Source organism: Sturnira hondurensis, unplaced genomic scaffold (assembly GCF_014824575.4).
Source record: "Sturnira hondurensis isolate 20B ecotype Veracruz unplaced genomic scaffold, ASM1482457v3 Scaffold0010428, whole genome shotgun sequence".
Taxonomy (NCBI): Eukaryota; Metazoa; Chordata; class Mammalia; order Chiroptera; family Phyllostomidae; genus Sturnira; species Sturnira hondurensis.
Window position 1 is genome coordinate 6,011,160 of NW_028083059.1, and position 252,646 is coordinate 6,263,805.

General features: G+C 39.4%; 1 protein-coding gene across 3 annotated transcripts; it reads left to right on the forward strand.

Moving 5' to 3' along the window:
• The first annotated feature begins 85,606 nt into the window (after positions 1-85,606).
• On the forward strand, positions 85,607-243,323 carry COL8A1 (collagen type VIII alpha 1 chain). 3 transcript variants are annotated; one of them, XM_037058924.1, is made up of 5 exons: positions 85,607-85,820; positions 105,688-105,690; positions 185,778-185,895; positions 235,883-236,210; positions 238,785-243,323. In XM_037058924.1, the coding sequence occupies exons 4-5, from the start codon at positions 235,886-235,888 to the stop codon at positions 240,692-240,694; spliced, it is 2,235 nt and encodes a 744-aa protein (XP_036914819.1). In that variant the 5' UTR covers positions 85,607-85,820; positions 105,688-105,690; positions 185,778-185,895; positions 235,883-235,885; the 3' UTR covers positions 240,695-243,323. The 3 variants fall into 3 exon arrangements, with proteins under 3 accessions (XP_036914819.1, XP_036914817.1, XP_036914820.1); XM_037058922.1 differs by lacking the exon at positions 105,688-105,690; XM_037058925.1 differs by lacking the exon at positions 105,688-105,690 and having other exon boundaries at positions 85,608-85,820; positions 238,788-243,323.
• The last annotated feature ends 9,323 nt before the right edge of the window (positions 243,324-252,646 follow it).

A 252,646-nucleotide genomic window follows, 5' to 3' on the forward strand; every position in this document is an offset into this window, starting at 1 on the left:
AACTTGAAAGAGAATATCAAGATGGGATAGTTCCATATTGCTCTTCTCTGAAATGCAAATGTTAAAAAATAATAAATTATTTTTCTGAATTCAAGAGAAACACACTTGTCACCTAAAAGCATTAGTTCTTTCATTTTATTAATTCATAAAAAAATAATACAGAGTCATACTTTGAACTGGCAACCATGGATATATACTATGACATTTAATTGCAGAGTAATACATCCTGTTCAGGACAGACCATCAATAACTTGTTAAGTTGAAGCAATTCCACTTGTGCATTGAAATTACATATAACAACAATAATAGTAACAATGACAGAATTATATGTTCTTTCAGAGTGCTCAAGAGTGTAGGAAAACCCAGAAAGACTTACTCATTACTTCTGAATAGTTCTTTTATTCCCTATGAGGGTTTTTATTTTTAGCTGCCTACTTCTTTTTTATGGAAGGTTTTAATTAATTACTTTTACTGTTTTGTAAATCTCTCTCTTAAGTACAGTTTTAGATAACACTGCAATTCAAATCTTTGAGTAGCTTGAAGGTTTCCTTTCTCTTCAACACTTTTAAACTACAGAAGTTCTAATGTCAGAGAGCCAAAAAAAGCAATTTTGGACTTTCTTTGGGTTAAAAGGAACCACAACATTGTTATTTTCAAACTGGCTTCTCACATCACTTTCTGAGGGAGGAGATTAAAAAGAAACCACACACACACACACACCGTCTTAGTCCACTGGGGCTCCTATAACAAAAAGACCATAAACTGGGTGGCTTAAACAACAAATATTTACTTCTCACAGTTCTGGAGGCAGGAAAGTCTCAGGTCAGAGTGCCAGCGTGGTCAGTTTCTGGAGCAGACTGCTGACTTCTTGCTGGGTCCTTATATCGTGGAAGAGATGAGGGAGCTCTGGTGGTCTCTTTCACTTTTTTCTTTGTTTCTCTTTATGCTGCTGTGTCATTTATTTATTTTTATTGAGGTTATTGGGGCAATATTGATTGATAAAATTATATAGGTTTCAAGTGTACAATTTAGACAACCATCAAATCCTAACAAGATCAAATAGCTAACTCTTGTATCATTTACTCAACTGGAACCTCTTGTGGTCTCTTTTATAAGGGCACTAATCCCAATCATGAGGGTGTTTACCTCATTACCTAATCACTAATTCTAATTACTTCCAAAAGGCTTCACCACCTAATATCACATTAGGGGGCAGGGTATTAGAGTGTATCAATTTGGGGATACACAAACACTCAGTCCATAACATGTACACATCTTGCAGTTTATTTTCAAACTCAAATAGATTTAGGGCAAGCCTTTAACTATACTTTAGATTTCGCTGCAAAGAAGTATTCTCATAATTATTTTTATTCTGAATTAAGAATGAGCTTTCAATTTTAAACATCTTGCATTGTGATAACTCAGGTATTAGTATGTTTGCAAAGTGGCTCAATGTATTCTACTAAGTTAAAGCTTTTTTTTTGGACTTTTGAAAGAAAATGTCTCTATTTTCACTGTTAAATCTCCTTTACCTGTTTTGCTGATCCACATTCTGTTGGGAAGCACTCTGTCTGGTTTCAGGAGTTGTAACTACCCTCTATGGATAAGGCTGAGTGAGCGACCTCCGAACTGTGAGCCACTAAGGAGACAAAGCTTGTCTCTGGCAGCAGCGCTGCTTCTGCTTCATCCCCTGCCCCCAACACTTGGTCGGTTAGTCAGTGATGGGTAAGACCCCTCAGAGGAAAGACAACCTAAGCCAGACACCCTCATCTGGGAGGCCCTCAAGGAAGGACTCAGGAGGCTGCAGCAAAGAGGGGGTAATGGACCCTCGCCCCCCAGCTATTCTTACATAGCCCAAGTCCCCATTTCCATCTGGGAGAAGTGCTTTCTGGCTCTAATCCACTTAAGCCTGAAAAACCTATGAAGGGGAAGGCAGTGCAGCTCTCTGCCGGCTAGAGTGGGTTCTGGGGTGATGGGGCATAAGAAAGAGTTCCTAAAGTCCTGTGAAACCTGCTTTGCCAAGAGTGCTTTCATTCACATGATAAGCATCCAAGCAGAAAATGAGTATGTCTCCCAAAGTTTTTGCAACCCCCTTACCTGACAGATGCTGACTCAGACTAAGCCTTCAGATTTCTTTGAAATGTTATCTACAGTTTGATCCTTGCCACCTGACATTGATTGATGAGCTTTACCTGTATTCCTGTGTGTTACAACCCAGTAAAAGCTGTTGAGGAAGGGGCTCTTGGTCCTTCTCCTCTGAGAGATTGACCACCTCTCCTCCCCAAGCAGATCATGTCTTGGTAGTTTCACTTTCATTCGTGGTGGATGGAAAGTTGCCCCCACAACATTCACATTGCATTTCTGGAGGAACATCACTACACACATGCAAGATGGCACCTTCATGGCCATTTGCATTTCTTTGGATGAAGGAGAAGCTCTCTTGTCCCACACAATCAAGGCCACAGCTAGGTAATTATTTTTTTGAATGTGCCAAATTCAACAGGAAGGGCAGAGAAAAGGATTACTGTTCTACTGTGTTCACTCCTGCTCTGATAAATGCTGTCTATCTATATGGCTATAACCAAGTAAATTGCACAATGTGGGAGCTGACCAGGAATCTGAGACGACCAGGACTAGAAGGGATAAGTACTTGGGTATCCAACTGAGTTGCAGAAACAAGCCTGAACTGGGACAATTATTCAATCCCAGGTTATATAATATAATGTCAAAAGCTCAGTCTTTGGAATCAGACCTATGTTCAAGTCTTAGCTACACAATTTAATGGCTATTTAATTCTTAAAATGTTATTGAATTCCTGTGACCTTAACTATAAATATGGGAATAATAAGAACCCTATCTCAAAGAGTTGTGAGGATCCCCCCCAAAAAGATGACACGTGTAAGGCAATTAGCATATGAGGCCCAATTTGTACAGGAGAGAATGGATCGCAGTTAATACTCCAAACAGTCCTATAGGGTAGATGCTGTTATTACCATCTATGTGTTGTAGACAAATAAATGGAAGCACAGACAGTCTGAGTAGTTTGTTAAAGAACACACAGCTCATCAGAGGCAAAGACAAAAATCTAAACCTAGTCCTCCTAACCACTACACACCGCTGTTTCTTATAGTTCTTTGTTCTGAAAGGTCTTTTGAAATGGGAGTTAAAGCTGTGATTAGAATCAGTCAGTGTGTAGAAAAGAGGAGGATGTAGCAACAATGATGCCAGGACCCAAAAGGGCAGTACTTGCTGTTATGGGTGATGTATTCATACAAAGATGGACATCAGACAGAGGGCAAGACCCAAGAAAGACTTGAAGAATCCTTAGGGGCATCAGTGTCAGTGATCATAGATTGAAGCTTAAAAGCAGGGTATAGACATACATGTAATGCTTCAACTACAGAATATGAAAGAAAAGATCTCCCCTTTACTGCCCCAAATCCTAAGTCTGATTGGTGAGGAAAATAACTTGGTGCACATAAGACATCTACAGGCCTTGAAGAAAGAGAAATCATCCCAGGACTGGCCCCATCACTTCCAGGGCAACATCTATAGGATGGAAAAATTTACTGAGACTTCCCCGTCTTCAGCAGGATATTTTATACTTTCTTTCCAATGATTAACACTTGATGATGGTTACAGAAGTAAGATATTAGTCTGAATATGCTTGGCTGAATCTGCTTAATAAAACATGACTCCTGGCTTCAGATGAGATGCAAAAATCATGCTGGCTTGGAGCTTCTTTTTTCTAACCCCATGATTGCCTTCACCCTTTTTCACAGCCTCCACCACCAACACAAACACCTTCTTAAATACGACAGTAGCTTGAGACTATGGAGTTGACTAAACTTGCTCATACCATGATTCTGACCTTTCAAAAAGTTATAACTAAACTTCCTTTTACCATGGTTCCTTCAGGAGGCTATTGTGTATATGGCAAAACAATACACATTGGATTCACTAAGACCAACACCTACTACCACACACTTCGTCCTGTTTCTTCTAGGGCAAACAAGCTTTGGGCAGTCAGCACCAAAACTAGGGACAGCTCCTCCCCAGTTCCCTGTTGCGGTTTTACTGTGGGGCTGTAATTGGTAGCTAGGAGGTTCTCAGATACCCCACCCTCACTGTGGCTTTCAATATCAGAGTCTGGCTGAATGGTTAAGTTTTTCTGCCATAATATTTTCAGAGCTCTCAACGTCTTGTGGTAGATAAATGGAGTCAGTAGAGACTCACAGGAAACGTATTTGATCCGGGCTTAAGTCAGAATTCACCAATAAGACTTTTCATTGGCATTTGTTAATCTTAGATGGATGCTTGGGCACACTTGGGATCATGGAAAGGGTGGGATAAGAACAACAGCTTCTGTATCAGTATTTCAGAATCCATTCTGGTCTGAGTTGAACTTGCTAGGCTGAACCCCTTAGAATACCTCACTGCCTCTAGGCCTCAACAAGTTCTGCTGGTGCTTCTGTAATCTTTTAGGAGGATGTCCAAAATATTCTGGCACTGTTTGGACAGACCTTAGAAGCTTGAGCTGGCAATCTCAAAGTTACTTGAGCATGTATCAGGCTATAACCCATGTTCTCTGGAATACTTTAGATAGTGTCCGGGTTTCTCATCTCAGGCTCCCCTGTGGGCCAACCAATCTCCATAGGGATGGAGTTGGTATCAGTGTGCCCTGGAGAAGCTTAGAGAACCAGTTAAGACTCTTCAGGCACTAAAAAGCACTTCAAAAAGTACTCTGGATTGGGAACCCTGGTTTCTCTCATTGTACTGGAGATTATTGAGTTGTTGCACTAGATTTTGCTACCTACTACCTGTCCTAACTCACAGAGAAATTTTTGATCTATCCTAATGAAATACCAAGCATGAATTTTACCTTTGTTATCTGTATAATAAACACTTGAAGATTTTTTCAAATTATCATGAAATGTTCCACAAGTATTTGAGAGATACCATTGTGACTCCAATACATATCCAGTCCCACCACTAAACTCTCCCAACTCCATTTGACAGGAGAGCAGAGGTGAAATACATTCTAGAAAATGCCAGGATCAGCCTTTCAGCTATGAAGATTCCAGTAAATAAAGAAAACCTTCCTTTCAGGCACTTTCACTAAAGTGAAATATCTGTGGCTGAACAAGAAATGGCACCTTCAAATGTGAGTTCCTTTTGTGAGAAGTTGTAAACTTATTACAAGACAGTAACTGTATAGCAGAGTGATTGTTGTCCTAGATTTTTATCAAGAAACTCCTTCCAGAAAGAATACCTACGGAAAGAAGTTTCTTTTGCATAAATTGTATCAATCATTTTACGACTTTCCATATATGCAATGACAACTCCTATATATGTCAAAACTACTTCAGGTAATGGTGTCTTTGTGTGCTTTTATAATGAAGTTGGCACGCACATGAATTCTCCTGCAACATCTGGCATGTGGAGCGAGGAAAAGAACTAATGGAGGCATGATCCATGTAAACTGACTTACTACAGACAACGTATTAGCCAGAGCAGCTCTGATCAAAATACATGAACATATGTATTTTGGAGTTGTAAGTGTGTAGATGTCAGATGATACTCTGCCACACTCACCTCTATTTGAAGTTACCGTTAGCCCCACAAAGAGTAGATACATGAAGCTAGAGCCCAGGAAGAAAGTCAGGACTCCAGTGTAATTCCTTATTTCATCCACAAGCCAACAATAAGCTCCCCAAATCTGACAGGGCCAAGAAATTTCCTGAAAATCACAAGTGGATTTAGAGAGTCTGTCAGTCAACTGTTATTTCAACAATGTTACATAACAAACATCCACATATAAGTGGCATAAAATACTAAGCACTATTTAGCTCATGCAATGGAGGTTAGCTAATCTGATCTGTAGTTGGCTGGATGGTTCGGTTCCACATATCTCTCAACCTTCTCTGAAGACCAGCAGTAGTCTGGGAATGTTCTTCTCATGAATACAGCAGAAGCACAGGAAAGCAAGTGGATACACACAGTTTCTTAAGGCCTAAGCTTGAAACTGGCATACAGACTTGATGCTATTGGCCAAAACAAGTCTCATGACCAATTTCAAGGTCCATAGGTGGGGAGATCAACTGCAGGTCTTTAGTGGGAGAAAGTGAACAGGAAACAGCAAGGAAGAGGAGTGATCTTATGTAACGATCATATGTAATGTGATCTGCCACAAAGGTGATCAACAAGCATTCCAAATGACCAGCAGACCGTCATGGGATTTGTGCACAGATGTGAAGATGGCTAGCAGTCAGGGCTTCTTCTGCAAAATGCAGTCCCTTCATGTGATAACTGGCCTTGTTACTGTTGACTCCAGGGTAAGAAGAATGAGTGTTGAATCAAATCTCCTCCGGTCAATGCGTACCCCCTGAAATAGCTTAAAGAGTGAAACTGATGTGCATCCTTCCCTATAAACACTATTCTTTAAATTCACTTAACATATCATTAATATACATGAATGAATAAAAACATTCCAAATACCTTAAAAATTCTCTATTATCTGGACACAGAGTGGAACTCACTAGTTATTGTATAATAATTACATGGCAAAGGAATAAACAACGTCTCTGTCTTTGCTGATCTGACCATCAGGGTGTGGATAGCATGAACTTCAAAATGTTTCTTCAGAGACTTCCAAATGCATTAAAATTCTCAGAAGGCTTGGCAGTAATTGTAGAAATAATTGTGTTATGACAACCAAGTGACAAAGCTAGGTCTATCGGTTGGCTACTTATGAATTATTACAAACTTGAAAGCAATAGGGTCTTGGAAGCTTAATCATACCCTTGAATTTTGAGCACTGTATGAATCCATTCAAATTGTTTTTCTCTTGTATGGTTTTGTAAAATCAGAGAGGAATTAAGACAGCACTTGCCACTTCTATGACTTTTGGATCATACCTTAAAGATTGTTCTATGTATTCACAAGCTTTCCTGTTTTTCACTTTTATGTGTCTTGCCAGAGTATTTTATCTCAGAATATTTAACCAACTCAGCAGCTGTTCCCAGTTAATATCTTCAGGTTAAATCAGTACACACATTGCAAACTGAAATCTGTTTGTTTTAGAAGTCAGCAAGTATATGCACATCTTTGAGACTTGTATCTTGCCCCCAGCATTCTCCAAATTTGTATGTTCTAAAGAGTTCAAAGAGGTCTTTGCACTTGGAAGAGTAGGTATATATTTCAGATATGTCATCAAGGAAAAACACAATTCATATTATTTGGTTATCTGGATTATCAATTGTTCTTAGAAAAATGGACCTGCATGTGTAACAGTCACACAGAGATATGTAAGTAACTACATTTAAACATCATTAAATAATTTTTTCACTGGATAATCGCCTTTATTTTTCTAAATAAGTCATGCTATCTAAATTCCAAGGAAATAGTATTTCAAAATACTCTTTCTCTAATGCTGTGGCTAACAAATGTACACTTGACCCTGACCCTGTACAGGTAAATCATATGCGGGCTTTTCAGACATTTTAATACTTGATAAAGTAAGGAGTTAGGCCACCAGAAATTTCCACAATAGGGCATTTGTGACTATGCCACCAGAAGTCACAGTTATTACGTGAACTTATCACTCCATGTGCCCACTGTTTAAACCAGGGCCTTCAAACTTTATTGACCACAACACACAGGAAAACGCACATTTAACATCACAACTCAACACACACATGCATCCTCAAACACACATAACTGAAATGATACTTTCACGAAATGGTACTTATCTTTAATATATTATGCACTATGATAATTTGCTTCTTTTGTGTTTCATTATGTTCCTCAATGCTGATAGCAATGTACTGAAAGTGATTTCACAGCCCATTAATAGCTTGTGAGACCTGTTTGAACTTTGGAGAAGTTGAACCTTCATGGATGTTAAAGTCCAGGTTCCCTGGAGATCAGACTGCAAGACAAAGCTTTAGTGCTTTTGGAACTTTTATCTCAGGAAGGCAAGAGTGAGAGGAAAAGGAAGTGAGTCAGGGAAAAAGGAAGAACGCATATGAAATTGTGCATTACTGAGCTGGCCACAACTTCACAGAAAAACACAGCTGGTTGCTCATTCACAAAGGAGGGATATCTCTACAGTTCTGCATGGAATCGTTACCTTTGAGTAGAGCCCATCATGGAAGGAGAGAAAAGCAAGCTATTGCCTGCTAACTCCTTCCCGTGTGTCATTTCTCACTGGTCAAAATTCACCCCATTTCAACTCCCTACACATTTCTAGATTATATCACCCAATTCTCTGGGCAGAATCTCTTCCAGAGATTGGCATGAAAAAGATGCCAACACCCAGATCTCATCCTGAAGGGAGCCTGAGACAACCTGAGGTGAAGAGATGGTCAAAGCAGACAGTATATGAGGGGACTAAATGGCAATGGAAAAATTACAATAAAGATTAAACAATTTTAAAAGGGCTTTGGAGATGACACAAGATGATGCAAGTTGTCGCTCATTTCTAGCTAGAAGTGGGGCAAGTAGCCAAAACCCAGGAGCCACACAAAGCGGAGAATATCTGGGAAGTCCCCAAAATCAAGGACACTGTAGTGGGGGAAACACAGATCTTGGAGTTGGACAGACCTTGGTTATTGTCCTTCCATCTCCACTTCCTATAAATGTGTTATCTGTATAAGTTACTTTACCTCTTTGATAGACAACATTAATTCTCTTGCAGAGTGGGTATAAAAACTAAAGAAAATTATGATTTTCTCTAAAAAGACCTTTTACATCTTTTATTAGATTTATTCCTAAATAGTTATATTTTGATGCTATTATAAATTACACCTTTGTATTTTTTCCTTTTTGCTAATTAATGCCATTAAAATTATATACAGTACACTTGCAAAACTAATTAATTCCAATATTTTATATACAGTTTTTATTCTTCGTGCAAAGAATGACATTACCTTCTAATTATATTTTTCCTTATAATAAAACTAATGAGTGAAATAGAACCAGAGGCATAAAATTGTGGAGCAGACTGACAGCTGTAAGAAGGGAGGGGAAGGTGGGGACTAAGTTAAAGAAGGTGAAGGGATTAGTCACAGAGCATACATGAAGGACCCATGGACATGGACAACTGTGTGGGGATTGTCGATGGGAGTGGGAGGCGGGCTGGGTGGAGGGCAGCAAAGGGGGAAAAATTGGGCCAACTGTAATAGTGTAAACAATAAAATAATTTTTTTAAAGGAAGATCTCAAATAAACAACTAACTTTGTNTTTTGATGCTATTATAAATTACACCTTTGTATTTTTTCCTTTTTGCTAATTAATGCCATTAAAATTATATACAGTACACTTGCAAAACTAATTAATTCCAATATTTTATATACAGTTTTTATTCTTCGTGCAAAGAATGACATTACCTTCTAATTATATTTTTCCTTATAATAAAACTAATGAGTGAAATAGAACCAGAGGCATAAAATTGTGGAGCAGACTGACAGCTGTAAGAAGGGAGGGGAAGGTGGGGACTAAGTTAAAGAAGGTGAAGGGATTAGTCACAGAGCATACATGAAGGACCCATGGACATGGACAACTGTGTGGGGATTGTCGATGGGAGTGGGGGGCGGGCTGGGTGGAGGGCAGCAAAGGGGGAAAAATTGGGCCAACTGTAATAGTGTAAACAATAAAATAATTTTTTTAAAGGAAGAGCTCAAATAAACAACTAACTTTGTGTCTCAAAGTACTAGAAAAACAACAAACTAAGCCCAAAATTAGCAGAAAGAAAAAAAAATATCAACTATCAGAGCAGAAAGGCAATAGAAATTACTAAGAGCCAGTTTTTTTGAAAGATTAAGAAAACTGAAAAACCTTTACTAGACTCAAAAAAAGAGATAAGTTTCAAATAAATAAAATCTGAGTGAAAGAGGAGACATTACTACTGATACCACAGGAATACAAAGGATCGTAACAGACTGCTATGAACAACCATACACCAGCAAATTGGTGAACACATAAGAAATAAATTTCTAGACACCTACGACCTAGTAAGACTGGTTATAAAGAAATAGAAGAGTAAGGAGACTAAATCAATCATTTATTTTAAGTGTATTTATTGATAATACTATTATAGTTGTCCCATATTTTTATCTCCCCTTTATCGCCCTCTGCCCTGCACCCGCTCCCTGTAGCATTCCCCGCTCTTAGTTCAAGTCCATCTTGTACATATGAGTTCTTTGGCTTCTACATTTCCTGTACTATTCTTAACCTCCTTCCCACCCATCTATTTTGTACCTACCAATTATGCTACTTATTCCCTGTACCTCTTCCCCTTCCTCTACCCACTGATAACCCTCCACGTGATCTCCATTTCTGTGATTCTGCTCCTGTCCTAGTTGTTTGCTTTGTTTGCTTTTGTTTTTGTTTTAGGTTCAGTTGTTGATAGTTGTGAGTTTGTTGTCATGTTACTGTTCATAGTTTTTGATCTTCTTCTATTTCTTACACAAGTCCCTTTAACATTTTCTATAATACAGTCTTGGTGATGATGAACTCCTATAACTTCACCTTATGTGGGAAGCATTTTATCTGCCCTTCCATTTGAAATGATGGCTTTGCTGTATAAAGTAATCTTGGATGTGGGTCCTTGCCTTTCATGACTTCAAATATCTCTTTCCAGCCCCTTCTTGCTTACAAGGTTTCTTTTGAGAAATCAGCTGATAGTATTATGAGCACTCTTTAAAGGTAACTGTCTCCTTTCTCTTGCTGCTTTTAAGATTCTCTCTTTATCTTTAATCTTGGGTAATGTAATTTTGATGTGCCTCAATGTATTCCTCCTTAGATCCAATTCCTTTGGAACTCTCTGGGCTTCCTGGACTTCCTGGATGTCTATTTCCTTTGCCAGATTGGGGAAGTTTTCCTTCATTATTTGTTCAGATAACTTTTCAATTTTTTGCTCTTCCTCTTCTCCTTCTGGCACCCCTGTGATTCAGATGTTGGGATGCTTAAATTTGTCCCACAGATTCCTAAGCCTTTCCTCATTTTTTGGAATTCTTTTTTCTTCCTTCAATTCCAGTTGGATGTTCATTTCTTCCTTTTCCTCCAAATCATTGATTTGAGTCCCAGTTTTCTTCCCTTCACTGTTTCTTCCCTGTATATTTTGCTTTATTTCACTTTGGGTAGTCATCATTTCTTCCTTCATTTTGCAACCAAGCTCAGTCCTTTCTGTGAGCATCCTGATTGCCAGCGTTTTGAACTCTGCACCTGATAGGTTGTCTATCTCCTCATCACTTAATTCTTTTTCTGGAGTTTTGATCTGTTTTTTTCATTTGGGCTATATTTCTTTGTCCCAGTGCACCTGTTATGTTGTAGGTTTTCACCAGGGCAGGACAACTCAGAAGACTGCGTTGTAGTACTGTATGTTTGGGAGGGGTCAGAGAGGAAACATGACTATTCTAGGACCACTTTCTAACAAACGTTCCTGTGAGACTGGGAGTTTCTCCCTCTGTCACAACCCCTGCAGTATTTTACAACTAGTTTTGAGTCTTTGGTTTCCTGTTCAGCCAGCCCCTGCCTTGCCTGCAAGGTCCGCCACCTTGCTTTGCATCCTCTCTGCTTGGCTGCCCATCTCCCATCTCCACCCCTCCTATTAGTCTGGGTGAATATTTCTTTAACTCCTTGGTTGTTGGAGTTCCATGCAGTTTGATTTTCTGGCACTCCTGGCTGTTTATTATTTTAAAATTGGTCGTTAGCCTTCTTTTGGCTGTGCGAGAAAGCAACGTGTTTCTACCTCCACCTCTATTTTGGTGCAACTCCTATTTACTTAATTTCCCTCTCTGTTATTTCATTATTATAAATAAGAATGCAACTGATTTCTAGACATTAATTTTGCATCCTGCTACTTCACTGAATTTGATAAATGAATTCAGCAAAGTAGCAGGCAAGGCTACTCCCAGGCAAGGCAGGGGCTGGCTGAACAGGAAACTAGAGACTCAAACTAGTTGTAAAATACTGCAGGGATTGTGACAGCAGGAGAAACTTGCAGTCTTATAGGAGAGTTTGTTGGAAAATGGGGCTAGAATGGTCATTGTTCTCTCTCTGACCCCTCCCAGACATACAGAGCTACAATGCAGCTTTGTGAGTTGCCCCAGCCTTGTGAAAACCTACATTCCACCCCCTAACAACATAACAGGTGCACTTCTAATAGTTTCCATGTGGAATCTTTGAGGTTCTCTACATACAGTATCATGTCATCTGCAATAAAGACAGTTTTATTTCTTCCCTTCCATTTTGATGCCTTTTATTTCTTCTTCTTGTCTGATTGCTATGGCTAGAACTTCCAGTACTATGTTAAATAGGAGAGGTGAAAGCAGACATCCCTGTCTCATTCTCAATCTTTTGCCCACTGAGTAAGATGCTGGCAGTGGGTTTGTCATACATAACTTTTATTATGTTTGGGTGTGTTCTCTTTCCCACTTTGCTGAGAGTTTTTATCATAAATGGGTGCTGGGTTTATCAAATGCTTTTTCTGCATCTATTAATATGCTCATGTAGTTTTTATTTTTCATTTTGTTTATGTGGTTAATCACATTTATTAATTTGCAAACATTGTATCAACCTTGCATTCCCCGAATGAATCCCACTTGATCACAGTATAATATCATTTTGTTTGTTTGTTTCCCAAGACATTTTTATTATTTTTCGGTTACAGTTGTCTCCATTTTTCTCCATTACTCTCCCACACCCTACTCACCCTCACCTCACACATTTAATCCTCCCCTCCACTGTCTTTGTCCATGGGTCCTTTAGACATGTTCCTTGATGACCTTTCCCCTTCTTTCTCATTATCCCCATTCCGCCCCCGGTTATTGTCAGTTTGTTCTTTGTTGGCGTATAATCATTTTGATGCTCTATTCAGTTTGCTGATATTTTGTTGACAATTTTAGCATCTATGTTCACAAGGGATATTGGCCTATACTTTTCTTTTGTAGTGTCCTTATGGTTTGTAGTGTCCAAAACCTCATTGGTTTTGGAATTAGGATAATGCTGGCTTCATAAAATAAGCTTGGGAGTCTTCCCTCCACTTGAACTTTATGAAAAAGTTTGAGGAGGAGAGGTATTAATTCTCAGAATGTTTGGTAAAATTTACCTGTGAAGCCATCTGGCCCAGGGCTTTTGTTTGTTGGGAGTTTTTTTGATTACTGCTTCAATTTCACTAGGTGTAACCTGTCTATTCGGATGTTCTGATTCTTTGGGATTTATTTTTGGAAGTTTGTATGTTTCTAGAAATTTATCCCTTCCATCCAGGTTTTCCAGTTTGTTGGCATACAGTTGTTCATAATATTTTCTTACAATCCTTTGTATTTCCTTGATGTAAGTTTTAATGACATATAATTTCTGCACAATGAACTGCATTCAATTAAATTGTACAATTTGATGAATTGTGATGAAACCACTACTACAATAGAGTTACAAGATTCTGGTTCCTGTGCTTCTTTGAAATTCATCCCTCCCAGCCCCAGCTGACCATGGTCTGCTTCTGTTAGAAAAGAATATTTTAAATTTCCTTAAAATTTATATACCATTCAGTATGCATTCTTTTGTGCTTCAGTGTGTGCTCTGTTCCAACTGCTTTCAATCTGCGTAATGATTTTTGAGAATATAGTATCTGTATTTATCTTGTATACATTATTTTGAGCCTTTTCCTTGTTTATTTTCAAATCATTTTAAATGCCATTATTAAAATAAGCTATTTTTAAAGATATCACATAGGATTTTAATTTTTTAAGTAACATATAATATTGTTACTTTTTCTGTTAATATTACTAAATCCTAATGATATGTCATAATAATAGAATTTAGAAAACTTTTATAAAATTATCTAGCATATTTATGCTTAGATAATTCAATATTTTAAAGTAAGTAAATATTTACTCATTTCCTGTCTACATTAAGTACAAAAGTGAAGTAGGATGCTTCATGCACACTGTAGTTTTGTTGTTATTTTGCAAGAAGTATACTATCACTGCAAATGTGATAGAAAGGAACTAAATCAGTTTTCTAATCCTTGTATTTGTTTTTACCATACAACACTGCAGCATTTCATTTACTTCTTATTTTTTAACATTTGGGTTTACAATACCCAATAATTGAAAGAGAAAAAGGAGGTATATATTTACCTGAGGTAAATGCTCAGATGGAAGCCAAACAAATTTTATCAGTTTAATAATTAAACAAAATTATCAAATGACAGTTGAAGTAATTTTTCAGCATCTCTTGACACAATATTTTTCCTTTGGTCTATTAATGTAGATCAAAGGAGGTAATAGCATTGATTTTTTAGTGGTTTTTTAAGCCTTGAATTTGTAGGGAAGACAGACTTAAATATATTGTATTATTTTATAGACTTGCTGGATTGGTTTTGCTAATATATTTTTCTTTTCCTATAATGCAGTGTAGTTTATATCATTCTTTACAAGTAAAAATAAACCACTAATAACAAACTATTCAAACAACATATAACAGGGCAGCCAGGAGCTGGGATTCAGTCTGTTTCTTTTAAGCTTTCATATACTGAACAACTACTACATGCCAGGTATCAAAGCCAGTGTTTCTGAACATTTTGTTTCACTGGAACCTCACCAGATTCTCTCTTTTTTTTCCAGTTGCAGTTGACATTCAATATTATATTAGTTTCAGGTGTACAGCATAGTCGTTAAATATTTATATAACTTATAAAGTGACTCCCCTCCCTGACACACCTGGTACCATATGTAGTTATTACAATATTATGATTAACTTCATTCCCTGTGCTGTATTCTACATCCCCATGATTATTCTGCCAGTTTATACTTCTTAATCCCTTCACCTTTTTCACCCAGTCCCCCAACCCTCTGCCCATCTGGCAGCCATCAGCTGCTTCACTAATAATTTAAGACTGTTGTATCTATGCTCCTGAATGAGATTCACTTGCAATTTTCCTTTCTTGTATTGTTCACATCAGGTTTTTGGTGTCAAGGTTACACTAGCTCCATAAAATTTATTGGGAAATATTTCCTTTTTTACTCTACTTTGGAATGGGTTTCTGTAAAATTGAAAGTATCTGTTGCTGTAATGCCTGGTTGGACTCCATGGTAAAACCATCTTAGGGTCTAGGGTTTTCTCTGTGAGAAGATCTTTAACTATCTGTCAATTTTACTAATAGTTAGATAATTTATGTGTTCTGTTTCTTCTGGAATCAGTTTTGGGAAGTTTCATTTTTCTAGGAATTTGTCCATTTCATATACATTTTCAAATTAACTGGTATGAAGTTGTTCATACTATCCTTTTACTATCTTCTTAACACAGACAGTTATATCCTCTTTTTCATTGTTCATATTGTTTGGTTGGAACAGCTTTTTTTTTAAGTAAATCTTGCCAAATATTTGTCAATTTCATTAGTCTGTCCAAACAACCAAATTTTATTTTTGTTCATCCTTTTTATTCAATACTTATTTTCTATTATACTAATTTCAGCCCAGGTCTCCATTGTTTCCTTTCTTCCAAAGAGAGAAAGAGAGAGAGATGTTTTTAAATTAGTAAGGAATCAATTCTTCATTGGTTTTTCTATTAATGAAATGCCAAGGTTAAATTCTGAATTCTAATAATTTGAACCAGAAAAGTAAAAAGCCATGGTCATCCATGTGTTCCAAGGCTCTCTAATATTAAGACAGGAAAAGAGAACCAGCTCCCTTTATTTCAGGTTTGAAAACAATACCCTTCATCACGCAAAACGCAGTGTAGAGTTGAAAAAAACAAAACAAAAAACAAAAGAAAGATCAAATTATGCAGCAAAGTCTGCCAAAAAAAGAAAATAAGAGGCCTATTTTTCCACATAAGTCATAAATATCAATTGGTTAATATAAAATAAAATGTTTTTCATGGCTGCGTGGCTACATCTGACTGAGACTCTGGTGTTTGGTGAGTGTCGCTGCCTCTGTGTGCGAGAATGGGGAGGTTTGACACTCTAATTTCAGAACATCTAAACCAGACAAGGTCATTGTGAGGATACATGAAAGTTGTCATAATCCTAAATCACAAAAATAAATATGAACATGTCTAAATGCCAATATCTCCTCACTATTATCTCTTGCCAAGTTTGTACTGACAGAATGAGTAAAAGGGAAAGTGACATTTTTCTACATTTGTCTCATTGGTAAAATAGCAACCACTTGACTAGCTTTTGAACTGTCAAGATAATGGCAACATTTAACACTTCTCAAGGGAAGATGTCAAAGGAGACCCAAGCTGTTACTTAATACTGTTACCCCTTTTCAGATGTGAAGCTATGATTCCCAGGATAGCAGTATTTCAAGAATAGCACATCTGTCAAAACAAAATTGATCATAGTAGAATAGTTCTTTTATTTGTTTGTTTGTTTGTTTGTTTCCAGATATGTTATATAGATCAAAGTTACTCTCACAGTTCTGAAATGCAAAATAGTCATTAGCCATCCTATGGGAGGATATAAAATTTTAAGAGTACTTAGATATTTCTTCACAAGCCCAAAAATCATAAGGAAAGTGGAATTTGGGGTCATCTAAGGTATAGCTTCTTTCCCAACTGAGAGACAGGCAAGAAAAGCGGGGAAGTGAGCCAGTCAGGAGACAGTTTGGAGATAGTGCAAAGTATGTAGGACCAGTTGTTTGCAAGTCTCCAGAAGCAGTCCTGGGAGAGGAATTGGTAACCAGGACTCAAAGGAGTAAGGAAGCATCTTTTGGACGCCTGCCTGGCATACAGGGAAACTTTACCCTAGAGTATCAAAATGCCAAGGCAGGACCAGGACATTCTGCAAAATCTGAAACAGTGACAGAGGACAAACAAATATCAGCAACTAGATTGGATGCTAATATGAGTCACCAAGGCAAATGCAAAGTTAAATATGAGTGTGTTAAATTTTTGAGAAATAGGCACAAGATAATTACTGAGTTTATTGATTTCTGAATCTGCTCCCAGCCTTAGTCTTGGAGCATATGCTGATGATTGTGTCATTTGAATCCTGAGCCATAAACTGTCTTTGTTCCAGAACCAAAATAAGAATTTTGTGGATACTGAGCAGTTCTATATTTTAAAGGGGGGAAATATCTTAAGCATTTAAAGGATTTGTTTCATCTTCACCTACAATATAAATTGAAGGCCAACTGAAGAACCAGAAAGTATTCCCTCAAGTGTAATTTCCAACCCACCTGAAAGTCCTTAGTTTTTTACTCCCTAGCACTATGCACTATTGAGCCAATTGTATAGTGAGGCTATTCAGTTTAGTAGGAAAAATAGGAGTTCTACCTATTATGTGCCAGAAACTTTTCATGAGACATATATAAATAAGACATGGTCCTTACCAAGTAGCAAACTTTCTTTTTTTTAATAAAGAGGTCATAAAGCCTACCAGGGGAGCCTTGTATAATCACTTACTTTTAGTATATATGTAGGATTTGTGTCCATATGGCTCTAGCCATAGCAAGATGCTCCATAAATGTTGAATGAAAAAGTATTTACTTCATGTATGAGTTTTCTATTGCTGTCATAACAAATAACCACAAATGCCATGGCTTAAAACAATGCCCACTTACTATCTCACAGTTCTGTGGGTCAGAAGTTCAGGTACAACTTATCTTAAGATATCTCTAATCAGGGATCATAAGGCAGAAACCACGGTGTTAGCCAGGCTGGGATCTTATCTGAAAGCTCTGGGGAAGATGCCACTTTGGGGCAGAAATCAGTTCCCACTGTTGTAGGACCGAGAGCCCCATCTTCTTGAAACATGGCTGCTTCATCTTCAAACCAGCAACAGGACCTCAAATCTTTGACTTCCTCTTCTTTCTTTATTTTTTTAATTTTTTAATTTATTTATCTTTAGAGGGGAAGGGAAGGAGAGAGGGAGAGAAACACCAATGTGTGGTTGCTTCTCATGTGTCCCCTGCTGGGAACTGGCCTGCAACCCAGGCATGTGCCCTGACTGGGAATCGAACTGTGATCGTGTGGTTCACAGGCCCGTGCTCAATCCACTGAGCTACACCAGCCAGGGCTCCTCTTCTTTTTTTTAAATATTTTATTTATTTATATTTTGAGAGCGGGGAAGGGAGGGAGAAAGAGAGGGAGAGGAACATAAGGACTCCCAGGCAAGATGGAGGCATAGGTAGATACACTTTGCCTCCTTGTACAATCAAAAGAAGGACAACAACAACTTTAAAAACAAAAAATAACCAGAACTACCAGAACCGTATGGAAGTCTGACAACCAAGGAGTTAAAGAAGAAACATTCATTCAGATGGGTAGCCAAGGAGGAGCGGATGCGCAGCAGCAGCAGCTGGAGGACTGAGAGAGTCCCACATTTGCATGTGAGACAGACTACACAACCCAGAGTTCCAGCATGGGGAAATAAAGCCTCAAAACCACTGGTTGTAAAAACCTGTGGGGGTTGCAGCAGCAGGAGAAACTCCCAGCCTCACAGGAGAGTTCATAGGAGAGACCCACGGGGTCCTAAAAAGCACACAAACCCACACACTGGGGAATCAGCACCAGAAGGACCTAATTTGCTTATGGGTAGCAGGAGAAGTGGCTGAAAGCCTGTGAGAGCTGAGCAAGCAGCATTGTTCCCTTTCTGACCCCTCTCCCACAGACAGGGCCACAATGCAGAGAAGTGGGTTGCCCCACCCTGGTGAATACCTCAGGCTCCTCCCCTTACAACAAAACAGGCATGCTGAGACAAAAATAATACGGCCCAAATGAAAGAACTGATCAAAGCTTCAAAAAAAGAACTAAACGATGAAGGGATGGCCAACCTATGAGATGCAGAGTTCAAAATACTGGTAATCAGATTGCTTCCAGCACTTGGCTATTGTAAATTGTGCTGCTATAAACATTGGGGTGGGAGGGAGTTGTGAGGGAAAATGAAGACAACTGCACTTGAACAACAATAAAAATGTGAAAAAAATAAATGGTTTTACACAAACATTAAAAAAACTGGTAATCAGATGGTTCACAGACATGGTTGTGTATGGTTACAAAATAGAGGAAGAAGTGAAGGCTATGCAAAGTGAAATAAAGAAAAATGTACCCAGGGAACCAACAGTGATGGGAAGGAAACCAGGACTCAAATCAATGATTTGGAACAGAAGGAAGAAATAAACATTCAACCAAACCAGAATGAAGAAATAAGAATTCCAAAAAATGGGGAGAAACTTAGGAACCTCCAGGACAACTTTAAACTTTACAACATCTGAATTGTAGGGGTGCCAGAAGGTGAAGAGGAAGAGCAAGAAATTGAAAACTCTTTGAACACATAATGAAGAAAAACCTTCCCCAATCTAGTAAAGGAAATAGACTTCCAGGAAGTCTAGGAAGCTCAGAGAGTCCCAAAGAAGTTGGACCCAAAGAGGAACACACCAAGGCACATCATAATTACATTACCCAAGATTAAAGAGAAAGGGAGAACCTTAAAAGCAACAAGAGAAGAGGAGACAGTTATGCACAAAGGAGTTCCCATAAAACTATCAGCTAATTTTTCAAAAGAAGCCTTGCAGGCAAGAAGGGGCTGAAAAAAGGTATTCAAAGTCATGAAAGTCAAGGACCTACATCCAAGATGACTCTATCCAGCAAAGCTATCATTTAGAATGGAAGGGCAGATAAAGTGCTTCCCAGGTAAGGTCAACTTAAAGGAATTCGTCACCAAGCCCTTATTATACAAAATGTTAAAGAGACTTACCTAAAGAAAAAAAGATAATAAAAATATGAACAGTAAAATCTCAAAAAACTCACAACTATCAACAACTGAATCTAAAACAAAACACAAACAAACTAAGCAAATAACTAGAATAGGAACAGAACCAGAGAAATGGAGATCACATGGAGGGTTATCAGCAGGGAGGGGGAAGGGGGAAGATTGGCGGGGGAAAGTACAGGGAATAAGAAGCATAATTTGTTGGTACATAATAGACAGGGGGATATTAAGAAAGTATAGGAAATGAAGGAGCAAAAGAACTTATATGTACAACCCATGGACATGAACTAAGGGGGGTGGGTTGCTGGAAAGAACTGCAATCCACCAGGCATAGTACCAGGCATAGGGGGGCCAAGGGTCAAAAATGAAACAACTGTAAAAGCATAATCAATAAGTTATGCTTAATAAAAAAGGAAATTTAAAAAAAACTACTAACGTGTGGTTGCCTTTCACCCACCTGGGAACCTGGCCTGCAGCTCAGGCACGTGCCCTGACTGGGAATGGAATCAGTGATCCTTTGATTTGCAGGCTGGCACTCAACCACTGAGCCATACCAGCCAGAGCAGAATGATGCTCCTTTTATCATGGATGGAGTCAGACCTAAAGATATCAGATCTTAGACTCCATCTCTCCGCTCTGTCCCCTTCTGGGCATGGGCTCATTATTTCCTACTTCAGACTTACTTCCTTCGATCTAATTTTGTGTATTCACAAATGAGTGACCTACAGAAAAAAGGAACCTTTCTATTTAAAAAGCTAATCAGAGTCCCTCTTTCTGGACTTAGAATTTAAGCCAAGTGTTCCATTAATAAGAAAATTGTCTGATGCTCATTCATTCTAATGCCATAATAATTCATTCTTGATATTGAGATACACTCTTTCCTCCAGAGCACTCTGGGTCTTGACCTTTTCTGAGTCTTACCTTCTTATCTTCCTATCTATGTCCTCATTACTAGCCAGTGTCTGCATTACCCAGTGCTGTGTGAACTGTATCTAAGAACTTTTTCCAGAGCATCGCCCTTGGCTCACTGAGACACATCACTCAGAGATGCCTGGGAGGTTTTGGTATCTCCCATCCCAAGGCAGTCAATGAGTGACTGATACGAAGGTATGAAAATCCATCCTCCTTGCCTTAAGATACACACTTCCAAACTAACAGTAGACTTTACCTAAGACCCCATCCTTGCTTAGCTCCTCACCCTTGCTGATACTACTACAAATTTTCCTGGAAAGCAAATCAAAACCTCAATAACCATGGGCACCTCAATCCTTGTCTCGGGCTCTGCTTTTAGGGAACCTACCTAAGATATTTCCTTTTAACTCTGCTATTACCTAATGTCCCATCTGAAGTCCCATTTTTGCTTAACTCAGTCAGAGTTCATTTCTGTTGTTTAAAATAGAAGAACTCAAACTACACTCTGAGAACAGAGAAAAGGTAGAAAGAGGAGAGTACTCCATGACCACAATTCCACCAGGGCCACATGGAGTGGAAAAACAAACTGTGGTGGGGAAGGCAGTTATTTTTGAGTGTCTTAAACCCCTGACTAGTTTTTAGTGCCAGAGGGAGAATCATGTGCTAGTTGCTGTCCTGTCCTGTCCTCCACACCATGTAGCTCAAGGCCTTGCACAAAGCAGATGCTTAATAGATGTGAATGGATGGATTTCACAGAGGTAAATTCCCGAAAGTGATTACAATCTATCAAAAAGAAACAAACTGACAATGAAAGTATTTTTCTTACTTATTTAATTTCTTGCATGGTAAATTAGAGTTTATGAAGTACGTCTACCTACATCATTTCTTTTACTCATTACAGCGATTGCACAACGTTGAGTATTAACAAGAGCCCCGTTTTGCAGGGAAGCCTTACACCACTAGACATTTGCCCAAAACGCATAGCTAGTAAGCACTGACCATGAACATTCAATCCAAATTCTACATTTCTTCTTCTAAACACAACCTGGCAAAGGGGGGGGTCAGTCCCCTCCCACTTGGTCTTGTGTTAGGTTTTCTTGGCACCTGAGATTAAGGAGAGTGACTGCTCTGTGATGGTGAAAAATGTGTTGTGTTTTACATGCTCTCATTTCTTTCAAATTAGAGAGTAACTGCAGCATAAAGGAAAGCCACAGAGAGTTTTAAAACGATGTGTGAAAGGTGGTGGGGGGCGAAGCATGTTGGGGGCTCACAGAGGTAGGTTTTGTTGGTTCTCTTCTTTAATTCCTGGCATCTATTGTTTCAGCTGCAGAGGGCTTTGAGTTTCTTCCCCAAGAAAAAAGCAGAGCCAATCCAATTTCTTTTCGATTATCTAGTTTCACTCACATCCTTTAAAATATAATTAATTAGTGTGGTGTGTGGCCACTTCCAAACAAGGAGCCAAAACTTTTACTTTACCCATTAGGAAAATACCTTCCACTCAAGGAGAGAGCTTTACCTTGCTTGTTCTCAAAGCCAAAAAGCAAAGTGTGAACAGGTCAGCCATCTCAAATATATAGGTATCCTATGGGCCCCATGTCTGGTCTTTGAGGTCCAAAAAACCACAGAATCTCATCTGAATAGCTCTTAAAAAATCCTCCACAAATCTGTTTGAAATTGTCTGCTGGCTGCAATTTTCCCATTCACACTGATGGTGTCTGATTTTCCATTCCTTTCTTTAATAACATTTTTATACCTGGGGCCATTGATTTCGAGCTATTTTATTCTAGGGCTGTTAGGCTTCATACCAGCTGGAAAAACAGAAAAACCTTTCCTGGGCTCCAGGGTTCTGCCCTCCCAACACCCCCTAAGGGCTCAACAGGAGTCATTCTGATCTTGTCTGGCAATGTTCTAACATCAGCCAGAAAATTTTCCAGGTGGGATCCAAGCACACACTAAAGACAAAATCATCTGACCTGGTACCCTTGTCCTTTGCCTAAAAACTTTAAAGCATGTTTTCAAGAACCAGAAAATGAAATCTCCCTCCACAGACAGTATTTTGTTGGCCTGCATCATTACAGCCAAAATGGTTCCAGTCACATATCTGTCTGCACTCTGATTTAAGGGTCAGAGAGCTTAAGGGACACACGCTTAGTTACCCAGGGGTTTGGCAGCCAAGGGTGAAGGTTCCTTTCGATGCTTCTCTCCCTGGGTCTCAGCATGGCTGCTCACAAATACCATGTCCTTTGAAAGAACCTTTAAGTTTTTCTGAAATCAAACTAATTACTTTGGTTCCATATTCCAAATATGGGACGACTTCACCACCTCTTTTGTCTTTCGTCTTCCCTATTTAAATGACCATTATTTAGTTTTAATTGAAATAATATCTGATGTTCACATATTTCTTGCAGAGAGGTCATGAGGTTGAGGAAAGGGGGATTATAATCCATTGGTGGTCCCAACAGGAAAGATAATTCAAAGGGAGGGTGTATTTCAGGGGCATGATTCACAGAGGTGTGGCTGTGGGGGAGTGCAATAACCTGGAGACAGTGACCACTGAGGTCTTGCCACCCGTGGCCTTAGAGAGAAAGGGGAAGAAGCAGTTATGAGAATCCAGAAGGAGAAAAAGTTGGATGGAGTCTGCTATCTTTTTACTGACTTTTGGTAGAAAGACACAGCCAGGTTTCACAGAAAGGGGGCCTGGGCTCGCTGTTGTCCCCCTCCCACAGCTTCCCGCAAGCCTTCCCTTTGGCCAAACCCCAAAGAAAGCCTGAGGGCCCAGGAGCCCCAGTCATACAGCCCACAGAGTGAGTCTGTCAGGACCAATCATTTTGCCGGGTCTTTGTTACCCTTAGAAATAATAACCAGAACCACATATGGTATCACTGGTAGGTACCAGGCACCAGGACTTTATTTCTCCTAATCCCTTTACCACCCTCTATTGTTGGTATTTTATCTCTGTCTCAGAAATGTGGAAATTGAGGCTCAGAAACTTTCAATAATGTGCCCAGTGTGGTCACCCAGCTCATAAGTGCCTCATCCTGGATTTGAACTCCATTCTGTCTACCACCAAAGTTCTTTTTTAAAAATTTAAATTAATTTTTTTAAATTTAATTCTTGTTCAAGTACAGTTTTCTGTNCTGTCTTATACTTCCATCCCAGCCCACACACCCAGTGCTCCCCACCTCCCTCCCATTTCCACTCCCCACCTTAGTTATTGTCCATGTGTCCTTTATACTTGTTCATTTGAGTCCTTCCCCTTTTCCCCTGTGATTCTCTCCCCTCTCCCCTCTGGACCCTGTCAGCACGTTCTGCATTTCAGTGTCTTTTTTGCTTGCTTGTTTGTTTTGTTGTTTAGATTCCTGTTAATGGTGATATCATATGGTTTTTTTTTACCACCAAAGTTCTTGCTAGTATGTCCACTGCATAAAAAGTATCCATCATTGTGTTTAGTACTCACTGAGGTTCAGTAAAAGGTAGCTTGACAGGTAATACCATTAATGATGACAAGAAAAGAGATGACTCTTATTCTGCAATCACTGTGTGCTATTTGCTGTGTCCTTTATATACGTTATCTCAGTTAATCTCCACAGCCACCTATAGATCTCATCCAGGAAGATCCATTGTCACTGGAGAGGTGAACACATTTTGAGCAAGGGAAGGACTATGTGGTAGCCAGGAGATCATGCCTCCTGGATCTCCCTCTGCAGGGAGTCTTAATTGACGAAGAGCCGCTGCAGCTGTGCTCGGAAATCTCATCACTGCCTTTGCTCCAAAGTCACACTTTCCACCAGCTACTCCCAATAAATGACTGAGTGCAACAGAATCACACTACAGCAGGCCCTTTCCTAAGGGATGTGGGGTTTCTTTGATAAGCAACTTTGGCTTCAGCACTCCTTAGTGTCCTCACCAAACTTTTCTCAGAACTGAACTTCGGTGTTAACACGTTTGTTTCCAGGCAACCACGCTCCTCCCTCCCTTTCTTCCTTTCTCCCTCCCTCCCTTCCTTTCTTCCCTTCCTCCTTCATTTGGGGTCAGATCTGCATTATAGTCTGAGGTCTCTCCCAGTCTTTTCAAGCTTCCTCCCTATTTTTGCTAAGAGGCATTTCCCCTACATTTTTCTTGGAAGTGTAATTCTGTCTTAGTGTCTACTTTTTGGCAGATCTGCTTTCTAGCAGATCTCAGCACAGACTTAACAGTCTACTGAAACTGTAGTTTTAAATATAGCATAATTGAGTATGTGTTGAGTGTTATTTACAGAGCTGTATAAAAGATAAAAAGAGAAATAAAGCAAGCACCTATCCACAAGTAGTTTACAATCTAGCAACATAGTTGGTATGTACAAAGGATATACATGCTTAGCTGGTTACCTGATATGCCAGAAGGCAAGACCGTAGTGGGCGGTCAGATTCCATCCTCTGTGCCTTATGTTAGTATCAGTGGGAATTCCATGCATGTTCCCTGGCAATGCGTTTCTTTGAAAATTTGGTTCTAAATCCAATATCAAACTGTGGTTTTTTGAATCATAAGTGGAAATGGCTTGGCAGGAAGAAAAAAAATGAACCAGCCATCTTTATCCAACTGTATAAAATATGTGTTTTCCAAGTATCCCATTCTTTCCACTGCTTTTTTTTAACAAAGACCCCAGAAAATACGCTTGCACTCAGGAAGTCCTCCCCTCCTCTAGGGCAAATGAACATAGCAACAAAGTAATTTGTATAAAGTGTTCATTTTACTTATATAACAGACTAATATGTTTATCCCATTCCCCCACCCCACACAAAAAAAGAAAATTTTGCTGAAATTTTTTACACAGATATTTTCCTTCCTTATAATAAATTTTGGGGGTATATGTGACATACTGAAGAGACAGAGAGAGACACACACAGAGAGAAAGATAATACTACTTGCCTTTTTTGTTGGCTCTGAAGCACTTCTTTTACAAGCCAAAGAATTATGGGCCAAAAGATAATTTTAATTTTCTATCATTTTCCTGCTTGAAGGAAGAAAGTCATAGGCTTTTTGTTTTTAAAAAAAACCTACTGAAACTAATACAAAATAATATTGAGTGTAAACTAATTTTAAAACAAAATTTTAGAAAGTAAAAGAAATAAAAACAAAAACCTAAAAAAAACCACCTACAGCCCTCAAAAATAGCAGCCATCATTTTAACATGAATGGAGTCTATCACAACTAATTAATCACTCTAGAGGCAGAACACAGTGTCCAGATATAGATAATTTATGTAACTTTCAGGTGTAGTGTTAGTTTATTTAATGATTTCTCTCCTTTGATATGTTACTGAAAAAAAAAACAAACAAAAATTTAGTCAGGCTATTGTCTAAGGGAACAGGGAGTGTCCAAAGCTTAATGATTGCTTCTCAACTGCCAGGATGCCCTCATCCTATGTACCAAAAACATCCTATGAAATGTAAGCAGGCAGATACAGGAGAAAGAGCTTTTCTAGCGGTGTCTAAATTGGGTGACCAGATGTCTTCAGTCATATTTGTGGCATCCAGCTGATTCTGAGAAGCCCAGCACAGGTTCTAACTAGAACTCAATGAAACGTGGGTGCCAAGCTGTCGTCTCCTCAGCAGGGACAGCAGGTGAGATCTCATGCAGCTGCACCTATCAGAGGCCTCAGGAGGCTGCCTGGCACTCGGTGCACCTATCCAGCTGCAGCGGCCGCATCTTCTTTTCCTTACAGTGCAGACACCCCCAAACAAGAACTCTTATTTGAAAATAATCTTGGCAGAAGAATAATAAGCAAGTGTCCAAAACTGAATGAAATGAGTAAAATCTCTGGTCACTTTCATCAAGTTTATTTAGGTTCAAGAAAAGCCTTTGTATAGAACCTTGAAAGGGGTTGTTGTTCTGTGAAACCTTCTCACTGAGAGGAGGCTCCCTTCTCTGTGGTCTGAACATTCCGGTCTTATATAATTTAGTCACTATCTGTTTTAAACATGCTATGCTTACCTTCCTTCAATGTAGATTCTTTAGGGTAAGAATCAGTGGGTACTCTTCTTCCCCCAAACTACCCAGCACAGCAAAGTATACAATGGTTTGCACTTAGTAGACCAAGAAATAGGAAAGAAAATCGGATGCCCTGTAAAAAAAAAAATCAACGACTTTTACCTTCACATATATTTTAACTTTCTGGACTACTGATGAATGACCAAATTATTAAAGAGAAGAATTTCAAATACTCATAAAGATATTTTCTGTAAAAAATTATATACACAGACAATTATAAAATTAACAATATCTGTCTTTGAATTTCTGTGACCAAAACTGCTTATGTGACCATGGAATTGATAACTGGTTACTTTTGCCATTTAAAATCATTTTTCATTTCTTTCTCTTTTTGGACTCACTTTCTTCCATTAAGTTTTCCTGGGAAATTTCCTTTACAAATTGGGTCAAAAGACTATAGATTTCCTCCTTTCTGTGCGGCAGCCCATTTGGAGGAAAACACTAAGTGACTAGTAGGGACAGAGCTAAAACTCCTCTGAGAAATAGGTGAGCTTCAACAGCTATTCTCCTAAGCTATATGGACTGGCATTTTGAATCATGAGCAATGTAAGGAATTAGGATTATAGCAGGAAGGTTAAAATATTCAAAAGATGAGGCAGCACTGATCGGAAGATTCTGGGACGCAATTTTGACTCCACAAGTAGCATTTGTGGAGTCTACCCATTTGGTGTCTACCCATTTGGTTTCATCCCCAGGACTTCTGGAGCGGTGTTGATAAGAGGAGAAGCAGAGCAGGAAGAGGGAAAGTGCTTAAAGAAAGCTTCCCAGGCCAAAGACTTTTCTCTTCCTCATAAGTTCCCTTAACTAAGCAACAAACCATAATCTTCATTAAAGACAAATGCAGCAAGGCCAGTTTCATCTGAGAAAAAACTGCACTCTATAACTGAAAACGGCCATATGCTTTTCCTGGTACATCTTGTGTCACTAATGGACTGGATTATCAAATACCTTTTTCCACCCCTCAGACAAAAGCAAAAGTAGCCATATCACTGGTTAGCAGTAAAGAGAATTTTGAGCATCTGGATATTTCAGTAATTAAGATGTCCCAGAGCACTTCAGTCTCTTATTAAACAGACCAAAAAGAAGTGGTTTCTACCATTCCCAGATATATCCTCTGCCTTACCTTGCTTGTATCTTTTGGAAGCTGAGCACTGAACTTAAGAGTCCCCAAAACTGTAATTGAGCCCCAGTACTATTTACTACCCTGTAACTTTGGGCAAGTTATTTGGTCTCTCTGAGCAAAAATTATTCTACCTATAAAATTGGAATGTTTGTATTTGCCTTACTTAAACAAAAGAAGCTTGTTTTTTAAAAGATTTTATTTACTTACCTTTAGAGGGGAAGGGAAGGAGAGAGGGAGAGAAACATCGATGTATGTTGCCTCTCATGTGTCCCCTGCTGGGAGTTGGCCTGCAACCCAGGCATGTGCCCTGACTGGGAATCGAACCACGGTTGTTTGGTTCACATGCCTGCACTCAATCCACTAAGCTACACCAGCCAGAGCAACAAGAGAGGTTTTTTAAGGCTCAAAAGGAGACATGCATGTGAAATCATTTTATCAATTATAAATCATTGTGCAACAGATTGTGTTAAATGGATTAACTCTTGGTGGGGGGTCCTTTGATGATCTGTGTTTGGGTTCCCCTACGACCAACATGTGGGTGGTCCTACGCTGACCATCCTCCCGCCCCAGCAGTCCTTCTTCCATCGCCTGAGTCCAGTGCTGGGTGGAGTGTGAATGAACTGAACCCAAGTCAAATCTATGTTCTCCCTGTTCCTGACAGATATCCTGGTAATTAGCATTCCAGAGTTGTTTTCAAAGATAATAACTGGAAAAGAAACTGCAACTGCATTGGTTTAGGTCCTTAAAAACTATAGGCAATTTTCTGTTTTGTGTATTCTATTAAATTATTTTTAGAGAGCCCAAATTAAATGATATACATTTTTATATTCCATAGCATGTATATAAATCCAGGGTGGGGAAAAAGTTTACAACTGTTCATATGGAAAATAACATAATAATTAATAAATAATACTATAAGGAAGAAGGAACTACTACCCTTTGCAACATCATGGATGGAACTGGAAAGCATTATGCTGAGTGAAATAAGCCATGCGGTGAAAGACAAATATCATATGATCTCACCGTTAACAGGATTCTAAACAAACCAAACAAGCAAGCAAAATACGACCAATGACACTCAAATATGGAACAGGCTGACAGGGTCCAGAGGGGAGAGGGGAGAGAATCATAGGGGAAAAGGGAATGGACTCACATGAACAAGTATAAAGGACACATGAACAATAATTAAGGTGGGGGGTGGAAAGGGGAGGGAGGCGGGGAGCATGGGGCGGGGGGCGGGCAGGGTTGGGAATATAAGACAGAAACCTGTACTTGAACAAGAATTAAATAAAAATTATATTTAAAAAAGAATAAACTCTGTTTTACATACTCACAACCGTAAACCTAATTTTGACCCACCCTGTATTCATTTTTTTGGTTCAAGTTCCAGAAAACTGTTATGGAAAGTGTCCCTCTGTCCCTTGGATTTCAGTAAAGATGTTTTATTCTTCCTACTAAGTTTTTTCAAAGTATGGTTCGTGCCAGCGGTGTACATTACACATCCTGCCAGTCAGTAACTAGGCTGCCGTGGCATTCACCCAGATTCTCGTTTTTTACATACATGGTTTTAAAACACACTCTGTATTACATTCTAATCTCATGCTGCCCAGCAAAATATGCATGATCTAGTATAATGCAAATAATATTATGATGCGGAAAAGTTATCAAGGAGTCAGGATGGTGTTTAGAGACTTACTATAAACTCCATATGCTCACTCTGAGACTGTTCCAAATAAGCACTAGAAACTGACAGTTTAACGTGGTACTGAGAAGGTCAGATCAAGAAGGAGGGAGGTTCACGAAACAGAAACACATGCAAAAGATACAGCCAAAAGAGTACTGAGACTCCTGTAGAGAGTTCAGTAGAACATGAGGCCCAAACTTCTAGCCCCAAGCTTAATATACTTCTGTTCACAGAATAGATGAAATATCCTTTTTAGAAGCATTGGAAAAGAAAAGCAATTTAGGTGTTGTGTGTTTGTGCTAGTCCAAATCAATGGAAAATCTAGCCACGAGATCCCTTCCTTAGAATTAATAAATATGAATGCCTAGATTTTCAATCTCCCCATATATGAAGATTTTATATCTCCACCTGCCATTTAATTCAGTTGTCTAATGAGAATTCTCCATGTGCATTGTATTTGATGTTTTCTAACAGTTTGCTGCCAGCTATTTTCAAATAATATTTCAGACATGAATATTAGTTTATATACTCCCATGATACTTTGTCAGGGTAAATGTAAATAATTTTTGTTTACTTAAGTGTAGCTTAAAAGATGCGTCTTTTTAAAGGGAACTTGAAAGGTTTGCTAAGGCCTTATGTTAAATGTAGGGTCTACTGCCCTGGCCAGTTGGCTCAGTGCATTGGAGTGTTGTTTTATACAACAAAAGGCTGTGGGTTCAAGCCCTAGTCAGTGCACATACCTACACTAGGGTTGAACCTAGGTTGCTGGTTCAGCCCCCAGTCGGGTTGCATATAGAAGGCAACCAATCAATGTTTGTCTCTCACATCCTCTCTCATATCAATGTTTCCCTCCCTCTCTTCTTATCTCTCTCTCAAATCAATAAACATCTCCTTGAGTGAGAATTAAAAATAATAAATAAATGTTTTAAATGTATGGCCTATTATAATACCATCTCTATAGTTCACCATATTCTTGTATTCCAGGCAGAGAAATTGAGGCAGAAAGCGGAGACTTTAATTCAGATCACTCAGTGATAGAGTCCACTGAAAGAATTCATGTTTCCAAATTCCTCTTATTATAAGTTTTCTTGAGCTGCCATAGAAGACCTTCCTCCAGCCACGTTCAGAACTCTGACAAACGACTAACTGCCTTTAAAAACAAGCAATTGACTTCTGTAATTCATCTAATTGACACGAGTGAAATCAAAAGCTAATAGGACCAAATAACCTTGTCCCAGGTTGCATGACAATTCTGTCAGTAAACTTCCAAAGTGCACAGGCACCCATTCATCAGAAAATAATAAAAAGCCTCAACAGGTCCCTCAATCCAACGTAAACCAAAACAAACAATTCGTCTCATAGCAGGTGCTTCCAAACTGACCTGGATAAAGCAAATCACCAAGCCGAGGTATAAAATAATTGAGGAGAAGCCCTCTTCCTGGAACCGAGCCATGACCCCCAGGGTGACATGTGTCACCCTCTGTCGGTTTCCCCACCAGCGCAGGAGCCACCTGACTCAGTCTGAACAGGGCCTCTGCCTGCGCACCCAGTCCCACAGGAACTTGCAGCCAAACCCCAATTTTCACTAAATGAGACTAAGAGCCAACAAAGTATTTAATCAGATATTTTCTCTAATAAGGAAAATCACAAGCAAAACAAGAAAAGAACATAGAACTCATAGGCAGAAGGCCACCCCAGGATTCCCTTACCCTAGAATGAGAAGTCTGAACAATGACAAGAAAAAATTAAATTCTGAGGATTTTTTAGTGTGTCACTGTTGCTCAGCACCCCTATATTTTGACTCAAAATTATTCATTCTTACAGCAATATTGGCAGCAACGTGCACTCAGGAATGGGCCTTCTAGTTCCGGAACTGAGAGATTATTTCTGCCTCAAGAAGTAGCCTGTGAAGTGAGAATTAGAGAAAAACAGAAATAACATTGCCCCAGCAATCACTTGTAAGTCAGCAAAAATAAGAGCAACAGAAATAAAACCTTAACTTGCTGGCTCAGAGGCACTACTGCCTTTCAAAGCTGCTTGTTACAGGTGTAGCTTCACGTTTACCCAGCAATGTATTTCACGACAAGTTCTTCCTCAGCTGAGGAGTCATTTTCAAAATGTTTTCGACAGCAAAGTGTGTTGGAATCATTCAAGAGTACACAGCAAGTTAAGTTATGCTAAAACAAGTTTTATGTATCTCCTAGACCTATTTCTAAATTGAGAGTCATTCAAAGAAATTGTCTGTTCACACTTTGAGAGGGACCCCAAGACACCCTGGGGTGTCATGTATTATTCATACGTGTATTTATTCATACGTGTTTAAACTTCATGTATTTATTCATACGTGTTTAAACTTCACTCACCTTCCAACACTCTCCATGTGATGCAGTACACCTGTTGAGACGTTTTTTCCACTGCTCGAAACAGTTTTTGTAATCATCAATTTTGATGCCTTTGAGTGCCTCTGCTGTCTTTCCTTTCACCTCTTCCATGTCTGCAAATCATTTCCCTCTAAGGACCTTTTTCATCGGGGAAACAACAATAAAAATGTTGCTCAGGTAGAGATCAGGTAAGTAGGGAGAGTGGGGCACGGGGGTCATGCTGTTTTTGGTCAAAAACTGCTGAACATGCAGCGTGGTGGGGGCAGGTGTGCTCGCCAATCACCCATCATAAAATGGGCAAGTGTGTTAAAAGAATTTTCAGAAAAAATCATTGAAGCTGAACACACTCTCTCACAACAATGCCAGCTGGTACACTGATACAGATAGATTCCTGGAACACTCACCTAGTGGGGGAAGCCTGTACTACAAGGGGCCTACCCTCCAGAAGATAATTCCTTTTTGGGGGGTCCCCGCTCACATATAAGTATTCCATCTGTTACAAATTCATGACTTTTTCAAAAGAAACTGTCCATAGCCATCATGAACCTGATAAGCTAAAGGGATTTGGAAACTACCTTCCTATTAGAATCCCCTCAACAGAAAATGAGACTGGGTTAATCATCCTATTCCTAATCTTCAACAAGAGAGTTTGAAATAAAAAATAAATCTATTACTAAGCTGTTCATTTATTAAAGGCTTATTTCAGTCCTTTCTCACTAACTCCAAAAGAGAAAAAAAGTCAAACAAAATCTTGTAACTTGCTTCCTAAATATAAAATGCTATGAAAAGATGCTCAGTGTCACTAATCATCAGAGAAATTCAAATTAAAACCACAATGAGATATCACCTCATACTGTCAGAATGGCTATTATCAATAAATCAACAAACAAGTGCTGGTGAGGATGTGGAGAAAGAGGAACCCTAGTGCACTGTTGGTGGGAATGCAGACTGGTGCAGCCACTGTGAAAAACAGTATGAGGTTTCCTCAAAAAATTAAAAATAGAACTATCTTATGACTCAGTGATTCCACTTCTAGGAATACATCCGAAGAAACCCAAAACACTGATAAAAGAATATATGCACTCCTATGTTCATCGCAACATTATTTAAAATAGCCAAGATTTGGAAGCATCCCAAATGCCCATCAATACATGAATGGATGAAAATGTTGTGGTACATTTACACAATGGAATACTATTCAGCCATTAAAAAGAAGGAAATCTTACCTTTAGTGACAACATTGATGGACCTGGGAGATATTAGGCTAAGTGAAACAAGTCAGCTAGAGAAAGACAAACACCACATGACTTTACTTATATGTGAAATCTAATGAACAAAATAAACAAACAAAATAGAAGCAGGCTCATAGATGTAGAGAACAGACTGAGAGCTGTCAGATGGGAGCAGGGCTGGGGAGCAGGGTGAAACAGGTGAAGGGATTAAACATTAAAAAAAATTCATAGATGCAGACAACAGCATGGTGATTTCCAGAGGGAAAGGTATGTGCAGGCAGGTAGAAGGTAAATGGGATCAATGGTGATGGGAGAAGACCAGACTTTGGATGGTGAACACACAATACAATGCACAGATGACATATTATAGAATGGTACACCTGAAAGCTATATAAATGTATTAACCACTGTAACCCCAAATATTCAATAAAAAAGAAGTTATGTGCATACACAGCAAGGGCCTTCTGATTCTGATTTTCCTACATTTTATTCCTATTTTTTTATTCCTTAAGACAGGTGATTTTCAACCAATGCAACCCAAGAATTTTTAAAACATGCAAAACCTGACTATTTAGTCATGAACGCTGATCTTTTCCCCTTAGATTGTCAAATTTAAACAAAAATGATGATAGCCAACACAAAAATATTCTTCTAGTGTGAATGAATCAAAATTATACCTATTTTTGTCATATCAGCAAAAAATTACATATACTTTTGGCGTGCCTTGGAATTTTAGTGCTTGATGTGTGGTATGAGATGAAAAGTTTGAGAATCTCTGCCTGAAGACAATATATTTTTCAAAGTAGTGTGTGGGAAATGTGTGTGTGCATATATGCACATGTGTTTTTAAGAAACATGATCATAGAGGAAACCTGAGCATATACATGTCTCTGAGGCCATTGGAAGAAAGCAAGAATTAGCATTTGTGGCTGCCTATAATGAATTTTCACTGTTGATATCATGGGGACAGTCTAAAAACTTCTGAATAGTTACCGTGACTATCTCATAAGTTACACCTATTCATTGCACTTTCTTCCTGCAGAGAACGTACTGATTTTGTGTGTGTGACCAACAGAATGTGCCAGCGCATGACTGCCTTTCATCTAAAGAAGAGGCTGTATTCAATATCTATTCTTTAATGCCCGATAAATCCAGATTCCAAAAGCCTGTATTTCAGTAGAGTTGAAGGGCAGAAATGAAGCAGCATGATTCCTGCAGGTCCTTGGAAACAAAATTGAAGCTTATCTGTCAAGGAACTGCAGAACCCTAAAACTGAGAGCATCATATTTAACATCCTCATTTCTAAGATGAGAAACCTCAAGCCTAGAAAGATGAAGTGCTTTCCCCAGTGTCACGGACATAGTTAATGACTAGAACCATCCACTGGAGTTCTCCAGTAGTTCCTCTGAGTGACACATTCAAAGGGAGAACATAAGTAAGATGACTAATTGTGGTTCTCCCTGAAATCAGATTACAACCTTCATGTTCACTCACATTTTCTCCTCTGTGTTATTTGATTGGTACTCAACTATCATGCTGGTTTGATACACACACGTTTATAAGATAAACTTAACTCCAACTCCTCTAGACTGTTACTATTTAAAATATACATTGTGTTCCCTCAAACCCTGCTCTTAAAACCTTGGCATTAAAGGCCCGTCTATACGTTAAAAAATAGCTTACGTCCATTTCCTTCATGTTGATTTCCTGCAGACTTCAGCTGGAAAAGGAACCTTCTAAGCCCTAGGACATCTCATTTATGCCTCTTATTTAGAATCTGTTGCAAACTTTTTTGTATTGATATTCTTCATGTGTACATTTTATCTGCCTCACTGTATCTAAAACACTTAGAGTTTAAGTGGGTACAGTGCCTCTTTCTCAGTTATGTTCCTAAAGTGCCACCTTTTATTTTCAGGGCAGCCCATCAGTCCTAGAGAATCAGTCAAATTGGTATTACAGTAGATTATGTATGACCCTGGATCCTGCAACAAATTAGGAAGGCCTGACTTGTCTAGGATTATGTTTGTCTGTTAGTTTTTTAAATCTCCCATTGCATTTATTTATTTTCATATCCTCCACTTAGGAAAATTAAACACTGAAATAATATCATGTCTGGTGCATAGCCAGTGCTCAAAAAGTACGGCTACACAATACCATAGAAACCTCTCTAAGGTGCCATTGTAAAGCTCACTTATGTTTTTAAAAGGCTTTGCAATACTCCATTGCATGAATAAATCACTTTGTTCAATCACATCCCTATTAAGGACATTTAATTTGCTTCCACTTTTTTTGGCCACACAAATAAAGCTGCAATAAACAGTTTTCTACACTAAATTCTGCTGTAGCTTGATAGAAATACCTTAAAATCCCCCGGATTTGCAGAATTGTGCAATAAAAACTACAGGGCTTCTGGAAAGTAGCATGTGCTAAATTAGGGGCACAATGTACAAAAACCTCCAAAAGAGGCAACTTGTTGAGATATACATGGGAACCTAAAAATAATGCTAGTGCAATACTACGGATGATAAATGGTTAAGAAATACATAACTCCTATAATAAACATGGCACTTGACCTTGAAAAAGACCTGCAATTTGCCTGAGGAAGTGGGTATCAGAAAGGTGGTTTTGAGTCATTGTGAAGTGGGGAAAGGAGGGCTATGTGAAATCAGATGGGAAGTTATATAACACCAGATGTGGATGGGTGTGGTTCCTAACACACACAGTGGACTGAGGTAGCTGGAGATGTATGAGGTGTCTGTGTTTCGTGTTTTCCCAGGCAGCTTGGTTCAGCTGGGTGCAGTTTCCTGCCATCCCTTAGTATTTCTCGCAAAGGAAATTGTGCATAAGCCAAAGTGAAACTCAGGTTATGTTCAAAGTGTTCCCTAACATGTCAATTGCATTGGAACAAATTCACATTTTCAAAGTAAAGCATTATAGCACTGCAGATGTATCTTTAGATGCCAGGGCTTTCATTCCTACAGGTTAGGTTTGCAGGATAGTGACGGATGGGTTAAAGAATTTGTGTTTTTTTAAATTTGTTTTGAGGGTGTGTGTGTGTGTGTGTGTGTGTGTGCATGCATGTCTGTTTAAATATCACCAGATTTCATCCCAACCAGTTCTGACAATTGTAAGATGTTTTTTATTGTCACATCCACAGAGAAAACAATTCAGTCCCACACCCTGCACCGCATTCTTTTCTCCCAGTTTGAGGTAACAATCATGACACTGGGTGAGGTTTCCAAGAAGGCACCCTGGACCCTGCTCAGTAGAGCCAAAGCAGCCAAATGGTTCACTTAAAGGCCCAGGCGCCTCCTGAGACCCAGGGAGGAAATCTGCTCCTGCATATCTATCTGTCACCTCAGTCTGGGCAGCTCAGGACCAGCAATAGACAATCCTTCAGTTCCGGGGTACTTTTTAAAATAAAATGATGTATATTACCAAAAAAATCTGTTTTGACCAGGGCAGAAAAGTTTTTTAAAAAGAAAGTTATTTACATATGGCTCCACCAGGTGGAAATGACCATTTTAACACACTGGTGAAGTCTGTGTCATGTGTACTGACAGTGTATGATGCTGAGTTTTATCCGGACTATTTTCATGTCATAACTATTACTAAGGCACCTCATATTAACACTGTGGACTTGCACAGTATCCCCTTCTGCAACATATTATAATTTACCTAGACTTTTTATTATTAAAAATGTGATTGTTTTCAAGTGTATTACACTATAAATATCTCTTCCATTGGAATTTCTGTGCATATATAAATATGTGTACATATCACATACACATTACCTATAGAATTACTTCTTTAGAATCCAAGAAGAATTTCTGGATTGACATAAGAATATGTTTAAGGCTACTTATGTCTTTTGTAAAATTCCTTTTCAGAAGAGTTACACCAATTTACAGCTTCACAAATCCAGCCTGAACCAGATTTTAATATTACCTTTTATAAACCTATCCTAATTTGATGTTTGAAATACATTTCATTTTAATTTGTATTTCTATTACGTATAAGAAAAAAAATTTTATTATCTTTCACAGTCAATGTCTTTCCTCTACTGGAAATTTTCAGGTTCTATCTCATTTCTCTTAATTTATTATAACATACTCAGTTTTTAACATGTTAATTGTATTACTTCTTTATTGTATGTACTGCAAATATTTTAACCGTTTATTGTTAAACAATAAATTATTTTTTATCTTTGTGAGGCTTTTGTATATTACAGAAGTTTTCCTAATGTTTAATGGTTAGACTTAAAGTTTAAGTCTTTAAATTTTGGTCATTTCAACTTGTTCGCAATTAGGGCATTTCTCTTTAATTTTTTAATTTATTTACAATAAAGTCAAAACAGGCATGCTGAGACAAAAATAATAAGGCCCAAATGAAAGAACTGATTAAAGTTCTTTGTAAGTCACCAAAGTCACTCTTGGTGACTTACAGTTCTGTGGGTACTGAAAAAATAAATGGAGTCCTACATATAATGCCACCACAATTGTGAGAGAGATGAATTCCATCACAGCAAAAAATTCCCTTAGGCTCCCTCCTTGTAAGTCAACCACTTATCCCTGAGCCCTGATTCCTGGCAACTACTAACCTGCGTTTTTATCCATATAGTAATGCCTTTCCCAAACACATGATGGAGTCATGAAACATGTGAGCTTTGTGGTCTGTCTGCTTTCACTTAGCAAATTAGAGTCATTCTTGTCGTGTGAGTTCATTCTTTTCACAGCTTAAGTGGATCACAATTTGTTTATCCATTAACTAGATAAAGGATATCTCAGTTGTTTCCAATTCAGGCAACTATGAATGAAGCTACTGTGAGCATTTCCATATAGATTTGTCTGTGAACAGAAGTTTCATTTCTCTTGGATAAACACTTAGAAGGATTTCTGGATCATACAGTAAGTTTACATTGAACTTTGTAAGAGACTGCTTCTTTTGTAGTGACCATAGATTTTTGCATATCTACCAACAGTGCCCCAAGGAAGCTACAATTGCTCCAATCTGGTCAGCATCTAGTATTGGCAGTTACTATTGTTAGCCACTTCAATAGATATGAAATAATATCTCATTTTGGTTTTAATTGACATCTCCTTGATGGCTAATGAAGTTGTGCATCTTTTCATGTTTGTTTACTATCCGTGTAAATTCTTTTGGAGAAGGGTGTATTCAGTGGTTTGTTGTTGCTTTGGTTACCCTCAGTGCACCTCAGGCTTCAAATACTGTTGCAATACCTTGCGTTTAGGGTGTGGACAGGTTGCCTAGAGGAGTTTTCTCAAAATGTAATCTTCCCTGAGCCTTGGATCTTCCCTTTGCATTAACCTCGGAGAAAGTATGGCTCCAGACCCTTGCTACTCTCCCAAGAGTTTTCCACTGGCATTTGTTACTTTATACCTGATGGCATAGTGCAGGCGGTGGGTAACCCTGGTGGTGGTGGTTGGAGAGGAGGGTGGTAGTGAAAGCCTCCATTTTAATTAACACTCAGTGTTAGACATACACTATGTCCCAAAGTTTGGAGGGTGCGTCACTCTAAGTGATCCTGCCCCTCCTCCAGCTATAGTTCTAGACTCAGCACAAATGTATACCTGCCCCTCTATCCAGGGATAGAGGTTTTCTCTACTCACTTCCCCAGGTGCAAAAGCTTTTTACCATGGCCTTATGGACAATGACATCTGTTGCTCTCCACAAACACATAGATTAAGGCTTTTGTTTCATGGACAATGTCGGGAAGAAGTATCCTGGTCGGGTTTTGGATATTCAGCAGCAATAGTAACCCACTTTCGGAGTGGGAACCCATGCTGTTGAGCTCTTGCGTAACCTCCATCCCTGCCACTTGCAGCTCACTGTGTCAGCACTGGAGGGAGCAACGGCTACCATTGGCTGACGGCAACTGGCCAAGGCACTGTATCTACTGGTGTGTTGTACTTATTTGAGGGTTGATACTTTGGTAAGATTTAACATCTGATAAAAAGACTCACACTATTTTCTCCATTACATAGATGTATCCATGTGCCTCTTCCCCAAACCTCCTTCTCCCCAGGATTTCAATGGTCCTCTTTTCACCACCCTGGTCCCCACCCCAGCCCTGGTCCAACCACCAATCTGTTAGCTACAACTTAAGAGTCCACGTGTATTCTTACCTCAGGCTGCTTCTCTTCCCACACATAGTGAATGGCCAAAGTTCCACTCACTGGGAGAATTCCCCCTCACTACTGTGTTTTAGGTTTAGTCCACGTGGGGATGCAAGGAAGGGTAATCCTTTCATAGCTGTCCCCTATATATCAAACCTGTACATATGTGATATATGCTTTGCTTTTTTTCTTCTCCCTCATTGGCTTATTTCAAGGAACCCCATAATCATAAACTGAAAGAGAGGCTGTTGTGTAAAAGGCTTAGCTGGCATGTGAGTACAGGCCACCTGCTCATGCCTGACCCTAGATTGGACATGATAGTGGAGTACCATTTGCTTTCCCCCCAGTACCCTGTTTGTGATGAGCAGCTCTAGCTGCAAGATCACCCTGTGTCTCAAGGTAAGATATTCTACTTCCACTCTTCCCTGGTAGCAAACCAAAAGCTATTTTCCAACAGGTTTATGCTGCAGATGCATTACATAATATCTGCTGCATTACAATAATTGCAGGTGGCATGGTCCTGTTTCAAAGCCACAGGGGTCTACAATGTGATTCCCCAACTGGAGCTTTTCATAATCTCCGCCTGGCCATCTTTTCCCACCACAGATGCAACCAAGTAGCAGGCCCACTTGGTAAGGCTCATACTGTAGCCTCAGCTGTCACAGAGGCCTTTCCAGCCCTGGGTCTCACTCAAAGCAGTCTTCTGTGTCAGCTAGGAAGCAGGTCAGAGCAGTACCCAAGTATGGAATATGCTGCCTATGGAACCAAAGAGGCCACCCACACCCTGCACTTCAATCTTAATGGTAGGAGTTTCCTTCCCATTGGAGGGATGTCCTGCTCACCTCATTAACATGCTAGGTCACTGAATCTTCAGAGTTTATTTCTTGTCATGTATCTTGCCAAAGTCTCCAACATACTTCTTTGTCTGGTCCAATTAACATAGTATTATCCATAGATCAATGTGATGTTTTATGGAACACCAGGTGATCCAGGTGCTGTTGGACCATATTATGACAGAAGGTGGGAGTTATTTGTGGCCCTGGGGTAAGCCCAAAAATGTATATATTTTTTATCACATGTAAATAAGACAAGCTTCTTGATTCTCATTCTTAATGGGTGTGAAAAATAATGTATTTTTTGAAATCAGTGGTTGCATGCTTTGTACCTGAGGTTCTTTTATTAATCCATTCTAGTAAAGGTGCAGAAGCTATCATTGGAAGTACCCCTTGGTTGAATTTGCTATCATTCCCTAGGATCCAGTCAGGTTTTTGAAATGAAGATGTGGTAAGAAACTTCTCCTCTGCATCATTTTTAATAGTTTATTTTTATTGTATTTTTGGTTATGATTTATCCCCCTTATACCCTCCTCCAGTGAAATCCACCCCCTCCCCCCAGCACCACCACACTTTTGTCCATGTCCATGAATCCTTTTACCTTTTCTGCTGGATCCTTCCCCCATCCCCACCCCCAGAGTTGTTATCCTGCTCTCCATCTATGAGTCTGTCTCTATTTAACTTGTTAGCTCAGTCTGTTCATTAGATTCCACATATGAGTGAAATCACATGATATTTGTCTTTCTCTGATGGGCTTATTTCATTTAGCATAATGTTCTCCAGGTCCATCCATACTGTCACAGATCTACATTCTTTAAATCTCCAAAGGTGGCATTAATATATATCCCCACCCATCTGCCTGAGATGTATATTAACTTTGGTTCACTATTTATACAGTGTAGTAAAGGCCAGTTTCAGAGATGCCCACTAATTCTCTCCTAGTAGAAATTACAATAGCAATTACTTCACAGGCTCAGAACCCAATTAGTCTATTCTGCCAGGTACCAAGTATACATCTATCCAGTTATGTATGCAGGAACTGGGGAAATAATGGGGTGAGTCTCTACTTCTAGTGAATGCATGTTACTAGTCTTGGGCCACAATGCCATCCCCTACCTGGCTTCATATAACCTCACTTCAACAAGGGTACCATGATGATGCTTCAGGTCTCTAGGTGCCAATGTTGACTTAGACCCTTCATTCACTAGCCCTCAAAATGTCTGCATATTCCTCTTTTCCCAATAACAGTTATCTGAGTAAGTGTTCTAAGTCCCTTGGGGAAGGACTGAGGGAATTATTTCTGTATACACTTGCCATGCTGGTGCAGGGTCCTTCCTCATGGGGACAAGGCTTCTCCCTATGTCAGTGGATCCAGGAAACACAACTTCTTTTTTTAAAATTTATTTAATTATTTTTCAAGTACAGTTTTCTGCCTATTACTCCCATCCCAACCCACCCCTCTGTGCTCCCCCCTCCCTCCCATTTCTACCCTTTTTAGTTGTTGTCCATATATCCTTTGTATTTGTTCCTCTAAATCCCTCCCCCATTTCCCCTGAAATTCCCTCCCCTCTCCCCTCTGGTCACTGTCAGCCTGTTCTCTATTTCAGTGTCTTTGGTTATATTTTGCTTGCTTGTTTGTTTTGTTGTTTAGCTTCCCGTTAAAGGTGAGATCATATGGTATTTGTCCTTCAACACCTGGCTTATTTCACTCAGCATAATGCTCTCCAGTTCCATCCATGCTGTTGCAAAAGGTAGGAGCTACTTCTTTCTTTCTGCTGCAAAGAATTCCATTGTGTATATGTACCATACTTTTTTGATCCATTCGTTTACTGACGGGCACCTTGGTTGCTTCCAACTCTTGGCTATTGTAAATTGTGCTGCTATGAACATTGGGTGCATAGGTTCTTTGGGATTGGTGTTTTAGGGTTCTTAGGATACAATCCTAGCAGTGGAATTGCTGGGTCAAAAGGCAGGTCCCATTTTAGTTTTCTGAGAAAATTCCATACTGTTTTTCATAATGGTTATACCAGCCTGTAATCCCACCAACAGTGGACTAGAGTCCCCTTTTCCCCACAACCTCTCCAACATTTGTTGTTTATTGCTTTGTTTATGGTAGCCATTCTCACTGGTGTAAAGTGGTATCTCATTGTGGTTTTAATTTGCATCTCTCTGATAGCTAGTGATATTGAGCATCTTTTCGTGTGTCTCTGGATCCTTTGTATATCCTCCATGGAGAAGTGTCTGTTCAAGTCCTTTGCCCATTTTTTAATTGGGTTGCTTGTCTTCTTAGAGTGGAGTCAAGTGAGTTCTTTCTATATTTTGGAGATTAAACCTTTGTCTGAGGTATCATAGGCAAATATGTTTTCCCAAACAGTTGGTTCGCTTTTTAATTTAATATTGTTTTCTTTAGCTGTGCAGAAGCTTTTTATTTTGATGAGATCCCATTTGTTTATTCTTTCCTTTATATTCCTTGCTCTAGGGGACCTATTGGTAAAAATGTTACTGCATGAAATATCTGAGATTTTCTTGCCAATGTTCTCCTCTAGGACTTTAATGGCTTCATAGCTTATATTTAAGTCTTTTATCCACCTTGAATTTATTTTGGCGTATGGTGTAAGTCAGTGCTCAAGTTTCATTTTTTTGCACGTAGCTGTCCAGTTCTCCCAACACCATTTGTTGAAGAGGCTGTCTTTACTCCATTTTATGTTACTGCCCTCTTTGTCAAATATTAATTGACTGTAGAGAGTTGGGTTTATTTCTGGGCTCTCTATTCTGTTCCATTGGTCTGTGTTCCTGTTTTTATGCCAGTACCTGGCTGTTTTGATTACAGTGGCCTTGTAATACAGTTTGATATCAGGTATTGTGATCCCTCCTACTTTGTTCTTCTTTCTCAACATTGCAGCTGCTATTCAGGGTCTTTTATGGTTCCATATAAATTTTTGAAGTGTTTGTTCTATGTCTGTGAAATATGCCATTGGTACTTTAATAGGTATTGCATTAAATCTGTAAATTGCTTTGGGTAGTATGGACATTTTGATAATGTTAATTCTTCCAATCCATGAACATGGTATATGTTTCCATTTGTTTGTGTCTTTCTTGATTTCTTTTTTCAATGTTGTGTAGTTGTCTGCATACAGGTCTTTTACCTCCTTGGTTAGATTTATTCCCAGATATTTTATTTTTGTTTTTGCTCTATCAAATGGGATTTTTTTCTTGATTTCTGCTTCTGCTGATTCATTGTTAGTATACAAAAATGCCTTTCATTTCTGGGTACTGACTTTGTAACCTGCTGTTTTGCCAAACTCATTGATTAGTTTGAGCAGTTTTTTGGTAGAGGCTATAGGATTTTCCACGTACACTATCATGTCATCTGCAAACAATGACACTTTTGTTTCCTCCTTTCTGACTTGAATGCCTTTTATTTCCCTTTCTTGCCTGATCACTGAGGCTAAAACTTCCAATACTATATTAAATAGAAGTGGTGAAAGTGGACAACCTTGTCTTGTTCCTGATCTTAGTGGAAAAGATTTTAGTTTTTTCCCAATTGAGTATGATGCTGGCTGTAGGTCTGTCATATATAGCGTTTATTATATTGAGGAGTGCTACCTCTATTCCCACGTTGCTAAGTGCCTTTATCATAAATGGGTGTTGTACCTTATCAAAAGCTTCTTCCACATCTATTGTTATGATCATGTGGTTTTTGTCTTTGCTTTTGTTTATTTGGTGTATTACATTTATTGATTTGCGTATATTGAACCATCCTTGCATCCCTGGGATGAATCCCACTTGGTCGTGGTGTATGATCTTTTTGATGTATTGTTGGGTGGGATTTGCCAATATTTTGTTGAGGATTTTAGCATCTATGTTCATCAGTGATATTGGCCTGAAGTTTTCTTTCTTTGTTGTGTCTCTATCTGATTATGGAATTAGGATGATGCTGACTTCATACAAAGAGTTTGGGAGTTCAGGAAACACAACTTCTACTTGACTGTCTGCTTTGGCATCTTGGCCATCTGTTCTTGATTTTTTGTGTGTGTGTAAATTAAGTAATATGCTTATTGGCTATCCATCTATCCTCACCCTGAGAACACTCAGCATTTTCAATCATCTCAAAGCCCTCTGCAGATAAGATCCTTGGCTGCCATGCTGATCATGTTTTTCATTATGATGACCGCACCCACCTTGATTATCATGGTTAGGTGCTACCACCTAGAGTATTTGCCAGTCCAACTGAAAGATGGCAGCTCTCATGTAGCTCCTCAGCCATGCAGGTGCACCTCTCACAAGCAAATCCCCCACCATGTTGGTAAATAACATGTCCTCCAGACCCTCCTGTGGAACATAGTTGGTGAGTATTCCAGCTTTACTTTGATATCTACTCGAGGAAGCTCTGTTCTCTCAGCTTTTTGATTCCTACCTCCACTGCCGTGGGACTCATGACATTTCCACTTCACTTAATGTGGTCCATTGTTTCTCCCAAGCTCCCAATCTTAGCAGCATATTAGCTCCATCTCCTGGGTTCTTGATAGGGTGTTAAATCCTACAACCTGGGACAGTGCTCTCATGTACATGAAGTCTCTATTTTCCAACTTGATATTCTATCTCCACCTTGATCCACACTCTCAATATACACCCACGCACAACACATAAATGTCTTCCTGTCCCCTGCCAATACAAATTAGCCTGGCCCACTATTTCCTTGGACATAGAGCCTCTTTGCTGCCTTTGGCCTAGCACGCCTTGGCTGGGTTATGTTGTGCATAAACCTATTTCTTGGTTTGGTGTCCAGGAGTGAAGATGGAGATAGTTCCTGAAGAGAGTGTGTGTTATCTCTCAAAATCTGGGTGTCATCTTCAAGCAATGGGGGAGGGGTGGCTAACGTTATATAGAGTGAAGTAGATACTTCTGTGTGCCCAGAGTATAAGGAAATAGAAAGACTCAAGGTTTTTGAGGACATAAATATAGATGTCCCCATTCCAGGACTCAAGGTCCTACTTCTTTCCAACTAGGGCCCTAATCTTGGTATGGGAAACTTGCTGAGGTTAAACATTCAACGACCTCTGAAGGTTCACTACCCTCACAATTAAGCCCTGGGATTGATCCTCATTTTGTTCTTTTTCTAGTTTTAGGAAATAAAATTTTCTTTGTAAATCGCCAAGAATGTCCTCTGGCTTGCAAACTTCACCTTAAGCCAATGATTAACCACTCTTGACCTTTAATTGTCTTTCTCCAAAGCATTGCTTGCACATAGCCAAAGTCATCTAATTCTTTTGGCCTGATAATTGTACTTTACTAGAACCTCTCAAATGCCTGAGGTATTGCCCCTTGTGTGGGCACACATGTTCACGCTACCCTATCCCGCCCAGTTCACCACTTGTGAGAGTAAACAGTTGCACGGCTACAGCATGCCATGGCCTGTCAGTGTCCGCCCACCACCAGGGATGGGGTTCTCATTGCCCTCCAGAACCAGCAAGTGATCCACCGCCAAAACTCCATTGCGGAGCCTGGGTCTTCAGGCAACTCCAGCTACCAACCAGTACTTAACTTGGGTTCCCAAGGAAACACTCAACCATAAAGGAGAACACCCATAAAGGAGAAAAGAATGAGGATTTGGTGGAGGAAGAAGCTGAGCAGCAGTGCAGTCATGCCAGAGCCCTCAGCAAATCCTTCAAAAAGCCCTGAAGGTAGGATAGCTCTTCAGAGATTTTAGAGTTGAAGCAAGGAGACTGGGTCTTTGTACACCTACAAAAATCAATTATTTAATGTAGCTGTCTCCAGGGAGAGGGTATAACCTTGAGCAAGGCTGCACCATTTATTCTAAGGCAATTTCCAGAGAGAGACTCAGCTGCCAGTACTCCCCTCAGATGCATGAATAGGTGCCATACACTTGCAGGGGATTCTTGATGACATGACACAGGATCCACCACACACTTCCACAGTAATAACAAAACAGTATTCGGAAAAAATGTTCATGAATATCAGCATGACAGGTAGAAGAAAAACTGACTTTATAAATGAGGAAGGCAATATGCTCAGGCAAAATTGAAGTTTGCATATTAAAATTAGCATATAAGAAGTTCATAAAAGTCTGCACAATGAACAGATAAAAGAATAAGTTGTACTATTTTTGTTTTAAATTGTTTTATTGTTTATGCTATTACAGTTTTCCCAATTTCCCCCCCTTTCCCTCCCTCTACCCAGCCCTCCTCACTCCCTCAGGCAATCCCCACACTGTTGTCCCTGTCCATGGGACAACATACATTCTTTGGCTACAATATTCCCTATGCTGTCCTTTACATCCCCAGAACTATTCTGTAACAACCAGTTAGTAACAATCCCTTCACCTTTTTCACCCATCTGTTCTGTACCCCTCCCATCTGGCAATTATTAAAATGTTCTCTGTTTCTATGATTCTGTTTATGTTCTGCCTCTTCATTTATTTTGATTTTTAGATTTAATTATTAAAATATATGTATTTATTGCCATTTTATTGTTCATATTTTTATCTTCTATTTCTTTTTAAAGATGACCCTTTAACATTACATACAATACTGGTTTGGTGGTGATGAACTCCTTTAGTTTTTCTTGTCTGAAAAGCTCTTTATCTATCCTTCAGTTTTAAATGATAGCTTTTCTGGGTAGAGATCTTGGTTGTAGGTTGTTGTTTTTCATCACTTTGAATATTGCTAACCATTCCCTTCTAGCCTGCAGAGTTTCTTTTAAGAAATCAGTTGACAGTTTTTTTAATGTTTAAGTACAGTTGTCTCCATTTTGCCCCCACTGTTCCCCCCTGCCCAACGATCTCCACCTCCCACCTTCGATCTTACCCCTCTTTGGCTTTGTCCATGTGTCCTTTATACATGTTCTTTGATGACCCTTCCCCTTCTATGTCCTGTTATTCCCCTCCCAACTCCACTCTGGTTACCGTCAGTTTGTTCTTTAATTCATTGTCTCTGGTTGTATTTTGCTTGATTGTTTGTTTTGTTAATTAGGTTCCACTTACAGGTGAGATCAAATGGTATTTGTCTTAGCATAATGCTCTCCAGATCCATCTGTGCTGTCAGAAAGGGGTAGGAGCTTCTTCTTTCTTTCTGCTGAATGGTATTCCACTGTGTAAATAGACCACTGTTTTTGATCCTCTCATTTACTGATGGGCACTTAGGTCATTTCCAGCACTTGGCTATTATAAATTGTGCTGCTATGAACATTGGGGTGCATATGCTCTTTTGAATTGGTGTTTCAGGATTCTTAGTTATAATCCAAGCAGTGGAATTGCTGAGTCAAAAGGCAGTTCCATTTTTAGTTTTCTGAGGAAATTCCATACTGTTTTCTACAGTGGCTGCACCAGTCTGCATTCTCACCAACAGTATACAAGGGTTCCCTGTTCTCCACAACCTCACCAGCATTTGTTGATTTGTTAATGACAGCTACTCTGACCAGTGTGAAGCAATATCTCATTGTGGTTTTAATTTCCATCTCTGATGGCTAGTGATGCTGACAGTCTTATGAGAGCTCTCTTGTAGGTAACTGCTTTTCCCTCACTGCTTCTAAGCTTTAACCTTTGGCATTTTAATTATGATGTGTCTTTAACCTTTGGCATTGAAATTATGATGTGTCTTGGTGTGGGCCTTTTTGGGTTCATCTTGTTTGGGACTCTCTATGCTTCCTACACTTGTATGTCTATTTCCTTCACCAAGTTAGGGAAGTTTTCTTTCAATATTTTTTCAAATAGGTTTTTAATTTCTTGCTCTCTCTCTGCCTTCCAATACCCTGATGATGCTAATGTTGGTATACTTCAAGTAGTCCCAGAGACTTCTTACACTATCCTCATTTTTTAGATTCTTTTTTCTGCTTGCTGTTGTGATTGGGTATTTTGTGCTTTCTTATATTCCAAATCACTGATTTGATTCTCAACTTCATTCACTCTACTGTTGATTTCCTTTAATTGGTCTTTATTTCAGTTAGTATACCCTTCATTTCTACTGGTGTTCTTTTATTGTTTCCATGTCCTTTTTTATGCCATTAAAGTTCTCTCTGACTACATCTGCTCTTCCCCTAAGTTCCTTGAGCATACTTATAAGCAGTGTTTTGAACTCTGCATCAAGTAGGTTGCTTGTTTCCATTTTGTTTAGTTCTTTTAGTTCTTTTCCTGGAGTTTTGTTCTATTCTTCCATTTGAGCCATGTTTCTTTGTCTCCTCATTTTGGCAGCCTCCTTGTGATTGTTTTTATGTATTAGGTCCCTGGCTTGATACAGTGGCCTAATGTAGTGTCTGTCCTGTAGGGCCCAGTAGCACAGCCTTTACTATCACCCAAGCTGGGTACTCGAAGTGCATCCATATATATATACTCTCCTCTTGTAATTGAACCTTGGTTGCTATTGGCAGGTCAATGGGAGGGACTTAACTGGGCTGATCAGCTGCAAGGACTGGCTCTGACTACTGATCACAAACCTGTGACACCATGTAGGATCATCTGTGTAGGGGCCCACTTCACAGAGTGAGACTTATTTTAGTAGGGCTCTAGTGCCTGCTAAGTTCACTCTTTGAATGTGTCACTTGTGGAAGTGGTTTGATGGTGGTGCTCTGACATGGTCTGGTGCTGTTCATTGGGTGTGCAGGTACTGGGACTTCTTGGAAGGTGCAGGTCTACAGCAGCCACTACCTGTGTTTTGTCCAGGGTCACCTGGCCTAAGCTATAAAGTGGTCTGCTCATGGCTGCTACTTGTCCTAGGCTTGGAGGCGCCCAGGCTGTGAAGCAAGGGCAGCTGCTGCTAGTATAAGGCCTGGAGCCACTTAACAAAGAGGTACAAAATACAGGGTATGCAGAGGTCAGGTGCTGCTTATTTAAGATAATTTAGGAAAATCTGAAGTATGAGCCAAGACAGGTCATTCCTATAAGCCATTGGACACTGCTTTGGTGGGCCCAAAAGTTGGGTGGGGCAGAGCTTCAGGGAATCACCAAGGTGGAGAAAATAGTGTAAGTTAGGTTGATGGAGTCTCAGATATGGCACTTGTCTGCTGGCTCTATGTGGGGAGGGCTCAGAAAAGGAACAATGACCTCGGCCAGCACTTTTGTCTGAGAGAAGTCTGTCATGTGGCTCTTGCTCTAATGACAGACACTTCAGTTCTTTCCCATATGCCTCTGGTGCCTTTCAAGCTGCTTCCTCAGCAATGGAACTCAGAATGAGTGAGTCTGAGTATGTCAATGTACAGGTCCTTAAAGAGGAACTACATGGGAATTCAGCAGTTTCTGTCTTCCACAGCCTCAATTCATACTGGTTTTTATAGCCAGAAGGTTTGGGGACTTATCTGCCTGGTCCTGGAATCCTGGGCTGGAAGGGGCTAGGACATCTCCCTCCTGAGCTACCCCTCCCAATTTTTATCTTCCACATGTGGGTGTGGGACCAGACTGTTCCATGTCTCCACTCCTCCTACCAGTCTCAATGTGATTTCTTCTTTAATTCCATAGCTGTAGGACTTCCATTCAGCCCAGTTTCTGGTGGTTCTGAATAATGGTTGTTCTGTAGTTTAGTTGTACTTTTCATGTGTTCATGTGTGCAGGTGAGCTGTGTTTACCTAGTCTGCCTTCTTAACTTTCTTCTCTGAATAAGTTGTATTATAATATAAATAAAGAAATTAGTATCACTTGGCCACTAGTAAACAAAACCAGGGAGTGCCAAGCAAAGGCTAAGGAGAGAAGACTTAGCTTCTGGCTAAGGAAAGAAGCCTTCTCCTAGCCCCAGGTGTGTTCTGTGGGCTGCACCACCCCCACCCCCGAATCTGTCTCCACCTTAAAGTTGGTGCCCTGGTCTACTCTAAGTTTCATCTGCCTCCATTCCATGCCACCACTCAGTGTTCAGCCTCAAGGTCAGGGACACGTATCGGTTCCCCAAATGGATATTGTTTTGCACAATTACACAGCAACTACTATTCAGTCAGCTCTCTGTTTTAACTGGAAAAAAACAGTAAAGAGAAAAGATTTTGGGAAGGGGGTTTGGTTTCTGTTTCCACATATAACAAGCTCAGAAGTTGGTACTCCATCTTAACAAGTAAAAAGCTGAACAGGCTGAAAAATAAACAACTCATCTTGTATGTGTAACAAAGAAACCAGGCAAACCAAGATCAGAGAGGCAGACAGGTGAATATGGGGAGTCATGGATTTCGGGAGCAGAGGCTCTCTTCGGGAACCAGGTGCCAGGGAGGAAACCTGAAACTGCAATAGATGAATTACTGAGGACCCAGCATGGACAAATCTGAGTTAAAATCTCCAAGACAATCTAGTCATAGGGGTTCCCCACAATGTTGTGAGATTTACCTCCAGGAGCTCAACCAGATTCCCTCAGAAATATTGGAGAAAGTCCTCTCCTCTTTAGGCAGAGAGAGGGGGAAAAGGAACTATTCTAACATACCTCAGAATATTTCATTCTTTAAAAGGTCTGCCTTCAAAGAAAATTAATTAAGCAGAGCCTAACCTGCTGGATATTATAAAAACCTAACTGACACGGGGGAAGGGGAAAACTTCACTCAGCTCTATTCATACTGTTCCACCTGGAAAGGGGAGAAAAAACCTGAGAAACACTTGTGAAGTTTACAGTTCAAAGGCATATAGCCTCACTAGAATACCTATTCATAGGTATTTTACCAAAACCAGTCATGAGACTGACTGTCGGACACATTCTCCCTCTGTACCTCACCACATATATTACTAAGGGCCTATTTACAGCAGTTCCTTTCATCTGGTATATCACGTACAGCTATCAAGAAAAAATTACAAGGCACACCAAAAGGCACAAAGCAATTTGAAAATACAGAACAAGCACCAGAATCAGATATGGCAGGAATATTGGAATTATTATACTGGAAATTTTAAACTATTATTAATATGCTAAAGGTTTTAATGGATAAAGCAGATAGCATGCAAGAACAGATGAGATAGAAATCCTAAGAAAGAACTGAAAGCAAATGCTAGAGATCAAAACACTTTAACAGAAAAAAAATACCTTCCATGGGTTTGTTAATGGACAGGACATAGCTGAGGAAAGAATCTCTGGGCTTGAGAATATATCAAAAGGAACTTCCAAAGTTGAAAAACAAAATGAACAAACATTTTATTTTTTTCAGTTTTTTTATTGATTATGCTATTATAGTTGTTCCATTTTTCCTCCTTTGTCCACCTTTAACCAGCACCCCCCACTCTCTCTGGCAATTCCCCACCTATGTTCATGTCTATGGGTCATGCCCATGAGTTCTTTGGCAACTCCATTTCCAATACTTGCTCTTAACATCCCTCTGCCTAGTCCGTAACTACCAATGTGTACTTCTTAATTCCTGCACCTTTTCTCCCACCCTCAGACACCCCTGCTCACTGGCCACCATCTCAATGTTCTCCATATCTATGTTTCTGTCTTTGTTCTGCTTGTTTGCTTAGTTTGTTTTTTAGATTCAATTGTTGCTAGTTCTATATTTATTGCCATTTTGATATTCACAGTTTTTATCTTCTTTTCCTTAAATAAGACCCTTTAACATTTCACATAATAATTATTTGGTGATGATGAACTCCTTTAGTTTTACCTTGTCTGGGAAGTACTTTATCTGCCCTTCCATTCTAAATGGTAGCTTTGCTGGATAGAGCAATCTTGGATGTAGCGCCTTGCTTTTCTTGTCTTTGAATACCTCTTTCCAATCCCTTCTAGCCTGCAGAGTTTCTTTTGAGAAATGGTTGAGAGTTCCTCAAATTAATGTCAGAGAACACCAAGCAGAATAAATATTGAAGAAAAGAAATTGCAATTCTTGAATCTTCCTCCCTCCAATCTGAGGATTATTAATCAGGGTAGGTTATTATAAAAAGGAATATTTCAAAAATTCTGCAGCCTACGTGATTCTGACCAGTTGTCTAGGTCAGTCTTCTTCATTCAATTTGGCAAATAAACTGATCACAGACTCAGAGACTCACTAGTGCCTCTTCTACTGTTTGCCAGACCAAAAAAGTATTCTTAACCCTGTTAATAAATTGAGTTTTAAATGGAGTTGAATGGTGGTTCCTGAACTTTATTAAAGCCATCAATAAATTATCTTGCTATGTAAAAAGTATAGAAGTTATTATATCATAAATATAAATATTTTACTAACCCACCCAAGGCCAACTTCAATGTGGCCCAGCATTGTCTTTAGATTTAAATAAACATAATCTCAAGTCCTGGCTCTGCTACCTAGAGGCTTTGTTTCCATGGGCAAAGTATTTAATTTGCTTAAGCATCTCAACTACCCCTTACATAAAAAATTATATAAATGATACCTCCTTCTTTGCAGTTGAGGTGCAATAATGATATTTTTCAACTGCAAAAGCAAATATTTTTGGACCTGGCACTGAGAAAGTCTTTAATTCATGATACTTATTAAAATCAATATTATAATAATGTACAAGTTATTATTATTTGCATTAGTATTAGTCAGTGTGTAAGTAATCTCCTTCTCAGAGTTCTTGGGTTGTCAGAACACAGCCTAACAGAAGCAGAAGTCCATTTTTTTAGTGTTCTAAATTGTGGCCCTCCAGAGGACCAGCAACCCAACTGTTCTTGTTTAATGTGGTTTGTTCTGCACCATATGCGTGTGGGCTTTTAATAAATGCTATTTAATGATGATGATGAGTTCCTGGAGACAGAGCTGTGTTCAGCAGAGTCACTACATTATGCTTGGCCTCACTTTCTGCTACTCAACTCCAGGAATACACTTGTGAGAAGTACAGAAACTTCTGAAATTTCCATTTGAGGTGAATAACCACTGCCAGCAAGCCTCATGAAGGGAGTCATTAACCCTCACCCTTTTTTCTTGCGGCTCCTTCCAAAATGACCCTCAGAAGGGCTTTCTCAGCAGGCTTCCCTGGGGTTCTCAGCAGTCCTGTGCATTCCACAGCAGAGCTATCTGCCATGCTTCTCAAAAAAAAGAAAAAGGCTAACAGATGCTGATCTCAGTGGGCCAACTCCCAAACTATAGAGAACAGTCTATCACAACTCCACCAAAAGGAAAAACAAACCAAGTCAAGGACTCAGTCTTCAGTCCCTACTAGATACAAAATGAGCTTACAGCTTCAGGGACTCAAAGAGGATTTAAACTCTTTTGAAATGTCTGCATTAAAAACAGTGACATATTAAAACAAAAAGCCTGAAAACTAAGATCAAAAGCAAATACCTTTTGTGTACAGTTCTCTCTTCCTCTAGAGTACACCCAAGTCTTAGCCCTTCCTTTCCCCCCAAGCAAACGCATCCTTGCTTGCTTGCTTTTAAGCTCCAAGGGCTCTTCCTTTGTCTCTGTAACTTGTTTTCTGAGCCCATGCAGCCCAGCTGGCTCACATCTTCCACCTCCATGACTTTCTAAATAAAATTTTGCTTGTATTTGAGGCTTGGGTCTGAATTCTTTGTTAGCCAGAACTCAAGTATTGAGGTTGCTAAAAAGATAAATAAAAGCAAAGACTTAAAGTGACTGGGAAGTACGAAGGAGATGTCATCCACCGGGATCAGGCCATTTCAAAGAGCATGAGCTTTTTTTCACAGGTAGTTCACTTTCCAATCCAAGAGGGCCTTTCAACTGAGTTTTGTGTTAGTAAGTTCTCCTCAACAGTAGAAAATTATATTTACCAACTGTATTTTAAATTAAAAATGTTTTTTTGTTTCAGATGTGCCCCTTATTTTTAGAAAATAAAGAATTTCTTCTTGGGTAAAATGTCAACTTTTTTACCTATGAAACTTCTACCCTTCTGCCCAAGAGTTGTAGTTGCAAAGGGTCTAATGAGCCCTGGCACAACCTGTCTAAGGAGGATGCTTCGGACAGAGTGCTGTGAATGAACAATGCTTCCTTTCAGACAACCTGGGTTCTCCAAACAGAGATAGCTGTGATTCATTGCCAGATCAAAAGAGAGCCTTGTGTTTAACAGTGGCGATATGGACACGCAGCAAACAGTCAGCCTATGCAGCCTTGGACCTGGTCTCCAAGGTTCATTGAGACTCTTGTCTGAAACAGCAGGAAGAGCGAAAAGAGATTTGAGAGAGCAGAAGGACATCAAATCACATTGGGGGCAGAGACAACTGTGCCTCTTCTTGGAAAACAACAACAAGACTATGAGTTTAATATTACCAAGGTCACAGAAATAAGAAATCTTGCCTTACTGCACCTAAGTTTGTGTTCCCTATTATACTCCAAGGCACTCTTTGATCCTTAATCAAATTTTACAGCCACTTGATCAATCATTTCATCAAGTTTTGAAATTCATCCACAGAGACTTTACAACAATATTCCAAAGATTTTTTTCCCCTTTTGCATTGTGGACAAGTCTGTTGTTACTGGCAATGTGTGTAGGAACCAGTCCTGGTGACCTCTCTATGAACCCACCAAAAAGTCAAAATTTGCAATTTCTTGTTCAGTGTAAAGCAAAGCTTTGACCTTGAAGACTTTGTTGTGGTGGCTTTCCCCAGGAAATCAAAGAGACTGGTCATTTCCCAAGTCCCGAACAGCAGTTTTGTTATGAAAAATCTCTCAGAGGCCTCTGAGTAAGCATCTTTCAACATAATGGTTCAAGTGCAAGTTTTCATTGGTACACAGAGGCTATAATCTGAATCTCAAGTATTTCAAGAGGTGACAGGAAGACAAAAAGGAAACTATTTTCAGCTAAGAAGAGATGAGATAACATAAAGCCTAATTGGGAGGGGGTTGTTTGTGTTGCATGACCATATCAGCCTTCCCATCTTTTTGGAATGTCTCATTTCTTTCGTCGGGTCCCTTCCATTGTTCTTGCTGGCTCTTCTCATGTAGAGAGCAAATACTTTCTCTGCCAACTACAATTGCATCTCTTATACCTCTGCTGGGAACATTCTGTAGGTTGGACTTTATTCCGATTTACTTGGATGCCCTTCCTGTTGGCCTTATTTTCCTTGTGTCTCACTTATCAGCCCTCCCTAAGAAGTTAGGTACTCTGCTAGTCTACACCTCACTCAGATGTTGACATAACTGTGTCACCAGCAGTTCTACTTGTCAAAAGCAGTTGTATATGTTATCAGGCGTCCAGAGCCCAGATTATCTTTGTGATACACTTCAGGCAGATGCTCAATTTATAGATTTATTCACCCAAATCCTTCCCATCTTGTTTACCCAACCCAAGGGACCATTTCCCTCATAGAATCACACAGCTTTGTGAGGGCCAGGCTTAGTCTATATTTATTAAACAAATACTCATTATTTGCCAAAACTTTGTGAGGGAAACAAAATATAAATCATTAACAAAGCTGAAATGCCCCTGCAGCCTCAGTCTAAAATGTCACGTCGCAGACAAGGAATTGAGACACGGAGAGGTAAAGTAATTTTTTCAAGTCATCTTGCAATATAGTGCTGGGAATTGAACAAGAAAATAGTTCTTATCACAACTGCTGGGCTTTCATGTGTTCTTGGGGCTTCAAATTTATTTGCAATGACAACTTAAAATTCCATCACATCATAACCCCAAAAGATTTCCATATAAATGACACTGTCCCCCCCTAGTTAAAAATTTTATGCTGTTTTAAAAATGCTCTTTGATGACTCATCTTCCTAAGGTTTTCTACAAAAGCAAACTTTAAATAGAAAACTAATAAATTCTTTTATTCTTTTAATTGTTCAAATTTTCACTGACCTCACAGGTCCTGGGAAATCTTCCCTAGCAACAGTCTTACAAGAGTTATAAAGCAACAGAGCGTCTGCAGTGACCTCATGAATCCAGAGGAGCATGTGACAGGAAGCCTATGGGGAGGAAGCCTCAGAACCATATGTAAGAATTGAAAGATGGTAACTCTTATTTTGACCAGTAACAATTATGGTAAATTAGGCTGAGTAAATCATGCAGTTTGTCCAGATAGTCATCAAAACTAATCCATTCACTGTCTCAGATCTGGTCCAGTGTCCCTCCCAAATGCATGTGTGTTTCATCCATACAACTTTCACTTAGAAAAAATCTGTGGAATAAATACAGTGTGGAGAATAGAGGGAGTTAGAGAAGGAATAAGAAGCATACTCCCTTGTTTTAAGAGCTCAGCCTCCATCCAGGTATCTCATCTTCTGACTTGGACTGGATATATCCCAAAGTTTTTCTCTCTATATTTATTCTTTGCTGAAGTTCATTCTTGTTTCTGGCATGTGGCTCCACTTTTTCAGATCTTTTGAGTCATATCCTTAACCTCTTGTACAGATCCTTGACTTGGATTGCCAATGCCATATTGTTTGATCCTGCCTGTGCCCTCCTTCTTAAAGGTCTTTAATTTCCCTTGTCTGGGTTCCCTGCCCCGACATCACCCATTCTCGCCGGCTTTACCCCAAGACACCTATTTTCTGTACCCTTGCTCTCTCTCTGGGTTTGACCTATTATGCTTTTGATATGGTTATTGCTAGCAACTTTCTGACTTACCAGTATCCTCTACTACTGATGTCTGAGGAAGAGATTCATGTTGACAAATAGAGGACCTATGAATAAGATCTTAAAGAATATCAGGCTGGGGATAAACCCCTCTGGGGCACCAGCATGATCAAAAGTCATTCATGCCCTGGCTGGTGTGGCTCAGTTGGTTGAAGCATTGTCCTGTAAACTGAAAGGTCATGGGTTCTATTACAGGTCAGGGCACAAGCCTAGATTGCAGATTTAGTTCCCAGTGTGGACACATATGAGAGGCAACCAATTGATGTTTCTCTCATACTGATGTTTCTCTCTCCCTCTCTCCCTTTTTCTCTTTTTTTCTTAAAAAAAAAAAAAGTCATTCATTAAGACTTACAATGACTCTGAAAACAGCAGAACCTGCTTAACTCCAATGACCAGATAATCCAAACATTTTTTACATGCTCAACCCTTGTTAGGAAAATTCAAAGGCATTAAACACACTTACATAAGAAATTTCATCTAAAATCTAATTGTTTTCCTAGATGTCTATCCTTGGGTCGGTATACATTCAAAATGATCTCTTGCACTCTAAAAATTGAATTCCAAAATCTCACACCAGCAGTCCTGGAGCAATGACAGTCTTTGTATTCAGTGTTTAAGACTCAAATGGCCCATGATCTGGTGCAGACAAAAACAGGAGCAAGACACTGATTTATGTTTAAATAATTTTCAATATCAGAAGTTTGAATCCTTAATTTTTCAACAAAAACTAACTTTCAATATTTCTGTTTTCAATAATGAATACAATAGAAACCCATTTTAACCTGTTTGTTAAATGGCTTTTGTATACCTGAGAACTGAGTGTCAGTTCCCTAAAATATGCCTGCATGGAGATGTCATCACTATCCTGCACCTACCAATAACCACACTTAATTAAGCGACTTAAAGTCTTTGGGCCTTACTTCTCTCATGTATAAAATAGGGTGTAAGATGTTCAACTAAAGGACTTTTAAAGCCCCTTCCAACTGTGAAATATTTTGATTATGTGGATTCTACAATACATCTCACCCCAATATTAACACTGTCCTCTGGTAATACCAGAAAAAAACCCATAAGCACAAAATAGTCTCATGTGATGTCTCCAGTGTGCTCAAAGCCTGAAATTCTCATTGACTCTGAAAGGAGTTTTGCAGATGTGGAAGGAAGAACATAAATAGTGTGTCTCTGTGAAGTGACACTGAATGAACCAGTCAGCTGCACTGAGAGGGACTTCACTTGAACTGTGCTTTGGTACCTAGTACTCAAACCAGCTGTGTCACAATTCCTGATCCAGTTTTATTTGCAACAAGAAAGTGTTAGGAGACACAAGGGCAACTATTTACTGGTGGGAGATTAGAGATTGAAAGTTAACATAACTAACTTGCAAGTCATTGGTAACTATAGAAATTTTCTCAAACAAATATTTGCTAGGTTTTTTTTTCTGTTTTACTTTACTTTGAACCACAATATCCAATTGAGAATCTGCTGTGTACCAGACTCTGGAGGGATAGGGGGCATAGCTCCTGCTTACAACTCTGTAGGGGAGATAAGACACACACAAAACTATGAACATTAAAATGGCAACACATTCACAACTATCAACAACAGAATCTAAAAAACAAACCAAGCAAATAATAGAATCATAGATATAGAGATCATTTGTATGGTTATCAGCTGGGAGGGGAAAGGGGGAGAATGGGAGGCAAGGTACAGGAATTAAGAAGCATAATTGGTAGGTACAAAATAGATAGGGAGAGGTTAAGAACAGTATGGGAAATGGAAAAGCCAAAGAACTTATATGCACAACCCAAGGACATGAACTAAGTGGAGGGGAGGGATTGCTGGAGGGCAGGGGGTTGCAGGGTGGAGTGGAGCAAAGAGGAAAAATTTGGGACAACTGTAATAGCATAATCAGTAAAATATACTTAAAAAAGACAAAAAAATAGATACAGCATAATTATATGGATGACCCACAGTCACTGATACAACATTCTCTAAGAACTCCAGATAGGTTTTTGGCTAATCACCATCAAGTCATCATGACACATCACATAGACATAAGTGATACACACCACACATGCATCTGCTGCAAGCCAAGAAGTATAAGCATGGCAAATAAACATTTTAAGAAAACATTAGTGAACTAGATAAATAAATGCGGTGAAAATTCAGTGAGTCATGTAATTATAACCCTATGACCTTGTTTTATCTCATTAACAAAAGTGTTGGCATTGGTTGTTCTAGGAGGGATTAGTAAACCTGTTCAAACTAAATAAATATTTCATGCATATCCCTCTATTAAATGAAATGTTTCTTGGAAACACTAAATTGAATGCAAAATGAATGACTTCACTCCAATACACTGCTCCTTGGAATTTCTGACAATCTTGTTTAAAATTTAAAGCAATACGATTCCTGTCACTGTGTTTTTATCTAACTAGTTTTAATGGAATATTTATTATCTTTAGTGGAAGTGGTATATTTAACAGAAAATACAAAACAAACCTGAGTTTCTACATACAGGCAGTTTAAACTTCCTTACGTGATCAGCCACACGCACACAACTCTGTTCTCCAAAAACTGAGTTTAAATGTCAGAAGAGGAATAAAAAGATGTAGATCTTTCTTAGAAAGACAATGATAATAAGGAAAAAAAACAACGGAGTATAAGAGATTTCAAACACTGTTTGGTACACAGATGAAGAAACAGTAACTAGCTTAACTGGAGGGAATCGTAACTAAATTAACCGGCTCACACCTTGGATATATAGCAAGTTCAGTTCCAGACTATTACAATAACATGAGTATCACGTTAATGAAGTGAACCATAATCGTTTTGCTGGTGGAGGGCCTTACCTTCAATTTATAAAAAAACAAAACATCTGCAAAGCACAATAAAACAAGGTGTGCCTGTTTAATCTGAAGTGCCTGAAAAGGAGGGCCGTAAGTCAGGTTCCTTAGAAGCAGAGACTGAAATAGGGATTCCTGCATAAATGATCCATTGAAGAAGTGTTCTTAGGAGAAACTTGTAAGGACATCAATGAGGGAATCAGGCTAGAACAGGAGAAAAGGCTAAGCAAACATGACTTTGGAGGAAGCCTAGTCTCAGGCTGATTCCACAGAGAGCTCTGGAAGGTAATGCGCTTTAAAGGTTATGCCATTCCAACAGGAGGCTAGGCTGCTATGGCCCTGTATCAGTTACTCCATGGCCACAGGGCTGCCCCAGGGCAGAGGGAGAAAAGTATAACCTCAGATGTATCTCTGGCAAAGTCACTTCTCCTCAGCCAAGGACCACCTTTCAAAAAAATGTATGCATGTGTATGCCATTAGCAGCCAGCACTTAAACAGCTGGGGGGCTGGTGTGTACCCATCAGCATCTTTTATCCCTTGTACAAATCAGTCCACTTGCTCCTCACATTACGTTTACTCCATCTAGTCAGTCCCTGCTTCTCCAGGATTCTCGGCTGCAATTTACATGAAAACTTAGAGGAGTAGTTAGTGAGATGAGCTACTGTCCCTCTGCTGAGGTTGGTTCGAAGATCATAACTGACATTCATCTCCCTTCTCATCCACCCTTTCTAGACTTCCCTCCTGTTCTGCTAGCACTTTTGTGATCTATGTGAGTCCTCTGATGGGATGACCAAGACCTTCATCCTTGAGTAGTCCAAGCCCCTAGTTATCAAGGCTTTATCAGTTTACTGTTAAAATTGAGCATGGGAATGCCAAAAGATGTCCCAGTGGATCATCTGGGTGTCAGACATATTACAACCTGCCATGATTATATGGCGGCAACAATTACTCCTGCCAACATGGTAATTTCCTCCTTTGACTGCTGGTCTGCTGGAATGGAGAATACCAAAATGCCAGGTGGCAGCTATAGTTTTTTAATTTACATTGGACTCTTATTATACCCCCAGGTGGAAGAATTCCCCCGCCCCCGGCTCAGGCACCAGGATCTCTACAGCCACAGAACTGAGAGGTGCATAGTGATGGTGAGTTGGATCATCCTTACTTATAACCTTTGGGTCCCAGATACATGTAGACTACCTGCCAACAGTGATGCAGCATACAACACTCATTCATTGATTTAGGGCAAATACTGGATCTTGCAGAATAGGGTCCAACACTTGCAGGTGTAATAGGTCCCTCAATTGCACCATCAAGAGGTCATTCTCATGTTCTATCAGATCAGAAGCTTCCAGACAAGGCTGTAGATTTAATCAATTAGCAAGTTAACACCCTCTGAGCCTGGGAATCACAGAACCAACCTATTAAAGGGAATGTGGGTGATACCTACAGTACTTGCTACAGAGAGATCAAATTTGAAAATTGAGCTGATTCATATTTCAGAAAAGTGGATCTGATATCCAAGAAGGATAGTAAGTGACTAATGGGTGGATAGTGTATACAGCCTAGATGCAATGAACAAAAGGGTGATTCATCTCCCAGCCAGGATGAAGCAAGCAGGACCTTGAGAGATTTCATCACACTACTCAGAATGGCGCACAATTCAAAACTTATGAACTGTTTATTTCTGGAATTTTCCATTTAATATTTTCGGACCATGGCTGACCATGGGTGACTAAAACTGTAGAAAGCAATACTGTGGATAAGGGGAGACTACTGTATCTGATAAAGGACTTATGTTCAGACTATGGAAAGAACCCTGACTCACTTTAAAAAGCAAGCCATCCCACGCAAAATATTTGAAAAGACACTTTAACAAGGAAATAAATGGATGACAAATAAGCCCATAAAAACATGCTCACCATAATTAGTCATTAGGGAAGTAAGAAATAACCATGATGAGATACTACTACACTCCTTTACATCACTTAAAATTAAAGGGATTGTCTATAGCAAGTGTTGGTAAGGATGCTGAGAAACCTCAACACCCATCAACTGCTGGTGAGAATGTAAAATGGCATAATGAATTTAGAAAATAGTTTGGCAGTTTCCTACACACTCAACATATAGCATATCTAAACCTTTACCACATGATACAGCCATTCTATTTCTAGGTATTTATTTATCAAAGAGAAAAGAAAACATATGTCTACATGGAGACCTGTACATGAATATTAATAACATCTTTATTTGTAATAGCCCAAAACTAGGAGCAACCCAAATTATCAGTAGGTGAATAAATAAACAAAATAAATAAATTATGGAGTATGTCCATATAATGGAGTACTACTCAGCAATTCTAACTAGTAAATTTAAAAAATGAAGTATTGACTCATTCAGTAACACAACATGGATAAATCTCAAAATAATTATGCCAAGTGAAAAAAGCTATACAAACAAGAGTACATTGTATGATTACTTTTTTTTTAAAGATTTTATTTATTTATCTTTAGAGGGGAAGGGAAGGAGAGGAGAGAAACATCAATGTATGGTTGCCTCTCGTGAGTCCCCTGCTGGGAACTGGCCTGCAACCCAGGCATGTGCCCTGACTGGGAATCGAACCATGATCGTGTGGTTCACAGGCCTGCACTCAATCCACTGAGCTACACCAGCCAGGGCTGTATGATTACTTTTATATAAACTCTAGAAAATGAAATATAATTAATAGTGACAAAAACTAGTGGTTGGTTGGGGAGAAGATATATCGACAATGGTGCTGGGAACCGTTCTGCCTGGTTTCAGGAGTTGTAACTGCCCCCCATGGCTAAGGCTGAGTGAGCAACCTCCAGACTGTGAGCCACTAAGGAGACAAAGCTTGTCTCTGGCACCAGGACTGCTTCTGCTTCATCCGTCTCTGCCCCCAATACTTGGTTGGTTAGTCAGTGACAGGTAAGACCCCTCAGAGGAGGGACAACCTAAGCCAGACAGCATCACTTGGGAGGCCCTCAAGGAAGGACTCGGGGGGGGGGGGGCGCTGCAGCAAAGAGGGAGTGATGGACCCTCGCCCCCTGGCTATTCTGACATAGCCTGAGTCCCCATTTCCATCTGGGAGAAGCACTTCCTGGCTCTAATCCAGTTCAGCCTAAAAACCTATGACTGGGAAGGTAGTTCAGCCCTTTGCCAGCTAGAGTGGGTTCTAGGGTGATCGGGCATAAGAAAGAGTTCACAAAGTCCTATGAAGCCTGCTTTGCTAAGAGTGCTTTCATTCTTTTTTTAAAAGATATATTTATTTATCTTTAGAGGGTAAGGGAAGGAGAGAGGGAGAGAAATATCAATGTATGGTTGCCTCTTGTGTGTCCCCTGCTGGGAACTGGCCTGCAACCCAGGCATGTGCCCTGACTGGGAATTGAACTGCGCTCCTCTGGTTTGCAGGCTCCTGCTCAATCCACTGAGCTACACCAGCCAGGGCAGAGTGCTTTAATTCTTATGATAAGGGTCCGAGCAGGAAATGAGTATGTCTCCCAAAGTTTTTGCAACTCCCTTACCTGTCAGACACTGACTCAGACTAAGCCCTCAGATTTCTTTGAAATGTTATCTATTGTTTGATCCTTGCCACCTGACATTGATTAATGAGCTTTACCTGTATTCCTGTGTATTACAACCTAATAAAAGCCACTGAAGAAGAAGTTCTTGGTCCTTCTCCTCTGAGAGATTGACTACCTTTCCTCCCCAAGCAGATCATATCTTGGTAGTTTCATTTTCATCCATGGCAGATGGGGGGACTTGCTGGCAAATTTGCCCCCATACAATGGCAGGATAAAGGAATTACAAAGGAGCATGAAAGGCATTACATATGTTCACCATCTTGGTTGTGATGGTCTCATGGGTGTACACATCTAAACATCAAATTGTCCACTATAAATATATACAGATTACTATAGTTATTTATAACTTGATAGAGCTCTCAAAAATACATTCAAAGGAAAAAAATTTTAATAAATATAGGAATAAATAATCCATAGTATTCAGAGAGTCATTAACTAATTCATTCAATAGTGATCATATGGCTCTTATGTGTTAAGTATCGTACTAAATGCTGGGAACATAAATATTTGAAGAATATGACACCCTTCCCAAGGACTTTATAGATTTGTGAAATAACAGGCACCTACCATTTGGGAAAGATAAGCTATGATACCTTTTTTGAAGATGGTAGTCAATGTCCCTTATGTTTCCTTTATGTCAAAATATTGAATAAAAATAATAAATAATGTTAGCAATCCCTTTTACATAAAGTTCTCTTTCATCAGTAGCTGTATCTCTGTTATTTTCACCTTGTTAATCATTGTTCCTTGGGTCACAATAGTATGCTAGTGTATTAACATTTCAAGTTACAATTACTTATTCACTATCTCTAATAATGCAGCAAACTCTCAATTTTGATAGTGCATTTTCCAGAAACCTGGCTTTGGTATTTGCACCCTCCTGCTACTTGCATCTGGGACATTTCATTACTTGTTAGCAACTCCATCAAGGATATTCAGCAGGAAAGAGAATGTAAAACTCAAACCCACCAATATTCTGCTGAGAATCATAAAGTCCTAAAATTGTAAGTAATCTCCAAAGTTATCTAGTCCAATTCCCACCCATTGTCAGAATCTCCTCTAGCCTATGCTTGACAAATAGTCACCCAAGCTAGATTTTACTTGAACATTTTGAATAAAACAGAGCCAATGCTCAGTAACTTCAATAATACATTTATGGTCCCCACTTTAGCTCTTTTCCACATTAGTAGTTCATATTGTGTGGTACTCTCTGTGCTTCTTGGACTGCATGTCCATTTTTCTTGCCATATTAGGGTCGTTTTCAGTTCTGTCTTCAACTAGTTTTTCAATTTCTTGCTCTCGCTCTTCTCTTTCTGGTACCCCTATGATGCAAATGTTATGCTTGATGTTGTCCTATTAGTCCCTTAAATTATCCCAATTTATTTACTTATATGTATTTATTTTTGCTGTCTAATTGAGTATTTTCTGCTACCTTGTCTTCCAAATCACTGATTCAGTTCTTTGCTTTATCTAATCTGCTATTAATTCCTTCTTGTGTGTCCTTCATTGTGGTTATTGTAGTCTTCATTTCTGACTGGTTATTTCTTATGATTTCTATGTTCCTTTTTATGTTTACTATCTCTTTGTTGAAGTTCTCACTGAGTTGATCTACTCTTTCTCAGTCTGTTGAGCATCTTTGTGACTAATGTTTTGAACTACCTAGAGGTTCTGAAAGGTGATTAGAAACAATATTTAAACTTCAGGTAGGAAATAATATTATGCATTTGTTATTACAGACATGAACATGCATAGAGAATATTCTTCAGACAAAAAAAAACCTTCAAAAACACCTTACAAATACCTAAACCCCAGCATTCCCTATAAGTCATGGAAGGAGGAAAGGTAGGAGGGAACTAAAAATTAAATCCATTCATACCATAAAATGAATTGTTTCCCCTCACTCCAAGCTCATATATTGAAACTCTGACTCCTAATGTGACTGCATTTGAAGACAGGGTTTTTAGGAGGTAACCAAGGTTAAATGAGGTAGTAAAGGAGGATTTCTAACCCAACATAATTAGTGCCTTACTAGCCTGCCAAGACTGGGAGATATAGCAGATTTACCTAATACATAGAAATAAACAGAGAGACAGCCAAAGTGAGGAGAAAAGCATTTCCCAAATGAAAGAGCAGGAGAAAACTCCAGAACTGAACAAAGTGGATGCAAGCAATCTATCATCTATAGCGTTCAAAACATTGGGCACAAGAATGCTCAACAAATTTAGAGGAAGAGTTAAAGAAACTTCAAGTAAAAGACAGAAAACTACTGGAACAACAATTAAAATAAATTTTAAAAAAGAAAAGAAAAAAACCATAAATGTGAATAATAAAACAACAATAACTATATGCCTATCTATAATCACTTTAAATGTAGATAGATTAAATGTTCCAATAAAAAACATAGAGTGCCTGAATGGATAAGAAAATGAGACCCAAGTGTTCATTGATAGGATTGGATAAAGACATGGTCATATAGAGAGTGGAATATTACTCAGCCATAATAACTAGGGAACGCTTACCATCTGTGACATGGATGAACCTAGAGGGGCTGATGCTAGGTGAATAAGTCAGACAGAGAAAGACAAATACTACCTACATATGGCTTCACTTCATGTGGCATCTCTAAAACAATATAAATTAACAAACAACACTGATACACAGAACAAACTGATGGTTGCCAGATAGGAGGGAATTGGGTGAAAATGGTAAAGGAATTAATTAAGCACGAGTTACCAGTTAAAAACAGTCATGGACATGTAAAATATAGCATATGGAATATGATCATTAATATTATAATAATTATGTATGGTGTCAGGAGGTTTAGGCTTATTAGGATAATCACTTCATAAATTATATAAATGTATAACCACTATGCTATACACCTGAAACTAATATAATATTGAATGTCAACTGTAATAGCAAGATAAAAATTTAAAAATAAATTTTAAAAAAATGGGGAAATAAAGCATAGGTTAGCTGAATGAATAAGAAAAGAAGACTGTTACATTTACTGTCTAAAAGAGACCCATTTAAGATTAAAAGGCACACAAAGATTGAAAGTAAAGGGATGGAACCAGGTATTTCATGCAAATAGAAACAAAATAAAGCTGAGGTTACAATACTTATATCAAACGAACAGACTTCAAAACACATTGTATTACAAGAGACAAAGGACACTAAATAATAATAAAGAGATCAATCCAACATGAGCATATAACCCTTATAAACACTTACATACCCAATGTAGGAGAATGCAAATTTAAAAGGCTAATATTGATGGACATTAAAGGAGAGATCAACAGTAATACAGTAGTTGTAGGGGACTTTAATGCCTCATTTACATCAATGGCTAGTTCATCCATACAGAAAATCAAAAAGGAAACTGAAACTTAAGTGACATGCTAGACCAGGTGAATTTAATTGATATTTTAGACATTTCATCCAAAAGTACTTTTTCAGGCATACATAGAACATTTTCCAGAGTAGACCACGTTAGGACACAAAACAAGTCTCAGTAAATTTAAGAAGACTGAAATCATATCAAGCATCTTCTCCAATCACAATAGTATGAAAACAGAAATCAATTACCAGGAAAAAACTGAAAAACACACAAACACATGGAAGCTATACAACATGCTAGTAAACAATGAATGGGTTAACAACAAGACAAAGGAAGAAATCAAAAGATACCTTGAGACAAATGAAAAAGAAAAACACAATGACTCAAAATCTATGGGACACAGAAAAAGCAGTTCTAAAAAGAAAATGCAGTGATACAGGCCTACCACAAGAAACAAGAGAAATCTCAAACAATCTAACTTTATACCTAAAGAAACTAGAAACAGAACAGCAAACAAAGCCCAAGTTAGTATAAGGAAGGAAATAAAGCTTAGAGCAGACATAAGTGAAATAGTCTGAAGATACAATATGAAATTCAATGAAACTGAGAGCTGATTATTTGAAAAAATATAAAAGTATTGATAAATACTTTAACCATACTCATCAAGAAAAAAAAGAGAACCCAAATAAATAAAATCAGAAAAATCAAAAGTGACAACACAACACCACAGAAATACAGATGATTATAAGAAAATAATATAATTACATGCCAACAAACTGGACAACCTGGAAGAGATGGATAATTCCTAAAACATACAATCAACCTTCAAATACTGAATCAGGAAGAAACAGAACATATGAATAGACTGATTACAATCAAAGAAATTTAAGCAGCAATAAAAAAAAAAAACTCACAACAAACAAAAGTCCTGGACCCAATGACTTCACAGGTGAACTTTACCAAACATTCAAAGAAGACATAACATCTATCAAACTATTCCTAAAAAAATCAAGAGGGGGTAAGACTCCCAAATTCATTTTACAAGGCTGGCATTATCCTGATGCCAAAACCTAACAAAGACAATCCTCAACAAAGTTCTCAACAAAACACTAGCAAACTGAATTTAGCAATACCTTATAAAGATCATATACCAAGATCAAGTGGGATTTCTTCCTGGGAAGCAAGGTCAGTTCAATATCTGAAAATAAGTCAACATGATACACCACATCAACAAAATGAAGGATAAAAATCATGATCACATTAATAGGCACAGAAAAATCATCTGACAAAATCCAGCACCCATTTATAATAAAAACTACCAGCAAAATGTTAATAGAGGGAACATACCTCAACACAATAAAGGCCATACATGACAAACCCACAGCTAACATTATATTCAATGGTGAAAAGCTAATAGCATTTTCCTTAAATTAAGATTGGGAACAAAACAGGGAGGTCATTATCACCAACTATATTCAACATAGTGTTGGAAGTACTAGCCATAGCACTCAGACTTGAAAAATAGATAAGAAGCATCCAGATAAGAAAAAAGTAAACTTTGATTATTTACAGATGACTTGATATTATATGTAGAGAACACTAAATATTCCACAAAAATGATAGAATTGATCAATGAATTCAGCAAAGTAGAATACAAAATTAATTTTCAAAAATTGTTTGCATTTGTACAGATTGATTACAAACTATCAGAAAAAAAATTAAGAAAACAATCTTATTTACAATTATATCAAAAAATCTGGGAATAAGTTTACCCAAGTAGGTAGAAGATCTTAGTCAAAATTTAAGATATTGAAGAAAGAAACTGAAGAAGATAAAAGTAAATGGAAGTATGTACTGTGCATACACATAGATAGAAAGAATTAACATTGTTAAAATGTCCATACTACACAAAGCAATTTATAGATGCAATGCAATGTCTATCAAAATACCAATGGAATTTTTCAAAGAGCTGGAACAAATATCCCAAAATGTACATGGAACCACAAAAGACCATGAATAGCCACAACAATCTTGAGAAAGAACAAAGTTGGAGGTATCATGCTACCTAATATTAAACTATTACAAGGCTATAATAATCAAAATGATGTGATACTGGCATAAAAAACAAATACATAGATCAATGGAACAGAATGTAGATGCCAAAAATAAACCCACTCCTATATGATCAATTAATCTATGACAAATGAGGCAAGATATACAATAGGGTAAAGATATTCTATTTAATAAATTGTGTTGGTAAAACTGGACAGATACATGCAAAAAAAACATGAAACTAAACCACTTTCTTACACCATTCACAAGAATAAACTCAAAACTGATTAGAAACTTAAATGTAAGCTATGACACCATAAAATTCCTAGAAGAAAAAACATAGGCAGTAAACTCTCTGACATTGCTTTTAGTAATTTTTTAGTATAAATCTTTGAATAAGGGAACCAAAAGGAAAATACAGACAATTGAGACTACATCAGACTCAAAAGATTTTGTACAGCAAAAGAAACCAACAAAACAAAAAGTCAGACAACCAATTAGGGGAATATATTCTCCAATGATATGTTTGATAAGGAGTTAATATCCAAAATTTATAAAGAACTCATACAACTTAACAAAAAAAAATCCAATTAAAAAATGGCAGAGGATCTGAAAAAATACTACTCCAAAGAAGACACACAGATGGCCAACAGACATGTGAAAAGATCTAAACATTAGTAATCATCAGAGAAATGCAAATTAAAACCACAATGAGATACTATCTCATACCTATCAGAATGGCCATCATCAATAAATTAACAAGCAACAAGCGTTGGTGATGATGTGGAGAAAAGAGAGCCCTAGTTTTTTGTTGATAGTATTGCAAACTGGTGTAGCCACTACAGAAATGGAGGTTCCTCAAAAAAAAAAAAAAAAAAAACAACTACAAATAGAACTATCTTATGACTGAGCAATTGCACTTCTGGGTATTTATGCAAACAAATCCAAAACACTAATTTGAAAAGATATGTGCACCACTGTGTTCACTGCAGGTGTTATTTACAATAAGCAAGATATATATCAACAGACAATTGGATGAAGAAGATGTGGTACATAGCCACAGTGGGATATTAGTTGACCATAAAAAATACATTACCATTTGCAATAACATGGATGGACCTAGGCAGGGGTGTCCTACATTTTGTCATCTCTGGACCACACTGGAAGAAGAGTTGTCTTGGCCCACACATTAAATACATTGTAACAGGTAATCACAAAAAAAATCTCAGTGTTTTAAGTAAATTTACAATTTTGTGTTGGGCCACATTCATAATCATCCTGGGCACATGTGGCCTGTAAGCCGCAGGTTGGACGCCCCTGATAGAGGATATTTTGCTAAGTGAAATAAGTCAGACAGAAAAAACCAAATACCATATAATTTCAATTATCTGTGGAACCTGAAGAACAAAGTAAATGAACAAAAAAGAGAAACAGACTCATAGATACAGAGAACAAACTGTTGGCTGCCAGATAAGGCTGGAGCACTGGGTGAAAAAGAGGAAGAGATTAGGAAGTACAAATTGGTAGTTACGAAATGGTCGTGAGGATGTAAAATACAGCATAGGGAATACAGTCAATAATATTATAATAACTATGCATGGTCCCAGGTGGCTACTAGACTTAGCGGGAGGATTGCTTCATAAATTATATAAATGTCTAACCACTATACTGAAAATAATATAAAATCATTTTGAATGTCAATGTAATTGAAGAAAAAAGATTAGTGGCATTAAAAAAGAGTGCCCTCTCTCTCTCTTTCACTCTCTCTACTTCTTGCTCTGCCCCTCCCCCTCCCTTCCTCCAGGAAGACACAGCCAGCAAGAAGGTGGCTATCTGCAAGCCAGGAAGAGGGCCCTCACCAGAACTTGACCATGCTAGTACACAGGTGTCAGACTTCCAGCTTCTAGAAATGTGAGAAAATAAATTTCTGTTCTTAAAGTCACCATGTCTATGATAGTTTGTTATTGTAACCCTAGTTCACTAATACAGTTAGTCTTAGGAAGAGTTTTTTGAAGTCAAGAAATTTGGGGGCTCAGTATACTTTGTTGCACACCTCAAGTCAATTTAAAGGATGCTACAGACTCATCATTATAGTTCATCATTATAGTTCATCATTAAAGCTCATCAAACTAGTTCATCATTATAGTTCCCAAACACTCAACTCTACTTTGAATTCAATAGAAGTTCAATGTATGATTATGGTGGTTGAGTGAAAAAACATTTTTCTTCCTCTTAAAGCCCTCATAATCCATTGATAATCTAAGTCAAACACACCATAAAGTCACCACTTTACCATTTCACAACCAGGTGCACCCCAAGAAACCTCATCTGCAGGAGAATGTAGATGTGGACAGACTTGGTAGGTGTGAGGCTACTCCCCAGTCCTTCCTGTAGAAGGTTATAGACTGATGTCAGCGGCCATCTTCCCCATTACAATAGGCTTATACTCTATAGTCCTCTGGGGTAGGACCATGTGGCTCATTCTAGACAATGGGTTGAAAGTCAAAGGGACATATGTTACTCCTTCATTGAGCATAATTGCTGATCTTGCACACACCTTTTTCACTACATAGCAAGCAACAAGTTCTGAGATGGTAGCTGCTCCATCAGGCACATGAGAAATGTGGTACAGAGCTTTGAAGTGACCCACATGGATATATCCTAAGTCACTAAACTTTTGAGTTTGCTTTTTATTTTTATGGCATGACCTAGCCTGTCCTGACTGATTCAAGTTTCTAAAGTCAAGATGTGTGAAAATAGTGAGAAGTACAATTTAACTGGAGCTGTTCGACCATGAGAAACTGGAGGAGATAGGCGCAGAAAGATAGTTTGGGGTCAAATAATATAAAGCCTTGAAACACACACTAGTGTTGAAGGTATATGGAAGGAGGAAAGTACTACAGAAGAAAGAAGTTATGTTAACCCCTGAGAAACTATTGGCAGAAAAGAAACTAAAAGTAAAGGAATACACAATCAGTACAGATCTCTAGGCTGGATGGTATCTTCACTTTGAGATCCAAAAAGGTTTGAAAATAGATAAATAAGCTCAATCTAGAGAACCACTAGGCAGGAGATGCCAAATGTCAATCTGAAAAGTACAAAAGCCCGAGACTCGGAAGGACGCTGTATTAGTTTTCTACTGTTGCTATGTCAAATTACCCACAAATATAGTTGTTTAAAACAAGTTTATTATCTTACAAATCTGTAAATCAAAAGTCTAACCTGGCCTGTGGTTCTATTTTCTTCATTAGTTTATTTTGTTCATTAGATTCCTCTTATAGGTGAGATCATATGGTATTTGTCTTTCACCCACCTACCTTATTTCACTTAGCATAATATTCTCCAGTTCCATCAATGTAGTCACAAAGTGTAGGAGCCCTTTCTTTCTTTCTGCTGGTGGTATTCCATTGTGTACATTCAAGAGAAAGGGACTAGACAAAAACATGTATGAATGGCCCAAGGACATAGACAACATGTGGGAATTGACTATGGGAGCAGGGGGTGGGATGGGCTAGGAGGGCAAAGTGGGGGAAATGGGTCAACTGTAATAAAATAATTTTAAAATTTAAAATTTTTTAAAAAATCTGAAAAAAAGTCTAACTTTGATTTCACTGTCTAAAATCATGGTATCAGCAGGTCTGAATTCCTCTCTAGAGGCTCTAGCGGAGAATCCATTTCCTCACTTTTCCCAGCCTAGAGGCTGCCTTCATTCCTTGGCACTCGGCCCCTTCCTGACCCTTCTTCTTTTATTTCACCTATTTCTCTTAACAGAACAGGGAAGGCTCTGTTTTTAAGGACTTGTGAGTAGATTGGACCTGTTCAGATAATCCCAAATATCCCCAATCTCAACCTACTTAACAATAATCACATCTGCAAAATTCCTGGTGCCACACAAGGTAATATATTCTCAGGATCTGAGAATCAGGACATACACATCTTTGGGAGGCCATTATTCTGCCCACCCCAGTAGCCAAGTAGTAAGAATGAGGAAGAGTGAAGGTACCAAGAAACAGAGTGTGGTACTGGATAGAAGACTGGCTCCATTATAATGTTGTCTGTGTACAGTGGGTCCTGTCCTAAGGACCCTTAAGAGCAAATTCAATGGATGACATGAGAAGTGATTAGGGCTGTACTCTGCTAGTGATAAGAAATGGTGGATTGTAGACAGCCATGCCCATGATGCCCTGAGATTAACCCTTTGCACTTACGAAGTAGAAGGTCGATAAATACAGGCTGAATGAAAAATGGGTGAATGGAATGTTGACCATATAAATAAGACTTGACCACAGTGTGGGTACAGAAGGGAGAAGAGAGAAAAGGCTAAAAAACAGTTGATAGTCAATGAAGCAACTAGGAGAGGGACACGTCTAGATAATGAAGAAAACATGGAAGAGGATTACACAAAATGTTTTCCTACTTGTGCTCTGAAATATCATTGTTTTTCAGAATTCAATTTCTTTTACAAAACGAAAGGAGTGAATATACTAGTAAACAGATGTAAGCTAAAGAAATGTAAAAAATTTTATTAATCAGATGTTTAGAAAATGATTATTGGGAAAATGTCTTTTAGGAACCCAAAAACTATATATACTACTTTGTGAAAAGAATTAGGGGAACTGCTAATTAGGAAAGTAGAATCACTTTTAAAGAAGTTTTTATTTTTTAAGAGATCTACAGATATGGAATCATGTTTTGATTATGAAACATTTTTGAACATTTGTGCCTGAGATCTCTGTAGTGGAGGTAAGCTGCATCTGGGCCCACTGACTCAGTAAGATGCAGTGAGAACTGAACACTATAACACATCACAACCCCCATGGGAAACACCTGATTAAATTTCTTTCTGGCTTTTGCACAATGGTGGCAATGGCTGTAATCCAGAATATAAATAAAAAACTCATATGAAGGCAACAAACACACTTTAAAAACACACGCACATTATTTCGCAGCCCAAAGAGCTTTTAGTCTAAGATTTTGTCTGTGACTTATTTATATTACTGAGTAACTCTACCCACTGGACATAATGCACAGATGACTACAAAAGGCAGCATTTACATAGTATAATGATTTCCATATATGGGCAATAGATGCGCATGCCAAGAAGTTTGGCAATTCCTTTTTGGAAACTGACTTAATAAAGTGGTGACAAGTAAAGCGTGTACACTGTCAATTCCATGATAACCCAGACATTTCTATCCTCATCTCTGGAGAATCAAGCCATTTATTCTCCATTAGCAATGTGCTTTAAAGTAACATGTAAATAGTGGGCAAACTGACACAAGTTGAATTTGCTTTAAAAAATAATGCCATGGTATGAACAGAAACCAGAGCTATAACCACTACTAATGCAAAAGGTGGGGGGCGGATAATAGGTGATGAGAATGACACAGTAAACTTCTTATTTCTTAAAGCTTACTCTGGGGACAAGACAAACTGATAAACAAGGACCAGAAAGAATCAATTTGGCCTGCCACTTGAATTATGGGTTCTTTCAGATATCCATGTCAATTATCCTACTAATGTAGATTTTCTCTGGTTAAATGTTAAACTTATGCTGATTTTCCCTGCCACTCAGTACAGTCTTGTTGGCTGTGCATCTCCGTGTGAGAGTGCTGCTTACCAAGGAGCACTGCCCACCTAGGAGATAAAACAAGATGTGAAATTCCCATTGAGTCTTTCTACTTCTTCAGCAATATCTAAAGGGGTTGCATAATTGGAAATTTTATAAAGATAGTGAAGAAGAACTGATCCAATACTGTGGAAGTGTTAACAAGTATAGGCCAGTATATAATACATATAAGACATAAACATGAGAATTTAGCACCAATGTCTAGCACAACTAATAAGGGCAGCTACAATCATACCCTCTACACATTCTTGTTTTCCTTCTGTTTCTATTTCCAACACTATTTCAGTTTGCATACAGATGCAATCTGGGTATGAAGTTTTGCCTCCTCATCCTGGATACCTTCTTGGACCCAACACAACATCGTGAGTTCCATCCTGCCTGTCCCCATCAGACTTGATTTCTTACTTGGTGCCCCTGTCATTTTTATTCATCAATCTAGATTTTGCCATATTGATTGAACATGAGTCCATGTTCCAGGTATCATGATAGTGCACAGAAAATGTATTGAAGACCAAGAGAGATATATGACTCCCAACTTTCCTTAATATACCAAGACTTAGCCCCAGCTATACGCCCTCAATCTTGAATAGTCCAGTGCCCCAAGAGGGTGCCTTGGCCCACTAACATGGCCCTGATCATTGACAAGCATAACAGTCAAGCTGACCCTGACACACTCAGAGAAAGTAACTTCATGTTAGTGTCAAATAAGGAAAACAAAAAGACAATAATGGAAATTTAGTTCAAACTACATCTGTCAAGAATACATGAATTTCCAAACACAAATTGGGAATAAATGGAAGTTTCCAAACTATTCCAAATGAGTTGTCTGAGTTCATAATATCTACCAAAATATAAAATTCTCTGCTATAAATGAGGTGCTTTGTTTGGAATTTGAATTTTTCCCCCAATTTCCCCTCAATTCTATTATGGTCTAATATTGAATCTATCTGTTTCACACAGGCAAATTCACTTGGAAAATTGAGTTAAATTACCTGAAGTGTATCTCTTTCCACGTGAGACAGTCCCTCAAATCATGGGGGTATCATCACACAAAGTAGAACATTTTCCTCTAGTCAGAGTGCTGAAAAGGAGCAAAACATTTGCAACAAAAAGGAGGGGACCTTTACTCTTCATAGCTACAAGGATTCTCTAGACGTGAACCTGTGTTCTCTTCACTCCTGTGTAACTCAATAGTTCTCTGGCAACTAGGGCAGCAATTATCAGGGTAAATGTCTCTTTTCTCGGCTACTAGATTGTAAATACTTGCCTGACATAGTGGTGGTCCTAGGGTGGGAGTGTGGCAATTCTCTGAAAAGGTTTCCCAATTTAGAGCCTGCAGAACAGAAGTTCTGTAAAAAGTGGCTTGGAGAGATGATTCATTGTGGTGCTGTAGTTAAATAATCTTAGAAAATGTTATGTATAATACCTCTACCTTTCAGAATTTGAAAGGCACATAAACCATTCAAAGCTTGTAATAGCCCTGTAATAAGGAAATATGTCTAATTTCAATAATGCAGAATTTCTGAAACACAGATTGGAAGTATATCTGCTTTGTAATACCCATTAATATTCCACTGCACTTGAGTCCCCTTTAGCATTATTATTATTCAGATGGAACAGAGAATTAGATGCTCACCTAATGCTCCTTGTACAATAATAGGCTAACTCCTCCCCCTCATGAGATCCCCGATTCTTGCCTATATTAACATCATGAAAAGTGGGATCCTCAATTTATGAGTAAATCCAGTGATCTTGAATCTCCTTCAAAAATTAAGACCCAGATTTGGGACCTAAAAATTACCTCCCAAATACTTATCATTTACCATTTTTATACCTAGGTTTATACATACTTTTGTCATAGAAAGAATATTCGGACAAAAATATATTGGTGGATTTTAAAGACATGTAGTCTTCAGTGTCTTGAAATAGAAATAAACCAACATGTTTATTACTGAGGTTAGCCCTGTGCTTGTTGTTTGAGCAACAGTTTCCAGCTTTCAAGGAACTCACAGTATTTCTGACTTCTCAATTTGAGAAATTAATAACCTAGAAGGCAGAAGTGAGGACAAGATACAAGCACTATAACAAGCACAAGATAAAGTACTTATCTACCCACTACAAGGGTAGATACGCACTTTATCTACCCTATCATTGCAAGTGATAGCTTTGCTGGATAGAGTGATCTTGGCTGTAAGTCCTTGCCTTTCGTGACTTTGAATACCTCTTTCCAGCCCCTTCTTGCCTGCAAGCTTTAAGAAATCAGCTGACAGTCTTACGGACACTCCTTTGTAGGTAGCTATCTCCTTCTCTCTTGCTGCTTTTAAGATTCTCTCCCTATCTTTAATCTTGGTTAATGTAATTATGATGTGCCTTGGTGTGTGCTTCCTTGGGTCCAAGTTCTTTTGGACTCTCTGGGTTTCCTGGACTTCCTGGAAGTGTATTTCCTTTGCCAGCTTGGGGAAGTCCCCTTCAATTACTTTTTCAAGTAAGTTTTCAATTTCTTACTCTTTCTCATCTCCTTCTGGGACCCCTATGATTTGGATGTTGGAAAGTTTAAAGTTGTCCCAAGGTTCCTAAGTCTCTTCTCATTTTTTTGAATTCTTGTTTCTCCATTCTATTCTGTTTGAATATTTATTTCTTCCTTCTGCACCAAAACATTGATTTGAGTCCTGGTTTCCTTCCCTTCACTGTTGGTTCACTGTGTACTTTCCTTTATTTCACTTTGCTTATCCTTCACTTTTTCCTCTATTTTGCATCTGCACTTGATCATTTCTGTGAACATCCCGATTACCAGTGTTTTGAACTCTTCACCTGATAGGTTAGCTAACCTTGTCACTTGGTTCTTTTTCTGGAGTTTTGATCTGTTCTTTTATTTGTCTCAGCGCACCTGTTGCACTGTAAAGGATAGAACCTTAGGTATTGACCAAGGCAGGGCAACCCACTTCTCTGCATACAATGTGTGGGGGAGGAGTCACAGAGGTAACAATGCCACTTGCTCAGCTCTCACCCCACTTTCAGTCACCTCCCCTGCTACCCACAAGCAAATTGTTGCTGATTCTCAGGTGGGTAGGCTTTTGTACATTCTGGGATCCTGTGGGTCTCTCCTAGAAACTTTTCTGTGAGGCTAAGAGTTTCTCCTAACACTGAAACCCCTACAGATTTTTACAGCCGGAGGTTTTGAAGCTTTAGTTTTCTGCACTAGAACTCTGGGTTGTGTTGTCTGTCTTGCTATCGCAGTTGTTCCTTCTGTCTTATCCACATGTGAATGTGGGATGACCTGGTCTGCTAGCCACCATATTGACTGGCCAGGTCTGTCACCTTGCATCATATTCTCTCTGCCCCAGCTGCCTATTTCCACCCCTTTTACCAGTAGGATGAATGTTTCTTCTTTAACTCCTTGGTTGTTGGACTTCCATACACTTCAATTTTTCTGGCATCTCTGGTTGTTTGGGGTTTTTTAACTGGTTGCTGTCCTTCTTTTGGCTGTGCAAGAAGGCAAAGCATATCTGCCTTTTCCTCCATCTTGACCGGAAGTCTGGAAAAACCCATCTTATCCTGAACAGTGTTCTTCCTGTGCCATGTGGCTAGATGAGATCCCAGTACCCAGCTGAAACTCTGTAATAATAAATCCAACATCAAAAGTCTAATAAAAATGAAAGCTCCAGAAAGGATGCAGAATGCACAAAAGATAAAATTAATTTGAAAACTAATAGGATAAAGAAATTAGAACATGAAAGAAATAAGGATAGAAAAAATAAGATGAAACCAAGATAAAGTGACTTGAACTCCTTCTGTAAAATCCAATGGGACCAAAACTATAAGTAACAACTTAAAAGAATTTCATGGTATATGACCACTTTTTCAATTTAGGTTTCACTTAATAGGACATTTCTTTTCCCACTCCTTTACTTAATGAACAAAAGCTCCATTAAACCACATGTCAAAAGCTATGATGATTTTTAAGATTATCTTGCAAATACACTACCCTATTTTCTTTTGCATGGAGTAAAACTCCAAGAGTGTGTCTTTCCTCCTAGGAAAATAGGTAGGCTGTCAGAGATGAAGCTGTCTGGTATTGACCCACTGAAGATTCTCCCAAGACTATGGGGTGAGTCTAAGCAGAAATGACAAGGGCCAACCATTACATGTTTACATTTAGAAAACAAATTAATGAATAATATAGAAGCCAAGGTATGTGGGAATTTTCACCTTGTCATGAATGCTCTCTAGCAATATCTTGGAAGATATTTTTCCTTTCAAGGAAATATTTGGAAACTCAACACCATGAAATAATATCCAGCTACCACAAAAAGTCCAAATATAAGCGACTTCAGTTCTCAAGTGCCCTCCGCATTATGTATAATCTATTATTCATTTATTTCCTAGCCAAAACTCTCAATGTGTGATGGTGTAAACTAGAAGAGTGTATTTGGACCCTTTTTATTCCAAAGCAATGTTTAAACATATCTGCGTAAATAACCTTTGCTCCTCAACCAACTCACTGACAGGAAGGCTCGGCTTGCAGGCCACCATGCAGAGTGACCCTTCTGATCTCCAACCAAAAACAAAGTGTATCATTGTATTTCCCCCCAACAAACACAGAGAAGGAGGAGACTTTGTGTGTATGTGTGTTTCTTGATGTTGTTCTCTGACTTTTACCTCATATCCCGTATAACCACCTCAAAGTTCCCCTCAATGAGCAAGGACCTGTTTTTAGTTCCCGTAGTTCCCAGTACTTACCTCAACCACAGAATTTATCATGTTTGAATGAAAATGATCTATTTATCATTCTTTATCCCCTAAAAGACAGTTTAAATTCCTCAAAAATGGGGACCAAGCTATATAGGTCTTTGAGCCCAGTTTTCAGGAGCCAGAAACACAGTAGCAACTCTAAACGTGTTTTTGAGCCAAATGACGTAAAGGGGGCTGGAAATAGAGAAAAGTATGAGAGGATTTAATGATTTCTTTCTAAAAATCTTTTACAATCCACAAATGTATACACCTTCTCAATGGCAAGCCTAGTAACAGGCATTCAAAGAAAGAACAGTAAAGTTGAGGAGAAAAGAGGTGAATATGTGTATAAAACAGTACATAGACAATGAAAAAAATATCAAAAGAGAAGTATCAATTTCCCTGGGACATTGAAAAAGAAGTTCAGAAAACATTCCCTGAAGAAGGTGGTAGTAAAGAAACAAAGGATTTGAGCAGGTGGACCTGGTGTGGGAGCTCCATCCACCACCACACAAAAGATGAAAAGTCAAGGGTACGATGAAGAACAAATTGTTTCCCCCTGACTGAATCATAGGGTATGTAAATGAGACTGGAAATAAAAACCGGGCTGCCATCCTGGAAAGGGGACTTGAATGCCAGAATACCAACTCAGACTTTTCTATAAATAGTGTGGTGTCATCAAAGGTGTCTAAACAAAAGTGTGACATAATCTTTGCTGGCATTAGGGTGATTGCTTTGGGGGGCAACACGCAAGGAGATTTAAGGACAGGACAAATATGCCTACCAATACATGTCAGTCTAAGACCAGAACACCTGTTAGATGTCTCGTTTCACACAAACAATTGTGCCTGTAAAGTTAAAGTTCTTCATGAAGATCCTAAGTTCTGTAAGCTATATTTCTGAGCAGGAAATGTGCTATTTATTGAAATTGAACATGGGGTTAATATTAATAAGAACACAAGAGAGTAAATCATAATTAGAAAGAATGGAAAGTCAAAGATAAAGCAGGACTAAGAATTATTCCGCAAGCAAAGTCTAGAATCAAGACAACTTCCATATTGTAGGGTCTAAGTGGCACAGAGCAAAGGTGAACTGCATTTCTCTAGTACCCAGGAAGGCCTTCATTTTTTTACTCCGGAAGCAAAAAATCCCTGGTTTATATTTCTTCCTCTTCATTGTACTACCACCATGAAAAAATTCCTATGAAATGTTCTATACTTTAGTGAATTTTTTTAGTTTATTTATTTTAATTGTTGTTCAAGTACAGTTTTCTGTCTTTTACTCCCATCCCAGCCCACCCCCCCAGTGCTCCCCACCTCCCTCCCATTTCCACCCCCCTTAGTTGTTGTCCATGTGTCCTTTATACTAGTTCCTGTAAATCCTTCCCCTTTTCCCCTGAAATTCCCTCCCCTCTGGTCACTGTCAGCTGTTCTCTACTTCAATGGAGTAAAAATAGCCTCTTCAACAAATGCTGTTGAAAGAACTGGATAGCTACATGCAAAAAAAAATGAAACTCGAGCACCAACTTACACCATACGCCAAAATAAATTCAAGGTGGATAAAAGACTAATGAATTTTCTGGAGTACAGAAAAAGAACGGAGTGACTTTAGGCGCCATTGGTATGGGCAGGGTGAGAGCTGGGCAAAAGGCTCAGAGACTCTAGTGAAAGCCTAATACTTTGGGAAACTAAAAAGAGTTACAATAATTTAATCTATATCAAAAAAGACAACCAAATTTTTCCTAACTAAAAAAGTAAAGAGGTGAGGCACTAGGAAGATGAAGAATTTACAGTGGAAATAGCGTACACAGCCTCTTAGGAAATCAATCAACTAATTTGGACATGTCAAAAATAGAACTTTCGGAAAACAAGGATTTGGGTGGTATGTTTCAATTTCCAACAATCAAAAGGAAAATTACTGTTGATTCAGAAGAAGACAGTTAAAAGGCTTCAAGGTTTAGAGGCTGGAGCTAAACTGGGGGACTTCTGCTAAGTTCTGAGACTTAGAAGGACAATTGTGACAGGCAAGTGACACTGGTACACTCTACCTTTTGGGATTCTGTATCCAGAATACAGTCAAGGTTTAATATTGGGGTTAATCCCCTTGTAGCAAACACCAGACGAATGCACTTAGAGCTCTTACTCCGATGCCTAAAACTGAGCACAAGTATCATGGAATGTTACTTGTTTATTCAACCCATCCCTGGGTTGACCTCCCAGGGATGTTGAATAAAAGGAACATCCAGTGATTAGCACACAGCAGGCATCTGAAGGGTGGAAAGAACTTTAAAGAGTGTCTGGTTATGCCTCGTTATTTTACATACAGACACGGAATCCAAAAAGCATAAAATGTCTGCCCCAAGTTTTCATGGGTAGTTAGTGGCCAAGCTGGGACTAGACTACAGTTTTCCTGACTGCATCCAGTGCTCTTTATAAAGCCAGTGGGAGCTGTGAGGCAATCATACATAGGATCACCTGAGTCAGTCAGTTCTCTACCATCTGGCCTAACAGGAAAACGGTGACTCACAGAATCCAACGTTCCTTTGGAATGCAGGAGAGGTGTGCCTTTCTGCTGTGCTGTGAGCCTATTCAACTTTTGTAAATAAAACCCTATTTTAAATGCCCTGGGAGAGCTGGCAATTTTAAGTGCCTTGCAGGCCAAGGTCATATTTGGTGATACTTAGCACAAGCTTAAGCTGACTGATGGGGTTGCTCATGTCATAGATGGAGAGAGGATTTCTGTACTTCGAACTTCAAATAGTCAGTGATTTTTTTTTTTTTTGCTTAGACCAAAAGCCCTGTTCATGTGCATTCTGAAGCACTTAGAAATGACAGGAAGAATAGGAGGTTGAAATTTGCCAAGGGTAACACATATAAAATGACTGAAAGTTGGCTGTTTGAAAATGTGAAGGTAAAGCTTTCAAAGCCAGACTCCCTTGTTTTCTAATCCAGGAACCCTTGGAAAGTCAAGAATCTCATAGATCACACCCAGTATCTGGGGACAGATACTTTTTGATAACTTTCAGGCTGTAACAGGTGAAGAGGAGACTGGTTCCTCTGACACACAGAACAGACACCACCCTTCACATTAATTGCATCTGTCATCCTGGCCACATCCTGGGAGAACCCTGCCTTCCTCTCCTTACAACCACGCAGGGCACTACAGAAACACTCCGGGCTATAGCCACTTTTATTTCTGCCACTTCACGCAGGCCTCCAAGTCTGTGGGACAAAGACACTTAGTTTTCTCTATTTCTAACTATGGTGATGGCCCCTGAACAACCAGCAAGCATTTATCTGCAAGACTGCTATAAAGACAATATTCAAAGAAAAGTGGAATCTTAATAATATGCCACTTCCTTCATGTCATTCTTCTGCTCAGAATTCTTCAGTCACTTCTCATTGCCTACATTACACAGATCAGACAACTGAGGTGACATCTAAGGCCTTCCACAAGCTGACCCCATCTCTCCTTTCCTGTTTCTGAGCCTTACTGTCCTGCTACATAGGCCCTTCCTTTCAGTCCTGCTAGCCAATTCATCAGCCTCCAAATACTCATGTATCTTTCCCAGCTGAACACATTCCCTCTTTGCCCTACTGTTCACCACCCATCTATGCAAATGATACTTTGCACGTCCAGCTCAAATACCACCTCCTCTCTGAAGCCTCTTTGCTACCCAATGACCAGGATTTCAGGCTTATTTTTCTTCATGAGAACAGATCTACATTCTTATTCTCCTCTGCTTTTAATACCCCACACCATCTGGTGCCCATTCTTAAAAAATATTTGTTAATTAGTGAACTCTAATTAAACCAAAAAAGTTTCCATTTTCAAAGCCCTTCAAAATAAGGTAATCATTTGTAGCTGTTATTATATTCATGCAATGGTAACTTCAGAGTATCCAGTATGTTGTCATTGGATTCCTTTCTCTCCACGGAGGACCAAACTAGGTCATTTCAAACCTCAGTCACTTTCAGATTCTAGAAGGGCACACTCAGAGTCAGCAAACAGATCACATTCCTGGACTCTTGACTTGTTATCCAGGTCTGCTACTGAATCAGATTCAGGCAAGGGTGAACTGGAGAAATGAACGAATCATTAGCACCTTCCAAACAAAATGAAAGGAGCTCTTTCGTTACATTGGCTGGATATTCAGGTTTAAAAGGAGGAAAAGGAGGAAAAGGAAAAAAAATACAGCCATCAATTGCCTTCCTTTCAAATGTGCTTTTCTTGCCTTTTCTGTTTCTATTTTTCACCACCATGTGATGGCACTGTAATGTTTGGGAGGCATCAAGTCAGGATTGAAAAGACGATTTGCGGCAATCTGATGAGAACATCTACTAACATGTTTATCACCAAAATGCTCCTCTAACTGGGTCCTGTTTCTTTTGTCCAGAACATATTTCTTTGCTAAATTAAAACATGGTACCCTGCCTGTAAAATCACATCTGATTTCAGGGGTCATCCCCAGAGTAGTCAATATAATCCCATTTATAGGTCCAGTAACATGGGGTTATTCATTTCATAGACTTCATTTATAAATCTAGCCACATTCAGAAAGACAAACATACCATCTGGAAAGAGGGACACTGAGTTATGGAGGAGAAGAGAGCAGAACCAAATAGCAAATGGGCAGGAAAGCTAATGTGAAAGTTCTAGCTTTCTAAGCATTCATTAATTGTCTTCTTCATTCATTAAACTAATTAATGAGCATTCATTCATTCATTAATGAGTATTCACTAATAAATACTCATCATTCCCCGTGTCACAGTTCAACAGTGTCATTTGTTCAATCAGACTATTAAGTAAGTATTTATTTTCTCCTAGCTAGTTAACCACTAGATATATCTTCAAAGTCCAAAAAGTTAATGAATATAATTTGAATAGGAGGCACAGAAGTAAAAAATTATAAATATTAAGAAAAAGAATGAATGTCAAAATTGTAACATTGGATAATTTTTCTAATGTCAAATTTATTTATAATAAAGATCTTGAAGTTTTCATCTCATATATCATTAATCTGCCTCCATACTCCAGGCACAGGGGGGTCTTGGTTATGATCATCAGGTGCATCCAATTGAGAATAAGCTTCGTTACAAAAGGAGTAATTGAGGCTTTAGTCTCTAGAGGCGGACATATAGGAATATGAATGTGTAAAAAAAAACTAAGTCCAATGTAAACCTAGTGCATATGGCATCTAGTATTGCTATTATCCAAATGCCACTTTTGAGCATTTTCTTAATAGGTTTCTTTAAAATTATTTTTTATAGTTGTGGACTACTTTAGACCAATGGTTCTTAAAGGGGAGAGGGAATTTTGACGCCCACCTCCCCCAGGGACATTTGGCTAAGTGTAGGGACATTTTCGATTTTCACCACTCGGGCAGGGGGAGTATTACGGGCACCCGGTGGGTAGAAGCCAGAGATGCTGTTCAACATTGTAACACGCGCAGAAGAGAGCCCCACAACCAAGAATTATCTGACCCAGGACATCAACAGCACCCCCTTGGAGAAACCCTGCTCTTGGCCATATCTTTCATTCCCTCGGAGCCTGGTAACCTCCAAAGCATCAGGGTCTAACTTGAGGCCAGGCTAAGTGTTCTCCATGCAGGCCAGGTGCAGGGAGCATGCGCCGTGCAAACTCACCAGCTGTGGCTCCCCCAATTGTCAGTTTTAGCTACTTGTTTAACCGCTTTGAGAGTCCTTTCTTAAAAATAAAAATCTACACAATAACGGATCATACTTACCTCATAAGGTGGTGGTGAACACTGAGTCATTATATATACACTTATATCAAGTTATATGTAGTCATATATAGTTTTTAATATAGTTATATATAGTTTTATATAGTCATATATGGTCAAATATAAATACACTCAGTAAAAATTCCCTTCTTTTCCCCAGCCCGCCCACTGATTCCCCACCCCTCCCGACCCCCATCCCCAAGGCTCAGGTTCTGTCTTTTAAAACATTTTAATTCCTTTAGTAGTGAAAAAATGAAGCTTGGGCTGGTGAGTGAGGCACACTCAGAAACTAAAGGACCTTGTTTTTCTTTCTCTGAAAGCATTTGTTAAGAATTTCAGCCTGATCCTTCAGCCTCTTGCTGGTCGAATCCTCTCTTAATATTTAAGACACACACACACACACACACACACACACACACACACACACAGCCATGGCACCAAGACATTTTCCAATGGTTAGGAATGAGAGTTTTTTACATACCGAAAATAACCAGAGGGCAGAGAGCCCTGAACTCCTGTTACATAAGCAAATCTTGGAGGACCGAGGCTGGTTTTTAGGTTCCTTTCTCCACAAGCCAATCTCTGCTGAGCCTCCCCAACCTTTGCTGGATTTACCTTAACGCTGCAGAAGTCTCAAGAGGGGCCCCTGGATGCTGCACACTAGGGGCAGCAAGAGAACTTTCCTGTAAACTAAGTACGGCCGGGGGTGATGCGGGAAGGGGCTGGGTTTTCCTGGCGGGCGATGGGCTGACTGGGCCGGGGCGCAGGGGGCGGCCTGGTCCGCCGCGCGGGTGAGGGTCCGCCGCCCGCGCTCCTGCCGGCTCCGCGTCGCGGCCGCCCGGCTTCCCCTCCTCTGCCCGGCTTAGGAACGCTTCAGTTTGCCTGAACCGTTATTTAGCTTTTCCAATCCGCCTTCAATGAAAGCAGTCACCCACACCCCCACCTCGCCCCATCAAAACGAACAATAATTTCGATTCCCCTTTCCTTCCAATCTTGCGTGTTTGGTGTTTCTCTGTCTCCTGTTAATTTCCTCCGCAACCTTTTCTCCACATGTGGTCTACATCCCTTTCTGTACTTCGTTGTTTTCCTTCTTCCTTCCTCTCCGGTGTCCACTCCTCCCTCCGCTGCGGCATCCCCTCCCCGCCCCCCATCTCTCCTCCTTCTCTCGGGCTCCTTGCTCTGCCCTCTCCGCCCCTCCCCAGAGAAGGGTGTCCAGCTCCTCCCGGGGCTGCCCGCCCGTGGCTCCTTCCCTGCCCACCTACTATGAAGAGCGACTCCTCCCACCTGCCCATAAAAGCCAAGTGCATGTTACCAGCACCGGATCAGAGCCCTTTCGTGGTCGTCTCCTGTGGGAGCCCCCAGCCTCTCTCCTGGACCTTACGTGCTCAAGGTAAGATAACACTTTTGCAGGCATCTGACCTCCTAGGGGTCTCAGCTGGGAGGAAGTCTCCTCTGGTCAGTCAGCGCACGTACTGCTTGGTTAGAGCTGGTTCTTAGGGATGCCAGATCAGCTGCTCCCTTAACTACCAACTGGTTTGGAAACAAACTTCTGTTTGAACGGTAAAATAAAAAGTTCATTTGGGGCAGAAACAGAAGCATAAATATTGCAAAAACCCTTTCTCTTCTTAAATCACTTTTCCTCTGGTGCTGACTGTTAGTGAGGTTAAAATGTATCCGTTTGGGGTGTTTTACTGACATTTTTCATTGTAAAATATCTCACGTATCAGTAGGGGCAAGGAAAACTTTGTCCCATTGTCAAAAATGTGCTTTAAAAGAACACAATTAGTTTCCTAAAAATAGCACAGTCAAAAGGTCTGCTAACAATTTTGCAATGTTTTCCAAAACCCCAAGACAGCTTCTGTGAGTCCTTTAAAAAATATCTTTCCAGGTTTAAGTGTTTGGAAAAAATGATTCTGTGAACGGGTGCCCTTTCCACAGAGATGGCAATCAGGTGGGTGGTAGATAGGAGAGAGCAAATCCAAGTTTACAAGCCGCGGCAGAATGTGCTCACAAATCTATCTTTTTAAGACACCCTAAAATGAGAATTGGATTGGAAGAAAGTATATAAAAGGACTTCATGAATTTCTATACACACACCTAAACATAAAGCGTTTCAATGTGTTTCACAATAGAGAAAAATACAGGCCAGATTATACAGTACTCCTGTATACACCAGACAGTTACAAAGAAAATCGGCCAGAAGGCTTCCGAGGTTTGACCCCTGCTTGCCACCTTCTTTGCCCTCATCTAGTAAATTAATATTGACCTGACTGGCACCCAGTTCTTACAGAGATATCCAGTGGTTGAGCTACCCTCGTTTTTAAAGACTGATGTCTTCTTATTTCTGAGGTCTGAGAAGGAGCGTTGTGCACCTGTGGAAGGAAAAACATCTTCCATTGCCACTTCTGTAAAGCCAGACGCTTGGTCCCTGAAGTTTGCCATCAAAATCTGTGGGCTGTGTGGGATGAAACTCTCTCATGTGGGAGAAAAACTCTCCTCCAATGTTTCCTCCAGGGAATTGCACAAGCCCGCTTACAGACGGCAAATCAAAGCTGGCAGTCAGGAAACCAAACCACTATTTCAGCTCTTAAGGTTCTTAAAGTAAGAGAGGAAAAGCTTCGCTTCTTTTTTTTTTTTTGGTTTGTTTATATTGTTTAACTTGAAAAGGAAAAACTCACAAAAGCTGTAAAAAGCTTCCACTATTAAAGAGAGTAGAAGAATTATTAGAAGTTTAACTGAGGGTCTTCCAAACTTATTCTCCTTATGGTTTGCATAGCAAAAGAAATAATAAAGATTTTAAAATTCTGTTTGGCATGGAGGGGATTCAATGCTATTATTCAAATGAAAGAGTTATATGTAAAGCTTTCTGTCATGTGAAATTTTGTTTCATTGGGAAAAAATTATTGCAAGGAGTGTGGTTTCTTTTAAGAAAATGATATAAAATTACTATTGGCCAAGATAATATGTGACCTGGGCATATTGAAATAGCTTTTATCTCGAGCCACAGTGCAGACAGCTTGCTTCATATCTGATGTGAGTGAGTGATCAACCGTGACAAGAGCACAGGTATGGGACAAGGCCAAACCAAGCGTGTGGTATGTCCAAGTTCATTCTTCTTTTATGGTAGTGCCGGATTCATGCCCATCATCACAAGGGTGAAATACACGGCTTCGTTCAGCAGATCCCCTTGGGAGAAGTTATCTTTTCTGCGAGGAAAAAAAATAGTGCTCCCAGTGTAAAAGAACTCCCTGTTGTTCCTAAGTTTGGTGATGCAAAGTGTTCTCCCAGGGTTTGCTTCTGCTTTTCCTGGCACTTGACCCGTTCCACGAGCTCTGAAACATTTAACAGTAACTGCCTTCCCCTCATGCCATCAAGTTCAACGCCCTGAATAACTGGGCAGGAGTATCCTAGATTGCATATGATCTACCTTCCACAGGGGCCTTTACCAGATACTTAAAGTGATTCTTCCTTCAGTCAAGATGATACTTCCTTCAAATGTTTTAAAAAACTAGTCAGTGGTAACTAGTCATGTAGTTACCCCAGTGTCTCCCCTTTTGCCTAAGATGTGGAGATACAATGTGAACCTCCTCTTTATGCCATGGTATGGCTGCCCCGAGATTGGGTCCATTGCCATAACTATGCACCATCATTCCAGCAGGCTTTGAATGACTTCTTTATTGTTTCCCAGAAAAGAAAAGGTGAGTAGCACTGGGTTCACTAGAGACACGGGGAGGATGCTCTGCTGATTTCAAGGGCCTGCTACACCTAGAGAAACACACCTTTTAGATTCTCTGCAACTCCCAAAGGTACAAAATCATATTCCTTTCATCATCAGAAAGTATATCCCACTGCATTTCCATTTGTGAATCAAAATCAAGGAAAGGGGAATGGGAATACGTAGAGAATTGTAAGGGAAGCTGAGAGGAATTGCTCCTAGGATGTGCCCCAGGAGAAGGGAAAGATCAGAATCCCTGTTACAAATGCAATTTCTTTTTGCCATTATTTAGGTGGGATATGAGGAGATGAGGAAGAACAAAAATCCATGTCTGCTCTAGTTTTTCTTTCTTAAACCGATGAGAATAAGGCATTTCCAATAAGAAGTTAAGATGCAGCTCTACCATGCCCTCCTCAAGCAGAAGAGGACAGTTCAATTTTAAAGACCAGAAAGATCGCAGGCCTGCCCCATATTAAAACCCACACAACTTTATCAATCATAATTTTAAAAGCTACATCATGGGTATAAAAACCCTCAGAACATACTTTTAACTGATGGGTGATTTACATTAAAAAAAAGCAACCCTAACTCTCCCCAAGGACCCAGTGCTGGGTGATCATTTGAAATTTAGGAGCAGCAATTTACTCCTTCTTACCCATTGTCATCCACTTCGGTATGGCAATCCGCAGAGTGATTGAGTTGCAGCCCTAGTTTTCAACCTTCAGTCCTCAAGTAACCCTCTGAGAACTAGGTCTTTCTTCTTAACTAGGCTTTCTGAGCCACCAGGTCCCCATAAACACTGACATACACGATTTAAAGGAGATATGAATCTTGAGACTAGAATGCAGTCTTCTCTTTGAAGAGATACATTGTTCCAACTATTGAGTGAAAAGAAAAACAAGAGGAGAAGAAAGGAGGAGGTTAACGGGAGAAGGATGCCCTTTGGAATTGAGAGACCCTCTTTAGCTTTCTGTGAAAAGGGCCCCTTACTAACGCAAAGCATCCAGAGTGTTTTTTAAGGACCAACTCACACACTGTTACAAAATAGTGAAGACATAAGGAAAAAGATCTTCCAATGACCTGACAGTCATTAGCAGCAGTTTACACCCTACAGTACGAAGTTAGAGCTCTGCTGAACTTCCCATTTTTAGAAAGATGAGGAGTAAAGAGTGAGAGTTAAGCACATTTCAGCACCAACAGAGAGAAGGCGCTAATCTGACATTCTGCTATCACTTTGGTAACTGTGTTTGCTGTTTGAGGAAGGAAATTCTGTATATTCTTTCCTCAAGGAAATAGATTTGCAGGAAGGGAGTCAGGCAAGGTCAAGGTCGGAATGTCTGTAATCTGGGGGCCCTCTGTATGCAAATCCACAAAGCCATTGAAATTGCTTGGTATCAAACTGCAGTTACTGAAACAAAAATGGTCCCAAAACTGATCATAGAGTAGTCAGTTAGATCATTGTGAATGCCAACTTATCAACGTAGCATTGTAGCTACAATGTAGCAATGTAGCAAAAGCAACTCCCAACACCAATAGCTGATTATATAAAATATTGAAAGACACCTGATGGTTCACCTTCCATCTCCTCCATTAGTTTTGGGCTCACTTCCATTGTCTCCCCTGGAAAACAAATGCTGCCCTTCTGCCCCTCAGCACAGGATTTGCAAATGCAGTTGTGACCTCTCCTGCTATCCCTCTTTTGTTTCACTAGAGTAAATCTCTTCTCAACTCCCTTGGATCAAGTTTCTAGAGTACCACTCATACTTGTGGCTTTTCTAATTACCAAAGTCTCGTACTTCTCTTAAACAGGATGTAAATTTTTACTTCAATGAATAAAAAGGCTTTACATTTACTAAAGCTTAATCCAGAAGGAAAAAAGGTAATTTAAAGTTGCTGCTTGCCTCCAATAGGCTCTCTGAAATGACGTTTCTAAGTAATTTTATTTACCTAGTCCCTATTCTAACTTCTTGTGGATTAAAAAACTTATTTAGAAAATCACTGACTATAAATGTTGGAAGGATCTTTGGAGCTAATTTTAACTGAATTTAATTTTACAGATGAGAAGAGGTTAGAGAGCTTAATGTACTGCCCAAGGTCACCCAGACGTGTGTAGTAGAACCAGGGCTGGAGTTCACGGAGCCAAGCCCTCCCTCCAGCCAGCGCTCTGCCTTGTATAACTGTAGTGCTCTTCCCCACACAGTGTGCATCGCAGATGTCTGTGACTATACCGAGAATTCCATTGGAACTTGGCATGTAGGGTTCTCAGAAGCCATAACCTGGTAGTACCTCTAAGATGGAACATCTAGAGACATTGATCCAAACCCCTTTGAAGAGAGAAGTCACTGATTGACATCATCACAGGGACTTTGTATGTTTTTCTCCATTCCAGAACCTGGCACATAATATAAATGTGTTGCGTGGGTGAGTGAATGGGGGGAGCTAGATATAAAATATCTATGTTTCTTTACTCGGTCCAGAAAAATCCTTATAACAAGTCTATAGGGACTTATAGGTACTCAAATCTCGAATATATCGAATGTAAGATTCTCCCTTGCTTTAGGAAGTGTAGGAGAGTTCTTTAGCCTCATCAGTGGCTGAGCCGTTTTCCTGCCCGCAATACTTTCGCTAGTCCTCTCACACTTACCCAAATATTAGAAATTATACTATTTTGTACAGCAGGCTTAAAAACCTAGTTCCAATATGTGTGTGACAGAACAAGTGTATCATTCTGTGAAGAGTTTACAGCATAACCTTCTTCTTTCCCCACCCAGTAAACACTTGCCCATTCCCAGGTCTCTAATGACAAAAATGGCAAAATATGTATAATGGATAGTCAGAGGAAACTTTGAGGGACATACTCGTTGAGAGGTGTAGGCGTGAGATGTGTTGTGACAGACAGGAGGGGCCATCAAGGGACTGAGAGAATAGAGACTGGATGGTGCAGCTGAGAGGGATTATTATCCCTCTGAAAACAGAAGAGGGAAGCACTTGAGAGTGTTTGCAATGCCGGAGAAGAGATAGTCTGAACCAAGTCCCTCTCCAATGTTTGGCACGTGAGGAGACCCTATCTGGGTCAAACTTCTGTTGGTTCAACACCGTTTGAGGACTGGCTCACATGGGTGAAGACTTTATAAGCATTATATTTATCAAAACCCTTCTCAACCCTTGACGGGACTTTAAATAGGGAAAGAGCCCTATTTGACCTCATTTATACTTGACTCTAGCTCAGCATACTAACTCTATGTCATCAAAATGTTCTCTGCTAAGATCACAGTAAAATTTTTGGTAGAATATAAAGTCACTCCCATATAGCAAATGATGAAGGTAGAAAAGACTATTCACGTAGCATTTCTGGAAACAATTTACCCTATATAAGTGGACAGATGTTACCCCAGATGTATCTTCACTTTCCTCTAAAACATGCCTGACAATTGTTTGCATATCTTTGAAATAATAATTGTGTTTCTGAAATTGATTTATTGTATGCTAAAACTTACATCGTCTATGACTAAGCATCATTGTGAAAACATTCTTTTAAGTAAGTCTTTCTTAAAGACTGCCTCTCTTAAGCTCCCTATCGGTGTGTTTACATCACAGGATATTTAGGCATTGGCATCATTTGATGTGCTGAGATTAAAGACAATTAATCACTTCATATGCTACTTTTCCAACTCAAACTGAGTAGGCTTGGGTGTGGATGTCATCTGTTGGCCTCTCTGGGAAATAAAGTGGATCCAGTCTGTTGGGGAGCTTCTCCATTCCCCTCTGTTAGCTAGATAAAACAGCTGTTTTTCTGAAAGTCTGGGCCAATGGCCTCCCTAATTAAGACTTCATGTACTAGGGTAACTGTGGCTAGTTTATGCAGAAATTTTGCTACCCAGAAGCAGAGTGACTGAGCCATAGCTGCCTTCAGTTCAACAGGAGGACAGTGAATCTTGAGAGCTGGTTGAAGAGCACCATCCTCCGACAGCCAGGATGCATTTGGGTAGTTGTCATCCCATTTAGTATGTTGCTCCAATTACTGCCATGTGCACTCTGAAGATACACCTAACCTTGGCTCATAAATTCAAAGCGATGACTATATATCATTAGATTTCTTTAAAGAGCTCTACTTAGCAACTATTCATTCTTAAAGTCCGGGGTCCGTGGTGTTCATCAGTGCTATAAATTTAAACAACAGCCTCTTGTTAAAAGGCAGACACAAGATAAGGCCAAGAAGTACATGAAGGGAGACTCTAGGTGGAGCTAAAATTTTGGGCTTAAATGGCCAAGATTGTTGAGGTTGGAAGAATGAAGGGAGAAAAGAGATCAGCAGCAAAAATATGCTATTGAATCCACAATTCCTAGTTAAACAACATGTCTAGGACTCCTTCCAGCTCCCAATTTATTCCAATCCTTTGCTGTTCAAATGAGTGGGAAGGGTAGTCCTTGACCGGTAGAGGGAACCAGGGGGCTGAATGTCTCAGAATAGAAAACTGGCCTATTCCCAGAGGGTGCCCTTAGGTTTGATTTTTTTTCTGATAAAAGGTAGAACATTTTGCTATCAGTGGCTAAAATGCACCATGGGAGAATGTCCAGGCATCTAGAAGTGTCTTAGAAAGAAAATCAAAGCAATCTCAGAAAATGTTATTTCCAAGGCCACCACCAGCCCACATGAAATGGATAAGACTAAATGCTCAATTCAGTGACAAATAAACTCCGGCAGCTGGGGGTTGACAAGAGACAAACACAGAGCACCAAGGGCTCTCATGCGTTTAAAAGGAAGCTGTGGGGCCCTGCTATGAGTAGACCCTCCTGTCAACAGGAGAAGGGGAAGGAAGCTGGGAAAAAGTAGGAGGCAGAAATGAGCCAAGCAGGGTTCTCCAACCAAGATGGCCCAGAACCTGCACTCCTAGGTCAGGGTCTCTCCAGGGAGCAGCCAGAGCCCTGCCTGGACCCAAAGGGAATACCTTTCCATTGAACATTCCCATTGTTCAGCTGTGTGCAGATGGCTTGTTAAGCCTTGAGATAGTTGCATAATTCAGAATCTTTTGGGGGACAGAGATCAATTAGGACCATAAAGAAAAAATCCCTGGCACACCGGAGAAGGGCTGCTTGCTTTGTAAAAATTATAACAGTCACAAGGAAGCAGAGCAATCCTCTAAGGCTATTTCTGATATCAATAGAGACGACACTATAAATTTGGTATGCATGTGGCCTGAGACTCCTCTTCCAGAAAATCTTCAGTGTTTTAATTTCAAAAACACCTTGACTCTTTCTGGGGCTTTGGGCAAGTCATTGATCATCTCTGTGCTATCTTATATAGACGAACGATTCTTAAATAACCACTCTCTTTACCATTTAGAGATACAGAGGTCTTGCCAAGTATTTTACGGAATGATGCTACTCATGCATATGTTGTTACTGTTGCTTATGATAGGATATAAGCAACCGTATAGTATAGTAAATGGATTATACTCACAATTGTTGCTTAGTATAATAAATGGATTATACTCCCAACATCTGGGAATGGCTCATGGTATTTATACAAAACCAAGTCAAAAAGAAGTAAAATTACAAATAAGCACATAACCTTCCAAGATACAGCAAGAGCATTTTTGTGTTTTAGAATACAAAGGACAATTCCACATGTCTCAAAGGGTCAGACAAGGTCAAGAATAAGTAGAAAAGGGAAAAGAAAAAAATTATGGCTTGAGAGTCCCAAAAGGCCTATATATTCACTTGTCCATATTTTGACACCAATCAAAAGACAATTCCTCACGCACACACAGAAAAGGGTTTTGCAATTTAAAAACTCTATTTTAACTGGAGAAAGATTGAATTCCTGATAATGACTGTTGTATTGAGTAAATCTTTGAATGCTCCTTTGCAACACTTTCCAAAGAGTGTTTCACAACTGTGACATCTGGGACATTAATATATATTTATGCAGAAAAAGGTTGTGTGGTCAAATAAATTTTAGAAATACTCAAGCCGTATGATCAATCTTATTCACTGCAAGACTTCACAAAGACTGTAACATGCTATGTATATTTTCATTCTTCAGAAACATTGCAGTTAATAGTATGCCCTAACTTGATTCAATGACAAATCTTCCCAAACTCGGAGCATCTCCTGGGGCTGGTATTCTGTGGAACAGTTTATGAATCACTGTCCTGCTTCACTACTTCAAGATCTCCTGGGACATGGTGCTTTCAGTGTTGCTAATTATTATGTAATACACATTGACTGTCAGTATTGGTTATGTGTTATGTCAAACAACAAAAGAAGAAACAATCCCAGCGTGATTTCAAAACCCAGATGGAAAAAAGAAGAAACAGATGAACGTGACTTGGGCCCCCACCTCTGTTTTTTGTAGTAGTAAGGATAATAGCAGAAATGTCAGAATAAGTTAGGTGTTTTTAAAATTCTAGATAGATGGATGGGTGGATGGAAAGATAGACTACAAGAAAGAGAGGAAGGGAGGTTGAAGGTTGAACAGATTGAAGTGATCTCTTCTTTCCCACTAACTAGATATCATATTATAAATAGACAAATGGCTACAGTAAGCAAAAAGTCCAGTAAACAAAAAGCCTAGATAATTTCCTGAATTAGCTCAACTATCTGTGAGCTGATAATTCTGTTTCACCTTAATGACCATTAATTGAGATCATCGAGCAAACAAACATCTTCCTTGAGGATTTACTTCCTCACCATCAATAGGCAGCTACTTCTTATAGTAAGAACACACTTACTGATATTTTAGTGTCTCTTGCTACATTGGAGATTATTTGGTTTACCTGTGACACTCAGACCTCCCACCCCAGCAACTTCCCCATTTCTCTTAGGGCCCCACTCTGGGGATTCTCTTTCCCTTTCACAAGGATAATGCCTGGAGGCTGATATCCTTTAGGAAAACAAGTAGCTCACAGTCATCCAAGAGAGAAATTCAAATTCATCATTACTAGTTAATAATAATAGATAATATTTATTGAATGTCTGACCAGACTAGACATCAAGCTGGTCCCATTATCTCTATTCCTTGTATTAACTGTACAAAGGTGGTATTTCCATTCCCAAGTGAAAGATGAGAAAAACTGAGCCCCGACTTGGTCGGGCAGCTCGCCCAGGGTCACACAGCTGGGAAGGGGCAGAGCCAGTGTTCCCATCAGAATCCCACTCCAAACTCCGTAGCCTCCCGGGTACTCCATGCGGCCTTTCACAGTGTCATGTCCTATCATAAATGGGAGGAAAACTTCAACTGCCTGTGACAATGCCTCTGACTCATAAAGTGAGAGAATTCCAGTGGCTCTGTTCCTAGACACTGCCGACTGGCTCTGTTTCTTGTTTAATACTGTTTTTAATTTCTTTTTCTTTCTTGTATTTTTTCCTAAAAGCATGCTGTCATTCCAGAGCCAAAGAAGTAAGGGCTGTGTAACAAAAAAAAAAAAAAAAAAAAAAACAACAAAACCAAAACTATCATTTCTCTCTAGGGTGATTTGTAAGGGCTAAGGTTTCTCCATAAATGCTCCCCAAGTTGCTTGCCATTGATCTTGTGAAGAGAGTGACAACCTAGCCTGTCACTCCTAAGGCAGTAGAAATCCCCATGATTATATGAGAAACAGACTAGGACAGAGGTACTATGGCACATTAAAGATACTTGAATCTGGTTCATCAGAACATTCTCTTTGGCCTTACATTTACTACCGTCCATCGCCAGATGGTGAAAGTCAAGACAACTTAAATGATTCCCCTAGCCAAATGAGTAAATATCTATGTTGTCTATACCGACTGCTTAACCTGCCATGAGGGTATACCGAGAAATAAGTACATCTTGATCCCTTCCTCCATGTTGTGCCAAAGGCGGAAGGTCTTTGCACAGGTGGAAAGAAGGTCCAGCTCTTTCCATATGGTAACGCTCTGCTAAACCTTTTTGCCTTTGTATTTCATATGCCCTCTCTGCATATTGTATTCCCTACTTAATTCACTGAATTAATCTGCACTCTGGAATTTGGATCAGGTGCCCTCCTCTGAGAAGACACACCTGCAGCCAGCCTGCACCCGGCTACACTGTGCACCTTCTCCGTACTCACTCACACTCTGTGCATGGTCACTCTGCAATGGCCTTGGCTTGCTTTATGTGTAAGACCATGAGTTCCTTGCACAAGGATTTATGTCTTATCTATGCACCCTCAATGCTTAGCACATAATAGGGGCTTAACAAATGTGAACAAGAGGAAAGAAAAAAAGGAACAGGGTAATAAAATGCAGTGATGGTGAATGAGAAGGTTCTAACATGCTTTTCTCTATACCCATATATTATTAAAAAATACAGCTTGATCTAAGTCCATTTGTGTACATGCCCACATACACAGTGTCACTGGGCTCAGCTCTGAAGCTACAGTGGGGCACACGATGACCTCGCATTGGTATGCTAACATTAAGTATTGGCCTTCTGTGTACCAAGTTTCATAAGAAACAATTGTTTGCTGCATGGTGCCACTGCCTCAGAACTGTCAGTACTCTGCTCAGAAATATCCGGTGGGATTCTGAAATACAGAACATGCAACTTAGTTTGACAGTCATGTTCCTCAACCTCTATCCAATCCACCCTTTCGTCTGTATCCCTTTCTAGCCCATAACAAGAATTTGATCTAAGCCATATCGGCTATTATTCTCCCAAACATTCCTTTTCCATTTCTCCACTGAATAGCCCCCACCTGTTAAAATAACCATAAATTCAAGGCCCTATCAAAGTTTTCCAAAATATTGCATCCTGTATTGACCTTTCACTATTTTCAATTGACAAGCAGTTGCAATATATGTTGGCTACGTGTTTCCTATACCCTGTACTGAAGAAATTGGGGCTATCTACTAGAACTTTCTGCAGTGATGGAGATGTTCCAGATCTGAGCTGTCTGACATGGTAGCCACGAGCCACACATGGCTCCTGAGCCTTGGAAATGTGACTGATGTGACTGAGGTACTGACTTTAAAATTTTTATTCTACTATCATCTTTTTATATTTAAAGTGAAATAGCCATGTGTAGCTAGTAGCTACTGTGTTGGAGAACCCAGAATATTTAAATGTTCATGTGCTATGCCTCGTATACCTCAATGGAAATGTAAACTGCTGGCAAAGTTAAATATGGTGCTTTGCTGTACCCCAGTAAATGCCAGGGCCAGGTTGGTGTTCATTGAATGTTTTGTTCAATGCATTGTTTGACTGCTGGGTCTGCCTGTAATTGTTGCATCATCTTGAAGAAGTCTCCCTGACGTAAATAATTAAAATAGTACAGATGGCATTTGCTTTTTATTTTAATGGCTTAAACTCACTGAGAATGGCACTATATCACTCTTTGGATCCTTTATCACAAAATGAGATGAAGACAATTTGGACTGAGGCTCTGAAATAGGAAGTTCCATTATTCATTACCACTTCTTCCCTTTTGGAAGAAAGACATGTTTGAATACCTGCTGAGCTATAGAATTGCTTCAATTTTCAATATGACCATTTCTACTGAGGAAGGTTGTCCCCAGGCATCTAAAACAAATTCAGTTAACAGATTCTTTCTTTTCTCTCTCTCTGAAACCCCATCACTTTCTGAAGGAAGTTCTTTGTCATAGGTTTTCTGGAGCATTTTTTGTCTCTCTTTCTGGTGAACAACCTGGGGCACTTTGGAAAAAGTTAAATCCTCCACCAGCAGGTCAAGGGAGGTAGCATGTCTTCAGAATTTGACACTGCTGTGCCCCTGGCACTTGCTGGCTTACCAGCAGCCCTTCAGGAACCGTCATGCCAACAGGCCAACCATGCAATAAAATCTTGTCCCTGGCAGAGCCAAAAGCAAAGTGATCAAACCTCCAGGCTGCAGATTAGATTCTGACTTATTAATAAGCTTTCAGAAAATAAACCAGAGCAAGTTTCTAACAGAAACAGTTTACAGGAGATGTTAGATGATTTCAGAGCTTGGCCATACCACATGCCTTCCTCCTGACTCAGTGAAGAATAGGACAAGGGCAGAGGAGACTCTCAAGGAGCCAGGGCAATCAGCTGCATCTTTTCCATTCACAGCTAAGTTTATTTGGAGTGACTGGAAAAACCTTCAATGAAAACTTTTTTTAAATAATAGAAGAATTTACCCTGTTATCATGAGCCAGACAACATCGAGAAATAATTATGGGTCTGTATTTTACCCTGCCTTATAAAATATTTACAAATCGCAGCATGAGCAAGCTCTAGAGTAAATAGTAAAGATAGCAATTACATTTCACTTGTAAATTTTTTATATTTAGCCATAAAAGAATCACTATGTGTTTAAGTCACATGTGAATACATATGAATAAAATTCTCATCTGCAGACAGGAGCCAGTGACCAAAGAAAGAATCCATTAGTCCTTTTGTTTTTGTGCATCTTCTTTCTATGAAATAAAATTTACTATCACCATATCAGCAAAAGAGTACTAGTAAGTATCTTAATTCGAGAACTTTGAAACACGGAGACAGTGAAGATGATAATAAAGTAACCTTTATAGATAAATGTACAGTTTATGGCCTATATTTTATATGCATTCCTTTATTTGAATTAGATAAAGAAGGATTTTATATACATTTTACACATGAAGAAGTGGAAGCTTAGAAAGGTTAAATAAATTTTACAACATCTTTAGGTAGCGAGTGCTAGAGATGAAATAGGAGCCTGGATCACCCCATTCATGAAGTACTTTCTACTAAGCCAGACTGAGCCTTAACAGTATCATACCCAAGAATTGTCCAGAGCATCCTGGCAGCATAAATGAGAAACCATAGCAAAGAAAAACATAATGGCCTGTAACAGTTATTTAATAAACCAGATGCAGTGATTGAAAATGTGCTTTTCAAAAAGCTAGAACCCAGAGTGTCCACAATAGTAATAGTTAATGTGTATTGAAAGTTTACTCAATGCCAAGCAGAATGCTAAAAGCTCTTTCTTATATTACTGCATTTTATCCCGATCACTTCCTGTGAGACAGGAAACTACATGAGAGGTTCAGCAACTTCCTCTCAAATAGCTATATGTAATGGAACCAGAATATGAAACTAATAGATCAGATTCCTACACTCTCCTCTTTAACTGGTACATCATGGATATTTTATCCCCAAAGAATCATTCACAACATCCTATTAATAGTCTGTGAACAAACAGATCTATAGTGATGGAGGAACCAGCAACGTAAGAAATGCCACTGATTGTCAGCAGGAATTGTTCTTTAGGTTGTCTTCTGCACAGTTCGTGATTTTAAAAAACACACAATCCATTTTAAACCAGCCTGTATTTTTTAAAGGATATTTTAAAATCTCCCTTTTAATTGATGCCAAAATGCATTTATGGGGAAAATAACAAAACATCTGCAATCATCTATGAGAAGCCACCATTGTGTTGTGAGTAAAAGCACTGAATTTAGCATAATAATTCGTATGGTAAAGTCCTATTTCCACCACCCAGCAGTGCAGCCACACTGGTCAAGACAGTGAGTTTCACTGAATCTTCATTTCCTCTGCTCTAAAATAAGTCTACCACTCAGGATTGTCATGAATGTTTAATAAGACAATATGTGAGAAAGCACCTGGAACTCAGAAGGTGCTCAGTAAAAGTTATTTGATAAGTACTGATTATTGAATGCTCACTTAAGTGACAGTATAGTGGGCATTTGGGTGAGTAGAAGCTTCAAGTGTGGCTTTCTACATATTGCAGATAAGGGCCTTAAGGATCTCTTTGCCTTGTAGATTATTGAATAAACTTGACCACCACTCCAGCATGTTGCTGTTAGCTTCTCGTGGTGGTAGTGTGGCCTATTTATGCACTAATTTAGATTTCTGGTCTTTTAGGTTTGAGTTTTTTAGGGAGGAGGATTTTTTTTTTGTTTGGTTTTGGTTTTGTTCTTGTTATTTGTTTGCTTGTACTGAATGGAACTACTTCAATCTCCCCACCAGTTCCCCCAAGGAAGAAATTCCTATGATTTGCACATTTCTTCCCAATTCAAGGCCACTTCCTCCCTTCACCATGGCAATGCACATCATGTATAGGCAGCTGTGCCATCATCAGGAAAAACTGTGGCAGTCCTGGGCATCTCAGCTAAGGTCTTAGTTCAAACCATGGGTTTTTGGAGTTTTATGCTGCTGTGCTCTACAGCACTCCCATTGAGACTGCCGACATCGCAAATGCACCCTGGCCCCTGCATTTCGCGATGCAGGAATGGACCTTAAGCACACCATGTGCATACTCCCTACGACAGTCAATGTCAGCACACCAGAATACTACCTCACATAAATTTTGTTTTCCTGGTTTAAAAAAATGTCCTAACTTTTTAATCACAATGCCTTAATTATCAAGAAGTCTTTCAACTCAGGCTTCCTTGGGAAGAAAAAAAAAGACACGAAGAGCCCAGAGCTAGAATAAGGGAAATTGCAAGCTACAGTGAAGGCATCTGAGTTCAAAAAGACAAAGGAAGAAAGAGCACGGAGAGTTTTAAAAGATTTGTCCCTTAAATTCAATCATCCTAATTTCATTTGTTTAGGACTCAGATCTTAACCTCACCTATTCATTCATTCACTCGTTCATTCATTCGTTCATTAATTCACCAAAGAGCTGTTAGGAACCCACCGTGTTTGAAGCTCCATGCTAGACAGCAGCAAGACTGTTTTTACTTACATCCGTGGTTTGCAGCTGAAAGGCACAGAAACCTGTAAAAAGCCCAGGAACATAAATGGAACATAAATGCCCAGGAAGTGTAAGAACCCCTTTTGTTCTTTTTGTTCAAATGGAAGACCACTTTTTGTGCATTTTCATGCTAATCAAGGTGTGATGAGCCTTCCCTGGGACCCTCTACAGCAACCAAAGGCTCTCCCTCAATGTCTGTCGAAGGTAATGAATTCAAGCTCTGTTTCACTCCCTAGGTGCCAAAAAACTAAGACATCTTATTAGACATATTTTCAGACATTCCACACACATACGTAAAAATGGACAAAATGGTAAACTATCTTTTATCTGGTATTCTTTCAACTAAAATTGTTATGCAGTCTCCCTAATTTTGTTGTCAACAAGACACAATGAGCACAGATGGTCCCAAGGACAGCCTTGAGCTTTGCAAGTTCCTGGGGCTCCATCTGGGACAGTCAGGCCCTTTGCTTTCAATCATTGCTTGTTGGATGAATGCTGTCTTACTCACTGGAGAAAGATTCCATTATGCCAAGTTGGGTTTTAGAATTAAAATATCTTTAAGGTAATTTTTTATTTATCTAGAATTCCAATTCCTGGAGACTTCCACCCTCCAGAACACAACTGAGGACAAAAGGCCAAAGGACTTGGAGAATAAATGACAGTAGGGTTCATCATCATAAACAATCCCATGGATTCTTCCCTTCAAGCCTGTTCACTTCTACTTTACAAATAACTCATGCAAACATGGTTCTCTGAATCCTAAGAACAGTGCAGATTTGAGAACCTACTTAGGAAAGGGAAAGGGGTTGCAACATGTAGATATACTTGACAGCAGGAAGAAATAAAAATATGGAAGCCTAGCAGAAAGGAAGAGAAAAAAATGTATAAAAAGCTATTGTTAAAAGCATAAAGGCATTTATTGAAGAAATAAATAGTCACATAGCCTTAGGAAGTTCCTGAGGGAGTCACTGAATGACAGCTGAATATAAATATTAATATATTTAGTAGCATCATTTGAGAATGAAGAAAATTATGTAATTTAAATATATCAAAACAAGCATATTTTGATTCTTATGCATATAAAATATCAGTTATTTGACAAATTTTAATTATCCAAAATGTGTCATTCCATAGAGATTAGGGGATCTTGAGAATAACCATTCTAATAATATATGAGACTGTGTGTACACACACACACACACACACACACAGAGCTCACCCTTGACCAATGCAGAGATTAGGGGCAGAGTAAAACTGTGCACAGAGTAAAGCTTTTTTCTCCCCCAAAACTTAAGTTGTTCCTGGAATCTGCAATGAATTGACTCCAAGAACCCCCACAGATACCCAAAGCCACAGATGCGTGAGTCCCCTATATAAAATGGTTTAGAACAATGTATACAGACAGACCTCAGAACACAGACTCCCAGCTGCCGATGGAAGGCACACAGGGGGAAAAGTCTGGGTATAGGTGGACCGTTCAAAATTCATGTTGTTCAACAGTCAACTGTATGCATGAGTTATATGATGTAGAATTTCTGTTAAGCTAGAAAAGCTCACCTCCCTAATGTACAGTATAGTGGATTATTAACATTTTGATTGTCAGCTCCCAATAAAAGCATGATCAAAGGGGTACCTGGAATCCAAAACCTTGCGTTTATGCTTTCTTTTCATCTAATGCAACTGAGATCAGGGAAATTACCTCACTGCTCAGTGACTCGATTTATCTATTTGTATAATGAGAAAAAAAAAAGCTTACCTCACAAGGGCATGGTGGACTTTGTTCCTGTTTCAAAACTTGGAAATACTTAATATAAATCTCAATAATAGCCTAGTTAGGGGTTATTATTGTTTTTTTAAGCAAACACCCCTCAAGGAAAAGATGCAAAGGAAGTTAGTCTTTTTCCCCCTGCTTTTCTTTCCTTACAATCTTTTCTTTCCAAAGAACACCACAAAGAAACAAAGAGCCAAACACACTGACTCACTTCTTTTTCTAATAGTGTTGTGGTCAATTTGCTCCCACAGAAAAAAGTAGTAGTGAAGCTTTGAACTCTGGGTTTTGGAAGGCCGAGAGTGGAAAAACGTTTTTGCATAAAGAATGGCACATTCCAAATCTGTCCAAATCTGTCTGATGTTATGCATTTGTGAGAAAGGTCTGCTCGGGCAGGCAGTCCCCATTGAAGCCCTTTTCTGTTGTTAGAACTTTCTGACAAAAGAAGGGGGTGAACTTTGCCTCTCAATGAAACTGTGGGGTTTTTTTTTTCAGGCCATAAGATGGTTTCTCAGTTTAAACTTGCTTTTAGGACAAATGGGAAAATGGTGTAGCTCTGTGCCTAGAAAAGCTGGCTCCCTCCTTCTTTGGTAGGAAAATGTCTAACAGTTCAGAAAGCTGAAAATGTGCCGAGAATTTGAACTAAGAGATTTCTGATATTGAAATGCATCGTTACATACTAAGGCTGATCAGATGTCTTGCTTTTCTGTTGTCTTAGATGTTGTTTCCTGACAATCCATCACAATTTAATATAGCCATACAACTTTACAGTGTACAAAGGGCTTTTATGTGTATTAATTCATTTGTGAGACTTAGTATATCCCTGACTTCTTCGTGTTTTATAGTTGTTTTTGTTTTGAATGTTAAATACACTCAAACCCTAAAAAAATAGTTTCAGTACACTTCTAAATAGCTAGAGTCATTCTTTGGCTGATAAGATTGAGCCCCCGGCTTATCCTACATATCAACCAGTTGGAGATTTTATCTCACTGTGAAACTCTCATTACCTGAAGTGCTCCAGGGACACCTCAAGAGTCACTGTTTTCTCACTAGCAGGAAATTGCTATAAAAACATCCTCAGCTTACTGTTACCAAACACATCTTACCTGCAAGCCATTCTATCCTTTGCTCCTTTCCTCTTGGTACAGTAGAAAAGATATTTCTCTTGCTACATCTCTTCCCTCACATATTCTGTGGGTGCTCTTCATCCCACCCCTCCTGCCTTCTAGAACTTCACTCTGAATCATTTGCACCATCTGCTTGTTGCAACTGTAGCCTTCTTTCTCAGCACTGACCCGACCATGTTCAAAATCTTTCAGAGATGTGAGTAACTCATCGCCCTCAAGTTAAAGCCCAAACTCCATCATCGAACTTGCCAGGCCTGGTCTGGGCCTGCCCGTGTCTTTTAGATCCATTCCATGGCACGCCACCCAGTTTCACCAGCCTCACTCTTCACTAGAACCACAGTGTTCTCTGAAAGTGCCCTGTCTCTTACCATTAAGGGCTTTCGTTCATGCAGCTCTGACTTTCTGCCTGGAACACTTTCCCTTCACATCACCTCTCAGCTCCCTAACTATTTCCAGAAGCCGTCCTTGACCCCCAGACTGGATCACATTGCCCCATATCCCTCTGTGGCATCTGATACTTTCACTGGAGCTGTTTTAATTAACTGGCTGTCTCTCCTGCTGGTCTAGGTCCCATGATGACCTGAGTTGAGTCTGTCTTACTAAGCAAAGTGTCCCCAGCACAGAGCCTGAAACCAAGTGCAGGTACTCAATACTGGTTGAGTGGAAGAATGAATAAAGGATGCACAAATGATCATTAGAGAAGCACAGATATCAGAGACAGGTAACAGATTCAAGGCTTGATCAGGGTTCTATAAAAAGTGAATAGTTACAAATCTGGTCAAAGAAGCTCAAAATTAAGAGAAGTCTTTAGCAACTAACATGCAAAACATGAACAAAGGTCTGAGACAGGCCCTTAGGAATCATGGCAAGAAAAAGCTGATCCCCACCACATCCAGCCAGTTACCCCCACCTGCCTCCTGGGCAGGGTTTTGTAGAGTGCGCCATAGTGTGGTCCAAGGGCTACCTGCATTCTGGGTCCCCATTCCCTGCTAGCTCTGATGAAAAGAATCTCATGTTTGAAATCTGGTCAGAAATCTGCACTTTTAATCAGCATCCCAAGTGAGACTTTTGCACTCTAAGGCCCTCGACTGGAAGTGGGGACAACTATAGTATCTAGTTAAGCAGGAAGAACAAGAGTAGGAAGCAAATATCCTTCTCTGGGGGTGGCTAGCTCAGCATTGCAAGCCCCCAGTTGCTCTGCGTGTGATATGTGACTCATGGATAATGCAGAGTTGACTTGTGGTTGGCCCTTAGAATTTACAACCGGGGTCATGTGTATGGGAGTGGGGGGGGGCACTTTTATGGCACTTTAGTCAAAACTCCCACTTAAGTTTTCACTGTGGCCTCCCTTCTCCTGTTTGGGGCCCGGCCAGGATAATCCATCTATGCATTCTGTCTGGACAGATGAATATTTAACCAGCATTCAATAAAACAATATTTTCTTGTCCAGGGCCTGGACATAAAGGCCAATAATAATAACTATGAAGAATTTATTGTAAGCTATTACTTCTCTGAGGAAAACAAAAAATGTCCCCTTTAGGCCCACTGAGCCTGTGGTTTTAAAGCTCTTTCCAATTTTGCATTATTGTTAAAGAAAAATAATTAGATATGGCTGTCTGAAAAAAAATCTAGAAAGTCCTATCTGAGGAAAAGAGGTTCACCTCAAACCAACATTTCCTGTTTTGATCTTGTGTCCCAAACAGTCTCATTTTTCTCCTTTGGGTTTTACATATAGTTTTGTCATTTATGGTCATGCCCGTAATCTGTCATGCTCACAGAGAGTTCAGAATAAACACTGATTTTTGTTACTCCTCTATTATTTACAGCTTAAGATTACTCTGCACCTTCCTCCCACGACTGTGTTCTACCCCTGGCCATGTGATGGCAGTGCCCAGTGCACCTTAAGTCCCCAGGAAACCAGAACGCATGTGATGTGGGCAGGAAAAACAATACATCTGACATTCCCAAAGTCGGTTGAATCAAATGTTTTAAGTGTAATTGAAAACATATTTTTACAAGCAAATAGAGCCAATAAACTACAAAAGCTGTATGGAAGCACGAGGCCCCACTTCTCTGGTTTTTAATAAACGGCAATAGAGGACTTAGGAACAGTGAAACACTCGCGTTCCAACCCAGAGTCACACAGCACAGTAAGTGCTCATCCATAAGCATAGTTCACCCCTTCACAAGTGCTCTGTGTGGAGTCCGAGCAGGGAAAGAAGAGGCAGTGTGTAAGGACCAGGTGTCTTAGAGAAACCTTCCTAATATTAGTGTGGGGACCGCATCTGCCTTTACACAGGTGGTATGATTCAAGGGCAAGAACCTTTTTGCTTTTGCCCCCTTCTGGTCCCAAGACCTAAAAGCATCATTATCTTCCTATAATTATTTTTTAAAATATAACCACAATATGTCCTCATGGGTCATGGGCCAGGTCCTTTTCCCAGTGCCATGTACACCCCGCCCCCCGACAAGTCTGTGGGACACGTTGCCCTCCATCCCTGTGCGTGTCAGGCACGTCAGTCGGCTTGGCTCCTCTAGCCCCTGAAACGAAGTCCATGATAGTGCAGAGGGGCTGGCACTGGGAAAGATTCTGGGCGGAGGGATTGAATTCTTGGCATACACTGAACGGCTCTGGCATACTGGCTTCTCCTATAATTTCTCTAGCTATGAATTGGAGTGGATTTATTTACTCAATTTATAAAATGGCAGCATTCATTAAAGTAAATCACTTAAGGTAAAAGAACTAATTATAGAGCTTTGGGTAAAAAAAGTAAGAGCTTTTTACCCTAAGGCTGGGGGCAGAACCAATTTCTGGGTTATATTTTTTTGCTATATGTATGTTTTAAAGGTCCAGGGAACATGATTTGACCAAGATACATGTAACAGTTAACCATGATATAACAGGCTTTTACTGTTTGAAGAACAGAGTGGCTGTGTATAAAAATATCCTTTCAACATCTGTGTCAATTTTTATAATGTATCTCTTGTGTAGTGCTGACAAGAGAATGGAGATGGGGGAATGGTCATACATTATTGGTGAGAGTCTAAATTGGTACAGCTTTTAGAGGTTTAACCAGGAATTCCATCCCAAGAATCTATCCTACAGAAATACTCAGATTTGTCTTGGCGGGTAAGAATAATGATGTTCCTAAAAGAACACAATTAATAAAGTGAAGAGGAAACCTATGGAACTGGAGAAAATATTTGCAAATCACATGTCTGACAAGGGGTTAATATCCAGAGAACTCTTACAGTTCAACAACTACAACAACAACAAAATAAAACAACCCAATTTTTTAAATGGGCAAAAGATTTAAATAGACATTTCTCCAAAGAGGATATATGAACAAGTACATGAAGAGACGCTTAACAGTGATTATTAAGGAAAGCACATCAAAACTACAATCAGATACAGTCTCACACCCATTCAGATGGTAACTATTCAAACACACACAAAATAACAAATGTTGGTGAGAACAGGGAGACATTGGAACCCTGTGCACTGTTGGTGGGAATGTGAAATGGCACACCCACTATGGAAACCAGTATGACAGGTCCTTAAACAGATGAAAATAGAATTACCATGTGACCCAGAAATTCTACTTCTGAATGAATTTGTATATATATATATACTCAGCAACCTTATCCAAACAAGTCACATTCTAAAGTATTGAAAGTTAGGAGTTTAACATCTGATTTTGGGGGGAAAACAATTCAACCCATAAAAATGATTTCATTTTTTTAAATTAAAAAGTCTATACACATATACATATACATATGTGTATGTAAGTGGTATATGCTCGCATGAATATATATAAAGGACTGAATGGTACACATCAAACTGCTAATTGGATTACCCACTAGGAAATGGTGGGGCCAGAGGAGTGTGGATGGTTAGTACTTATACTTTTTTCTCTGCACTTTTGAATTGACTAAAAAATCTCCAACAGACATGGACAGCTACTGCAAATTTAAAAAAGCAATTGAAAATCTTTTAAGATGCCTTACAGGTGTCCATCAAGGTAGATAGTCAGCTATGTTGTCGAGAAGTTGGAACTACAAATTGTCGGAATACATTTCAGATATCCATGTGCAAAGCGGTAATATTTTATATGTCCCCCTCCCCCAGAAAAGGCCTTGTGAGTCAGGGGCTGAAAGGAATTAGTGCTGCAGTCAAGAGTCCAGAGGGCCAGATGGAGCTCAGATTCTGACACCAGCTGGCCATGTCACCAGGTTGTTAACCACGCTGGCATTTGCATTGCTGTCTCTAAAGAGTGCTATGAATTTCAGATATGCAGTCCCTTGGTCTATGTTTTTCATCTGTGGCTCATACATGTATGTCATGGATCACAAAAAAATCTGAGCCTAAAAGTTTCCAACCGTCACTTCTCCCAAACAAAGATTTGAACCCAGAGGACATTGACCGGAGCTATGTGCTTAAAAGACAACATATGGGTGTTCCACGGTCAGGCAGCCCGATTCTGTCTCTGAAAGGTGTCTGTGCCACCCTCTGCTATTGCTGTGGAAAGGATGGTTTCCACTGAGGAACCTTAAAACAGGCATGGCTAAACCCCACAAACCTGTGTCACCCCTCTAGAGCTTCCATGTCACTTGTCCATTTCAGGAACCTAAACAACAAAACAAACATGAAAGCAAAATATAACCAAATACACTGAAATAGAGAACAGGCTGACAGTGGCCAGAGGGGAGGGAATTTCAGGGGAAAAGAGAAGGATTTACAGGAGCAAGTATAAAGGACACATGGACAAAAACTAAGGGGGGTGGAAATGGGAGGGAGGTGGGGAGCACTGGGTGGCGGGGGGTGGACCAGGATGGGTGTAAAAGACAGAAAACTGTACTTGAACAACAATTAAAATAAATAATTTTTTAAAATAAGGAAATAATTGTTATGAATCAGAACTATACCAGGCCCTGGGGATTCAAGGATTGGCAGAATAAACAAGGTCTCCATTCAGTTGAAGAAGGTTAAGAAAAATTGTAATTACAAAACAATGTGAAATGTCACGTGAAGTCATTACAGAGTGCTCAGGGAAGCCTTGGGCTCCCCTCACTCAGACTTAAAGGCTTCTAAAGGTTTCTCTTCACAGCATTGCATCAACTCAGCTTTNTTTACAGGAGCAAGTATAAAGGACACATGGACAAAAACTAAGGGGGGTGGAAATGGGAGGGAGGTGGGGAGCACTGGGTGGCGGGGGGTGGACCAGGATGGGTGTAAAAGACAGAAAACTATACTTGAACAACAATTAAAATAAATAATTTTTTAAAATAAGGAAATAATTGTTATGAATCAGAACTATACCAGGCCCTGGGGATTCAAGGATCGGCAGAATAAACAAGGTCTCCATTCAGTTGAAGAAGGTTCAGAAACATTGTAATTACAAAACAATGTGAAATGTCACGTGAAGTCATTACAGAGTGCTCAGGGAAGCCTTGGGCTCCCCTCACTCAGACTTAAAGACTTCTAAAGGTTTCTCTTCACAGCATTGCATCAACTCAGCTTTGAAATCACAAGTTAAATAATTTTACCCACCTCCCCATTGGCTTTCCAAGAAGTCTGTCTTTCAGTTGCATCTGTGCCTGTTGGGGAGGGGCGTGGCTTGGACAAGAGGTAACCAAGCCCCTATGGTTCAGCTAATCAAAGAAGAAAAATAATGGCATCTTTGACAGAGAGGCATATTCAAACTCCTGGGTGGTGCCATGTTTTCTCTGTAAGTAAGAGGATGTACTCTGCTGAGTCTAAATGTAAAAGGGTTTCAACATTTGATCACAGGTTCTGAGAAATGAGGAATGCTTACTCATTCCTCATCAGAGCCAACATTTACCATAGCCTACTCATCATGTCCTTTTTTTTGACCTGTGTTAAAAAGCTTTTAAAATGCAATTTAATTGACTTTATAATTGCCTTTTTTGTATTTTATTTCATCTTTATTGTATTTTTTCTGTTACCATTTATCCCTCTGTACTCCCCTTCCCCCCAGCAGTCACCACACTGTTACCCATGTCCATGAGTCCTTTTTCTTTTTGTTCAATCTCTCCACCCCCTTTTGCCCCCATCCCCCTACCACTAGCTGTCATCCTGCTCTCCATCTCTGAGTCCATTCCATTTTTCTTGTTAGTTCAGTTTGTTCATTAGATTCCACATGTAAGTGAAATCACATGGTATCTGTCTTTCTTTGACTGGCTTATAACACTTAGCATAATGTTCTCCAAGTCCATCTGTACTGTTGCAAAGGGAAAAAGTTTCTCCTTTTTTACAGCTGAGTAGTATCCCATTGTATACGCATCCCATAGTTGTTTTATTCACTTATCTATTGTCGGAAAAGTTTTGTACAGCAAAGGATATCATCAACAAAATAAAAATACAACTGACAGAATGGGAGAACATATTCACTGATACACCTGATAAATGGTTAATATCCAAAATTTATAAAGTAGTTACAAAACTCAACACCATGGAAACAAATAATCCAATCAAAAAATGGGCAAAGGACCTGAATAGACACTTCTCTGAGGAGGACATACAGATGGCCAATAAACATGTGAAAAGCTGTTCAGTGTCACTAATCATCAGAGAAATGCAAATTAAAACCACAGTGAGATACTATCTCATACCTGTCAGAGTGGCCATCATCAATAAATCGACTAACAAGTGCTGGCGAGGATGTGGAGAAAGAGGAACCCTTTTCACCTGTTGGCAGGAATGTAAATTGATGCATCCACTGTGGAAGCATGGAAATGCCTTGAAAAATAAAAATGGATCTGCCTTTTGACACAGCAATCCCACTTCTGGGAATATATCTGAAGGAACCTGGAACACTAATTCGAAAGAACATAAGCGCCTCTATGTTCGTGGCAGCATTATTTACAATCACAGAGGGTCCTTTTGAATGTCTTCTAAGTGCATGTTTATTAGTTCCATCAGGCATAGCACACCAGGGGCACAGGGCTCACATCCCTTTTCTGTTGTCTCTAAGTCCCCTCAGAATTCTCTTGTCCTGTACCCATAATGTTTCTTAATGTTGGCCTGCAGAGCTCAAGCCAAAACACAGTTGTTTTTGTTTTAAAGGGATTCTAATCAAAGTGGTGGTGATGGTGTTTTGTTTTGTCTTTTCACTGCAAAAAGCCATATAAATTTACCACATCCCAATGTAAGCTGATGTCTGACTTCTTTGAACTTTAAATCTTATTTGTTTCCACCAGTGCCTACTGTCATTTTTTCCCTATAATGGACTTATAAAAGCATGAGAAATCTATACTGAGGGAAACAAGCTTGGTACGAATGAGATGAAAATGATGAGTTTTTTTCCCCACAGAAAGGGAATACCTGGATCTCTTATTAAAGCCAGATTTCTTTGGAGTCTGGAAAAGTCTAGAATATTTTTTTAGAATTTCCCTATACATTTAAGAAAGACAATTAGTTTCAATTTTTCCTCATCCTGCTAACTCTGTATCTTCCTCTAACACAATTTGCTGCATACAATAGACATTTCATCACAATTCATTGATTTGGTGGTTCATAAATAAGTAAGTAATTCTTCCTTTAAAAAAAAAAAACGCCTGCTCTGGCTGGTGTGGCTCAGTGGATTGAGCATGGGCCTTCGAGCCAGAGGATCACGGTTCGATTCCCAGTCAGGGCACATGCCTGGGTTGCAGGCCAGTTCCCAGCAGGGGACTCATGAGAGGCAACCATATATTGATATTTCTTTCCCTTTCTCCTTCCCTTCCCCTCTAAAGATAAATAAATAAAATCTAAAAAGCCTATCCCTGTGCCAAGATACCAAATGCTCCCTGAGTATGACAGCAACCTCAGAGCTGATTCTATCCATGGGATCCAAGTAAAATAGAATCCCATTCCATTGAATGAGTGTTATAAGCACATCTTCCACCACAGGAAGGATATGGTTATGTAGAATTAGTAGAAATAGTGCAACCACACTATTGTCTGTTGGTTGTCTTTCTCCCACTTGAACGTAAGCTCTACAGAGCAGGGACTTCATTTTGTTCCCAGCTTGCTAAGTCTCCAAGGCCTGGAACAGTGCGGGGCACAATGTAGACCTTCAGCTACTATTTGTTGAATGAAGGAGTGTAACAACAAGGTTATTTTTGTCCGATGGAAACTTTCAGACTGGCGCCACTGAATCATCTTTGGTTGTCCTTTGAATAGATTCTGAAGCTTACTGGTCGCTTTCAGCAATTAAATGCTCAATCCAGTTTAAAGGCTCAACCTCAAATCTAGTGCAAATCTTTCTCCTCTCTCTCTGCTCTTTCACTCCTTCCCCCAACTCAGCACGCTGCTGTGGATGCTGGGCATGCCCTGGCTCTGTTTTTAACACCCACTTTTCTCACTCCACCTTTACCAGTCTCATTCCTCAAGTGTTTGGAGTGGAAGGAGGAAGAAGAAATGGACCAGCTGTGTTTGTTTTACTTAACTGCTGTAGTTGAAGTGCTTTTCCCATTGACTGAAGCATCTTCCCTGGGTGCTGTTCCATGCCCTCTCAAGCTCCTCAGTATTGCCGTTTCTCAGATTGGAAAGTCAGGGAGCAGGTGCCGGGTTCCCCTTCTTGCAGGCATCCTCAGCTTTTTAAGAGGGATTCTTAGAGCTCCCTACTTTCTGGCCTCAGCAACTAACTTGGCTCTGGACAGTGGAGAGCACCCACTGTATCTCCCTCCCCAAAGGAAAAACTGCTTCCCAAGAATACCCACTCACCCATCCACTCTCCTATTCCTGTACTTTCTCAGCAGAGTGGTATGGAAAGTGTGAGGAGGAAAAGAAATGTTACATTTGCTTTCCACAGGGCTGGTACTTCTGGGATCTCTTAGTAAAGCCTTGCTAAAGTGTCAGGAACAATTGCTGAATCTTTTTAGCTTTCTGGGATCCTGCACATCCATTTCAGTGCAACAAGAAGAGTCCCACCAACATCCTGCTATTTGTGCTACTAGAAAGATGGTCTGTCCTTAACATTCACATCTCTCCCAGGGCCTAACATAGTGCCTTCTTCTGTAAGCAGTGATGGAGACACTCAAAAAACACTAAATTCTGAATACAGGATTAGGTACTCGAGATGTTGACCAGAAATTTTAGACATCAAACTGAAGCCTGCTGAAAGAAGTTTATGGATATCATGTCATTAACCCTGGGGAACTTCAGACCCATGCAAAGATTTCTAAACTCCATTCTGAAACTTCACAAGGTTCAGGGCTGGGTACTACAGATCCCCCCATCATCCAAAAATAAAATTCCATGTGAGAAAAGAACAGGGATAATATTTTTGTTAAATGAAGTGCATGCTTAGTGGGAAATGAAAAACAGAAACATTGGATAATAAAACAGTCTTTTATCTCTATTTGCTGAAAGTTCTTGGGACATCAAAATGTCCCATCAGCTCCTGGAATCTGTCGCCAGAATCCCCAAATGACAACGCGTTGCCACAGTTCACAGACGTCTGAGGGATCTGATCCCTACTGCTATATATATATATATATGTATATATATACATATATACATGCATTACAGAGGGATGTACCCAATGTGTTCATTCATACACAAAAAAGCTGGTGAAACTGTGAATGTGGAAGCAAAACCACAGGGGCTGCCCCACTTGGTTGTGGGCATTCTCACTGTGGCCGAGCGGAAAGTCAGCGACCGGCAACACTGAGAATGCCGACAACCAAGTGGGGCAGCCCCTGTGGTTTTGCTTCCACATTCACAGTTTCACCAGCTTTTTTGTGTATGAATGAACACATTGGGTACATCCCTCTGTAATACATGTATATATGCATCCAGGGAACAGAAGCTCAGATTAGTGTGAAACGTTACTGGGGAGATAGAATATTAATCTAACTTTGTTGGTTTTAACTGTTCATGGAAACTTGTATCATATCCTTATCTAAACCGATTTCTCTCTCCCTGTACTTTTCTTGCTTTCTAAGTAATAACGGGGCAACGTCTACTTTTCTCAAACAACTGCTATGGCAATTAGATAGAAAAAATGGTGGTAAAACAAAACTTTGAGTGTGTGGAAGCAATCGCCTTTGTTTCATCAAAAGTTCTGTAATTAACTACACATCCCCGGCAGGTCTTCACATCTAGTCTTCATTTTCCTAATCTGTCAGTTCTAGGTCAGGCTAATTTACTGTCCATTTATTATCTATTCTGTACCAGGCTGTATCGAGAGTATCTATCTTATGTTATTTTACTTCGTCTTCACAATAACTGTGTATAATAGGCCATATAATCTGAATTTTGTCAGTGAAGAAACAGATTCAGGAAGTTAAGTAGCTTGCACAGCATGTGGCTTATTAGCCAATAAATGAGAGAACTTTAAACCTTCATTTATTTAGTTCCAGAACCCTAGTCTTTTAAAAATTTTATTGTATTTTTTCATTGTCATTTAGTCCCCTTACACCCCTGCAATCACCCCACCACTGTCCATGTCCCTGAGTCCACAGCCCTGGCTCTAATCGATGCAGAGTGCTATCCCTGAATGAGCTCCGAGCTCCCTGCACGGCTCCTTTGGGCTCCACATCCTGGGCCATGGAACTATTTCATTTCATCGCAAGAGGCATCACTGGGTAGATTATTATTGCTGGTTGTACACATAATAAATATAGTATACCCTTAATAGTCCCTAACTACTTTTATGTTGTTGGTGGTGGAGGAAAAAAATCAGGAAGCTTTATCTTCTCTGACTTTTCCCTTCAAATGTATGCTACCTAAATAAAAGGTTTTCTCCTTGTTTAAAGAATTTCTCCAAATAGAGACTCTACAGCCTCCCTCAGAAGAATATTTTTTTGTTTACTATTGGAAGATGTTTTCCCTCTATCTGATGTGGCTCCTTCCTATTGTAATTTATCATTAGTACTTGAGAGTGAACTTGATCACTGCTCCTTACCCCTTGTTTATGATGGGAGATAGTAGGACAGGATGTGCTTAAGGGGAGATGTAAAAATATTGAGACACCACAAGGAATGTTAACTCTCTCTTGCATCAGTGTTTCAGGGGTTGTCTGTACAGATTGAAATAGAAGGAAAGAAAGGTCCGTCGATGAGCAGATGAGAAGCCCAAGTCGTGTTCATAAAACAAAAGTGTTCACCAACTCCTCTTTAAACAACAAAAATTCGACGTCATGTGTGCTGGGGTGTTTTGGCCTTGGAGAAATAACACTTAAAAGGAAGAGGGTGGAGAGGAAGGAAAGGTATCTCCAACCGATAGATAACTGATTTCACCAAGAATTATCTAATGTGCTTAATTAGAATTATTTTCTCCATATGTGCTGGCCCAGAATATGAAAAGCATCATGTTCATCAGCCTTTGAAGGATTGAATCATGATTTTCCTACCCACTAAGCACCAAGTGAATGGGGGAGAAACATTTGAAAGGACTAAACAGCAAGTCGTTAAGAAATTAGAAAGGAATGAGAATGCGTAGACCTCTTTTTTTCACTTGTGCAAAGCTATTATAAATAGCATTTAAAAAAACAGTCTAGCTAAAACAAAACAAATGTTTCCTGTCAGCATGGAAAAAGAAATTCCTGTCTAAAATTGTGTTATCTGGTTTTTCGTCCACTTAATTAAGAAAGCTGTTAAATGTCATGCTACATGTCATCAACATCCTCTTTAAAACTCATTTTGATTTTGAATGAGTTCATTCCAGTTTTTGTGTTCTCACTATTAAATCCTGTAGGATTTTTTTAGAGTCATCATTTCTAAAATTCAAAGATATGCTATTTTGCCATAAATAGTTTTTACATGTCAGAGTTAAAAAGATACCAGAATAGAGAAATACATTGAAGATCAAGTCATCCACTAAAAAATATATTATACGTATCATTAATGTCATTAATGTCTCAAGACACAAGATTGATACTTAACTTTTAAAAAGAAAAACTGAGATATGGAAATTGCTTCAGCTGAGTTGAGCTATATTAAGTCTAAACCCTCTAATTTTTCACATAAGAAAATGTGAGACTCAAAACTTGAATGAAACAAAGGACATAAAGTTGACGCCAGGAAGCGGAGTGCTTTTCTACAAAGCTGGTGAACTTGCTTCACTACCACCCTATTCACAAAATACTTATGATGCAGCTACTGTGTTCCAGGCATAGTGTTAGGTCCTGATGATACTAGAGAGAATAAAACAGGGTGTCAAGTCTGAAGAAGTTTGTAATCCAGTGAAAGAGTAAAACAGATAAATTGACAAGTAAACTTGCATATAACTAATGACTCACAGACTTAGCATTTTAAAACAATATGCATGTAGTATCTCCTGGCTTCATGGCTAAGGCCTCAAGCATGGTTTAGCCGGGTCCTCCACTTCGGGGTCTGTCACAAGGCTGCAATCAAGGTGTCAGCCAGCAGTGAGGTCTCATCTGAAAGTTCAGCTGGGGAAGAATTCATTTTGAAGCTCATGCAGTGGTTGGTAGGATTCACTTCCTTGGGCCTAGTAGGCTGTGGCCCTCAGTTCCTTGCTGGCTCTTGACTGGAGACCACACTCAAAACCTCGCTGCCTGGGCCTCCCCCAACATGGATGCTTCTTGGATCAACGTGTGCAAGTCAAAGCAGCAACAGAGTCAGTTAACAATATAAAGGCAGGGATAATAGGGGGCTGCTTGAGAGCTTGTCTGTCACAGAATTTTATGCTAAAACACAATAAATGCTGGGGGAGCGGGGAGGCACGGGGGCCATGGGAACCTAAGGAATGGGCTTTAAGCCAGACTAAGGAGGCCAGGCTGTCATTGAGTTGAACTTTAAAGAATAAGGAGTCACTAGATGAATGAAGAGGAAAGAAGGTCATTGCAGGCAAGAGCAGGGTCTCTAAATGCATGGGAACATTAGAAAGCACAGCATAGCTAATGTCTTTGTAGATAAGTTGTAACGGCACACTATCAGATAATTTGGAAGAGAACTTTTTTGTTTAGGATCAGCAGATTTTAGAGTTGAACACTCCAGATGGAGACACTAAGGCTGAGAGACATTAGGCTTTAGTGCATCATAGCTATTTTGATGAATGAATGAAATGCACTAGAAATGAAATTTTACTCGTGTACTCCACACAGTAACCATATAAATCAATCTCTATCTCTTAAAGAAAGATAAAGAAATAAAATTACAAGTGTTAGGAGATAGAAGAAAGGTGTGTTTTATAGTAAGAATTCCACAGACAGCCAGAACCTGATGGAAAAGTAATAAAGTTTATGTTACAATTCTAATATCTACTCACAAAAATGAAACTAAAAGATAAAAATTGTCATGGTGTGATACAGTTCTTTGGGTAGGGGTGCACTTTTAGATACACAAGGTAATGAAATTTCTACAACTGATTCTATCATTCCATTCTGGGGAGGGAAGGGGCGCTTTTCAGGAACCTTCTTGTGTTAACCAAATCCTATAGCCAAAATTTCTGACCATATTTCTCACCAAATTTCTGACCCAAAACACATATGCAACATATCACTGCTAAGATCCAACATAAGAAATGCTTTATATTTCATGTTTGTATTGTACTTAGCATTTGTGCCTTCTTGTTAAATACATGCATATTTTATATTTCAGCTGAAGTCCTTATTTTTATTTTATTTTTGCTACTGTTTAATTTCTTTTTGAATTGAATTTATTGCAGTTACACTGGTTAACAAAAATACAGGTTTCAGGTGCATAGTTCTACAATACATCATCTGCACGCTATATTGTGTGTTCACCACCCCAAGTCAAGTCTCCCTTCCTCACCATTTGTCCCCCATACTCCCTTCCACCTCCCCAGCCCCCCTTACCCCAGCATTCAGCACACTGTTGTCTGTGTCCAGGAGCTTTGTCTTATTAGCTCTATGCCTCTCCCCCCATCCAGTCCCCACCCCACCACCTCAACAGCTGTAAGCCTGCTCTCTGTGATTCTGTCTCTATTTTGCTTGTTAGTTCAGTTTGTTCATTAGATCCCACATATGACTGGAATTATATGGTACTTGTCTTTCTCTGATCGGCTTATTTCACTTAGCATAACATTCTCCAGGTCCATCCATGCTGTTGCAAAGGATAAGATTGCTTTCTTTTCATGGCTGAGTAGTGTCCCATTGTGTAAATATACCAAAGCTGTTGTATCCACTCATCTATAGATGGACACGGGCTGCTTCTAAATTTTGGCTATTGCAAATAACGCTACAATGAACATAGGGGTGTGTATATTTTTTTCAAATTAGTGTTCCAGGTTTCTTTGGATAAAGAGTTTGTATTTTAAGTGAGATTTAAAAACATAAGATGATATAACTCTGCAGTCAAAGTTGCAGTCCACCTTGCAGTCATTACCTGAAAGACACATACATTTAAGTCATAACCATTGTAGGAAGTTTTTTGAACCAAATGAATTTGAATAATAATGATCATCTCTTCTTGGGTGTCAGGCATGGTTGCATGAAATATATTGAATTAAATATTTGTGATTTTTCCATTCATGTAGTATCAGACCTAATATTGGTCAAATTTAGACATCCTGTTGTCCTACTGCGATGGGAAAACCCAGTTGGAACCAGCTTTTGGGGGGAAACGGTGGAGGGACTGTTACAATCTACAGTGAAGACACCCTCTTTTCACTGCCTTTTGGGATGCTGGGTTGTTGCCTTTTTTTCTTCTCCAGTAGAGGCATATCTGATCTCTTCTGGGCTATGTGTGGTGGGCGGGGGAGCACTGTGTGTATGGGTGTGTATGGGCGTGTATGGAGTGTTTCAAAGGTATAGTTCCTTCCTACTAATTCTCTACAAATGAGCAACAGAACCAAAATCCTTGAGGAAAACAGAATTTTAATAATATGGAGTATGAACCACTGGGAAGGAAGATGGTATCAAAAGGACTAGAAAGAAAATTATTTTTAAATATAAAAAATAAGGTCATAACTAAGAAATATGTGACAACAAAATATTTTGTGAGTATTGCAGAAATGACCATTTTCAGATGCTTTTGAGGAGGGGGTGGTCTAAGGTAGAAAACTTAAAGCTCTTGATTAGGAACACCAACTTTTGAGAGAAGTATTCAATTATGGAAACTAACTCTCCCAAAACTGCTACATAAGAAAAGAAAAAGAAAAAGAAAAAGAGGACTATATGACCTTTAGTTATTCACTTGATTTGTCTTCCACATAACACAGTCATTGAATTGTATGGAGTTATCCATGTTAGAGCCTGAGAAAAGATGCAATAATCTCAAACTCATGAAACCTGGGAGGCTCCACACAAAACTAATCCACAGGGAAGCTCCACAGCTCAGGGCAGGAAAAATGAATTTAAATTTGCACGTTTTCAAAACAGCTACTGAAAAGAGAGGTAGAAAACATATTTTCTGTTTTAATGTCTGTATTTCTCACATTTAGATGACATCACTCCTTTTATGTAATGAGTGTTACCAAGTCACAAGGAAGGTTTTGGCACTTCCCTGAGGTGTGTATTGGACCAGCTCATCCCTGCCTTCCCTGTTTTCTGAACTCTTAGATTTTCCATTTCTTTTTCTTGATGGATACCATTCTCAGTGCTGTCCTTAAGCCTTCAGTTTATCTAGCCCTTTGTCTAGCTCATCTCTTAAGTTGTTTTCTTTAATTTTAACAGTATATTTTTATTTTTAATAAACATATTTTATTTCTATAAATTACATTTGGTTCTTTTTTAATATGCCCCCTTTTTCAGTATTCCATTTTTTCCTATGAATTTATCCCCAATATTTACTCTATTATCGCAAATTATCTTAATATACTTATTTTTAGTTCCCTTTTAGATAATTCCGTGTCAACAGTTTAACTTTTTTTTATAGGACTCTTCCATTAGTCGAATCGTGAACTCTCTCTTAAGCAGTGAGTTTTGCTTGTCCTTCTTCATTTCCGTCTGTGAGCTTATCCTCAGAGAGCGCAGCCTCCTGTGCCCATACTGATTACAGTCTGACACGTGGAGATTCTTTCTGGAGTCGTTTTCCATTGTTCCCTGCTGGAGCTGCGCAAGATTCACCAGTTCCAGACGAGGTTTACCTTGAATTCAGTGTGTGTTTCTGTTCAACTTGGGGTATGCAGATTCTGGTCCCATGAACAGCTTAGATTTAGACTTCCAGTTTCCGTAAGTCCAAATCCATGGCCCAGGGCAGGCAGCCTGTTCTCAGGCTACAGCCTTATGCTGTATCCCAGGCCTGTCTCTAGACCAGAGTTTCCCACATACCTTTATGAACTGGACAGACTATTTCCAGGTACATTTCCCCATTGTACAGAGAGTTTTACACATTAGCTTCTGAAGCATACATCCAGTGCTAATAACCTTGGCCTACTTGGCATCCACCACTCCCTACAATAACTTAAATTCCCTCTATTTCCTGCTACTTAGAAATTTCCCTTTCTGGCTTTGTGCTCAGCTTTGTAGCTAATATTTTAAAATTTGTATCATAGCTAACATTACTATATATTTTCAATTAAAATATATGTTTCATACAACTGCTTTGTCAGCCAACCTTTCCAGAAATCAATTTTGTAGCTGAAAAATTTTTATTTGGAATTTTTTTGTAGCTATACACCTTGTTGAAATTGTGTTTTAGAAGTGAGAAATAGATTCACTTCTTTGAATTATCAGACATGTATTTCTGTTGACTCTTCTATTTTTGGGGAATGTTTTTTAACATTTAAGGGAATGTTTCTAATGAAAAATGATACAGGGTCCTAAGTTCATCGATTACTACATGTTGGTGAAGAGGCAATGCATAATTTAATATCACTAGCTTTGGCACCAAAATATGAGGGGAGAAAGGCTTGATTGACTTCCTTGATTAAGGGTAAAATTCTTGAATTTTCTGCCGCAAAGGACTCTGAGTGAATTTTCAAACTGAGATGTTAGGAATATTCTCCTTCTCTTCTAAATCCATTATGAGACGACCACCCATAGGTTTTCTACATTTCTTTTCAATAGGTCTTCTAAAAATGTGAGGCTATTAATTTATTTTTCCTGCTTTAACTCATTTTATACCTCTTTGTATATTAAAATGTTTTTTGCCTTTGGTGTAACTAACAAGAGTTTATCATTTATTGCATTAAACAGTATCCCTGTTATTAGTCCTTAACATTATATGAAAGTAAATTTTGAGGAACAGTAGTCTGAGAGAAAATATTTTTGTTGTTTTTCATTATTATTTTACTTTCCTGCCTTTGTTTCACTTTGATTCTGAGACAATTGTTGACTTGTGAGTATTTTTAAATTTCATTTTATGTACCATTTTTAAAGAAGTAGCAGAGCATTGCTGTTAAGATTTCCAGTTCTAGAGTCATGCTGCCTGGGTTTAAATCCAGCCTCCACGACCGGCGGGCTTTTAAACTCTGTTTCCACACCTGGACGTGGACGACGATGTGATGATAATAATGATTGACACATAGGGTTGTTATGAGGAATATATATATATATATACACACACACACACACACACACATACATGCATACACACACATACACACTAGAACAGCCCTCAATATATATTACTTATCATTATATTTCAAATTTCCATGAGGCTTTTCGCATAGCCATCTCTAAGATAGTGTTCCTAATCATCACCAAGACTAATAATTTCGTGGTTTAATAGGGAAATCTTAAAGCACAATATCTTGAGGCACATAGAAAAGACAATCCTATGCTATCACTTTCATGATCTCTTGCTTTTTTTTCATGAGTGGATGTCTTAAAGGTAATGAATCCAAATAGCCCCTCCTGTTTTCTATCAAAACCCTTTGTGGAGACTCTTTATAGGAAACCTCTTAGAAATGGAGGGAGTTGGGGCAAAAGAAGAATCCTTCAGCTTTGTGGCCAGACAGGGCCCTCACACCCCTGCTAGTCCCTGTGGGCCAAGATAAACATACTTGGCTAGGAGGGCCTTGCTCACCCCGCCCTGTCGGTTCGGAGGTAAAGGTTTTGGACTGTGGTACTGCCGCTCCACCCAACTTCTGTTCCATTTTTAAGATACCTTTGTGATAAAAGGTATTGTACCCATTTTTTAAAAAGCCTTGAAGGTGTGGCTCAGATGAAGGAAAGCAATATCCTGCCACTGCCTCTGACATGAAAGGGCCTCTAGCCCCCACTCACGCCTCCCCCTCCCTATTCTGGTGAGCAGCTCAGGCTCCACATTTTGTTCGGCAAAAGCAACAACAGTCACATACCTCACCCCCTGGGAAAATGCCACAAATTGTCCAAGTCATGTGTGCTCTGGCAAGTACTCAGGTATTATGACTAAGCTCACAATAGCCAGTCACAGAAAGAATATCAGTGCACCTTGCTCTCCTCAACAGACGGGCTGCTGAAACTGCGTGAAAACCAAATGTTTGCAAGTTAAGTCACTTTTTGAATGCTTTGGGATCTTGTTGCTTAATGAATACGGCAGGGAGTTATTTATTGAATAATAAAATTCCCTTATAAAGTAATAATAACCCTTTATCTGTTTCTGTGTTTAGAATTTTATGATCTGGTTTTCCTTAAAGCAAGACACACCTGTAGCATTAATTTCTCCACTATCAGTGCTATTTCATCTTTGGGTGCTCAGTTTTTTTTTCAGGGAATATTAGGGCAGCAGACTCAATGACCTCTGTATTCCGTTCCATCTTAAAATTGACTATCTTACTAAGGCAATCCAGGAATAACTAGAGAAAAGCCCTCTGAGTAGTCTTTCTGATTTTCTCATTCTACCCATAGTCTGAGGTACTGTGTTTCTACTATCAGTCTCTCAAATGGCTCAGTTTGGTACTTCGCTGCTGGGCTGGCCTGACTACCTCGTGGGCATGGCACCGAGAGCTAGAGCTCCCTTTCTTTCTATGCCCACCTTTCTTGCTTTATTTTTGACTGTGAGCAAAATCATAAAAGATCAGGAATGCCTCTGTCAACTTCATAGGTTAGGACCTTCTTTCCAGATATTCCTTGGACCATAAGGCACTTCATACAATATTTCATTTTTTAATTCTAACCTGAGGATATATTTATTGATTCTAGAGAGAGAGGAAGGTAGAGAGAGAGAGACATCATTATGAGAGAGAAACAACACATCCATCACCTGCTTTTCATATGCACCCTGACTGAGAATTGCACCCCCAACCTGATTGTGTACAAGATGATGTCCCAGCCAACCAAGCCACCCGGCCAGGACCATACATATTGTATTATTTGCTGTGAGCACCAGAGATGCACAAAGGGAAAATCATATTAAGCCACTTTATTTGCTGGAAAAGAGTACTACAAGTTTGTTAGGTTACTGACCCAATTCACCCACTCAGTAACTAATGAAGCTGAAGATGCTCAATTTTGTGCCAGAATTACAAGGCTACATATACTCCCTGAAGTTGAAGTGTCTGACCAGATGTATTTTAGTTAGTAACTTTCAATAATTTTTCTTATCATGCCCACTGCACACCACACTCTTCATCCAGGGAGTTCATACATTCAGCAGCTCACTCTCGGAATAATCTTAGGAACAAAAGGCAGCTGAAAGATGATGTTTCAAACATCAATGAGGTACCGGTAGTGGACCTCAGTTCACTAAGGCCACAAGCCTCCAACACAAATGGAACTAGTATTTTGACTTCCCCTGTGGCTGAAGAAGTACTTCCATGTTAGTGTAAACATTTAAAGTCACGCAGAGAAATCAGAAAGAGCATGTGATTCACACTAGTATTAGTTCATCTCACTTTTTGGCATAAATAGAAGTGGCTAAATACTGGACTGGAAATGGCATGGCAAAATTCAAGGAACTGATAATTATACTTGACATTACTGGAGGAATAGTAGCTAGCATTAAAAAGGTAATTAGAAGATATTCTAAAACACTTTATGCCAGTAAATATGACAGTTTACGTGAAATCACACCACACTCACACAGAAAATAAATAGAAAGTCTGAATGCCTTATATTATTAAAGAAACAGAGTCTGTTTTTAATGAAACTTCCCACAAAGAGAACACCATATCCAAATAGCTTCACCAGTGAATTCTTTAAGAATTTAAAGAATAGATGAGATCGGGCGCGTTCAGGGTAGTATGGCCGTAGACTCAAAGCTGTAATTGAACAAGAATTAAATAAAAAAAAATTTTAAAAAAAGAATTTAAAGAATAAATAACACCAATCTAACACAAAGACAGAGAATAGAAAAAAGGAATAAGGGACACTTCCCTATTATTTATCAGCCCAGCATAACCTGACAAGGATGTTATAAGAAAGAAAAATAGCAAAATAGCAAACATATAGATGTGAAAACCATAAACTATTAAGACAAAGTAGGTTTTATTTCAGAAATGCCATATGATTCAAAATCAATGTAATTCACCAGGTTAACAGAATAAAAAACTACATAATAAATAATAGATTCAGAAAAAGCCTTTGGTAAAATTCAACTCTCATCAATGATAAAAATGGCCTAGAGCAGATGACAGCTAGTGGAGGGGGTGGGTAGGGGATAAAGGGATCAAGCAAAAATGATAAAGGACTCATGGACATGGACAACAGTGTGGTGATTGCTGGGGAAAGGGGCATAAGGGAACTAAATAGTAATGGAAAAAATGCAATAAAGATTAAATTTTTAAAAAGCACCTAGCAAATCAAGGGAACTTCATTAATCTAATAGCATACTTACAAAACTTCTATAGCAAAATTACCCTTACTTGTGACTTTGGAACTAGACAAGTTTGCTCATTATCACCATTTTTGTTCAAAATTTTTTTTTCCAATTTTTTTATTTAATTATTTTTCAAGTACAGTTTTCTGTCTATTACTCCCATCCCATCCCACCCCCCATCCTCCCCCCTCCCTCCCATTTCCACCCTTCTCAGTTGTTGTCCATGTATCCTTTATATAGGTTCCTCTAAATCCCTCCCTTATTTCCCCTGAAATTCCCTCCCCTCTCCCCTCTGGTCACTGTCAGCCTGTTCTCTATTTCAGTGTCTTTGGTTATATTTTGCTTGCTTGTTTGTTTTGTTGTTTAGCTTCCTGTTAGAGGTGAGATCATATGGTATTTGTCCTTCAACACCTGGCTTATTTCACTCAGCATAATGCTTTCCAGTTCCATCCATGTTGTTGCAAAAGGTAGGAGCTCCTTCTTTCTTTCTGCAGCATAAAATTCCATTGTGTATATGTACCATAGTTTTTTGATCCATTCATTTACTGACAGGCACCTAGGTTGCTTCCAACTCTTGGCTATTGTAAATTGTGCTGCTATGAACATTGGGGTGCATAGGTTCTTTGGGATTGGTGTTTTAGGGTTCTTAGGATACAATCCCAGCAGTGTACAGGAGGTCCTAGTCAGTAAGGCAAGAAACAGGAATAAAAAGGCATAAGAATTGGAAAAGAAAAATAAAATTTTATTATTAATTATTAGAATTAATAAATGCATATATCAAGCCCATTGGATACAAGATCTAATATTTAAAAAGCAATTTAATTTCTATATACAAACACTAAACAAAGAGGAAATAAAACTTTTAAAAAGATACCATCTAAAATAGCATTTAAAACATTAGTTTAGCAGATATAAGCATCAAGAAATAACTTTGAAGAGTAATAAGATGAGTAATAATCTATTTAAAATAGATTAAAAATCCATGTAAATATAACATTCTAAATAATCATTTAATAAATCAATACACAAATATTTCTTCCTTTTTGTTTCTTTTGTTAACTGCTACATTTCTTTCTTTCTTTCTTTCTTTCTTTCTTTCTTTCTTTCTTTCTTTCTTTCTTTCTTTCTTTTTCTCACCTGAGGACATTTTTTCATTGCTTTTAGAGAGAGAAGAAGAAAAAGAGAAAGAGAAAGAAACATTTATGTGAGGGAGAAACACCAATTGGTTGCCTTCTCATGTCCACCCCTCCCGGGGATTGAACCTACAACCTGAGTATGTCCTCTGACTGGGAGTCCAACCCACAGCTGGTCATGAGATGATGCTCCAACCAACTGAGCCACACTGGCCAAGGTGGCTGCTACATTTCTTAAAAGCATGATATCACAGCTATTTGAATTCACCAGTGGTTCCCTAACACCATCAGAAAATGGAAATATGCTTCAAGAATCCACTGGTTTTTAGCTGGTTTTATGTATTAAAAGGAGAATACCAAAAAAGAAGAAATTAATACATGATTGTCAGAAGTCTTTCTTGCTCTCTTGAAAGCATAATCCTCCATATAAGCAAATAGCTTCTTTGTGTGGAACACCTTACAGTGTATCACATGAAAATACACAGGCTTCTAGAGAAGCAATTTTGAACTAATAGAGAACTTCTGAATACAGTTGTCCTTGGTATCCAAGGGAGCATTGGTTCCAGTACCTCCACAGACACCAAAATCTGAACATGCTCAAGTCCCTTATATAAAATGGTGTAGTATTTGCATACAATCTGGACACATCCTCCTGTGTACTTTAAATCATCTCTAGATGACTTATAATACTTAGTACAATGTAAATGCTATATAAATATTTTTTATACTGTGTTGCTTAAGAAATAATTACAAGAAAAAATTCTGTACATGTTGAATACAGATGCAACTGTCATAGACCTAACTACATTGTACACATCAGTAACACCACAATATTTTTTCAAATATTTTTGATTACCAGTTGTTTAGACCCATGAATACAGAACTCACAGATAAAGTTGGCCAACTGTACTTTCTCAGGCAAAGTCATATAAGGGTGATTTTGTATGAATTTGCTGGACACTAGGGCCAACTCGAAGTCTTCCTTTCTACTTTTCTGTGTAGTTTCTCACTCAGAACAGCTCCAGCTGTCTATGGGAAGGCTCTGCAAGACAAAGAGCTGGGATTTGGCCATTTACTGACAGACCACAAATGAATAACCCAGAATGTGCTGGCAGAGGGACTTGAACTTAAGGACATGGGACAATCTGTACAGGTTGCCAATGGTTTGTAAGACTTCCGAGGAAAGGAAAGGAAAATTAAAAAAAAATCTTGCTGGCATAATTTACATTGGACAACATGAGCACATTCCAGTCAATCCACTTTGTAGACATGATCTCACTGGTCTCCCCAACATCCCTACAAGGAAAGGAGGGGGACAATTGTGACTTTACCTTTTAGGCCAAAGTCCCACCCTTCCCTCCCACTTGTGGCTAGGAGTGGGTGGAACACATTTATCCAGGGGAACAAATTACCATCTTCCTTGCCTTCTGACCCTTCAACACATGGGTGAAGAAAACACGTGGGTGAACAAGTTTGCCTTTCCTGTTTGAGGCCATACAATTCCCCAAACGGCTGCTCTGAAAGGTTGGGCACTGAGTCACTGGCCAGTGAAAATTCTCAAACAACTGCTGGTTTGTTGCTCAACCATTGTTTGGCTATGCTCACTTGGTCGTGATACACCATATAAGTGTCTCAGATGCAATTGTCTCATTGGCCTGGAGAAGTCTTTTAGGAAAGAAATAAAATAATGGTGAGCATGGAAGAACGGCATTTTCCACTTGTGTGCCAGAAGGATGCGTTGCTAGCACTGTTCTCATCTAGAAGACAGGATGTGAAACTAGGAAAAGTAAGCACACGGGGCATCCAGAAGTCTCCCAGGTAGTAAACTGGATCTCCATATTTATGTTGTTGCTGTTTTCTACAACTGTATTGCCTCTCGAGACTTGTTTCACTTCTCCCTTACATGTGATTTAAAAATATATCTGTGGCAGAATTATGCAAGTTCCCCATCAAAATGGTTACTAGTGCCCTAGCCAGGTGGCCCAGATGATTGGAGTGTCATCTTGTACACCAAGAAGTTGCAGGTTCGATCTCTGTCAGGACACATACCTGGGTTGCAGTTTTGACTCAGGGTCATGGCACATATGGAAGGCAACCAATCTCAATCTCTCTCTCTCTCTCTCTCTCAAATCAATAAACATATCTTCAGGTTAGGATCAAAAGAGTTACTAGTAATTATAATGTTGAGGAGCAGTGATTGGGAAAGAGAAGAAATATAATGAAACTTTATTTATAGTACTTTTTGCATGAGGAAATACAGGATAATTTATTCAAAAACCAACTTCTTAGGACTCATGTTTGATTTGCTTATGTTTAAAGATATGTTTGAATTTTTCTTCTTTCACTACAAGTAAAATGCCCCAAATACTTTGGATAAAAAAATAGAGAAGATAATTCTCCATATAAATGTTGATGCGTGTACTCACTCGCCCCACATATGTATATTTCTTGCTGATACAGAACTCAGCAGCTTCTAGCAGTCAGCCAAGATGAGCACCATATGTGACATAATAAAGCTGTATTTCACTAAAGCTTTCAGAGCTTAGGGAAATAGCCTGAGGAATAAGACTGCTCCTTTCTGAGCCAAGGTTGCAATCTTCTAATTCAAAGGCGTGTTTGAAAACAGTCATTAGGTAATTGTAAAAGCCAAGGGAGATCAGTTTAAGAAGGAGAAATAATATTGCTACCAACTTCTCTTTTATGTGTTCCATCCAGATGGAAGCTAGACACGTAGGAAGTGACATTTGTATAATAGCAACAAGAAGGAGACAGGGAGCAACCTTCCCACTTACGTTCTCCTTGTAGAATTTTATTATTGTACGATCTGCTCTCTCCAGTGCCCCCAAAATGGGAAATTTATATCTGTTCAATATGTTATGGAAAGTCTCCCTCTCCCTCTCTATAACATAGTTTCAATTCATTGTTAGGCAATTTCATCTCATATATCAATAGTAGTTTCTTTGTTTGTTGAAATCGACAACATTAAAGGCAGTTCTTACTATCAGATAAAGAGCCTCGAAAAGGGAATCGGAATACTTCACTTTCACTAACTTGGTATGTGATCTTGAACAAGTTGCTCAGCCTTTCTAAGTCTTGCTTGCCCATTTGTCAAATGAGAGAGATAAATGATCTCCACAGGCCTTTCCAGAATTGTTCTGTTCTTTTTGCAAATTAGTTTATGTTTTCAGAAAAGGGTCCAAAGAAGACTGAAAGATTAGAAAAAGAGAAAAACAAAAGATTTATGTAGAAGGGGCTTCTGACTTGGAAGCATATAATAGTCTAGAAACAAAAACTCTGAAATGTGGCCGAATTAGTGAAAGTCATCAAGAATATGAAAGAGCAGCTCCTATTTATTTCCCCAAACTCTGACCAGAGGAAACCACCTTTAATTATAGCACAAGGTGTGCTTTTGGTTAGACCCAAAGAATTTCCTGGCTGGGTCTCTGAAACAAGTCACTAAGGAGATTTTCACCTTCTCACAAGGATATCTTGAGATTGGGACAGATCTGACACAAGTAATTGCTCACAGGTATTAAGGTCTGTATTCAGACCCTATACTAAATGCATTACAGTATCATCTTCTTTATCAACACAACAGCCTAATGAGAGAAATGTAATTGTTATCCTCACTTTATAAATTAAGAAACGAACTCAGATTTGTTAGTAGCTAGCAAATGTAGGAGCTGGGATTTGAACCCAGAGAGTTGGACTCCAGGGCCAGCTCTTTTCACCATTGGGCTCTACTACTTCTCTGCAGTGGATTGATTCTCACCTAGTTAGTGGCAGCTTTATTTGGAATAGAAATGGAGGCTATTAAGTTTGCCAAGTGTAAAAAGACCTTTTACACAGAGAAATATAATCTGACGTTCTTCATTTTCACCAACGCCAAAATCACTGGAAATGGTTTAAGTGGCTTGGAGTTGTGTGAAAAATACAGAACATATCAGAATTTACTAGCTTTGTGACCTCAGGCATGTCACTTAACCTCTTTGATGATCAGTTTCCCCCTTTCACCCCTTCAACACTATTTGTGAAGCATCTTTACCCATCAGAAATCCAATGGTGAATAAAATCCAGATAATGAGAAAAATAATTACTACCTCATGGTGTTGTTGTGTTTACCACTCAGTCAACGTTCCCTTCCTGCTCTTGCTTCCGCACAAGGGATTTATGTTCCAGAAGAAAGAATTTTCTGACATCAAGTGTTGTGAAATATGCTTCTAAGTGCAGAAAGGAAGAACAGAGAATTGTTATCTTCTGAATGAAAGATGCTTTTTCCAGGAAAAAGTCCAGAGAGAAAAGACACCAGCACAGTTATTATTGGCTTTTTCCTTTAAACTCTCACAGAACTTTTTTATACCTCCATTTCAGTGTTTATCATATTTTAATTATTCTTTTGCAGTCTTTCTTCCCCATAAAACTCTGGATTCTAGAAGATAAAGTCTATCCTTTGCTTATTTCCATATTTACCAAACTCATACCAAGTCCAGTGCCTGTCACATTGTTGGCACTGATAAAACATTGGTTAAATAAATGAATAAATAAATAATAAGTGAATGGGGGGCTTCTGGTTGAAAAAGGAGAATAAAATCACAGGAGATAAAATATGAATTGCAACTCATTTCATGTATTAAGACTGATAGACCATTCATTAAAAATGGAAATTAAGTTTCGGGGTTTGTTTTGGGGTTTTGTGGGGGTTTTTTGCTTTATTTAGATGTGGGAACTGCTATAATGAGGCACAACATGTAAGCATTCTTTATAATTGTTTAGAACCTCCAGAACTCCCTCCTCAGCAACTCTCAAGGGACAGGATAAATCCTAGATTGTGAAAGGGATGTGTGGTCCTGCTGGGAAACAGGTGGATGGGACCACGTGATTTCTTCTAGCCTGAGCTTCAGTGACTCAGTGATTCCAAGCAAACCCTCAGGAATCCTTGCAGTCAAATGATTCTTTCCACTTACTCTGACTTTGCCTCGAACAAGCTCACATTTTGAAAAAAAGAGTCCAGATATTTAAGCCAATATCGTCATATTGCAAACATTCTGTTTTTACAACAGCATATTCTCTCAGCCAAGCTCAAGTGCTATGAATGTGGGCTAGTAGAGACTCTCTCTGTCTCTGCAAGACCAAAACTATAGGCTGAAAATTGAACATTTTATGAAACCAGGTTTAGGAGCCAAGGTCTGAAACAAGCTAATTTTTTAAGTGAATTGACTAAGTAAGCAGTTCAGAACAGTCAAACAGGTCCAGGCCCTGGGAACCTACCTTGTTGTCATCAAGTCTAGAATACAGTGTCCTGCATTCACTCAGACCTTTCAGTAGCAGGTGACACAAGCCAAACCCGTCACCAGGAGCATACTTAGAGCATGATTAAACTGGGGGAGAAGGGCTTTCTTCCCGAGTTTAATCACTGTGTACCAAGCACCCAGAAGGTGCAATTTTATAGACTGCACATTCTCTATAATCCTAAAAACAGTCCTGGAAGGCAGAGATCATTATTCCATTTTCTATCTGTAGAAAGAAGGCTTTAGAGAGGTTATCTAAATTACCCAAAGGCGCGAGCTACTAAGACCAAGTCAGGATTCAGACTCAAATGCATCTCTTCATTTGCCTTCCTAAAGTAGGGTTGGTGTACTGTCAGATCATCTGCAAGCACTTGAGCCCAAAAGTTACAAAAAGATAGATCAATAGACATAAAGCATCATTGAATGATTAGCTACTATTCTTTATAACATTTTGTTCAAATTAGTTGTAAGTCATTTTTCTATTGAAATGGAGTGTTGTCAAATCTCAATAACCTATTTCCCATTTCGATTTGCAATTTGTCAGTGCTATTTTAATGATAGAATCATTTCTTAAGGCACAGTAGTATATTTTCTTTACAAAGTCTGAATTTGGCACCTTGTACAATAATTTTCTAAAAGGGAATTGTACTTCCATTACCTAATTGCAGAAAGTTGCCAGATTTTAAAAATGCTCTGGGAAGGGAGGTAGTGCAAGAATTCAAGTGGACCTCAAGGTCTCACTCTTAAAAGAAATGGAAATATTTTTAGACTGTATTATTATCCTACTTGTTGGTATAACTACAGCTGGAAGAGGAGAATAAAAGCTAATACTTTTCTCCCCATATATTCAGTGATACCTACAAGTGAGTAATGTTATTCATTAAAAATATTTCTAATTATTTTACAAAAACTTATCTTCTAAAAGTTTTTTATATGCTAGTTTAATGCCTTACTCTAAGGAATAAATAAATTTATTCTTAATGTTATGAAGACTCTGAGGAAAAAATGATGTCAATCAACTAAAATGAAAGCTCAGGCAGTAAGACAAATGCCAAGTAATGCAAAATACAGCATTAAAAGCTGACGGAAAAAGATAGTTCCTAACGCTGTCTTACCATCATCAAAAGTAGTGAGAAGGAATAAGAATTTGTATACCTTTGGTGTGTCCAAAATATGAATATCATCCAAATACCACACATTTCAATCTTTTATTTTAAACTTTATTTTATGTACATCACCATGAAATAATATTAATTTAGTCACATTCTACTGGATAATAACATTAGCATGCTTTTTTTTCATTCTTGCTAATCTTTTTTGGGGGGTTTCTCTATGAATTTAAAAATTGGCCAAATAAAATTGTGTCTATGTGAAGAAATAAACATCTCTTCCCTGCATGGTCTATCCCATACCCTGTGTCAATATACATTTTCTTCCCCTTTTCTCTATGTTATAGTATTTTAGAGCCTTTTAAAAATTTATTCTATATTGGCTTTCCATTTATAATTCTCCTTTTGGTGAATTTCCACATAGAGTGAAAAACTTTGCTTTCAATCCAAACATACAGAATTTACTTCTGGATACTTAAAGAGTATGGCCAAGTCTTGTTGATTTTGTTTATTTAAGCCTATAATATGGTAATTAATAGAATAAAGTTCTTTATAAAAGTATTAATTCATTTACCATGGCAAAATATATGTGAATTCACCATTCACTGTGATAAAAAAATATATGGATACAATAGTCAGGCTACCTTATCCAGGTGAGGTGTTCAGCTCAGGCTTGGCAACCTTTTCAACTATACAAAGGTTTTTATTTTTGTCTTTTTTGCTTTCAATATTATATAAAATAATTTTGTTTCTAGGGATCTTAACATTATCCTTATTTTCCATCAAATGCTAGAACAGAAATCGCCCAAAGGCAGCTAAGTTTGAGAATTTGACCACCATAATCATGTGGCCCTGAATTAATTCTAAAATTTCCCAGACAAGGCAAAATAAATTTTGCCAAAGACTTGCACCCAATTTTAATAGTATACAGCTTTTTATAACTATTAAAATGAAAAAAAACAATGGAAAGTAGCTAACCATTCATTTCACTTCACGTTTGTTTATTTAATAGATCTCAGACACTGTGGGTCCAGAAAAGGGTCCACAAAGTAAGAACCAGAGGGCCCTGTGGAGAGGACTGTACTAAAGTCAGATGCCAGAAAAATGCCTTCCCTTCCCTAGCCGATGGAGAACAGTGGAGGTTCACTGAAAACAAAAGAGCTCCCAAGGGTGAGGCAGAGAAATAGTCTTACGAGCAGAACGGTACAGGCCACATGACGGGGCCACTTCGTGGGGTGCTCCTTCCATAAGTGTTCAATGTGATCACCACAGTGACCTTGGCCAAGCTCTTTGTCCCTCTCTGAAAGTCCAAATGCAATGGAGCCACTTCACAGCAGGCCAATCAGTAATTGCCAAGTCAGAGAAATAAAATTTGAGTCCCACCTGCGTCCACTGCCTTTTTTGACATTAGACTCTTTTAGTCCCCATTTTATAATCTGTAAAATACTGACAATAACAATGTGCTAAGAATTATAGGGCAATGGAGGTAAAAAGCATTTGTGGGCTACTGGGCACTAGGCAAATGTTAGCCATATCTGTTCATATGTGTCTGTGTGCACGTTGTGGACAATATGATTCCAAAATGTTCACTTTTCACAAAATTAGAACAGATGAAGGAATTGTACTCCATGTAGTAGGCTGGGTGTGGGGAGCTGTGCCTGGGCCGGAGGCTGCAGCTGTGCACACAGGCACAACAGTGAATACGTGTGCTAGGTGTTGACAGTTGTTAGACTCCATGCTGCACTCTGGATGCCATCTGGCTACTCACACGCATACCTGATATAAACCACAAAATACCTCGTACCATCTTTATTCAGGGTTCAACAGAAAACAGCATTGCAGTGAGGCTTTGGTGAGAAAGTCATGATAATCTTATAATAACAACTAATTTAATATGGTTGTTAAAAAATAATGAGAACATTTCAGTGAGAGCATAACAAATGTTTGTAATTTGGAAATTTTAACAAAATAACTGTATGGCCATTGTCACAGGCATTCCTTCTATTCTGTACCTTTCAGCACACTTGATGAATTATTTTACTCATAAATTGCCTGTAAAAGAAGGCAGCACAAAGACACTTAGCTTATGTAAGACTGTGTCAACCAGCTGTCAACCACCACCACCACCTCCCCCGCCCAGCATTTCTCCACCAGCATGATCATCGATGTGTTCGCAAAACCACGAAGCACCGTTTTATACCCTAGGGAAAAGAATGTTCCAAATACCTACAGGTTTAACTGGATTTTATGTTCTAAAATCTATGTATGCTACATGTGGAAATACATATCCACTCTCAAATTGTGCCAAGTGATAGTGTGGTTGTTTCCTATTATGCTGTAACAACTCACCACAAACTTGGTTGCATGAAACAACACAAATTTAATATCTTATAGTTTGGAGGTCAGAAGTCTACAGAAGCCCTACTGGGCTGAAATCAAAGTGTCAGCAGAAGGACCATCCTTCTGAAGGATCCAGGGCAAAATCCATTTCCTTGCTTTTTCCATCTTCTCAAGGCTGCCTGCAACCCTTAGTTCATGGCCCCTTCCTCCACTTCCAAAACACGACACTCCCACCTGTCTTCATTACTTGGTCTCCCTTTCTGACTCTGAGCCTCCTGCCTTTCTCTGTGTACTCTTGTGATTAGATTGGGCACACTCAGATAGTGCAGGATAATCTCCCCATCTTGAGATCCTTAACTTAATCACATATTCGAAGTTCATTTTACCATATAAAATAATATATTCACAGGTTCTGGAGATTAGGACATGGACACTTTGGGGAGTCCATTATTCAGCTTGCCACAGATAACTTACTGTGTTATCATTACTTTTTTCTCTGAAGGAAGATAATGCATTAGGAGCATAAAAATTTTGTTCAAATATGTCCAATGAGCCTATGTGACTGAGCTCAGTGATCATTATACCCAGTTCTTCCTTTCCAAGTCAGTTTAACACAAGGTTTCTCACCCTTGGGCACTATTGACATTTTGAGCCGGATATTTCTTTGTTGTTGGGGGCTGTCCAGTGCACTGTGGGTATTTTCAAAACATCCTTGACCTTTACTGACTGGATGTTCCCACAGTTGTAACTACCAAAAATGTGTCTATACATAACCCCATGTCTCTTACATAGAAAAAAAGAATCACCCTATGTGGAAAAACAATGATCTAACAGAAAGCTCACCTATTTAAAGTTCACCCTATGAACTTTAAATAGGCTAAAGTTCATAACTTACAGAAGGCAAAAGACCTGGTGGTTTTAATTGAGCACTAATTTTAAAAAGGCAAATGTGACTCACTTATCTCAGCATTGTAGTCTAACTGTATTATTTTTATTTGTCCAAAAGACAAGAAATTCAGAGTTGAATCGTTCATTCAGAGTAACTCACCTATGTGACATGTACAAGTGTGGGTTACATGTGAAGCTTCCAATTCTTTGGGCATCAGGCTGAAGAGGTGCTTTAGGAAGCAACATCTTGCAAAACGTATGAGCCTTTTGGTGGCAGGAACTATGCCTCAATATCCTTGTTTCCACATAACCTCCTCAATCTAAATCCAGCAACCTTCCCATTGTACTGTGATGGTTCTCAAACATAGGGGTGATGGTGTTTCCAAAAGGACTTAGGTCTTCTTGGCTGATTTCCCCTGGCATTGATCCCCAAGCTTTAGTCATTTACACACCTCTTTTGGAATTTCTTTTTGTATTATTTACTTGGTATTTGTCTTTAAATCAACTTTTTGAAACGTAAGTACTTCCTTAACATTAATATTCATGATATCATATTTTTAGAATGTGACTATACTATTTCTAAATTGCCTTAAATTAAACACATAACTGGAAAATGTTTCCTGTCTGTCCATGTGCCACTTAAACCTATCCCACCATTAGGTGTAAACGTGATACTGAAAGAAACAGTGCCCTGGAGGTGACCAACATCACAGAGGAATGGTGCTTATTGGTAGTTCTAAAAATGTTTATTCTAGTTCCTCACAGATGAGAGGACGTCAGAGCATAAGACGCCAAACTGCTTCCAGGGAGATGCTGGGGGCCCTCACAACCAGGGAGGAAACCTCAGATGTCTATTCACACAGCCCTTCCTAAAAATTTTCCTTTTCACTATATAGATACATATGAATATGTATGTAATTATGTATAATTATAATGTATATATTCACCTTTTAATTATATATTTGATTATTAATAATTATAAATATCATTATATTGTATATTATAGTGTTATAATGTTATACATATTAGTTAAAACATATGCCCTTAAAAGACAAAATTACCAGATAGCTTGTACTGACATGTTTAGCCTAAGACATTAGCAAGATAACCAAAGAAAAGAAAACTAAATAATTAGGGAAAATAATCCAGACCAGCATTTCCCACACTGTATCTTATAGAACAAGATTTCAATAGATATTTCATTTTAAAAAATGGGGATTTGGAGCAACTCTATGGTCAAATAATTTGAGAAATGCTGTTAAACAAAATTAAAACATTTTTTCTTTTTCTTAATTTTAATTGTTCAAGTACAGTTTTCTGCCTTTTACTTCCATCCCAGCCCACCTCCAGCCCTCCCCACCTCCCTCTCATTTCCACCCCACTCCCCCTTTAGTTGTTGTCCATGTGTCCTTTATACTTGTTCCTCTAAACCCTTCCCCTTTTCCCTGAAATTCCCTCCCCTCTCCCCTCTGGTCACTGTCAGCCTGTTCTCTATTTCAGTGTCTTTGGTTATATTTTGCTTGTTTGTTTGTTTGTTTTGTTGTTTAGCTTCCTTGTAAAGGTGAGATCATATGGTATTTGTCTTTCACCACCTGGCTTATCTCACTCAGCATAATGCTTTCCAGTTCCATCCATGATGTTGCAAAGGGTTGTAGCTCCTTCTTTCTTTCTGCTGCATAGAATTCCATTGTGTAAATATACCATAGTTTTTTGATTCATTCATTTACTGATGGGCACCTAGGCTGCTTCCAACACTTGGCTATTGTAAATTGTGTTGCTATGAACATTGGGGTGCATAGGTTCTTTTGGATTGGTGTTTCAGGGTTCTTAGGATATAATCCTAGTAGTGGAATTCCTGGGTCAAAAGGCAGATTCATTTTTAGTAGTCTGAGAAAATTCCATACTGTTTTCTATAGTGGTTATACTAGTCTGCAATCCCACCAACAGTGAACTAGGGTTCCCTTTTCTCCACAACCTCTCCCAACACTTGTTGTTTGTTGCTTTATTTATGATGGCCATTCTGACTGGTGTGAAGTGGTATCTCACTGTAGTTTTAATTTGCATCTCTCTGATAGCTAGCGATACTTAGCATCTTTTCATGTGTCTCTAGATCCTCTGTATGTCCTCCTTAGAGAAGTGTATTCAAATCCTTTGCCCATTTTTTAATTGGGTTGCTTGTCTTCTTAGAGTGGAGTCGTGGGAGTTCTTTATGTAGTCTGGAGATTAAACCTTTTTCTGAGGTATCATTGGCAAATATGTTTTGGTTGGTTCTCTTTAAAACATTTATTAATTAATTGTAGGACTTCTCAGACACTTTCATATTCTACTATCTAAAAACAGTCTTTGTTTTGTGAAACTTAATGGAAATATATATTAAGTGGCAATCCTAAATTTATTTATTAACAAAACCCTTTTTCTTTCTAAGAACATCTCAAGAAACTAGTATTCTAAGGAACGTATTTTGAGAAATGCTTATCTATCTAGATTAGAGAAAATTTTAGTTTCCTCAGACTAAAGAGAATACACTCTAGGATAATGTACATTTTTAAATGCATGCTTTCTTTTTTTTTAAGTATCTAGAGGTACAGAATGTCTTTTCTGGGTTAACTTTGTCCATCACTGACTTGTACTCCCAGGGACTCCAAAAATATTATTGGATGTGAATGGCAATTGAACATAAAAGACAACATTGAAATTCTTTCACTGGCTATCACACAGTTTATGCTAGCTACTTCTATGCTTTGAGAAGTAATTAATTTCCTTTTCTCTTAATTCCTAAAACTCCACAGAATGTGTGCCCTGATAACCAAAACCAATTTTTGCTAAAGCTGATGTTACCTGAAGAGCATTAATTGATAGCTGTTAAAACTCAGCAAACAGGATCTTTTTCTTAGTGGACTCTACCTCCTCTTTATGTGCAGTACATCAACACGCAAGGGTCATTCTAAGTGGAGACTAAGGCCATGAATTGAAGATTAGTTCATTTGTGCAATGTAGTTTTTCTAACAACTCCTGAATATGGTTTGAGATGATATTGTGAAAGTGAGTAGTGTGGCCAAAACACTGAGCCTAGAGTGACTCCTAAGAAATGAGAAGCCACAAAATATTATCAAACAAGAATTTTAGTATTGGAAGGGACATGATAGTGTTAATTCATTTAAAAGTTGTGCTAATTCATTTAATAGATTAATTCATTTAAAAGTTGTGCTAATTTAAGCCCTTCTTTTGAAAGATACAGAAACTGAGGCCCAGAGAGATAAAGCAGATTTACTGAGACCACACAGCTGATTAGTAGCAGAACATAGAAAGTGACACTGTCATCAAACTGATGGTTATTCGTAATACCAGGAGTTTTTGTCTGGGGTGTACTATTCGACTGTTGTTTAAGTTTGGGCAAATTGCTTTGCCTTTGGAAGGCCCACTTTCATCTATTGAATGAGAAGTTTGTGGGGAGAATCATCTAGCATCTTGCTACCCAAAGTGTAGTGCATGGACCAATAGCATCAGCATCCCTTGGGATCTTGTTAGAAATGTGGAAATTCAGACCACACGCAGACCTACTGAGTCAGAATCTGCATTGTAACAAGAGCCCCAGATGAGCTCATACTCTGGTTTTCTATCTCTGTTCCCGGCACCTCACACCACCCACCTCCCACGAAGCTACACCATCCAACCACCCTCATGGATGGTGAACCTAAGGGCAGAATTAGCAGTAAAGATTAATTCATTTAAAAGTTGTGCTAATTTAAGCCCTTCTTTTGAAAGATACAGAAACTGAGGCCCAGAGAGATAAAGCAGATTTACTGAGACCACACAGCTGATTAGTAGCAGAACGCAGATTTCGTTATTAGTTTTGCTGGTACACTTGATTGGACTGTTTCATGAGAATGTTCCCAATAAGGTGGGATGAAATTGCCAAGTGTTAATGTTACAACAAATGAATAGCAATTCTTTTCTTCTTTTGGAAAAGTCTTTTTTTTTGTTTTAGTTTTAAAATGACTGCTATTTAATGAAATTGTGTTATTCCTGGAGGTAGTTAGAGAAGCATCGAGTTACAGGGTGTCTCATTCCTCTTCCAGGTGGTAGAAAAGCCTCCAGACTCAGGCCAGATGCTTACTCTCCCTCTCCCTCCTTCTCTTATTACCAACTCCCCCACAGCCCCTACACCTCCCCCCATGCACAGCTCACCACCACAGTGCGTAAGTCAATTATGAATAGCGACAGAAACCACATGAGTTCACCATTGAGGATGCCTACAAGTCCAGTTTTAATCAATAACCCCTTCAGCAACCATCATTTTGCCTAAACAAACTGAAAATTTCTGGAGCTTGAAAACCAAACATATCTTGGCCCTAGCTGGTTAGCACAGTTGGTGAGAGTATCATCCTGATATGCCAGGGTTATGGGTTCAATCCCTGGTCAGGACACATACAAGAATCAACCAATGAATATGTAAATAAGTGGAATAATAAATCAGTTTTTTCCTCTCTCTCTCCTTACCTCTCTCTCTGTTTAAAATCAATTTAAAAATATCTCAAATAGCCACAATAAAATGGTTGGACATATCAATTAAGAGAATAATATGGTCACATTTAAACAAATTCTGCCAATTCAACATTGAGCATAATGGGCATGTGAATGTTCCCCTAGTGACAAGTGTCTCATTTCACCTTAGGGCAATTTTTTTCTTTTCTGTTTTATTCCCACTACACTCTTCACTATTCAAACTGAATGGTGACCTAGAAATAAGGGAGATTAGGACTACCAAAGTCAGGAAGAATAACACAAACATAGGAACAAACAATTGAGGATAATATTGAATTTGGCCTTAGTAAGTCAGATTCTGTCTTCAATTTGCCTCAAGACTATTGTGGGTTTTGCCTGGACTAAAAGTCCCAAGTACAATATTTAAAACAAAAAGAAAACATAATTGCATGGTGCCATGTTTACTCTTTTTAAATGATCCTTACTTTTTTCTTCTCCCTCATAACATTAGCATCTGAGAATTGTTGAAACAAATCTGCCAGACCAAAATTTAATTTCAGTATTGCTTTTATACTTGATAACTTTATATATCTTTCTCACTCATTCTTAATCTCTTTTTTTGTACAAAATTCTAAGACTTTATTGCTAGATCAGCAATCTTCAGTGTGACATTAGGTGATGTACAAAGTCTAAACAAATAATAGAAATATCTAGCATGTAGATAGGAAGTAAAGAACATAAAATTCATAGTTCCTCTTCTCAAGAAACTTTGAACTATTTGGCAGAAGTAAAAACTGCAGTGGATCCTTGTAAAAGACAGATACTAAGGGATATAATTAACATCCTCTCCAACCAAATTAGATCTTTTCTTTTATAAGTAATAATTGTTAAGGGCTCACATCTTAAACCACAATCCATCTAAGTAATAAATAAATTTTTAATTGATTTTACAGAGGGGAGAGAGAAAGAGAGAGAGAAATACTGATTTGTTATTCCACTTATTTATGCATCTATTGGTTGATCCCTGTATGTGCCCTGACTAGGGATTGAACCTTCGGCCTTGCTGTATCAGGACAACACTTTAATCCACTGAGCTACCCAGCCAGGGCAGTAATAAATAAATTTTTATACCAAGATTCTGTAGTAGTCTCTTCAATAGAACTGTGAGAGCCACATATGTAATTATAAGTTTTCTGGTAGCCACCTTTAAAGTGAAACAAGTAAAATTTATTTTAGTAATATGTTTTACTTAACACAATATGTCTGAAATATTATCACTTTAACATGTAATCAAAACAAAAACTACTGAAAATAACCAATATGGTATTTTACATTGGTCATAGTAGTCTCCTCAAAGCATATTACTCTTAAAAAGATTAGGAGGAGAAAATGGGTAGAATTTAGACAGCCTTCAAGCAATTGAAAAAGCCATCCTAGGTAATAAATCAGCATTAACCCTAAGACAATTGAATTGTAATAACCTCTTTTTTGTATCAATAAGTCTCTAAACTAAAGGTTTTTTTCTCTAAACTAAATGCTTTTCTCGTACTTATTCCATGAATGTCATTGACAGTTAGTGGTCAAGTTTCTTCATAAAAATTGTAAAATAAAAATAATTTCAAATTATAAGACCAGCTGTAGTTCTCTCCCCCCTTCTCTGCCACACACACAGATACATACACATGCACCTGTACATATTCGTTCCCGTCTTAGCACTACCAAAATTTGTAATCATTTCATTTATTTGTTGGTTTCCTTGGTTTTCACATGTATCCCATAGAATATAAGCTTCATGATGGCAAATGATGTTCATTGATACCTACAGAGCATGTGAACTCCTGCCTGCTATGTGAGAATCATTCAGTGTCTGTTTAAAGAATGAAAAACAAATTAAGGAACATCAGCTAGGTTTGTATAAAGGCAAAGGTCTTTTTCATAACACACTATAATTCTAAATACTGGTTATCCTATCATTTGAATTGAACAAAGCAGAGAGAGTAAACACATCAAGATTTTCAACTACTGTAGCACATTTCTGGATGTTTAAGAATAACTTCTTCCAAATGTCAAGGTTAACAAGATTTAAGTTTTGTCTGGGTCTCACCCATAGGACTAGAAGGATCTTCTAGGAATATCTACCGCAAGCCTGGACCAAGGAGTAAGATCCTGGGAGTTGGTATATATTCACCCAGAGCAGCAAACAGAGGCTCAGTCAGAGAGACCTTGAAACATGGTCAAAGAGGGAAACCAAAGCAGGCTGAGTGAATACCCAAGTATCCATGTGAGCCAAGGGTTTGAGGCCTCTTTGCACGTGGCCAATGGTTCATAGGCTAGACCTGGCAGGGCCTTGCACAGACACCGAGCAGCCTTTCATCGGGCCCCAGGGTCCCTTGGGTACTGTACCATCATAACAGAAACTGAAACTAGCCTTGCTCATACTAGATTATGACTCTCTGACCTTGAGGTGGGAACCAGGGTAGAAATAGGGGTATTGATTTGGGGGTTCATGTGACAGATTTAGGCATAACTGATTCAGATCTGTTTTGTCATACTTTCACCATCCTCCTCTCAAACCCATGTTTTCCTGAGGGTTTTTTTTATTTAAAAAATATTATGTGGTAATTTAGTCGGTTGGCTATAATTCCTGCTTGAGATGTACAAAAATGTAAAATCAACACAAAAACCTGAGTGCCTATCTGAGGTATGAAATGTTTCCTGTTCACTACAGGAGACGAAAGCAGTAACTGCTCTCAAGAAACCTTGGAGATGATTAGATCTGCTAACACACTTTATAGGTGTATGACTCAGAATTAATTTGGTCAGATTAGGAAGTTAAAAGAAAAACAACCAAATTGTTTAAAATGCTGGCATTCCCTGAAGAGATCGTGGAAGCTGAGATAAAAGCATGTTTTAGGGAGTTAACTGAAAATGCTTTGGCACAAGAGAGGTGGTTTGAGAATCTTTCAGCGCCTAGGAGTGACTCTTGCCGAAAAGCGCACAGTTCCAACAATGAGGGTCATAAATCCTCACTGACAACAGGTAGTCAAAGGAGACTGAGCATGTGCAGCAGTAGGGCAGCTGCTTCCATATGGAAGGCCAGTTTTTTCAGGAGAATTTGTGAATACGTGTATGTGTTTCTTCTTCACTTCTAACACATAGCCCCTGTCACACCACACAAACACCAAGAGCATTGCTGCTACCTAGCCAGCTCCGGATGCAGATATTAGTGTAAGGGAAATGCTAGAATTGATGACAGAAAGGGCATAGAGCGATGATTTTCAACCTTTTTTATCTTATGGTACACATAAACTAATTACTAAAATTCTGCAGCACACCAAAATTACCATTTTTTGCTGACCTGAAAAAAATAGGTATAATTTTGATTTATTCATACAGGACAGTTATTGTTGTGTTCCCTTTGTCATTTTTTTATTTGACAATCCTAGGGAAAAGAAGTCAGTGCCCCTGACTAAATAGTCAGTTATTGTATATTTTCTTTTTTATTTATGTTTTTATTGTTCAATACAGCTCTTCCTATTTTTCCTCAATTACTCTCCCCTGCCCTATCCACCCCTGACCTTCCACATTCAATCCTTCCCCCTTCGTTGTCTTTGCCCGTGGGTCCTTTATACAAGTTTCTTGACTTGACCCTTTCCCTTCTTTTCCCTGCTGTTCCTCTTCCCCACCCCCTCTGGTCACTGTCAGTTTGTTCTTTATTTCCATGTCTCCGATTCTATTTTGTTTGCTTGCTTATTTTGTTGATTAGGTTCCACTGGTAGGTAAGATCATGTGGTATTTGTCTTTCATCGCCTGGATTACTTCACTTAGGATAACACTCTCCAGGTCCATCCATGCTGTCGCAGAGGGTAGGAGCTCTTTCTTTCTTTCTGCTGTATACTATTTCATTGTGTAAATGTACCACAGTGTTTTGATCCACTCATTTACTGATGGACACTTAGGTTGCTTCCAGCACTTGGCTATTGTAAATAATGCTGCTGTGAACACTGGGGTTCATAGGTTCATGTTTTAAAACTTCTTATGGCACACCAGTGCACCTCTTGCGGTATACCACTTGAAAATCACTGGTCTAGAGTAAAGCCTTCAACAGCCATTTATTTATTCAAAAAGAAATCTCACAAGATCTTACTCTGTCATCAGCAGGCTGTTCTGTGCTATGAAGGATGCCACAGTAACGTAAAATTGGATCTCTGCCCTTGAGGAACTCGTAGTCTAGTTAGAGAGAGAAAACAGACAGGAGTTAAAGCATTCCTTTCAAACCAAACGTGGTAGTAGCCCCCAGTCTCTATCCCATTGCTCTGTTTTATTTTTTCTTTGCATTATCACTATCTGAAATTGCTTTGTATATTTATTTACTGTTTATGATGTGTCTCTTCTACTAGAATGTATGCTCCATGGGAGGAGGGACTCAGCCTGTGCCAGTGCCTAGAACAGAACATTAGTTGAATGAGTACATTAATAATGAATGAAATCAATCATCTACAGCTGCATGTCATTACGTGCCTGCTGAGTGGTACAGATAATAATTCAGAGGGAGAGCAGAGTGAGGTTGTATTGTCAAGAAAAGCCCTTTCAAAGAGGGGAGACCTTTAAGGATGAATCAGATTTGAAGAAATGGAGCAGGAGCCCAAGTGAGGGAGGATGTGGAGCTCACAAACAAGTACTACTGGTAGAAAAGTTAGAGACCAGCTCCTGAATTTTGCCATGTGATAAATGTCCAGTACTAAAGCATTCCCTCACCACATCTCTCTGCACTACAAATGCCATTCTCTCCATCACATATACTCTCGCGTTACAGTCTCCTGCACCCCCTCCACTACATGCCAGATACTTTCCTGTAGCCATGGACTACCCAAGCTCTAAAGACTCTTCTTCAGCCCTGCCTGGTGTAGTTCAGTAGTGGATTGAGTGGGGTTCTGTGAAGCAAAGGGACATCAGTTCAATTCCCAGTCAGGGCACATGCCTGGGTTGTGGGCTGTGTCCCCAGTTGGGGGCACGTGAAGGGCAACCACACATTTATGTTTCTCTTCATCTCTTTCTCCTTCCCTTCCCATCTCTCTAAAAATAAATAAGTAAAATCTAAAAAAAATCTACTTCAGCCATTCCTCTCATCTTTACCCTCTCCTCCACTCCTACCACCCCCTTCTTGACCAAGCCCTCATTAACATTGACTCCAACTATTGCAACAGCCTCTAAACTCGTCTTCAAAACCTCCATCTGTCTTTGAAGACCTGATTTCTAGTCTCAGCTCTGCCTCTAGGTTTCCTGTGTGACACTGGGCAGAGATCACAAATCTCTCTCCCTATGCTTCAGTCTTTTCATCTGTGCCATGAGGACCCAGGGTGGCCTAATCATCCCCAAGCCTCTTCCTACTCCCCTCTCACAGGATCCTGTGTTATCTCTGACCTCAGCAGAACCCAGCACTGTGCTTGGGACAGAGAAGATACTCCCAGGCTGTTCTACCACAATATGATTGCGTAGGACTTTGCAGAGAGTGGTACTAAAAATGACCTGAGAATTTCAAATCACAGACCTTTTGAAGTATTTTTCCCCAGGCTTTACTTCACTTTCTCAAATACATTTTCACTCTGAGCATAGGGCTTTCTCCATTCCAAGCATATCTCTCTCTCTTTCCCCCTTTCTCCCCCTCCCCTCTCCCCTCCTCCCCCTTCCCTCCTATTCATTCTTTCTTGGTCTTTTTAATTGTAGATTTAAAAATCTAGGCATAATCAGTACAGAGTCATGCTTATAATGTGTGTTAAGATTAGTAATTTTTGATGTAACAGATAAATAAAAGACATGTTAAAGTGATGCTTTCCAAACATTAATGTGCACATGAACCATCTGGGGTTGTCATGAAAACACAGATTTTGACTCAGTTTGGGGTGAGGCCTGAGACTGCATTTCTAACAAACTCCCGAGTGATGTAGATGCTGCTTCTCCGAGAACCAAGGTGCTGACAGCAAGGTGGGAGAGCAGAGGGAAACTTAGAGACCATTATCTCCAACATCCTCACTTTTACAGGGGAGGAAAGTTAAGGCCAGGATTAGTGGAAGGGCGTCACCCAGGCCCCACAGTTAGTACCCACAGAAATGGACCTGGCACAGATACGCAGGCCTCCCACTAGGTCGGGCAGCCTGCGGCAGCCGGCTGCGCCACAGAGTGCAGCCTCACCCCCGACTGTCAGCCCCACACAGTGCACGAGGTCACGCACAGGTTTCTCACCACCTTCTACGGAAGGAGGACATAAGACCTCAGATCTCATCTTCTTCACTTACTACCCTTACTTTCCAACCCACCAGAGACAAGTAAGAGGGATAGTCTTAATGCTGCCAAATCAGTTTGGCTGCCTTTCCCCGTCTTTACCACAGTTTTACCTTTAGAGAAAATATGTCTGTTTTCTAATTTTCTTCAACCAGCTGATTATGAAATCTGAGAAGCCCAGACTTGGACACACTCTCACTACCAAGGCACATTGCTGAGGTGTTCTCTGAGATGTGTTGTGTGCACACATAAATGCACAAACACACGCGCACCTACCCCTGGCAGTGTGTGCACTGGGCATCTGGACCATGTCTGGTTTCCTTAGTGGACGTTCATGTCTGTAGATATGTGGATTGTGAACTTACATTCAGAAAGTTCTAGGAGCTTCTCATGCATAGGCCTCTCTACCTTTCTCCCCACAGCTTCACGATTTTGCATCAGGTTTCTAGGTTCAGGAAGAACTTGTTTATTAAAGAAAAAGGCAAAACAAGAATATTCAGGAACAGTATAAGTTCTCTTCCTCTGATAAAGACCAGTGAATGCAGCGCACATGAGGACATCTAAAACCAAGGCCCTGGCTAAGGGGACCGGGAAACTGAGCGCTCCTTCTTAGTTTGGATATTAAGCAAAATACCAGCCTTGAATTCATTTGGTTTCAATTTAACTTTCACACATATATACTGAAAGATCTTGTGCTTGCATTTTCCTTTTTGCTTGCAAATTTCACCCCATTTAAAGCATAAAAGGAGAAAAATAATGGTACTGACCAGAGCCAAACATAATATGGGTGGACACAGTACAAACTTTCCCTTAGAAAGTTTATTCCAGGACTTCATGGGTGATATTTTTCCTTAACAGAAAAAGAGCGTATCCTTGAGCAGTAGAGTATTTCACTGTCAATGGAATTCAACACATACCTGAGAGGGTCTCCATTTTTCTTACCTTTGGGGAACGCATCCTCTGTAGCAAAGAAAACAAAATTAGACACATTGAGGAAGCAGAAGTGAAACACATTATCCTCCTGATTTTGTCCCCTTACAAGTAGAAGTATAATAATTATTCTTGAATTGCCAGATGCTCTCTGTCTGCTTCTTAATCCCATGGTGCTGTGACCTAGAGCATTTATGAAAACCTATGCCCCGTCTCTCCCCCTCCTTAAAAAGAAGTCTCAGCTATCAATTTCCAGTTAATTATGGAACTCTAGAAATCATAAATTTTAGATCTAGGAGGTCATTATTGATCATATCCCATGCAGGTGCCACTGAGGCCCTTTTTGGTAAAATAACATCTGTTAATTAGAAGCAGGGCCAGGACTTCTAAGTTACAATTCCATACTTTTTTCACTGCACCAGTTTTACATGAAAGAATGAAATCATTATTTGGAAAGTACCATTACTGTCCTCTGCCCTCTCATACTTTTGTTGTTCAGAAGGAGTGAGCCTGTAAGAAAAGAATGAAGCGATCTAAGCCAATAACTATGCATGGGTCAAAGAAGTCTTTTCCTTAATGTCATTTCAAGTGCACTAGAAAGACCATCCCTGTCTGCCTCCCTAGCCCTACCGCTTGTCAACAGCTTTTATCATTAGGGATTCTAAGCCTCACATTAAGCATTACTCTACTTCTTGTTGTCCACTCTTAAAATTCAGACATTCAAGAGAGGTGATACTAAGTCACTAGGCACTAACTCTGAATTTGTTTATAAGACAACTTCTCTCCATATTGGGAAACACATGGCCTTGATCTAAGTGGTGTAAAGCTCAGAAAAGAGAGAGAAGTACAGAAAGGAAAAATGAAGTCTGACAAACTTAATCTGCTTCATAGCCTTAACCATGCTATAGACATCGTTGGCATGCCATATTATATAATGGGCAAAATCTATGTAGAGTTTAGTTGCCTCTGGTAACTGTAGCTAAGGAATGACTAGTGCTCAAAGAGAACGTAAAGATCAGTATATAAAGATTCCAAATGAATCAAGAACTTTTTGGCTGCTAATATTCCATAGACTATCCAGAGGAGATTGCAATTCATGTGAGATAATAAAGATGTTGATGACAACAAAGATAGGTAACATCAGTTATGCCAGGTAGGTGCATTCATTCAAGTACATTCATTCATTCATTCATTCATTTAATCATTCAACAAATTCTCCCTTGATGCTTCTTCATATGTGTAAGGCACTATTCTAGATGCTGGAGATTCAATGGTGAAGTGGCGAAGAACATTATTTCTCACCCTCAAGAAGTTTGTATTACAGTGGGGAGGCAGATAGCAAGCAAACAAGTACATGCATAACATGCCAGATAGTGTGAAGTGCTATGGAGCAGTAAAGGAAAGAAGTAAGTGTTTTAGGTGGAGTTGCCCTGTTATAGACAAGGCCAAAGGCCTCAGTGTAAAAGATTACACTTTTGAGCAAAGACATAAAGGAAATGAATGAGTGAGGTAGGAAGATTTCTACAAAACCGTGTTTCAAGCAGGAGGAGCAGCAGATACAAATGTCCTGAACAGGGAGTATTCTTGATGTGTTTGAAGAATATCTACAAAGCCAATGGGATTAGAGTTTGGTAAACAAAGAGAAGAATGGTAGAAGCTGAAGTCAGACAGGTCCAAGCAGACCCAAGACCTTGGCTTTCATACTAATGGAGATGGGGACTCAGTAAAAGTGTTGAGTAGAAGACTAATAAGGTCTGGCTCATATTTTAAAAGAATCACCATGGCTGCCTTTTTAAGATCAGACTTTTAAGAGACACAGACAGATGTTGGTATTAACTCACAAGAATCATGAGTTATGAGATGTGTATTCTTCCCCATTTTGCATGTGACAAAGCTGAGATGGAGAAGCCACACAGATGGTCAATAGCAGAACCAGGATAACAGTCCCAGCAGCCTGGCTCCAGAGGTCATGCTTTTAACTCTACACTCTACCACTTCTCAAGAAAGACATCAAAGGCTGAGGCAAAGAAAATTTATGTGACTATCATTGGATGGAGACCATAAGGGACAGTTCTAATTGTGGGAAGAAACATAATTTTCTTTTATTCCACTCTCATTATTTCATGGACTATATTGCACCTTATAGACAATGAGTCAGAAATACCTGGCTTTGTCACTTCTTTTAAGTCTACTACAAGTTAGGAATATAAGAGTTATTAGCAGAATCTAATAATAACTTTGTAGCAGGTTTCTATCAACGACAATACTGGAAGGAAGCCTAGCACATTTCTTTGCCTGCACAGTGCAAAATTAATGGGACCATGGAAGGGACTGAGACTCCTTTTCAGTGATTGCTCTGTTGATACCACATGTCAGTGGTTCTCAGCCCTCAATCCCAGCCAACTCAGGTTTCTCCAATTATTTAAAACTTATCAAGAAATTCTTCACAAAATATGTATTGTAATCATGTTGATTCTCCTTTATAATTCTTTTTATTAAAGTATAATTGACATATACTATTATATTAATTTGGGGTACACAACATAGTGATTCAACATTTATATACCTTATGATATGATCACCTTGAGTCTAGACACATCTGATACTGTACAAAGCTACTATGACAATATATAGGATTTCAATTTTTTTTTAAAGTGCCTGGTTGCCAAAAGTTTGAAGAGAAAGTTATCATCATTAAGTCTTCTCAACACATCTTTGAACACAAAGAAGCATAAATAAATTAGCTTCTCTAATGATGTGCCAGAGTTTTAGAACTCTCCAAATTAGAACTCGTAATATTAGTAAGGAGCTATCTTCTTTTACATGAATAATATATAAAATGTTACATAAATAATTAGGTAAAAATGTAGTGACATATACATAAATGATTATGTAATAAAAATTATAATTAAAACATGGTGGTTTTTCATTCATTTTAGTAAAGATTGTCAGATCCATGGAATGAATCTCACCAGGTAACCAAAACCTATTTCAGCTCAACAAGAATCTTAATGCCTTAACACTTTCTAGAAAATACGAAAGCAGTACTATACATAGACATAGGGTTTTTCTGCACTCAAGGAACTTACAACCTTGTACAAGACTTACATATCTCAGATCAAAAAGAAGGGTAGGGGGATGCAAAAGTAGTGGTTACCAACCCCTGAATATGCAGGGCACCAGCCCCTGCTCTGCAAGCGCTCTTGGGTTCAGATTCCTGGTAGCACTGGCTATGCCTCAGTGCTCACTCGCTCCCGCCTGGCAAACTTCTTTCATTCTCTCTCCAAGTCCTTCCATTTCAGAACAACCTGGGTTATTTCACTTTATATTATTATACCTCTATAATACCCATCTGAATCTTGTAAAGTATGCATTGTACATACACCTCTAGGAGTATGAAGGGGCTTTCCTCCTCTCACCCAGTTGGAGAGCCCTAATCGGACCGAGCAAGAGTTTCGATTGATTTGGGAAAAGAATGGCTGACCCAGACAATTTTGAACATGTGTCCCATGAATAGGGTAACAAACAGTCCAAGGACAGGTACTGGTAGGTGGCTTGGGGCAGCAAGGAGGCACTAGATGTCCCGGACTTTGGGGAAGAAAGTATTTAAAAGTGCAAGAGTTGCCCAGCAAGGACTGTAGAAGGGTGTGTGTTTCAGATTTGACAGACTGGACTCTATACCCAGGAAATGATGATTTTATGCCCTGTCCTTCTAGCCTACATGTTATTATGCTTCTGGTCCCTACAATCAAGCTAAGGGTAAAGTTATTTGATTACAAAATCTGTCTTCCCATTAGAATTTCCAAGTGCTTCTAATGTATTGACTCTCAGTGAGAGTTTATTTATTCATTTAACAAATTTGCGGAACCTCTGTTATGAATTAAGTGGGCCTCTGAGGACCAGCCTGGAGCCCAGCCACCATCGTTTCTGTAGGCACCCTATGCACCGAGTTGCTGACTTCTGGTTTGCATCATTGGAAACTCTTCCCAGAAGTAAATAGGAGATTCCTTGTCTTCTTTCTCTGTTAGAATCTACATGCTTCCTTCTCTTTAACTTCACAACAGCACAAACGTGTAGAAGAAGGGATTATGCAATGCTTGATTTTACTTATTTCTCTTCCTTTGACTGTATTTGAATTATTTGTATGCTGGGAAAAGCTCATACAACAGCATTTTTATAAACATCCCAAGAGAGATATCTATCACAGTAGTGGTTGAGAAAACTGTAATACAAGGCATATTATTTGACTTACATAACAGTCTACATGTAAAAAACATGGTTTATGTTTCAAAAATTGGAAGAAGTCAGAAACTCATTTTTTTAAGAAGCAGGGGGCATCATTTGAGTTAAAGAATGAATTAATTCCTGCCATAAGGAATGATCCATTTGGGTGCATATTGAACAAAGTAAAGGATGACTAATTACATATTTATTCAACTTACTCAGTTTTCAGATTTAATATTTATCATTTCCATTACCATTTAGTCCCCTTATACTCCCTCCCCCAGCAATCACCACACTGTTATTCAATGTACTCAGTTTTAACATCTTCCCAGCATAGAACAAATATTATAAATAATGAATAATACCTATATTGAAATGTCAACATATTTTTCAATGTTATGTTTTTCAGTGTCTTTCTATTCTATGTTTTCATAAACATCTTAGATATTTTAGAAAAAAGTGTGAATTCCATGGTTCTTAATCATCACTATAGTGGGCTGAGTGACAGGTAAATGTATTTTTGTTAAATCAGTAAAAATATGTAGCCTGTGTATATACTTCAAAAGCAAAGGGCAACAAAGCCCTGTCCTCCCTACCACCCTCCCTCACGCCCCAAAACCTCATAGTGTGTGTTTGCACTTGCCCTCCTCAGTACCGGAAGAGGGGTGACAGTGGAAACTCGTGATGGATGGAAAGGATACTAATCTCCTCTTTAGGTCTTAGGTTTGCCTAACATAATCGTATTAGAAAGAGCAAAGGAGATTTTCTCAGTGAAAACCAGTTTTTTTTTTCTAGAGTGTTTTTTTTCCTCTTTGTTTTTCTCCCTGCCTAGAACCCAGCGAAGGAAAGTCGGAAGTTCATTTTCTAAAACAGAAGATGCTCATCCAACACCTATGTGGTCATTCTCCCAAAGGAAAATGGAGAAAGACTGCTGAAACTTGGGCAGAATTCCAGAGTTAGAATTTCAAAATTCTAAACACATTTTCAGACTGATGGCCTTGTGTTCTCACCAAATGTCCCTTATATTTAACTCTGATAAACAGTTCTGACTCCTTGGCTGGTTAGGACTGGCAGGTCTGGAGTTCATCAGACGACTTCTCTATTCCACACAAGTTACATCAATTGAGTCACTTTAATGTGCATATTTTTATGTCATTTCCAAATCATTAGTTCATATTTGACCTTTATACTTCTGTGATGGTAGATTTAGTAGAAAGTTAAAATAAGTATGTAATCTTCGCTGTTCATGAGTAATATTGGGTTTTCTTGGAATCACTGCAAAGGGAACATTCTCATACAGTATCAAGGAAGAGGGCGAAATGTAAGTAAGGGAGCTGCCTGGATCTGCGCTGATCTTGTTGGATGATCAATGCCTTGGAATGATTTATATAATGCGAGTTTTTTAAAGATTTAACTCTCCTTGTTCCAGAAGAATTTGGGTCAGGTTATAAAGACGCAGACAATGCAACAAGATAAAGTAGATTAAAAATAAGTGAAGAAGATGAGTCAAAGAGGAACTCAGGGTAGAAAACTGAGATGAACTATGGAGAGAAGGGGCACACACAACACACATCATGATGTGTGTGGTGGACAGAGCGGGCTGTACAGATAGGGCCTGGGTCTTTCTACCAGGCCCCGTGAAAGGGAAACATAATTAGTTATACACACACACACACACACACACACACACACACACACACAGAATTAACCCTCTGCTCACACCGTTGCTGATGCTGAGGGAGAGTCATGCTGGCCTGAAGTGAAGGATTGCAGTGCAGCAGTCAGACCAGAGTAACCAGCTTTAAGCCTTGAAATGGCATGAGGTGTTAGTGCAAGTTCATATCCAACTGGAGAGTACTTTTTATATTAGTAGTAAAACCAAAGCTTCAAAACCTCAGTGAGCTGAACATTATCCTCCTTGCTTCAGCCTGTAAGGACCCAATGTTCCTCAGGCAAGGCAACTGCATAACTCCCTCCTGACAAGGCCAGTGAGTGTGCTCAGGAAGAGACCCCTGGGCTCTTGCTTCCATTTCATTTTGGCCTGGATGCCTTAGGTAAGGGTGTAGGAATGTCAGAGGATCTATGTGATTGGACTCAGGCCCTGCCTAACTTGGGGATGTGTTCCCAGAGAGACTAGAGAATGTGCTATTAAGTAAGAAAAACATAAAATAAATAAAAACAAATAAATAATTAAGTTATTGTGATAGCCTTCTAGTCTACATTCATGTACATATCTAATAAAATGGTAGCACATACTAAGCACTTACTATGTGTAGATACTGCTCTAAGAACTTATATCAAATTCATGGGCCCACAACCCTATATGGTAGATCCCATTGCATGTTTTGCAGATGTAGAAACTGAGGCAGAAAGGTTAGGCAGTCTCTCCACATTGCATAGCTAATAAGGAGTACAGTCAGGATTTGAACCCTAAGGGTCTTGCTCCAGAGCAGCACTGTCATCCATGAACTCCAACATCCCACCTCACCCTTTGCCCTTCACACACATTACTGGGTCCACCATTTCAGACTTCTTTTCCCCTTGGGCTATCCTGATTTCCCCTCTGTTATTTAAAAAAAAAAAAAGGTAAGGGAAAACCACGGAGTGCTGCCCAGACTGCATCCCCTAGCTTCTTCTTGAAGTCATGGCTGCTGGTACTACGTGGTAAGCAGGCATCTGAGGAAGCACTGAACAAATTCTATCCTAGAACTGGAAACTAAAGAAGATGCCAGAGGCCTCAAGACAGTCTGTGGTCAGAAACATAACTCAGCAGTGGCTGCCCCTAATTCTTCATTTCTCTCTCACCACTGAGTCTTCATTCCTCTTTGCCCCACATCAAAAGCTCAGATATTCACTTGTCTCACTTGGCCCACTGACTGGCTCTGCCAAAAAATCTCCAGTCTGAATTATTCTGATGGTAAAACCTTCCGCCTGAGGCGAGAGCCCACTTCCTTCGCCCTTCTTTGATCTCTGCAAAATTTTTCTTTTTTGGAAAAACCATACTGGCAAGCACACCAAACTCCTTCCACATACTTGAGATTTTACAGTGGCTTTTTTGGAACTCTGCTGTGTTTTACATGTCAGTCGATCTCTGCCGGAGAGAGCCCCGCAAAGACCTGTTGACACCTCACGGCAGAATTTCACAAAACATTCTAGGAAGAGATAATTTTCTAATTATACCACCAAATTCTACTTAGGAAGGCATTTTCCAACCATTCTGTCTCCAACAGTGGGAATAGTCTGAGGGTGAAATTAGACCCAGGGTGCATACTTTCCTTTCCTTTCTCCCCATCTAATTTTTTTTTCCTTTTTTGTATTAGAAAGTATTGCCTGGAAAACTGGGCCTTGCTCTCCAAATGCTCACCTGAGAATGCAACCCTAATGAAATACTATTTTCTTCAGATTAACACCTAGAAACCATGGAACTAGGATTCTTCCCCTGGGCCCTTTGGGTTTGGGGCTCCAGGGGGGGATAGCCCATCATTCCTTGGCTCTTTGGTCCCATCTCTGACACATTTCTTTCTGCTCTTATCTGCCCAGACAGCTCTTCCTCTAACTGGTGAGTTAGAAAGGCAATGCCTTCTCACCTGTCAGGTGCGGGATGAGCTTCAGTTCTCAAGGCAGCCTTTCCTGACCAGTGTTGCCGAAGTGTGGCCCGTGGACCACCTGCATCGGAATGATCAGGGCCCAGAAAAATGAGTATTAACAAACTCCCAAGAGATTCATATGTTCATGAAAGTTTGAGAACCTCTGCTCTATACTGAGTTAATTCCCGTGGTCTTCCCTCTCACAGCCACTGTCCACTCCTCACCACACAGGTAACTGACTTAACACCTTTCCATACATCAGATCATAAGGTCAAGGACATAGCTGGTTTTTAAAACCTTGGCTTTCTAGTTTATCATAGGTGTTCAATAAATATTTATTGAACTAAACTGAAGCAAAGTAATTTTCACAACTGTTTTTAAAGAATCCTTTATTTTAGGAATTAATCCAATTCCATTTTTAACAGAGAGTGATAAAGCAATTAAAACAAGTTTACCCTGAAGAATTTAGTCAAAAGCCAGAAGCCACAGATTGCATATGTCTTTTCACATTGAATCTGACCTCATATCCATTCTGTTTAACCTATGTAATCACCAATGTTTGAATAACAACAGAGGGGTTGTTAATGATTAAAAACTAAATTTTGCCCAAAAGATGAGCCTTTTGTTGCAATATTTGAAAAAGATTTTAAAGGACAAAGCTTAAAACACAGAGAATTTTTATAGAAAAATTCAGTTAAAGAAAAACGATGATACAGTCCAGAAGGGTAGCCCTTTTAAAATAGACTCAACCTCTTTCTTGTGAGTGAGGAGTGCCTGGCTGTCCGTCTCACTGAGAAGGTTATCTCAGAACTAAAAGTCCAGGTTATATGTGAAACTAGAAAAGATGACCTAGGAATCCTGGAGTGAAGCACTGTCATCTGTGGAACTGTGATGTTTCCCAGACTTCAACTGGGCCACTCCTCCAATGTTCTCTGTCCTTACTCCATTCCCCCAAAAATGGTATCCATGGGGGAGGGCCAGGTCGTAACACAAGAACACCACATATAAAGTGCATGTAAGTATCTATAAAACAAACCAGCTCTGTTATCTCCATAACAGCTCTGTACTCTCTAAGCCCCAGTAGGAGGATTTAACCAGGAAGAATAGTAAAAGTATAACTGTTTTAAGGAATGCCAGTTATGTCCAAATAAAATGGACATTGTTAAACTAAGCTAAGTTTCCAGTATCGCATAAACAGAACCCCAGAAAACAGTGAATGAACTGAAGCTAAGGAAATGGGAGCATAAAGGGAGAGGTTTTCATTCACCTCCCAAGACTTTTAATCCACTTGCTCAGCTACTGTCGGTCTTAACTTTTAATGATAATGTTTGTTCCAGGTGCCAGTATAACATTTGCAACAGCCACAAGTATTATTACTCCTATTTTATAGGTGAAATGATAGAATTGGAATCAGTAAGTAACTAGCCCCTAGTCACATAAAGGCAAGTGATAAAGCCAATATATGAGTGGTAAAATCAGCGTCCTAACTGTGTGAGTCCAGAACCCATGCTGCCTGCACTGTTAAGAATCTGAATAGTTCTGTGAAGTCATAATTTCTTGATGAGCTGGGTGAATATAAGTATATTTTCTTATGTAATTTCTGGCCCCACTCCAGGGCCATACCTGTAAGAGATGAAATTCACCATTTTGGAACTTTGTCTTGGTAACAAAAGGGTAATCTGTCCTCAAGCCATAAATGGCAGAGAAGAGGGTCCCAAGGTTTGGCTACCATGGGCCGTTGCTAGGCCATTTTCAAGACTCTTTGCTAGACACTTTTGTCCAGTTGCAAATATCTGCAGTGGTGGGGCACTGCACTTTCACTTCATTATCTCATACATGAAATCACTTCCTTTCCTGGTTTTCCTGGTTTATGAGTAAGGAGGCAATTGAAAGCCTTCTGACTTTGAGAATCAGTGACAACAAAAAGTGAGAGAGCAAAGAAAAAAAAACGAGAAACTTATTCAGTAGTTACATAGAAATGGAATTGAATTATAGTCTGAAAATGCAGGAAAAGTGAGTCACTTTTATAAAAACAAGTATGATTGTTTTGTTTTCATTTTTATTTATTTATTTTAATTAAATCTAATTGGGTGATATTAGTTAGTAAGATTATATGGATTTCAAATGTACATTTCAAGTGTACATGATTTGTATATTTCATTGTGTTCCCACCACTCAAAATCAAATCATCTTCCATCACCATGTATTTGGCCCCCTTTCCCCTTCACTACCCACCACTCCCTTTCCTCTGGTAGCTACCATACTATTGTCTGTGTCTAAGAGTTTCAGTTGTATGTCCTACACATGAGTGAAATCTTATGGTTCTTAGCTTTTTTCTGACTGATTTATTTCACTCAGCATGATATTCTCAAGGTCCACGCATATTGTTGCAGATGGCAGTATTTTATCTTTCCTACAGCTGAGTAGTATTCTATTGTACGTATGTGCCATATTTTCTTCACCCAATCTCTTGAAGCACATTTTGGTCGTTTGTGAGTGATGTTTTGGCCACTGTGAATGATGCTGCAATGAACGAACATAGGGGTACATATGTCTTTGAGAATAAATGTTTTCAATTTTTTAGGGAGATACTCAGAAGAGGAATTGCTGCCATATGGTAGTTCTATTCTTAATATTTTGAGGAAACCCCATACTGTTTTTCACAGTTAGGTTGCCCCAGTTTACATTTCTACCAAGACTGAGTAAGAGTTCCTTTTTACCCACAACCTCTCCGACATTTGTCATTACCTGTCTTGTTGATTATAGTCCTTCTAAAAGGTGTGAGGTGGTATCTCATGGTTTTGGTGTGCAGTTCCCTAACAGCTAGTAAAGTTGAACATCTTATCATATACCTGTTGGCCATGTGTCTGTATTTTGGGAGAAGTTTCTGTTCAGATCCTCTGCCCATTTTTTAAATTGGATTGTTCATTTGTTTGTTGTTTGTTTATTGAGTGTTATGAGTTCTTTACCTGTTTTGGATAGTAACCCTTTGTCAGAGCTGTGGTTTGCAAATATCATCTCCCATTCGGTTGTTTACCTTTTTGTTTTGTTGGCAGTTTCTTTTGCTGTGCAGAAGCTTTTTAGTTTCATATAGTCACATTCATTTATTTTTGCCTTTACTTCCCTTGCCTTTGGGGTCAAATCCATAAAAACTTTTCAAAGCCCAAGGTCCCTAAGTTTTGTACTAATGTTTTTTTCTTTGTCATTTATTGTTTCAGATCTTGTATTTAGGTTTGATCCATTTTGAATTAATTTTGTATCCTGGGACAAACTGTAGTCTAGTTTCATTCTTTTACATGTGCTTTTCCAATTTTCCCAGCAGTATTTATTGAAGAGGCTTTTTCTCCATTGTATGTTTTTGGCAACTCTGTCAAATATTATTTGCCCATATACATGCGGGTTTATTTCTGGGCTCTCACTTCTCTCTCATTGGGCCATGTGTCACTTCTTCCGCCTGTTCCCTGCTGTTTGATTATCATAGCTCTGTAAGTAATTTGACGTCAGGTAGTCTAATACCTCTAGCTTCATTTTTTTCCTCAGGATTACTTTGGCTATTTGGGGTCTTTTATGGCCTCCTATAAATCTGATTTTTTTCTACTTCATAAGAAAATATCATTGGGATTTTAATGGCAATTGCATTAAATTTGTGTATTGCTTTGGGTAATATGCATATATTAACTATGTTGATTTTTCCTATCCATGAACACAGAATATCTTTCCATTCATTATGTCTCTTTCAATCTCTTTTAATAATGCTTTGTAGTTTTCAGCATACAGACCCTCCACATCCTTTGTCAAGTTTATTACTAGGTATTTTATTCATTTGGTTGCAATTGCAAAAGGAATTTTTTCTGGAATTTTATTGTTAGCATATAGGAATGCAGTGGATTTTTATACATTGATTTTATATCCTGCAACTTTACTGCATTTGTTTATTGTTTCCAATAGTATTGGGTAAAGTCTTTAGGGTTTTCTATATAAAGAATCATGTCATGTGCAAAAAGTGACACTTTTATTTCTTCATTCCCAATTTGGATGCCTTTTATTTCTTTCTCTTACCTGATTGCTTTGGCTAGAATTTCCAGTACTATAATAAATAAGAGTGTTAAGAATGGGCATCCTTATCTTATTCCTGATCTCGATGGAAAGGCTTTCAGTTTTTCACCATACGGTATGAGATTCGCTGAGGGATTGTCACATATAGCCTTTATTATGTTGAGGTACTTTCCTTCTATACCCATTTTATTGAGTGTTTTCATCATAAGTGAATGTTGTATCTTATCAAATGCCTTTTCTGTGTCTATTGATAAGATCATATAATTTTACCCTTTGTTTTGTTAATGTGATGTATTACATTGACAGATTTGCCCCTGGAATGAACCCTACTTAATTGTGATATATTAATTTTTTAATGTATTACTATATTTGATTTGCTAGTATTTCATTTAGGGCTTTTGCATCTGTATTCATCAGAGATAATGTTCTGTAGTTTTCTTTTTGTGTGTTATCCTTCCCTGGTTTTGGTATCTGGGTTACATTGGCCTTATATACTGTGTTAGAGAGTACTGCCTCTTCTTCAATTTTTTGGAAGAGCTTGAGAAGAGTAGGTATCAAACCTTTGAATGTTTAGTAGAATTTACTTGTGAAGTCTTCTGGTCCTGGACTTTTATTTTGGGGAAGTTTTTTGATGGTTGTTTCACTTTCATCACTGTTGATGGATCTATTTAGATTTTCCAACTCTTCATGATTCAATCTAGGAAGGTTATACATCTCTAGGAACTTCTCCATTTATTCCAGGTTGTTGAATTTGGTGGCACATAGTCTTTCATGGTATTTCTTTTATGATCCTCGGTGTCTCTGTGATGTCTGTGATAACTTCCCTTTCATTTATGATTTTATTTGATGCATTATTTTCCTGAGTCTAGCCAGGGTTTATCAATTTTATTCAACTTTTCAAAGAACCAGTTCTTTGTTGCATTAATTTTTTTGTATAGTCTTTTTGTTCTGTATTTCATTTTCTACTCTCAGTTTTATTATTTCCTTTCTTCTCCTGACTTTGGGCTGCTTGTTCTTATCTCTCCAGTTCTTTAAGATATAATATTACTTGAGATTTTTCTTTCTTCTTGCAATTGGCCTGTAATGACATAAACTTCTCTCTTATTACTGGTTTTGCAGCATCCCAGAAATTTTGATATGTCATATTATCATTTTCATTTGCCTCTATATAATTTTTTATCTCACCTTCTATTACAGTCATTTTTAGTAGTACGTTGCTTAACCTCCACATATTTGTGCAGTTTTTTTTTTACTTCTTTCTTACAGTTACTTTCTCATTTCACAGCCTTGTGGTCAGAGAATATGCTTGGTATGATTTCAATCTTCTTAAATTTGTTCACATTAGTATTGTGTCCCAAAATATGGTTTATCCTTAAGAATGTCTTGTGTGGTCTGGAGAAGAATGTATAACCTGATGTTCTAGGATAACAGGCTCTGAGCATGTCAATTATGTCCATTTTATCTACTTTGTCATTTAAAGTCAATATTTCTTTATTGGTTTTCTGTTGGATGATCTATCTAGAGCTGTCATTGGAGTATTTAGGTCACCTACTATAACTGGTTTTTTTTTCAACTTCTCCCTTCAGTTCTGCTATAGCTGCTTTAAATATTTTGGTGTTCCCTGATTGGATACATGTGGATTTACAAGTGTTATGTCTTCTTGATGTGGTATTGCCTTTATCATTATAAAATGCCCATCTTTGTCTCCTGTTACCTTTGTTACCTTGAAATCTATTTTCTCAGATATAAGTATGGCTACACCTGCTTTTTTGTGGATGCTATTTGCTTGGACAATCATTTTTCACACTTTCACTTTGAGTCTAACTTTGTCTTTGCAGTTTGGATGTGTCTCCTGAAGGAAGCATATGGTTGGATTTTGTTGTTTTTTTGTCCCGATCTGCCACTCTCTGCCTTTTATTGGTGAATTCAGCCCATTTATATATATGATTATTATTGATGTATGAAGATTTCCAATAGCCATTTATCTCTTTTGTTTTCTGGTAGCTCTGTGCTTCCATTGGCTCTTTTCCATGGTGTTTCTGTCTGTTGTTTTTGTTTGGTGGTATTTGACACTTTTTTCCTTTTTTTTAAGTTATATGTCTCAATTTGGAGTTTTTATGTGTGGTTACCATTAGGTTCATGAAAAGGAAGTTTCATATATACAGTAGTCCATTTTCTTTTGAATGCATCTAACCTCCATCTCTCTTTGCAAAGTCAGACCTTCATCACTAGGTTTATGTACAAGAAAGTTTTGTATAAATGATAGTCCTCTTTCTTTAATACAACTATTCTCTGTTACCTTTTACAAATTTACACCTTAACCCCCTTCCCTTTGATGTTTTTGTTATCACAAATTATTCCTATTTACACTGTTTGTTGGTGATCTTACTTATAGTTTTTGAACCTTTTGTTCTTTTTTTTTAAGGTTAAATAACCCCCCTGAGTATTTCATGCAATTGAGGTCTTCTGGTGATAAATGCTATCAGCATCTGTATGTCTACCAAAGTCTTTATTTCACCTTCATAACTAAAGGATAATTTTGCTGGGTATATTTTTTGGTTGGTAGTTTCTCTTTTTCAATTTGATTGAATATTTGATTCTACTCTCTATTAGCTGGTTAAGTTTCTGCTGAAAAGTCTGATGATATTATAGGCTTTCTTTTATAGGTTACTTTTTTCTTTTCCTTGGTTGCCTTGAGCATTTTTTCTTAGTCATTAATTTTTGACAGTTTTAATACAATATGCCTTGGAGAAGGTATTGTTGGATGAGGTAATTAGGTATTCTGTGTGCTTCTTGGATTCAAGGATCCAGCTCTTTTCATAGGTTTGGGAAGTTCTTATCAACTATCTGTTTGAATAGGTTCTCCATTCCCTTCTTCTTCTCTTCTTCTGGTATACTTATAATTCTATATTGCTCTTTTTGTTGGAGTCAGATAGTCATCACAGAGTTTTTTTTCATTTTTTATGCTGAAATTTCCTTTCTCTTCCCTCTGCATCATTTCTAGATTTTCATCAATATCACAAATTCTTTCATCCATTTGATCAGCTTTACTTTCTATGCTCACTAGTTCATTTTTTATCTCTTTTATTGAGCTCTTCATCTCTGGTATTTCTATATGATTTTTTTAAAAGTTTTAATCTCTTTGGTAAAGTACTTACTTTGTTCATTAATTATGTTTCTGAGTTCTTTAAACTGCCTATCTGTGTTTTCTTGAAATTTGATGAGTTTTTTCAGAATTGAAATCTTTAATTCTCTGTCATTCAAATCACATATATCCATGTCTTTAAATTTATTTTTATGGAGATTTTTCATTTTCTTTCTGAGCTGCCTCATTACTTTGGATATTCATGGTATTTGATGGATTTCTTTTTTGTCTAGGCACCTGTATATGAATGTCACTTCTCTTGTAGATTGATAAGAAGAAGTCTTTCTATTATTTTCTAGTAGTTGCACTGCATCACAAATTTTTTAGCTATCTATCCCTTCTCTGGCTTTTCAGATTGCTGCCAAGTGTTGGAAAATGGCCTGTGCTCCCTGGGGAGGTAGTTGCCTCCCCATGATCCAGTCACCAGGGACCCAGGGGACTAACATCACAGGGGAATGCAGTGAGTCCAAACTTATGAAATCCCAGTGCTGTCCCTGCAGCCAGACACCACTGGCAGTGCAGCCATGATGTCCGGGAGTAGGGTGAGCTGAGGGAACCCAGCTGCTTCCTTTATTGCTTTGTCCTCCTAGCAATGGCGACCAGTGGACAGCCACAGCATACCCAGTCCTAGGGTTAGTCACAGAGCATGCCCTTCGCTCAGGGAAAAAGTGTTTCAGTAGCACCAGTTTTCAGGTTTGCAGATGTGCTCTGCAGCCTGATGTGAAGGGTAAGGGCAAGCGAGCTCCGGGAGGTTAAGGGAAGGCAGACAAGCTCCATGGCTTTGTTTCTTTGTCTGGAATGCTAATTGCCAGACAACCATGGCCACAACTTTGTGCTCCATCCCTGCCCAGGTCACCAGGCTCAGCCACAGCTAGTATTGCCCCCTCCTGCAGGAATGCTTACTGTATATCTTTAGCCCTCCCAGCAGAAGGAAGAGCCAGCCACAACCTGATTCCTCCCCTCACCTGGTTGAGCCCCTCAGTGAGCTCCAGGCTGCACAGCTGCATCTGTGGCTCAGCTCTTCTCCCTTCCTGCCTCCCCCATTTGCTCCTACTTGCCCACCTTGAGATGTTTTCAATGTGCACATCTCTCAGACATGTTTGTTGAACAGGGAATCCTTTGTTGAATTATAGTTGTTCAAATTTTTGAAACTTCAAGGGAAAAGACCAAGGGGATCTCTCTAGCTGCCATTTCTCTTACGTCACTCCACTAATTATTTTGTTTTCAGACTTCTGAAAACATTTTCCCTTATCTTCTCAAAACCCTTTCCCTCTTGCTTTCTTCTTTTTTTTTTTTTTTTCAAAACTCCTGGGATTTTTTTTTTTTTTTGCACATCTGCAAAACCAATTTCAGTTCCAGGTTCCTATTCTGGTGTTGAACCAATCTGGCTTCCAGTCACAGAAAAGGAAGCCAATTCTCACCAGACAAACAAATCACAGTGACCTAATACCTGGGGGAGGTGGGGGTGGGGACTTCAGAGTGATAAATGACAGGATTTCAGGCCTCTCTGACAAACTGAACCACGTTAGAGCTTAGAGGCAATTGACGGGGTCATGGAAAAACTGGTGAATTTTGCTTTCTCTATGGAATAAAGAGAAATATAAGTATGGTTCTTTTTAACAGAATTTTTAGGAAAAAATTAGCAAAATAGGGATAATATTTTCTACCTAGCAACCTTCCTAATGATGATTTTGTGTCTCCAAACTAAGGCTGGTTGAAAAAACAAAAACAACATCATTTTAATGCTATCAATAAATAGAAACAATGCTCTCAGATTGTTACTTTTCTTTCCACTCATAAAAATACTTCAGCCTGTCAGGTTTTTGTTGACCTCTATTAAATTCAGGTAAACTTGGAAGTGAATGAAACAGAAAATCTGTACTCTTTGGAAAAGAACAAAGTTATCCTTTGGAATAAGAAATTTTAAAAGGTTAACAGAGAATGCACTTAGGCCCATTTGGGACAAAAAACAAAATCAGATCTTATTATTCCTACCAAGAATTCTGAAGAAAAACTGAGTTATTGTGACTGGTCAAGTGGTACTTTCTTTGAGAAAAAGATTCCAAACAATTCCTGGAAACTCTACCTCTCTAAGAAGATGGCATTTTTGTGAATTGAGGGTAAAGGCAGAGGAACATATGGAGTACATTTCCCCTTATAACACTGATCTGTTTAAAATTGAGGGGAAAACCGCTTGGCAAGGTGTCCTGGCCAAGCCAATGGCAAAAGTCATTTCCGTTTATCCTGATTCCTTTCCATGGTCCACCTCCCAGCCTGCCGGACATCTGAGCCCACGATTTATAAGCCCTGAATTGAAAATCAAGCAGCTGAAGATACCTAGAGAACTCTGCTTTCTCTTGGCATGTGAAACACAAAACTGCCTTTTGCCCATGTATGCAGAGATGACATAAAGAAAAAGATCTGAAGATTTTTCAGAAACAAGATGGATTTCAAAGAGCATTAGAGTGACTGTTTCTGAAGGATTGGTTGCCTTGCTTAAGGAAGACCTCACAGAACTGGGAATCAGGCATGGGACCTTTTCGAAGGTAGTGTGACTCCCCAGCCTGCTTTGCCCAGGACTCTCCTGATTTGGGAACTAAAGGTCCTGCCTCCCTGGCCACCCCTTAGTCCAGAAAAACTGGGAGAGTTGGTTGCCCCAGTAGGAGATTGTGGATGACTCTGTGGCTCAAATGTTGAGAAAGGAAAGTCCTAGCAATACTAAGAACAATGTTTCCAACCTGAACAAGGGAGAAAATTGAAATAAAAACTCTGATAATACCAGCTAACTTTCATAGAGTCCTTGCTTTATACCAGGCCCCTCCTATGTGCTTTGCGAATGTTATGTTAATCCTGATTATAGTTTTGAGAGTTACTGTTTATTATTGTCCTATTTGACAGATAAGGAAACTGAGGAACAGGGAAATTCAGGCAACTTACCCAAGTTCACACAAACAGTGAGGACAGAGCCAGAATGAATATCATGAAACATTGAAATTAACCAAGAGTGATTTCTTCCACTTTCCACCACTCAGAGACTGCTCATGCCCCCGTGTGCAGCCTATTTAAGCCTTAAGATTGAATTAGAGCGGAACATATTTTTTCTTTTTGCTGTCCCAGGAACTTGCTAGATACCAGATGCTCCCTCAAGAAATAGACTAAGGAAGAGAGAAACCAGTAAAGCTAATGCTTGTTAAATGGCAACTGGTTTAGCACCTCCTAAAACAGAATCCACAAACTTCTATGGAATAAAGCTATAAACTCACCCCAAGGTTACTTGAATCCTGCATCAGTTAAGACCTTTAGTGCCTTCTCCCTAAAGCATTCTTTCAGTCTTTGATCCTAGGAGCTGGGCAATCTCTTGTGAGCTAAGCACCCTGCCAGACAGCTTCCTGGAGCCCTGCTTAATCCCTCTCTCAGGGAGCAGGGGTATTGTTTTAATAAAGTTGCCACTGCAATTGCTTGGCTTACCAGTTAAGAGTATTACAGGCTCTGGGAGTGGATTTGTGTTGAAAATACAATGAAAAGAAATGTTAACAGTGTTCTATTGAAATACAGAGTGTGTAGTTGCACCCAGAGGAGACCACTCGCCCCAGACTGGCCACTAGAGAATTTATGTTATGGAGAGAAGCTGTTTTACTTAATCTGGTTTCCTGTATAAAAGCAGAATGGTGGGAGCTTGTGGCTCTGATGAGGGGAGGAGAAAAATGCAGTCTGGATGTATCTACAGGTTCACCCTTAAAATTGGGCTAATGGAAAACACATCCAACTGGGAGTCTAACCATTGATACACTTGGATGACAAGTTGAGACTTTCATCTTTTAAATGACAGCCCCTGACATATTTCTCCCTGGACGTGACTAAGTACACATGTATTTATGGCTAGTGGGCCAGAGACCACCAGCATACAACTGTAATGCAAGTAGCTCTATGAGTTTTTTTGAGGGGGAGGTGTGTTTTGGGGTTTGGGGGGGTTGTATCCAGACCATCTGTTTTCGACTTAGTGCTGTACTGGACTTCCTAAAAACTGACCCACCTCAACGTTATGACATTCAATTTTCCCCAAGGGCACCCTCCACTATGAAAGTAAACCATAAGTTTCAGGACCAGCTGGCCAGAAGGAAGCAGTTGCTAAAGCCAATCCCATAAAGTTTCCAGATTTTCAAGGAAACAAATGACTCATGGAGCTCTTGATGTAGGGTTCTAGTGCTTCCCAAAATTTCAATAGACATAGTAATGAAATGAATCTATCTGAGGAACTGACCTTTGTTCTGGGGCTATTACAACCTAAATACATTTCTGCATCCTACTGACCACCTGTGAGCAGCTCCCTTTGTGTTTGTTGGCAGGAGTCCCTCAGATCTGTTTCCATTCACCTATCCATCATTCATCTCTCCATCTGTCCATCCGTTCATTCATTCAACAAACATTTGAGGCATACTTTTAGGCTCTGGGAGCATAGCAAATAACAAGACAGACAAAATTCTTGAAAGGAGCTCATAGTTTAGTGGAAAGACAGACATAAACAAGAAAACAAATAACATCCTAACTATTTTCAGATGATAAGTGCCATAAAGGATAAGTGGGGAAATGCTATAGAAAATGATGTGAGGGAAAAGAGCCACTTTCCATTGGTAAGACCCCCTCTGAGGAAATGACATCCCGGCTCAGTCCTGAATGATTTAAAATTTTGAAAGAAGGATGTTCCAGGCCAGAAGCATTGTAAATGTAAAGTCTTTGGGGGCAGCAGCAAGCTTGGTGGGTTACAGGAAGAGCAAGGTTGTTGTTTGTAGGAAAGTGAGCACTGCTGAGTAGGGTATAAGATGGAGCTGGAGGTTCATCTAGGGATTTTTAAGCTAAGGGGAGTTTGTGTTTTATTCTAAATGCATCGCAAGGCCATTGGAAGGTTTGGGGTAGAGGGCAATGTGATCTGGCTTACAACTGTAATGGATTCATATGACTGCTGGGTGGAGAATGAGATGACAGACGGAATAAGGGTACAAGAGTTGTCACAGGAAAAATATTTAATGGACTGTTACAGTAAACAAATGAAAAATGGTGGGGGCTTGGACTACTAGTAGAAAGAGGTGTATATGTGTATGGACACTATATAGGTACAAACACATATATTTATAACATATTTTAAAGATAGAGCTGACAGATCTTACTATGGCTTAGGCAGGGAAATGAGAAGAGGAGAATCAAGAATGACTCTGAAGTAGGGGGCATATGCCATTGGGTAGGTGGTAGTGCCGTGTCTGACACATGCTCTCTATGAATAATCCAGTCCAGGTAGGGCAAATGAGTTCCCTGAACTGTTTCCTTTTTATTCCATGTGTTCTTGAGATGTGAGAGGCTATTTAGGCTTTCAGCACTTGGCGTCTGTAGTGACAGCCTTCTGGTGGCACCCTTTGCTGCATGTATCTCAAAACAAGCAAAAATCGGTTGGAGTCCGAGCTATATAAACTGTCAGCAAAGAGAAAATAATTCTCTTTAGAATTTGAGAAAATGGGAAAATAAACAAAGGCATGGATTCTGATTTTTCAGTCTCCCATTTCTCCTTGAAAGGAGCAACTTGAGTGAGTAGAATTAGGGTGGAGACCTGAAATGTTCGCTCTAGATCACCAGTCTGCAGAGACTAGAGTTCTCCTGGAGGTTGCTTCTCTGAATAGTCTATTGTATTTCCACATTTCGTGGAGTCTGTGAGAGAGAATTAAAAGGTTTTATGCATTCACACTGGGCACTTGTCAGATTGCCTTTATTAAAATAAGTGCACTTTACACCAGTCTAACTCCCTTCATTAAAGGTGAAAGGGCTTGCAATTAGCAAACTACTTGAATCTAAATGAAATCCTGGTGGGACACATTTCAGTTGACCATACTCTGGCACACATAAGTTGGTAATTATAGCACCAGAAGTAACCTGGCATAGAGTGGGGTAATAATTTTCCTAGTAGACTTATTAACTACAACTGATTGGTACTGGAACATATGCAAAAGACTTCTCTGAGCATTCTAATTTTCACATTGATGGGGAAGTACCCTGTTTATCTAAATTCTGTCAGCCTGTGAAAGTTCATCCATCAGACTAGTGCCTTGAATAAGCACCAGGGACTTAAACTGGAAAAAAATTACCTCTAAGACAAACATGTTGTCAGAATGATTAGAACCAAACTGCAAATTCATTGACTCCCTGAAGATAATGTATAGAGTCATTTACTGATACAGACAGAGGAATTTTTATATGCACACTCTAAAATTTGCTACAAAAATGAAGCTTATTAAAAATAAGAATTTCAATCAGCACACCTTGTCCAAAATGCTGGAAAAAAATGGAAACCCAGACAGAAAGTGTAGTAGGTGGCCTTCCTATCACATCTGATGATTCGTCACACCCCTCCTCAGAAGAACTCTTAATGGCACAGGCCACAATTGCAGTCAATCCTCAGCATTTCTTTGCTTAACATTTGAACTTGGGGGGGGGTGAACGTATTTTGCTAACCCCTTGGTGCTGAATGTTTGACCTTAAATTTTTCTGTTTGCTCCTTTTTTGTCTCAATCCTCATGACTACAAATGCTATTATTAGTCATAAGATTGTTCAGTCCCTTTTAAATTCCAGCCTTGGTATTTGACTTTCTGGACTAAGCAGAATAGGGAATTCAAAGTCCTAACTATTTCTAAGGGGTCTAGTTCTTCGATCTTTCCTACATGCTTCAAATTTTCCCAGCTCCATATAGAATAGTACTTATGTTCAGTTTTAGCAACGTATGCCCCTGAATCATTTACTGAGCATGAATTTCTCATTTAAAAAAAAGGCATAGGTTTGTGTGTGGCCAACCCTGGAACTGAATCTTAGTATTGCTGCTGCTGAGCTAGGTGACTATGGGAAAGTTATTAAAACTCTGTGTTTTGTGCAATAAACAGAAGATAATATTTACATGAAGGGTTGTTATGTAAATGATACCTATTGCATGTAAAATTCCTGGTGCAAAATAAACATTCAGTGAATGGCATACATTATTTATGATCACCAACGTCATTCCATTAACTGACTGAGCCCTATTTTTCATTTCAGCCTATTTTTCATTTTCAGCCTCATTTCATTTGGCGAGGTTTATTTTAGCCTTAAAATATTTGATCCTATGATTTGACTGTTCACAATTGCATAAAGTTATGATACATCCAAACTACAGTTTAGTATGAAAATCTATCCTAGTGCATCAATTTTAAAAGATGATATAGATACAAACATGAAAAAGTAATCATAAATCATAGATCTTAGAGCTCAAAGTTTCATTAGATATTAAGTGGTTCAACTCCTATTATTTACAGATGTGAAAACTGAGGCCCAACTACAATAAGTCCTTTGACAAACTCATGCAACTCCATGGTAAGCTCATGTCAGAGGAGGACCAGTCCCAATTAGACTTAGAACTTCAAATCCCTTCTGCTCCAGTGATGGTTCTGGTACTTTTTCACTAATGGTGATCTTTCGGAGAGCCTGACTTGTCCTGTGTTACAAACCAGTGACAAATTGGAAATAATTTGCTCAAAGATACTCTCTAAGGGCTTATCTAACTCTGTATTTTATTGTGGTTCTGCTTGGTATGCTAGGATATCTTTCACCATGTGGACACATATTGTTTATCAATCACCAAAATGTTTTTTCTCTTCGAGCCAGACCAGTGTCTTTATGATCTCACAAACATCAATTCCACTGCCAAATCTTTTCCATATGTGCCACAATCTCCCCTCTCCTCTTCATTTACCAAACTCCTATCCACTCTGCAAGACCCAGTCTCTCATCTCTTCTTTGATATCTTCCCCTACTTCTCTGGCTCTCATAAATCTCCCTTTCTTCTGAACTCCTACAGTCAACGAAGCTAGTACACATAACTGAGGAAACAATTACATATTGGTATGATGGTCTCCCCATTTCTTGTGTACCTCTCATCTTCCCCGTTAGACTAATGGCCAAGAGCAGAACACTGTGATGAATGAGCTCATAGTAGGCATTCATTCAGTGTTCATACTCAGTGGACTGGGTAGGGGGCAGAGGGAAAAAACATTTTTTTGTTTCCTTAACCATTCTTGATTAACTTCTGAGAATCCACAAATACTAATACAAAAACTTAAAGCAAGCGATTTTGATTTAGGTTCTGTACTAATTAGAACTAGTTAGGGAGGGCAGGGAAGGACAGCAGATAGGCTATTTCTAATCCCATCCTGCAACCTTTGCTTTAAAATGTAGAGAAAATTCATTTGAAACTGCACAAGTGACTGACAGTTGCTTCTAAATAAGGTTTAAATCAACACTACTCTTGCAGTGTTGATTTCTGGCAATAGGTCTTATCCTTAGAAGTGAACATTTTTTCTGGGGTAAAAAAACTGAAGTCCATGTGATTAAAGATGAATAATATGGAACACTATGAGCCAAAATTAGAAAAAAAATCAATTGCATATTTACTTGTACCAGAATGCCACAGCTTTATTATATCAGTATGAGGTGCAATGGGCACATCTTAGGAAAATATTTCTTATTCCAGCTTCTTTTTGTTTAGCATGTATATACTGAGTGCCTCATAACAATAACAATGATAGTAATAATAATAATAGAATATTAAATATTAAATAGATATAATAAAATGTTAGAAGGTTCAAGTGTCAAACAGCCTGGGTTTGAAATCTAGGTATGCTAAGAAGTGAAAATCAGTAGAAGAAATGTGAATAACTTAAGATATGCAGATGATACTATGTTACTGGAAGAAAACAATTTGAACAACTTCTGATGACAGTGAAAAAACAAATTCCCAAAGCTGAATTGTATTTGAACATCAAGAAGACAAAAATCATGACTACAAAAGAAATAGACAATGAAGATATCAAAATTGTTAAAATTTTTCTTGTCTTAAGTCAGTCATCAATTCAAATGGAGACTGCAGCCAAGAAATCGAGAGAAGGTTGAAATTTGGAAGGGCAGTGACGGGAGAATTAGGAAAGATCACCAAGAGCAAACATTGTTTTTAGAGACCAAGGATAAAGTCATCCACATCCTCATATTCTCTGTTACTGTATATGGTTGCAAAAATTGGACAGTGAGGAGGACTAATAGGAAAACACCGATGCATTTAAATATGGTGTTGAGGAGAGTTCTGTGGATATCCTGGATTGCCAGAAAGATGAACAAATGTGTCCTAGAGAAAATTAAACCTGATAATTTGTTGCAGGCAAAAATGAGAAAACTGAAGCTGTTCTACTTCGGATGCATTATGAGAAAGCAGGGTTCTTTGGGAAAGACAATGACGCTGGGAAGAGTAGACAGCAGCAAAAAAAGGAAGACCAAACATGAGATGGCCTGACTCATTAAAGAGGCCATAGGCATGCCTCCACAGGAGCTGAGTAGGGCTACTGGGGATGGACACTGTGGACATCACTCATTCATAGGGTCACCAGGAGTCAGACCTGACTCAGTGGCACACATCACATACAACTTGTTAATTGTGTGGGAAAGTTGCTTTACACTTCTCATTTCCTCACCAATTAAGTAGGAATAACAATAGTACTAACTCAAATTTGTTTTAAAATGAAATAATATGTGAAAAAGCACTGTGTAGAGCACAAGTAAACACTCAGTAAATAGCTATTTCTCATTACTTACAATATTAGCTACTATTATTACTTACAGTATGTCAGACACTGTGCTGAGCTGGTTATATATATATGTTATATATATATATATATATCATATATATATACACAACTTGAGACCCAACTATATCTTTATATACAGATATACACTGTAAAAATGTGTGAATATTTTCATTGCTATATTTCAAACATCAAGAGGAGTTCCTAGCCTATAGTGGGCTCTGAGAAAATAATTGCTGAATGAATGAATGGTTTCATTTATTCTTCACAACAGCCTTTCAGTGTGGCAGACACTCAGCATATAGTAGCGAGAGAGACAGCATCCTAACCTTCATGTCTGATGAGGAGGATGGGGGAGCATGCAGGGAAGGCAGACAAGTCAATAGGCAATTCTTACACAGACTGATTACTCTGTAAGGTAGTACAGGGCATTTGGGAGAAGGTATGAGGAACCACTAATTCAAACTCAAGGGAACAGACAAGGCTTTCTGGAGGGAATGACATTCAGGCAAAATAAGAAGGCTCTATTAACCCGGCAAATTAGAAGTAAGAGTATATGGCAAGTTCAGAAGGTTCGAGAGTATGCTCACTTCCCTCCACTGAGTGTAGTTCAGTATAGACGAAATGAGGCAGAGAGAGGAGAAAGGAAGCTACAGATGTCGGTGGGGCCCTGAGTGCAGTACCAGGGATGTGGCTTGACCCTCATGGCAAGGGGGCCATTTAAATGGGCTCTAGAGGTTCCTCAATCTCACTGGGTTTGCAGCAAGTATTCTAACAATTGCTAGATTAACTTTGGTATTGACTTGCCTATTTGATTATTTGTGAGCCACATGGCCAGAATTCTAACTACATATGGTTTCAGATCCAGGCCTGTCTTTCACTACCTTTGTGGCAGTGGTCTCTAAGACCAATGCTGTCTTGAGTGTTACAGACCAAAGCCTATGGGTAGAGATTTCTCACTGAGAGTAGAGCCAATAAGCTCTCTCACTTTTGTCATGAAACTTCTCATTGGCTACCTCCCCAATACCATATTCAACCAGCTGATCTCTCTTTGTGAAGGTTATAGCACAAAAGGCAAGGTAACTTCTTGTATGTGTCTGACCCAGGCTCAGAATGAGTATGCCTTATAGTATTTTCTAATATTAAATGAGAGGCAAATTTTCATGGAAAGAGATAAGCGGCAAGATGTGAAACATAAAAGCTGTGGAATACTATAGATCTTCCTTTTAGCATGTTCTTGCCGATTTTCACTGTGCATGTACACTGTATTATTCTGGATGACTTCTTACATGGTCCCCCCACTAACCTGAAGCTTTCTTCCTCACAATTCAATGTGATATCATGACATAAGGATAATAATAATGTATAGATCTTCATTATAATATATAGGGAGGTTCAATGTAATTATATTCACCAAAAAGCAGCCTTTCATACAAATATATCATGTGAGTTGGAATAATGTCTGAAAAACCTAAGTTAAAACAATCTTTTCCATCATTGTGAGCTATGGGTGAATTGGGTTATCATTGCACAGTGAGCTACTTAGTGCTTAGAGTATCGGGAAAATGAAATAACAGTCTGTATGTTCAAAACCCAGAGCCTAGTTCTGGACTATCAGCTTTAAAAAAGAAAATGAAGACATCTTTGGTTTTGGAGTTAAACTGGCAGAAAAAAAACCCATTTCATTCAAGACCTTAGAAAGATGGCGAGGAGTTTCTAAGAACCAAAACAAACGGGGGGAAGACCCTCATAATGATTCTCCTCGCCCCACTTTTCCCACCCTACTCTGTGATTTCACTGTGGTGAGAGGAATGGAGGGTAAGCGGCAGGCAAACAAGGGGCAGGAAAGGAGTGGTGAAGTGAAGAATGAAAAAATAGAAAGATGAAAGGCGGTGACAAAACATTTTCTAGGTCACTCAGACTTTCAAAAGTAGCACTAAAGATGGGGGCACAAGCATACTGTGCCACCGCCTCCAACACCAAAGCCAGGAGGCACGCCTACTGTATACATTTTACTCAGGGAGATGTTGTGTGAGCCATGTGGTGCAAGACAGGACAAAAACATGAAAAGAACCATTGGAAATGTCAGCTGATTGCTAGGCAGACCAGTCAGGCAGCCAGTGAGCCCAGAACACTTGATTTGTGCTCTGTTGGTAGAAAAGCTTCTGCCACAGCCTAGATGGACAGGACTGAGAGAGGAAGAGTGGGGCAGGGTGATGCTCACAGAAGAGCAAAGGAAATGGCTTAAAACCCAGGTAGATTGATTGTTTGTGACAGAAAAGGAATTGCTAACCACTTTGTAATAGAAGTGGAATGGCTCACGTTTATACACTTACTAATCTCATTTTGCTATCTGGAGTATGATTAAATTTGGACTTCCCTTGTTTAATTAGCCATTAGGTTTGATGAAGAACATTTTTCAACTTGAGCAGAAAATGACTTGAAAGGAAGGTGTGTCTGCAAGGGAAGGGGCAAGAGCAGGCCAGGCTGATGCATGAAAAGCAAGAGTACAAGAAAATATCTACCTGAGAATGTTTCAGCAGATGTGACTTTTGAAGTGAGGCAGGTGATGTGGCTGGCCCTAGTTTGCTTTGTGATGCTTAATTCAAAGTTCAGCAAAAGTTTAAAAGGAAATGAAGTGAAAATTGATCACTCAATAATAGAATCACTGGGAAAAAGTCCTTCCCCCAAATATTTCTGCCATGGAATTTGTAAAATGTCCTACTTTTGAAAATTTGCTTCAATACTATAATCTTTTTAATTCCATATTTTTCAAGTGTTTTAAATATAGAAATAATCATTTAAAGGGAACGCTATGTGTTATCATATTCTCCAAATGCTCATTTTGTTAGGACAGACTTTAGAAGAGTCCAGGGCATGGAAGACAGGAACTATATTTATGTGGCTAGAAGGGATGGAGAAGTATAACCTCCTTTCCAGTGGACTAAAAGCTATTTCATATAGACACTCATAGATGATATCAGTGGCTTTGCAAAAACACCCAGGTAATAATAAACTGAAAAATGATGTATCGTATGCTAGCTAATATGTGTGCCCTTTTGATATATCATTTGGCATTGATATATCATTTGATATATCAAATGGCACTGATATATCATTTAAACAGGAATAGCTACCCAAGATATATTAAAATACGTTTTTGAGTTAAACCTCAATTTAATAATTTTAAAAATAAAGTTTAGAGGTTCTTGATTGAGAAGTCAGTAATAGGATGATGCACATTGACTTTTCTGGGTAAAAATAATGGCAGTTAAAAGAGCTGCTCTTTTTTGCCCCAGGACTACTCAGAACGTATTCATAGAATTTTTGGTCCTTAAAGGTAGAAAAACCCTTAAAATTACTCTGTCCATTTTCCCATTTTATATTATAGTTGCAAAGAACAAGGCACTCCACCCATTATGATATCTAGACATAAATTGCTTGCCCAAGACGTTAAGAGCTCGAAGTGGACATCAATATATTAAGACAATCATCTCACCCATTCCAAGAAAGCACATACTACAAATCCCAATATTCTTTTAGATTTTTATGATCTAATAAATACCATCTGATTGGAACTAGAAGAATTGAACATATTGACATATCAATGTTTATAGGATGAACCTCATGTAATCAGTTATGGAAACTCAGGATTTTAAGGGATCCTAGCAGATTGTCTTATCTTGAGAAAAAGCCAGAGGCCAAAGTAATATAGATAACATTAGAAATAGAAGTTCTGTGTGTCCAGGAAAGAAGACTGATGGGTGTGAACAGCTCTATATAGAGAAATGGCTATTAAGGGTAGTACTCTCCTCTCTAACAAGGGAAGAAGAAGAAGAAGAGGAAATTCATTTAAATTACAACCAAAGGAATTTAAGCTAGATGGAAAGATCTTATTGGCAGCGAAGGTTTTATAAACCCTGGGAAAGATTCCTGAAGAGATTTTAAAATTCCCTATCTGGATATATTTAAGAGAAGAGAGATACCTATCAGCTCAGGGTGGCTGAGGTAGAGATCTGCCTGGAATTTGCTTTCAGCTGAATTCTGCAAGTTCAGATTAATTCTGACAATATTCAAGATAGCAAAGACAATAAATGCTGTACAATGGCGAGAAATGGGACCCATGGAAGGAAGAGGGGAAGGAGGGAGGGAGGGAGGAAGGAAAGAGAAAGAGAGAGAGAGAGAAAGAGAGAGAAAGAAAGACTCACCCAAAGTAATCATTTCCTTGGAAAATTGATTGTCATGTGCTAGTTGGTTTTAAGTGGAATGTACAATTATAATACATTCTGGTTTTTATTTTCTTTTTCGCCTGGCTTCCAGTGGACAGAGGTTTATGAAATTTCTCTGGCAGGCTATGCTCTGATTAATACTTTCTTTTTCCTTCTTCTTTAAGCTGGTTACAACCAAATCTCTTAGACAAACCTAGACTTTAGTAGCAATACATGTGCCCTCAGAAGAGATAACTGTGAAAGTAGAAATCTCTCCCCCAACCCCACTCCATAGGAAAACATTTTCCCTCCTAATTTATATAAGCAGGATGATTCCACCACTACCATCACCCTCTCCTTCCTTACCCTCACACAGATTTCCAGCAAGTTCTCTGCAACTTGCAGAATTTCCTCTTATTTCCAGCATACAAACAACACTTGCACTCACAGTTTATACCAAAATTCTCTAATTTGCTGTACTTCTCTGTTTGTACAGCTGTGCACTGGTTTGTGCACTGTGTTCACCACATCTATTGTTGGATTTTTATTTTGAGCAAGGAGTGGAGTCTATTTAAGTTTCTATGCACAGTACTGCATGTGCCCATGCAGGTGGCACCACATGACTGCTCTTGACCGTGATGTTTATTAGCATGTCTGGGTGCTAAAAAAAAATAACAGCATCAAAAACAAAACAAAAATAACTCTATGGATTAACCAGAGCTGGATAGAGGATTCAGTGTGTAGAGTCTGTCATCCCACATCCCACGGTCCTCCTATGTGCTGCCGCCAAAGCCCTAATGAATGTCAAGAACCATCAGGAGTGGAGCGGTGTGGACAAAAACTTAATCAACAACTGGGAAATCTAAAAAAAAATAGGGGAATGCACAGAATATAACATTGTTCTCATTTTGGAGCTTGTCCATCATCACCCTCCTTTCTCTCTTGTGTAAGTCCAATCTTGCTCGGGTTCTCAGTTCAGAACATCATCTGTCAGTGCCCATTGCCATAGGAGGTGGTGATATGTCAGACACTCCATGGAATCCTATCAAGTTCACTGTAGCTTGGTTTTCTTATTTATTTACATGTACAACCCAGGAGGAACAGAAGTCATTTTTATCAGAATGAGTATTTCTTCCTTCCCGCCAATCTGCATACGTGTCCCCTCAAAACTTCCTTTACACTGGTCTTCCTCACTGACCCAAGAGGTCAGAGACAAGTTGATCCATGTTTCTTAGATTGATTAAAATTTTTCAATTACTGTTCAGCCTTAACTCTTCAAAGTTACATCAAAGGAGAAAGGGATTGATGGAAACCCTTTCCTCAGGGAGAGCACAGGAAATAGCATTCCATTTAATTCAACAAATATTTTCTAGACATCAGTTGTGAACCACACACTGTGTGCTGAGTAGACAGAGGGGAGCAAAACACAGACTGTATTTTCAAAACATGTGTGTGTATGTATGTGTGCACAATTAGTTAACTTAAAGTTTTATTAAACTATTAAGTATAAGAAAATTGCTTTATTGTAGAATCATGGCAGGGATTAATATACTTAGCACAGAGCCTGCCATATAAGACATTGTGAATAACTAATAGCTACTACTAAGTTATGGCTTAATTTAGAACAATATATTGTTTGAGACAGCTTTCTCTAGAACCAAATATGACCTTGAATTATGGGCAAAATAGTTTGTCTGGGATGAAAGGAAAACCATCACATTCAAGGGCAGGAAAATTGTCACCTAGAATGTATTTTTCACCAAAAATGGAGCTCAGACTCTTCTTGTGTCCCAAGAGAGTCTGGTTCTCATCCTACTCGTCCTATGAAGAGTTTGCAGTGATTCAGAACCTCGATCCTATCCCAAAGACACACAACACATGTTTTTTTCTCCTTCCGGCTTTCTCCCGCCGTGATGTGGACCATCACTCTTCCACAAGACAAATGACTACAAAGATACACTTGATTTTTAACATTTATTTCAAAGGTAAATAAAATTATTATTTCAGGGCATCATTTTATTACTTAGCTACTGACTCAATATCATCAGTCAGTCTACAGCAAGAACAAATTATCTTTTCACTGTAGCCAAAACTAAGTCAAATTTTACTCACTCAAGGCATTTTCTAAACTTTCAAAACAAATTGCTTCACAAGTTATCTTAGATGAGGTATAATGTTTAGCTATTTAATTACCTATTTAGTTGTATGGATGAATATATGAGTAGATTAGAATGCAAAAGACGAGATGGCTGAAGAACGATATCTTAATAGAGGTACTTACCTAAACAAAGAAATCCACTGATTTTGCACTTTTTAGTTCAATTTAAGCACAGCTGTGTAATGCCAAATATCTAGAAAACTGAAAGGAGCCCTCATATTTGATACTCCATGAATAGGTACCTTACAAAAACCTGGTTTTAGTATTTTTCCTGAACTGTTAGTTGGAAGACCGTTGACCACACCTGGAATCACCATTAGCTTCTCAGTATTTTATCCTGTCTGAAGGTTCATCGAATGGCTTCATTTGGAAAAAAAAAGGTTTAATTTTACCTTCTATATTTTCTCAGCAAGGATGAGGGACTTTGGGGAAATATTTGAAATATTTCTATCTATTGCAAAAGTATGAGAAGAATGCACCTGCAATAAAAATCTCAGAGACTATTTCCCATCAAATATTGTCATCTCAGTTGTACATAAGGGCCTAATGGCAGATTCCAACCAGCGAAGCTGTGGCTTTCCAGTGCTCTGACACGAAGTCACTGTTTTTCACATTTACTCACATGTTAAAGTATTGACTGATGTCTCATTCCAACCTTTCTTGTTGTAAAATAACAAAATCTGAAGATTTCAGGTAGACTTCAGATGTTCAGATCTTTTCAGTCCTTTCCCCCGCAAATCTCAACTTCTTTCAGCTTTGTGACTATGGAGTGCTGTCATGAAACCACTACATGGGTGTTATAAAGGAAAATTAATGTTCATCTAACCATAATGTACCCAAAAGAAAACCAATGATCCAACAACCCAGACCTCCAGTGGTGGCTCAGTGCCGCCTTAGATTTTGTTTCCTTTTTTTCGATTTGTCAAGATTTAGTTGTTAGTTCAGAACCGATCCTGTTTTTATAGAATTCTCAATCCTAGAGTTTATCCTTAATCCTTAAGGTTGAGACTCTGCAACCTTAAGTTTTTGAAAACATCAGCTGAAGAAGGAAGGAGTTCCTTCGGATGAATAGAAAAGGGGAACTGGGTCCTCCTACCCCTTCCTGCAGCTCTCCAAACAGGAACTATTAAGCTGCACTGAAATCAAATCAGATGTGCTACTCCATAGGACAGTAAAGGTCGTTTCCAGGAACCTCAACGTTTCTCACCCTATTGTCTTTTTCTAGGTCCTGGCATTTCTAAACAATCCAGACACACAGCTCCTGTGGAAATCTTGTGCCCAATTTAATAGCATTGTTGATCAATGAGTATTTGTGGTGCTGCAGACCATGCCCAGGAATCATTAACATAAATGGTAGTGTCCCTTGAAAAACCTGAAATTAAACTCTCGTATAATGTCAATGGGGGTAACAACAGGCAGTTCCTTTGTTTTACAACTTGTGTGAAAGAACGGAGTCTGTCTTTCCGTTAACTCATTTGTGCATGGTTGTAGGAATTAGATGAAGCTACCCAGGGGACACACTTAGTCAGAAGACTGGCCCAAAGAACATGTTTATTAAACGTGCATTTCCTTTCCCTTGAAGAATCATAAGAATGTGGACAGCCTGCTTTGCAGCTGAAATTAAAAATTAGTGGGGATAGATGATGTTGAAATATACATCATGTTTTATATATGCATATAACACATGAATGTTATATAATTTCTGAAATAGTGTGGTACTTCTCTAAATAGCAAGTCATATTTTTCTCATGGACTTTATAAAAATAGATTTCATAACTGTAGAATCTCATGATCGAACCAGACCATAGAGGCCTAACCACTAAGGTTTCTATTTTTTTGAGTAAATGGCACCAAGAAGAACAGGCTTTTTCTTGTATTTTTGTTGGGATATAATTGACATATAAATTTATATTAATTTTAGGGATATAACATAATGAATCAATATTTATATATATGTATACAAAGTCATCACCGCAATAAGTCTAGTTAACATGCACCATCAAACATAGTTACATTTTTTTCTTGTGATGACAACTTTTAAGATCTCTCTTAAAGCAACTTTCAAACACATAACACAGAATCATTAACTATAGTCAACATGTCATGCATTACAAAGAAGAAAAGTTTTAAGTCCTGTCTACCCAATAGGGTAAATAAGGTATCTCCTCATCCTAGAACCAGCCTCAGAAAAAAATGACACACTGTTTTCAACACTTTCGTTATTGAAAAGAGAGTCTAGTTTCTCCTCCAGTAAATAAATCACATGTTCGACAGGAATAAAAATATTGCTGGGAGGTGCCCAGTCTTCATTTCAAAGCAAGGAGCTGGTTGAGTGCTCGCACAGTTTTCACAGTGTCTGATTTGACAGAGAAACTCTCATCACACTCCTGAACTACTTTTATGGTGTTCTGATTTTGTTTGTGAGTTTTTCTTTTTTCAAAATTGAAGCAATGTACTGAACTGTAATCAGAACCATCAAAGCTTTTAAAAATGCCCATATAATTCACAATTTCTGTGTTTTAAAATAATGTCAAATGCTGTTTTTTTTCTATACTACTAAGCTCTGTGTTTCAGAAGTGCATAAAGTACTGCAAGACATCTAGCAAGCACTTACAAAACACCTACCATCAATCCTAGTTCAATCCTAGTTCTGGTTGCCAAGGATGTTACAGGAAACAAAACAAGTTCCCTGCTCGAAGGAGGGGTGGGAGAGAAGAAGCATTGGTTGAGGCACACTGTACACCAACTCCTGTGAAATAGAGAGAATTAGAGACACATGAATATAAGTGGTTGGGATTAGATTGGATGGTCAAGAAAAACCTCTCTGAAGAAGTGACATGCAAGTTGAGATTCAAATGGCGAAGGACCCAGCAGTGTTCCAGGGGAAGAGAATTCCAGGCAGAGGAAGAAGAGCCCAGGCCTGAAAGTGGGGACCAGCATGATGTTCTTCATAAGCAGAAGGCCAGTGTGGCTACAGTGTAGAGGACAAGAGAGAAAAGGGGCAATATTGTATGTAAAGTAGGAATCAGATGAGACACGGAACCCCCTTGCAAAAAGTTGAGGTTTGTTCTCATGCAGGGGAATGGTATGATCTGATTTACTTTTTCAAAGTTTACCACATCTGTCAGTAGACAGCTGAGCATGAGTATGTGCATGTTTGTGTGCAATTGGAACCACTGAAGAATTGTAAGTGAAAAACCTGACTCACTTATGTGTGTTTCCAATATTTCTCTGACTATGGCGTGGAGACCAAACTGTGGTGCAAAGCGGTATACAGAAGGAGCCAGAGTGGAAGAACCTTTAGTTCTTTAGTGAATTGGGGAAGGAATATGAATTTGGAAATGGAGCTCAGAGGGTATCCTTTATTGTGAAAAAATAGATAATACTTATTGAGAAACTATTATGCCTATTATATACAATTGCATTTAATTATCACTCTCCCCAATGGACTAGGTATTTAGGCCCATTTCCTTTATATGTAAACTGAAACTCAGAAAGATAAATCAAATTTGGAAATACCCAGAGGAAGTAGGGGCAGCTGCAGCACTCTGAGCCTGGTCTGTGTGACCATCAAGTCCTCGTTTTTTCTACTCTGTTCTCATGTGCCAAGGTCAGGATTAGCAGATAAAATTCCTTTAAAATTTTACTCTAAGTAATCAAATAATATTCTGTATTATAAAATATATAATTTACTTAACTGCATTGACATTTAGATTGCTTCTATATCTTTTGCTTCTCAAATTAAAACTATAATAAACATTTTCTATTTTATCTCTTTTCTGATTACTTCCTTACCTCAATTCCTAGATTCCTAGCAAAGTTGAAGAATATGATATTTTAAAAGTTCTGCATATACAGTATCAAGTTATTTTCCAAAAAGTCTGTGCCATTTGTACTCTTACCCAACCCAAACCAACATTAAATATTACCTTTGTCCTTGCCAATTTTGGGGTAACCAAAATTGTAACCCCATTGTTTAATTCACCTTTTCTTTACTTGCTGATGAGATTGAACTTTTTTACATGTTTATTAGACATTTTATTTTTCTTTTGTGCATTTTATGTTCATTTAATTAGTCTTCCTATACAGTGCTAGTCATTTGTTCTTGGTGTTTGTAAGAGCCCTTTATACAGGAAAGAAACTAAGAATGTTTTGTCAATTTTGGCAAATAACTTCCCAGAGTATCTTTTACATTCAATTTTTCAAAATTTTATTGTGAAAATATTACACATAAAAAAGAGTATGCTCCAGTTTTCTGGCATAACAACCCATGTTAATATTTAGTGGCTTAAAGCTACATGTGCCTTATTTTATCTCACAGTTGTATGGGTCTTGGCTGGGAGTTTTTTCTACTGTTGTGGATTTCTCACCCGGCAGACTAGCTGATCTAAAGGGCCCCAAATGGCTTCACTCATGCTTAACGCCCTGGCAGGGGCAGAAGGAAGGCCAGCCCTCTGGCATCACCAACTGGAGCACCACATGTGGATGCTACTGTACTCTGGTCTCAGGGCATTCAGACTCCTTACCTGGAGTCTCAGGGCCGCAAAGGGCAGCGCTGCAGTGCATAAGGCAGCACTGTTTTGGTCTTCCATGACTCATCATCAGAAGCTATATAGTGCCATCTCTTCTGTGCTCTGTTGGTAAAAGCAGTCACAGGCCTCCCAGATTCAGTGGGAGGGAACACAGGAGGGTCAAAGAATCTGTGGCCATATTTTAAAACCTCCATATGGTATAAATATTTTTTAAGATTTTATTTATTTATCCTTAGAGGGGAAGGGAAGGAGAGAAGGAGAGAAATATCAATGTATGGTTGCCTCTCTGAGTCCCCTGCTGGGAACTGGCCTGCAACTCAGGCATGTGCCCTGACTGGGAATCGAACCGCAATCGTGTGGTTCGCAGGCCCGCACTCAATCCACTGAGCTACACCAGCCAGGGCTTATGGTATAAAATTTTTAAAACAACTAAGCAAACTCTTCTTCACCTTTTAATTTTGTTTATAATATTTTATATGCAACTGGTTCTAATGTATTTATATAAATAAATGTATCCCCTTTTTCCTCTAGTTTCTTTGTAGTTAGTTTTTAAAAATTATTTTCAAAGCATTGGTCTGGAAAATCAAGGGTATTATCAATTAATATATTTTGAGATGAGACTTAATGGACTTCAGTTACTTCAAGTACTATGTATTGTGGTTTCATTCATTTAATTTAACTTTGAATCCTTTTCACCCTTAAATTTTCATCAGTGACACACTTGAAAATTCATCTAAAAATTCAGATTGAACCATATATTTAATTCTGCATTTGTTCTGCAAAGGAAAACAAGAAACCTGACTAAATAGTTCTCACTTAGTACTTTGCCACATTCTGGCTCGTTCTTCCAATGTGAACTGAAATACAATCAGCTGCATATGGCCTGTGTCGCTAATAGTTCCCTTCAGGTCTTGCACTGATGCTTGAAAGTTGAATAATTTGATTCATTTCAGAAGTTGTAATTGTAGCACTCCCTCTTACAATGTTTTGAATGGCAGAGTAAAAAAATGTGTCATCACATAACAGCCAAAAATATCTTTTAGTTAGTAATTATTTTAAAGGACACTCTTCTGGCTCATAAAGAGGAAAGAATTCCTTGTAAACATATGTGGTAAACACTCAATAAATGCTGAATGATGATGCTCATTTCATGTTCTAAAAATGGTAATTGAGGTTTTTTAGTTATTGTCTCCAATATTGCATTTCAGAAACTGCTCTCTTCATCTCTCTGGGTGTGGAACTCAGAAAGCTGTGCAGAGAGAAGTAAATGGAGTAAGATGTGTGACACACACCTCGTAGTGATCCTCAGCATTTCCATTTACTCTGTGTATCTTTCTCCTGTTTTACTTTCACCATATCCAAGGAAAAATAAATTTTGGGAAGACAGTGGGAAACAATCTTGTCATCTAACGCAATTAATCATCAGGAGGGCAGGAGCTGTATCTATTTTCCCCCAGCATTTTATCTCCTATACTAACCGTTGTGCCTTGTACATAGTATTCCTAAATGGATTTGTATTGGAAAATGACTTGGGAAGAGGTGCCAAAGCATTTTTTCAGCCCACTTCTGCTCTCCAGGCTGAATCCACAGATTTTTTTTCATGGAGACAGCTATGTGCATATCGGTCTCTATGACCTGCCAGCCATACCTTACAAGAAATGGACTGAAAAAGTCAAGTCCTTGAGTTCACTTACTGTCATTGAACTTTATTACTGGAGATAATTTGAAAGCCCACAGCTTTCCAGAGATAAAGGTTCTCAAACCACCTAAGTCTAACCCAAACTTTATGTCTGAATATCCACAAGTTGAGCCAAAGTTCAGAACTTGCTGTTTCCACCTTTGGGCCTGTGCACATGCTGTGAGGGCTTCCTGCGGAGGGCCACGTGGTGGAGTCTGGGCCTTGCGTTCTGGGGACAATCATGCTTTATAGACACTTAGCACCTAGAAAACATTCAAGAAGTTTTTTATTTCATGTTGAATACCGAATGCAGATACACTCTAAAAATTATGATTTCCAATAAGGTAGCCACTAGCCACAAGCGTGTATTTAAATTTAAGTTAATTAAAATTAAATGAAACTACAAATTCAGCTCCACATTTGCACTAACCACATTTCGCGTGCTCAGTGGACACCGTGACGAATGGTGCAAGTGCTGGACATTCTCACTGTCACAGGAAGTTGTGTTGACTAGTACTGGTCTAGAATATATCACTTATATGGCATTGCAGAAATTCTGAACGGGATATCCAATTCTGCAATTATTTTCTAATCAATCAAGTTTAGCTTTCAAATCTTTTTCTTTATCTAAATGTCTGAAGCTGTTCCTATTTAATCTTTTTTGAACAACAAGTGTTGATAATAGTTCCTAAACAAGTCTCTGTGAAATATAACAAAACTAAATAAAGTATTTATTATCCAAAGGACAGAGTTAAATTTCTGAAACTCAGTTCAAGTGGGAATAAGTCCCATACAGTTTGTAAAAAGTCTAAATTATGGGTGATTCATAAAATATCTTCAACAAAATTACATGAAAAGCTCAAACTAAAACCTAAAAGTGTTGCCGAGTAAAGCCCTATCAAACCTGATTTGATGAATAACGCAGAATAATTTCTAGCTCAAACAGTGTTGTACACAAATCGGTGAAAAATGTGTTGCTGGAAGAGCTCACTTTTCTAAAATAAACCTAACTTTTCTCCCTGGGGTATAACTTCCTCATAAATTTGCTTCCTCTATAGCCAATGCCCAAATCCGTTCTCAACTATCTCGGATTTGTACTAATGGCAGTGATTTTAGTGAGAACTAAAATCATGGTTATTTGATATTAGCACATCAAATAACCATGAATGGCAGTAAAGATAGGCAATAAATTGTTTATTTGAACAGAAACTATATATACTATATGTGTGAAAACAAATTAAGTACATATTTGTATATATAGAAACACTCAAAAAAATTCTCTCTCCTAATCAGCATACAAATATTCCTAATATTTCCTAAATGTGCATTTAAATCTTGTCAAATAATGCTGTTTTTTACTGAAGTGTGCTTTTATTCATTCCTATTATGTAATTTGTCTTAAGATCCAAAAACAATACACTTTGATAATTCAGCTTCTTGTTATCTCCCAATTGACTAAAAGCAGCTACTTTCAAACTTTTTTCATCTCGTGGCACACATAAACTAGTTACTAAAATTCTGTGGCACACCAAAAAAACATGTTTTTGGCCTATCTGACAAAAAAAAAGATAATTTCGATTCATTTACACCAGACAGCTATTATTGTGTTGGCCGTTGTCATTGTTTTTACTTGACAGTTTGAGGGAAAAGAGGCCAGTGTCCCTGACTAAATAGTCAGGTATTGCATGTTTTAAACAATTTACGGCACGGTAGTTGAAAATCGCTGAGTAAAAGTATCCTGTTTTTTCTACTTCAGTCGCAGTTACAGACGTGCAGCAGCATCTGGTGAAGAGACAGAAACCAGCCCCAGGCGTGCCGCAGGAAGGCACGGGCTAGGACGCTGGTCCTGATTCCACAGGCAGCCACGTCTAAATGTAAGTGTGAGAAGTGATGGAGGGCTGCGCAGCAGTCTGGCCGCCTGGTCCACAGGGGAAGCTGAGGCGGAAAGGCGCTGGGGGAAGCCCAGGGGCGGTTGGCAGACGCTGGGGTATCCAGCCTGCCTGCAGTTCCTATCTCCTATCGCCATCTCCACCACTGCAACGGCCTACACACCATTGCTACTAATGCCAGCTTTTCAAATCCCTGACAATAAATACATGTGCAGAGTGTGATTCTAGCTGTTTTTTTAAGTCCAGGCATGTTGAATAGAGTCTTAAAATAATCATTTCCATAGGCCCTGACTAGGTTATCCAAGTGTTCACCAGATGCTAGCAGCTAGATTTTGCAGAGGAGAATTGCTAACTTAAGCTGCTTTTCATGATTCAGCAGAGGGTTTTAAGTAATAAAAGATCTGGAGATTTGTAAAATAAATAATTCGAGTGCAAATGGGAAAATTAAAATAATCTTATCATCTCCTAGTCATATTTATATGTGCTTTTCTACCATTATCAAATTTCTCTTAATTGGGCCAATTTTTTTTCTGGCTGATATTTTATAGTTTTAAGTTATGAGTTGTAATGAAGAAATGATTCCTTTCAGATGACTGCAGTGGCATGTACTAAATTTTCCTAAATGCAACCTAGGAAATATGAAACAGAGTGTGATATAACAAATACAATTTTATTCACGTTATTGAATACATTCACAGTGAAAAATAATAACAGTATACCAGAGTCTCTTTTATACCTTGATTTCTTAGTAGAAGTGATTAAAATATGAAGTACATTGTTAACTCTTTTATTTCAATGGAAAAAAAATACCATCCATTTCTGACAAGTAGACATTATCTCATAGTGTCCACAGCCATCTTATGCCGATTACTATTGCCTGGTTTTAAGTGTGACTTTTGGACACACAAGCCAATATTTCCTAATATTTAATAGTACAATGACTTTTTATAGCCTATTTAATTTTATTTAGTAATTTAAATAATGAATAGTTAAGATTCCTCAGATTTTTGTGTTCTGGCTAGAGGTGCTCTTGAACAAAACAGAAAAGCGCAGCCTGAAGTCCTGCAGTTAACGCCACGTGACCACATCCGGTCTGTAACGAGTCCATGCTGAGGTCCTAGAGAAATTCACACATGTTAATAACTCTCCTAAGGTACCACCACATTTTTACTACAGGTACCACTACTTATTTTGTCTGGATTTTCATCAAGGCCAGATGTGAATCAAACACAATATTTAAAACACAAAACCATTGTATAAAAAAAAATGCTCATTTAAGCAACAGGTTAGAGGACCCACGCCTATCACACATGTTGGAGACCCTGATGAAGGAGTCAGGATTCCAGTTACAGCCCTTAGGTCAGGGTGAGGCTCTGAACCCAATCCAGGAAGACTGTAATCGTGGCAACAAACGGCAGCCCAGCTTCTGGATTCTCAGTAACAAAATCTTGCTGCCAAGGGCACTGATGGGCTCACTCAGTAAAAAATTACAATAGTAATGTTAAGCTAAATCATAAAAAGGCAGAAGGTGGTTATTACAGGGCAGAGGAGAGAAATTGCTTGTAAAGTTATGGTGAAAATATCAAAAATACATTTATTAGACTTTTTAAAAAGTAAGCCTTGATTTTAAACTGGGATGCAAAGGCAGTAAAATATAAAGTTTACTCAATAAAATATTTCATTCAATGGTCAACAGCAATGAAAATAAAAGTTATATGTATTCAACATGGTCATCAAGTTTCAGTAAAAATAAACTTGGCTCATGCTTAATTTCACATAGTATAAAACTCTAAATATTTTATGTGATTTTTAAGATCTGTGAAGCAATTTATTTGCAACAAATGTAGAAAATGGCTCAGAAAATTTAAATATGAAAACCATGATAGGGTTACAAATAAGGAAAATGGAAATGAGCTATGATAACTCATTTTCTGTGTGCCCTCCAAAGAGTAAAGGATGGGACCTTGTAAATTATTTTTGAATAATCTAGAATTTCCTTTCTGATTATCTTTTTACTTCCCGAAAATATGGATTCCTGAGTCATATAACATATACATTTTGGTAGGCATATCCTATCTTTTCTTCAAGTTAAATAAACAACATATCTCTTAGTGGCAATCACTGTAGAAACAAATTCCTTTTGCTCATCAAAATATCTAATGTGCCTTATACATTAAGCACAAATAAATGTAGGTTGAACTGTGTTGTTCTCACTTTTTGTTTAGAGATTAATGTATCTCTTGGATTCACACTAGAGAGGTGGTATCTCACACATGGGAATTAATGAGCTACATCTGTAACCGAAAATAATCCGTGGAAAACCTGTCGAATTGATCCATATCTGTTTTATTAATCAAACCCACTACGGAAGGGCTTTCTTGTGGTTGTACCATATTTTGGAGATAAATAAAGTAGGGAAACCACAGTCCAATTTAGAAGTTGTTTGAAACTTTGAAGAATGCAAGGTTTTACATTATATGACAGCAATAAAGTCCAATCCTTGATAGTTGTAGTTCTGATATATAGGTATATAAATACCCTGTATGGATAGTTTTACTGAAGAACATTATAACAGTGGCCAAGATACCCTAACTATTTAATATGGAATTTACTTCTTACTGCCACTCTCTTCCTTCTTCATTTTTTTTTAATAAAAAGTGTTTGGGGTTTGGGAGGCAGGTTGGGGTTTTTTGTTGTTTGTTTTTTTGTTTTTAATTTTTTAAAGCCAGCTTGGTATGAACAGGCTTTAGTTGAAGCAGATGGCTGGAAGTCAGAAGCCCCAGATTCTATCCTTGATTCTCCTACCAACTTGGAATGTGGCCTCGGGCAAGTCATGAGAGTAAATCTACAAAAAAAGGGTAATAATGCCTTACATGTGTATAGTGCTTTTATGATCTAAAAGAGCACTTTCACATATAATATCTTATTTAATCTTTCCCACAGTCTCCTATGAGGAGTATGGCACTTATTACCAAGCTCCCTTATACAGAGTAGGAATTTGAGACCCAGGGAATCTAAATCACTTGTTCACAGCCACGTCAATATGAAATGTCAGAGCCAGGAACAGACTGGTTAGTGATTCCAAGTTAGTCTTTTGTCTTTTTTTCTCTGCACCACGCTGCTGCCCTCTGGTGCCTTCACAGTGGGAATGACTGGAGCGGTGCTGTCCAGTATGGTGGCCGAGGGTCACACCTAGTGACAGAGACACATGTGCTGAGATGCACTCTGAGGACAGAATCTGCTCACGATTTCTAAGACTTTGAACAAAAAGGATGTAAAATATCTCATTAATATTTTATATTGTTTGCATGTTAAAATGATATTACTTTAGGCATCTTGAGTTAAATAAAACATATTATTAAAATGAATTCCCCCTGTTTCCTTTAACTTTTTAAATGTGGCCACTGGAAAATATGCAGTCACACATGTGGCTTACACTGATTCCATCGGACAGTGCTGGGCTGGAGGATTCCATTGTTCGAAGCCCACAGATGGGTTTCACTGTGCAGGCCGTGTTTACGCACCTGTCTGGATGTGTCTGGGACGAATTTCCAAAGACTCTGTCAAACACAGAGCAGTGTACATTAGCAGCAGTAACTTGGTCATTCTCACACATCTTCCACATCCAGAGGAAATCTCAGACTTCATTCATCAATGCCTCAAATTGCTCATTCACTGAAAGGGGCCATGTTGTACTTGTCGAATGCTTGAAAGGCTTACAGTAAAAGCACCATGGAAAGAACTATAAATTATATTTATGGCTCTGTAGCACACTTTATTTTAAAATATGTTCCCATTAAACATTATGAATGAATGAGATGTTAGACTATTAGGTAATATAGGCAATTTAAAATAATAATTACATATAAATTTATTATCAAATATAGCACATTTTATTTCCCTACCAACTCTTTAAGATACTTTATGTGTAATTCCTAAAGAAGTACTTTATTCTCGTTATGGAAAATTTAAGTCAAGATCCTCAGAGAAAAAAATGGGTTCTTTTTAAGAAGAAAAAAATAGTAACAAATAGCCCAGATCACTGAAAGCTAGTATCTATCTGGCATTTACTCTCTGGGCCTAAGCACTATGCAAACAAGTAGACCATCTTAGCTCATTTAAAGCCTTAGCAACAGGGCTAAGCAGAACGGAAGCTCTTAACCATCATGGTCTCCTATGTCAATGCTGTTTGAAATCACAGTGCAACCTATCATGGCAGTAATAGAATATTTGGAACTGTTTCATTTCGTTCACTTCAACTCCAGAAGTGTTCACCCAGCAGATAAGCAGACCAGGAACAGTTGCACACACTGAAGGAGTATCAGACAGCACTCTGCCCTGTAAGAGTGCACGTATCAGTAGGCTTGTGAACGTGGTTTTGAACAATGCATCTTTATAAACAAGGCTATATGAAGGAGGAGTTACCCTTCACTTTCTCACAGGTATCTTTATGTTACAATATAATTTTTTATAGCATCATTCCCCAGTATGTTAAAGTTACCTATTGTTTATAGAGCAAAGGTCTCAACACACACGTACACACACACACACATATTACTACATAAATATATATATATGAATTTCAGAGGCTTGCTCTTCTCTGTATATTATATCCACTGGGGGAAAGTGGGCTGGAGTTACCTTAAATCTTTTCTGCAAAAATGAGGGATGAAAACCAACAAACAAAAAGGGAACCTAAATCAAAATGGCACTGAAAATCACAAAATAGTGAAAAGAGTTTTGTAAACTTTTGTACATTAATATTATCTTTGAAGATAGAGATTAAACTTATGTATATAAACTATTTTTAAAAGAAGACTTCACATTATAATATGTAATTTGTTGACAATTTTTTAATGTTCATGATTACCTAGAATAAATTAAAAAGAAAAATATTACCAGTAGCTAACTTCGGTTGACAGAATTTTAGGTATTTTTACGTCATTATTTATACTTTTTAATAATAATTCCAGAACAAACATACATTGCTTTTGTAACGAGTAAAGAGAAAATTATCCTAATAACTCTAAAATCATTTTCAAATGAGAATTGCAAACATTATCTGGGAGGGAGTAAAATGCAAATTTTGTTCTCGATCATCAAATTTTAAAGTAACAGTATTTTTATAGGTTCTTTTTTGCAGGAGTTATTGACCTTCCTTTGATTCAAGGTAAAGCAACCAGTATATTATTCGAGGTCTCTAGACAAGGAAGGTAAAACTTGGATTATTGGTTTTCTTAGATTTTCTTAAGAAAGCAGTTTTACCCTCAGGTGTGAACATGATAATAAAAATCAAGGTTGTAACATGAACTCTTAAAGCCCAGTTACAACTGGGGCAATGAGAAAAGCAGAGCAGCATGTAAAGTGCACCTACCTTAAAACAAACCTAGGCATCAATCATATCTAAAGATTGATGCTGAAGCTGGCCTGCATCTTAGCCTCTGAGATGTGTACAATTTCATGTCGGAATATATCACATAATAACGTATTTGAGCTGGGTTGCGCCTTAGTGATCCTAAAGAGTAAAGTATAGAGCTTTTTAAGGCACCCCACTTAAAAATACATGGAGAAACATTTCATCTGATAGCTTTTTAATGAAAACACTGACATTTTGCTATAAAGACAAATTAGAAGTGAGTTATTTGTGCCATTTGGTCATTGAATTATAAATCCACAGACTGTTAGAGCTGAAAGGGGCTTTCTAAATTATCTCATCCAATACCAACATTTTTCAGATGAGAAAATTAAGGAACAGAAAAGTTATTTTCTCAGGAAAAAGTGAAATCACTGAAAAATACCCCAGAGAATCCAGAAACTCTGGAAGCTTCCCTAGGAAGAGCTAGGTATCTCAGATCCTATTAGAACTTTATAATTTGAATTTTGATTTGGTTCTGAATACTCCTGTGCAGGGAATATACTAATATTGACTGATATTCATACAATATGTAAAGAGCACATTCCTAGTGAATGTGTATAAAGTAAATATCAAAAATATAACAAAGCCCATGATTTCAGACCAGATGACTTGCTCATTACTCAGCTTCCTTCCTTCAGTGAACTAAGTAATTGAAAGGAGTTTTCTTTGCCACGTTTCACGCACAGCCATCAGGAGGGCTTGTTAAACACTGATTCCACATCTTAAACAAGTTCCCAGGTGTACCGGGGTTGGGGGAGCCACACTTTCAGAACCATTGCTTAATCTTAACACAGGACTAGACAGTCCCCTTGCCACCTGGCAGCAGCATGCTTGATATGCAAATTCACAATAGGAGGTAGTCAGGTAAAACCCAGCCTTCTGCAGGACTGCCCTCAGCAGAATTGGGCATGTGTGGGTGAGTCCTAATTGGGCGTGTGTGGGTGAGCAGCCACAGAAGACTAACTCTGTTGACCTGCAGATCATAACAATTTTGCTTAAAGGCCACTTTGTGGGGAAGGGACAGCCTGAATTCACAAAGTTCAGCTAAAACCTGTGGCAACTGAAGTCCCAGTGGATCACAATGGCCATCTAGTGACAGATTTGAGTTACTGCATTTAGAGACTACAGAAGGAAATGATGCTTTCATTCGGAAATGTTTTTTTACAAAACTACTTTCAAGATGAGAACTCTTGAGATAAGCTCTAATATATTCTCGTCTTATGTGCATTGGTGTCTAAGTACTATAAAAATAAACACATATATGTCACTTTTCAGGCACTGTTCTAATACTTCATACATGGTCACTTAGCCACAGCAGCCCAATAAAATAGATACAATTATTATCCCCATTTTACAGACATGAAATATAACTGCAAATGTACAAAGAAACTAAGAAACTCACCTGAGGTTTCCCAGCCAATAAATTGGTAGAGCTGAAATTGAACCCAGACAGCTCCTGAAGAGACATTACTCCAATCAGCCTCTTCTACAACAGAATCTAAAAGAGTTACTGAAACATGAAAGACAAATACCATATGATCTCACTTATATGTGGAATCTAATAAACAAAATAAACTAACTAGTAAAATAGAATCAGAGGTCTAGAAACATGGAACAGACTGACAGCTGTGAGAGGAGAGGGGAGGGCAGGGACCGATTTTAAAAAGATGAAGAAATCAGTCAAAACGTATACACAGGACCCATGGACATGGCCAACAGTGCGGGGGTTGCCTGAGGGAGGGGTAGCTGGGTGGAGGAGGACAAAGGGGGAAAATCGGGACAACTGTAGTAGCAAAAACAATAACATATTTTTAAAAAATAAAAATTGCCCTGGCTGGTGTGGCCCAGTGCATTAAGTGCTGGCCTGCAAACCTAAGGGTCACCAGTTCAATTCCCAGTTAGAGCACATGCCTGGGTTGTGGGCCAGGTCCCCAGCCAGGGACAACCACACATTGATATTTCTCTCCCTCTCTTCTCCTCTCTCTAAAAATAAATAAAATTTCTAAAAAATAGGAATTAATTAATTAAATAAATGGTTACTGAAACAACTGGCATGTAAACAGTCATCAGTTCCCAGAATGGGTCTGAAAAACGTTATGAAATACAAACTAAAGCAATTAATCTTTTCTGATCCTTCCAAGTGACATCAACCCATGTGCAATAAGGAGATATTTCTACCTGCACACAAAGACCATGATGAAACAAAAAGAACACTAACTTGGAATCAACTTCCAACTTGCTGTGTGACCTTGGATAAGTTGCTTAACCTCTCTGGGCTCTACTTTCTTCATCTACAAAGTAGAAAAACTGAAAATGTAGTTTACATGGTTTTGGAATTTCATTCAGGAAGTTCTTGATTCTAGGCAGTTCTGAACAATGGTTGTTCTGTAGTTTAGTTGTAATTTTGATGGGATTGTGGGAAGATGCAAGTACCTATGCCACCATCTTGACCAGAAATAGGACAGCAGATCTGATCTCCTGGTCTATTGTCCAGAATTGCTAGCACTGGATAATAACACTCATGGAGTTTGCAGAGAAGTGAAGACTTCCAACAGGGAGGTCTATGTTTCACTTCTCTTCTTGGATGCCTCACTTGGTCTGTGCACCAAGTGAGCTCTGCACCCCTGCCTGTTCTGCCTCCTCAAGGGTCCTCAACAAAGGACTTCTCAAGAAAAGTCACATCTTTGCTGGAGGACTGAGATCCACCCTCCCTCACTCCAGAATTCTTTCACCTGAGATTCCTTGTATTTAAAAACCTGGTTCCTGCTTATCGTTTTAGCTCCTCATCTAAGACTTCTCAGTTACCAAACCATCTCTTACCTCAATAAACCAAACACTACATGATAGTTATCAAACAAAAGTACTAGTAGGTCCTGGCTGGTATGGCGTAGTTGGTTGGAGCATTGTCCTGTAAATCCAAAGGTCATAGGTTTGATTCCTGATCAGGGCACATGCGCGGGTTGTAGGTTTGGTCCCTGTTTGGGGCATGTATAAAAGGCAACTGATAGATGTTTCTCTCTCTCCGTTCCTCTTTCTCTCTTTCTCTGGAATCAATAAATATATTTTTTAAAAGTTTTTTTCTTTAAGTGCTAGTGATTTCACTTGTGTTTATAAAACACGCTAAGATCTGCTGGCATAAAGACTTATGATAATGAAGAGGAAAAATCATAGATCTAGAGGAATAAAAAGTAATCATTAAAATATAGTGGAGTAAAATATTAGTTTCTTATTTCAATAGATTGCTTTATGTTATTCCCAGCACTTCTGTATGTTTAAACATCACAGCAAATTCAGAAGCAGGCTAGCTGAGTTTCATTATCAACTTCACTTGAAAAATGAAGGAAATTGAAGCACAAAAATTTTAAATAGCTTGAAAAATATGTGAATGGTGAAGGGTCCACATATCTTAATCATTTGGCCTATGCTTGCTCCACAATTATAGTTTATTTTACAATAAAATTCTGACATCAGATATCTGTCTTATGATCCTTGAGTTAGAAAGAAGTTTTTCTTATACAAATATGACAGAAGTAAAAGATTAATTCAACCTTAAGAATAGCAAAAACTCTTTATTCATTCATTCAAGAAACATGTGTTGAGAATCTGTTATGTGACTGGCACTGTTTTAGGTTTGGGGAGTTTAACAGTGAATGAAGCCAAAAATGACATTCCACCTAAGGGCTTACAGTCTGTCTAGCTGGAGATAATTCAATAAACAAGAAAACAAATAAATAACGCAATGCAGTGTCTGGTAATGAAGAGATGGCCCAAGTAAGGTAAAGGAATAGGGAATGATTGGGGCAGGGTGTTGAGGATACTGCTTTACACTGGATGATCAGGGCAGGTCTCTCTGAAGAGGTGCCATTTGATTAGCCTTCTGACAGAGGCCAGGAGTTACAAGAATCTGAAAGTCAATTTAAGCAGAGGGAGCCGCAAGTGGGAAGACCAAAGGATGGGAGCCCCATGAGCTTGTTTCAGAGTACCAAGGAAACCACTGTCTGGGGTGCAGTGACTGAGGAGATGTTGGGAGGAGGGCAGGGCCAGGTCATGCAGGACTTGCAGGTTGTGGCAGGAGCTCAGAGTTTGCACAAATGGGGGCAGGGAGGCAAGTAGGGTTCTGAAGAGGAGAATGACAAGGCCTGGTCTACATCTTTCAATCATTACTCTGGTTTCTCTGGAGAGATTAGCCTGAGGCAAGAATGAAGGCAGGGACTCCAGCTGAGGAGCTGTTACAGCAGTCTGGGCAATAGCAGCTCAGGATAAGTTTTCATGGAGAGATCTTAAAACTTGGTGACGGATTGAAAATATGAGAAAGACAGATATCAAAAGCAACTTCTAGGTGTGTAAAACAGTCAAGTTCATAGCAGCAGAAGTAGGATGGTGGTTGCCAGGTATTGCTGGGAGGAGTAAGTGGGGAATTGCTGTTCAGTGGGTATAAAGTGTCAGGCATGCGAAGTGGGTGAGTTCTAGAGGCCCACTGTGGACATGCTCGTTAGATCTCATCTCATCTGCTCTTATCACAATAAAAAAGGGAAAGAAAGAAAGGAAAAAAGTCTGACCTTGTTCAAGCAAGGTCAGACTTTAAAAACTTAGATAATTTTAAGAAACTATATTTTAGGGAGATAAGATTACTTTTCAACATTGTTTTTGTGGCTATGCAATGTCTTATAACTATAGCTTTCCTCCAAATTTAAATTTAAAATGTTATGCATTTATCGAAATAAATATTAACTTTAAGATAGGACTACATAAACTCTCAGAATTTTGATGCAAAATTTTTAAAAGAATGTCTGTTAGACTTTGAACCCAAGCAACTAAATAAATATTAACATCATTTTCCAAAATAGGATTGTTTGAGATAGAATTAGTAGAAATTTATAGCCCTCTAAATGTACTAGACATTCTGATTTCAGAATTGATTTTTAAGGGAAAAGAATCTTTCATTCAAGAATCTGTAGGATATGTCCTGAACATTTTAGGGTGAAGCCACGTATAGCAACTTGGCCACCACATGAAATCCCACTCCGAGAAGAAATCCTGAACCAGACCATCAGCCTGATCTGGTGCGAAGTTTATAAATGTTCTTTTGTAAAATAGTTTCGAAGACCCATTGACCAGAGAATTATAAAAATGTGCCTGCCATTTAGGACATGTTTATAAAGATGAATAATGGAAGCTTAGCTCTTCACTCTTTCAAGAAGCACAAGGTAAAAGTTCATGGCTAAGTTCAAAAGAATGCTAAATATCAGCATAAGATTTATACTCTTGAGAAAGAAATGTTGCAGTACAAACAGGGAAGAAATGTGCTGGGTTTGTGAGCCAGTGGCTCTTTCGTGGGAACCAGAACCTTGAGTTTCCAGGCAGCCCGGTAGGACTGAGACTGGTTTCAAAGCAGTGGGGACGGTGCCATGACATCACCCAGGCAGCATTGATAAGAACCAGAAGACACTTTGGGGCACAAAGACTCACTACAAATTACCAATAAATCCAGGGTAGAGCCAAAACTAAGTAAACAGTAGTGTGAAAATACACACAGAAATTATTTGATTCCTATGTAGAGAAAACTGGAAGGACACCGTAGCCAAAGGAAAAGTAGTTCCTTTGTTAGGTCCCCACTTTTACAGAAAAAGGCTCCTTCTCAACATTTTAGCTTGTCTGTTGGATACAAATAGCTATGATCATTTTTATAGATGAAGAAGAAATAAAAATCTATGAGCATAGAAGCTCTATAAAAGACAGAGACCTTTCTGTCTTTGTTGCTGTGTCCCCAACAATTAGAGCTGTGCCTGACACGCACTTAGCCCTCTGCAAATCTTTGTTGAGTGAATGAGTAAGAAAAAGTTTGAATTAATTGCTAAATCTAAGGAAAGAAAGAATTCTTTTTTATTCATTTTTACACACACACAAAAACCATGTTGTCAGGTGACACCTCGTAAAAATTACAAAAGGAATTTTTCTCCCCTGGGAGCAGCTCTTGTCTACTCAGTTCTCCTCTGGTGCCACAGGCGAGTTCTCTTGCCCTACCTGTTTATATCTCTCACACACACTGACTGAGCATTATCAGATCTTTATCTTGGGCTCCACCATTTTAAAAAAATTCTCACCCAGAGATATGTTTATTGCTTGTACAGAAAGAGGAAGGGAGGGGGGCAGAGAGAGAGAGAGAGACATTGATTGGTTGCCTCCTCTATGCGCCCCAACCAGGCATCAAACCTGCAACCCAGGTATGTGCCCTGACCAGGAATCAAACTCACAACCTTTGGTTGTACTGGATGACTCTCCAACCAGCTGAGCCACCCAGCCAGAATGGTTTCATCAGTTTTTAGGTGGTCTTTCTCAGCCATTCTTCATACTCTTTTTTGAGGGGGCATTATGAACCTTCAGGTTTTCAAAAAACTGGATAATTAACAGGCTAGCAACCCAGAAACTTGATTTCTTTTGACCACCTACTCTATTCTGTCTAAGACTCTAAGATCCATACCTAAGATTCCAATGAGCCTTAAACTTACATTAGCTCATTCAGTCCTTACCTTATGCTCAGGCACACCTTTTTTTCATTGCCGTCATGCTATTTGGTCATAGGTATTGCATAGCTATGGATGGAAACTAGTAAAGAGAGAAAGATAAGAAGTACAAATTGAATTAGATGGGAACGATCCTTTTAGGAGAATAATTTGATGGAAATCCAGAAGCCTCACCCTTCAGTTTAGGCTGGTCTGAATCTAGTCTGGATTCTAGAGGCTGTTATCCCTCAACCCAGAGTAGATCAGCATGAATATGTTCTTGTGTCCACTGTCCTTAGGGATTCTTGCATCCCAGAAGTTCATATAGTCATTCTAAAGTGAGAAATGAGTAAGATACATTCTAGTAGAAAGCCAAGGAAAGATAATAAAATATTCTCATCTCCCCTATTGGTGACATTGCACTTTATGTATTTTTTCCTATTTTTTGACAATGCACTTTAAAAATAGGTGTAGGGAGCCCAAGGGAGGAACTTCAGTTGGGCCAATATACTTACAAATAGAATTTCTTTCAGAATACAAGAGCCTTTGGCAAACACTGGTTGGCACATTCTTTCTAAAAGGTACAAGGGCTCCCCCCCCCCACCCCACTGTTGGCAGGTTTTAAATGTCACTTAAAGAGTGTCAGGCAAACCTCCCAAACCATAGCCTCAAGCAGGTTAATCCAAAACAAATATCCCCAGCCAGCTCAAGATCAACAAGAAAATTAGGCCTAAGGAGTACAGGATGTTAATTGTGAAACATAATTCTGTGACATTTATGGCTCCATAAACTGGGCAGCGCTACTCTTGAGTATTAAGATGTACTCCTTGCAGTGGGCCAATTGCTTATACAGTTGTCCCTTGAACAACACGGGTTTGTACTGCCCTGGTCCATTTATAGATGCAGGTTTTTTTCAGTAAATAGACAATTGGCCTTCCCTATCTCAGGGTTTTGCATCCACATATTCAACCAATTGTGGATTGAAAGCAGTATTTTCTCTCCATGGTTGGGAATCCATGGCTGTGGAGGACCAACTGTATGCATTGTTCTACACCATTTTATATAAGACTCTTGAGCATCCATGAATTTGGTGTCTGTGGGGGGTTCTGGAACCAATCCCTGGGGATACGAGGTACAACTTAAGTCTTGGGGAGTCCAAAGTTAGGGGTTGTCAACTGTGCGGGTGTCAGTGTCACTAACCCACGTTGCTCAAGCATCAGCTGCACTTGATGCTATAACATGTACTGTATTGAAGAGAACTACAGGTCACTCACAACCTACCTGATAAGATCATGGTTCTCAATCAACTTGAACAAGCTTGTGAAAGTAGGGATTTCTGGTCCCCTCCCCAAGCCTCTCTAGTCAAACTCCTTAGGGCAGAAGACTGGGAACAAGGAAGACCAATGAGTAAGATGCAAATGGTCTGTATACCACACATTGAGAATCACTGCTCTGGAGTCTGGAGCAAGTTCCCTGAATGAAGTCAGGGCTCTCCAGGCATCTCATGCACTAAGTCTGGAACCTGGAGGATACTTAGTGAATATTTAAGGAATTAAAAACAGTTAGCATTTATGGATGCCAGGCAGTGCTCTCAGCACTCTATGTATTTTAACTCATTTAATCCTCACAATAAAGGACTATTATTAATCTTGGCACTTGCTGGGGGCTCTGCCTGCCAAGTCACAGAGTGTCACATGACTGTCTTCTTTGTTACGTTCAGTTGCCACCTTCTCAGGAAGATCCTCCCCTACTGCCGATCAAAAAAAAGTAGCATCGATCCCATTCCCATCCTATCTCAAGATCCTGTTCCTTTTCTCTATAGCCATTGCCTCTATCTAAAATTATCTGGTGTGTCCCTGGCTGGGTGGCTTTGCTGGGTGGAGCATTGTCCCATACACCAAAAGGCTGTGGGTTTGATTCCTACAAAGGAATACGTCTAGGTTGTAGGTTCCAACCCCGGTTGGGGCAAGTACAGGAAGCAACTAATTGATGTTTCTCTCTCACATTGGGGGGTGTGTGTGTGTGTGTGTGTGTGATCAATAAAAACATATCTTTGGATGAGGATCAAAAAATAAATAAAATTTTCTGGCTTGGTGTATTACCTACCTCCCTTCACTAAAATATAAGTTCCATGAGAACATGAGTCTTACACGTCTTATATGTCACTGTATCTCCAATGCCTGGCTCACAGGCAAAGAAATACTTTTAAATAAATGCATGTAACAAATAAGTAAATCGTGTTTGTTAGTTCTCTCAGAGCTTCTAAAATTCTCTCTAAGTGTCAAAAAGTGAAAGAAAGACTTCTAACCCCAAAATGATTTACAATCTACCCTGTCCCAAATCGTAGCATAGACATGAGGAAAAGGAAGAACTAAGTAAGGGTTAAAATGGGAAGTCTGGCTATATTTTTTGCTCTAGGGCTTCAATATTTTGTTTGAAATGAACTCAGGACATCAGACCCACCCATGTTCAAACATAAGTAAAAAACACATTCCACGATCAGATGTACATGATTTTTAGATTAGCCAACGTTTTTATTAGCCACACAGTGACTCTGCTTCACGCATTCGGAGAGCTGTATCTACACGACACCAGAGAGCTGGCTAAGTCAGCAAACACTGAGCCAGTTGTTGCAGCGGTAAAAAGAGTGGAGAGACCAACTTATGTAAAGGGGTCATTGTGTCAGAATCATTGATCATTCCACCCTGTGCCAACAAAATCAAAATTAGGAACTGACGGTAGACTCAGGAGAGAGAAAGAAATTCGCTTGAAATGGGATACAGAGTGCCTCCAGACCACGGTTCCTTGGAAATGGGACACCTGCTAGTTGACGTCACATCACTGCTCACCAAACCCCTGCAGAATTCCGACTGTGGACAATAAATCTCCTCCTCCTCATTTATGGTCCTGGGCCTCAGGTAAACCAGAGCGAGGGCCAAGGAACTGCTTGCTGCTAAATGAAGCATTTTGTTCCAAGTAGTTCTTACCACTTCCACTAAAATGCCAGAGAGTGGATGTTGTCAGTGATGTTGTTGGATAAAGCATACTCATAATCACTACGGGCTTTTTAAAACATGTTTTCCTTGTTTTATTTTGAGAATATCTTTTTGCTGTGATCATGCAGGGAGTTAGCCAGACCTGGTTTGGCTTCTCAGAGAATGTGGATAGGTCACGGGAAAACCCTTCCATTTCTGAAGAATTGCTGCTCCCCCATCACATTCATTTCAGTCTGTTATTGAGGCTTAGTATGCCCCTCGGAAGTACCAAAGGAGGTGCAGGAAGTGGGTGGCGAAAGGAGAACGACCAATAGTATGGTCTGTTCTTACTACAGGAAGGCAAGAAAGATTCCTTGCAAAGACCTTCACCCAGGAAGAATTTTGCTGCTACTTCACCCCACCCCACCCCCCCACCACACACCCATTGAGAAAGGTTTAATCAGAATATTTTAAGACAGAGAGGAGTTTCCAAGTGCAATCCAGTTAAGAACAAAGATAATTTCAATTGTCATGACTTAAGCCCTCAAAACCATCTGGGTTATCTCAAAGCCAGGTTTAGCACATTTTGTTTTCCATTTTGTGAGCAAAACATGATTTGGATTACAAATTTCTCTGAGGTTCATACATAGAGCTGAGAGAGACTGTCATTTCCTTATCAGAAGCAGCAGAAGACATTCCAAATACGAAGAATCACAGAGATTTATTGCTTCAATTCTCAGCCTGCCACTTGGCTCAGAACAGAGGGTAAGCAGCCAAAGAGAAGTCCTTCCTAAGGTATGAAAGGAGCTGGCTGCCAGCGAAGTCCAGACTTGGGAGTGACGTGGATGGGGGTCTGGGCTTTTACACAGCCAGCAAAACCCAATGTCTTTGAAGTTGGATCAATTGATTTCTTGAACATTTCAAATAAGCAAAACTCTGCAGGAAATGAGAGCCAGATGCATTTTTAACTCAGGAGTTCCTTGGAAGACAGGCAGAAAATAATCAAACAGCATCCTCTAGTTTCATTTTGGCCCTCCCTCCAGACTCACTCTCCAGAACTATGCCTCTGACATGTATGTAGAGACAATGATTAAATAAACTTGGGGAAGGGTACAGGGAAAAATATATTGAAACAACAAATTTAAATGCATTTAATAATTGAAATTTATTTAAAGAATAATTTTAAATTTATTTAAATAATTTTGTTTAAATAGTAAAAGAAACTATGTTTCTGATATAAATGCATACAAATTTTGAAATATTACATTATTTGGAAGAGGCTCCAAAACATTATGTTCTAGAAGCATCAAATGTTCACCAGGTGCCATACTGGTAATTTTCACAATAACTCTCTGAGGTAGGTTGTTATTATTCTCATGATAACCCTAAAGAAACTGAGGCTCATGGAGATTCAGTGATTTACCAGAGGCCACAGTGACTGTAAATGTCGAGGCTGCAACTGACTTATCAAAGAAGTACCCAGTTGGTTCTCAGGACTGAAATCCAAGGGGAAAGAACCTGATTTCCAAGACTAAGTTTCTTCTATACCAACTATTGCTAGTTCTCACCTCCTCGCATATGATACAGAAATAAATTGGCAGCCTGTGCTGAAGCTGGAATTAGGAGGTCAGGAAGAGTGGCAGTTGCATGCACGCCAGGAATACCACCACACCACGTAGGTACATGCCCCTTTCCCCTGGGACTCTAAGGAGAGAAGGAAGGGTTACTCCCCTCTCTTCAATAACCTGTGGCTCCAGACACTTAGAGAAAATATAAGAAATATGAAAAGAAGAATATGGGGACCCTGCCACACCTATCTCTGACTTTGTTAACACTTTATTCTTTGTATTTGTGACTTTCACAGAAGATGAAATATTTCTTTTCCTCTTGACTTCACATATGCTGCCCAGAAGCCCCCACTTTTCCTGGAATTTTTAGCAAGAATCCCAGATATTCCAGCAATTTTCAGACATCAAACTTGGCTGACAGAAAGCAAATACACAGTCTGGCACAAATAACATCTCTTTTGGTAATATAAAACAAAGGAATTTAATATTACAAAATCATAAGTATGTAATTCTGTAACGTAACAATATCACACTCAAACACACTGTGTGACATTGTAGATGAAATGTTCAGATTAAAACTATAAGTTATTACACCCGTATTATTACCCTACCAACCATACTCAGGCGGGCGTTACTTCTGCCGGACCCTGTATGTATCATGTTTGGTACAACTGATGACGGGATTCTCCCTCTGCTTGCTTCTGCTTTCTCTTCCAGTGAAATCATCCCGTTATTGTTTGATTTATTAATTGGGATTATATTTCCCTTTCCAGAAATCTCATCTGCAAGATAAAGAAAGAATAAAAATAATAATGTATAGTCATCCCAGGTATTTTGTCCATTCTCCTCGGCTCTTGTGAATTGTCTCTCCTTTTTGTGTACTTTCGTGCTGGCAAAGAAAATCATGGACATTTTAGCATGGGATTTTTTATGCATATCTGTGTTAGTCAGACCCACCCCTGACATTTGTGATGTTTTAGGCAAAAGTACAAATGGAAGTCCACATACCCTACATTTAAATGTTTAAAAGTTTTGAATCAAGCTAACAAACTGTCAAATCACAGATTTTATCCCTCTGGCTTTGCAAATACACATTCATAAACCTGAAAGGCCACATTCAAATTTAGGATGCTCAGAATTCTTGAAGTGCTGTACCAGACTGCAGAGGCTCAAGGAGGTAACCCTACCCCAGGTTCATCTGTTCCCATGTCCAACTCCGCAATGAGCCACAACAGGTTCACAACCAGGAATGTGAACGCCCCATCTGCACAGCCAACTCCGCCCACAGCCCCTAACAAACAGCTACTCCATAGTAGTCCCACAGTGGAGCCAGAGGTTCAGACCTCACGGAAAGAGTTCACCTGAGAAAAAGCCTGTGAAGTCACCAGGAAGAACACAGGATCATCTGGGTTGAGAATTCTAGGGTCTTCCAGAGCGTGGTCTAGAAGAGTGTGGACTCTGGATAGTGCAGCCCTTGGCTCCTCACCCATGGCAGCCGGAAGACACGTGGCTACAAAGTAGGGACCCTTCTTGGCCCCAACTGAGTGGTACTTGGAGTTAGTGTCCCTTGTCATAATGGCTAAGTGAGCACTGGCCTTATTTACTGGATACTTCATCCATAGCTTCCAAGCAGCAGTGAACAGAGCCTCAGAAGAAGATTTAGAGCTAGAGGCTAGGGATCCGTAGTTTCACATAAGGCAAGGCATCAGTACTCAGTATCACGACCACAGAGGATTACGCAATTTGCTCTTTGAATTCCAAGTGCAGTCATCTGATTTCCTGCTACAGTTTCCCTATCCAAAGCCAATAAAGAAACAGATTCTGTTAAGTATTTGAAAGGAGACATCGTTAACAATGAATTATTAGCTAACATGGAAATAACTTTAATTAAAAAGGGGGGTAGGAGTGCAAGTACATACTTCATTGTCATAAATCTCTTCAGAAGATAAAACAACCAGAGGCAGAGAAATCTATTCTCGGAGATGGGAGGGAGCAGGGGAGGGTGATATGGGTTCCTTGGGTTTACATTAGTTCCAGCTGAAGTAGGTTGTGCTTCTGCCCGTCTAATCCCCTGGGCCCGCTCCTGCCATGTCAGTAATGAGATTAGTAACAGCTAATGTGCGCATCGTACTTACTTGGTGCTAGACCCCATTCTGAGGACTTCTGTCTTTACTTTTGTCTTCATAAATAAGGCAGGTATTATTATCCTCATTTTATAGAGGAGGAAAATGAGGCATAAAAGGAATTAGCTTGGTGTATGACAATTTATTCTCCTGTCTTTAAGGTTCAAAAGAAGATTAGAAATTGTGTCGTCTTTTTCTTTCGTTTCAATTCCCCATTGAATTCTTTACATACAAGAAATATTAGGGAATTTTTACATGAATGGTTTGCTGCATTTATCAATAACCCTGAGTTTTAATCTGTCAGTTCAATGAATATAAAGAACAGAATAGCATCTGTAAAAAAATAAATAAATAAAAACCCAAATTCACTCATTGTGGGTGGGCATAAATATGGAAAGTTTATGCATGTTCCAGACTCTATCTGATATTCAAAGTCCCTATCAATGAAGCAATAGGGCACAGTAATTGAGTGCCTAGACCCTAGAGCAAGGGTGTCAAACTCATTTTCACCAGGGGCCACATCAGCCTCACAGTTGCCTTCAAAGGGCTGAATGTAATTTGAAGTCCTTAAAATTAAGGAGTAGTTACATTTATATTCCTAAAATTACATTTGGCCCTTTGAAGGAACCTTGAGGCTGATGTGGTTGGTCCCTGCTGAGAATGAGTTTGACACCCTTGCCCTTGAGGCAGTCTCTCTGAGTTCAAGTTCTAGTCTTGCTTCTTACTGGCTGTGGGACTTTTTTTAATCCTCACTGGAAGATATGTTTTTTCATTTGAGAGAAAGAGAGAGAGAAATATTGGCGTGAGCAAGAAATATCGATTGGTTGCCTCCCATGTGCATCCCAACCGGGGATTAAACCCACAACCTGGGTGTGTAGCCTGACCAAGAATCGAACCTGCAACCTTTTGGTGCAGGAGATGACATTCCAACCACCTGAACTACCCAGCCAAGACCTGGCTGTGGGACTTTTCACATATTATTTAAACTCTCTGTGCCTCAGTTTCCTCACAGGTAAATGGGAATGATTATTATAATAGCCTCCATTTCAAAGGGATATTTCTGAGGATTAAATGAGTTTATTGATATGAGGCGATGTCACATATGAACTAGTCAATATAAAATACTATTAACATTGCCTGGCAAATAATAAGTACTCCATCAATGTTAGCTATTATGCCAAACCATCCCTTAATTTAAGCATAAATATTATATCTTTCAGCACATAAAACAGTGGTATTTTTAAAGGAATTGATAAAGTACTTAACCTTATTTTCTCTTTATAGTTAATAAGAGAACAGTTATTAGTAATAATAATGATTAACAGAGTACAACCAGAAATGACAGAATATATGAGATCTGTCTGGAAAAAGTCCATCCATTGTTAACATGAAAGTGGTTATGTTACATCAATATAATCAGCAGCAAAGGAGAGTGGACTGGAATGTGCATGTGCAAACAATGACAACTTCATTGTACTAGTCAGTGGGGACAGTAGACACCATTGAGTGAACATGTGTACTGTTTGAATGTGTGTGGCCATCACATTCAAAATGACTAAGTGAGTACAGTAACCAATCTGCATCAAATTTTGCATTAAGCTTGAACCTTCAGAAGCTATTCAGATGACTCAGAACACAGCTATGGGCAACTGGTGACTGGCAGCTTCATCACAACAATGCATCTGCTCCTGCATCACGTCTCATGCAGAGTCTGGTGAAAACATCAACTCAGCCAGGTGACTCAGCCCCCCTACAGCCCAGATTTGGTGTGCTGGGACTTCTGGCTTTTCCCAAAACTAAAATCATCTGAGAAAGGGAAGAGATTTCAGACCTTCAATGAGATTCAAAAAAATACTTTGAGGCAGTTGATGGCAATTGGGAGAATGGTGTGAGGTCCCAAGGTGCCAACCTTGAAGAGGACTGAGCCATCATTGTCTTGTGTACAACTCTTCTTGTACGTTGTATCTTCTTCAATAAATGTCTCTCCTTTTCATAGGACATGGCTGGATGCCTTCTGGATAGACCTGATATACCTGTTGCTATACCTGTTGCACCAAGTATAGGCAATGTAATAAATTATGTCATGAAAATATGGCTTACAGAGACATGATATCCACCATAGAAACAGCTGATTCACTCTCCCCCTTTCTGCTCTGACCAGGCCTCACACTTCTGAGAATACTAGGATCAGGGATGTCGATCTTAGGTCCAGTCTGCTATTCAAACTCACACCAAAAAACTCCTACAGAATAAATGCCACCTTCCCCAGACCAACATCCATCCCATCCATTCAGCAAAGGGTGTCTGATGACACAGGCAATTCAATAGCGTGTGTTTCTTGGTCTACACTCTCCACAATCAAGTCAGAGGGAATCACAGCAGGGCTGCAATATTCAAAATATTCCAAAGCACAACCACCAGTTTAAAATCCTTTTTGGAGCCCCAGTTCTTTACTTCATGATCTTAACCTATGCTGTACAAACCCTTCCTAAATGCCTCCCCAGGCCACTCTTCAAGGCAGAGCATGGAGCACTCACTGCATTGCATCTACTTACCGTTTACCTCATTGTCATGTGGTTTTTCTCATTATAATATTGTTAGCATAAGGCAAAAGTTTCCACTAGCAAGGTAACCAGAGAAATGTTGTTAGTCCTTAAATTTTTTAGTCATATCTATGTTCTTGACTTCCTGTCTAAGAATGTTAAAATTCCATAGTTTCCTCGTATTTCTTTTGTGTATTTCTCCATCCTCGCTCATTGGCCTGTTACAGTTTTTCCTAAATTTATTAAAATGTCATTTTACTTCTAGTCAGTATCCTCATGACCTTTCTCTTCTTCAACACAACAGATTTCCCTTCTGATGCCTACTCAGAAGCATCAGAATTACATTTTTTAATTCAGGAAAGTGTTTCAAACATCATTCAATGCAAGCATTTGTATATCAGGTGGTAACTCAACAAACCGAGGACAAATTATCTCTTTTAAGAATGGTTTTGTGTATGGATATGCCGAAGATACCAAAAGTGGTTGGTAAAAGCTGTATTAATATCCTTTTGCATTCTGGAACTACGTTAATGGCAAGAATGCAAAAATACATGTTGTTTACCATAACAGCTGCCTTTTACTGAGTTTTTGCTAGTTGTCAGGTTAGTACCAAACATTTGTGATCAAATATGATCCCAATAAGGATTATCATTCCTATTTCCTAGGCTAAGGAATGGAGATTCCTGAGGTTACACAGCTGGTAAATGGCAGAGCCAGGCTCCAAACCCAGTGGCTCTGACACCCCAGCCCACAGGCACTCTCAGCTCCCTCCTTGCCACCACCTCCCAGCTCACTGGGCCCAATCGCCACAATACACTTGGGAAGGAAGACCTGAAACAAACAACTCAACCAACCCCTGCATCCAAGTTTGGGAAGCAAATTATCACCAGAATTAACTGGGATATGAAAACTAAATTTATATTCCAGGTTCACTGTATAGTCCTTCAATATTATATTTCATTTCCCCTAGTGTTTTCCTTGAGAGAAAATGTGGTGCTGCTAAAAATATTCACCGTAATAACTGAACCCAACATGTGGAAGCTTGTGCTACTGTTAGTTAACGATGACATTCTCTTGGGAAGGGAGACTCTCTCTTAATACTATGTTGCATATTTTGTGTAAAGCATTAACTTTTTCAGCTCCTTCATATATTTTTTATGTACTAGCTCAACAGTAGTAAGCGTAGTAGTGTTACACCTTCAAAGATGGTGCCTCTTCCAAGCCTTAAATGAGCCATAGTGCATCTTCTCCCTACGGGGTAGGTTTGATCCTGTAGGACAGGAGCTGACACTACACACAGTACAACCCCATTCATTCCCTTTAGAGATTTCTTTCTCTGATGATTTGGGATCTTACCTATTTCACCACAGTTTATTAATCCTGGAGCTCCTCAGACACAAGGTTTTCATTTAATATTTAACTTTGGCACAGAGACATTTTGAAGTTTCTCCAACCCAAAACTTGGAAAAGAGCTAAGGAAAGGTAGCCAGGAGATCTCTACAACAATATTTTTTTAAACCTTCTTATGTCCAGATTTTAAAATACATACATTTATCTTTTCTTCAGGAACAGCAATAACTCTGTGCTGGCCCAATTTTTAATAATGCTCTTGGTAACAGCTGGTGGGCCCAGAATGTTTTTTGGAAAAGGAAGGAGGGAAGGAAGGAAGGAAGGAAGGAAGGAAGGAAGGAAGGAAGGAAGGAAGGAAGGAAGGAAGGAAAAATACCGTTTATCTATGGTGAGCTGGCTCAGTCCTTGTAAGAATTAGGAGCACTTCTTTCATAAAGTCACATTTCATTAGGGTGAACATTTTGTTCCAACCAAAACATATTGCAGCCCATCATCACCATTTCAGCTGATTATCAAAAAGCAGATCAACATATAACACACCCTGCCACTGGGCCTCATGCAGACAAAAAAAAGAAGTATACAATATTACAAAAGACAAAGCAGATGTCCCAGAATTAAGGAGTAAGAAGTAAAGGTAATATGCATGATAATAATAGGACATATTTTTCAAAATGAGTTAGCATGAGGAACCAACACTGAAAGAATGATTTCAAATTCCAGGCTCTGCAACAGGAATGTTGCCCCACCCGCCTTTGAATTGTGGTACAAGGAGCTTGTCATAAATTGTAAGATACAGTGGAAATTCATTTGCACAAAGCTAAAATGTGACTGATATTAACTATTAACCATTTCAAATAGTTGAAACATTTACTTTTTTTAAACTAAAAAAGTAATTGGTGACATTAGGTCAATTAGTAACAAAGTTATAAGAGGAAAATAAAAGTTCCTTTTAGCCTACAACACTCTACATTCCTGGATTTGGGGTGCCATGAACCCAAACCCTAGAGCACAGGTCTTCAATGTCTTTCATCTCATGGCACACATAGACTAATTACAAAAAGTATGCAGCACACCACATCAAAAAATATATTTTTTGGCTGACCTGACAAAAATGGGTACAGTTTTGATTGATTTACACCAGATGGCTATTGTTGTGTTGACTGTTGTCATTTTTTATTTGACAATCTAAGAGAAAAGAGGTCAGTGCCCCTGACTAAATAGTCAGGTATTGCATGTTTTAAACACTCTTGCAACACACCAGGCTACAAGCTCATGTTTAAGAGCTAAACACCTCCAAAAAAGACTTTTTTTCTCCCCACAACTGTCTTCACAGTCAAGGACCAACCACCTGGTCTGGTTCTATGTGTGGTAAAGTGACTACGTAAGACTCACAGCTTGTAATCTGCTGTTGGCACCATGAAACCTTGTGTTGATACAGGCGGTTGCACACCAAGAGCTGACATTTATGAATCACTGGCTACCAGGAACTGTTCAGAGCGCTCTATATGGCAAAATTTCATTTACTCCTTACAACACCCAAGTGTAATATGTATTACTAGTTATCACCACATTTTAATAGGTGAAGAGTGTGAGGTGCAGAGAGGTACGTCACTTGCTTCAGTCACATGAGTGGCAAGGGCAGAATTTAAACCTAAGCATCTGGTTTAAACCCCAGCCTGTAACCACCCTGCTGTGCCGTATCTCACACTTACCATCTTCCTCAGTCTTCCTGGGCTTCCCAGGACACTGCCTTCTGAATAGATACAAAACAATAGTGTAGCCCAGCTGGGTGCAGTCCACAGCCCACCACCCTCACCCTCCTCAGTGCCTTGAGCCTCTCATCTTTTCTCCTCCCTGAGGTGTGTCAGACCCTCGGAACCTCTACCTGCAACCTCTACCTGCTCGGCTCTCCAACTGTACCTTATGAGATAGTGACCTCCATTAGAGACTAGCTCACAGTTACCAGAGTTATCTTATCAAAAGTATTGACACTAATGTGTGAATGACTTCATAGGACAGAGTATTTGCATTTCAGAAGAGGGTTTTATTGACCCAAATGAATTATACATAGGGGATTTTGTTGTTGTTTGCTGGTTTTGGTGGTGCCTGTGGTACAAACAGCTCAGCATTTTGAGTCAGGAGTTGAAATCCTGGTTCTGCCAATATCAGCCACATAAAGTTGGGCAAGTAACTCAATATTCTGAGTCTTGGTTCCTTGTCTACTTAAAGAAAAAAGTGATTACTCTTCATACTAGCATTGTCACAATTACTGTATTTTTCAGACCATAAGATGCACCCAGGTTTTAACAGAGGAAAATAGGGGAAATTTTTTTGAAGCAAAAAAATGTGGTAAAATATTTAATAACACAAAAACATAATAGTTCACCAATGTAAATATAAAGCTACATTCCAATTATAAGATGCACCCCCTTTTACTCCCAAACTTGGGGGGAAAGTGCGTCTTATAGTCCAAAAATATGGTAAATAAGATACTATATGTTTAGTACCTAACACTGCCTAGAACATGATAGACATTCAATTAATATCAGTCCTGTCTGTACTGGCCAGAACAACAGGACAATGGGGCTAACCCCTGATTAGACTGCCATCCTTTTACCAGGGAAACCAGAATGACAAAGCTCTCGTTGTCAGTAAGGTCAGACATTCCACTGCCTGCCTTTTTGGCAGCCTGCCCTCTATTTGTGTGCTCGCTGGAAGGGAGAATGAGTCAGTGGGGGCTTTGGAAAACTGGAGACAGTGCGGCTTCACTAGACACCAATGTTCATAATGTTGGCATTATGTTGAATTATATGCCAAAAGGGAATAGTCTGTTTTTTAAAGAGACTCATCGGCATTGCCTATAAACTTATTAATTCACTCAACATGTGTTCACCAACTCCTATGTGCCAACTATTATGTTTGGGAATGCAAAAATACAAGTAGCCAACGAACCGCCATGCGCTACTTGACAGCAGTGGTAACAGCAGAGGGAATAGCAAAGAAGCCCCTCCCCCTGGGGGTGGGAAAACGAAAGCACGCACACGCATAAGACACAGTCAGACTCGGAGAGCAACCATAAACATCCACGGTGAAATCCATTTAATTATCCATTCTCCAAACATTTATTGAGCACATACTATGTGCCAGCCACTGGAGAGACAGCACAGTCAGTGAGACAAGCCATGTCTCTTCTCTCACAGTTTATAGGCATAGCAGGGGAGACGGACAATGAATAAATTAAACAAGAGAGTTTCAGCTATCGAGAAATGTTATTAATGAGGCAGTGTCATAGAGAATGGCCAGATTTGGGCATTATCTCAGAGTGGTCAGAAAAGACTTCTCTGAGAAGATGCCATTTAGCCAAAATTTACAAGACATGAACAAGAGCCAGCCATGGTCAGAGCCGGGAAAAGACCATTAGGGCGAAAGAGCAGCATGTGCAAAGGCCCTGACAGGAGCAAATTGGTGAATTCAAAGAACAGAAGAAGTCAGTGTGTCTGGACCTAAATCAACTGGTGGAGATGGATGGAACCAGCAGAGAGCAATGAGATAAGGATCTGTAAGCCATGAAGGGAAGTGTTTTCAGCAGAAGAGTACATTTACACTGTACTTCTGATTTACATTTTTGCTATGAATGTTAAAGAATATTTATATAATCACAATCTAGCAAAGTTAATGTTTTCAAAAGAACTATTATTTTATCACATACATAGTGATTATCAATTTTCAAATAATTACAACATAAAATATACTAATTCTAAGTAGAAATACATGTAGTGTCAGCATCACTAGGTTAAATGTTAAGACTCAGAAGTCATGTGGGGACATTCAGGGTTTAGAGTCCAAAATGATCATCATTACAGAGGTGAGGCAAAAAGAGAGAAAGAAAGATATCCTTTAATAAATTCTGACCAAAAGTATGCCAGGCAAAGTGAACTCCATTTGAAATTAATACTCTTCTAGTCTCCTGTGCATTCTACAAAACTGGCATGCTTGACTTGGACCCTTTCCAGCTCATCAAGCCGCGTGTGTGATTCATGCTAATTCTGCACAGCTGAGAGTAAGCCAGGGCTTCCTCTGTGGTTTCCATTCATGAAAATCCAAGCTTGCTAACTGTGAGGTGCTAATGGACCCTAAGTGTGGCACCTGGCAGGGGCTCAAGGCATCTCAGCTTGCCCCCCTCTCATGATGAGGCGCCCATCTGGTGAGATGTCATCAAGAAACCACCTTCCCCCAAAGATCCTCCTACTGATCCTCAAGCTCCAGACGTCCTCATCACAAATTTCCCCTTGAGGCAGTGGAATCTCTATTAAAAGACACATGTTTTACCCTAGAGGAGTAGCCCAGTGATACCACTGTCAGTCATGAATAGCTTCCAGTGGTTTCTTAAATTACCTGGTTGTTGCCTAGCAGAGTCAACATGCAATTTTTTTTAAGTCAGGGGTAAAGTTTAGGACATCCAAAATTTGCCTTTAAAAATAGCAGGTTGATAAATAAACCATATATGGTACATCCAGACAATGGAATATTTTTCAGTACTTGAAATGCATGAGCTAGCAAGCCATGAAAAGACATGGAGGAACAATAAATGCGTATTATTAAGTGAAAGAAGTCCATCTAAAAATGCCGCATACTGTATGATACCAACTATGTGTATGACATTCTGGAAAAGGCAAAACTATGGAGAAAGTAAAAAGAGCGATAGTTGCCAGGAGGAGGGGGGTCTGAACAGATGGAGCACAGAGGATTTTAGAGCAATGAAACTATTCTGCAGATACTACAATGGTGAATATCGGTGACTATACATTTGTCAAAACTCAGAGTATGTAAATCACCAAGCACAAACCCTAATAAAAACTGTGGTGTTGGATGACAATGATGTGTCAATGTAGGTTCATCGATTGTAAAAAAAAAAGTACTGCTCTGATGTGGGATGATAGTGCGGAAGGATGTTTTATTCAATTTTGCTGTAAACATAAAACTCCTCTAAAATAAAGTTTATTTTTTAAATTAAATAACACAAGTCAAAATATGTTTGTTAAGTGAATAGGAGGGGTTATGTGGAGGGAGGGTCTCAGTGAGCAATCCTAGGCAGCAGGACAGGGATGCCAAAAAGAGAGCAGAGTCACCAGAAAAGGGAGGGAACCATGAACACACGGCCCATGATTTCTCATGGGCATTTGCTCTGCAAGGAGAAGGGCTTGGAGATGTGGAGAGCAGTAGGACCAGCCTGTTTGGCAATATTTGTACTGATGGAAATTAAAAACCCAGATACAACAAAGATCTTAGGGGTACATTTTAACTTAGTTGAACTGCCTTCCAGAAGCATTGGTTTACTCCCTAAGGCACTGAAGGATTCTTCTAGTGGCTTTAATCCAGTGAAGTCCTAAAGAGCTGGAGACCATCAGATCCTAATCCAGCTTTCCTACCTGCTACCTGGAGCAAGCTATTTAACCTCTTCAGGGCTCTTCCAAACCAATTCCTATAGCTTCCTCATTTCTCCAAATGCAAAAATCTATTCTACTCAGGCTTCGAAACTTTTTTCCTTGTTCACGCTGAATTAGTTAAAAGTGTTGCTGGCAGCATGCTCTTGAACTCCATGTCATTTCTGTATCCTAAATTCACTACAATTACCCTTGCCCCGTGGTTTCAATTCGAGCCTTGGGTGGGAAGGCACATTTTAAATGGTGTTTCAAAACAACTTTGTTGCATCCTTAATTGGATTGAAAGCACTTTTGCCATGTGGAGAAATGTATTAATATTTTTTAATTTGTGATCCTCCTTGACAGGCTGCACAACTTCTGAGTTTAATGTGTTTCCCACACTCAGAGAGAATGCAATGAAAACTGATGAATTTTCTTTTTGGTCCTTTAGTGAAAAGAAATTTTTTAAAGTCTAAACTTTTGGGGGCCCTCATTTCCTTGTCTGCAAAATAAATATAGTAGCTTCTTTCTTGAGAGTTGTTGGGATTGTATTAAATGAGATAATTTAAGTAAAGCACCTAACACAGCATCTGGTGCTTAGTAAATATTTATTCAAAGTTTGTTACTCTTAATATTATTACTAATAGAGTCTAGCAGTACTTAAAACATTTGAAGCCCTCATGAAATATGTGTCCAATGAATGAATAATAACAGGACTTCCGTAAGCCCCGGCCATGCCAGGGTCGGAGGCGATAGGCGATGCCTGGCTTCCATATCACGGTGAGCAGGTTATTCCAGATGTTCCAGGCAGTGGGAGCCAGGAGTCTGTCAAACCATCTTCTAACAAGATTCCACTGCTCTGCGGTGTATTTCTGCTCCGATTGCTATCGACACCTACATGTTTCACGAATCTGACAGGGCACAAAATAAGTTACAATTCATGCTGTTATAATTTCTATTCATGTAAGATCTTTATTTTAAGGATCTGTGTTTTAAACTAACTTTTTGGCAACTTGACCTATTTGAAGGGAAAGCCTCGTGTAAATTGTAATACATGATAACATTTTGTGTGTTGACTCTTAAAAATCCTTCAACAAATGCTGAATATGCCCATTTCTCTACCTAATCAGAACTCAGAATCAAGCAAACAGCCAGCCTTTGTCTCTCTGTGCTGCTGTGCCCACACTGAAAACTGCAGGTAAAAGGTGAGGCAAACGATAGCTTGGGAAACGAACAAGGAGGTGAATAGACAATGAACATATATGAAAAGGAATTTTCAGTTATGCTATGGTTTGATTTTTGGTAGAAGCTAGAACAAGTAGAGTTCAGGAGTAAGAATCTTATAGGGCTCCCTTTAAAAAAATCCAGAATATCATTGTATGCTAATAATCTGGAAGTCTAATGATTTTTTTGCCTGACTTAGACTTCTTGTGGATAACTCATTATTTTTTTAATGTGCTTCTGTATAAGGCCAGATGCTAATAGAGATAGTTCAAGAGTTATTTGTGTTTGCTATGCAACGTCCTCTATTTGCATTCCTTGCGAGTCTTGTTGAGACTGATATTAAAATGAGTTTGTTTTTTATGGATACACATCAAGGACTAGAAGGCAGAAGAAGCTTAATCACATGCTGGAAGATGGAGGGAAGCCAGCATGGGATTGTAAAAGTGCTGGCAATTATCCTCCAAGTGAGTTGGTCAGCCCAACACACATAAACAAGAATTGAAAGTTTCCCTGTGACTAATTTTACAGAGATGGAAACTGACGCAGGGAAGGAGCCTGAGTAGTCAACACTAGCCAACCCCTCTAGACTGTGAGTCATTCCAGGACAGGGACCTCATTCTCCACTCAGTATTGTGTCTACAGCACCTGGCACTTGCTAAGTACTAAGTAATTTTGAGTGGATAGATCAATGAATTAATTAGTGGGTGGAAGCATTTCTCTGCATTTTTTTATTCCTTAGAACTTTAATCCCAAGTAAAGCACTGGGGTAGGGTCTGGAGGTTGTTCTGCATATGAAGGCAAATGTCCGGTGTTTTTTAGGGAAAAAATACAGAGAGAGAAGCAGTAGTTGGTATGAGGGTCCCCTGTTGTCTTTGGTGCATTCCAGGCTAGGGGCATGTACGAAGATCCAGCAGGCCCGGAAGTCAGAATCCAAAAAAAAGATTGTCCCTTGCTTGGCCTGTGAGGCATTTCAACTGTGTGACTAAGGAAGTACCAGTCCTTTGCAGGAGTGATCAGAAGCTGAGATAAAATAGCACAGTCGCATGGCAGAACTTGGGCTTCAGCCCTCTCCTGGCCACTCAGTCATGGCCAAGGGGAGAGCCAGCCCTCTCCAATCTGGGAGATGCAGTCTAAGCCTGGCAAATAACCAGGACTGTCACCAGAAGCACAAATTTAGGGTGTGCCAGAGCCACTTTCCATGAAGATTGCTGGAGCTCAACTTCTTTTGTGGGAGCCCAAGGTGCAGAGGATCCCTCTTGAAGACATTAACCCTTCTTTCTCAGGAGTGACACCAATTACTCATGCCATCATGGCCAGCCCTCCTCCCCAGGAGCTGCTAGAGATGTTTCATGGCAAGTCTAGGCTCCCTGCTTCCATCTCATACCTCTGACTTCCTAAGGTACCTGTCACCTTGCACCTCCATGTTACTCTCTATTCAGTCCCAGCCAGGCAACCCAACTAGAGCCCCTAGACTGCCTGAGACCTCTTCCTTCTAAGTTCCCTGAGTCCCTGTTCCTTAGGACCTATTCTCCATTATATAGATCAATCATCTGTCCAAAAAAGTCTCTGCAATGTGTTAGCTTTCCTAGATTCTGAAACTTTAACAGAAATTGTAGGCACTCAGCAGACCTACAGAGAAAGTGTTTTGGTCCTAACTAGGTAGGGATGGGTACTTTTACTTTATTTTTCTTTTTATATCCTAAAGGGCCATTGTCTGGCCGTAGCATCTACCAGGCGATTGCCCTTGGCTACCTTAGAATCCCCCATTTGATGTCCCTTACAGTGAAGGACTGATAGACGCTGAGGCCTCTGGAGAGCCTGGAGGAGTTCTAAGATTTGCGGGCTGTATTTGATAAAACTATTTACGGTGGTGAGCATGTAGGATTAGGAAAGCATATTTAGAATCTGTGAAAACAGTTACCTTTTTCCCACTCTGCCTGTGTAAGTACTCAGTAAGAGCTATTCATTCTGCTAATTGAGCAGGGAAATTGGTAGGTAGTGCTCCTGCCTCTGCCGTCTGGTGGAGAGAAACTACCGCACACCCTCCCTGCCTTTCCTTTTCCCTCTAGAACGAAACTGCTGCCATGTGTGAACCAAATAACGTCTGGGTTGTCTAGAGGCCGGTCGGTCGGAGAGATCGGAGCGAGGGTTAGAGGAGATAGATAGAGTTTCAGAGCAGGAACGGAATGGCAAGTTCTCTGACAAATTGGGAAGGAGGGTGGCAGGATTTAAGGTCCCCCAGACAAAAATAGTAACATCAAGATTTTCTCAAAGTAGGGCCTGATAGTTCAAAAGTCAGTTATCTGAAAGCCGGTAGGGACCTTTAGTTTGCAGGCATTCTGGGATCCGATGACTATCGCATGCCTGGATTGAGGCCCCAAGAGTCACTTTAAAGGCTTCTTCCAGAGGAAGAATGAGGGCTCCAACAGCTGGAAAACAGGACAGTCACCCCCAGACGATGGGGTCTACCCTCTCAGATATGTAAGCAGTGGGTCAGTGGGTATTATCTAATTTTGGGGTGAGGACCCCAAGAGCTATTCTTTCCCTTTCATGAATGTATATTTTGAAAGGTTTGGAGGGATTAGGGAGTTCTAGGGCCGGGGCCTGGTTGAGTAGAGTCTTAAGTTAATTTAAAGCATTTTGTTGGCTTTGTCCCTGTTTTAAAGGGGCCTAATCTTCCCAGCCCTTGAGGCTGTCATAAAAGGGTTGCACAGTGAGGCCATAACTAGGTATCTAGATTCTGCAATGCCTGGTTAGACCAAGAAGGGCCCTCAGTTGTTTCTGGGTACTAGGTGCAGAGAGCTGAGTGATGGTCTGGACTCTGTTTGGAGAAAGGCCCCTTTTCTCTTGAGTATAAACCAAGTCCAAATAATGCACTTCCTGTTTAACTACCTGAGCCTTAGACTAGGAGAAATTAACTAAGAAATTTAATGTCTGAATAGTATGCAAGACAGAGAGTTTACAATTTGGGGAAACAGTAAGTAAATCATCTACATCAGGGGTCCCCAACTTCCAGGACTGGTCCATGGCCTTTTGGGAACCCAGCCGTATAGCAGGATGTGAGTGGTGGGCAAGAGATCAAAGCTCTGCTCACATTACCACCTGAGCTCAGCCTCCTGCCTCCCCCAGCCCTGGAAAAATGGTCTTCCACAAAACATTCCCTGGTGGCAAAGCAATGCCTCATCTTTTAGCTGTAAGTCAGTCCTCAGCCAGGCCTGAATTTAGGGACTGAATAAATGGGAACTGTCTTTGAACCTCTGGGGTAGGACAGTCCAAGTTATTTGGTGGGACTGCCCTTCAGGGAATGTCCATTCAAAGACAGTAAGAAATTGGGACTCTATGTTCAGTGGAGGGATGGGTACTTCTAATGCCACCCTAGTCATGCCACATTGACATTTCTTCCTTCCTATGAGAAGTCTACCCTTGAGTCCCATGAAGAGGGAACATGATTGATTCATCTCCTCTTGCCCTTTGAGGACATTAGTTTTTATTAGGGCTCAAGTTTGAAGTGGGCTGCTGAGGTTACAGACACCAGGTGGGAATCAGAAGTCTGGAAAAGAGCAAAGCAATTGGGGCTGGAGTTGGGAAAGGACAAGGGAAAAAGAAGCAGCATGTGCAGGAGCAAAAGGGAAAATAAAGCCAGATAAAGAAAGGAAGCAGGACCAGTTTCCTCGATTTCTGCTCATATCTGTGCCTTTGCCATGCACTGACACTGAGGCAGAAATGACACCTTAGTCGTGCTTGAATCCTCAACAGTTCCTAAGGGGGTGGATCAAAAAACATTTGTTGAGTGGGATAAATAAGAAAACTGAAGTGGTATGTGGTGATGGGCTCCGTGGAATGGATTATGGTGACACTACCCCAATGGCCATTGGATACCATCTGGTTAGCTTCACTTTATTTTTTTAAGATTTTATTTATTTCTTTTTACAGAGGGAGGGAGAAAGAAAGGGAGAGAAACATCAATGCGGGATTGCCTTTCACATGCCCCACTACTGGGGACCTGGCCCACAACCCAGCCCTGTGCCCTGATTGGGAATCAAAGTGGCAACCTTTTGGTTTGCAGTCCAGCACTCAACCACTGAGCCATACCCACCAGGGCTGGTTAGCTTCACTTTTTAAGCAAACAAAAGGAGGGATAAATGAAAATAGTTCATTCTGGTGGCAATTTCCATGACAGTAAGTGAAACCTCCCCCCTCCCCAACCCTTCCCTCTTCTTTAGGGATTTTCCCCCTCAATATTCAGATTCTATTATTGTTATTGTTATTGTTATTGTTATTGTTATTGTTATTGTTATAGCAGAGAAGCCAGAAGCCTAGAGAAGCTGAGAGGCTTACCCAAGGCCACACAGAAACAAGTGTCAAGCTCAGGATAGACACCCATTTTTTCCAGTACTCAAGGCTATGACTGTGAAAAGAGGAAACTGAACCTCATAGGATGTTCTGTTCCAGAGCTGACACAGATTAAGTATAAGATTCAAATGAATTAATAACATATAAAATGTGGGGAGAGTAAAATTGATTGCAGATGACACAAGTAGAAATGGGATCATGACAACCGATCCTGAATCTGTTTGCAATTAGGGTGGAGAGCAAGTTCCTGTTCTGCTCTCCTGGAATTCAGATACACTTTTCACTTGTTATTTATGCATTTAAATATTTAAAGAATATAAGGCAAGTTCACACAGGCCAAGCTAGGCCTCTTTATGATATAAATACCTTTCCAACAGGGAAACATTTACTGAAAGATGGTAGGTTTCTCATTTTTTCATTGTTGAAAAGCTCCCTTGGAGTGTAACTAAGAGTTTCTGAGCAGCGGTAAGTTTAAAGCAAGGGAAAGGAAAATTTCAATAAGAATCAAGCTCCCCTCATTCCCTCTTTATTTTAAAACAGAACCATCAAAGGGCAGCTAACGGAAATATACTTAAGCGGCATTAATTCATCCCTAAGATGGCTCTCCAAGAGTTTTACTGCTACATAAGGGACAGCCATAAACCAGCAGGAGGAGAAAGCAAGGAAAATAAGTCTGGGGAGTCTTTTTTGTGTAGAAAGTGAGCAGGTGGTCAATAATGCATCCTTGGCTGGTTTCCCCAGCAAGAGACAAAAATTCATGGCAAGGATGTGGCCCACAGAACAGGCAATCACAGGGAAGAGACTCATGGAACTTTGCGAAGGGCTGGTGAAGAGTTCACATGAATATGAAATAACAAATTGTTCACCTCTCCCCCTCTGCTCACCACCTGTCCAATTTCGTGTTAATACAGACCTCCACACCCTGTTGCCTGACCCTCTTCAGTCTCTGGAATGAACAAGACAGAAAAAATAAAAGGACTGATCTGGAGAGGGCCATGAACAGTGACCTGGAGGGATATCAGAAATCATTTAGCTTAATACACTCGATTTTACAAACAAGGAACTGGAATCTCTGAGATACTTTTATAGAGGAAGAGAACTTCAGAGATTTTCACCTGAGGTCTAAAGTCCTAAACTGCCTATTAAGACTGGGGATTAAGAAAATTAGGTCATGATCCTGTCATTCATCTCAAGCCAAGACTAGGTAAAACCTTTAGAGTCGTCCTACAGGGACTGAAAACATCCTACAATGAATGAAAATTACCACCAATCTCAAGGTTATTTTACTTTCAACAAACCCTTCCTTGTTCCTTACATGTTTTTTTTTTTCATTGTATTTTTAGTTGCATTCTTTTCTATTATCATTAGTCCTTTTATATCCCTTCCCCACTGCAATCACCACACTGCTTTCTGTGTCCGTGGGTCCTTTTTCCTTTTTGCTCAATCCCTCCACCGCCCACCCTCCTCCCCGCAGCTGTCACCCTGCTCTCCAGACTCTATGAGTCTGTCTCTGTTTTGCTTGTTAGTTCAGTTTGTTCATTAGATCCCACATATGAGTGAAATCATATGGTATTTGTCTTTATCTGACTGGCTTATTTCACTTAGTATAATATTCTCCAGGTCCATCCATGCAGTCACAAAGGGTAAAATTTTCTTCTTTTTTATGACTGAGTAGTATTCCCTTGTGTAAATGTCCTATACTTGTTTTATCTGCTCATCTCTAAGTTTTCTCTAAATAATAAAAAGAACACCTTTTTATTAATCTTTAAGGAAGAATAGCTATTATGTAGGATATTCCACTCTTATGAACCAGCAACAGACACCAGGACACCAAGTCAAGAGAATGAGAATAAAATAGTAGACAGAATAGTAACATTCATTCAGTGTTCGGAAAACATGATGCCATCTCTGCCTTCACAGCATCCAACATCTTATTTTAACATTTAGAAAATGGGAGACAGGACAGGATGGAAATTTGGTACCATTTATATATTTGTTCAACAGCATTTATGAAGTTCCCCATAACCAGTTCCTGGAATTTATGGCCAAAATTCACTGTTCAAAATAAAATATATTACCAGTTTGTTTCATTGGGGGGAAATTAATATTTTCTACTTAAATATATACTGTGGCTAAATACAGTTTGGATTTATGTGATATTTGGGATTTAGGTTACTACTTTGCACTAACTACAAAAGCAACACATATTGAATTGAATCGGTGTTTTTTCAGATACAAAACTCAGTGTGGCTCAGTTGGTTGGGCATCATCCCGCAAAGCAAAAGGTTGTTGGCTCAACTCCTGGTCAGGGCACATGCCTGGGTTGCAGGTTCAGTCGCCCAGTAGGAGTACGTGAGAGAGGCAGCTGGTGACTGTATCTCTCTCACATTGATGTTTCTCACCCTCTCTTTCTCCCTCTCTTCCCCTCTCTCTAAAAAAATAAATAAATATTTTAAAAATCTTAATGTACAATACTTTTGAGTTACTCAAGGATCTATGGTAGGAGGGAATTTGAATATTTCAGACACAGCTCTTAGAACATGGTAAACATTGATTAGGTGCTAACTATAGCAATATTATTATTATTATTATTAGTCAAGTCTCCAGAAATAGTGCAGAAAGGTCTAGCTTCTAAAAAAATGATGTAAGCTGATTACTTTTCTGACCTAAAAGTTTACAGGTATTATTACTTGTGAATATTACTTCCTCTCACAGGAAAATAGAGTCTAGGTTCTGCAGCCACTCCCACAAGGCAGCCTGCTGCTATCACCCCCCAGAAGTGTCTTTGGTTCTCTGAATCTCAGTGCCAGAGCCCTTTGCAGTCGATACATAAACAGGCTGCTGAGTGGCCAGTTTACTGAGAGAAGGGAAGCCCGAAGCTGGCGTATGACAAGCAGCTGGGGCTCGCTGCACTGAGCAGTAGAAACGCAGACATAATACTTCTTGTCCACTAATTATGAACTGTCTTTACCTTACCTGTCGTTGATGTTTCAGCCAGAGAGAAAACTGGTCAGCCTAATTTTCACAGTAGTTCTGGAGCAGAGTAAAGACAAAAATCAGTACCTGTCAATTCTTCAAAAACAGGACTGAGATAAAGCAAAATGTTGTGGAATATGGGGTCATAATCCCCTCTACTGCTGCTTCCCCTCTTCATCATCTTCTCCCCCATCTTTGTGTTCCTCCTTTTCTAAGTAATACCTAACATTTACAGAATGCGTACTATATCTAGGCACTTTTCTAAGCATTGTACTTGTATTAATTCCTTTAATCTCCTCAACAACCTCTTAAGACAGGTAATGTTTTATCATCCCCCATTTATCCTGAGGAAATGAAGGCCCAGAGGGGTTATGTGATTTGCTTAAGATCACAGAGCAAGTCAGCCATGGAAGCAGGATTTAATTCAGTCCGGTTAGCACAAAGTTGCTGCTCTGAACCATTCCCTGTAGCTGCTCTGTAATTGTTTGGGCTTCCGGTATCTGCTTTTAGATGACTTTGATGAAGGGCAAGACCTATCCTCCACTTCCCTCTTTCTTCTGCTATATAATTACCATTGATTCTTCAACCCTTTGTTCTGACATTGCCCTTCCGGGCTCTGTGTCTGACCAACCCTCCCCACCTACCCACCTGCCTGATCCAGCTTAAAGCATTATTTTGTCTTTGTTGAAGCATTTATACCAGATTAAGATCTAACTCAACAGTTGACTAGAAAATTCTTGAGAGCAGGTCCTTTTTCACTTTCACTTATTTTTTCATATCTCCAGCCACTAACATAGTATTGCCTAAACATTCAATATGAGATTGTTGAATTTAGTAATCAAACTAGCCAACTGACAGGGTGAAAAAAAAACAATGCCAGGAGTTAAAAAATTAAGCAAATAAAGGTATGGGAATCCCCCATACAACATTTTAGAACAAGAGTGATGTTAGAAACCATGTGGTACAAAGGTACCTGGCAACATACAGGCCAGACCCTGCCTACAGAGGTGGAAAAAAAAAAAAAACCCACTTACCAAACAGTGCCTAAAAAAATAATACTAATTGAACTAAAATTTCAATATGCAGAGATGTCACAAAATGCCCTAATTTTATGGCTGCTCTTGAAAAATTGGAAAACCTGCCCAAACAAGTCACCCAAATGATTGGGTCACCAACTGCGCCCCTGGATAGAGCCAATGCTCCTTAATGTACCATAAAGTTAGGCTGGCCAACTCCACTCACACCCTCACCTCCATGCTTCCTCCAGGCTTTCGTGCTTCCCCTCCCCATTTAATTCATCCCCCCATCTTGTAGTATAGGAACAAGAGATCCTGAAAGGTACACACGGGTATCAGGTCAGAGAAATGACTACACCCCCATCTCTCATCTCCAATTCAGTTTCCTAGTCACACTCTAAGTCCTAAGAAATAACCTTTGTGAAGCATGTTTACCGGTGGAATTACGTGTTTTTGTGAATTCCTTATGGCTTATAGTGAGTTTTGCTCATAAAAAGAAGTCTCTTACCCAGCCCTAGTCTTCTTAGCTTTATTATCCCCAAGAACTAGCGTTTAGTACATAATTCATTGTCTTTTCCTTTCTCCAACTTCCAGTTTCTCTGAAAAATGTTCAGTAAATTAACTGTGAAAACCATATGACTTTTCCTCCCAGACAGCACATCCATCTCTCTCCTCAAAATAAATTCCACCCTTTAAAGAAATGGAACTTCCAACACCAAGATAGCTGTGGTTTGGTTTCCTTCAATGCTTTGCCTGTGTTCAAAGGGCAGGATGTTACCACACAGGCTAATTATCTAAATGGAGATGTAGTTGAAAAATGGTGGATTTTAGAGACTGCTCTCTTGGTGGCTGACAGTTCATCACAACCTGGTGATTTAGGCTTAGCTCCAGCTTGAGAACTAATTTTTTTTTCATCTAAATTCATTTTGTGGGGGAGAAGGAGTCCTGTAGAATGGTCTAGCTACTCTAGAACTATGCAACAGAGAAAGAACAAATACACATTTTTACTGACCAAGAATTTTCAAGATTTTTAAAGTTCTTTTATAATTCCAAAATTTTTAACTTTATATTGCAAATTTAATAGAATAGCTAGTCTGACTAGAGATTGGCTCTATGTGTATGAGGGGAAGTAATTTTGGAAGAAATTGATTAATTATTTTTATTTCCAAGTGCTGTTGATTTAATATTTTGCCCATGTGTGATTGAAACTTAAGAGAACTGACTTTTACTATCAAGTCATTCAAGGTTACATGGCTCAAAGTAATCTTAGCTAAATAAAACTTCAAAAATTGAACCCCAAAAGTAGCCAGCTCATAAGTGAGGGAAAACGTCAACAATTTTTTATATCATGCCCCCACCTCTCACCTGCAAACCCACAAAGACACGTGTGCACCCACATAGTGACTTAATAAATCCTTTAGTATTGTGGAGAGATTGGAAAAGGCTAGTATTTCTCCCTCAGTTCAGGGAATTTTTGTTTGTTTCACAGTTTCCTATAAAAATACCAAAATGAGCAGTCTCCTGCCATAATAGTCTGCTAATAAAATGAGAATGCTAGCACAGGAAGTTAGTTGGCTTGCTCATTTAATCTTCTGAATATACTGATGGAATAAGTACTAAGTCCAAACAGAGTAGAGCAGAGAAAGGAGACCTTGCATTGTTTTCAGTCCTTCCCTGACACTGTCCCAGGGAGCATGGGAGAGACATCCATGGGGGCAAAGGGCTCTCCCTCCTGCTTCCAGGAAGTGCCCATGCTGGCTGGGAATTCAGCCCACTGTACTTGGACAGTCAGTTTTCAAAATGTTCACCATTACTTTTTTTTCATATGGTTGCTATGCTCTACATTACATCCCCATGACTTATTTATTTTGTAACTGGAAGTTTGTACTTTTTGACCCCCTTACCCATTTTGCTCAATTCCCTATCTCAACTTCCACCTCTAACAACCACCAATCTAGTCTTTGTATCTATGAACTTTGCTGGGGGTTTTTGTTTTGTTTTTTAGATTCCTCATATAAGTGAGGTCATACACTATTTGTCTTTCTCAGTCCAACTTATTTCACTTAGCATAATGTCCTCAAGGTCTATCCATGTTGGCACAAATGGCTGGATCTCATTCTTTTTTATGGCTGAATGGTATTCCATTAATATGTATCACATTTTTCTATTACTTCATTCACCAGTTGTTCCCATATCTTGGCTATTGTAAATAATGCTACGATGAACATGAAGTACAGCTATCATATAGAGTTAATGCTTTTTTGTTTTCTTGTGCTAAATACTCAGGAGAGGAATTACTGGATCATATGGCTATTGTATTTTTAACTTTTTGAGAAACCTTCATACTGTTTTCCATAGGGGCACCAGTTTACTTTCCCACATTCTTAATAGTAAGAAACACCACTAACATTACAATTTCTCCTGATCTCTCTACCTTTCTCTTGACTACGATACTGAACAACAGTGAAACATCTCGAAGATACACAGAATTACAGAAAAGGAGAATAGGCCAGAGCTTCTAATTTGACACCCTTCCTCAGGAAAAGTTGGAGTTTATAAGCAAGTCACCTTCTCCTTCTGTCCCTCCTTCCCGCATCGAGACACTGGCCTTGAACCCACAACTTCTTTTGCTTAACCTGGTTTAAACTGTCTAGTCTCCATGACCTTAGATATTTTGGGAGTGAGCATAACTCTAGCACTTTGTTTTACTCAGTTCATTCATGTTATTTACAAAGGACTCTTTCGATAACTACCGAGTTTTAACTAAGCTTATGGCAAAGACATTGCTAAGTCCTGTTTGGTTGAAATTCACTTGCAGTCCTATTGGTCTCAACAAAATAGGCTGAGATAAAAGCACTTGTGGTGAAGAATGTTCCACAAAATTGATAATTTACATCACACATTAGAGTTGCGAATATACATTATTACTGTTTGCTCTAAATAAATGTTTTTTAAATATACAGTTCAGTGGATTACATTAGGTAAAATCTCCTGAAACATGTCTCTTCCTTGCAAAGGCCTGAAAACCTCTTAATTTTATATTGTATTGTACACAAATTGTACATGTGCATAGAAGGCCAAAGACGTTCATATGAATGACAGAGAGCTCTCCAGTCCTTCTCAAGTCACACCAGGGAGGGACTGACCTCACTGCACATCACAAGGCCTGTGGGATAAGGAGGACTTTTTTAGTAAACGCTCCTCATCACCTACTATACTACAGAGCTGCCTCTAGATATTGGATCTTCAGTTTTTCTTTCAAAACGAACATTGTAGCTCCTGAAACAGGACTAGGTCGCACCGATTCGCTGCCCACTCCCTCTCCCCAAAACCCATACTTTGATGCATCCGTCCATCCATCGGGAGGCAGACATCGGACTTGCCAAATGACCCTGGAGGACGTTTTGAGCCTANTTGTACACAAATTGTACATGTGCATAGAAGGCCAAAGACGTTCATATGAATGACAGAGAGCTCTCCAATCCTTCTCAAGTCACACCAGGGAGGGACTGACCTCACTGCACATCACAAGGCCTGTGGGATAAGGAGGACTTTTTTAGTAAACGCTCCTCATCACCTACTATACTACAGAGCTGCCTCTAGATATTGGATCTTCAGTTTTTCTTTCAAAATGAACATTGTAGCTCCTGAAACAGGACTAGGTCGCACCTATTCGCTGCCCACTCCCTCTCCCCAAAACACTTTAAGCAAATAAAGGTATGCATCAAAATACTTTGATGCATCCGTCCATCCATCGGGAGGCAGACATTGGACTTGCCAAATGACCCTGGAGGAAGTTTTGAGCCTATACATTTTAGGAAGTTTTTATCATTTATAGACATTTTAAAAAACTTCTGAGTGGGTTTCAATTTTTAAGTATTGCTAAAAATTATGAATTACTTTTTTGTCCCTAAAGTTTTTTTTCTCATTTAGGTTCTGCCTTGGGTTTCTGGTCAAGGAAAGTGACACATTGGAAAGTAACTGGACGTGTGAGATTGATCGAACTTCATGGCATCTGAAATGCTTTACCACGCGCGTTCATAAAATGAGTCATTTATGAAGTGTGCACATGTTATTTATGTCCGCAGCTACCACAGAATTTCAGAACTAGCCAATGTTCCTGTTCTGGAAACAAGGGAACTAGTGCCTGGTCAGGAAAGGAGACTTGATTAAATCAGAATGAGAATTTAGGTGCTTACATGCTGAGAGCAATGCTGTTTTACGCTATGGAAAGAAAAAAAAAAACAAAACAATAAGTGTTCCACTTTAGAATTTTCTATTTCAGGGGTTCTCTCAAAGGTTTTATGGATTGTTTAGAAGTTGACATGATTCCAGTTAGAAATCATGGGAGTTAACTGCAAACTTCAAATGTGTGAACTATTATTTTAAGAAAAATATTCTCCAGCTCTGACTGGTGTGGCTCAGTGGATTGGGCATCATCGTGCACACCGTAAGGCTGCTGGTTCAATTTCTGGTCAGGGCGCATGCCTGGGTTGTGGGCCAGGTCCCCTGCTGGGGGCACGCAAGAGGCAACCGATGGATGTTTCTCTTCATACATTGATGTTTTTCTCCCTCTCTGTCTCCCTCCCTTCCTCTCTCTAAAAATAAATAGATAAAATATTTTTTAAAGAAAAATATTCTCCAGATGTTTCTCACCTCCTTTGAGAATGAAAAATAGTAAATGAGCTTAAAGTTTAGCAAGAAAGATTCAAATTAGATGTTAGGAAATATAGGTTTGTGAAATACTGCAATTGGTCACTGGGGAATGTTGCCAAATCTCCTCCTCTGGAGAACTTTTGGCATTTGGTGGTTGGCCATCCATTTCAGAGGATTATGTGGGTGGCCTCTATCTAGAGCTGGGGGCACAACCTAGCTGACATCTCAGGTTCTGTGTCTTGTGAGGTCCTGCTCTGCCTATAGCCAAGAGGTTGGGTAATTGTCTGCTCTTAATTGAAGCACAATTCAGGATACACCGGGTGAAGCACATAGTTCAAGCTCTATGTTATGTTTGCATCGGTCCTGATAGGTGTAAATGAGCAGATTGACTAAAAGTAATACATGCTTATTGGATAGTCGTGCCCATTGCCTTCCCTGTCTTGACTGACCGACACCTGGAAGGTTTATTTCTTTGGGCTCCATCTCAACACACTCCGCTTGCCAGCAGCTTTGTGATTTCGCGAACACCTCCCATGCTGTGCCCCTGGTCCAAAAAGAAAAAGGAAGGGATCCATCTTACATAACAGAAAAATCCTTTATTTCAACAAAGACGACAGGGGTGATATTTGGAGGGCAAGATGAAGAAGAGAAGCAATACTGTTATACAGATCCATACCTTGTAAAGCAAAGTAGGAAGACTTGTTAGCTAATACATCGGGTGACAGCTCCTAATAGTAATCCAATAAGAATTTTAAATTTCTAACTCGAAATGTAAGTCTTGGATTTCAGTAAAATAATTACATAAATACAGGATAAGGCAGTATCATTTGAAAGAGTTTAATGTTTTAAAATGCCTAATAAGTGGATATAGGAGTAGTTATATAACATATTGGAAGTACATTCATTGTAGTGGCATAAAGTTAGTACTCAAAACTTAGCTAATATAATTATAACTTTGATATTCACCGCCCCTCCTCCCCAGCCACCTGCTGGTTCTGGTTTTCTCAAGTACAATCACTAATTCTTCCCAAAGCCATCTAGCATGATCATGCTTCTGCCTATCCCCCCACAAATTCCTTCCCACAAAAGGAATAGAGTTTTTGATGGTTTCTTCAGAGCAGTTAGGGTTTCTTTATCTCTGAAAAGACTAAGGAGGAAATTTACAGAACAGATCCCATAACAAACATAAAAAGCCCATCTGGTTGAGTTTTTCTTTCCTGATTGCTCCTCCACTGAAAATTTTTTCTGACTCTCCCCTATGCAGGAGTCAGCTCTGCTCACCATTAATCTCCTCCAGAAGCCACCAGAAGGCCAAACTTCTCTACCCTCTATTATTTAGAGTTGCTTCTTCTTCCTTTAAAATCAGGGATCTAGCCTATTCAAACACAGAAGCTCAGTTTCTACAGAGAAATGAACTTCAGGGTACATCACCTCGACAAATAGTAACCATCCATCTCCTCCCCATCTCCTGCATTGTTTCTCTCCAGATCGTTCAGCACATCTTATATTTATGTTTGTGTTTATTGTTTGTGTCCCCATCAAAGCATGATTCTCAAAATGTTAACACCCCAAATCTCATTCATAAGTAAACACATCAGAGTTTTAGTTAACGTGATAACAAAGTCAATTTGAAATAAAATACTAAAGACCTGAGATAAAAATTTGCTGAGATAATACTAAGTAGATAATTAATATTCTAAAGGGCAATAAAACCATAACCTGAGGGGGTGTAACATGGTTTACAGAGTACTTAATATCTGTAATACTAACCCATTATGCAACAAAGTTCATATCCCTACTTAGAGGACCCTACCAGTAGGCTTATTTACATGACAATAAAGAGTCATGTGACCATCTCTTGCCTTAGCCAATTTGGTGTACATATTTTAATGTCCCCTTCCTGGCCCCCCACTAAGTGTAATCTACATGTGCACTGCCATCTGTGAATCAAAAAGGTGTGTCTCCCCTACAAGCTGTTCAAATAATAACAATAGCAACAGAATTTGTACAACAAGGTAATAGATTGCCTAATGCATGTTTCCATCATTATTAATACTTTAGTAGTAAATAAGAGGTTTTTCTGTGGCATCTGTTGGAGTCAGGATTCTAACTGGGGAGTGAGGTTGAATTAGACTTTTTCTAAAGCCCCTGTCAACCCTAATAGAGTTGGTTGTGAGGATCCATCAGTAAATAGTAAGAAAGTAAAAAGAATATCACACATTTTTCTTGTCCTCAAGAAGCTTGATTATGTTGAGGTCTAGTGGACTAAAACAAATGGAAAAAAGACTTGGTTGGAATTACATTTAACTATCTGTTAAACTTCTAATAGGACGAGGAAAATGGTGATGGTTGAGAAAGTACTTCCGTCTTCCACTTTGCAGAAGATGTAGTAGCTGAGTTGGTCTAGAGGAATGGTACATACCACTGAGCTAAGTTGTGTCCCCCCAAAGTCCTAACCCCCAGTACCTCAGAATGTGACTGTATTTGGAGACAGAGTCTTTTAAGAGTGAATTAAGTTAGCATGAGTTCATCAGGGTGGACACTAATCACATATGTCTGGTGCCCTTAGAAGGAGAGGAGATGAGAACACAGACACCCAGAGGAAAAACCATGTGAAGAGGCAGAGAGAAGGTGGTCATCCACAGGCCCAGGGGGCCTCAAAGGAAACATGCCTTCCAACACTTTAATCTCAGACTCCTAGACTCCAGAATTGTATGAGAATCAACTTCTGTTATTTAAGCCACCCAGTGTGAAGTAATTGTTAAGGCAGCCCTAGCAAACTAATACAGTAGGACCGAAATGTGGAGAGGGATTAAGAAGGAGGAGAAGGAAGAGAAGTCTCTCGGGAAAATAAATGAATATAATAATAAGGTCAAAGTGAGGATAGACATAGATAAGGAATAAAGTTTTTTTGAAAGATTTTATTTATTTTTAGAGAGAGGAAGGGAGGGAGAAAGAGAGAGAAACACATTAATGTGTGGTTGCCTCTCATGTGGCCCCCACTGGGGACTTGGCCCACAACCCAGGCATGTGCCCTGACTGGGAATCGAACTGGTGACCCTTTGGTTCGCAGGCCCAGGCTCAATCCACTGAGCTACACCAGCCAGGGCTGATAAGGAATAAAGTTTTAAAACAGGGGTTTACATTAGTGAAACGTACCTACAACTTCCATTCTAATAAGCAAGACTCTTTTTTCAGCATTGTGTTTTAAGAGAAATCAAAACTTTTTAACCTTCACATTTCTATCCAAAACTTACTTCCTCAGAGATGTTTTCTCCACCACCTTTTCAAATAGTGTCTTCCACCCCAAGTCATTTTCAAGACTTCTATCCTGCTTTGTTTTCTTCACAGCACTCAAATATGAAATTAAAATTTTATTTTTATCTTGTTAATTTCCTGTCTGCTCACACTAGCATGTGAGCTTAGTAAGATCAGGAACCTTACTTTCCTTTTTATTACCCATCTCTACTACCCAGAACAGTTACTAAATATAAATATCTGTATAAATGAAAATAAAGTATAAATATCTAATGAATTAATTGTCCTAAGAAATGAGTCAGGAGGGAATTTCTTTGAGGGACATGGAAAAGCCAAGAAGACAGTTCTGGTGAGTGGAGGAATAGGATTCGCCCTTTCTCTTGCTTTGGGTGTGGTAAATCTGAAGCCTTTGTGCAAACCTTGTGCAAGGGGGCAAGTAGGAGACACAGAAGAGGACTACCTAAGAGCAAAAGAGAGAGACTTGAGCACACCACATGGAGACACATGCATACACACACGCTTACCCAGATGTGCTGTGTTAGCCCCATGTGAAAGGGAAAGTTGGATTCAGGGCAAAGTCTGAAAGTTTAAATACTTAAGCATTCTTTTGGGCAGCAAAAGAGTGTTCATGAGGATAAATGTACAAATAAAATGCTGAGGGGCGTCTAAAATAATATATATCACATTATTCTGTTACATACATTATAGGTCGCATGAGGAAACCAAAACTTGCAGCCCTACCCAAATATAGGGAAAAATTTAGGGCTGTTCAGAATGATTCGGATTGGCAACTCTGACACCTGAATGAATAGCTACCTTGGTTCTGCTGTCCTGTAATTTTTTCTGCCATTTTAATATGTGCATTTTAATGGCCATTGTCTTTTTTATTCATGTTAGGTTTATCATTATTGCAGTTAACCTCCCATTTACTTTGGCCAGTATCCTTCTTTGAAAATCTTTGACATTTCATTTGGTTTTGATTGGTCTTTTTGGTCACACTCCATTAATAATAACTTAAATGTGAATAGTGCTTTTCAGCTCACAAAGAATTCATGTTATCTTTAGTGCCCTTGAATGGCTCTGTGGGAGAGACAGAGATTATAATTTCCATTTTATAGGTAAGGTAACTGGAGCTGGAGATAAGGGACTTGCCCAAGGTCATTGACCTGGAGAATCACAGAGCTACAACTCAACTGCAGGCTTTTGGCTTCTCAGATGCTTTTCCTATGTGATATGACACCCATTACTAAGCCAGCTTGGCTGGAAAAGAGCCAGTATCCACACACATTCTATATGTTTATGTTTATGCATATTCACACACATTATCAAATGGAAATGAAATAGAACTCAAAACATTATTGTGTTCTGCATCCGCAGAAAAAGAAAAGGGAGGAAAGAAACCCCACTCCCACCATTTCTTCCCAGCAGGAGCCCTGAGACTCCATTCCCCCAGGTTTTCGTACAGCATTACACAGACCTGAGGTTCTTTTCAGTGATTTGGGGAGAACCACCACACCACTTTGACCACCAAAAATATCCTCGGGGACAAGGAGGAAATTAGGAAGGATAAGTCAAGCGGTAAATTCTAACCAGAGCTCCTACATAAATATTCAAGTTAAAACTGAACAAAGTTTACTTAAATAAAAAGTCAGAGAAATGTTGCAGATGGCAGGCAGAAGGACGTGGTTTGGGGAGAGAAAGGCGAGGCTCGGAGAGGAATTGGAGCAGAGCAGAATCCCACTGGGCCTCTGGCAGTCAGCTTGTACTCTTCCAGGCACTGTGTCTTCTTCCGGTTTTCCTGTGTTTCATTAGATTGTCTGGTTTAAAGGCTATTAAATACAATTCAACACATCCACTGGATTGATGGACAGAAGGGTGAAGGGCCAAGTATGCTAGCTTATTAAAGACCTCACCACAAACTTTGGAGTTAATGATTATGTTGATTCATCCCCAAAGGGAGAATTAAGTCCCAGTCTATACATTACCAGGTATTACCAGGTATTTCTGGTATGAATTAACACTTTCACCTCTCTAGTGACTGACTGCCTTGGACACTGAATGTTGTCCGACATTCCAACAACTCCAACAAATGAAGGAGTTGAAGGGATCTGTTCAGATACACAAATCTGGGATAATGATGTCTGAAGTTCTGGTCTTCTGAGTGAAAAATGTAAGGAAGAGTTGTGTGTGTGTGGTGTGCTATAATTTGTGTCTCAAAGGAGTGTATTGTATGCACATATTCATAACAATATCTGGAAATTTTGAAGAAAATTGGGAAAGTTGCTGATGCAAAGAGAAGGGATTTTAGATGGTAAAGAACAGAAGTGGAAGGGAAATTTACTATTTTCTGGATGTTCTTTGCTATTTATTAATAGTTTACACATCTGTCACTCCTACTATAAGCTCCTTGAGGGCAGGGCCCGCTAGCCCTATCAGCATCTTTGTAATCCCTCTGTGGGTCTAGCATTGTTTCTGGTATGTACTCAATAGATTATCATGAAGTACTTACAAGCAGACGTTCATTTTTTACCTGAAATAAGTTTGATTATTATTCAGTATAAATTAATAATAATTCTATGGTTTAATACAAATGCTTCATGACAATCATTCTTAGAAAGACAGAAAATAACAGCTTTCCATCTTCTCCCATTTTATCAGTACATAAATTATTTATAGTACAGTTGAAATAAACAATTCTTGAGATTTTTCTGGCTTATGAAATGGAGAAAGTTGTATAAATCAATTTGCTGACAGATGTTTCTTTATTTTTCCCCTTAGTTAGTATATTTAGAAAACCTGTAAAGCAGTGAATTTTATGGTAGGGATTCTTTAATTCAGTATTTTCTTAGGTGCTTTTTATTAAACAATTCTTCTGTAGCCTGTTTATACTCTTGGCATTACTTTTGAATAGGATATTGCAAAGTCAATGCACATTTTCTAAGATGTGGAAAACTATGCTCCAGCATTAATTAAGGCAGCAGCAAAGAAAACAAACTCTCAAGAGAATGGAAACTAAATTATTTATAGACAGAAGTTTATTGTTTTCCAGAAAATACATTTACAATCTCTCTCTCTCTTCTCTCTCTCTCTCTTTCTCTCTCTCTCACACACACAGGCCCCTCTCTCTGCAGTGTTACGATGATGCTCCACTTAGGATTTAGATTTTCATTAAGTCCCTTAATAAGATAAGGTGTGAGAACAAAGTAAGTATCTGGTGTTAGCACTGGGGATGAGTAACTAAACAGACTTCAATGTGTACCACACTTGCCCTCTAGTGCATTTTCACAAACACTGCAGTTTCCTGGGCTGTTGGGCCGACAGCCCTGGGCATTTTCAGAGGTCTTTTCAAGCTTCTTATAAACAGATACGTAAGCCCCATTTATATTTATTCTGTCAACTGCTAATTTGCAAAGGGTGTTATTTAAGGGATTAGAAACAGTTTATTTTCATGAGTACTTAAACATCTCGATCTTATTTATATAACTAATTCGATTTGTTAATGCCTTTCTTTCATAATAGTACAAAGATAAACTTTAATGGGCTCCAGATACAATTAGCCAAATTCTAAATGAATGACCTCACAGTATTTAAATAGAAGGAAGAAATGGCATCCCTGTATGAACATAATCATGATAGTAATTTTTATGATGACATTTTTCAGACTGTCACATGAAGAACATTCTTTACAATTTAGACTTCTGCATTTTTATTGTTGTTAACTCTTTAACGGTGATATTTATTTGTGGCCACATCAAAGCAGCCAAAGGGAGTCTAGCAGATGAAAAACCTCAGCCTCTGGCATAAAGCCTATACATTCTCAACCGTTTCCATGTAGAACAGAAGGTTGGCACTTACTAACAAAGCCTGACTTGCCACCAGGGTTGCCTCCCTTTGGAGAATCTACTTTATCTGTTAGGATTAAGTTCAGTGCTAATGTGCGACACCCAACACAACTGTATTTTAAAGTTTCCTCTCTCTTTAATAAACACATTCTAAATTTAAGAATCAATATGATGCCTCCAAGTTCAACCAGGGCTGAGGTTTCTTCTGGCATGTTGCTCCTCAGGGCACAGCTTTCACCTCATGGTCCAAGGTGTCTGATCTGTTTCCAGGCAACAAATCCACATCCCAGCCAGCAAGAGGCAAGAAGGATGATGAGGACGAACATACCCACCCCCCTTTAGGATCTTCTTGGAAGGTGCACCTATTACAACTACATGCAATTGGCCAGGACTTTGTCTCATGGCCACACCTGGCTGAAAGGTCTTTGATCTAGGCTGCTTTGTTCCAGCTGAAAATTAGGGGTTGCAATACTATGGAAGAAGACAGAATTGATATTCAGAGACAACTAGCAGTCTCTCCTTTAACCTATAGTCCCACCAATTGCCTCCATTTACAGATCCTACTCTTTTCTGTTTTCGTTTGTTTGATTTTTCTTTGTTTTCTATTGAAAGGTAACATATTTTCATTTGTCTCCACTCATGAAGTTCTGATAATACTGTTTTCTTTTCTTCCTTCTTCCTCTAAATACACTCCAGTCACTTGACCTGCAAGTTTTACCATGCTGGTGCGTTCCTTCCTTTTCCAGGTGATGGCTGCACCGCCTGCCCCCCTGCAGCTGCTGGGAGTGCTGCTTACCATTTCCCTGGTCTCCATCAGGCGCATTCAGGCCGGTGCCTACTATGGAATCAAGCCGCTGCCTCAAATTCCTCCTCAGATCCCACCGCAAATCCCACAGTACCAGCCCCTGGGCCAGCAAGTACCTCACATGCCTTTGAGCAAAGATGGCCTTACCATGGGCAAGGAGCTGCCCCACATGCAGTATGGCAAAGAGTATCCACATCTACCCCAATATATGAAGGAAATACAGCCAATGCCGAGAATGGGCAAGGAAGCCGCTCCCAAGAAGGGCAAAGGTAACATCCTCCTCCCGGGCTACTACAGAACAGCAGCCTTCCAAAATCTCATCGAGGAGACCAGCTGGGGGGCAGCGGGAGGGACTAAATTTTAGAAATTTTTATTTTAGAATGTATTACTGATGTTCACTAAATGCCTACTCTGTTCTAAATGCTATCCTCGAATAGTTGAAGTGGTAAAGATACAGATGAAATTACCATTTTATGCTGTGCTTTATTTCAGCAGCATCAAATGGCAGAAAACATATTTAGGAACAAGTAGTTTATTTCTTCATTCAGTACATATTTATTCCAACATTGGGCAATTATTTATTGAACACATATTTTTGTGCCATGTTTGGACTATCAGCGGGGGAAAGCAGTGGAAAAAACAGAAAGGTAACCATCAGCCCTCTGAGTTAGGAGTGCAGTGTTGTACAGACCTGCTATGTGTTTTTTTAAAAAAAAACCATATGAAAGCATTTTGTGAACTAGGTGCTAGATAAATGCAAATGTTTTTAAGACTGCTCTAATCAAGTTACTACATGTGTCAATAAATAAATCAACAGAAGGAGACTAAAGAGTACAGGCTGCACCTAGGGATGATACCTGAAGATCTCTTCTTTCTAGGTATATTTATTATTCACCACCTGCAAAATGCCTATCACTGGGAGTGACACTTGCTTGTGAATTCAGTGGGTTTATCTGGAGTTCTAGGAAGCCTAGCATTTGTAGGAAATGAGTGGCCTCAGAGTAGCAACTTCCTTTAAGGAAGTTGAGGCCATGTCACTGGTCCCTGCAAAAGCAGGAAGCTTCACTAATGGAAGCTAGTGGATTTAGCACTAAGAGGCTTGGATGCCCAGAGGTCAGAAATGAGGGAGACCTAGTCATTTAACCCTCTCTGGAACTACTTTTATTCATTTGCAAAGTAAGATTGTTGACACAATCAATAACATAAGGTAAATAAAAGTGCTAAGTTAATGCTAAAGCACTTAATGCTAATTAGCACTTAATGCTAATGCTAATTGTGTATAGTAGTTACAAAATTCACTGCTTAGAAATAACATGCCAATACTATACTTTCAGGGATCATTTCTATAGTTCATCACAAATAACACACGTTAATAGTACTCTAATAAGATCTCTTAGCATAAGAGAAGTATTCACAATTTTCTTCTCTTTCGGAGCTGGTACCCCACTGTGGAGATTGTCTCAGCACTTTGTTGTTTCCCTCTGTGTCTTGAAGTGCCTGCCTGGCTCTTGGCCTGTCCTGTACTTATTCAGACGGGAACCAGATTTCAATCAGGGAATTTGGAAAAGAATATGAGTTCTGTGCTTCTATTTTGTTCCCTGATAGTAGCTCAGTGAAAAATACAATAGTCAGAATTAAGATGCAACCACTGGTTAAAATTAGACTTTGGTACCATAAATTTCATTTATTTATATTATGTATTACTTTCAGTAGCATTGGTGTGAGGGGGGGGTGGTCCAGAGTTATGTTTCTCTGGAAGGCATAGCATTGTTGTTTATAATAACATATGCTTTGTATTTTGATAACAATTCAAGAAAGCATAACGCCTTCCACACCCATTGTCTAACCCCGTAGTGTGGGTGTATTATTCCTACCGTATAGATGGGCAAGCAGAGACTCTGACGGCTGAAGTGACCCAACGAAGACCCCACAAGCAGGAAGAAGAGCTGAGCTTCTTGCTCCTAATCCCAGCTCCATCTGCTTGTCATCCTAAATTCCCGAAATATTTTATTCACTTCTGTTTAAAAACCAAACTAGCAAACAAGAAATAGCATATTAAAGAACAAGTGTTTGAGGCTTAGGAAATCTATAGCACATCAAATAAATTAAGTGAATCTCTGACACTAGAGGACAGAAGTGGAAGATGTTATTAAACCATCAACCAAATAAAGTGCTTCAGTTCTTCTAGGCGTCCATATAATGACTTTCCTCATCCATATCACACTGTATTTTTGCATCAGAGAAAATATTTTGCCATAAATTATTATATTAAAAAATCAAGGACATGGAAAATATAATAATAAGTAGTAAAGAAATAGAAATGGAGAATGACTCCTGCATCACTTAAAATACATAATGTCACACATATAGCTAGAATACGAGATGGAAATATACATGTAAATGTCAAATGATTATCTCTGAGTGGTGCGTTTATAAGCAACCTTGATTTTTCTTTACCCCTTTTTTGAATTTTCTAAATTGCCTGTAGTGAACACACCATAACATCTCCCAGTTTTATACTTGGGAAAATGTTTTGTTATTACTTTCAGTTTCATCACTTAACCAATGCTAATAAAAGTAGCTGAAGATATCAGTGCACAAAACACTATCTCCAATATATCGAAGAAATTACCATCCAGATTATCCTTTAAATGCTGATAACATACAGTCCGGGGGGATGACCACAGTATGCCTAGTCTTGCTTCTCATTAAGCAATGGGTAAATGTGCCAGAACTAAGTAATCATTGTCATGACTTCCTTAAAATGAAGGATAATCAGTCTCTCTCTCTCTCTCTCCCCACCCCCTTCCTCCCCTCCTCTCTCGCTCTCTCCTCTTTCCCAGTAGAAATTCCATTAGCCAGTTTACGAGGGGAACAGGGTCCCCGTGGAGAGCCTGGCCCAAGAGGACCACCTGGGCCTCCCGGTTTACCAGGTCATGGGATACCTGGAATCAAAGGAAAACCAGGCCCACAGGGATATCCAGGAATTGGAAAGCCAGGTATGCCCGGAATGCCAGGAAAGCCCGGAGCCATGGGAATGCCAGGGGCAAAAGGTGAAATTGGGCCCAAAGGGGAGATTGGGCCCATGGGAATCCCAGGACCACAAGGACCTCCAGGGCCTCACGGACTTCCTGGCATTGGAAAGCCAGGCGGACCTGGGTTACCAGGGCCACCAGGTGCAAAGGGTGAGAGAGGACCCAAAGGACCACCAGGACCTCCAGGCCTTCAGGGCCCGAAAGGAGAGAAGGGCTTCGGGATGCCAGGTCTGCCTGGCCTGAAGGGTCCTCCCGGGATGCATGGCCCTCCTGGCCCTGTCGGACTTCCGGGAGTGGGCAAACCAGGAGTGACAGGCTTCCCTGGGCCCCAGGGCCCCCTGGGAAAGCCAGGTCCTCCAGGTGAACCTGGGCCACAAGGCCCAGTTGGGATACCAGGGGTTCAAGGACCTCCTGGGATACCTGGAGTTGGAAAACCGGGCCAAGATGGGATCCCTGGCCAGCCAGGATTTCCAGGTGGCAAAGGGGAGCAAGGATTGCCGGGGCTGCCAGGACCCCCAGGCCTTCCAGGGATCGGGAAACCAGGCTTCCCAGGACCCAAAGGTGACAAGGGCATTGGAGGTGTTCCTGGGGCTCTGGGACCAAGAGGGGAGAAAGGGCCAATAGGTGCCCCTGGAGTGGGGGGTCCCCCAGGAGAGCCAGGCCTGCCTGGAATCCCAGGTCCTATGGGCCCTCCAGGTGCCATTGGTTTTCCCGGACCCAAAGGAGAAGGTGGGGTTGTAGGGCCACAGGGGCCACCAGGTCCCAAGGGTGAGCCAGGGCTTCAAGGCTTCCCAGGAAAGCCAGGTTTTCTTGGTGAAGCAGGGCCCCCTGGCATACGGGGTTTGCCAGGTCCCATAGGGCCCAAGGGGGAGGCTGGGCATAAAGGTTTACCAGGGCTCCCCGGTGCTCCAGGACTGCTTGGACCAAAGGGAGAACCTGGGATTCCAGGGGATCAGGGTTTACAGGGCCCCCCAGGCATCCCCGGTATTGCTGGCCCTAGTGGCCCCATTGGACCACCTGGAATTCCAGGACCCAAAGGAGAACCAGGCCTCCCAGGGCCCCCTGGGTTCCCTGGAGTAGGGAAGCCAGGAGTAGCAGGGCTTCACGGTCCCCCAGGAAAGCCTGGTGCCCTGGGTCCTCAAGGCCAGCCTGGCCTTCCAGGGCCCCCAGGCCCTCCAGGCCCCCCAGGCCCCCCAGCTGTGATGCCCCCTACACCGCCTCCCCGTGGAGACTTTCTGCCAGATATGGGGCTGGGAATTGATGGAGTGAAACCCCCTCACGCCTATGGGGCTAAGAAAAGCAAGAACGGAGGGCCAGCCTATGAGATGCCTGCGTTTACCGCTGAGCTGACTGCACCTTTCCCACCTGTGGGGACCCCGGTGAAGTTTGACAAGCTGCTCTACAACGGCAGACAGAACTACAACCCACAGACGGGCATCTTCACCTGCGAAGTCCCGGGCGTCTACTACTTTGCGTACCACGTTCACTGCAAGGGGGGCAACGTGTGGGTTGCTCTGTTCAAGAACAATGAGCCCATGATGTACACCTACGACGAGTACAAAAAGGGCTTCCTGGACCAGGCGTCGGGGAGCGCAGTGCTGCTGCTCAGGCCCGGAGACCGGGTGTTCCTCCAGATGCCCTCGGAGCAGGCCGCGGGACTGTATGCCGGGCAGTACGTCCACTCCTCCTTTTCAGGATATTTATTGTATCCCATGTAAAAAAGAAAAGAAAGAGAGAGAGATTTAATAGAAGAAAATAAAATGACGCACCAAAAAATCCAAATGGAAACCATAATTGCTTCAAAACATTTATATAGTTGGAAAGTTATATTTAAGTGAAAAGTTGAACCATCATGTACAAATAAAAGTTGAGATGCATGTTTAATGCTCTGCACAGCATCTTGTCATGGAAAATGATGGGACAGATGTTATGTATCAAGTGCTGACACTTGTGTTGTACCCACTGGAATCATAGTAGCTGTTGTATGTTATGTGCTTTCATGATAACCTGCTTATTCAGATCAGTCGAAATACTCCAGTATGAAAGATCATAGCTAATGAAAGTCACTCACTCATATTGTTTACTTTAAAATATTTATAAAAATGGCTTAAGGAAAGGTCACTGATAACATTTATATACCGTATTTACTTGCATCATTTCCTCTGTATCTGTGCAGATCCTTTGCCGTGGGATGTGGGGAGGAGTTCCGCAGTGCATGCCCTGTGGGGGGGGGGGGGGGGGGGGGGCATGGCAGGGCTTTAGTTGCAAGGGCTGTTTCTCTCCTGCCAGAGGCTGTGTCCTTTGGGAACAGGAGCTCTACTCAGAACTGTGTGTCTAGTGTCTCTAGAACCAACCAGCCACTGTGTACCTATTCGGTGCCTTCTCTGTGCCTATCCCTGGGTGAGACACTTTTGTGGGGCATAAGACAGTGCCCTACGCACAGCTAAGAACCAGCTGGGAGACACGAGCAGTAATTAACTCATTTATTTCTTATTGGTCTCTTTATTTTCCTTCTTCTTTTTTCTTTTTTCTTCCCTCTATGTAATTTTCACTATGGCCCAAATAATATAAATAACTAGAAGTCATAAGAAAAAATAACCCCCTTCTCCCATAACTTTCCAGTTTTGTGGAATGCTTATTATTAATAGCAATTATTGTATTTACATAAATATAAAAATCCCCTCCTCTGCCCACACACACAAATGAGGGGGGTAGCAATATATTTTAGTCGTTGGACAAGTAAACAGGACAAGTTTATGGGTTTTGAAGAAATTTCCCTGTGTAGTACACATGTAAATTGATGTGTTGTATGAGGTGCCGAAGTTAATTTGCAAAATCCAAGCCAATCTTTATCTGTGGGGTGGGGAGGAGAGTGTAGATTTTCAGAATTACATAGGAAAATATTCTTTTTCAAGAGATAATTTCTGAAGTTTTACATTTAAAAGGAGATATACTACTTCCTGTGGGGTTACTAAAATTATAGGAAAAGACCTGTTTCTCTAGAAGCAATCTCTGGAAGAACTTCTGGAATGTCAAAGGGCAGTATTTAGCCCTCACTTTTCATGTCACCCCACACTCAGCACAAAGCGAGAGTCAATAAAAACTTAAAGGGAGGAATAAATATTGCTCCAGGTTTTCACTTAGCTACATATTAACTGTTTCTGGCATTCAAATCTGGATTCAAAACACAAAGCATTTCGACTCAGTTTTGAATCTACTGCTGTCACTAAGCCACTGGGGACACTGTGGTGTTATGGTGGTGGCTTCTTGTATCTTTTCCTTAATATTAAGAATGAGGAGTTGGGGGGATAGTTACAGATGGAGAATGACACAAATAAATACGGTATAAATGCACATAGAAATGTGTCTATGTCAAATCTGAATCACTTTAACCATCAAGAAAAGTCTCCTCAACCTAATATCTGCCTTTTCTCTTATAAGGTATCTGAGCCCTATTTCTTCTCAATTTCTTAAAAAGAGAAATGAGTTCATTGCCACAGGGTTTCTTCTTCACTGCTAATTGTGTGACGAAATTTTCCCATCAAAAAAAATATCCCATCCAACCTTAATTTTCAAAGCAGAGAGAATTTATGCGGCCAAATGTACTTCGGGTTGGCCTTGAGGATGCTGGTTTGGGGCCGATGACCCAGGGGCAGTGCGGCTCCGCTGGGCTGCTGCCGCTGCACGGCTGCGCTGAAATGGCAAGTCAGACCAACTGGTGTGTAAAACCGTGTTTATCTGTACATGCATGGGCTTTGTATTTCCACCAAACCAGAGAGAAAGTACCTTAATTTACTTAAAACCAAATTTCACTTTTCAAAATACCTTCCAACTTATTTATTGACTGTTACTTGCCTATATGTGTGTGTGTGTATGTGTGTATATTGTCGGGCATGTGCTCCTAACTGTTAGATAGGGGAGGAGCAAACTCTATGCCAGATACTGTGTATTCTACAATGGTGCTAATCTCAGAGCAAATGAATTATTCCATTTAATTTAAAAACAAGAGTTTTAAATAATTATCTATGTGTCTGTGTTTCTCTTTTGAGTGCTGTGCGTCGTAGGAACACATTAAAGTCTAGGGATAGTACTATAATCCTCGTTTAGTTGAAAATTCATTAGAACTTTTTCATGTAAAAATGACCCAGCTGCTATTATTGCTATTTAAATATGGAGTTTTAAGCAGTATGACATCCCAGAAGAGGAAAACAAATGTTTGCGGTGGGTGACCATTCTCCAATACTTCACAGAATACCATGAGCAGTGAACAGATTGGTAACTTTTTTGAGTTTCCATGATAGATTAGAGATTTTTCGATAGCAAATCATTTTTGTATTTACATTTTTGAACTGATTTGAAAAAAAGTCTTATTAAATATCTTTAAAAGTATGTTTCTCATCTTGTTCATGTCACTCAGCTGTTTGAACTTCATATGCTTTTGTGCCCCGGTGTATTAACCAGCTGCTACAACAGAGATCTAAAACAGTGAGCGCTTACACAGGACAAGTATTGCCCTCCAACATCACCGCTCTGAGGATAAGCAGCCGAGGACTCACATGGAAGCTCCCTGTGGGGCCCTGGGCTCTTTCCGCAGTTGTCCTCCACAGTTTCACTTTTCATGTTTTCAGTTACATGGACAACTGCAGTCCAAAAAGAGTAAATGGAAAATTCCAGAAATAAACAATTCATAAGTTTTCAATTATGTGTCATTCTGAGTATTGTGATGAGATCTCAAGCCATTTTGTTCTGTCCCATCCAGGATGTGAATGATTCCTTTGTTCAGAGAACCTACACTGGGTACCCACTCCTTAGTCATTTAGTAGACGTCTTGGTTATCAGATGGGTTATCAGAGAGAGACCTCATTCACATAAGTTTTATTATGTATATTGTTCTATTTTATTAGTAGTTATTGTTGTTAATCTCTGAGCCTTATTGATAAGTGAAACTTTATCATATGTATGTATAGGAAAAACAATACATACAGGGTTTCAGCCACATACCGAGGGGTCTTGGAATGTATCCTCACAGATAAGGGGGGACTAGTGTATCTTGTTGTCCTTCCACCCCAGAGGTGTTGCCCTCATCTCCAAGTCCCAGGCTACCTAACCATCACAACTACATTCCAGCCAGTGGGAAGGTGAAAAAATTAGGAACGGGAGAGCAGGTTCCCTTAAGGGCTCAACCCAGAAGTTTCTTCAATCACTCCCTTCCACATCCCATTGCTTGAATTTAGTCAAGTGGCCACAAGTTCTGAGGGAGTGTGAGAAATTGAGTATTAATTCAGGGTAACTGCATGCCCAACTAGAAATCAGGGGTCCTACTAATTTGTAAGAAGGGAGAACAGATATTAGGGGAAATTAACTGGTGCATTGGTCACATCTATCATAAAAGAAAAAACTGCCACAGCGCTCTTTTCTCCCACAGCCTTCAAATACTCCATTCTACTTCCCTGTGCCACACTAGAGCCAAATATTTTGAGGGGAGATGGTGCAGCATGGAGCTACAGAGCAGTAGCAGATCTGTTTCAAGATCCTAAATGTCTTAATAAATATCACTGATAAAGAAGGAATCATGATGACTTGTGAAGCTCAGAATGATCATAACTTATCATGTCTAGAATACTATAAAAAGATTATTCAAATCACTCAACAGGCAAGTGTGTAGCTCCAATCTGTGGCCAATTAACTCACTTAAACCACCAATCTGAAAACTCAAGACCACAGGTCCCATTTCCATTGAGCACAATTAGTTCTATTTCATTCTAAAGCCAAGGATTCTTTCACAATATGGACCAATCATCTTGTGCGTACACAGTGTTGGTCACAGAAGTAAATGGAAGGATAGATACAGGAGGGAGGCAGGAAGAAACAAAAGGATGGGATTCAGAATGCTGGACAAGCAAGGCAAGGCCACCATTACAACGGGTCTATAGTAACCCATTACATTAAAACAAAACACAAAGTAGCCCCTACCTTTTGCTTGGCATTACTAAGGCAATAGGAGGGATACAGCAGTAACAGGAAGCATGACCCTTCTCCTTAAAAAAAAAGATATTGCGTGTTTGGAGTATATCAAGATGTTTGTTAAAGAAGAAATTGACTTCCGGGTAATGTACAAACAAGTGCAGGGTGAGGTGTGATGCCAACTGATGTATGTGCGCTAAAGACGTTCAGAAAGAGAAAGACCATTTGGCGTGCTTCCTGCTATGGCTTCTCTGCTGCATGATTCCTCCTCACCCTTCAGGACACAGCACAAGCCTCACTCCCGTTCTCCATTGCTCAGATTTAGTCACTTCTCTCTCTTGGCACTACCCTGCCTTATACAGTCTTCTGTCCCTTCACCTTTCCTGCTTAGTAATAAAGTATGTCTTACTCCGCTATTAGAGTGTAAGCTTAGTGAGAACAGGCAACTTGTTTCTTCCTTGCATCCACAGCCCATCACAGAGTGCTGGTCCAGTACCAGGTTTGAGAGAAGAATGAACCTCTCAAGTCTGCTGTGGGGGGCAGTGCCAAACTCAGTGTGAGATGTGCTAAATCCAGCTTTGAGATGTCATGATTGTACAGAAGACTATATATTCCAAGATTATTTAGAAGCTCACTGTAGGATGAAACCTAGTCTTAGTTTCTTTGGAGAAGATTACTTTTATTTTTTTAATTTTGCAAATTTTATTTTTAATAAACTATTACTGAATAGTGCTATATTTATAAGAAAAGTGCAGAAATGTTACTGGTAGTTTCCATACCTGTAACTAGTTTCCCCTGTTACTAACATCCACCATTCAGAATGCATTACATGTAGTCATCATTTCTCTTTAGGCTTCTCTTGGTTATAAAAAATTCTCAGACTGTCATTGTTTCAGAGAACTTGGTAGTTTTGAGGGTCACTGGTCAGGTATTTGAAAGAATTTCCTTCAATTAAAATGTGTCTGATGGTGCCCTGGCTGATATGGCTCAGTAGATTGAGTCCTGGCCCAGAACTGATAGGTCTCTGGTTCAATTCCCAGTCAGGGCACATGCCTGGGTTGCGGGCCAGGTCCCCAGTGGAGGCCATGTGAGAGGAAACCACACATTGATGTTTCTCTCCCTCTCTTTCTCCCTCCCTTCTCCTTTCTCTAAAAATAAATAATATATTTTTTAAATCAACACAAAATAAAATTTGTCTGATGGTTATCTCATGATTAGACTGGGGTTATGTTTTTTGGGGGGAGAAGATCACAGAGTTTGCCATTTTTGATCACTTCATATCAAGGATTCATACTATCATCATGACTTAACCAATCTTCACGTTGATTTTGACCACATGACTGACATACCACTTGGCACATTTCTGGAGATGAATTTTAAAGAAGTCATCATTAATTGGAAGAATCTAGGTGGTTGAAACACAGGGTATCCCAAGGGTATAGCCTCTCCTGTAAAGACTGAGAGGAAGAAACTCCGTGTGCGTGTGCTTGTGTGTGTGTGTGTGTGTGTGTGGATGGGGGGCGGGGAGGCTGAGATAAGGACAATAGCCTAACTAGACCCTCTGATCTGCTCCAGGACTAGGAAAGGAAACTGTGATTTGCTGATTTCATAACCAAAGGAGAGCCAAGCGATGCAGGGTTTTACATATAGGAAAAAAGGCATTTATATTTTCTGAAATACACAACAAGAAGACATTGGTCCTTAAGTGGGAAAGTTGTAAGAAAATGAGTTTGAAAAAAATTATTTTGATCAATTTTTGGAGGAGACACAGGTAGGGAAGCAGGAGGTATTTGAGCAGTGACACTCCAGGAGTGGGATGAGAGGCTGACGGGGGATGGTCCTAACCAAGCCTCAAGGGTAAGAGCCAGGTGTCAGGCCAGGTGTCAAGGTTTAAGGGCTATAAAACGACGGAGCTATTTCCAAAGCTGGGAAGTGGAATGAAGAATGGAAAACTGAAAAGACATTTGCAAGAGTGACTTGAGCTTGGGGACAACCCCAGGATGGCCTTACGAGGGAGAAGGAAGCTTGTCCCAAGGGTGGTTTCTTCACACTGACACACTTGGAAGACAGGGACGGCACCACGGACAGGAACGTGTAGTCCACCAGCAGAGCCCACCCCAGGCAGGGGAAGAACACACTCCGTTTGGTTAGAGTCTTGCCTCCAGATGAGCCTTTGGGAGGAGGATGAGGGGGAGCCGCCAACCACCACACCTGGCGGTCTCGGTAATGAGAGGGAGGAAAAAGACTGACTGGAAGTTAGTAGCACTCTTTTCAGACAAAAATAATTAAATTGCTATAAAATCTCCTTCTTTGCTTACTGCATGAATTTATTTAACAAATCCTTTCATTGTAGATACAGCAAACGTAAATGTCATCCCAGCCCATATGGAATCACAAGTAATTCAAATATACAGGGCCAACACAGAGTGTAAATCAATCATGTTTTACTCTATTTCGGGAAGAAAAAATTCCTGAGTGGTCATTGTTACTCTAAAAATGCAAATATTTATGCTCATTCTATATCATGAAAAATATCTATGGAGTGAACATTGGAGTTATCTTTCTTTTAACAAAGAGTTAACAGAATTTCTAATGTTTTCTGCCATTTTCAAAACAAATATTTGTGTGTCAGGATAAATTTCGTTGTCAGCCAAGCTATTCTTTATGTCAAATAGTGGTTAATAATTTTTATTATTAGATTTTTTTTGCTAATTCCTGGAGATAAGTGTAATGGAATTGAAATCAAAAGTGGAGCACATTGCTCCTTTTTAACAAGTAATTCAGAAGTTTCTCTTGTGTGTAACTAAAACACAAAACCATCTAATCACGTTTTCCTTTGAGGCATCCAGGACCTTTCCAGAGATTTTTTTCCTTGCTATCCTACAGCAAATAAAAAATAGATCTTTACTAGAACAAAAAAACACCTGTAGATTAAAGTTAGTGAAGCCTGCGGAGACATACACTTTACATGCCTTGTTAAGTCCACTGAGACCTCAAAATTAATTTTGTAATGAGCACAGCCAAGTCAGTTCTCGTCAGACAAGCGAGTGGCTGGCAGCAATGTTCACATCTGCTCTTCATTTGTGGGGTGAGAGGCACATGGGAAAAGCTAATGGAACATTGACCAGTCTCCAATTTCCTACTTCTAATAATATTTGCCTTTCCTCACCAACACAATGCTGTCCTTGTCATTTGTTCCCCAGACCAGAATCACCAATATAGAACGTGTGAGGAGAGGGCTCTGAGGTCAGACGCAGAGAACAAATCTCAGCTCCTCTATTTACCAGCTGTGTCACCCTCACTCAATTGCTTCATCTCTCAGAAACTGTTTTTTCACCTGTTACATAATGTGCTAATAGTGGTCACCTTCTTCAGTAGATGGAAGGGTGGATGAGGTACTAGGGTGTGGTATGGAGGGGTAACCATTGTTACCATTTGCTGAGTGCCAACCATGTCCCCGAAACTGCTTTACGTGTTTTTATGTATTCCCTTAGTTACTCCTCATAACTCTATTATTAGCCTCATTTTACAGCTGAAGAAATTGAAGCAGAGTAACTTGTCCAAGATTGAATAAAAACGACAATTCTAGGATTTTAACCCCTGTATTTGTCTGGCTTAAGGTTCACACTCTGAGCTACTACATCATATTGCTTCAAGACAGGAAGTAAACGTTCTGAACTTTCTAAGAAGCAAACAACTGCTCAGAATATTAGCTTGCCTCAAAAGAGAAAGCAATGACAAATTTCAGGTATTCCTTGCCAAACACAGCAGAAATAGCCAGCTACCGGAAGGCGCACTGACAGATGTGACGGTGACATTCCTGTCCGTTAGGAAACATGAGGGCAGATATATGGCTTTAAACACTAACAAGACCACCTTACACCCATGAGGATGGCAGTTGTTTAAGAAAAATGGAAAATAAGTGTTAACAAGGATATGGGCAAATTGAAACCCTTGTGCCCTTCTGGTGGGAATGTAAAATTGGGCAACTGCTATGAACACAGTATGATGGTTCCTCTAAAAATTAAAAATAGAATTACCAAATGATCCAGCATTTCTACTTCTGATTATATACCCAAAGGACTTAAAAGCAAGGACTCAGACAGATACTTGTCCATCAATGATCGTAGCAACATTATTCACAATTATCTAAAGGGTAGAAGCAACCCAGATGTTCATCAGTAGCTGAATGTATGAACAAAATGTGGTATATACATATAAAAAATATTATTCAGCCTTAAAAAACAAAGGTAATTCTGACCCATACTACAGCATGGGTGAACCTGGAGGGCATTATGCTAAAAAAAATAAGCCAATCACAAAAGGACAAATATATTATTCCACTTAGTGAGGCACCTGTAGTAATTCAATTTATAGGCAGAAAGTGGAAGAGTGTTTTGCCAGGAGGTGGGGGGGAGATAGGAATGGGGAGTTATTGATTAATGGGTATAGAGTTTCAATTTTGAAAGATAAAAAGAATTCTGGACATGGATGGTGGTGATGGTGAATGTAGTTAATGCCACTGCACTATACAGTTATAAAATGGTTATGATGGTAAGTTTTATGTGTGTTTTATCACAATATAAAAAACACTGAAGGGAAGAAACACCTGCTGATAGGGATAACCCATGATGTAAGTGGTTATTGGAAATGACCTCCAGCAGCCTCCCTCCCCTCCAAGTTCATCACAGTGCTCACCTGATGGATAAAGAGTCTAAGCAACACCACTGTGGTGGGACAGAAACCACAAATCCCAGACTGTCCTGGGGAAGCACTGCAGACCCCGATGGGGACTGCCACTTATTGCACCTCCTCCACTTCAGTGGCTGTTACCTCCTAGGGACCTTAAGACTTGCCTGACACTCACTCCTTGCCTTTACCCCATAAGCCCAAATTGAAAAATAGAATGAGTTTCCTCTCTTCAAGCATAAGCATGCAATCTGCATGTCAGTTTTCTGATGCTAAAGGTGAAATTAAAGATCAGGTTTTTCTTTCTCTAAATGAAATCTTTACAGAGCCATATGTACTCAAGATACAAGATAAAGAAAAGTTTTACTTAGGCCACCTGAACTCACCAGGCCATGTGGAGAGAGAAGGAAAATTTCTTGCCATTCTGGGCAGAGTATCCAGCCTTGGTTAGAAGGGAAGTGAGCATGGTTTCAGCATCTGGCAGGTCCCAAAGGAACAAGTGCTCCCTCTCATGGCCAGAGAAGAAACAGCAGTTCCACAAGCAGATTTTTTCTTAACATGAATTCAGTGGATCAGGAATTTGGGGAGGTCAGAGTGGAGTCAGTTTCTCTCTACTGTGTGATATCCCGGGCCACAGTCCAGGGTGAATCAACAACTGGGGCCCAGAGCAATCTGGAGGCTTCGCATTTGCAGGCCTAGCTGTTGATGCTGGTTGTCAGCAGAGACTTCAGCTGGGCTGTGAGCGGGAATGCCTACACATGTTCTTTCCATGTCATTTCTCTATGTTGGCTACTTTGGGCTTTTTTACAGCATGATTCCTGGACTCCAAGTGTAACGAGGTGGAAATACATTGAGTTTTAAAGAGCTAGCCTGAGAATTCACAGAACATCTATCCCTTCCACCATATTCTATTAGTTGAGGTGATAAAGATTTGCCCAGGTTCAAGGAAATGCAGACCTCACCACTCAAAAGCATGCAGGATATTACATATTGCTGGGCATCTTTGGAAAATACAATCTGCCAGATACCTACCTGGTTGTTCGGTGACAAATACTAGACATGGTGGACCTGGACGTGGGACACAAGATCCACACACTTTTGCCACTCCCTCAGGTCCCTCCACATGCTTCTTCCAGATCCCTTTGCTATTTAACTACGAAAACTATCCTTGACACCCTCTAACATATAATTCACTATTGCTCAAGACTATGTTCACCCTTACCTCAGACAATTTCTCTCTTCATTCAAAGGCAATGACTAAATGTACATCTCACAGGTCTGCCCACCAGGATTTTCCTCACCACTGTCCTTTAGGGCCCTTCCCCCAGGGGGACCGTCGTGCAGTAGCAGCCAAGCTCCACCAACACACCGAGCCTGAACCCACCTTGAACATTGTCCTCCATCATCTGACCATAGGTGTGAGCTGAGGAATACAAGCTCAGACCTATGGAGTATAAGACATGGAGATCTGGGCAATCTGTTCACATAACCTATGACTTCTGGACCTGATTTTTTTTTTAGATTTTATTTATTTTTAGAGAGAGGGGCAGGGAGAAAGAGAGGAAGATAATCATCAATGTGTGAGAGATACATCTATCACTTGCCTCCACAAATGGGGACACAACCCAGGCATGTGCCCTGACTGGGAATTGAACCAGCAGCCTTTCGGTCCGCAGGCCGGCACTCAACCACTGAGCTACACCAGCCAGGGCTGGACCTGCCTAAATATGATCTCACTTACATCATTTCTATGGTTCGGTGGATTTTTGCTGTGCATACCTGACCTCACAATATCCAGGTCCTGAAGGGCAGCTGTGCTCGTATAACTATTTGATGTTCTATAGTCAAAGATCAGTTTCTGCTAGAGCTCAGTATCATGACAGTAGGTGCTTTCTGAATGGTTTGGCTGCAGAAGGCACATGGTCTTACTCTAGAACCCTAGGAATTGGTTCTGCGGCTCTCCTTTTAGGTCTTGCTAGAGTCCACAGAGCATCATCATCACCTCGCACCTTGGGGTCTATCACACCATCATGAACTGAGTGGAAGAACAGCTTGTATCACAACAGGAACATGCTGCCAAGCCTTTTCTTTTCTTAACCCTACTCAAACCTGGTAGCCTTTTGACTCACTTGATAGATGGGTTAGAAAAGTATTCCCAGGTGTGACACAGGCTACCTGTCCAATCCAAAGAGGTACAGCAAATACTGTTTCTTTTCCTTAGTGGTGGGAAATGAAAGATTCAAAAACTTTTCCTTTACCTTGAAGGGGCACCCAGGCATGGCTCAGCTATCCAGACTCCTAAAAATGTGATCAACATTGCAGGCCCCTGAACATTTGTAATCTATCACTCCTTTTGAACTATATAATGACAAAAAGCAGGAGAGTTAAGCAGCCTTAGAGGGTTCATAGGAAAGCACTCAGAGCTCTGAGTAATCATGAACTCAATATTCCCAAGTGAACGCAAAATTCTTTTGATCTTGTTTCCTGATGGGAATTGAGTATGTATAGCATATATTCACCAGATGAAAATCACACAGAAAAGTGTTGGAGGCTGTGTTGATGAGTTCCAAAGGCAAAACACCTGCAACAGCCTCTATGATTGAAGCTATCACTTAAGTCAAAGGTGTCACTCATTTTCACCGGAGGCTGCATCAGCCTCACAATTGCCTTTAAAGGGCTGAATGTTAGGACTGTATAAATGTAACTACTCCTTAACTTGGGGCAAGGAGTTCAGAGCTGCTGCCAGGTAGAAACAAGGTGCCAGGCCGGATAAAACAAGACGAAGGGCTGTGTTTGGCCTGCAGGCCTTGTGTTTGCCACCTGTGACTTAAGTTTACAGTAGCCCCCCATCATTTGCTATGGTCCATCTGATTTAGGAGGGACTGTGCTGGCAAACCAATGCCCCTGCAGCCTCTAAGTCCTTTAGGTTGTCATTAATCTCTGCACTTCCACTGGAGCAAGATAGTGCTTCTGAGTTACTATCTTTATGATGGAGTGGAGTGGAAGAGGCAGTTTTA

Coding starts and splice junctions, on each gene's coding strand:
- COL8A1 (XM_037058924.1), top strand. CDS start 235,886: ATGGCTGCACCGCCTGCCCCCCTGCAGCTGCTGGGAGTGCTGCTTACC. Junction 236,211..238,784: donor CGCTCCCAAGAAGGGCAAAG/GTAACATCCTCC, acceptor CCTCTTTCCCAG/TAGAAATTCCATTAGCCAGT.